At 48.1% G+C, this 220,084-nt stretch overlaps 9 protein-coding genes, 5 long non-coding RNA genes and 1 other non-coding gene across 22 annotated transcripts in view; 7 read left to right on the forward strand and 8 right to left on the reverse strand.

Moving 5' to 3' along the window:
* Positions 1–3,715: 3,715 nt before the first annotated feature.
* trnaa-ugc (transfer RNA alanine (anticodon UGC)) lies at positions 3,716–3,787 on the forward strand. Its single transcript has one exon. It is a non-coding gene; the product is annotated as a tRNA-Ala (tRNA).
* ift172 (intraflagellar transport 172) lies at positions 3,756–37,141 on the forward strand. The gene is made up of 49 exons (XM_004083309.5): positions 3,756–3,810; positions 4,086–4,276; positions 4,510–4,653; positions 5,952–6,064; positions 6,139–6,178; positions 6,551–6,616; positions 6,762–6,841; positions 6,908–6,995; positions 7,063–7,277; positions 7,358–7,481; positions 7,561–7,656; positions 7,815–7,976; positions 8,058–8,111; positions 8,194–8,297; positions 8,575–8,660; positions 9,016–9,128; positions 9,742–9,909; positions 10,024–10,160; positions 11,034–11,141; positions 11,619–11,703; positions 14,148–14,240; positions 14,341–14,418; positions 14,658–14,906; positions 15,149–15,227; positions 15,476–15,596; positions 15,759–15,903; positions 16,581–16,670; positions 16,736–16,833; positions 16,901–17,036; positions 17,658–17,774; positions 18,215–18,354; positions 18,432–18,525; positions 18,599–18,663; positions 18,997–19,177; positions 19,262–19,371; positions 19,999–20,128; positions 31,385–31,483; positions 31,559–31,668; positions 31,754–31,817; positions 31,915–32,001; positions 32,107–32,223; positions 32,799–32,909; positions 32,990–33,109; positions 33,206–33,301; positions 33,638–33,697; positions 33,778–33,876; positions 35,177–35,330; positions 36,578–36,669; positions 36,855–37,141. Exons 2-49 carry the CDS (start codon positions 4,238–4,240, stop codon positions 36,942–36,944), a joined length of 5,247 nt encoding a protein of 1,748 aa, XP_004083357.1. The 5' UTR covers positions 3,756–3,810; positions 4,086–4,237; the 3' UTR covers positions 36,945–37,141.
* Positions 37,142–37,237: 96 nt separating this feature from the next.
* On the reverse strand, positions 37,238–40,386 carry LOC101166520 (uncharacterized). Its single transcript, XR_911148.4, has 2 exons — positions 39,854–40,386; positions 37,238–38,418 (listed from the first exon to the last, which is right to left on the reverse strand). It is a non-coding gene; the product is annotated as an uncharacterized LOC101166520 (long non-coding RNA).
* Positions 40,387–43,721: 3,335 nt separating this feature from the next.
* Positions 43,722–61,636, forward strand: msraa (methionine sulfoxide reductase Aa). 3 transcript variants are annotated; one of them, XM_023953073.2, is made up of 7 exons: positions 43,722–44,018; positions 44,089–44,177; positions 55,173–55,241; positions 55,499–55,618; positions 56,927–57,031; positions 57,319–57,425; positions 61,089–61,636. In XM_023953073.2, the coding sequence occupies exons 2-7, from the start codon at positions 44,096–44,098 to the stop codon at positions 61,266–61,268; spliced, it is 663 nt and encodes a 220-aa protein (XP_023808841.1). In that variant the 5' UTR covers positions 43,722–44,018; positions 44,089–44,095; the 3' UTR covers positions 61,269–61,636. The 3 variants fall into 3 exon arrangements, with proteins under 3 accessions (XP_023808841.1, XP_023808839.1, XP_023808840.1); XM_023953071.2 differs by having other exon boundaries at positions 43,940–44,177; XM_023953072.2 differs by lacking the exons at positions 43,722–44,018; positions 44,089–44,177 and adding an exon at positions 47,385–47,688.
* On the reverse strand, positions 60,276–68,159 carry LOC101166271 (12-(S)-hydroxy-5,8,10,14-eicosatetraenoic acid receptor-like). The gene is made up of 3 exons (XM_004083357.5): positions 67,683–68,159; positions 66,660–67,065; positions 60,276–63,657 (listed from the first exon to the last, which is right to left on the reverse strand). The coding sequence occupies exons 1-3, from the start codon at positions 67,832–67,834 to the stop codon at positions 63,202–63,204; spliced, it is 1,014 nt and encodes a 337-aa protein (XP_004083405.1). The 5' UTR covers positions 67,835–68,159; the 3' UTR covers positions 60,276–63,201.
* A 7,115-nt stretch (positions 68,160–75,274) lies between these two features.
* Positions 75,275–77,844, reverse strand: LOC110013322 (hydroxycarboxylic acid receptor 2). The gene is made up of 2 exons (XM_004083305.5): positions 76,866–77,844; positions 75,275–75,978 (listed from the first exon to the last, which is right to left on the reverse strand). The coding sequence occupies exons 1-2, from the start codon at positions 77,442–77,444 to the stop codon at positions 75,454–75,456; spliced, it is 1,104 nt and encodes a 367-aa protein (XP_004083353.1). The 5' UTR covers positions 77,445–77,844; the 3' UTR covers positions 75,275–75,453.
* A 2,376-nt stretch (positions 77,845–80,220) lies between these two features.
* On the forward strand, positions 80,221–80,598 carry LOC105357123 (uncharacterized). Its single transcript, XR_911146.4, has 2 exons — positions 80,221–80,362; positions 80,444–80,598. It is a non-coding gene; the product is annotated as an uncharacterized LOC105357123 (long non-coding RNA).
* A 12,242-nt stretch (positions 80,599–92,840) lies between these two features.
* LOC101166024 (hydroxycarboxylic acid receptor 2-like) lies at positions 92,841–94,397 on the reverse strand. 2 transcript variants are annotated; one of them, XM_023953270.2, is made up of 3 exons: positions 94,310–94,397; positions 93,685–94,243; positions 92,841–93,446 (listed from the first exon to the last, which is right to left on the reverse strand). In XM_023953270.2, exons 2-3 carry the CDS (start codon positions 94,231–94,233, stop codon positions 92,967–92,969), a joined length of 1,029 nt encoding a protein of 342 aa, XP_023809038.1. In that variant the 5' UTR covers positions 94,234–94,243; positions 94,310–94,397; the 3' UTR covers positions 92,841–92,966. The 2 variants fall into 2 exon arrangements, with proteins under 2 accessions (XP_023809038.1, XP_023809039.1); XM_023953271.2 differs by having other exon boundaries at positions 93,685–94,359.
* A 7,705-nt stretch (positions 94,398–102,102) lies between these two features.
* Positions 102,103–103,387, reverse strand: LOC110017776 (uncharacterized). Of its 2 annotated transcripts, none has more exons than XR_013653961.1 (2): positions 103,252–103,387; positions 102,103–102,622 (listed from the first exon to the last, which is right to left on the reverse strand). It is a non-coding gene; the product is annotated as an uncharacterized LOC110017776 (long non-coding RNA). The 2 variants fall into 2 exon arrangements; XR_002293277.3 differs by lacking the exon at positions 103,252–103,387 and adding an exon at positions 102,726–102,865 and having other exon boundaries at positions 102,186–102,622.
* Positions 103,259–174,499, forward strand: fam184ab (family with sequence similarity 184 member Ab). Of its 2 annotated transcripts, XM_023953141.2 has the most exons (22): positions 103,259–103,411; positions 143,351–143,470; positions 143,870–144,028; positions 144,164–144,403; positions 144,665–144,748; positions 144,823–145,074; positions 147,250–147,385; positions 148,022–148,203; positions 149,187–149,372; positions 159,984–160,106; positions 160,463–160,624; positions 161,143–161,264; positions 161,856–162,006; positions 162,561–162,773; positions 168,217–168,370; positions 168,703–168,830; positions 169,351–169,535; positions 170,406–170,552; positions 171,193–171,310; positions 171,523–171,627; positions 172,317–172,558; positions 173,851–174,499. In XM_023953141.2, the coding sequence occupies exons 1-22, from the start codon at positions 103,259–103,261 to the stop codon at positions 173,930–173,932; spliced, it is 3,444 nt and encodes a 1,147-aa protein (XP_023808909.1). In that variant the 3' UTR covers positions 173,933–174,499. The 2 variants fall into 2 exon arrangements, with proteins under 2 accessions (XP_023808909.1, XP_023808910.1); XM_023953142.2 differs by lacking the exon at positions 172,317–172,558.
* A 776-nt stretch (positions 174,500–175,275) lies between these two features.
* ptrhd1 (peptidyl-tRNA hydrolase domain containing 1) lies at positions 175,276–176,093 on the forward strand. Of its 2 annotated transcripts, none has more exons than XM_011493360.4 (2): positions 175,276–175,613; positions 175,698–176,093. In XM_011493360.4, the coding sequence occupies exons 1-2, from the start codon at positions 175,413–175,415 to the stop codon at positions 175,866–175,868; spliced, it is 372 nt and encodes a 123-aa protein (XP_011491662.1). In that variant the 5' UTR covers positions 175,276–175,412; the 3' UTR covers positions 175,869–176,093. The 2 variants fall into 2 exon arrangements, with proteins under 2 accessions (XP_011491662.1, XP_004085038.1); XM_004084990.5 differs by having other exon boundaries at positions 175,290–175,625.
* A 750-nt stretch (positions 176,094–176,843) lies between these two features.
* Positions 176,844–180,174, reverse strand: LOC105357904 (uncharacterized). Its single transcript, XR_013653963.1, has 2 exons — positions 179,856–180,174; positions 176,844–177,740 (listed from the first exon to the last, which is right to left on the reverse strand). It is a non-coding gene; the product is annotated as an uncharacterized LOC105357904 (long non-coding RNA).
* Positions 180,175–184,677: 4,503 nt separating this feature from the next.
* ncoa1 (nuclear receptor coactivator 1) lies at positions 184,678–208,050 on the forward strand. 2 transcript variants are annotated; one of them, XM_023953139.2, is made up of 21 exons: positions 184,678–184,833; positions 185,519–185,624; positions 186,270–186,436; positions 186,518–186,618; positions 186,691–186,868; positions 189,388–189,567; positions 189,817–189,909; positions 190,054–190,194; positions 190,403–190,550; positions 190,799–191,651; positions 191,742–191,915; positions 192,733–193,030; positions 194,563–194,721; positions 202,106–202,220; positions 202,302–202,470; positions 202,675–202,968; positions 203,090–203,191; positions 203,316–203,703; positions 203,881–204,034; positions 204,103–204,286; positions 204,358–208,050. In XM_023953139.2, the coding sequence occupies exons 2-21, from the start codon at positions 185,536–185,538 to the stop codon at positions 204,529–204,531; spliced, it is 4,161 nt and encodes a 1,386-aa protein (XP_023808907.1). In that variant the 5' UTR covers positions 184,678–184,833; positions 185,519–185,535; the 3' UTR covers positions 204,532–208,050. The 2 variants fall into 2 exon arrangements, with proteins under 2 accessions (XP_023808907.1, XP_023808908.1); XM_023953140.2 differs by having other exon boundaries at positions 186,521–186,618.
* A 1,032-nt stretch (positions 208,051–209,082) lies between these two features.
* Positions 209,083–213,695, reverse strand: unc93a (unc-93 homolog A). The gene is made up of 10 exons (XM_023953143.2): positions 213,569–213,695; positions 213,433–213,488; positions 212,588–212,775; positions 212,330–212,511; positions 211,982–212,211; positions 210,417–210,542; positions 210,126–210,337; positions 209,917–210,052; positions 209,706–209,837; positions 209,083–209,630 (listed from the first exon to the last, which is right to left on the reverse strand). The coding sequence occupies exons 3-10, from the start codon at positions 212,675–212,677 to the stop codon at positions 209,341–209,343; spliced, it is 1,398 nt and encodes a 465-aa protein (XP_023808911.1). The 5' UTR covers positions 212,678–212,775; positions 213,433–213,488; positions 213,569–213,695; the 3' UTR covers positions 209,083–209,340.
* Positions 213,696–217,455: 3,760 nt separating this feature from the next.
* Positions 217,456–220,084, reverse strand: part of LOC111947103 (uncharacterized) — a 26,376-nt gene continuing 23,747 nt past the window's right edge. Inside the window, exons 3-4 of the long non-coding RNA XR_002872921.2 lie at positions 219,174–219,463; positions 217,456–219,048 (exon numbers count right to left, since the gene is read on the reverse strand). This is a non-coding gene — a long non-coding RNA (uncharacterized LOC111947103). The remainder of the gene's footprint in view (positions 219,049–219,173; positions 219,464–220,084) is intronic.

Here is a 220,084-nt window from a genome sequence, read left to right on the forward strand (position 1 = left end):
CTCTTCCTAGAGGGTTCTGGTTCTCATCCTGCAGAGTTTTGGTGGTTCTCCTCCTGCAGGGTTCTGGTGGTTTTCATCCTGCAGAGTTCTGGTAGTTCTCTTCCTACAGGGTTCTGGTGGTTCTCTTCCTATAGGATTCTGGTGGTCCTCTTCCTGCAGGGTTCTGGTGGTTCTCCTCCTACAGGGTTCTGGTTCTCATCCTGCAGAGTTCTGGTGGTTCTCCTCCGGCAGGGTTCTGGTGGTTCTCTTCCTAGAGGGTTCTGGTTCTCATCCTGCAGAGTTTTGGTGGTTCTCCTCCTGCAGGGTTCTGGTGGTTCTCCTCCTACAGGGTTCTGGTTCTCATCCCGCAGAGTTCTGGTGGTTCTCCTCCTGCAGGGTTCTGGTGGTTCTCCTCTGGGTTCTGGTTCTCATCCTGCAGGGTTCTGGTGGTTCTCCTCTGGGTTCTGGTTCTCCTCCTGCAGAGTTCTGGTGGTTCTCCTCCGGCAGGGTTCTGGTGGTTCTCCTCTGGGTTCTGGTTCTCCTCCTGCAGAGTTCCGGTGGTTCTCTTCCTACAGGGTTCTGGTTCTCCTCCTACAGGGTTCTGGTTCTCCTCCTACAGGGTTCTGGTTCTCATCCTACAGGGTTCTGGTTCTCATCCTGCAGAGTTCTGGTGGTTCTCTTCCTGCAGAGTTCTGGTGGTTCTCCTCCTGCAGGGTTCTGGTGGTTCTCCTCCTACAGGGTTCTGGTTCTCCTCCTACAGGGTTCTGGTTCTCATCCTGCAGAGTTCTGGTGGTTCTCTTCCTAGAGGGTTCTGGTTCTCATCCTGCAGAGTTTTGGTGGTTCTCTTCCTACAGGGTTCTGGTTATCATCCTGCAGGGTTTTGGTGGTTCTCCTCCTACAGGGTTCTGGTTCTCATCCTGCAGAGTTCTGGTGGTTCTCCTCCGGCAGAGTTCTGGTGGTTCTCTTCCTAGAGGGTTCTGGTTCTCATCCTGCAGAGTTTTGGTGGTTCTCCTCCTGCAGGGTTCTGGTGGTTCTCCTCCGGCAGGGTTCTGGTGGTTCTCTTCCTATAGGGTTCTGGTGGTTCTCTTCCTACAGGGTTCTGGTTCTCATCCTGCAGGGTTCTGGTGGTTCTCCTCCGGCAGGGTTCTGGTGGTTCTCTTCCTATAGGGTTCTGGTGGTTCTCTTCCTACAGGGTTCTGGTTATCATCCTGCAGAGTTTTGGTGGTTCTCCTCCGGCAGGGTTCTGGTGGTTCTCTTCCTATAGGGTTCTGGTGGTTCTCTTCCTACAGGGTTCTGGTTATCATCCTGCAGGGTTTTGGTGGTTCTCCTCCTACAGGGTTCTGGTTCTCATCCTGCAGAGTTCTGGTGGTTCTCCTCCGGCAGAGTTCTGGTGGTTCTCTTCCTAGAGGGTTCTGGTTCTCATCCTGCAGAGTTTTGGTGGTTCTCCTCCTGCAGGGTTCTGGTGGTTCTCCTCCGGCAGGGTTCTGGTGGTTCTCTTCCTATAGGGTTCTGGTGGTTCTCTTCCTACAGGGTTCTGGTTCTCATCCTGCAGGGTTCTGGTGGTTCTCCTCTGGGTTCTGGTTCTCCTCCGGCAGGGTTCTGGTGGTTCTCCTCCGGCAGTGTTCTGGTGGTTCTCCCACACAGGTCCGGTCTCCAGCCGTCCCGCTGACTCAGCAGCTTTTCCTTCTCCGACACAAATAGTCTTTAATCCCGTGAGGAGCTTTGTCTGAACCGCCAGCTTCAGCAGTAACGCCTGCAGGATTGAGCTCCCTGCCGCCTGGCTGTGGGTCAGAACCGGGTCATATCAAACATGTTTCTCCCAGAACTCTGCAGGTTTCTGAAAGAAAAGACTTTAAAATAAAGCAGAATGCGTTCATTTGTAGTCCTTTTTACTGAATGCATGTGACGTTTGAAAGTCATTTGAAAAACTAGAATGAAAAATCCAAAATTCTTGGACTTCATTTGCTGTTTTCTCTGTTTTTCTTCTTTTGTTGCTCAGTTCAGAAACACCATCATGTTAACACAACATCCTGATGAAAGGGCTTCACTCCAGCTCTATGCCAGATGTAGGTTCTGACAGCTTTCAAACGTTCAACAAGCAGCAACACTAAACATGACTTAACATTCTACTTTGGAGATGACCTCTGACCTCTGTGTGCTGCTGTGACCAGAACTCTGCAAAGAACCCCTGGTTCCTGGTGGACCTTTTGTCCTGATCTCAAATATGTTTTTGATTTTTTTTTTTTAATTGATCCCATAAAGTTTGAGACTGATTTAGAGAAAACTGTGTTTAAGTTGATTTAGGCCAAGCTGTACAAACTGAATGAAGTTTTTAAAGAAACTTTTTCGTAGTCTGTTTCTGTTTAATGCTTAGATAGAAAATCCATCAAACTTTTTGGTTGGACACGAATGCAGGATTACAGGAAGGCGTTCTTTTTCTGCAGATTAGACCTAAAGTAGGACAGGCGGGGGTGCTGAGTGCTGCCTGCTGAACATTTTCATGTCGGAGCTGAGCTGCTGCTGATGACTGTGAGGTCGTGTCCTCACATCCACTCCAGAAGGTCAGAGGTCAGGAACTGATGACAACATCAACAGACATGTTTTATTTAATATCAATTATGTATTATTGTATGTATTATGTAAAATAGACAAAACTCTATTTTAGGAATCAGCATAGGGCATGCAGATTAATTGTCTAAAATATGTGCAGATTATTTTTGTTAGAAAAATCATGACTATGATTAAAAATAACTATATCAGAAAAATTAGACATAACACTGTTTTAGAAATCTTTATAGCATGTGCAGATCAAGTATCAAACATATGCGCAGATTATTTTTTCAGTAGAAGAATCAAATCACTCAAAAAAGTGCGTAATTTCTTTTCAGAAATGGAAACTTAATGCTTCCTGTAGTTCTACATTTTCTCCGCTAGATGGAGACAGCACACCAAATTTATGACTATCAGGGCCACAAAAAGTAATATTACGAGATTTAAAGTCGTAAATTTAAGACTTTCCCCCCAAGTCATCGTAAATTTTCTACTCTTTTCTCAAGATTTAACGTCGTAAATGTACAAGATTAAAGTCGGAGTGAGTCTACAGTCCATCGAGTGAAGGCCGCGCAGCCGCAGAGCAGACCGACCAAACAGTTCGGTAAAGTCAGAAAGATCTTCACAGATTCGGACTTCCGGCCTCAATAACTCTTCTGATAAACGTTCAAATGTGACAGCAAGTATCTCAATCCCTTTGTATTAACCCAGAGAGTGAACTACAAACGCATTTCAAAAGAAAGAAGATGTTTTTTGCCTTTTGATAAGAATTGTTCTCTTCGAGGTGTGAATGCAGACATGCAGCGAGCTGGCTGCCAAGGGACCGTCAACAAGTTTTTTATGTCTTAGAGTGCCTGATGTCAACAGATTTCTCTGTCTTTGTTAGTACAGCCCATCAGAAATTATGAACCCAATGCACCACTGCTGTACCTTTCAATTTGGGTTTGGGTTACGTTTTTCTCATAAATGTAGGACTTTAATTTACAGTTTGTGAACTGGCACAAATATGTCCTAGTTAAGAAACAGAAACAGGAATTTTACTTGGCAAATGGACAGTCATAAACACATAGGAGTTTAAATGGTACAGAAGGCATCACGGTTAAGGCGTGTATAGTGTACACCTGTCAGGTCATTGCGCACATGTGTCCATTTAAAATCTATATTTCTCTTAATCATGTCCGTGGAAGGGGATGTAGCTCAGTGGTAGAGCGCATGCTTTGCATGTATGAGGCCCCGGGTTCAATCCCCGGCATCTCCATGGATCGTTTTTTCTTTAACACGGTAAATCCATGTTGCTCTCGTACTTGTTGCACTTTTGAACTCCGCGATAGATCATACTTTTTTATTTTACTCGCGGATTACCATATCACCGTTTTTTTCTTGGCACTTTTAGCTCTTGTTCCTCGTTTTAGCATTAAACACGGGTGCAACAGTATCGTGCAACCGTTTGACATTCTTAAGATTTCATGTTGCGTTAAATTACGACTTCTTTTGCTTTTGGTATAAATAAATAATAAAAACTGACCATTATGAAAAAAAGGAAATCCCATTTCCAGGTAGTCTGCTGGGAGATGTTTATTTTTTCCAACGGACCCAAATGCACCAGGATTCCCCGCCCCCCCCCAACGGTAACCAAGGAGACGGGCGTCATGCTCCCTCGATGCTAACGGATTGAAAAGGTTTCTTCAAGCGTCATTTAGACACAAAAATGATTTTGAAGCACATTAAGACGCTTTTACCACCGCAGGTGAGTTTTCGGCAGTCTTTATGGTCGCTTTGGTGAGCTGGGTTGCTGTAAGGACTCATATTTCGACGTTTGGGTTGTTGTAAATTAGACTCGAGAAATGTTGAGTCCTCGCGCTGGTTTAGCTCTCTGAAGTCTCGGTTAAGCGTTTTTAAACGTCTGAACTGATGAGACGAGCTTCGCCCGGTCCCTCAGTCTGTCGGAGCAGCCCTAGTTGTTTTTTGTGCATCTCGCAGGAAAAGGTGGCGAAGCTGCCGTGCTTGGCGTGGGCTCCGAACAACAACAAGGTGGCCGTGTGCACCCCCGACAGGGTGGTGCTGCTGTACGACGAGCAGGGGGAGAGGAGGGACAAGTTCTCCACCAAACCGGTGGACCCCAAGGTGAGACACGTCCCGCCGGCGTGGGAAACCCCCCCGAAAAAACGGTTAATCTGTGAGGTCATTCATGACGTCACTGTCTGTACTGTTAGGGTTCACAGAGAGACTAGTGTGTTGCTCCTTTATCTACAGTTTATTTGAATCGATCTTTATTTATACAGCAGTTAACAACAATATGGAGTTCATTCGTCTCAATATTCAGAAATGCACACACGTTTCATCTGATTCACACACGTTTCACACATGCGCAATAGGTGTTTCTCACGAATGTGCACGCTGTTTCACAAAAACACAATAAATGTTTCAGAATCACAATAGGTTGTGAATCAAAGCGTGTGTGTTTGTAAAACAGTTTGTGTGCAGTTCTAATTATTGAGGCTGAATTAATTCCATAACACCTTCGGCGTTGTTGTGACTTTATATGATGTTGCTCCGAGTTACCTTTTCAGTAAAAATGGGCTAGAAGGAAAACAAAAAATGTAGCAAATTAAGATAAAATATTTAAAAACAACACTTCAAAACTACACCAGGCAGTTAAATAGACAAGACAAAATAATTTTAAAAAATTAATAAAACAATTAGAAAAAATATATAACTCAGAATTAAAGACCCACTCCGAGGAAAATTTAATTTTTAGTTCTTTTTTTTTGTTCACGTGGCATTTTTTTGAAGATGGACAACATTTATACCTAATCTAGGCTCATAACTGTATTTCTGACTATTTCTTTATTTCACTTTTTGTGAGTCAGCATCAGATGAAAAAATGTATTCTAAAAAAGATTGTATTTGTGATGTAGAGGCAACAATGGGCGGGGCCTCAAGCTCCCTGCTCCGCCCCATTCTGATTTATTCACTGTCAGACAAATAGATCCATGAACGTCTTTGTTTTCCTGGTCTGATCTGGAATCTGGATCAGAACTGCACGGATGGGTCTGAGGCGCTGTAAGCTAGCAGGGCAGACTGTAAACGGGTAGATGATGGGAAGTGGGGGCAGAGTTGCTCCATGCCAGCAGTCAGAGGTGAATTTCTGATGAACTCCTGCTGCTCTGCAGGTTTGTAGATTTTGGCTAAAAACAGCATCATCATAATTAAAAGAGCACTGGGAGCGCCGTGAGCATGGACCAGACTGGAGGGGGCCGGTCTGAAAACAGCTGAATGTAACCTCCTCACCATCATTCCTGCATGTTTATGAAGCCCCTCTAACTGGGGGGCTTTCCTGGTCTTTCTGCCGGCCCTGATAATAACCTGCTGGTGTAGTTTGCGTTCCTGCAGTGAACTTTTCAAATGTCCCGTTTTGTCAGTATGGGAAGGACAGCTACGCCGTCACAGCCATGGCGTTCTCCCCAGACTCCACCAAAATCGCCATCGGCCAGTCCGACAACATCATCTTCGTCTACAAGATCGGGGAGGATTGGTACGAGCCGCGGTGTCCGCCCTGCTGTCGTTTGCTGCTCGTCTGGTGGTGACGGCTGTCTGTGTCTTTCACAGGGGAGACAAGAAGACCATCTGCAACAAGTTTGTTCAAACGGTAAGAAGAGACGCTGAAACCAGAACCCAATCGTCTTCAAGCTGCACTTCTGATCCACTTTGCAGAACTTTAGTGAGGAAGAGTGCATCACTTTAGTCTGGCAGAGGCTGTAAGGGTCCAAGCTGATCAGAACCACAGAGTTTTGGTTTCTCTGGTTAAATTGCAGGTGATCGAATCTGGTCCAGGATGGTAGTGTTGCATTAGTGGGTGGTGTCACATGGGGGAGGGGTTGACCACTGCATGCTGGGAAAACTGCTTTGGGTGGTTCTTTTAGCAGGACACAGAGCAGGCGAGTGCAGCAGCGGCGAGGACCGTTCCGTGCAGCCATGGTGAGTCTCCTCCCTGAAGTCTCTGTCCCGCCTTTATTCGCAGACCTTCGTGACCTGCCTGCTTTGGCCCGAGGAGCACAGCATCGTTTACGGGCTGGCTGACGGGCGGGTAGGTCGCCACAACATCCTTAACAAACCATCCTCATGTGGAAGACACACATTTATTTACTACGATGAAGAAGCTTTGAAGTGATGGCGTGAAGTTTCAGTTTAGGAAATAAAACATTTCCAGAGTAAAACGCTCTTTTCCTCAGGTGCGTCTTGCTGACACCCTCACCAACAAATCCTCCACCATCTACAACACGGAGTCCTTCGTGGTCTCTCTGACCTCCAGGTAAGCGCCGCGCTCACGCTCGTGGCCCCCGGGGGCTTCAGCTCGGTCATCTCCGCTGTGTATCAGTGTCTCCGGTAGCGGCGTCCTGTCGGGGCATCACGATGGCACCATTGTCCGCTACTTCCTGAGCGACGACGGGTCCAGAGAATCTCAGGTACAGACTCCACCCGGGATCCTCTGAAGGTCTTGGTTCTGGTCCCACAGAGGTGACTGTGTTTCAGGGGCAGCTGGTGAGGCACCCGGGCCCCCCCTACGCGCTGGCCTGGGGCACAGACAGCTTCCTGGTGGGCAGCTGTGACAAGAAGGTGGTGGTTTACGACCGAGAGGGTCAGGTCCTACAGACCTTCGACTACAGCAGAGACCCGTCGGAGAAGATGTTCCACGTGGCGGCGGCCAGCCCCAGCGGGCACACGGTGGTGCTGGGCAGCCATGACCGGTCAGTGTGTGTGTGTGGGGGGGTCTCCACTGAACTCTACCTCAGAGACGTGTTCAGACCGACCGTCTGTCTGCGTCCAGGCTGCGGGTGTTCAACTGGGTTCCCAGCAGAGGCATGTGGGACGAAGCCAAGCCTAAAGAGATCTCCAACCTTCACAGCATCACCAGTCTGGCGTGGAGGAGGGACGGCTCGCGCCTTTGCGCCGTAACTACTTCCTGCTCCTCAGACCGACGTGGATTCAAACTCTGCTCTCATTTCTCTGCTGTCCGTTCTGTGCTGACAGGGAACCATGTGTGGGGGGGCGGAGATGTTCGACTGCTACCGGAGGAGAATCAACTTCAAGAAGAAATTTGAGATCACCTACGTCAGCCTGAGCCAGGTACCCAACATGCCTGGCTGTCCACTATCTAAGTCTTTTGGGGCTTTGTCTCAAACCACTGCACCACCACGCAGCCCAGATCATGACACTTCCTCCGCAGGCTGCAGGCCTTTTGGGTTATCACAGACGTGAGGGATTTGTTTGCCTTCTGTCTGCAGGTGATTGTCAGGAACTACTCCACAGGAACACGGGTGGTGCTCAGCTCCTACTACGACTACGAGATGGGGGAGGTGAGAATCATGGGGAAGGACCGCTTCCTGGTGGCCCGCACCTCGGACTCCATCCTGCTGGGAGACCTGATGACCAACAGGCTGAGCGAGGTCATCCCACAGCCATTCCATGTCCCACCGCTCACGTTCCCATTCAGGGGGATTCACTCTTCCCGTTTGATGCCCTTCCAGGTTCCTTGGTCTGGTTCCGGAGGAAACGAGAAGTTCTTCTTTGACAACGAAAAAGTAAACTGACTTTTTTTTCGGTTAAACAAAAGTGAAATGTTTTTTCTGCTTCGTTTTACAAGAGAAAGTCTTTTTTTTTTAGGTCTGCATGATCTTTAACGTCGGCGAGCTGAGCCTGGTGGAGTACAGCAGCAACGGCGTCCTGGGCTCCGTCCGGACGGAGTTCATGAACCCCCACCTCATCAGGTCAGCAGCTCTGCAGGTCCGTCATGTCTGGAGCCAGCATGTAAAATCTTTGGAGTTTAAACCTTTCAGATAGTGAATTCTGAAGGATTTCTTTCCAACAGTCATCTTAAAAACTAGTTTGTGTGCTTGCAGCACCGACCACAAGGTGGCAGCATTGAGTCTGGTGTTAGATGCTGAAGTGTCTGAGAGCCTCATGGCAGCAGAGCAGCTGCAGAAGTTCCTGCAGGATGGACGTTACACAACCATCATTCTAAACTCCCTCTGTTTGTGTGTCCAGTGTGCGACTAAACGAGCGCAGTCGGTCAGGACTTGAAGACAACAAGAAGCTGGCATATCTGATCGACATGAAGACCATCGCTGTCGGTAGGAATTATTGTCACTTTGTTGTTCTGGCAGAGGAACCTGAATTCTGATGAATAAAGTCATTTCAGTGATGGAAACGTGGATGACAGATGTGTTTGGTAAAGAGAAGCTGCTATTCTCTTTACAGCTTTAAGTTCAGTGGACGAGAACTTCTGCTAAATTGTATGACCAAGAAGAAGTTCTGCTGCTGTGACTTTGTCAGCTGTTTCTTCAGAAGGACACGAATTTTTTCAGTTTCTCTGAGCTGAACGTCCTGCCGGCCTCTGAGGCAGACGAACATCTCCACATGACGGAATCAGCCTCTCTCACTGTGCTGCTGTAAACTCACCCCACCTCTCTTTGGATTCCACTACAGTGGACTTGCTCAAAGGCATCAACGTTGGAACCATCAACCACAACTCCAAGATTCTCTGGCTGGAGCTGAATGAAACCGGGCACCACCTGCTCTTCAGAGACCGGAAGCTGCAGGTGAAGGCAGGAGGAGCAGATCCACGTGTGCCGACAGACGGGTCCGTGTCCCAGAACACGTCTGCAGGAGGTCATGATGTAAAGGTCACCATAACCTCCTGCAGACGTCCTCCACCACAGCTGAAGCTGAAGCTGGCGGCCGGTCCAGGACGTCCCCAGCCTTCGCCCACCATAGCTCTGGCGGCCCCGTGACCCCGGAAGGAGTCAGATATTCAAGCATCATCTCTCTGTGGATGTTTAGCTCACATTCAAATATTTTTCCATCTTTACATTTTTATAAATATTTCAATTGGTTTTAATTGAGTCAATAATGGAAGTTAATGAAGAAGTTCCTCCAGTTTTTGGGTTGCAGACGCCTAAACTTTAAACTGCGGTGGAAGCGTGAGACAGTCGGCTTCCTGTGGGATGTTTGCTTTATTTATTGAAATACAGTTGATTGAAATGAAGACCCCGCCCCCCCTTTATGAGTGACAGTGTGAGTGAGGAGCTGCTGCCGACCTTTCCCTGTTTCACATGTTTAGCAGAAACAAACTCGGTTGAAAGACGGCGGTCAGGAGGAGGTGGATCTCACAGCTCCGTGTCTGAAGCTCCTGTTCAAATGCTTCCTCCTCAGCTCCACCTGTACGACATCAAGTCCTCGGCGAGGACCACCCTGCTGAGCTACTGCTCCTTCGCCCAGTGGGTGCCCGGCAGCGACGTGGTCGTGGCCCAGAGCGACAGGAACCTCTGCATCTGGTACAGCGTCGACAGTCCAGAGAGCGTCACCACCTTCCCCGTCAAGGTGAGACGGGATGGAGGCGTCTGCGTTTAAAAAATAAAAAAGAGCAGAAAATGATGGAAAAAATGGATCCAAACGGCTCTATGAAACCACCAGAGGGTTCTTCTGTCTTCTTAGGGAGACATTACTGAGTTGGAAAGGGCAGAGGGAAAAACCAACGTCCTGGTGAAGGAGGGGGCCAACATGGTGGCGTACACACTGGACGAAGGCCTCATCGAGTTTGGAACCGCCATCGATGACGGAGACTACATCAGGTGTGGAGACAGGCTGGAGCAGCACCAGCTTCCTGCAGCTCCTCTAGCATTTCCTCAGCTCTCTAAGGACAGCTGAGCGTCTAACCAACACCTCTTTGGTTCCTGGTTTGAACCCCTTGGAGCTGAAGCCCCATCAGCTCAGAAGAGAAAGCTATTGAGAAAAAGAAATGTGATCAAACTGGATCAATGGTGTCAATCACTTCATGAGCTTCTGTGGAGACTGAGAGATGGACGGGGGACGGATGACGGGGGACGGATGCTGACATCCGTCTGCCTGCATTCCTTCCCCGGCCAGAAGCTCATGAAGTGATGGACAACATTGATCAGCTGTTTTGAGATCAGTGTTGGAGTTCCTGTTGTTCTTCAGCATTAAAATGTTTTCTAACTTCACGCCGAAGAACTTAAAGCTGCGAGATCATCTCACCAAAAGCGCCAAAGCTCTTCAGGAGGAGCAGATAGAGATGAAACCTGGATGAGAGAGGGCGTAGCTGCAGAGACAAACTCCCTGTTACACCTGAATAAAGATGTAAAAGAATACACCATGGATGAAGGTCCTCCTCCTCTTCATCTGTTCCCCATGTAGCTGGTGCGATTTCGGTCTTCATGCAGCATTTGTGATGTCATCATTTAGGTCAAATCCACGCTGTCCTGCGTGAGGCTTCGGTTTCCTCTGAATAAGTGCATCACGTCGTGTCCCTCCTGTGGTGAGACACGGGGGGGGTCTGAGGAAGAGCCTGTAATGAGTTTCTGATCCGGGACGGCGGAGCTCCGTCAGGCCGCGTTCACTCTGTCCTTCAGCCTTCAGGAGTGAAACTGCAGCAGATGCTGATGCAGCGGCTCCAGCTTTATGATGTTTTTGCCTTTGGTCCTCAGAGCCATGGAGTTTCTGGAAACCATGGAGATGTCGGCAGAGATCGAGGCCATGTGGAAGACACTGAGCAAGCTGGCCCTGGGGGCTCAGCAGCTGCACATCGCAGAAAGGTGGAGCACACACCCACACCGCTCACCCGAGGAGAGGCAGGCCGAACGCCACACCTGAAGCCTTTACATCATCAAAGAAACCCGTCTGTCTGACAGAGCCGGACGCTGAGCATGTGCCCTCATGATCAGAGGCTGAATAACCCCCCCCACAGTGAAAGTTTAACTCTGAGGCCCGCATCAGTCTGACCTCCCCCTCAAACTTCCCCCTCATCAAAGTCAGTCTTCCGTGTTTCATCCTCTTCATCATTTTTTCATCTGATAGAGACGCTGCAGATTGAAATTCTCTGTCATCAATAATTCACTAATGCAGCTCCCATCCTGAAATGTGGGAAAGATTCGTTTGTCTTAATGAGGGACTCAGAAACTTTGAATTGAAAGAGTTCAGAGTAAAACATCCAGACGGTCTTCAGCTTCTGATGAAGGTCTTTGAGGTTTTGCTCACTCGCTCTCCGCTGTACTCTGCATCTCGTCTCGCAGGTGTTTTGCCGCTCTGGGAGACGTCTCTATGGTCCGATTTCTCCGACAAACCAGCGACGTGGCAGACAAAGTTTCCCAGGAATCCGTACGTACCCCTATGAGCGCTCGGGACACGCCACCCGTGGTCACGTGACCTGCAGACTTCAGTTTGGATGGAGTCAGCCGTTCCGTTCATCTGCAGGATTGTTCTAGTTGTTGGTTGGAAGAACAGATAGAAATGAAAGCAGTCTGAGCTAAACCAATGGACAAACATGAAGGATTTTTCATTCCTGGAAAATCAAATCCATCATGTTCCAAAGGTATTGGTTCACCTGCCTCGACTCACTTATGAGCTGAAATGTCGTCCCATTTCTAACCCGTAGAGTTCAGTGTGATGTGGCTCCACCTTTGCAGCTGTTCCAGCTTGAACTCTTCTGAAAGGCTGTCCACAAGGTTCAGGAGTGTTTGTAGGAGTTTCTGACCTTTCTTCCAGAAGGTCATTGGTGAGGTCACACACTGATGTTGGTGGAGAAGGCCTGGCTCTCAGTCTCTGCTGTAATTCATCCCAAAGGTGTTCTATGGGGTTCAGGTCAGGACTCTGTCCAGTTCATCACACCAGACTTTGTCCTCCATGTCTTCATGGACCTTTGACCTTTGGTCACTGCTGCAAAGTCATGTGGGATGAGGAAGCGGCCGCTCCAAACTGTTCCCTCAAGGTTTAGAGCATGGAATTGTCCGGAATGTTTTGGTATCCTGAAGCATTCAGAGTTCCTTTCACTGGAACTAAGGCCGCATTTACTCTGCATGGTTCATGTGACCCAATTCCCATTTTTTCCTCTCATGTGGCACAGATCAGATATGACCGGTAAACGTGGAAGCAGGACAAAAGCGCATGGATTCTGATTTTCTCAGATCGGATTCAGGCCTCATTCATATGTGGAAATAAATCGGATATGAATCGGATACGTGCATTAGCGTGTGCCATGTAGAAGACAAATCGGATATTCTCCAGTAAATGCGAGTCGTACGTCAGTGATGTCAACTCAGGACACCACCAACTGAGATCACATGACTTAATAAGGTGCTTTTGTGCTGATTTTGCTGTTGGAGGACAGCTGGAGCCCCATCAGCTGTTACCTTTCAGCCTCAGGCTTCAGACCGTAGTCGGAAACCGCTGTTATTTCCGGTCCGGTCCCGGTCGGGACACAAACGGTAACTTATCAAGCGGGACACCGTTGCTCTGGAACAGGCTAGAAGCCGTTTATTTCTTTGCTTGGATCTTACTGTTAGCACAACGTCTGCAAACACTTCCTCATTCAAAACATAAGCCGGCCGAGCAGCCCTCCTGTTTCCTGTCCCACGCATCCCCTCAGGAGCGCCCAAGGCAACGCCTCCTTCCGTCGCTGCGTTGCCTCCATGACAACCACAGTCACACAAAAGAAACGCAACAAAAAGGGGGGGGTTTCGCCATGCTAAACGTTTGCCGTTTGGACCAACGCACATCTTCTAATAGGGGTTTTATTACTGTTATTATTATTATTAAGGGCCTGCTCGCACATAATTTTTTTAATACGTGCGGTCAGTGCTCAAATGCTGCTACGTTATGTCGTCCTGAGAACGTCTACGTTTGATAGTTTCAGCATTGTATAGTGTGAATGCAAAAATCGGATACGGGTCACTTTTAAAAGATGATGTAAGCGGGTCTTCAAAACAATCGGATATAGTCAGAAAATCGGATTTGGGCATCAAGACCTGCAGTGTAAATGCAGCATTAGAAACCAAGCCCAATTACTGAATAACAAGCCCACACCATGATTCTTCCTCCCCCAAATCTAACACTCGGTACAATGCAGTCCCAAATGTACCGTTGTCCTGGCAACCTCCAAACCCAGACTCGTCCATCAGATTACCAGATGGAAAATCATGTTTCATCTCTCCAGAGAAGGCGTCTCACTGCTTTGGCGTCCAGTGGCGGCGTGCTTTCCACTGCTGCATTGACGCTTTGCATTCACTTGGTGATGTGTGTTTGGATGCAGCTGCTCGGCCATAGAAAACCATTCCATGAAGCTCTCTACGTGCTGGACCTGGACTAATCTGAAGGTCACATGACGTCTGGAGCTCTGTAACAACTGACTGCAGAAAGGCGGTGACCTCTTTGACCTTCAGCATCCTCTGACCCCTCTCCATCAGTTTAGTGGTCGACCACTTGGAGGCTGAGCTGCTGTTGTTCCCAAACTCTTCCATTGTTCTGATAGAGCTGACTGTGGAAGATTTAGGACATTTCACCTCTGGATGTGTTGTCCGTGGCGTCCTGTGACGGTTCCACGCTGGAATTCACTGAGAGCGGAACATTCTTTAACAAATGTTTGTAGAAACAGTCTGAATGTCTGACTGATGATTTTATACACCTGTGGTCAGGCCAGGTGATGAGGACACCTGATTCTGATCATCTGGATGGATGAGCCAATACTTTGGATAACATAGTGTATGTAAACATGTTTTCCCCTGCAGTGTCATGAACACGCGTGTGCTTGAATCTGTCCTCTCCAGGGTGAAGACGGAGCATCTCATTACAAAGTTCAGGCCCGTCTGGCCACGCTGGACAAGAACTTTAAACTGGCAGAAATGCACTTTGTGGAGCGTGTGGGTAACGCTCTTTATTCAGACTGCACCTGAACACACCATCACTTCAGCAGCAGGTAAATGTGACTTATCCCACCTGTGTGTGACGTTTCACCTGCAGGGGGCGTTGGATGAAGCCATAGAGACCTACAAACGTCTCCACATGTGGGACGACGCCATCGCTCTGGCTGAAGCGAAGGTAGACGTGAACGTCCTGCAGTAGACGGGTTTCACACAGAACATTACATCGGGTTCATTCTACTCACTTTGGGACACAAACTGGTGTTTAGGGTTTGAGTCCCAAACGTCTTTGTCAGGATTGTAAAAAACAGCCTGAAGGAGAACGCTCACATCCCAGCAGTTTTAACCATTTCTGGTACATTTTCTGTACAAGTTTAAGCCTTCAATGCCACCCCCCACCCCACCCCCCACCTGCAGGGCTACCCAGAGCTGGACCGCCTGCGGGCGAGCCATTACCAGTGGCTGCTGAAGACCGGCCAGCAGAACGAAGCTGGGGAAGTGAAGGAGAGACAGGGAGACTTCCACGCCGCCATCGGCCACTACCTGAAGGCGGGACTGCCCACCAAAGCCGCCCGCGTGGCCATCAGCCGCCCAGAGATCAGCCGCAGCGCCGAAACCGTGGAGGCCATCGCCGCCAGCCTCGTCAAGGGGGAGTTTTACGAGAGAGTGAGTCAGACGTTGTGGTCAGAAAAGGGTCCAATCCTGGTCCCCCAGATCCACCCCCCTGACTTTTTTCCAGCTCTCTCTGCTGATTGGCTGACTCAGGTGTCTCCTGAACACACCTGATCCAGGTAATGAGCTGGAAGAAGAGCAGATAGATCTGAGGATCTGGATTGGGCATCTCTGGTTTAGGAAATACAACAGTGTTGGTTCTGTGGCAGCATGAAACCCTGTCCCGATCTGTCCAGGTGGGAGACCTGTATGAGAAGAGCGGGAACCAGCTCAGGGCTCTGGAGTGGTACCGAAAAGGCGGAGCCTACGCCAAAGGTGAAGCGTGATGCTCCATGCATCCTCTTCTCTAGGGGCAGGAATCCACTGGTTTCAGGTTTGACCCGGTCCAAAAGCCTTCATGAGAGGCCGAAGCGGAGCTTCCTCTGTGGATCCTGGGGGCGGGGGTTGAGCCGGAACAGGATGGAGTGGGTGTAGATGGATGCGAGCTGCTGGGCAGCAGGCCGATGGGCTGAGCGTCAGCGTCCAGTCCGGCCGAGCAGAGATAACGTTTCTCCTTCCTGCAGCGGTGGAGCTGGCTCGCGCGGCCTTTCCTGCTGAGGTGGTGAAACTGGAGAACGCCTGGGGAGACCACCTCGTCCAGCTGAAACAGATGGACGCCGCCATCAACCACTTCATCGAGGCGGGGTAAGAGGGGATGGAGAGGAGGAAACGTGACACACAAGGAACCAAACGCTGTGTCCTGACGGCTGGACGTTCAAAACGATTCTTCACGTCAGAATGACCAGACCAGGTTTCCTGGAACCTTTGGACCTCATGCTGAGAACCTGCGTTCTGTCCTCCTTTCAGCTACTCCCTCAAAGCCATCGAGGCGGCCATCGCCGCCCGCCAGTGGAAGAAGGCCGTCCACATCCTGGACATACAGGACGACCCATCCACCGCCAAGTACTACATAAAGATCGCTCAGCATTACGCCTCCATACGCGACTATGAGGTGACGAGACGTCTGCATGTTTGACCTCTGACCTAACGCCGCCCTCTGATTTCTGATTTAGTAAAGCTTTTTTCTTGTCCACATGTTTTCATTTGATTTTATAAGTCTTATTAACAATTAATTTGATTGATTTTGATTGTACTTGTGGGATGCGTATGTGTTGTTTTTATTTATTTATTTATTTATTATTAGTATTATTTTTACTATGTTTACTATTTTAACTACTATTTGTTATCTTACTAATATCTATTTTGTTATGGAAGCACATTGAGATGTAGCAGCAAACGTGCCATAGAAATAAAGTTGAATTGAATTTCTGAGGAGAATCTACAGAAACCTCTGACATCTGAACCCCTCCGGTCAAAACTCTCACCGCCATTAAACCCAAATCTTTCTGTGTTTGTGGAAAAGGTTAAATGTGGCTAAAAAGCCTGCAGATGAGGACTGATGGCGTTTCCGGACTGTGCTCCGTCTGAGGAGCAAACGCGTCCACACCTGAGCTTTAAAAAGCACAGGTTCCTGCAGGAAACTCCCTGCAGACATTAAAGGAGGAGGACGCTTTTTATTCAGAAAAACTCTGTACTTTCTTCTTTTTTGACCTTTTGTGAAGTGAACTGGCATGAAATGACAGAAAACACGTGCTTTATTTCTGATAAAAATGCCCTTTTGACCTTCAGATGGCAGAACAACTCTTCGTGAAAGGAGGCCGCGTCCGGGACGCCATTGAGATGTACACGACGGCGGGACGCTGGGAGGAGGTCCACAAGGTTTGTGTCTGACGTCAGTTCCTGCAGTCGCTCCGCTCCTGTCTTCTGACGTGTCGGGTCTCCAGCTGGCGGTCACCTGCATGACGGAGGAGGAGGTCGCGGCTCTGTACGTGGGCAGGGCGCAGGAGATGGAGCGGGACGGGAGATTCAGGGAGGCCGAGAGGTGATCCGCTTCCCGCAGGCACACCTGCACGCCACACCCCCCCCTCACAGAAATCTCCTGTTTTCAGGCTGCTGACGACTGTGAAGCAGATCGACCTCGCTATCGCCATGTACAAGAAGAACCAGATGTTTGACCAGGTCATTCGCCTCGTGGCCAAACATTACCCAGACCTGCTGACCGAGACGCATCTTCACCTCGCCAAGGTGAGACGCCACGAATGAAAAAGCTCCCCGTGAACCGAACAGAAACGCTGGTCCCATCTTAACCCTGGACGACCCCAGAACCACGTCCTACTGGGCTTTTAAGGTTACCATGACTTTCGGTTTGTTTCTTCACTTTCAGCAACTCAAGCATCAATGAATGAAATCCAATTTTACGACTGAAATGGAAACGTGGTTCTCCAGCGGTCAAGACATCTGACGTCTTTAAACTTCTGTTTCTAAGCTTTAGTCTTTATATATTTCAGCGAACGTGTTGGATTTTTTGGAGTTCTTTTTTTGAAGTTGAGTCACTGGACTCAAAATCTTCTTCCCTGAAACTTTTGCCAAGTGGGGAAACGTTTGAAGGAAAAAGATTTGAAGTCCAGCGGCTGTGACTCCACTTCAAGACGACCAACGAGAACCTTCACCTTGTTTGTATTTCAGTAAATTTGGCAGAGAAATGGTTCCTTTTATTCTGATGTTTCCTCAAAATCTGCATCTTTGTTTCCACTCTGAGAGACGGCAGAACTTATTTCAGTCTGAACCCCGGGGTTCACATCCACACCCCTCCCCACGTTGATGGTTTTGTGATTGAACCTGCTGCGTGACCTTCTCTTCTGACAGGAGTTGGAGGCGGAGCTGAGGTTTTCGGAGGCGGAGTTTCACTTCATGGAGGCAGAAGACTGGAAGTCTGCTGTCCAGATGTACAGAGCCAAAAACATGTGGGAGGATGCATACAGGGTAGGACGTCCTTTAACCAGGAGCAGCCTCTGAGCACTGCTCGCCCCTGCCACCTCCTTTTGACCTGGCCATGCTGGCTGATTGGCTGCTACATGCCCCTCGCTCTTCCCTTCTGCCCCTGCCACCCCGGTCAGAGCTGCATGTGAAAATTGATTAAAAAAAATCTCAATACGGCTCCCCTTTCGTGAAAAAAGCTTCAATGGGAAAACCTTCAAGGACAGAATCTTGGAAATAAAATGGTGGGGGGAAGCCGGGGGAAAACCCAGGCATGCACGGGGAGAACATGCAAACAGTGGTGATTCTGTTGATGATGGCGATTCAGGTCCCCCCCCCCCGCCAGGACCTGAACCGGGGGCCTTCTTGCTGCTTCTAAGCACGGCGCCACCGTGCAGCCAGGAACCTTCCAGAAAGCTGTCTTTGACTCTAACCTGTTGGCTCAGGTGGCGAAGAAGCACGGGAGTGACGCTGCCCAGAAGGTGGTCTTCCTGTGGGCCCGGAGTCTGGGGGGGGAAGCTGCCGTCAAACTCCTCACCAAGTTTGGGCTCCTGGAGTTCGCCGTCGAGTTCTCAACCGAGAAATTGTGAGCGTAACGGCCCTGAGACGCCGAGCTTTGCTGTCAATGGATCCTGGTGAACATAACCAAAGTCTCGTCTGCAGCTACTTCGACTTCGCCTTCGAGCTGGTCCGCCTGTCCCACAAGGAGAAGCTTCCCGAGATCCACCTCAAGCACGCCATATACCTGGAAGACGAGGTAGACCTGTCTGATCGCTGGGAAATGTCAGCCTGGTTCTTTGAACAGAACGTTGACGTCCTTCATCTTCCAGGGAAAGTTTCCTGAAGCTGAAGTGGAGTTCATCCGAGCGGGAAAACCCAACGAGGCCGTGTTGATGTGAGTACAGGACAACTAAAGATCAAGTTTAGTTTGTAGAGGAGGAGGATGAGCCCTGATTAAAGGAAAGGAGACTTACTTAGGAAGAAAACCTGCCGTTGTTAGAAACCTTCTCCTGAGTTTCTCCCAATGCGGTTCAGGTTTTCCGGGGGTCTTTAGAGGTTAGAAGTTAGATGTTTCTCCAGGTCTGTGCTGGATTTGATGATGTCTACATACAACTGAACTGTTGTTAAACGTCACTAAGCCTGTGGAGAAGAAGGAGAAAACCCAAAAGCAGAGTCTCAGCTGTTTCTAGAGTTTGGTGGAAAAGCCACTGATCCTAACCTCATCCAGGTACGTCCACAACAAAGACTGGGCCAACGCAGAGCGGGTGGCCGAGAACCACGACCCCGACAGCGTGCCCGACGTTCTGGTGGGCCAAGCCAAGGTCAGCCTGGAGCAGAAGGACTTCCAGAAGGCTGAGGCGCTGCTGCTGCGGGCCCAGAGGCCCGAACTGGCCGTGACGTTCTACAAGGTAAGCCCACGCCGAGGCAGAAGCTAAGACAGGAAGGAGAACCTGGTCCATGTCCCAGCCCTGACCTGTTCTGACGTTGATCAGGATGCAGGCATGTGGAGCGACGCCATCCGCATCTGTAAGGAGTACCTCCCCAACAAGCTGGGCTTGCTGCAGGAGGAGTACGAGACGGAGACCTCCAGGAGAGGACTGCAGTAAGAACGGCCACGTTTAAGGCTTTTCAGAGCCGCTGCCAATGTGAAGTTCTGAATTAGTTTATCCAGAAGCTGGAGAAAAATGCATGTCAAGAGAGAAAAGACATTCTGTTTTAAACTGCTCACAAATATGGATGATTGGCAGAATAAAATAGTGCTTTTGTCGTTTTTTAGACAACTATCACAACAAACCCACATTCAGCATTTCTCCAAAAGAATCCTTTATGTTCAAAGAGAGACTTTGATGATTTATTAAACCAACTTTCTTTTAAACTAAAACTTCCTGAGAGCGGAGCTCGTTAGCGAGTGCAGCGGCAGCTCTCACCCCTCTGACATCAGAGGGAACAAACTGTCTCAGAATCCGAAAAATGAAAGTGTTCCTGTTTTAGGGGGCGTCTGTGGTTTGGACCTCGGCTCAGTCCGTGTTACTCTGACCGACACTGACAGGACATTCCATGTTTAAAACGAAAACGAGACTCTTTTATCCTGAGAATGAGCTCCTGCCGCCGTGTTTAAAGGGCTGCACGTCAAACTACAGAAACTGAAGAAACCTCTGTGCGTCAGGAGCACGACTGGAGGAGAGGCTGCGCCATGATCACCATGGTAACCAGGTGCTTACTGTTGCAGGGGGGGTGAGGGGCTGCTGGAGCAGGCCCGGGAGTGGGAGCAGTCGGGCGAATACTCCCGGGCCGTGGAGTGTTACCTAAAGGTGAAGGACGACGCCAACGCCGCCCTGATGGAGAAGTGCTGCATGAAGGTAACGCCCATATTCACTCACCGCCTCGGGTCAGATCACGCCTCACGCCGTCCTCCTTTATGAACGAGAAAAAGAGATGGAGATCAACCGCTTTGATCCAAATCTGAAACATTTTTCAAGAATCAACCTTTATCGCTCAACAGTGTCAAATGTCACTGGTTAGATGTCTCTTGTCAACGGCAGGTTTTCTTAGATGTCTTAGATGTCCTTTGGTTGGAGAAGGTCGTCTGCGGTCGTCTGCGGACGCCGGCAGACGGCGGCTGGTCCTCGGCGAGGGCAGCAGAGATGGGCTGGACTGGAATCTGCTGGAGGGTGGAGTCTCACAGGCCAATGGCTTTACACCCTGGGGATTGGGATGAACCCAGGAAAGCGTACTCGGTTTGAGGGCGGGGCCAGAGGTCACTCTCGTTTGTAAAACACTTGATCTCTTGGTGGTGTTTGAGGAAAACTCCGGCTAATCAGGATCAGGATCCTTCCTGCTGAGAGCTTCCATTTCATCAGGCTGAACGCTGCCAGCTTTACGTTTCAACAGAATGTGTCAGATCGATGACAGGAAGTCCTGCCCTTCATCAGTGAAGGGATGTTATCAACCAAAGCAAGAAACCCTGAAGAGTCATGTTATGAATATCAGTTCCCATGTTTCATCACGGCAGCTGTTGTTGGTGTCACTCTGCTTGTCTTTGCTAACAGAAGCTTGGAGCAGTTTTCAGGTTTTTACAGTCGATGATGTGAATCAAAAAGATTCAGCCTCGTGTCAAAGTACAGCGTGTACTAATGAGTACCAGGTCGCATGGAAACAAGTATTTTCCCTTTGGATTCAAAACGTCAAGACCAGTTCTCTATTTTACTACATTGAAGCAGAAAATTTTTTGGTGAGATAAAACACTAAGACTACTACAACTACCACTAATACTAAGAATACTGTTACAACTACCACTTATACTAAGAATACTGTTACAACTACCACTACTACCAAGAATACTATTGCAACTACCACTGATACCAAGAATACTATTACAACTACCTCTACTACCAAGAATACTATTGCAACTACCACTGATACCAAGAATACTATTACAACTACCACTTATACTAAGAATACTGTTACAACTACCACTACTACCAAGAATACTATTGCAACTACCACTGATACCAAGAATACTATTACAACTACCTCTACTACCAAGAATACTATTGCAACTACCACTGATACCAAGAATACTATTACAACTACCACTAAAACTAAGAATACTATTACAACTACCACTAAAACTAAGAATACTATTACAACTACCACTAATACTAAGAATACTATTTCAACTACCACTTATACTAAGAATACTGTTACAACTACCACTACTACCAAGAATACTATTGCAACTACCACTGATACCAAGAATACTATTACAACTACCTCTACTACCAAGAATACTATTGCAACTACCACTGATACCAAGAATACTATTACAACTACCACTAAAACTAAGAATACTATTACAACTACCAGTAATACCAATAATACTATTTCAACTACCACTTATACTAAGAATACTGTTACAACTACCACTACTACCAAGAATACTATTGCAACTACCACTGATACCAAGAATATTATTACAACTACCACTAATACTAAGAATACTATTGCAACTACCACTGATACCAAGAATACTATTGCAACTACCACTGATACCAAGAATACTACTACAACTACCATTAATACTAAGAATACTATTACAACTACCACTAAAACTAAGAATACTATTACAACTACCACTAATACCAATAATACTATTGCAACTACCACTACTACCAAGAATACTATTGAAACTACCACTGATACCAAGAATACTATTACAACTACCACTAAAACTAAGAATACTATTACAACTACCACTAATACTAAGAATACTATTACAACTACCACTGATACCAAGAATACTATTACAACTACCACTAAAACTAAGAATACTATTACAACTACCTCTAAAACTAAGAATACTATTACAGCTACCACTAAAACTAAGAATACTATTACAACTACCACTAAAACTAAGAATACTATTACAACTACCACTAAAACTAAGAATACTATTACAACTACCACTAAAACTAAGAATACTATTACAACTACCACTAAAACTAAGAATACTATTACAACTACCAAGAATACCAAGAATACTATTACAACTACCAAGAATACCAATAATACTATTACAACTACCACTACTACCAAGAATACTATTGCAACTACCACTGATACCAAGAATACTATTACAACTACCACTAAAACTAAGAATACTATTACAACTACAAGGAATACAAAGAATACTATTGCAACTACCACTGATACCAAGAATACTATTACAACTACCACTAAAACTAAGAATACTATTACAACTACCAAGAATACAAAGAATACTATTACAACTACCACTACTACCAAGAATACTGTTACAACTACCACTACTACCAAGAATACTATTGCAACTACCGCTGATACCAAGAATACTACGACAACTACCACTAATACTAAAAATACTACTACAACTACCACTAATACTAACACTATTACTAACACTTCTAATACTACTAACAGCTAATAATGCTACTAAAAATAGAATAGAATACCTTTATTGTCACTATACACATGTACAATTTGCATCACATGTGCACACAGAGAAATGAGAGTGACTAAAATGAATACAAATAATACTACTACTATCATTACTTCTAATACAATAACTACTACTAATAGTAGTAGTTATTGTAGTAGTAGTTAATAGTACTAGTAGTAATAGTAGTAGTAGTTAATAGTACTATTACTAATAGGAGTAATGTAGAGAGAGATGCTGTAGTATCGCGAGACTCAACGAGACCGGTGTGGCAACTCAGCTTGGCGGTGCGTAAGTAGCAGAACAAACATTTCATTATTATATCATTTTACTGCCATATCAATTAAGCTGGTAAACTAACATCTGTAAAAGTTGAATAAGCCTTTTGACAGCCTGGAGGACCTGGAGAATTATTTAGACGGCTGCTACAATACCGTCGTTATGGGGAAGACCAACACCACTACTCCTTCCTCCAAACGCGTCCGACCAGAAAGTTCTCCCGGAACTGCCTCCTCTCCAGGCAGTGGAATCAGTGACGCTTTAGATTCCATTGATAAAAAGCTCTCCAGCCTTGACGGCCGCTTGAATCTGTTGGAGATCCTCCATAGAGAGTTCCAAGGCCTGCGAGAGTCTCTGGAGTTCAGCCAGCAGCAGGTGCAGGAGCTCGCAGCGGAGAATCAGGCCCTCAGAGAAAGTGTCAAAACCCTGAGCAGTGACACCGCTCGCCTTTCTGAGGAGAACCGTTCGATCAAGGAAACCCTCCTGGATCTTCAGTCGAGGAGCATGAGGGACAATCTGGTGATCGCGGGGGTTCCAGAGGAGGCAGGAGAAGACCCGGAGGCGACGGTGAAACGCTTCATGGAAGCCCACCTGAAACTCCCCAAGGAGGAGGTGCAGAAGATCGCGTTCCAGAGGGTGCACCGGCTCGGAGGAAGAAGGTCCGACAACCAGCGTCCGCGACCGATTGTAGCCAAGTTTGACAACTACAAGCAAAAGGAGATGGTGAAGGGTCGCGGCCGGGAACTGAGGGGGACACATTTTAGTGTCAATGACCAGTTTCCGGTTGAGATCCTGCGGCGCCGAAAGATCCTTTTTCCTCTGAGGAAAAAACACCTTGCCAACGGGTCTAGAGCCGTGGTTTCTGTGGATAAACTCTTTGTAGATGGAAGGCTCTTCCGAGACCCGGAGATCACCCCCTGGCTTTGCTGAAGATCTGACATCCGAAAAAACAGCGGCTAAACGTGTTGAATGAATGAAACCGGCTCATCAATCATCCACACCTCCATCTCGCTGAAGCAGTTTAAGTTTTCTCCCCTCTCATGTTTCTGTTGTTTTTCTTGTTATGTTTGTTTCTTTCTGTTTTTCTTTATCTTTTTCTTCTTTTTAGTTTCCCCTCTCTCCCCCCCTCCTCATATGTAAATTATCCAAAGGCAACACGTCCCCCGGTAAGTTGGTTTCTATTTATGCACGGAACGGGCACGCGCGCGCAGACAAGCGCGCACACGGGCAAACACACGCGAACCAGCACACACTCGCGGACATCCCGCAAACACCTCACATAAGCCCACATAGGACACATGCAACATGCAGCTCACACAGTCAGGAAACGCGCACGCACACAAACGCACAGTGTTTCTTCATCGATCAGCGGGCACGCGCACATGGACCGGCACACACTCTATTTAGCCTTACATTCTCTTGGTCAGAGCAGTTATGAACAGTCTTAACATTGTTAGCTGGAATGTGCGTGGGCTTGGCTCTGGGCCAAAGAGATTGAAAGTGTTATCTCACCTGGATGATCTTAAAGCAGATATAGCCTTACTGCAGGAGACCCATTTATCTACACAATCTCAGGACCTCCTGTGCAGCTCAAAATTTCCAGTCATATATTCTTCTAGTTATAACTCCAAGCAAAGAGGAGTTGCTGTTTTGATTAATAAAAATGTTACATTTACTCATAAGGATACAGTTATTGACCCAGAAGGTAGATTTGTAATTATTAATATATCCATTCAGAATAAGGACTATTGCATCGCCAGCATCTATGGTCCAAATGTTGACGACTCTTCCTTCTTTCACAGATTCTTCACCTCACTCTCAGTTCACTCTGACTCCACAATCATTATAGGAGGAGACGTCAATCTGGTTCTGGACCCTGAACTTGACAGACTCAGCACAGCAGCAGCCCAGCGCACATGGAGGTCTGCAAGTATTCTAAAGCAGTACATGAATGATCTGGGTCTCTGCGACGCGTGGCGCTCATGTCATCCAAACACTAAAGGGTTCACCTTTTTTTCTCCAGTTCACTATTCACACTCCCGTTTAGACTATTTATTAATCAGTAACTCTCTTTTAAAAGAAATTAAAAGTTCCAACATTCATCCGATTATTATCAGTGATCATGCACCAGTCTCTGTAAATATTTCCAGGGAAAAATCCACACCCTCATGTACGACCTGGAGGTTTAATACGTCTCTGTTAAAAGACCAGGAATTTCTTGAATTCTTTAAAAAAGAATGGGCAACCTTCCTAGAATTCAACAATACACCAGACATCTCACCGTGCATTCTGTGGGAAACGGCAAAGGCAGTCATGAGAGGGAAAATCATTTCTTATTCAACGCACAAAAAACGCAAAGAGAAAGCAGATTTATTAGAATTAGAAAATAAAATCCAAACCCTGGAGACTGCTTATGCTGCTTCTGCACAGGAACACATTCTGGGAGATCTGAAAAATTTAAAGCTGCAGTTAAATGACATCATTAATAAACAAACACAATTTCAAATACAAAGGCTACGACTTGAAAGATTTGAAAACTCTAATAAATCTGGCAAATTTCTGGCTAATCAGCTTAAAATTAATAGAGAAAAAACATCAATCACCTCTATTACGGACCAAACAGGAAATATCACTCATGACCCGGTCAAAATTAATAACGCATTTGAAAACTTTTATAAAAACTTGTACACACCACAGATCAATCCGTCAGAGCAAAGTATTGACTCATTTCTTAATAATGTAAACCTACCCAGGTTAAATGAGGATCAAATAACAAACTTAGACTCTCCGTTCTCGTTGTCTGAACTTCATGAAGCTCTGTTACTTATGCCCAATGGTAAAGCACCAGGGCCTGACGGCTTTCCTGCTGAGTTTTATAAAGAATTCTGGGAACAGCTGGCACCAACGTTTTATGAAACGGTCACATCTATCAATGAAAGCCAATCAATGCCACCTAACATGAACTCAGCCAACATAATTCTTCTTCTAAAACCAGACAAAGATCCCACTAGTCCTTCAAGCTATCGCCCTATTTCTCTAATCAATGCAGATGTAAAAATTATCTGCAAAGCACTAGCACAGAGAATAGAAAAAATCACTCCTCACATAATTGACTTCGACCAAACTGGATTTATCAAAGGCAGACACTCGGATGACAATCTCCGAAGACTTGTTAATATAATAGATTTTGCCACCATTAACAACCAGGAAATGTCCATACTATCACTGGATGCTGAAAAAGCTTTTGACAGAGTAAACTGGAAGTTCCTTATTGCCGCCCTCCATAAGTTTGGTTTTGGAGAAGCATTCATCAAATGGATCAAAATATTATATCACAACCCCAATGCATCAGTTAGAACTAATAAACAGACTTCAAACAGGTTTTTCCTCGGAAGAGGAACCAGACAGGGCTGCCCACTCTCTCCTTCTCTTTTTGCTATATTCATTGAGCCTTTAGCTGCAGCAATAAGACAGAATGAAAGCATTAAAGGAATCAAAACTAAACACAGCCATCATAAAATTAGTCTCTATGCAGATGACATATTACTGTTTTTAAGTAATTTACATTCTGTAAATGAAACAGCAACAATCATTAATGAATTCTCCTCTATATCAGACTATTCCATTAATTGGAATAAGTCTGTTTTATTACCACTGAACAATAATGCGGAGCAAAGACTCACAATACCAGTTAAATCAGGAAATATCAAATATCTAGGTATCAATTTTTCCCCCAAACTATCAGAACTGGTGCAGCTAAACTACACCCCATTACTGAAAAACATACAGGACGATCTAACACGCTGGACCAACCTGCCTCTGTCCCTTATGGGCAAGGTAGCCACGGTAAAAATGAAAATCTTACCCAAAGTTAATTATCTCTTTTCAATGATTCCCACACAACCGCCACTAAAATGGTTCAAAACATTAGACTCATCCATATCAAGCTTTTTATGGAACAATAAACCTGCAAGAATTAGTCTAAAAACTTTAAAATCTGCAAAAAGCTGTGGAGGATTAGAATTACCTAATTTCCACAAATACTTTCTTGCAAATAGATTACAATACATCTTAAAATGGTTAAAAAATAATCCAGAAACCAACTCATGGTTAGACTTGGAACAGGCGTTATGTGGAAAGATCAACCTGTCAGATCTTCCATTTATTAGCCAAACAGTTAAAAAACAGGATTGTTTCAAAACTATTAATATAAACGCCACTTTAACAGCCTGGTGGGAATTTCTCAAAATATCAAAATCATCAATTCAACCGTGCAAAATGACACCCATCTGGAACAACCCAGACATCCTCATAAACAAAAAAATTATCCACTTCCCAGCTTGGCAAGCAGGGGGCATAAAACAACTAGAGCACGTAATTATTGATAGAAGATTCATAACTCCCCAGGAACTACAAGACAAACATGGAATAAATAACTTCTTGGAATATCAGCAACTTAAATCAAGTATTACTAAAAAATTTAAATATAGAGACAACGATTTAAAGCTACCAGATGTAGTTACCACTCTGATCAATTTCTCAATGAATAAAACTCTCTCCAAAATATACAAACTTTTATGTAATTTAGATAATAACATTTCACTTCCGACAACAAAATGGGATGCGGATTTGAGCATCAGCACAGATGAAAGCTTTTGGTCAGAACTTTGTCTAAACACCTTTAAACTGACAAAAAGTCCAAATCTGCAGCTAATCCATTTTAAAACCCTTCACAGAATTTACTACACTGGACAGAGGATGTTCAAGATGGGTCTCAGCAACTCAGACATTTGTCAGCACTGTGACAGTAATCTACCCGACAATTACATGCATGCACTGTGGTTCTGCACTCCTGTCCAGGCTCTCTGGCAGCAGGTATGTGCGGATTTATCAGTCTGGCTTAAGGTTTCAATCACAGCTTCACCGTCACTTTGTGTGCTTGGTGACATGAGTGCCATCGATGTAGAAGGAGGATTAGGCTCTATCATTTTCATAACTCTTTGCATTGCTAAAAAAACTATTTTAACAAATTGGAAAAGCAAGAAAAATATAAATATAAGTCAACACAGAAATCTGCTGCTTGATCAGATCAGCTTGGAAAAAATGTCAGCCCAAGGTTCAAGTAACTTTGAAAGAATTCGGTCTCTCTGGTCTCCCATAGCTGACTCCATGACTTAGGGGATGGGGGGGCCTGGTCGTCGCTGCTCCTTGCCCTTCTGCCGTGGGCTGGGGTGGGGGCCGGGGCCTCCGGTGCCTGGCGGGGGGTGGTGGGGGCTCCGTTGGTCGGGGGGTCGGGTCCGGCGCCGGGGTGGGGCGGGCTGGGGCGCTGCGTGGTCCTCTGGGCTTGGGTGTGGGGGTGCGTGGGGGGGGGGGGGGGTGGTGTTCTGGCTTGGCTTGGGGGGGTGGTCCCTTTGCCTGTGCTGGGGGGGGTTGGCGGGGGGCGCTGCTCGGGGGGGGGGGCCCAGCGGCACTGGATGGGCTTCCCATCTACGCCTGGGGCTGGGATCAGCCCTTCCCTGGCTCTGGGGCGGGACGGGACAACCCTCTTGGGGCCCCCGGGCGCTCTGGGTGTCATCCGCTTCGGCTGCGGGGTCTGGGGTGGGGTGGGGTGGGGGGTCTTGTCGGCCCTGTCCTGTGGGGGGGCATTCTGGGGGAGGGGGGGGGGCACTATTGGTACGGGGCAGGGGGGGTTGACAGGTCGGGGTCTCCGCTGAGGCCATCGGCGGTTTCCCCGGCCGGTTGGCTGCCTCGGTCCCGTCGAGGCCTGACCAGAGCTCTTCTAGGGCCGGCGTTTGGGGGTGGGGGCCTGGGCTTGCTCCGGGGGGGGCCGGCGCTTTCTGGCTCCTCTCCCTCTGTGTGGGGTGGGTGGTGCTGGGCCTGGGGTGTCGGCGCCTCCGGGGGTGGGGCCCCTGGGCTGGGTGGGCCTGGCCCCCTTGCTGGGGGGGGGGGCGGGGGACAGCTGTTTGACCACCGGGGGACAGTCTACCAGCTGTCCCCAACTTACCCCCTTCCTCATATAACCTCATAATAGGGTGAGGGGGTGGGGGGATTAGCCTGCGATGAGCCTTGGGGGGGGGGGTTTACTAGGCAGTGGCCCCCCCTCCTATGGTTGCCGTATGGAGTGGTCCCCCCCTCTTTCGGTTTTATTTGCACCTTAGACATGTAGGGCCCTTGGTAGGGGGGGTGCTTGGACATCACTGCCAGCAAGCAGCAGATGTCCTCCTAGCACCCTACCCGCCAATTTTAACCGCACCTTAGACATTTAGGGCCCCTTGGTGGGGAGGGTGAGGGGACATCACTGTGAGTAATCAGGAGATGTCCCCTTAGTGCCCTACCCGCCAATTTTAACTGCACCCCCCTTAGTACACACACCCCTCCCCCCTCAATATATACATCCCAACATAAACACACACACATGCACACACACACCCTCTTAAACACACATATACGCACACACATTTTGCAAGGAAGGTGGGACCTAGGACCATCTGTCCCCTGCCTCTTCCCTGGTGGGGGGTACGGGCCCCTTTGCAGCGGCGGCCGTGTCCCCGGGGTGCCGGATTCCTGGGCCCGGCGGTGCTCTCTCCGCGCGGTGGGGGGGTTCACATTACATCTGAGCCGGGGGTGTTGGTGTCCCTGGGGGGTGGGTTCTGGTCCTTGCTCCTGAGCGCTGGGCCCCGCCTAACTTCCAACTGTGGCCGAGCCTGGTCGGGCCATATTTACAACACCCCTTGTGGGCCCTCTTTTTTCCCCGGGGTTCCCCCCTCCTGGGCGGGGGCGGCGGGCCCCTGCCTTGCTCCTCCCTGGACCAACCGTGGGCCGGGCGGATGGCTGCCTGGAGTGCGGGGCGGGTCTCCCTTGGGGGGTCCTGGCTCGTACCTGGGGTTGGGGCGGGGGGATGCCCGGAACTCCTGGGTGGTGGTGGGGTGCTCGTCTGGGGCTGTGGGCGTCCCTCTCCGGTGGGGCCCTGCGTTGGGCTCTCCCGGCGCGGCGGGGGGGCTGTTCTCCTGGTTGGGCTGGGGCGGCCCTCTCTTTCCCTCTGTGCCTCCCTGCTCTCTGGCTCTGGGGGGCCTTGCGGCGGTCCTGCTGGCCCTGGCCTGGGTGGCGGGCTTGGTCGCCCGGGCGGCGGTTGTTCCCTGCCGGTTTCCGTGTGGCGTGGGGGGGATTCCGGCTGCCGCTGCTGCTGCGGTGGGGGTCTTGGGGTGGGGATGGCTGGGCGCTCTCCTTCCTTCTTTACACATTCCACCATCCATATTAGAAGAACATGAGCACTCACCTGAGCACGGGTGTTGGCTCACCTTTGCACTGGCGGTTTGCGTGACTGAATGACTGAAATGTTTCACACTAGTTGGTTTTAAGGCATAAGTATGCGTGTGAGCACTATCTGTTTTGTGCACATGTCGACAGATGTACATTTTTGCAACTAGCAGGTGTGTTTGACACTTGGGTGTGTGTGTGGACAGGCTCCGCCCTTTTTGTACTGCATTTGAGCCTTACCATGGTGATTAACAACCAGTAAACTTGTTGCTCTATGCTGCTTCATGGTCTTATCCCCCTTCCCCTCCTACTATCACCCTCCTTCCCCCCCTCTTTCTAACGTCCCTCTCTCTTCTTCCCCTCTTTCCTTTTCCGTCCGGTCCAACACCAAAGATCTTCAAACATGTTTGAAATTAATAAAGTTTGGCCTCAATTACAAAAGGGGTTTATTCAGACATACCTTTGGTTTGTCTGAAGATTAATAACCCCTCTTGTTAAAGTAAAATATGTCCAACACAAGAGGCCCTCAGCTCTCATCTGTTTGCCCAGCTGTTGGACAGGACAAGGTAAAAAGAAAAAAAAAAAAAAAAAAAAAAAAAAAAAAAAAAAAAAAAAAAAAAATAACTACTACTAATATTAGTATTAGTATATTACTAATAATACTAATATTACTACTACTAATAAAACTACAAAAAATGTATAATGCTTCTGATAATATTGCTAATACTATCGCTACTACTACCAATACTACTAATACTAATAAACCAATGCTATGGCCACTAATAATACTGCTAAAAATACTACTACTCCTACTACTATTACCATTACTACTACTGATACTTCATATACTATTAATACTAACACTACTACTAAAATGTTGGATCTCAGTCATCCCGCTTCATCAGGACTTTTCAAATTAAGAAAATACTAAAAGTGAAATCATTTTCTTTCTTTTTACTCACTTATCTTACTATCAGATCCCTGACGTTTAACGAGGTTCTTAAATATCTGTTCTGATTCTTCTGGGCTAACCTTGGATGGTTCCTCTGGTCCAGGCTGTGGGTGAAGGCAGATGCTGATGTTCCCCTTGTTTACATGTTTCCAGGCAGCGGAGCTGTCCATCAAGTTCCTGAGCGGGGACCGAGCCGTGGAGGTGGTCCGTGCGGTCGCTCCACGCCTTGCCCAGCTGAGGAGGTTCAGCGCTGTGAGTGTCAACACGCTGACATCAGCTCCACACATACCTTCATGTGCGTGAAGGTTTTGCGTTTGCCTCGTCAAGGCTGCAGAGCTTTACCTCAGCATGGACCTGTTCAAGGACGCCATCGACGTCTTCATCGAGGGTGAAGAGTGGAACAAGGCCAAGAGAGTCGCCAAAGAGCAGGAGCCCAGGTTAGGAACACACAGCAGACCCTCATCTTCCTCAATGCCAGGACAGTGATGAAGACGACACAGCTGAAATAAGTGACTTCTGCAGGTATGAGACATACGTGGACCAGAAATACAAAGAGTACCTTAAAAACCAGGGCAGGGCGGAGTCTGTGAGTACTCTTCAAATACTACTAAATAATAAATAATAATAAATAATACCCATGACAAGTCAGTATTACTGTAACAAAAGTATCTCCGGCTGTTCAGCTGGTGGACGTGGACGTGATGGCCGCTCTGGACATGTACGCTGAGAGAGGACAGTGGGACAAGTGTCTGGAAACGGCATCCAAGCAGGTACGACGCACTAGGTCCACTTCCTGATGATGCACCTGCTATCCCTTCTCACCTGGAGCCAAACATCCAGGTTTGGAGATCCCTAAATGTTCTGTGTTCTGTCAGAACCTAAAGGTTCTCCACAAGTATTTGGCTCTGTACGCCACTCATCTGATCAAGGAGGGAGACGCTCAGAGAGCTCTGGAGCTCTACCTGCAATACGGAGCTTCACCTAACCCACAGGTACACACACACACACAGGTACACACACAGGTACACATAGAGTGACACACATGTACAGGTACACATACACAGGTACACATAGAGACACACACAGGAACACACACATACACAAGTACACACAGGTACACACAGAGGGACACAGGTATACACACAGGTACACACAGAAACGCACACAGGTACACACATATACAAATGTGCACACATAGGTACACACACATACACACAGGTACGCACACATGCACAGGTACACACAAGGTACACAAAGAGACGCACATGTACAAGTATACACACAGGTAAACATAAAGACACACACATGTACAGGTACATGCACAGGTACACACAAAGACACACACAAGTGCACAAACAGTTACACACACATACACAGGTACACACACATATACAGGTATACACACACATGTACAAATAAAGACACACACAGTTACATACACAGGTACACACACAGAGACACAGGAAGGAGCAGAGTAAATCCACGCAGCCTCCTAACAGACGAAGCGTTCAGTAGAACGACCTTCAGGTCCAAACTGACCTCTGATGTCGTTTCCACAATGACTCAGAACTTCAACATCTACAAACACCTGTTCCTGGACCTCGTCAGCCCCCCTGACAACGACGGGCCCGACTCCTACCGCATGCTGGCCAACCTGCGGGACTTCCTGCTGCAGCTGGTCAGTCCCTCGTCCTCTTCCTCCTCAGGTTGTGTAGCGATCTTCCTCACAAACTGTGACGTTTCTTTCTGGGCTTTCAGTGTAAGAGCGTGTCCATGTCAGCTCAAGCCAACAGTCCAGCGCATGAAGACTTTGAGCAGATGCTGCTGATCGCTCACTACTTCGCGACCAGATCCGCCTCCAACGGACAGGAGCAGCTGGTACCCAGAACCTCTCCAGACATCTGCAGGAGCAGCTTTTGTGTCTTTGTGGGCTGAACCCAGCCCTAACCACTTTGAGCTTCTGTTTCTTTTCAGATCACCATCGCAGCCAAGCTGTCCGTGTCCCTGCTGCGTCACACCAGAACCATCCCCGCCGACAAAGCCTTCTACGAGGCCGGCAAGGCTTGCAAGGTATGTGTGTGAGCCAACCGTCCTTCAGATCCTCGCTCCGTCAGCACACAAGCTCAGGGATCTAACTGAAGAGGTCTAAGCGTTTTGTTGAAGCTCCGCCCCTTACACACCAACGCTCAGAGGCATTTCTCTGAATGACCCATGACCTTTAAGGAACCCACAATGGCTTTTAACACCACTACCATCTGAAAATTTTGTTTCCTTTGAAAAACTAGGGTCCTTCCACATTTTTTCTAATTTCGACACATTTTTTTGATCAATTTTGTTTTTAATTTTAAGAATTAGACAAAACCCTTCCAGGAGTTTCTGAACTGGGTCTTTCCTCTCCTTCTGCAGAAGGTTGGATGGGAGAGCATGGCCTTCATCTTTCTGAATCACTTCTTGGACCTGTGTTATGTAAGCGCTGAGCCTCGACAACACCAGAAAACGCCGGAAAGGTCCTCAGAGAACCAAAGGACGCTCTGCTTTCTCTGCAGGCCATCGAGGACGACAGCGAAGGCGCTCTGGACCACATGGATTTCATGGACACCGACATTCCCTTCGATGTTCCTCTTCCCTCCAAAGTCTGCATCACAGTAAGGCTCCTCCCCCTCCACCCCCACCCTCCACTCTGATGGACGGAGACAATATTCCTTCTCTCCGATAAATAGGATCTGTGGGAGTTAGTGACACAGTCCTCTGTGGGATTATTGCATTCAGGACAAATTCAGGAGGTGAATCTTGAGCTCGTTGGTGTTTCTATCAGATGATCAGCAGCTTCATAATGAGGTCTGCAGCTGCAGGCTGGAAGGAACCTTCGCGACCAGTCGACCAAAGTTGAACTTTTTCTGAACAGCGTCTTCCCTCTTTATCATTTCTGACGAGGTCGTTAAAAAAGTCCATTAAGAGACATGAATGTTATCTGGTCCTTCCAGGATTTCAGGATCACAGCAGTTCACACAAACGACCTATTCCTCCACAGTTTTCACCATCAAACTGTTCCTGTCAATCAGCTATGGAGGCTCAAACATAGACGTTAATAATCATAAATTGTTTACCAGCGACGGTGATGACGACACGGCTGAAGAGGTCTGTCACTTCCAGCAAAAGAACAAACTCAGCAGTTGTATGAAAACAGAAGTTCTCCTTCAACGTTTATGTTGGACAAAAAGTCCACGATTGGAGAGAACTATTCAATCATGATACAAATGTGGAGAAAGTTGTGTCTGCAAAGTCTGTAGGTATGTGTGTGAATTTACCATATGTGTGTGTGAATTTACCGTGTTAGTGTGTGAATTTACCATGTGTGTGAATTTACCGTGTTAGTGTGTGAATTTACCGTGTTAGTGTGTGAATTTACCGTGTTAGTGTGTGAATTTACCATGTGTGTGTGAATTTACCATGTGTGTGTGTGAATTTACCATGTGTGTGTGAATTTACCATGTGTGTGAATTTACCATGTGTGTGAATTTACCATGTGTGTGAATTTACCGTGTTAGTGTGTGAATTTACCATGTGTGTGTGAATTTACCGTGTTGGTGTGTGAATTTACCATGTGTGTGTGAATTTACCGTGTTAGTGTGTGAATTTACCATGTGTGTGTGAATTTACCATGTGTGTGTGTGAATTTACCATGTGTGTGAATTTACCATGTGTGTGAATTTACCATGTGTGTGTGAATTTACCATGTGTGTGAATTTACCGTGTTAGTGTGTGAATTTACCATGTGTGTGTGAATTTACCATGTGTGTGAATTTACCATGTGTGTGAATCTGTTTTACACATGAGCTTCATTTTTTATATAACTTTCATCTAAATGAATCAATGTGAAGAACCGAATCCTCAGAGGACGTTCTGCAAAGATGAAGTAGAATTTCCTTTGTGTGTGCGTCACAGGAAGGTCCGCTGGAGCAGATCAGGAACTGGGTGCTGACGGTGTCCGTGGACCAGCAGGTGGAGCAGGTTCTTCCTCGCGATGAGAGGAACACCTTTGAAGGTTCCCTGGTGGCTGCAGGCAGCGGCCTTCGCTCGGTTCCCTGTGTTCTCACAGGTAACGCTGCTGAAAGGTCCAGCTACAGGGACAGAACCGCTAACTGCCATCTAGTGCTCGACTATGTTTCTGCAGACCCCAACCATCAACACTGCAACAGTTTTACTGAAGTTTAAAGTTTCCAAATCAGCACAAATGCAGCCTCTGCACTGTTAGACTCCCAGGGAGTAGGTTCAGATCCCAGCTGGGTTCTTCCTGTGTGGAGTTTGCATGTTCTCCTGGTTCATGTGTGGATTTTTTCAGGGTTCTTCCCACAAAAACCTGCTCCAGAGGTTCACTGGTACTTCCTCATTGTTCCTTGGGTTTGAATGTAAGTGTGTGGTTGTGTGGTGTAGGGACCACAACCATTCAGCCTGCAACAACTGTTCGGGGTCCTGGGACTAGTGCTGACGTCACGTTATGTGATTGGCTGTCCGTTGGTCTGATGACGTGTCAGATAGTGATTGGTCTGGACTAATTACCATACTACCATAGAAGAAGATATTATGAAGTCTGTTGTAAACAAACAGAGCTCCGACACAGAGCGAGATTATCTTCTAAACATGCCTTCATTATTGTTATGATTATTAAGTGCTTTTGCAGCTGAACGGACTGTGGTCCAAACCCTCCTCCAGACCACACACTGGAACAAAGCATCTTCTCTGCCTGCAAACACGAAGCTACGAGACTCCAGCTGCTCAGAGACACGGCTCTCTGTGGAGCAGCAGGTTCATTCTAACAGACACAGATGTTTTTACTAAGTGGGTTGTGGATAAATCTCTATAAAAACTATAAAGGATAATGTCAGACACACATGAGGGAAAAGAACTTTGGGTTACAAAAGGAAACATGAAATGAAAATATGTAGAGCCGGAGCAGATTTCAACACTACGTAGTTTGTCCAATTGGGGCCACCGTAGTGTGACGTCATTCTCGGTCGAAAGGACCCCGAACGGTTATTGCAGGCTGAATGGTTGTGGTACCTACAGCGGCCCTGAGGTGGACTGGAGAACTGTCCCCAGTCTACTAGCTGGGATAGGCTCCAGCAACCTGAACAGGAGTGAGTTTAGATGATGGATTGATGCTACGATCAGACTGTTTATATAAAAGTGAACCTTCATTCCTCTTTTCATCAGCTTTGGTGCTTTTACTTTCTAAGGAATGAACATTTTCTTTCCATAACCTCATGTTTAACAGGAGAATAAGTGAACGCTGTGACCCTTGACCTCATGAGAAAGCCTCAGTGTTGGTGGATCTTCTGCCTGCAGGATATCCGGTTCTGGGAAATAACATCCAGTTTTCCGCGCTGGGGAAGGCGGCCAACAAGGAGGACTGGAACCGGTTTGTGATGGTGACGAAGGTGAGAACAGTTCTGATGCCGGATCTGAAACCAAAGCTGCTCCTCACAGGACTGAAGAGAGACTTCCTCCATTCAGCTGTTCCGGATCATTCTCTTTGACCTTCAGGAAGCATGTTTAGCCTCTCAGACACATTTCCACAGGACGTTTCCTCTTTTCCCGCTCTCAGTCTGTTGTCTGTCTGCAGACGAGTCACAGTCCGGAGTGTCAGGACGTGCTGCGCTTCATCGGGCTGTGGTGTGGCGGTCTGCCGGCCTCAGACCTCTTCTTCCACTGATCAACTCCAGCGTCTGACCTCTGACCTTTCTCCACCAGGCAGCAGCGCATCAATCAAACGTTTGTCTCATAAATAAAAGACTTTTATCTCTGACATTTAGACGATATTGTTAATATTTATCTTAAGTCTGTTTGTTATTTTCTCTATAGAAAAATGTTGATTAATAAATGGTGAATTTGGATGAAAATAAGAGAAAATGTGTTTTTTATGTTTATTTTATTATTTGTTCCTCTTCAGATTAAAGTTCAATCTGCCTCAAAAGCAACACATTTATGTGACACAACAAGTCAATGTTTCATTTGATAAAAGATATCTTTATTAATTAACGACTCAAATCCATCAATAAAACATAAAACATTCATTTCAATCAAAAGTTATTTTTTTCCAAATAAAATTGGGTTTTTTATGGCATTTATGATTAAAACAAGTAACAGAAGAATAAGAAATAGAACTCAAAGGACGATACAAGAAATACATCAATGTGCTTTAAAGAAACTTTAAGTTTTTGTCTTTTTTTCTCTGTTATATTCATGAATCCATAGATTAACTCGTCTCATAGTTCTGAGTTCATTTCATGCTAAATCTGACATCAGAGTGAAAACTCCACATATTTCTGCTTTAAAGTAGAAAATCATTTTCTTTGGGCTTAAATCTTTCATCTTTCTCTAATCTTTAATCTGCGGGTTGAACTGAATCTGAAGTTGTTGCTTGCATCGGATTGCATGCTTTGCTGCACGGCTGCTGCATGCTTAGTAAAGTATAGCATCTTTCCAGCCGTGTTTTTCCAGCAGAGGCGGCGCTCCTTCACAGATCGATGCGGCGGCCTGTGAGTTGGGTGGAAATGCATTAGTGAGTAGAAAGTCAGCAGATTTCCTCCTCCTGCAGATTTCCTCATGCTTGCACACTGCAGCCTGGTCATCTGACTGCAGCTTCTATAAAGTTTGGACCCAGAAATGACCCTCAAGTTCAGCCTGAACGTCTGAGAAGCTCTGAGAGCAAACCGCTGCAAACCAGCAGAGATTGGGGATCTGACCATCAAGAACCTCCTCAGATGACCGGCTCTGAGCCAGAATCTGGAAGGGTTTTCATTTCGACGTGAATTGTTGCTGCAGAGCGTCACTCCTCCTGCACGGGTCGCTGCGTCTGCCTTTGGGTGGAAAGCTCATCTAAGAGATCTCCACCCCCCTCCTGAGAGGGAATCTGGGGTTCTCTGCTGTTCAGGAGAGCGGCGTACATGAGGAGCATCACGGACGTGGAGGATGGAGAACGTTCAGGCTGCTGATGGGAATTACTGGTGGAAAGTGGACAGATGTGTGTTTGATTCTGGGAGAAAATGTTGCTTAAAAATCCTAAATGTTGACGTAAAGAATCTGAAGTTTGGTCCAACAGAGAACCACTCCAGGCTTCAGCCCTCCTGTGCAGCGCCCCCTGGTGCCTGTGAGCTCACGCGGGTTCTTTTCATGTGAGGTCCAAACTGTTGAAACAAAAGTCAGATTAGCTCCTCCTCCTCCTCCAATAGCTGCAGTTTCTGATGAATGGACTGGCCGATAGATACCACTCCTCCCCTTTAAAATGAAATTTAAAAACTGCTTTTTAAAAAACATACAAGTTTTCTGTTGTGATGGCGACCCCCAGAGGTGAGGGATGGTACTGCACCCGTCCGTGTAGCTTTCCTCTTGTGTCACCTTGTGGAGAAAAAACCCTCCAATTGTTTCCTGTCGGGACTTTGGTCGCTCTCTTGGCATTCACCGCGTGCCTTAATTGTATGGACATTTAAATCAAGGTCCGCTGTGAACACGAGGAGAGAAAACCCACAATCCTCTGCTCGTCTTTGACTACACATTCCTCTGCTTCCTCCCATCCACTTTGACAAAACCTCCTCCTGTCTCCCTGCAGGCAGCTTCTGCCCCAAACCTCCTTTGACAGCACAGCTTCGTGTTTCCTTCTGTTTTCAAATAAAAATCTAATCTTTGAGCAGCGCGTCTGCTGACAGGATGATGGGCAAACGGACATTTTCTTTCAGTTAATCTGGGAGGCCTGGAGCAGAACATTGTGCTCGCTCCTGCAGTCCTCAGAAAGAGGCGCATCTCTGGAGATGAGAGGTCTCCTGGACCTTTATGACGAACCTTTTCAAAACCGCTGAGCCTTTTGTTTGTCCTGTGAGTGCGTTAGGAGGAGCTGCTGTGAAGGTGAGAGCCTCCATCAGGCCTACAGGAAACAAAGCTGAGCTCCATGGAGGTTCAGAACAACCCGACGCTTCCTGCTGGGCAGAACGCGCAGGAAAGATGCTGATGCTGCGCGTGCTTCAACAGCGCCGCATCCAGCATCAGCTGCTGGGGGGGGGGGGGGGGGGGGGGTGCAGCTTCACCCGTCAGGCCGCACCAGCAGCTCCAAACCACATAAAGAAACCTGCGGTTCGCGCACTGCTCAGCGGCTCCCCGGTAGAGCGCGCGCTCCCATCTGCATCCTCATCGCAGCGAAACGATAATGACCCTGACGGGGGGGGGGGGGGGGGGTCGCTTTTGCTTCACAAAGAGGCACCTACCCATAGAGACGAGCATGAAACAAGCACTGCAGCGCTTTGTGTTTCCGAGCCCAGCACTACTGGGGGTGGGGTGGGGGTGAGGGTACCTGATGGAGAAAAGCCGCTCATGTTTAATGCGACTGCGCATTTGCAGTGGGGTTTGTGCGCGCACCGTGCGCGGAAAATCGCTGTAGCTGAAAAAAAGGGAGTCGGATGCTGAATTCCGCAGAGCGCGACGGCACTGCGGCGTTTGAGAGCACATCTCCCACGGAGGAAGGAGGAGCGCGTGAACAATGACATCAAAAACACACGCGGGAAAACGGGTTAACAACGTCGAACAAACGGTTGTGAAAAAAGCAGGGGTTCCGTCAGGCAGAGGCTTTACCGTCTTGGTCGGTGCGCCTCTCCTCTGTGGTCCTGATGCTGCGGATGCGGGGGGATGATGCTGCGAGGGATGCAGAGCGTCCTTTCTGGACTTTTTTCTCCAGAGAAGCCCACAAAGCAGTCGTAGTCCAGGCGCAAAAGGACAGACTAGCCCCGGTCCAACCCGATCCAGAACCGTCAAATGTCGGGTTCTGCGCGCTGGGTGCAGTCAGTCCGCCGAGAGGAGAGGCGGGATGGAGGGAGAGGATCTGGGCGCAGTCAAGTGGGGAGAGAGGAGAGGGGGAGGTTCTAGTCATGGAGGCAGTTCTCTCCTCCCTCTGCTTTCCATCCCCCTCCATCCCGTCCTCCGTGGGAGGAGGGAGGAACGACAGTGAAAGCATCTGCCTCAGAAGATACAAAAGGGTCGCTCCGTGTGACATCAATTCCTCCAAATGATCTCAGAAAACAACACAATGAGCTGCGGAGGCCAAAGGTTTGCATCAGCAGATTCTCCGAGATTCCGCTTCCTTCCTCCTCTGGTTCATCCGATGACGGGTGATGGAAGGGATGCCGTAAACTGTGGGGATTGGATCAGCGGTGTTTGTGACACAAAAGGATGAGCAGAAACTCCTCATGCAGACAAAGCTCCTGCTGTGACCGCGGTGGTTTTGAGAACACAGAGAACAGACGCTTCACGAACGCTGAGAAGGAGATGTGTGTCTCCAAGGTGCTCCTCAGACAAATCGTTCCTGTGATGCTAATTTAGAATGAGCTGTAACCATGGAAACCAATGCAAGGAAAATCGTTCTGTTTGATGAAAAACCATTCTTTACACCTTATCAGGCTTTTGGGATCCACTCAGATCAGCATCCAGAAATCTGTCCCAGACATTCATGTTTGTGCACCCCTGAAACATCGGACAAGCCTTTCTGGGTAAAAACACAGTTTGCAGACTCAGACATGAGGGTGGGAGTATCATGCTGAGGGCTGGGTCTGCTGCAGAAGACGCAGGAAGGGGGCACATCGATTGTCCAGAGGCAATCGGTCCAAAATCTGTCAGAGGATGCTACTCTCTTAGCATCACCTGGGGCCTCATTTCTAAAACTTTGCGTAGGATTTGCGTCAGAAGTGGCGTACGGATGAAACATAGGACGTGCGTACGCACAGAAATATTCGGAGTTATAAAACCGTGCGCACGCACATCCTACGCATCTTTCCCTTAATAAATCACAACCAATTCTAAATGCAGCGCAGCTTTTGCGGCTTTATGACACGCCTATAGTTGCCCATAAATAGTCCGTGAAACGCCCACAAATGAATATTCATTGATTGGGAAACCATGCCAAACACAGAGAGGAAATCAAAAAAACGTAACTTCACTCAATGTGAAGTAGAAGTTATCGTTGGCGAGGTGGAAAAGAGGAGAATAATGTTGTTTGGAGGGCACAGTGTGGGCATTACTAATGCCAAAAAGGCACGTGAGTGGCAAACGGTGGCAGACGCCAAATGCTGTAGCCTCACAACCTCAGACCGTGGCCGAAATAAAGAAGAAATGGTCGGACATCAAAGTCGAGGCCAAAAAACGTCTAGCGCTGACCCCCCCCCCCCCCCCCCCCCCCCACACACACACACACCCGTGTCTGCCACGGGTGTGGGGGGGGGGGGACACCGGAGCTGACCCCTCCTGATGAGAGACTGGCGGCAATAATTGGGGAATCCCTTTTAAGTGGAGTGGTGACTGAGGCGCAGGGGGACACCGACGCGCCAGATGCACCGGGTGACACACCCCCAAAAGCCCGCAGAGGAAGTCTGAACCGGCTCATAAGCCACTCGTCCTCGTTTGCCAGCAAGTCTTCTTGCTGTCTAAAGATGCGTTCACTCCGAATTCTTCCATTTGCCACATCTTCTAAGAGCGCAAGATCAGCCATTGTGCATCATTACGCATTGTGATGGGGCATTTTATTTCCATCCATTTAATTACATCTGACAAGCTGCAGATGTCGGTAATAATCGACGTGGAAATGGGAAATTGATCAGCGCAAATGTAATTTCTTGTTGCTTTCTGAATGGTTGAGACATACGCCATACATTGTTTTATCAAAAATAAAACAAACTAAAGGCATATGCATGAATACCATAATTCTGTAGCTTATGAAGAAATGTTTTACTATGAAAACAACTTTCCACAGTGGACAATTAATGCATCTCTCTCTATCTATCCATCTGTCTGTCTGATTGCACCTATATCTGCTCCGCCAGACGGACACATTGACGAGAATATCAGTTTTGTACATTATTTTGTTCTGTTAACTATATTATTTATGAGGATGAATTGCACAACATGCCAATATTGCAGAACATATTTCACTTTTCTTTCTGCAAATAAGTGTTCATTTGAATTTCTGTTGTAATTTTCGTTTGATTTTTTTTTGTTTGTTTCACTGCTGATCGATCAAACGGGTGTTGGTGTAGATGTTAATTGTCAGACTTGCTTTGTGAAGTCTTCATGTTATTTCTGAGAGGAAGTATTGTCATTTTCACTTTCACGTGTTTCTTCCATCTGCCGACGGTGTCGCCGTTTCTCATTTCACCCGTTTTTGTGCGTACGCCTGGGTCAGAGCTTGAAGGACCGCACATTTTCCCGTCAAGTTTGCTTTTTATAAATCTCAACTATTGCGTAGAGAGTGGCGTACGCCTTCTTTTGTGCGTACGCAACCTTTAGAAATGAGGCCCCAGAGCATGTCGTGCTCTGATGCTAAAGGAGGTTCTCCTCCATCATCCTGAGGGTCTTCCTGAGGAAATTGGTTTGCAAAACCAATTTCCTCAGGAAGGTTTGCAGGTCTACTTTATGCGGACAGATGCAGAAAAACATCTAAATGTGGCAGACAGAAGCTGTCAATCATTTTAAATAGTTACATCACGTGATGTTACAGAAAAGAATCCTGAATTATGAAACACAGATAAATGCAGGAAAAAGTCTCCAATGAGGAAAATAAACCAATGAACGAAAAATAGAATGTTGAGAGCTGTTTTCATCAGGGTGACGCCGTTTTTAGTCAAAAATGCAAAATGCGTTTTCTAAGTTTCTGCAGAACGGGAGAACTTTGTCAGAAATTACTGCTGCAGCAAACATAAGCAAAATCTGAGCCTAGATCCAGATTCCAGCTCAGACCAGGAAAACCAAGAATCAGTTTGTCTGCAGGTGGATGATCAGAAAGGGGCGGAGCAGGGAGCCTGTGGCTCCGCCCCACGTATCTGCTGCGTCACAAATACGATCTTTTTCTAACAGCCTTTTTTCATCTGATCCTGATTTGATTCAATTTACAGTTCAATTTGATTTATATAGCCCAAAATCCGAACAACAGTCGTCTGAATGGGCTTAGCTTTACAACAAACTGTAAGAAATCCTAAATGCAATGTTAAGCTTAATTTTCATTATAAATGTCCTCCAACATCAGAAAAATGCCACAGAACATGTTAGAAACACCAAAAACAGTGTTTTTATTGGAGTAGGTTTCTACGCTGTTATCAGATTTAGAGATGAAAACTCTATTTTCTTTGCTTTGTTTTTAGAGTTTCAACTTCCTTTAAATAACATTCCCAGAGTTCTAGTCTGTAAATTCTGTCTTTAATCATCAAAGGGAGCGTGAGTGATGAGCTGTCATCTGCAATCTAATGATTTAAATTAACGACTCTGATCTGGATTTTTCCAGAATTATTCCTGTTTGTCTGATTTACTTTGTATTTTAATTCTAAAAAAGCATTTTGAATGTTCTTATTAAACATAAATAAACCCAGACTGTAATGATGTAAACTTGCTGAGAGTGGAAGATAAAAACCCGCGCGGAAAATTATAAGTTGGTGGAGAAACTGGAAGAGCACATCAGCTGTTTCCGGTCCCTAGATCTTTCTACTAAACATTGAACCTGAGACCAGAATAAAGTCAGGTTATGCGCGCGCGCTTGTGTTGGATATAGACGCGCGTGTCTTTTCCTCCAGGAGTCAGATCTGATTATTGAACGATGATCAGTTTCACACTTTAAAGGAGCCGAAACGATGTTTTCCTTTAGGTAATAATCGTGCACGTGCTTATGTAACGCGCACGGGCCGTTGTTACACAAGCTGTTGGGAAAGCGCGCCCTCGTGCAGCGGAACTGGCACGGCTCCTCCCTTCAGGCTGCGCGCAGGTCGGTTCCGGTTCGGGTCCATGGTTTCAGCCTCGTTGCTTCGACCGATTTGGCGTCACTTTGTCAACAGAAGGATCATGGGAGACATGAACTTCAAAGCCCACATGCCGACGGCGGAAACGGCCCTACCGGGCCGGGACGGGAACCTCAAAGTGTCCGGTAAGACCGAACCCAGACTGAGCTCACACAGAACCCGCCAGCTCCCAGAAAAACGCGCCACCCGAGCTTTCTGTGTACTTTTGTTTGTCTGATGACGTAACGAAGTTTAGTAACGACGCTGCGCCTGCTACGTCTGCGCATGCGCACTTGTGTCACAGCTGTAAAGCGCTCAAATCAAATAAACAATAAATCTGACATGAATAAAAAATAACAGAATGATGTAAACCTGATTGAGTGGATCCAATGAAGGAAATCTAATAAAAAATAATCTATTTATTATTTATTTAAGGCAAAATATAGTAAGCTATTGTCAGAAAAGATATTTTTAAAGTCTTTACAAAAAAATAGTAAAAACAGAAAGAAAATGTAACAAAATTTTAGACATTTAAGGAGGAGGAAGTAATACAAACTCCTCTCGCCTCCTCCTGACCTCCTGACCTCCACCTTCTGTCCCTGGAGGCAGATTTAATGCTGGAGATGTTGCAGATGATGCTCGGGTTCTTCTGTTCTGCGTGGTTCTGGTGTCTCCACACCTGAGTCGGCTCTGCAGACGCCCGAACGTCAGCGGCTCTGCAGACGCTCAAACGTCAGCGGCTCTGCAGACGCTCAAACGTCAGCGGCTCTGCAGACGCTCAAACGTCAGCGGCTCTGCAGACGCCCGAATGTCAGCGGCTCTGCAGACGCCTGAACACAGCAGCTCTGCATACGCCCAAACACAAACGTCAGCGGCTATGCAGACGCCCGAACGTCAGCGGCTCTGCAGACGCCCGAACGTCAGCGGCTCTGCAGACGCTCAAACGTCAGCGGCTCTGCAGACGCCCGAACGTCAGCGGCTCTGCAGACGCTCAAACGTCAGCGGCTCTGCAGACGCTCAAACGTCAGCGGCTCTGCAGACGCTCAAACGTCAGCGGCTCTGCAGACGCTCAAACGTCAGCAGCTCTGCAGACGCCCAAACACAAACGTCAGCGGCTCTGCAGACGCTTGAACATCAGCGGCTCTGCAGACGCCCGAATGTCAGCGGCTCTGCAGACGCTCAAACGTCAGCGGCTCTGCAGACGCTCAAACGTCAGCGGCTCTGCAGACGCTCAAACGTCAGCGGCTCTGCAGACGCTCAAACGTCAGCAGCTCTGCAGACGCCCAAACACAAACGTCAGCGGCTCTGCAGACGCTTGAACATCAGCGGCTCTGCAGACGCCCGAATGTCAGCGGCTCTGCAGACGCTCAAACGTCAGCGGCTCTGCAGACGCTCAAACGTCAGCGGCTCTGCAGACGCCCAAACACAAACGTCAGCGGCTCTGCAGACGCTCAAACGTCAGCAGCTATGCAGACGCCCGAACGTCAGCGGCTCTGCAGACGCCCAAACACAAACGTCAGCGGCTCTGCAGACGCTCAAACGTCAGCGGCTCTGCAGACGCTCAAACGTCAGCGGCTCTGCAGACGCCCAAACACAAACGTCAGCAGCTATGCAGACGCCCGAACGTCAGCGGCTCTGCAGACGCCCAAACACAAACGTCAGCGGCTCTGCAGACGCTCAAACGTCAGCGGCTCTGCAGACGCTCAAACGTCAGCGGCTCTGCAGACGCTCAAACGTCAGCGGCTCTGCAGACGCTCAAACGTCAGCGGCTCTGCAGACGCTCAAACGTCAGCGGCTCTGCAGACGCCCAAACACAAACGTCAGCAGCTATGCAGACGCCCGAACGTCAGCGGCTCTGCAGACGCCCGAACGTCAGCGGCTCTGCAGACGCCCAAACACAAACGTCAGCAGCTATGCAGACGCCCGAATGTCAGCGGCTCTGCAGATGCTCAGATGTCAGCGTGTCTGCAGACGCCCGAACGTCAGCAGCTCTGCATACGCCCAAACACAAACGTCAGCAGCTATGCAGACGCCCGAATGTCAGCGGCTCTGCAGACGCTCAAACGTCAGCAGCTCTGCAGACGCCCAAACACAAACGTCAGCGGCTCTGCAGACGCTTGAACATCAGCGGCTCTGCAGACGCCCGAATGTCAGCGGCTCTGCAGACGCTCAAACGTCAGCGGCTCTGCAGACGCTCAAACGTCAGCGGCTCTGCAGACGCCCAAACACAAACGTCAGCGGCTCTGCAGACGCTCAAACGTCAGCAGCTATGCAGACGCCCGAACGTCAGCGGCTCTGCAGACGCCCAAACACAAACGTCAGCGGCTCTGCAGACGCTCAAACGTCAGCGGCTCTGCAGACGCTCAAACGTCAGCGGCTCTGCAGACGCCCAAACACAAACGTCAGCAGCTATGCAGACGCCCGAACGTCAGCGGCTCTGCAGACGCCCAAACACAAACGTCAGCGGCTCTGCAGACGCTCAAACGTCAGCGGCTCTGCAGACGCTCAAACGTCAGCGGCTCTGCAGACGCTCAAACGTCAGCGGCTCTGCAGACGCTCAAACGTCAGCGGCTCTGCAGACGCTCAAACGTCAGCGGCTCTGCAGACGCCCAAACACAAACGTCAGCAGCTATGCAGACGCCCGAACGTCAGCGGCTCTGCAGACGCCCGAACGTCAGCGGCTCTGCAGACGCCCAAACACAAACGTCAGCAGCTATGCAGACGCCCGAATGTCAGCGGCTCTGCAGATGCTCAGATGTCAGCGTGTCTGCAGACGCCCGAACGTCAGCAGCTCTGCATACGCCCAAACACAAACGTCAGCGGCTCTGCAGACGCCCGAATGTGGTTGAAACTCTGACGTCTCAGCAGCTGAAGCCTTTTTAGCTAACATGTTTTTGTAAACTCTGCCTCCCAACAAGCTGGCTCCTCATTGGCCAATCACTGCTTGCGGACTGTGAGTCATACATACGTTCCTGAAGAAGGAAACGGGTGCAGGTTCAAATCCGGGCTGGCTGACGTAAACCTCTACGTGTGAAAAGAATGAAGCTCATCAGGCATTTGCTGCAGTGTTGGTTGTGTTTGTTGTCAGAAAAGACTGTCACTGTTGCTCAGCTCCAACAGTCATTTGTGTGTGTGTGTGTGGGGGGGGTGCACACACCAACAGGCCCACAGCAGCACAGAGCAGGCAGCCGGGGCAGTTGGCACCAACCTGCCCCCTCTTGACTGTGGGTGAGGGTGCAGAGTCTTGGCACGGGATGAATAGATTTTCTCTGGCACGCCACGATTAGGAGGGGGGAAGCGATGGGGAGGGGGGGCAGGACAGACCTGGCAGGGCTTCTGCTCCTTTGTTCGTCTGTTCGGGTTTGCAGCGCCAGAGGAAATCAAGGGACCTCCAGGCTCGGTGGAGGTGGATGGGGAAAATCCCGGCTCTGAAGGACAGAAAGGGGTTCTGACGGACTCTAAGGCGCTCCGGCGACGCCTGTCGGACTAGCAAACAAAAAGATTCTGCTGGTTCTCTCATGGACCCTTTGGATCTGGATGGGGTTTGGGGACAAATGATTCCTCCCAAAGGTGGAGTTAGTCTCCAGATTCTCCAAACGTCTTTGGGAACTGGGCGAGGATGGACATCTGAGGCCGTGAAGTCCCCAGAGAAAAGAGGTTTGTTTGCATCTGCTCCACTTTGAAATGTGTTGGAGGTGGACAGAGGAGCTGAGGGTTCATTGGTTATCGATGGATGTTACTGATGTCATGGAGTGAACCGTCGTGGACAGCTGTAGGTGAGGTGGAAGCTCAGCTCAGCTTCATCACTTCAGTAAAAGAACATTTTGAGCCTCCTCCACCTTCAGCTCTGCCTTAAGCTCCGCCCCCTAGACGAGGCTTTCAGGCACACTCTGTGAATGAATTACTAGGTTGGTTTCTATGGAGTGATCTTTATGCCACCATGTTGCACCCAGAACTTTCTAAGCTGCAGATGAAAATAATAAATACTTGCTTTCAAATACTTTTTCTGCTTTCAATTCTTTTTTTTTTTGCTTTCAAAATATTTTATTTGAAAAACCTTTTCAAAAATGTTTTTTGCCTTCAAAAACTTTTTTTTTTCCGAAAAAAACCTTTTATTTATTTTTTTCTCTTTCAAAAAATAGTTTTGCGTTTGCAACACAAATGTTTTCATGTGTTGTGTCTCATCTTTGATTTTGCTCTCATCAGTTTCAGTTTAGCTGACAAAGCTGCCATCAAACAGCTGCTGATTGGTCCAGATTCTGACCAATCAGGTGTCTCGTATTGACGGTGTTTGGAGGCAGACATGTATCGGTTCTGTTCGAACGGGATTCTGCCGGGATATTTGAAAGCAAATGTTGAATATTTGAATATTTGTGAGCAGAAACATCTCTCCATAGAAAATGGGTTCAGACAGATGGCAGCTGCTGTCACCTCCGTCTCTCTGCAGGGTCTTATTTTTTATTTTTTTGTGGCCGTTTTATCAGGACGGATATAATGATCAACGCTGTTTGCTGACAGGAATCTGAACAGATGTTTGCTGTTCAGCAGCAGATGCATCCTGGGAATTCTTTCCAAAGGATTTTTATCCAGCAGCTTCTGTTCCAAGTTGATTCAAACGTTGCCTTCTTTCTGTCCGTCTGTGAGTCATTCATTTATCCTTTACAGGTAACTGATTGGTACTGAAGGATGAGCGGTCTCACTGCTGCAGGGCTCGACATAGCCATTTGTCCGCTGGCCCGGTCCTGTTTTTCGAGCAGTGCGGACCACAAGACTTTACTTTTCACTTGTCCGCTCGGGCCACTAAAATATCTAACGGTTTATATATTCTTCACCTTTTTCAATAAAGTAAATTTTGCGAAAACGTGTAGATTTACCTCGTCTTCATAATGTAGTTTTTCTGCTAGTCCTGTGTTCAGACTTCAAGGGTTTCTATGGGAAACCTTTGATCACTTCTCCTTCTCTCCCGCCTGCGCGCGCGCGGCTTTCACTGCCGAGCACCACGCGGCACGCGCTCACTCAATTTTTTTTTCCAAACTTTATTGAATGTAACAATTCAATACAAAACAATGTTAAACAGCAACAACGAAGGCACAAGCCAGTGGGTTATTATTACATTTGATTATAAATCCGACACTGAAGAGAGACTGAAGCATGTCAGAGATGTGGAAGACATGGCAGGAATAGATAGGAATATATTGGATGGAGTAGTGGGTATAATTAGTAGTATGGACAGCAAGATATTTAATGAATGCATTGAAGATGAAACTGTATCCACTAAGCTTTAAGCTGAATGTCAAAGAATCAAAGGCAACTCCAAATACCTGAATCTCAGACTCAAATGCAGTAGAATGTTAAACTACTTAATTTAGTTTTTCTTTACAACACTGTAAGCAGTAAGTATTTCTAGTTAGCTGAATGATCTCAGTTAGACCTGCACAATATGAGGAAAACTTGTGATATGCGATATCAGAGATTAAAATTGCGATAACGATATAATTTGCGGTATATAAACAAACAGCAAAATAACCAAATAACCATTCCCAGTTTAAAAATTATACTCCAAATGACCCACGTTGACATAGGTTACAAACATCTAACATAACAGGGCTCCATCTGATTGGTCAACAATGTGAAGGCGTCCATCCGATTGGTCAAATGCATTAAGGGATTTATTTGATTCGTTAAATGGTTCAAGCTGCCATTAGATTGTTTTAACACATTTAAGGTTTATGATTTATTGCGATATTTGCCGTTAGAAGCACCATGAAAACTTCTGAACTAGTGTTTCCTACTACACTGCAGTGCTCTCTTCAAAACATCTGAAACAGACTAGAGCAGATTTAAGTTTGATATGGTCTATTTTCAGTCATTGAAAAGTGTAGAAATAAGTGATGTCACCAGAATGCACCAAATTGCACCATATTAAAAGTTTCCGGGGGGGCATGCCCCCAGACCCCCCTAAAGTTGCAAGCACCTGCGGAGCAGCGGGTCCCGCTATGCGCGGTGTCGGGCCAGTAACTTTCAGGCAGGGCCAGTAAGTTTCAAAAACTACTGGCCCTGTGGGCCAGTGCCAATTTTTGGGCTATGTCAACCCCTGTGCTGGTTCCGGTTTTCTCAGCAGACTCCTGGTCCACTAGAACTCTCTGATTTTAGGAGCAGCTTTAGAAAACTTCAGCTTCATCGTGAGTCTTGTTCATGAAGCAAAACTCCACCAGATGCTTTTCTGTCTGTGGGTAATAAACTGCATCCACTGCAGCCTGGATTACATTTGGAGTAAAGTGGCTGTCATGGTTAGAATAAACTGCTTTTATCTGAATCATCTGAGCCGATTTCCATGATAAAAATCTTAGTTTCACTTGGTTTTCTTTCGGTCTTGCGTAACGCCTTCAAATGATGTTTTGAAATCTTTTAGCTATAAACTGAACGGACGTGAATTTAATGTCTTTAGCTGTAAATTAACTCCTTACTGCAAATATTAATGCAGAAAATGTTTTTTTAACAGTTTAAATGTCGCTGGGGGTCTAATCACGAGCTCTGACAAATATCCGAGAGGCCTCCATCCGTCACGTGCACAGACGGTGCACGTGTGAATGCAGAAGCCATGACTGAGCAGGTCCAGTAGGTCTGCCTGTGAAAGTGCATTAAGTCCAGTGAACCCCGGCGCTCAGACTCGCTGCTAATGGCTGAGAGAAAATCCATTAGGTCAAGCCTTTAGGGACTCTTTCACGTGCACGCTCGCTCTATCACATGCACAGACATAGTTGCACATACACACATTTACACAACAGTCAGACTGAATCACAAATGAACATCTGATGTTTTTGAACTGCAGGAGGAAACCAGAGACCCCCCCCCCCCCACACACACATCAACCAGGAGAACCAGATTATTTCCACCATAAGACGAGCCAGCTAACCACTACCCCCCCCCACTGTGGGTGGCAGTATATCCGGTTTCATTGCTATGCACCAATAAATAAAAGAAAGACTTGTGGTCTGGTAGTAAAAGACGTCCCATTTTAAACTTGCAGTTCTAAATATTTATGTTGTGAATCAGGAGCAGACCAAAAAATGCTGTTTGGAAAACCGCAGTTTTGCTCCACGCAACCTATCACCTTCAACTCAGAGTTGAATTTCTAATGAACTCCTGCCGCTCTGCAGAAACTATGTCCTAGAAAAAGACAAGTTTTTAGATTTGGGCTAAAAATGGCATCGTGATGAAAAGAGCACTGAATCTTGAGGATCGGAGAAGGACTGTAACGTGAAGATGAATCAGGAAAGGTTTCCAGGGTTTGGTCAGAAGGCAGCAGGACGGTTCCTGCAGGGGTTCTGTGGACCCTGAGGAGCCCTGGAGAGCGACAGACGCAGAACAATGAGGAGAACGCTGATGACACTGATGATGTCATCCAAACAAAGACAGCATGCAGAGCAGCTGATTGAAAAGCTCAGATGGAGAGGAGGAGGAGGGAGATGGAAAGAAGGATGATGGGGGGGGGGGGGCAGAAGGAAGACGATGAAACCGAGCAATCAGACAGACGATGCTGGGGGGGGGGGCTTTGTAGATTTAATTGCAGAACAGTTGACAGGCCTGTGTGTGTGCATGCATGTGTGTGTGTGTCTGCATGTGTGTGTGTCTGCATGTGTGTGTGTCTGCATGCGTGTGTGTCTACGTGCATGTGTGATGGTGTGTTTATGTGTCTACGTGCATGTGTGTGTGTCTGCATGTGTGTGTGTCTGCATGTGTGTGTGTCTGCATGCGTGTGTGTCTACGTGCATGTGTGATAGTGTGTTTATGTGTCTACGTGCATGTGTGTGTGTCTGCTTGCATGTGTGTGTGTGTGTGTGTGTCTGCATGCATGTGTGTGTGTCTGCGTGTGTGTGTGTCTGCATGCATGTGTGTGTGTGTCTGCGTGTGTGTGTGTCTGCATGCATGTGTGTGTGTCTGCATGTGTGTGTGTCTGCATGCGTGTGTGTCTACGTGCATGTGTGATAGTGTGTTTATGTGTCTACGTGCATGTGTGTGTGTCTGCATGCATGTGTGTGTGTGTGTGTGTGTCTGCATGCATGTGTGTGTGTCTTCGTGCATGTGTGTGTGTCTGCATGCATGTGTGTGTGTGTCTGCATGCATATGTGTGTGTGTGTGTCTGCATGCATATGTGTGTGTGTCTGCATGCATATGTGTGTGTGTCTGCGTGTGTGTGTGTCTGCATGCATGTGTGTGTGTGTCTGCGTGTGTGTGTGTCTGCATGCATGTGTGTGTGTGTCTGCGTGTGTGTGTGTCTGCATGCATGTGTGTGTGTCTGCATGTGTGTGTGTCTGCATGCATGTGTGTGTGTGTCTGCATGCATGTGTGTGTGTCTGCGTGTGTGTGTGTCTGCATGCATGTGTGTGTGTGTCTGCGTGTGTGTGTGTCTGCATGCATGTGTGTGTGTCTGCATGTGTGTGTGTCTGCATGCGTGTGTGTCTACGTGCATGTGTGATAGTGTGTTTATGTGTCTACGTGCATGTGTGTGTGTCTGCATGCATGTGTGTGTGTGTGTGTGTGTCTGCATGCATGTGTGTGTGTCTTCGTGCATATGTGTGTGTGTGTGTCTGCATGCATATGTGTGTGTGTCTGCATGCATATGTGTGTGTGTCTGCATATGTGTGTGTGTGTCTGCATGCATGTGTGTGTGTGCGTCCCTCATCCAGACATGGACTGTGGATCTTCCGTTATCACGTCACGTCTGCAGCCACAGTGGGAGGTGGAGGAGACACAGGAACGTTCCAAACGACGTGTTAGCTGCAGCTAAAACAAACACCTGATCAAACTGAGGCTCCGTCCTTCTTTACGTGTCTCCGTGGCTCAGCTCTCTCTTCACCACCGTCAGACCGACACGACTTTCTGACCGTCAGTCTCTACCTGAAATGTGGTAACAATGTAAAAACAAACAAGTAAAATAGTCACTCAGAAAGGGGGGGGGGGGTATCAATTCTTTTCCTCCTGCTATTTTTTAAGAAAAGAAACTCCATTTGACAGACTTCTTCTCAGCAAAGCGCTTTCCTGGACTGAGAGGTCTGAGGTACAGCCCTGCACAGGACTGTTTTCTCCATCCCGCCCCCGCCCGCCGAATTTCTGACCAATCCCGCCACTCCAACGTATGCGTTACACTCCCACCCGCACCCACAAAACTCTGAGAATTTATTCCCGCACAATAATAGAGACGCATTGATTTTGTGTCGTCTCCCGTCCGGCAGGAAAGAAACACGTCTTTGTGTTGATGTTATTACAGAGATTCATGTCCTCCTCCAGCCTCGTCTCTTCATGCATTCCTCTTTTGTGTAATGTCAGCTTCATTATTAAATCTAGTTTCACTATTCCTGCTGTTCACTGGAGGTCACACGTTCCCAGATGTTTTTAGGGAAAGTGGGGGCTCCTCCTCTCGGGGAGGTTCTGATAGTGATGTTTAGCTTCTCTGGTTCTGCCTTCGGTTTGGATTCAGCTGTAGCTTTGAGACGCTGAAAGAGAAGAAAACTCTTGGTCATGTTTGCTCTTTACACTTTTTTTCATTTCTCTCACTGACGCGGAGGGATGGGATTCTGCTTCCTGCTGTAAAATGTGACAGTCTGTAAAAATGCGCTATATATATATATTTATCTATATCTATATATTTATCTATATCTATATAATTATCTATAAATATATGGAGATTTTTGTATATTTCCAGATGTTCCATCTTTTAACAAACAGCTGTCATTTAGAGAAGATGTCTGTGTTCCTGAGCACACGCGTGGAACCACATGTGTTCTGTGTGTGTGTGTTCCTCGGTGTGTGTGTGCGTTTGTGTGTGTTTGTTTGTTTGTTGCTTCGTTTCTGATTCCCTGCCAGCTCCTCTGTTCATCAGTATTCTGTCTGGATTTATTCTCTTTCCCGCTGACATTTACATTTCAATTGTTTATCTGTGTGTGTGTGTGTGTGTGTGTGTGTCAGTAATGAACAGAGCTTTTTTGGTCTCTGAAGGCAGTCATTACTAACAAACACACAATGACAGAGCCTCATATGAGAGGAGGGGGGGAGGAGGGGGGGGCTGCCTCTTCAAGTTTCCCTTTAGGATCCTGAATGTTCTGAGGTTCTGATGTTTGAAGCTCCACGGATCTGTGCGTTTCATGACCCAAACCTTCCCTTAGTTCTGTCAGCGTTTGTTCTCTGGGCCTCAGTCTGAGTGGACGACGGTTTCAGAACCTCTGGATCCCAGACCGACCATCTTTGGACCCACATCTGTTCACTCATACATAGAATGGTTTCTCTTCCTGCAGCAGCAGCAGCCGTGTGAAAGTCTGTCTGCAGAAACGGCAGCGTTCAGCAGGAAGTGACGGCAGCCGAAGCCTTCCTCCTGCTCAATGCTGAGGAAGAGGAGGCTGCGTTTGTGCCCCTCTGGCTGCTGGTGTAATGAGACAAACGAGGACGGTGCACTGACTCACACACACACACACACACCCACACACACACACACCGCTCAGGTCTGGGTTTAAGGTGGAACAGCTGCTGTTTCTGGTTTCTGGGTCTGTCGGCATGCAGCTCCTCCATGGATGAACGTGCAGAGGATGGGGGGGGTCCAGATGTTTGCTTCATTTTAATTCTCCTCCACCCCCCCATTAATGTTCATCCACCTCCGTCCCCCACCACGGCACGCCGCCATCCGCACAGCCCCCAGCTGAAGTGTGTTCGCTCAGGCAGGTGGCTGGACGGCCTCCAGGGGTCCTCCTGCACCTCTGGGTCTGAGCGGATGGGAGAAGCAGCTGCTGTGAAGATAGAAAAATGTGTTTGGGTTTTTCTCCCTATTCTGCTCTGAACTGCTGTAGCAAATGAATTTCCCCAACGTGGGATCAAGAAAGACAATCTCTGTCTCTAAGCCTGCTCTGGAAGTGTGTCAGTATGTGTGTGTGGGTCAGTGTGTGTCGGTGTGTGTGTGTGGGTCAGTTTGTGTGTGTGTGTGTCAGTGTGTGTGTCGGTGTGTGTGTGTCAGTGAGTGTGTTCAAAGATTCTACAAACTTCCTTAAGTCCGTTTCCACACATGAACTTGGAGGACATCCCATAATAACCCAGAGGTCTACCTGAGGTGTGGAGCTCAGGCTGAAACGTTTGTCTTTTTTCCTTCTCAGAGAAACACGACGTGAGTGGGAATCGCACCGTTCCACCTTTTCCAGCAGAAACGGAGATGGTTCTGTTCGGTGAGTCCAGGCTTTGCTCCAAATTCTGAACGCTAGGATGATCCGCTGGAGAACCTTCAGCTCAGAACCGTCAGAACCTTTTGTTCATTTAGTCATAAAGTCCTTCAGGAGATGAAAGGTCCCTGCAGGTCTCTGAGAATGACAGAACCTCCTGTCAGAGTTCTGGTTCTCACTGCAGAACCGGCAGAACCTGCAGCTCATGTTGGACCCGGAGGTTCCGCCTCCTCCTGAGTTCTGGATGTTCTGCTGTCCTGCAGGAATGGGCTGTTTCTGGGGGGCAGAGAGGAAGTTCTGGAGGCAGAAAGGAGTTTACTCCACCCAGGTTGGATATTCTGGAGGATTCACCCCCAACCCCACCTACCAGGAGGTTTGCACAGGTACACAAAACACAAATACACACACACATACACAAATACACACATACACAAATACACACATACACAAATACACACACACACATACCCAAACACACACTTTAAAATTGTTGAAATTACATCAAATGCACACATTCACTTGTATATTTAGTTTTAAACATTTTGTTGCGGTCGGAGTTTAACTTTGCTGTTGGGCCGCGTTAAAAGTTCTGGAGTTCATTGAACGCATCGATCAAGCAGAGATCTGATTGGCTCTCAGTTCTGTCGCTCAGGTGGTTGTTAGGGAGTTTGGACCAATGGGGTTCAGCTATGGGCCGAATAAGGGAAATGGGAGGGCTGGAGCGGGAGGGGGGAATATAAAGTTGGGAGAAGCGCTCTCGTGTCGGCGGGAGAGATTGAGGAGTTGCTGAATTAATTGTTCGGCGTTTGCTGCGGTCTGCAGTAACCAGAATAAAGAACCTTAGAAGAGGTTAAGTCTCCGTGTGGGAAAGGGACACTACATTATTGTATGGCTCTTTGGAAATGACATTTAAAAATATGTGGCGTTTATGGCTCTCTTGGCAATAAAGGTTCCCGACCCCTGATTTAGAGGATTTGGGATCATTTGATTATTTTTAGGACAGTAGAAAATGAAAAGCTGCTGCCATCTTTCTTTTGTAGATTTATCTGTAGATTGTGACGCCTTCGTCCTTTGACAGCTGCAGATGTTTCTTCTTCTCTGGTTCTGATCCACTTTGTTCTGGGGGACCGGGCCGAGTGAGATCTAAAGCGGGCCGCCGCTTCGCCTCTCTCTTCCAATATCTGCCATGAGAATCCATAAGGGCTGATATTAAAAAAGTAATAAGACAGGGAGACACGGGGGGCAGGAGGAGGGGGACGCGAGGAAGATGAGGTTTCACGTAACGGGTCGGGCTCATTAGCAGCACCAGCTGCTGTCCCACTCTGCAGGCTGGACTGGAAATCAGCTTTGGCCCTCGCTCGCTCTGCAAGGACCAGCCCAGAGTTTCCCTCCAAATCTGCTCCTTTAAGACCGAATCAGAACCAGTCTGTTCTGCAGAACTATGCATGATGAAGGGGGAACCGCCTTCTATGTCCTGATGGTCCAGTCCACACAGAACCGGTTTCACTCATGCCAGAATCCTCTACATGCTTAAAACTACAGTTGAATTTCCATCTGAAGCTAAAGGCGCTCCTTTCATCAATTGGAGAAGATCCTGATTGGCTCAGATGGATTCCAGATCTTCAGAGGTTTTTCCACCTCGTGGCGCCGCTGTCAGCTGATCCGACGTCTGCTTCCTCCTCGCTCTGCAGGCCGGACCGGACACACCGAGGTGGTCAGGGTCGTCTTCTACCCTGAGAAGGTCAGCTTCACCGATCTCCTCAAAGTCTTCTGGGAAAGCCACAACCCGACTCAAGGTACTCCATCACCCCCCCACCCCCACCCCCCCACACACACCCCCACACCCTGCTGGTGACCAGCTCAAAGACCTGAAGCGTGTTTGAACCCGGAGTGAGGCGGGGGAGCGCTGCCGTTCCAGGTCAGCAGCAAAAATGAAGGAAGATCCAGGAAGACCTGAACTTCCGGGTTAACTCCACTCAGAAAAGGAAGCTTCAGTCCATGAAAATGTCCCACTCTCTCAGAAAGTCTGATAGTCTGAGCGATGAAGACGAGCAGCACGTCTTACTCTCTTGAGTGTGTGCAGGCATGCGTCAGGGGAACGACGTCGGAACGACGTACCGCTCTGCCATCTACACCTACTCACCGCAGCAGCTCCAGGATGCCTTGGCCTCCAGAGACGAATACCAGAAGGTACAGCGCCGCACTCTGCTGTGATGAAGGGTTCTGGAACGGGTCAGATCCGGATCTGATACGTTTAATTTTATCTTCATTTTCATCATATTAATTCATGTTATAAACTGACCAAATACTTAAAGTACTTTTACTTTAGTTCCACTTTCTGCTCTTCTGTCAAAGTCTGTAAACGTTTGTCACCAAAATGTTCAGGAAAAGAAACATCCGACGTCTCCGACGGCCTTTATTTTCCGTTTCGCCTGAACACGCTGAGGATTTTTTACGACACAGTGACATTCTGCAGCAGAAAAAACACAACTATAGTGTAAACGAACAGTCAGCCAATCAGGAGGCCAGTTCAGGATCACACAGGTGGGGGGGGGATCCAGCACCCTGAAAAAGGAAAGTTTGTCATCTTTTATTACTTTCTTTTTCAAATAACTTTATTTATACATTTGTTGACGGACTGAATGGTGACATCATCACCAGCTGACGTGTTTCAGTCTAAATGCAACAAACATCTGGATTCAGAGATGAAGCTTTCCATTTGACTTTGTTGTTCGTTCGGTTTTGATTGTGTTGGAATGCAGCTCACATTTACTTCAGTTAAGATTCTAAAAAAAAAGCCCAAACCATCGCCCTTCCCCTGCCATGCTGACAGAACCTTTACCGTCCTCAAATGCAGTCTGGATCCAGGACAGGCGTGTCGGAATCGAACCCTTGTTTTCCCCTCTTTCTGGGTGAAACTTTGATGTAGCACAAACCTTCTGTGGAACGTGTCGGTATTAACACGTGTGTGAGAGGTCCGCCGACACAAACGATGCTCACACGCCACCTCCCTCAGACGCTCTCCTGCTGAGGTCTTTCCATCCATCCAAAGGGCCTGTTGCCATGGAAACTGCCATGGAAGAGGCTACTCTATTCTACTCCATTCTTTTCTGGTCTTCATTAAAGTCTCTTTCTGTGCCGCTCCTCACCCGTCTGCCCTTCCTCTCTGACTTAAATCAAAGCTCCTCCATAGATGTTCAGGTTTTCTGTGTTTGAGGCCTGCCGGTGTTTTCGGCTCTTTTGTGTTCAGAAACAAACCGGGCCAACAGGTGAAAGTTCTAAAACGAGTGCCGGGGCAGCTGCAGACGCTGGGAGGGCAAAGAAAGGGTTCATTAACTGAGAGATGAGGGCTTGTTTGGAACTGAAGGGGGGGGCAGAAGAGGCTTCTTTTGAATAGCATGTCAGAGTCTGATGTTTTAATGGCTCTGTGATGTCATCGGGCATCGATGGCATCGAGCATTTCCTCCACCAGAGCCGCTTTGGCAGCTGGACGCGGTCATCCGCGGTCATTCGCCTTTCCATGTAATGTTACTTTCTGTCAGTTTTTTCCACAACCCCCCCATCTGTGTGTGCACGTGCATGTGTGTGCGCACGAGCACTTGGCCTGCAGCAACGCCACCCGCGCCAAACCATCTGGGCCGTAAATCTGTCCCCCTCAGAAAAAAGGCTTCAGTTGCAGAAGCTGGCTCCCGCACAGAATCCAACATGACACGATGTTCGGCCGCCGTCCTGCCCGTCCAAAGCCCGTCTTCACTCCACTTCCTGTCTGAGCCTCCCTCTAAAGGAAGGTGTTTTCGTCCACGCAGGAACTCGCCACGTTTTCTCTGCAACATGGATGAAGTGCTGCTCCCAGAAATCTGTCTGGATCCAAAAGTTTGGGATTTTCCTCAGAGGAACTCTGCAAATAGGACGCCAACTTCACAGGAAGCTTTTAACCTAACAGATGGACTCGTCTTCAGGAAATACATCCCGACCCTGGAGAACCAACAACATCTGGGCTTCTCAAGTGAACACAATTTGTTCATTTTGGGACACAGCAATTAACAGCAGACAAAAAGGGGAAAGTAAATATTTTAAAAACACATTAGAAGAAAGACAAATGGGATAAATGTCAGGGATCACCACGTTCTTTCTCTGCCAGAATCCATGAAATGCCCATTTATTTCACAATAAGAGAAGAAAGGAAAACATCAGCCGCTGAATTGGTTTGTTGGTTCTCCAGGGTTAAAAAGAGGAGTTTGCTTCATTTGTTCTGTGGCAGATTTATTTTTGCTAGTTAGGAGAAAATTGGCTAAATTGAGGATAAATCCTTCTCATGAACATGGAACCTGAAAACCCGCGTGTCTCTTATTTTGACCTGAAATATTCTTCTGCAGAGCGACGGGAGGAAAGGCGGGTTTAATTTGCTGTTATGGCATCGTCGGTGTCGAGTTTGCCGCCTGCCTGATTGTTGGCGCCGGCACTGATTGGGGAAATCAGCACGGCGGAAAACGACCTTGCAGGCGGCTGCTGAAATAAAGGAGCCTGGCCTTTTTGTGTGCTGCCTCCCACCTCCCACCTATCATTAGGGTGTGCGCTGCCTCTGAAACGGCACATAGCTGTGCCTCCACGTTTCCTTAATGTAATAACGTTCAGTCAGGCTGTGCAAGCAGCATTTTCTGCCATCTCCTTTCTTAAGGCTCCTCTATTCTTCTCCCGCTCCTTTCTTCTTCTCCTCTCTTTGTCTGAAAACTCCTCCTTTTGTGCCTCCACTGCTGCAGCTTCACCTTTTTCCTGCATTTCTTTCATTCCTTCTGTCTGGCTGCTTATCAGTGTTGTTCACATTTTCCAGCTCTGCCACTGCAGTCAAGGTATTTGCATTCCAAATGAGCAATCTTCTCCTCTTCCATGCAAATTAATGGATGTGAATTATGCATTTATAACGGGCTGCTGCCACGGCATGAACACAAACGCTGGGAAACCGTCAAAGCTGGACTGAGCTCTCATGTTTGTCTCTGATTTTCAAACATAAAGTTCTGCAAATAAATGAAAAAACTAAAATAAAGAAACTGCAAACATTTTTATTTGAAAAATAATGCATCAATCAGTAGTGAATGCTGTTGGCGTACTTCATCCTTTAGCCGCTAGAGGGCGCTGAAAGCCAACAGACTGCTGTTTCCTGTGTTTTCATGCTGACTGAACAGCAGCCTTAGAGGAAGCTGAAGGCGCCGTAAATGACATTTCATGACCAAATTCCTGGAAAGTTTTTAAATTTAAGTTAAAAAAAAACAACTTTCAAATCATTTGAACTGATTTTAGATCAAAGATTCAAACTTTAATTAAACAGAAAAATGTGATGCAGCCGCAGGATTCTGGATAGTTGGACGGGAACACGGTTACCATGGTTACCACGCTGCAGCATCTCCTCTTGCCTTTAAACACTGTGAATTCATCTGGATATTGGGGGGGGGCTTGGAGTATCTGGACTTGAATTTGGTTCCCAGCAGCAGCAGTTCTGGTTCTGGTTCTAATCAATCGGTTAGAACAGAATCTCCACATTTAAGACTTTATTCTGCCATCATGGATATTGATGGTTTCTCACTGTCTGCTTAGTCTGAAGGTTTCTTAAAGGTCGGCCTGTTTTGTGCTTTTGAAGCAGCGGCTGAACTTCACAGGAGAATCCGGGTTGACCTTTAGGGTGACCCTCAGATTATTAGTCTGTAGAATTTGAGATTAACCTTTAAAGTTTGAATCCTTGTGTTTTATTTAATAAAAATGTTTCAAAAACACTACTTATTTAATCCAGATTGTGTGGAGAAGAGAATCAGTTTTTACTGATTCCATGACGGCGCCTCTTTCTCTTCCCCTTTCCAGGTTCTGACAGCGGAGGGTTTTGGTCCGATCACCACAGAAATCGCTGAAGCGAAGCCGTTCTACTACGCCGAGGACTACCACCAGCAGTACCTGAACAAAAACCCCGATGGCTACTGCGGCCTGGGGGGCACGGGGGTCTCGTGCCCCATAGGAATGGGGAAGAAGACCCAGAAAACCTAAGATGGTTCTCGACATCGCTTTAATCATCATTGATGCTTCAAGGCTTGATTTTGATTTTTGTTTTTTAAGAAATGCGCCTATTAAAATAAAAAGTGACACTTTTTGCTGAAAATTGGTTGAAAAAAAATCACCTCTGATCTTCAGGTCTTGCAAACATGGCGGATGACTCGCAGGCAAAGCAGCACTTTATTTTGAAAAGTACGCATGGAGCAACATTTCATTCTTTAAGAAAAGTTGAATGAAATGCAGAAATCCCAGATCAGATCTGTTGGCTTTTTAAAAGCAACATGTGTTTTTTCAGTGAGATTGCATTGAATGTATTTTTGGAAAAGATGCAGCTTTTGCAGAAATAAACAGTTTTTCTGTAATCTAAGTTCGTCATACATGAAAAAAAAACAGGTTGTGGTCTTTATGTGAAATTTTCTCAGATGTATCACGAATGAACCGCCTTAAAACCACAGAATGAGTGAACAACGTAAAGACCACAGAAACCGCGCTTGATTGAACCTCTTCACTTTGACATTCAGACCACTGAGCAGATCGCCTAGCGTCAGCACCACGGCGCTGACCACGGTGCTGACCACGGTGCTGACCACGGCGCTGACCACGGCACTGACCACAGCGCTGACCACGGTGCTGACCACAGCGCTGACCACGGCGCTGACCACGGCGCTGACCACAGCGCTGACCACGACGCTGACCACGGCGCTGACCACGGCGCTGACCACGGCGCTGACCATGGTTAATGCGTGATAATTCCTACGTGTTTCTTGCGCTCGTCATTCGCCAATGTGTACAGATGTCCATCCTGTGTTTCAGCCGACGGGTCTTTACGTGAATTCGGTTTTGAGCTGTCCAGAATTTTTATTTCACGCAGTTTATGTGCAGTTATTACGTAAATCTTACACAATTGTGCGTGATTTTTGCAAGACAAATTTGTGTCTTTCCACGACTGTTCCAAGTATTTCAAATGGACTTCTTACACATGAAGCGACTATTACATGGCGAACATATCACCTTCAAATTACATTTTGACTAACAAATGACTAATGCCTTGCTCATACAACAGCGCAATAATCACACACAGTTCACGCACGACTCACGTATTGTGCGACGGTATTGTAAATAAGCCTCTCTCTCTCTCTCTCTCTCTCTCTGCAGATTAGGCTTTTTTCTGGGATTAAATGTCTGCATTTACTGCTATCTGGTTTTTCTTTTCTCCAGATGTTTGTCTGCTCCAGTTTCTGTCAATTTATTAACATTTTGTTCATGTTTCTCAGCCTGTAGGATGTATGGGAATGCTGTTTGATGGGTGGCCACTAGATGAGAGCAGAACATCAGATCTGTCCGTCACAGGGACAGACTTGAGTTTATTTTTAGGATCTTTGGGATGAACCTCACGGGTTTGAACCTGTGGCCTCTGGACTCGAGGGAGTGCAGAACAGCTTCTCTCAGGTTTTTCTGTCTAGTCTGGAGCAGTTTAACTGCAGCAGCGGGGGCTCAGATGTTTACATCGCCGTGGTAACGCCGCCTAACAACCTGGATGGAGATGCTTCATGACCTTCCACTGGGGGGGCATAGAGGTTTTGGTTTCATTAAAGTCATCGGCTCCACGGGAAGACCTGACCTTCTGACCTTCAGTCTGTGACTGAACAGGAAATGACATCGTGAAATAAATATTCTAAATGATCTGAATCCAGAAGGGGAGGAGCATGCAGATCAGAGCACATCTGCACACAGATGTGAGGACAGGATGGACCCAAAGCACAGTCAGACACAAGCTTCATCAGAACTTCAAGCTCGTTCTTGTTTTAGAAAAGACAAAGAAGTCATGAGCTTGGCTTTGTGAGCGGATCTGACGGCTGAGCTTCCTGATTTCCTCCAGTCTTTCAGGGGAACAGAAGCACAGCGGACCCCCACTCAGATCCTGGCGTTATGTGACTGTGGAGGTCACTTTAGGGACACAGGAGTTGTTTGTCGTGGTTTCGATCACCTTGTTTGGGTTAGATTTCAGCAGATGCTTTTTCAGGACGTGAGGGAAGTAGGTGGTGATGTAAGCATCTTTGAATCCGGCGTGACAGAAGCAGTAGACCAGCGGGTCCAGCAGGCAGTCCGTGTAGGACAGAACCATCAGGCTGTCGTACACCTGAACCACCACGTCCTCGGCGGCCTGGTCCATCTTCAGCCTCTCGTACAGAAGCACCCCCCTGGCCATGGTGCACGGCAGGAAGCAGAGGGAGAAGACCACCACCACAGACAGGACCACGAACACCGCCCTCCTCAGCTTGGTCCTCTCCCCCACCGACTTCCGCTGCAGCCGACGGATGATGCAGGAGGTGCAGTAGACCAGGATGATGAAAGGGATGATGATCTGGATGAAGAAGATGATCTGCAAGACAAGAGGAGTGATGGGAGTTTAACGGGCGTGGCGCCATCTGAGGAAACGGCGATGGGAGGCAGACCGGCGGTTCTGTGTCTGATATGACGGACAAACGTCTTTTCAGAGTTTGGTCTTTTTCCACATGAGCAGTTCACGCTTCCCTTCCTAAACACGTGAAGTATTGTTCAGTTCTAGACACAATGACATGTGATGTGGCCCCCACCCTCATATAAACTAAACCAATACTAAAGTCATAAATTATGTTATATGTCGTTTCTTTCAGCTTGAGCCAGGGATTCATGGTTCAATTTTCACAATAGTCCAGTAAAAAATGTGCAAGCAACAAGGCAGCGTGACTTTTGGGAGCTCAGCGCCGTTTAAAGTCTACAAACATTAAAACCAACATTTTTTCCCCAGAAGCTTCCTGATCGGAAATCCCATCAATCCATTGAAACTTTTAATGTCCAGTCCATTAAAGCATCTGTAGGGCCTCTCTGACAGCAGCCCAGTTTTCCTCCGCCGTCATCGATCTGCTTCCACCTTTGTATGACACACAGGCAGCCGTTGCCATGGCAACCCGCCGTTGAGCTTTACAGTCGCTCAAGTTTCAGGAAAAACGGCGATTCACTTCCAATGGTAGCGTCAGGAGAAGGATTTGAGTTCAGATTAGGAGGAACAGTGATCATTTTTTCAGACTCACAAACCGAGTTATGGTTCGTTAAGATTTAGCCTCCAGTTTGTGAATCTGTGACTCAAACATGAAGCTGCAGGTCGATTTCACCTGGTGGTCTGTGAACTCAGCGGTTTAAACAATCTCACATTTTATGTTTGTTTTAATGATTTAAAGAAGCGGGAAAAAATAAGTTTTATTTAAAGCACGAAAAACAACCAAACATCTGAAAATCCACTGAGATGGATGTTCAGATTGTGGGTATCAAATGAAAGCGTTTAGCCAATCAGTGCTAGCTTCACTGAAGAGTGGGCATGGCTGTTAGCCTGGGGGCGGGGCTTACTGCACAGACTCTTCCTGAAAGGGGCGGGTTCTCACTTTGTGAGGTCACAATGTGAGGACCCGCTCGTTTTTGTGGATTGGGAGGGGCTGGAGCTCAGAGCAGGTTTTTAGAGGAATACTCAGAAATGCATGAATGGATGAAAATACCACTTTTGGGTTGTTTTTGTGACAAATTAATATTATAATACACTTAAAAGCTCAAAAAGTTGATTTTTAAAAACATTTTATGATTACTTTTATATGTAGCATTTATGTAAACATACATGGAAGTTATTTGTTTGTAGTAAATTTTGACACAAAGGTAATAAAAATGCAACAAATGTTAGAAAAGTTGGCTAATTTTGAGAAAATTTCTGCTAATTTCTGTTTTCATTTGGCGTCCTGTTAGCCTCCATCGATCAGAGATTAAACCTAAAACTCTCTAAAACTTCTCAGAGCTTCTGGCCTCAGGAGTGAAGGATTTTCTCTTGGAAGTTTAGATAAAAGAGTGAAGTTCAGCCTGACATTTTCTGAAAGAATCCCGCATTTCTATCATGATCTTCTCCACTAGAGGACCTCCAGTTCTGTCATTTTATTTACTGTGTTTGCTCCTTCAGGTAAACATTCAAGTGAGGAGATCAAAAACTTTGATTAAACTTAGAGTCTGTGATGAAAATGTATTTATCTGCATCCTAAATAAAGTGATGTTGTGTTTGTGTTCCTGCTGGAATGAAAAGCTTCCAGAAGAACTTGATGGTTTGAAAGAAGGCAGTAGCGGTTTCAGGCAGGGGCAGTACGGGCGGCTGGCCGGTACAGCTATGCAGGGGGGGGGGCTGGCTCAGCATTTTCTATAATCTGTCATACACTATATTAGCTAAAGAATTGGCTCATCCATCCAGATGATCAGAATCAGGTGTCCTCATCACCTGGCCTGACCACAGGTGTATAAAATCATCAGTCAGACATTCAGACTGTTTCTACAAACATTTGTTAAAGAATGTTCCGCTCTCAGTGAATTCCAGCGTGGAACCGTCACAGGACGCCACGGACAACACATCCAGAGGTGAAATGTCCTAAATCTTCCACAGTCAGCTCTATCAGAACAATGGAAGAGTTTGGGAACAACAGCAGCTCAGCCTCCAAGTGGTCGACCACTAAACTGATGGAGAGGGGTCAGAGGATCCTGAAGGTCAAAGAGGTCACCGCCTTTCTGCAGTTAGTTGTTACAGAGCTCCAGACGTCATGTGACCTTCAGATTAGTCCAGGTCCAGCACGTAGAGAGCTTCATGGAATGGGTTTCTATGGCCGAGCAGCTGCATCCAAACACACATCACCAAGTGAATGCAAAGCATCAATGCAGCGGTGGAAAGCACGCCGCCACTGGACGCCAAAGCAGTGAGACGCCTTCTCTGGAGAGATGAAACATGATTTTCCATCTGGCATTCAGGATACCAAAACATTTTGGACAATTCCATGCTCTAAACCTTAAGGGATCCGTTTGGAGCGGCCCCTTCCTCGTCCAGCAGGACTGTTCACCAGTGACCAAAGGTCAAAGGTCCATGAAGACATGGTGGACAGAGTGTGGTGTGGATGAACTGGACCGAGTCCTGACCTAGTCTATATCACAGTTTTTGGAACGTCTTGAATCCTGCAAATTGGCGCCCTCTGCATTCTCTCCTGTCTATGGTGACAAACCCTGTTTAAGCAGTCACAACGAGAAATGTGCCAATCATAGGATTTAAAAGCTGATTTTCAAACAAAAACAATAGTTCAAGAACTTCTGCAATAGCAAATTGGAAACATGCATAACCTAACCGTATGTTTGCCTTGCTCATATATATCTGATAAGTGTTGTACTGCAGAGAGTTAAATGTGTTAAATGTCTTTTACATCCAGTTCTGAGTTGTAATCACTTTAAACATGGCCGTTGACATGGACACACAATGTTCACTTGTGACTGTGGGTGTGTTAGTGTGTGTGTGTGTGGGGGGGGGGGGTCTCGCCCTGGGAAGTTACCTACCTCTCTGCAGATGTCGGTGGGCGTGTGTTCCCACTCGTTCGGCGCTCGGCCCAGGCTGTTGCAGCAGTCAAAGGTGGCGACCATGGTGGGGGTGGTGAGCACCAGCAGCAGGACCCAGACCCCCAAACACATGGTGGGATTCTTTTTGAAAACTTTGGTACAGTTTCTCTTCCCCAGATGGACCACGCTGAAGTAGCGATCCAGGGACAGGATGATGAGGAAGACGATGCTGGCTCCGCGGTTCAGGAACAGCATGAAGAGCATGGTCTTACAAACCACCTGGTTGTCGCTCTGCCGCCGGCTGTTCTGGTAGTCGTGAATCTTGATGGGCAGACAGATCACCAGCAGGAAATCGGCAACCACAATGTTGAAGAGGAAGATGCCCTTGTTCCTCCAGAATTTGAATCTACAAGGGGAAAAAAAATACAAAACATGTTTCAGCAGCAGACGGGATCTATCTGTGAATATGATCTCCTAGAACAGTGATATAATAGATAGGGTATGTCAGCGCAGAGAGAGGGGTGATAGAATCTGAACATTCAGTCCTCCTTCAAACTCTCCTTTGGCTTGTTTGGTAACAGAGATCAGTGACATGAGAGCAAACTCCAACCCGTTCGATTTTCGCTTCACATCTGAGAAACGCTGCGACTGTCGCAGGCGAGCAAACGTCTGTTTAAACGTCTAAAACAGGACATCATTTCTGTCTATGCGTAAAACCGATGAAGTGTGACGTCACAGAGTCTCATGTAAAGTTTAAAAAAACCCACAAAGGAAACTCCTTTCTTCAGCAGGTGCACCAGGTGTAGAGCGGACCTCCACACTGTTTTCACAGAGACATCTGCAGCAGCCGTTCACTCAATCACCTGAAGATGAGGCCTGGCTGCTCACCTGCTGCTCCGCAGAACATCTCCAGACATTCTGGAGGAACCTCAAAGGCCAAAGCGCAGCTGATCTGTTGTTCTAAAGACACAACACTGCAGCCTGCTCTAACCTTGAAAGCTCTGCGTGTGTGGAAGGCCGTACCTGAAGAGGAAGATGTAGAGGACGGACAGGTTGAGAGGCAGACCCAGCGTGAACTGCGCTATCATCAGCCAGGAGAGGGCCTGGTATGTGACCACGTTTGACACATTGCAGTGGTCGGTTTGGTTAGGAGTGACCGTCGTGAACGGGGTCATCTCTGAAGAACCAGCAGCAGAGGAGGGTTTGATTCTCCCGGAGCAGAAAAAAGCCTTAAATCCTTTGCTTGTTTGTCTCACAAGCTGTGAATCTTCTCCTTTCTGGCTGTGAATCTTCTCCTTTCAGGCTGTGAATCTTCTCCTTTCAGGCTGTGAATCTTCTCCTTTCAGGCTGTGAATCTTCTCCTTTCAGGCTGTGAATCTTCCCTCCTCGGTCCCACAGTGGAGTCGTCTCTGCTCGTGTCAGAGGGCAGCGTTGAAAGTCCTTGCAGGAGAGCAGCTCTGTGTGAAGAAGAGGATCAGTCTGAGCTCTGCCTTCGTGCTACTCAGAGAAACATTTCTAAGCAGGAGGTATGTGCTTTTTAAGCTCCTCCCACTCCAACACTGCCTCTTTCTTATCTCTTTTCCTGGACGTTTGTGAAAAGAAAGAGAAAGCTTGTTATTGCTGATCAGACGTGGAGTCGTTTCACGTTTACAGGCCAACAGCAGCTTTCCAGGAAAAGTCTGGTGAAATTCCTCAGGTGGTTGTTTGTGTGCTCCAGGTTCTGTCATCATCCTTGTTCTGTCACGCCGGTAGCCGCCCGGGGCAGAAGATGGGGGAACAGGGCAGACTGAGGAGGGCAGTGGTGCTTCTGTGAGACTCCGCAGTAATGATGATGTCATCCATGTGTATGTTTTTCCAGAACCAAAGAGTCATGAAGGAAAGCCCTCAGAAGAACTTGTTTTTGTTATTTCAAAATCCTATTAACACATTCAAAAAGGACTGGAGGGACGGGGGAGGCTCCGCCTCCTCAGCTGAAAGGGTGGAAGTGGCTTTGAGAAGACCTCAGAGTGGATTTTTCCGCCTCTTTTCCTCATGTGGTCAGCGATGGTTCCTGATGCTCCTAAACCTCTCCTCAGTGCACAGCTTCTATTTTCTCAAGCTTTTAAGACAAGGATAGAAAAATCTCTTTAAGTGAGGAAATGTTTATGTCTGTGGAAGAAAGAGTTACAACCAGCCAACATTTCACAAAGTAAAGACAGTAAAAACAAAGTAAAGTACAATAAAAGACAGACATAGATAAACTGACACTCCTGAACGGTAAAACACCAAACGGAGTCGACCTCCAAAGATGAGGAGCGCCAGGCGAGCTCTCCTCTGGGTTTATGGCGGCTTTTGGGGATTTTTAAAAAAGATTTTGCTTTGAAGACCTCGGGGATCGGGGCCAAAGAGTAGGGGGTTAAAGGTCACCAACGTACACAGGAGTTAGGGTTAGGATGGCTCTGAAAACCAAAAGTGAAATTATACTCGTCTATTGGCGCAGAGTTTGTATGAAGTGGAAAAAAGGAGGATCTTTGTGGAACATAGATGGTTTCTACATGAACACTGTGAATTTCTGTTAGAGAAGGCCAGCAGGGACTTGTAGTGGATGCAATTAGATTTTCACGGAAGGAAAGAGGCTGAAAGGAACCGCCTGGTTGAGCAGCTTAAGTCGTCTGCTGAGGATTTTCAACGATCTTGTAAATGTAGATTTGACACAAACGTCGCACAACCTTTTGTCCACTTTTGTGTGAATCTCTGGAACAGTTTGTCCTGAGAGGAACTCAGTTGCTGATAAACATTTACAGAAATCCCAGTTGTTCCTTCAGAACGCCTTGAAGCCTCAGTGAAGCGGCGAGGTTACTGATTGAAGAGGAAAATCACTCTGCAACAGACGCTTCCGTTCAGGTCAAACATTACATGAATGTTTCTGATCTCTGCAGCCGTCGTTACCAAACCACAGCAGCAAAGCAGCAAAGCATTAGACACGGTCATTCCTGTCATTCATCTGCTTCCTCCACCCTGACACAGGACAGGCTTCTGCAAAAAAGAAAGAAGTCGCTTCTGCACAATGTCACGTCTCGGCGTGCACTGTGAGCCATGAGGGAGTGTGTTGTAGCACGCCGCGGTTATTGCTGCAATGCTTCTGCTTTTAAAAAAGACACGGCATCTTCTGCAGGTGCTGTGGACACGCAGCTTCACCTGCTGGACTTCTTCAGTCCAAACTGGGTGATTTCTGCTGCCGTGGTTCAGACACAGCTTGCGTTTCCTCCCACATACGTTGCATGTCTGTGCAGGTTGTGGTATTTGAAAACCCAATCTGTATTTGTGGTTTCTGCTCGTGTGATCTCTGTTTTCACACAGCCTTTGGGCCAAGGCGGGCACTCGCAGCGCGACACGCAGAGGGCTGGGGGGAGGCCTGAACTTCATGTTTTCAGCACTCCAAGTCACTGCCGTGTAGAAAAGCTGCTGAGCTGTCGGCCTGAGTTTATTCCCCAACAAACTAAAAACGCTCCAATGAAAATCCAGTTTCTGCTGTTTTTAACATGTTCTTTAACATTTTTATGCCAAGATGGAGGACAAAGATAAAGAAAATTCAGAGTAAACTCGCTTCTGAGAATTTTTTTATTCAGATTGTTGTGAATCAGATGCTGTTGGAAAAACTACGGCAAGCCACAAGCTCCCTGCTATTCTGATCCTCCACCTGCAGACTAACAGATCCATGAACGTCTCTGTTTTCCTGGTCTGAGCTGGAATCTGGATCAGAACCGGACGGATGGATGGATCCAGTAATGGGTTGGGGGTGTGAGGGGCTGTAAGCTAGCAGGAAATCCTGCTGCTCTGCAGAAACTATGTCCTAGAAAGCGACTGGGTTTTGTGATTTTGTCTAAAAACAGCAAAATCCTAATTAAAAGACCACTGGAAACATTTGACAGCAGATCAGAAGATGAAGGGTGTTTTTCCACCAGCATGCTGTGGGAAATGATGCATTTCTATCTTTTACATTTGTCTTTCCATCAGCTCTGGTTTCACTTTGAGTAGACAGAAACACGATAGCTCGTTAAAATACAATTTTCTGTGGTCCAGGTTCTTGAGGTTGACTCGGATTAGTTTAAAGATCTAATTACACCTAATAGAAAACAAAAGTAACTCAGGAAATCTCTAATACCTTGTCGATTCTCAAAATGTCTTAAATTAAAGATTTTTTTGAAGCTTTTTTAACCTAATAATTTGAAGCAGAACTTTGGTTTGTGGATGGTGAGTTTGTTTTGTTTCAAAGATTCTTGATTTATAGAGACGGAAAAGTTTTATTCAGTAGAAATGCAGAAAACTCTTTTTTTTTTGCTGTATTATTTGAACACAAAATATTTCCAATTACCGGAGCAAAATACCTAAATACCTAATTCTAAGATTGAGTGCCAGAACTGTAGTGAGAAGACAAATTCTACTACTTCTATTGGGAGTTTCTCACTTTCAACAAAGGAAAACATTTTTTTTCTAGGGTTCCACCACTCATCCAAGCGGCTTCCTCAAACATTTCTTTGGTTTATTTGGTTCTCCTTCAAGACTCTTTGATGAGAAAACTGCCGTTTCTTCTCAAGTTTCCTTTTCTTGACTGTTCTGGTGTCTTTTTTAGCACCAAACAAGGTTGGAAATCACTGGTTTGCCCTTCACCGGAGCTCCGTCTGCTTGTCATTGGTTGAACACACCTGTTCGTGTGATCAGCAGAGGTTGCTGGGATATATAAAGACCCCCCCCCCCTCCCCGCATCCAGGTTTCATTTGCATGATGAAGCCACTGTGGGCGGTAGGCATCTATGGCAGCCACATATTTATAACAGTCTGTGTGGATTTCTCTTCCTCCACATGAACTTTGGTTTTTGGCGCCATGGAACTTCCCATGCCCATATATGGAAATGTCAAATGGCCTTTTCGTTTGCTGGTCTTTCAACCAGCCCCCTCCCTGTTTGGTTTGGTCACAGATAGACCAGTGAGGGGTTTTCATGTTTCCAAACCATCAACATCAACCTGAAGGTTTTTGTCAAACTCTGTTCATTTTATTCATATGTGAATTAGCATCAGGGTTTGGTATCAAACCAGGAAATGTTTCACAAACTGCTGGCTCATTGGTCTAAAAAAGTCTGCATGATCATTTTCCCACTGCGGGTTCACTGAGCGCTCTACCCACATGGGGGGTAGAGGTGAGGTTTTCCGGTATCTCAGAGCTGCCTGTACCTTCTTCAGGCTCCAGGACTTCCTGTGGACGGTCCATGAATAATAGATGGCCAGATGGATTCAAACCCACAGCACTAATGGTCCACTCTAATGGAGGGGGGGGGGGTTTCTCATTTACCTACGGTTCACACCCGTCCCATGTAATGCACACCTCTCCTGGCCCAGAGGCTGCGTTTGCACCAGCGTGCACTGGACAACTGCAAAGTATTCTGGGAGCAGATGCAGGTTTCACTTCTGGTTTCAATCCCTCCTTTGGATTTAGGATCAAAAGCAGAGGAAGACGGACATCTGCAAAGGTCTTCTGTGACATTTGGTGACCTCTGCTAAAAATGTATCCATTTAGTTTGAGAAAAAACAAACACAGCTCCAATTATAAATCAAAAAATAACTTTTGGGGAGCGTTTCTGCCGCAGAGAGCTGTTGGTGAAAGCTGTACAGGACATTAAACATAAACGTCTCGCATTGATTGACAGAACCCAGGTCTGACGGGCGTCTCTGCGTGGTGCGTTCACTGAACTCTGGACATTAGTGGAGCCAAAGAACCCAACTCAGTCCGATATAATAAACCTTTGGCAAAACAAAGGAGACAATGTTAAACACGATGAAACAAAACCAATTATGAATGGATAAGTTCTTCTGGTTTGACTGACAGAGACGCTCGTCAGACCTGGGTTCCATCATTCAACTGCTGTCAGGGTTTTAGGGGCATCAAGGGAGGGGGGCATGAGACGGAATAAGGGGTTTGGGGAGCGTGGAGCTACTAATACATAAATAATAGAAACTTTTGGGGAGTGTTTTCTTCTGCTGTCTTTGTTGTTTACCACAAAATAAAGAAACTTTAATATTTACTTATTTCTGCTCCATATGATAATGAACTGTAGGACACCTCTGTAGGAGGGGGGGCAGCAATATCTAGTGAGCCCCCCCTCCACCACCTCCACACAGCCTCGCCCTCTGGGGAGTTTTTGAAAATGGAAAGAAAAAAATCCCCCTGTTCCATCCCTAACGAAGAAATCCGTTTCAGTCCACCTGTCCAGACTTAGTCACCTCGCTCCCTCTAAGCCAGATCCTTATCATTTCCTGTCTGTTGTTTGTCTTCAATGTTTAGTCATTTCCCAAAAGTAGCTTGATGTGGTTTGAAATGGATGAGTGATGCATCATCCAGTTTCCTCTCAAAGGTGTCACGTCCCGCACCATCCTGATCAGAATCTCACTTTCCCCACTAGGCGGACCTAAAGGCAGAAAGGAGTTGACGCCCCTCTCTCCTTCATGACATCCGTGCATTCCTCTTTGGACAAGATTATTGTCAGACTAGCTAGTAATCAGAGATTATTTCACTTATGGCCCCCTACCTCACCTCATAGTTACATTATATTTATAACTATAATGATCATCCATTATACATATTTCTTTGCAGAGGGAGATGGTTTCATGACCCGGGTCAGGATGACTTAGATTAATATTGTAGAAATATTTATAACCTAAAAATGTAGATTTTCTATTGTTGTGATTATTCTCACCATCTGCTATCAGTACCATAGTGCATGCATCTTACTATTAACACGTTCGAATTACACTTAATCACAATTAGTTGTTGTCAGGTTGCTAGAAGTTTGAAGCTGGGAAAGTATGGAGCACTGGGGTTCTGTCCTCTACTCATCTACTTCTACTCTCCTCAGTTCTTGATTATTTAGTTGTCATTTAGTTCTCTGCGTCTCTTTTGTTCCTCTTTCCTTCCAGACTCCTGTTGGCTCATCCGTGCTCCAGTTCCTGACCGAGTACCTCGTCTCTGCTCCTGCTCCTACACCTGGATGTGGTTCCTGTCTCTGGCTCGACTCGCGCCCCTGACTGTCCCCACAACCACGGCTGGATGAAGCTCGTCTGCTGGACTTTATATATGTAGTTGTAGATTTAGATAAGTTAATTCTTCTCTAAGAGTTCTGGTCCATCACCTGTCCGTCCTGGGGGAGGATCCCTCCTTCACCCCTGAGGTTTCTTCGTTTTTTCCGGAATCCATTTTTTTAGGAGTTTTTCCTTACAGAGAAGGGGGGTCTAAGGGCAGAGATGTCCAGTTTAGTTTAGTTTAGTTTAGTTTGGTTTATCTTAGCTTAGCTTAGCTTAGCTTAGTTTAGTTTAGTTAAGCTTAGCTTATATTAGCTTATCTTATCTTAGCTTGGCTTAGTTTAGCTTATCTTAGTTTAGTTTAGTTTAGTTTAGCTTAGCTTAGTTTAGTTTAGCTTAGCTTAGCTTAGCTTAGCTTAGCTTAGCTTAGCTTAGTTTAGTTTAGTTTAGCTTAGCTTTGGTTAGCTTAGCTTAGTTTAGTTTAGCTTTGGTTAGCTTAGCTTAGTTTAGCTTAGCTTAGCTTAACTTAGCTTAGTTTAGTTTAGCTTAGCTTAGTTTAGTTTAGCTTAGCTTAGCTTAGTTTAGTTTAGTTGAGCCATTACTTATTGAATTCTATAACTTCATGTTCTTTATGATTCATGTTTATTACACAATTACCAGCATGAAGCCCATTGAGACGACTATTTTTTAATTGAAATGACTTGAATTAAATTAACTTGAATTGACTTGAACACCTCCATCTGACTCAGGATCAGGCTGAGGACCAAAGTGACGAAGCACAAAGTTCAGCAAATTGTTGTTTGGATGAAGACATGAGTGACATGATCAGAGGATCTTATCACTTGATTAATCACTTGATTCGCTTTTTTAATTACATCATCAGCTGTTAATAATCAGTTCATTAGCTGTTACTTAATCAGTTTATTAGCAATTAATTTATCACTTGATTATTGTTTAATTAATTACTTGATTAGCCGTTAATCAGTGTATTAGCTTTCGGCTCCCTTTAGGAGCCTGCAGACTTGCAGTCAGTCAGATCGTTTTGGCTCCATATTTTCCATTTATGTTCGATTCCATGACGTATTTCTGGCCTACCACTCCACCTCTGACCACCTCTGTGGGCTTTTCTTTGTCTTCTCTGGGTAGATGCATGTGTGACCCTGATCTGTTTGTGTCCATGGCGTCCAGAGGAGTGTGGACCCAAAACGCCATCATCATCTTCACATGTCCGCCGTGCTTCATGGGACGTCCCAGGACCTTTTATCTGCAGTCAGAGTTTGTTCCTCCTGCTCTTGCTCCTCCTGACCACAGACGGTCTGCTCCTCCATCTATCAGAGCCTGTCTCCCGCTGGGGTTCACTCACAGACGACAGAGCAGAGCCGCTGATGTCCTGCCGCTGCTTGTTACTCTGTTTGTCCAGGGAGGACAACGCCTACCTGCTCAGACCAGGTGAGAGCAAAGAGCGCTGGAGGGAGTATGGCAAGCCCACAGGGTCAAAAAGCTGCAGTGAGGCTGTGGAATCACGGCAGGAGACTTTTTTGTATTCATCTCAAGATGGAATAATTATTTTATGATAATTTATTTTAAAACTTTAACAGCACTAAAAACTCTGTTTCTCTTAGTGTCGAACACACATTATTTCACATTATTTCATGCGACACATAAAACAAACAGAAGCTGAAATAAACTTTTACATTTGTACAAAGGTTTAAAGACAAAACAAAACAGTTTGTAATGTTTCTTTAATTGTTGGTTCTGCCGGCTTGAGGGGATTCTGATGGTTTCTGAGGGAGACCAGCTGCAGCGTCTCTAATCAGCCGGTTGTGTGTCGGCTGTGTCGCATTTCCTGTAGAACTTTCAATCTTTGGAGAACCTTTCACTAAAAACGGGAAATACGTGGAGAGGTACAGAGCCTTGAACTTGGTGCTGGAGAAGCAGTAGACCAGTGGATCCAGCAGACAGTCCATGTAGGACAGGACCAGGAGGCCGTCAAAGACCGCCGTCGCTTTGTCCTGGATCTGCTCGTTCATGTCCTGGACCCGAACTATCAGCAGAATCATCCGGGCGATGGTGCAGGGCAGGAAGCAGAGGGAGAAGACCACCATGACGGTGGTCACCAGGATCACGGCTCTCTTCAGCTTGGTCCTGTCCCCAACCGTCTTTCTCCTGAGCCGGTTCACGATGCGGGCGGTGCAGTAGACCAGGATGGAGAAAGGGATGAGGATCTGGGTGAAGAAGATGATCTCTCTCAAGAAATCCTCTGGGTCCTGAAACCAGGATGTGGATAAAATTACAGATGTAAAAAATCACCAACAATAAGTTTTTACATATCTCTGACTTTTTTTAAAACAGCGTGAACAGATTTCTGAGCAGATGTTGGAACCACCAATGTCAGGATCTTCTGCAGTAAGTTCTAACTTCTTCTTGTGTTTTCTAGCGTTTCTCCTCTGACACTGTTGTCTGTCACAGTTTACATCTGGCGCCAGTGTTTGGCAGTGGAGTCGCCATCAGTGTGTGAACGTGTGTTTCTGGGTGAATGTGACTGTGACGGTAAAGCGCTTTGGGCCTTCAAGGAAGGTAGAAAAGCACTGTACAAGGATACGCCGTTTAGCATATCCTAAAGTCGACTAAAACAGAGAACGTTCTAGCGTGGACTCATCGACCGCAACCCCGTCGAGTCTGACAGGTTTCAACATGCCTGGACGTCCATGCATGTCTGCGCTGGTGTCCTGGACTCCTGCATGTTTTCTGTCTTTGCACCTCTACCAACCAAGATCTGGACTCAGAATGGTTTAGATCCATCCTCATAGAAACTAAAACATGTTTGACTGAAGATTGTTTGAGAGATAGAAACTTAAAGAAATGATTACTCGTTTGAACCTTTCAAAAACTGGAAAAAAAGCTTTTGTAAAAGTCCCAAATCTGACAAATGTCTCCATTCCAGCTGCAGTTTCCTCTGACGTAAGACAGATGTTGCTTCAATGAGAACCACGCTGCTGTTTGATGTCACCGCTGGCGTGTTGCCATACATTCAACCTTTTGGTGACAAATGTGGAGCGTCATAAAACCTGCTTTCTGTCCACCTGGTGAATCATTCAGAACTCAAACATTTCCCAAAACTCTGTATCGCTGCCAAAACCAACGGGAAGCTTACCCGAACCAACGCATCCTCTTTGCTTGTGTTCGTGCCGTTCTCTTCAGGGTTTGCAAAGTTGTTGCAGCACTCAAAGTTCTTCATCATAGTGGGAATGGTGAAAAGGAAAAGGATCATCCAGATGATAAACGATATCTGGGGGGATTTCTTCAGCGACTTCAGGATCGTTTTCCGTCCAGGGTGCACCACGTTAAAGTAGCGGTTGATGGAAATGACGGCGAGGAAGGCGATGCTGGCGCCGCGGTTCAAAAACAGCATGAAGAGCATGGCTTTGCACGTCACATCGTTCCCGCTCCTCCTCTCCCCCATTATGAAGTTGTAGGACTTGATAGGCAGACAGAAAAGCAGCAGCATGTCGGCCAGCACCAGGTTGAAGAGGAAGACGTTGTTGGTGTTTGATTTCCAGAACTTGAGCTTGAATATGAAAAGGTGGAGGACAGATCCGTTCAGAGGCAGAGCCAAGATGAAGATCAGGATCATCACACCTGCAAAAAACTTGTACAATCCCAAATGTGTGACATCGCATTCCTCAATGAGCTGAAAGAAGGAAGCATTGCCTGTTGGTGTTCTGGCAGTCATTTTAGCAGGCAGGGCCTTAAAAACAGAAGGAAAATCTGCCCCAGCAGCAGGGAGAGGCAAACCTGACGCTCCTAACAAAGTCAAGAAATCCAGACCAGCAAGTTCCTTCTGCTTCCTTAAAGTTTCTTTATTATTCCTCTTCTCAGCTCCTGCATCGGAGTGTTGGATTTCCAGCTTTTCCAGGTTAGGTTCCTGTTCTTTGGGAGCCACTGTAGCATTCAGAGCAGCTCTCTGAGAGTTTCAGACAAATAAATGCCCTCAGTGAGCTGCTGCTGCTGCTGCTTGTAGCACCTCCCATTTCCCTGAGGAGGTGAGTCACCAGTTACTTTTCCACCGCTGGACCGGCCCACCGAGCACTAGAACCGGTACCTAGCCCACTTTACTACGCCAGCATAATAAAACACTGCCAGACGCTCGGAAACCAACTTCCAGCGTGAACGCCGTATGGAAGGTGGCGTGTGAGAACATGCAGGAACCAGCTCCCAGGCTGCTCTGTTCCACGGGTTCCCAACCCCGTCGGGGGAGTATCCTCCACATCCCAGCAGATCCCAAAATGCTGCAATGGGATATTTCAGGAACGCTCTTCAGAGTTCGCAGATGTGGATCTTTGGGAATTGGTGACAGACGCGTGGGGAGGCGGACTCAGAGCTTCTGTCAGGGCTTTCTACTATTTAAGGAAAAATGAGCCAAAGCTGTGAGGAATGCTGAATCCAGAGGGAAGAACTTTACTTTAAGGAATGAGATGGGGGGGTGCATGCCTTAAACACCTTCCCTGCCTGAAAACAAGTCCACACAGCTCTGCAACTCAGACTCTCGAGGGATGTGCTGGAAACGGCTCAAGAATGTGACCACTTTCAGACACAACTGCAGGAATGTCAAACCTTTCCTTCCCATGATTAGAAAAATCCTCATTTTTATTTCTGTGCAAATGAAATAATCCTGGATCCACTTTTATGGACCCTGACGGCCGAGGGTCCCTCAACCAAACCCAAACCCAACAGTCATTCCAATGAACCAAACAGATCATGAATGGGAATTCACTCACCGGAAAGACATTAAGACCAGCAGCGTTTTAAAAGCTCGTTTTAAAATCAACTGGACCTCATGATGTGCAACGACTCACAACCGGGTTAAAGATTAACCCGAGTTAAAGGCCCACAAACTGGGCCATTTTCTGGCTCCACAGAGAAGTCGGTGGTGGACGGCGGCGTGACGCCCTGACGTCTCTGCAGATTCTAACCTTTCTCATCTTCAGGAACGTAGTACACCTGAATTTTATTTCAACACCTGAGTACACAGCAAGTCTACTATATTGACCACATGCATGTAGTGCAGAAAGTAAAGTAACTGAATACTTCTGACTAAATTGGAACATTTGAAATTGTATTATTGTATAGAAAAAGTGAATTAAATATACCGCCTCACTTTTAGTACAGACGTGTACTTGTACTTAAATAGACTACTTTTTGCCAAGGGTTTGCCCTCGCACACACACACACACACACACACACACCCACACACACACAAAGGACTTTATTTCATCCAATATAAACTTTCTTTATTGCAGCAAGAGGGAAGTACAGAGCGAATAAAGCTGTGCTGTTCCTGTCCAACACTTCATCCTCCCCCTCAACAGACGCTGGTGTACTTCATGTCTGACTCAGTGAAGTTTTCAAAAACTTATATTTTTAGTTAGTATCATTTTTATTTATTTGTCTTTTTTCTTTAATCCATTATCTTTTGCTTATCAGGAGGTGGCCTCAAGCCTTCATGGCTTCTTCCACCTCCCTGCATGCTTTCCTGATTTATTTAATGTAAAGGATCCAGTTTTATCTGCTGTTTAATTGTGATGATGCTATTCATGTGCTAAATAAATAGATAAAATAGACATATTCTTGAGCTTTAATCAATCTTTACATGTTTCTTCCACTAGATGACAAGAAAAGATTGTTTCTTTCATGCGCGGTGGTCTCTTCAGCTACAGTTTGGACAAAGAGGAAAGGAGGGTTGTTTCCCTGCTAATTGTCAGATTTCCGAGTGCCCATGAATGCCTCCTGTCAATCGGCTGAAGTATACTCCAGCGGTTTTCTGGATGCAGTTCGGGGAAAAAAGTTTAAACTCCAGAAATCAGTGATGGGCAGATGAAGCTTCACGAAGCATTGATGCCTTTCAATTGGTTCAGTCCAATATTTTCTTACGCACAAAGAAACATTAGGAAATGAAAATTTACAGAGAGGTAAGAGTAGGGATGGACTTAGATTATATGGGGGTGGGTCTGTGGAATGGGGGAGGGGTGATCTTATCTTTAAACTAATTTGCTTATTTTGTAATAATTTTCCTGGTGTCAGAACTTTTTTTTTGTCAAAATACATAAATAAAGATGATAATTGATTGAAACGGTTTTGGTCTCTACAGGTTGGAACTACGACAGAGTTTTAGGGCCACCAAAAAAAGAGTCAATTTAGGAGTTGTTTTCTCATTTTACGAGAAAAAATCTCGTAAATTAAACAAGGTTTTTTAGTCAATTTACAAGATACAGTAGGTTTGTTTGACTGTATGTAAAACAGACCAATCACAGCAACAACACACGTGTGATGTCATGAACACGGATCAGTCCATCATTCCAGTCCTTTGAATAAAGTCATGTGACCATCCAGGGTCTAGAATGTTCTAAGAATGGCAAGGCAAGTTTATTTGTATAGCACAATTCATACACAAAGTAATTCAAGGTGCTTCACAAAACAGAAAAATGCATTAAAATCACAATACTGACATGGTGCCTCTGCCAGCTGCTCTCCCCCTCCCCTGCCTGCTCTGCTCCGGACGCGACCAGCTGTCTCCACTTACCCTCATCACCGCCATGGCCTCTTAAGGAGTTCCTGGACCTCCACTCGACGCCAGTTCGTTTTCCTCCCACGGTGCTTAGTCTGACTTGCTCAAGTTCTTGTCCTGTTTACCAAGCTTCATGTTACTAATTGCCCCTATCGTCTCTGACTCAGGAATAATCTACTCTGGATCTCACCTGGTCGCTGTCCCCTGGTTCCACGCTGTCCCTCGTCAGGAATCCTGCTGCTGCTCTCCTCCAGCCAGCTGCTGCGCCCCTGTTGGAAAGAAGCCTAAGACTCACCTTTCTATATAAAGACTTCTTAACTCATCTTATTGTCCTAGTCTCCTTCTGGGTTACAGCATCTGGGTCACTCTGAACTTTTGACAAACCATGACAAATACATCATAGAAATAATCAACATAAAATTTACTTTAAAAGAAAAGAAAAAAAAAACTGATTTAAAAATAAAGGAAGGAAAGGAAAGAAAAGTGCAGATAGGACCTTTCAGTCATATACACGGCTAAACAGAAATGTTTTAAGTCTAGATTTGAACATGAACACAGAAGAGGCCTGTCTTACGCCTTCAGGGAGGCTGTTCCAGATTTTAGCTGCAGAATATTGAAACGCTGATTCCCCTTGTTTAGTTCTGACTCTGGGAATCAACAGGAGGCCGGCCCCTGAGGTCCTCAGAGTACGAGATGGTTCATATGGCACTAACATGTCAGAGATGTACTTTGGTGCTCGGCCATGGAGAGACTTGTACACAAGCAGAGCTGCTTTGAAGTCTATTCTTTGAGGTACAGGGAGCCAGTGCAAAGACCTGAGCACAGGACTAATGTGATCATACTTCCTGGTTTTGGTCAGGACTCCAGCAGCAGCATTCTGGATGTACTGAAGCTGTTTTACAGCTCGTTTGGAGAGGCCGGTGAGCAGGCCGTTACAGTAGTCTAACCTGCTGGAGACAAATGCATGAATAAGTATCTCCAGGTCTGGCTTTGACACTATGTTTTTGATTTTGGCAATGTTTTTCAGATGGTAAAATGCCGCTGATGTTACTGACTTGATATGGCTGTTAAAGTTCAGGTCAGAGTCCATGATTACCCCTAGGTTTCTGACTTGATTTGAGGGTTTAAGAGACAGAGAATGAAGGTAGCTGCTGAGACTTTCTCTTTGTTTCTGTGGGCCAAAAATAATAACTTCGGTCTTGTCTGAGTTTAGCTGGAGAAAGTTGTTCTGCATCCACGCACTGATCTGTTGGAGGCAGTGGCTGAGTGAATCCACCGGCCCATATTCACCTGTTGTCAGTGACACATAGATCTGAGTATCATCTGCATAGTTGTGATAAGATATGTTATTACTGCGTATTAACTGCCCTAGTGGCAGCATGTAGAGGTTGAACAGAAGGGGTCCCAGGATCGATCCCTGGGGCACACCACAAGTCAAGGCCATGTAGTCTGAGACACAACTCCCAATTTCAACAAAATATTTCCTGTCTTCCAGATAAGACTTGAGCCAACTTAGGGCAGATCCAGAGATGCCAACCCAGTCTTGGAGTCTGAGCAAAAGGATTCCATGATCAACAGTATCAAAGGCAGCGCTCAGGTCTAGTAGGATCAAGACAGAGACTTTGCCATCATCAGTGTTCAGGCGGATGTCATTGGTTACCTTGATAAGAGCAGTTTCTGTGCTATGATGAGGTCTAAAACCTGACTGGAAAACATCAAATGAATTGTTTAATAAGAGAAAATCAGTGAGCTGTTGGTAGACAACTTTTTCAAGGACTTTTCCTAAAAATGGCAGATTAGAGATAGGTCTGTAATTATTCAGTACAGTGGGATCAAGACCGCTTTTCTTCAGGAGAGGTTTAATGACAGCAGTTTTTAAGGCCTCTGGAAATATTCCAGATTGAAGAGACATGTTAACTATTTGAGTAATTGATGGCAACACACTGTTCAGGACAGACTTTAGAAATCTAGTGGGTAACACATCAAGGCAGCATGTAGACGAGCTCAGACGGGTGATGGTCTCTTGGACAGTTTGGTCAGTGACAGGTACAAAGTGAGTCAGCTTAGAGTGAGTAGGTGGCCGTTGGATAGTTATATGTGTTGTGGAGTTGATGGCTTTTTTAATGCCCTGAACCTTGTCATTGAAAAATACAGCAAACTCATTACATTTAGGTGTGCAAACCAGTTCTATTGGTAGCTGGGTTGGAGGGTTAGTTAATCTGTTTATTGTTGTGAACAGGACACGAGAGTTGCTGCTGCAACTTCCAATGATTTCAGAGAAGTACCTTTCCCTTGTTCTGCATAAGATCTGGTTGTAAGCGTACAACTCCCCCTTATACATTTCATAATGAACCTGGAGTTTTGACTTGCGCCACTTTCGCTCAGCTCTGCGGCACTGTTGTTTCTGTGCCCTGACTAGATCATCGTTCCTCCAGGGAGCTTTCTGTCTATGTTTTCTCAACACCATATATGAATGTTCGCTTTGGATTCTTTGGATGTGGAAAAACAACAGTGGTGAACTTTAGGAAACTAACATGTGAATGGATTTGACATTCATTCTAGTTTACTGGTTGGTTTGGACACAGATTTCATTTAACTTGATGATCTGGAAGAAATCCAAGAATCTGGAAAACTGTTCAGGAGCAGGAATTTCTGTCTGAGTCTCACTGCTGGAAGTTTGGATCAAGAGGATCTGGATCCACTTTAGGACAGAGGATCTGGATCCACTTTTGGTCAGGCAATTGAATAAGATTTGTTGTGACGTTTAGTGAGATTGGTTTAAAAAATCAGTAGAAATCTGCTGATTTAAGCCCCTTAACCCTTGTGCTATCCTAGGCACTTTACCATTGGGAGTTGGGTCATCTAGACCCACTAGACAGTGCTCTGAACCTTTTTTCTTCAATGATTTGTGATCTTCACTGGTGTCCATGGATTACATGAAATCTTTCCACCTTTATCCACCTTTGTCATGGTAGGGAGAACACCTCAATGGAAGGGGGGGGTCATCTTTGATAGCACAAGGGTTAAGTTAGGGATCATCTGATAATAGAGGCCCTCTGCCCTTGTTATTGAAGACGGAGAGTCTATTTTCTGCCAGTGGAGGGTTAAGTCCTGGCTCCTTCTGACATGGAGGAACATCCAGCTTGAGGAGAGGTGGATCCCTGAGGAGGGATTCCACCGCAGAGGAACTCACGTCTTCTATTTGTCATTTGTGTCCTGTTATTTACCCAGTTCAGCTCATTTTATTCTCTATTTTCTCATCAAAATTGCTGTTTTTAATTCAGGAAAACAGAAAAAAATGCAGATTTTTTTGTTTGATATATAAAACTATTGATAAGCATCAACATAAATGTAATTAGACGACTCATCCAATCCTTTAAAAACATTTTCATTTTAAAATTAATAATTTTTATTTCAGTAAAAACTATCCACAATGAATTTCTGAAAAGAAAAGAGGAGTTTAGGCCTATCATTGACTCTCTTTAACCCTTGTGTTATCCTATGGGGTCCAGATGACCCCCCCCCCCTTCCATTGACGTGTTCTCCCTACCATGACAAAGGTGGATAAAGGTGGAAAGATTTCATGTAATCCATGGACACCAGTGAAGATCACAAATCATTGAAGAAAAAAGGTTCAGAGCACTGTCTAGTGGGTCTAGATGACCCAACTCCCCACGTTAAAGTGCCTAAGATAGCACAAGGGTTAACTCTACTAGTCTCCATGGCAACTACAACAAGCATCCAAGATAAGTTTCTACAAGGGATCAGTGTAGCCTTTTTAACAGCAGACAAAGAGGAGATTCAAGAAGAACTGAAGACTGAGGACTAGTCCATCGTCTCCCTGCAACAGCCGCTGATGGAAAATCCTAAAGAGGGATGAAGACGCTCCAGGAAAGAGTCCTAATCTGTCATAAACCATAAAGTCTAAAGACAAATACACAAAACAACATGACTAAACATCCTCGAGCTGCAGATTAATTCCGTTTAAAAAACATCTGAACATTCCCACCCCCCAGGAGTCAAGAGTTTGAAACGAGGAAGTTATTGTTAGTCTTCAGAAAGACTTTGACCTCAGGGCTGCTTTCAGGCTCCAACGTGGAAATCTGATCTCCAGCCTGAGATGAAACAAAAACAGGATTTTTTTTTTACTTCCAGGGCCAAGACCATAAATAAACCCAAGCTGGAAAAAGATCAGAAGAAAGTTGGAACAACGGACTTTTGTCACAGAAAGTCAAAGAACGCCAGTGGACCTTCAACACCTCTGGAGTTCAGCTCAGTTCCCATGGATTCCACCGCAGGCGGCGCTGGCGATGCCACAGAGATCTTCCTGTCCTCCACGACTCTTCAGCTGCATCTCCTGTGTGCTTCAGTGTCCTGCATCTGGTGAAGTCGCACTCCAATCATCTATTCTCTGAGCGTCTGCAGAGGTCTCTTCATGATGCTGATGCCATTTACAGCCAAAACCCCAAAAACGCTGTTTTTGCAGAGTGGCAGGAGTCCCTTCTGTTTTATAGAGGGGACTGTTGCCGTGGAGTAAACCAGCCCCCCCTTCCCGACATCTATCTCTCCCGCTCGCTTACCGTTCCTCACACCTCCAAGCTAACATTAACAGTCCAACAAAATGGCAGCAAGTCGGAGCTATCCAGCCACCCAGTTCTGATCCAGATTCCAGAAAGATGTTCATGGATCAGTCCATCTGACAGATGACCAGAAAGGGGCGGAGCAGGGAGCTTGTGGCCCCGCCCAGCGGATTTTCTACGTCACAAATACAATCTTTTTCAAACATAATTATTTCGTCTGCTCCCATGTGACAACGATTTGAATCAAAAATGCAGTTTTAATCCTAATTTTCTTCGGAAACGTCGTCCATCTGGAAAATGCTCCAAGAACGTGTTAAAAACACCAAAAACGCCGTTTTCATCTGTGGGTCTTTAAGGTTCATTTGCTTTTTCTTCAGATAATGTAAAAAACAAAACAGTGGTACATTTGATCCGGAAGCCCAGATTTGTTTGTTGTTGGATTTGAACAGAACAAGAATTAAACAGAAAACATTCAAAGTAACATCTCTCCTTCCAGTTTGAATTAAAATGTTCATTTTTTCCCACTTTACTCTAAAACAAGCCGTCTTTAACTGCTTTTCTTGAAGGACACAATGAAAAAGCCATCTGAGCTCCATGAGGAGGAGCTTCGTCAACATTCCCTGGAAGTTCAGACCTGCCGCCACGGCTGGCGGTAACGGACTCTAGATGGACACTCAGCTTTTGGCAAAAGGATCAAGTTTTCTGAAATGTAGGGCACCACTGGTTACTTTAGGAACAAACAAACCACAGCGAACGAGAAGGCCTCACAAATGATAAAAACAGGGAAATGAGTGGAGAGCATCTGATCCTCTCTGAATCAGCTGTCAGACCGTCGGCGTGGGGCCGGGAAGATCCACGGATTCAGGGATCAGACCTTACAAAACAGCCGGTAGACCGAAGAAAACATGTTAGAATCAGCTGCTCCAGATAATTACACGGAGGACTTCCACGATGAAAGCACCGATCCTCTGCTATTAGAGCAACTGCATGGAAGCAAACAGAGAAAACGCCTGTTCAACATGAAAACACGTTGAAATTACAGTTTTCTGAAACCAGGAAGGAAATGTATAGATTGAGAGGAAACACAAAAGTCTTCTTTTGGTCATCAGATAACATCCAGTCGCAGCAGAGAAACTGCTTCACCAGCAAACCCATAATCTGCTCCGTCTGCGGTTCAGGCGCCTGTTACCATATCACAGTTTAGGACAAGCGGATAAATGCAGACCCAACTACTGCATGGGTTTGGTCTGCAATGAACGCTTGCCTGCAAACACAATCATTGTTGGATCTGAACCCAGAAGAAGGCCCGTTCTGCTCAGACATGGTTAAAGTGTTTTGTTGGGGCAAACAGAATTTTAGTCCTTAATAAGGATGGACAGCGTCTGCATCCCTAAACGTTACCCCTGACTGGGACTCTCAGACCTGATTAATGATGTTCCATCCATTTTCTGAACTGCTTTGGTCCTGATCCGTCCCAGGCCCACACTTCTGATCTATTCTGGAATTTCAAATGAAACGGTGGCATCAAAGATCTGACAGCGACCGCATCAGATGCTTTTAAACGGAAGGAGCTGGAGGATCAAGCTGGAGGAGAAGCAAAGAGACAAGAGAGGGAAAAGCAGGAAAAGAGTAGAGCTCAGAAGACTTTTTTGTGGTTTTAGGACCCCCCCCCCCCCCACGTGCTCCTTTGCTGACTTCAGTTTGAAGCGGACTTCCTGAAATCGGCCTTCGTCAGTCTTCAGTCACATTACAGCTACATAACGTAGCAGAGCTGGAGATGCTGAGCTTCTCTGTGGATGGATCTCTCTCAGGATGGATCATTGAATCCATCAGATCAGATCATGGATGTTCTGGAGATCCATGCAGGGAAGGAGACGTTTGAGGGGAGGAGCAGGGATTGTGGGCGTGTCCCCAGAAGCTTTCATCACGCCGTCCCTACCTGGACTGGCAGACAGAGGGTGTTGTCTACACAGGGAGGGACTTTCTCCTCACATCAAAGCCTCGGGCGACATTCTGCTCATCAGTCGAACACCAGAATACAAAATGTTTTTCTTTGTTTTAATTGGAAAAAATGTGTTATGTTCTGCCTTTTGTAGACAAAATTAAATCTTGAAAGAAGCTATGAAAACTCATATTTAAGTTAATCGCTATGGTATTTAGAAATATTATGTCTTGAAATCAGTTTATTGCTCTAAAAGGAGTTTTAGACCTTTAAAAAAGATATATTTATACACTTTCCCCCAATATATTCTATTTTAAGTACTACAACAGTCCAATGTTCCTTAATTCTTAAAAGTGCAACAAGAAAGACACAATTTAAGAAAAAAAAGTCTTAAAAATGGATATAATAACATTCAGACTTCTGTCAAAACATTTGTAGTATATAATGAGTCATCTTTTTCTAAATCAAGTGTGTTTCTTGAAATGACACAATTCACCATTCACAAATAAAACTCCTGCATAAAAATGAAACGGAAAAAAAAATTGTTTTATTTGAGGAATCTTTTCAATTTAAGATGCTTTTAAGATCAAATGACTCAACATACACCAACTGCAAAGTTATTAGGCAGTTAGTTTTCTCTTCTATCAAGTTTAATAAGATATTCGGACTAGAAACTGGACAAAAACATTTGGGGAGATGTTGTGTTTCTGCAGTGCATCTCCCTCTGGTTGTCCATTGCTGCTTGGCGTGAAGACGCCCTCGCCTTTGGAGCCTCTGCAGGCGGTCCAAGCTTCAGGTGCTTTTCCATTGATGTTTCTGCTAAATGTTTGCACAAGTTACAATTTTCCAGGAAGGATTCTTGAGCTGGAAGCTAACCGTGCATTTTTACCCAAGCTTTTCCTCCCAGCTGTTTCAGATTGTCTTCTGGAACCTTAAAGCTCCGGCTTCTGCATTCTGCCCAGTTCAAGCTCTGTTCATGTCTGTACAGAACAGTTCTTAGTGTCATGCCCCCCCCCCACACAGGGAAAAACCTCTCACAAAGCAACAACTGTCAGGCTGGATTGCAGAAACCATCATTATGGCCTATAAAATGAGTCGGTTGGATCCCTGCAGGAGTTTATGGCCTCTTCCTGGACACTTTCAGAGAATGTCAGTGAAGACATTTTCAAGGCTGCTAGTTGGGAAACCAGCCTGAGTCCCAGCCGCCCATACGGATGGATCCGGGCTGTCTGTGGGTGAAAAATGGTCACACCTGTATGGGTCACGCAGGTGACCTGAAGGAAGTGTCAAGGTCATAGACCGCTCAGTTCAGCCCACTGTTGTTTTTCCACATCCAGAGAATCCAAAGGGAACATTCTAGACACTGGATGGTCACATGACTTTATTCAAAGGACTGGAATGATGGACTGATCCATTTTTCTATAAATCATCTGGATTAACTTCCCTCAGACAGACCGATCTGGTTGTATTGTAGGAATAGAAATTGATTCATTTATTAAGTCGATCAATCATTTTATGTCTTCTTGGTTCCGGTGAGGAGGATGGCCTGATGGGGGGGGGGTCCTGTCCTAACTCACCATTTCATTCATTCATTTCCATCTCAGTGGTTTCATTTTTAGTAACTTGTTCACAAACTACACTAATGTGTCATTGTAACAGGAAAGACATCAACGTGTACTTGTGTTACTTTACAGTTGCCTAACAAACTGCTTGTCATGACTCGACAAGTCCGTTTCACAACACTGTCTCTGTGGCTGAGCTCTCATGAAACGGCGTCAGTCCCTGCATCGCCGCCAGACGCACGCTTGCTAAGCCTTAACTGTCAATCTGGAGAGGGGGATCCTGCAATCCTGAAAAGCCTTTTGTTACCAAACAAAAGCCACTGGAGTTAGTTAGAAATAGGTCGTCATAGTTTTAGCAAACCTGACAAGCTCAGCCTCCTCCCATGTTTTTGGTGAGGTTTTCCTCCAAATGAAGGGGCTGGACATCTTCTGACGGGATTCAAACTCTCAGAGGGAGGAGTTTCAGGAGCAAATCTGGACAGGTTCCTGCCTGTTGGTTTCAGATTCAGACATCTGGCCGTCGTACTTTATGGATGAAGAGCAGACAAAATGACAGCCGCTTTCACTTCAAAAGACAAAGTCTGCACAAATTAGCAGAGCTGAACGTCTCCTGACTGCACAGAGGACGCAGCAGCTTCAATCATACATGGACAGACAAACAGTAATAAGTCTCTGTTCGGTTAAAGTGAAAAACAGTTTGATAGTTCCTAGGAATCCTTAACGGTTCAGATGGTTTCGTTTTTTTTACTTTTTGTTTTGTTTGACTTCTTCCATGTTTTTCCTTTTTCTCATCATCTTCTTCCGTTTTGTCCCCTTCGGCGTCACGGGGCTGCAGGAGTCCATCCCCGCCATTTTTTTTTCTCCTCTTTCATGTCCAGGTAGGTTTAGGTTAGACACAAGGGGTCTAAAGATCAACCCATTATTGATCAATCGATTTCTGTTCCTAGGGTTGAACCAGATCCATCTGTCTGAGGCATAATCAATCGACCTAAACTATTAAAAAATCATTTCATAATAAGATAAATAGATAATCAATGTTGGAAAATACATCTGGATTGAAGTATGGTGGGTTTATATGACTGTAAGGTAAAACCGACCAATCACAGCGGACAACACACGTGTGATGTCATGAACATGGATCAGTCCATCATTCCAGTCCTTTGAATAAAGTCATGTGACCATCCAGGGTCTAGAATGTTCTAAGAATGTTCCCTTTGGATTCTTTGGATGTGGAAAAACAACAGTGGTGAACTTTAGGAAACTACCATGTGAATGGATTTGACATTCATTCTAGTTTACTTGTTGGTTTGGACACAGATTTCATTTAACTTGATGATCTGGAAGAAATCCAAGAATCTGGAAAACTGATCAGTAGCAGGAATTTCTGTCTGGAAGTTTGGATGAAGAGGATCTGGATCCACTTTAGGTCAGAGGACCGGATCCAATTGGATCGTTTAGAATGAATCAATATGGACTAGGAATTGGATCAGCAACCACAAATGATGATATGAATTGATTTACAGCCCATCATGGATCTTAATTCTTTAGGTATTTAAGAGCAGAGTCTGTTTGGCTTTGTTTTTTTCTTTTGGCTGTAGCCCTCAGAGCTTTCCACAGCAACCGAACCTGTTTGGTTTTAGTTTGTTATGTTTTAAATCAGTTTTTTGGGTTTTTGTTGGTGTATGAAGTTCCTTCATCTCCAGTCTCCTGCATTTGTCCTTCATTTCATAAATACGGCTCTGTTACCGTCTAACCAGCCGGTATTGTCTCCATAAAACTAAAAGTTAATTGTTTTCTGTTTTGAAAAATACTTTTAAAGTAGATTCTATTCTCTCCTAGGAGCCTCTAAAAGGCTGTTGGAAAGCTTATACCGTCTCTGTATTTTGATATATGCCTCGTCTTGTTAAACCTGTTCCAGCCGTGACTCATCCTTCAGCCTCATTGACCTACATTCCACTGCAGAGGCTTGTAAATTCCACTAGACGTGAAATCGTGTTTGTGGACCCCAAATGGATAACTTTGAACAGCCTCTCTGTCTAAACGACTTCATCTTCTTCCTCGTCTTCATTTGTTCTTCATTTTCGTTCGTCGTGTGCTGCCACTCGTTTGAAATCATCCAGGTGTGTTTTTCAGCTTCAGGGGCTTCATGCTGCTCCACCCTCTTCCGTCCTGATCGGGACAGAACACCATGTTCTGCAGAACCTTCTCAGCGTAGATCTGTCATGCAGTTCCTCTGAACAGTCCTGAAAACGTCCTCAGACCTGAAGTGCTGTAAAGGAGATGTTTATTGCAGTGTCACATAAGCCTGTGCAAACAAACTCTGTTGGACACTAAAGCACTAAATGTGTCGCCGCGTCATGCGTGTGCGCGCATGTGTGACACGCACAAATGGAGGCGTGCAGATAAGACAGGCATGTTTCTGCAGAGAAGAAGGCATTGAGATGAAACGTTTTCTTCAGGAAGCTCACATTTCCACCCAGTGGTTGTTCAGGGTACTACAACTGCAGCTGACGATGGGTTTTTGTCAAAAATCTAAGCAAAAGTCAGATTAGTAAAGATTAAAACACATGGAGCTTTATTTGGTCATAAAAGCTGACTTTGCTGCTTTTTGTTGTGTTTTATCAGCAAAGAAACAGCAGAGTGAAGGAAAAAGATGAGGAGAATTTTGGGAGGTTTCCATGATAAAGTGTCAGACTGACCTGAGGAAAATAACTCTGTGAGTTTGGTGCACAGGTGTCTGAGGTAAACAGGTGTCTCAGGTTAAACGGGCCTTCACGGGCAGTGAAAGCCCATCTGTGGTGTCTGGAGTTCAGGAGCTTCGCCAGCATCCACCTTTGGATTTTTGGGATAAGTTCAGTTTAGCTAACGGGATCATCCTGTTGATCATCTGTTTTTGTGAATGAATGTATTTGAAATCACATTTTCATAGAAAGAAAGTGTGTGTACGTAAGCGTTTCTGCCTAATGCTGCGTTCACACTGGCCATGTGATGCGTGTTCATGCCGTGTTCACACTACCTGGTACCTGCGCAGGTCCTGGCAGATGGAAGAGCCTCGCTGTGAAATGTCAAAGCGGTGTAAATCCGGTGAATCCCCCTCCAGGCTTTTTCTTTCACAGCTTTTTCCGACAATCGAAAGACTTGGTGTCAGAATTCTGGCCGGGCACCAACCGCAAATATTAGTTTCTCCTTCATGATTGATTTTCAAACTGTTGGCACCTCCTGTTTAGAAAAGGACGCCATCCACACGTCCTCTCCCCACCCTGGACACCCTCCCCAGCTCCTGCTGCCTCACCGGGGGGGGGGGGGGGGGGGGGGGGGGGATCATCAGAGACGCTTCACATCTCGGACCTCCCTGATGGATCTACTACAGGTCAAGCAAAGTAAGGACAAAAAGACTCCAGAACAGTTTTTATCCGACTGCTGCAAACATTTAAAACATGTCAAGGAAACGTGAAGCCTGGACCTCGTCTTTATGACACTTATGGTGGATGTTTTCTTCATATTTATTATTATTTCTTCTGGTTTTAACAATTTCAACACATATTGATTGGTATCCTGTTTTTTTCAAACGACAAACGAACAAATTGGTTTTAATTTCTTGTTTTTAGTTACTGGATAATCATCCAGGTCATGAAAAAGTGAAAAGTTTAACTCTGAACTGAAGAAGCTGCTCAGGTGAGAGGCAAACCCAAAATCTGGTCCAGTTGAATTTTTATCAGAACTTTTCTCTTTTTATGTGTTGTTTAACATTTTTAGTCATAAGTTTATACCATGGGTTATTCTATTCTATTCTATTCTATTCTATTCTATTCCAGCCCAGTGGCCTTAAGGGGTTGGAATGGGGTGGGGGGTAAATCCACCAAATGGTTCCTGAGCGTGGCTGTGTCTGCAGCTCACCGCTTCCGCAGGGGAGGGGTCAAATGCAGAGAACTAATTTTACACACTTAGGTGTGTAGTACCACACCTTAGTATTAGTAACTATCAACATTGAACTTTGTTCTTCATTTAACCCACAACTTTTGTCACACTTGGGTTTTCTCTTCTATCAAATAGCATTTCTTCCATGTACTTTAATCTACTGTTACTTCCAGTAAACATCAATTAAATCACATTATATATCAAACAATCTGACTTCTGTTTAGTAACAGACATGTCAAGAAGATTCACATCCAAAAATGTTAGACTGGTTTACAGATATCCCATGAAAACACACATTTTTCCTGTCCTGCGTTGGGTTTCTCAGCAGAGACATTTCCACGGTGAAGCGGCACGCCGCCCCATCAGAACGCTCCTGTGTTTGTCTATAAATAAAGAAGGATGTCCAGAAACAGCCTCCGATGACCAACATGGGGACATGTTGATGAGGAACAGTGACCTGAGCAGAATCAGCAGCATAGACCTGTCCATTCCTTCTGATGGTTGGACATCTGATGGATGTGTAGTTATGGTTATTTCCTGTCCATAAGGGTTGGGTCGTCAGAACACGTCAACACTCATCCGACTTTATCTAAAGGTCCCTCAGAGTCCTGCAGAACTTATCATCAGCGCTGGAGAGGTCCAGGTTTCCATCCCTCCTGAAGTTTCCACCTGAAGGTCCGTCTGAAGATCAGCTGTCCAGCACCACTGAATCCCTTTTGCAGGATAAAGGTTGAGCTGATTTTCTCATGGAGCCGTCTGCTCGCCTCACTGCCGTTTGGACTAAAAACGGGAAATACGTGGAGAGGTACAGAGCCTTGAACTTGGTGCTGGAGAAGCAGTAGACCAGCGGATCCAGCAGACAGTCCATGTAGGACAGGACCAGGAGGCCGTCAAAGACCACATCTGCTTGGTCCTGGATCTGCTGGCTCATGTCCTGGACCCGAACTATCAGCAGAATCATCCGGGCGATGGTGCAGGGCAGGAAGCAGAGGGAGAAGACCACCATGACGGTGGTCACCAGGATCACGGCTCTCTTCAGCTTGGTCCTGTCCCCAACCGTCTTTCTCCTGAGCCGGTTCACGATGCGGGCGGTGCAGTAGACCAGGATGGAGAAAGGGATGAGGATCTGGGTGAAGAAGACCACCTCGGTGAGGCTGTCCACCACGTCCTGAAAGGACAAACATTTTGGTGAGTCTTTGGTCCTCTGTCTCTAACTGTCCACTGCAGTCAGCCACAACTGATCAGTTTAAAATGCTGTCTCTAATGGTCGATTAGTCTTTGGTTTGACATGTTTATTCCCCATACTACCCCCTGCATTTACCCGGACTTGGGACAACTGCTGCGTCTATCTTTCTTTTAATTACAGTTTTCTGAGTCAATTTGCCGTCACACATTTAGGACTTTACCTTCGTTGTGGTGCCATTTTCACCGTGATTCTTCAGGCTTTTGCAGCACTGAAAGGTCTTCATCATGGGCGGAATAGTGAGGGGGAGGAGCAAAAGCCAGATGAGGACTGAAATCTGGGGAGACCTCTTGAGCGCCCTCAGGAGGTTCTTCCGTCCAGGGTGCACCACGTTAAAGTAGCGGTCGATGGAGGTGACGGCGAGGAAGGCGATGCTGGCGCCCCGGTTCAGAAGGAACATGAAGAGCATTGCTTTGCACGTCACATCGTTCCCGCTCCTCCTCTCCCCCATTATGAAGTTGTAGGACTTGATAGGCAGACAGAAAAGCAGCAGCATGTCGGCCAGCACCAGGTTGAAGAGGAAGACGTTGTTGGTGTTTGATTTCCAGAACTTGAGCTTGAATATGAAAAGGTGGAGGACAGATCCGTTCAGAGGCAGAGCCAAGATGAAGATCAGGATCATCACACCTGCAAAGAACTTGTAGATTTCCTGGTGTGTGGCGTCGCAGTCCTTATCCTGATGATCATCAGAGATACTCAGGTTGTTTTCCATTTTCAGGGACCTTATAAAAAACACATTTTAGCATCAAAACCGCGTCCAGAAGCCGGTCCGGATTCTTTTGTTTTACCTTAAAAAAAGTAGAAATCCAGTCAGACAAGTTTCCTCAGCGCTTTTGGTTTCACCTCGTTTTCAGCATCAACATCCTCCTGTAGACCCAGAAATTAGAGTCCGGTTCTGGTAAAGTTCTGTCTGGAAGTGACGGCTCCTCTCTGCTCGGTCTTATCCCCGCTGCACCTGTCCTGTCCTGAAGAGCTGAGTCACCAGCAGCTTTTCCACCCCTCCACCAATTGAATCTGGTTATGCAAATGTAGGAAACTGTTTTTGACTGACATCTGTGTGAACGTAAACAGGACCCTGCTTTTGATCTTTTGTTACATTTTATGCCTAGCTGACAACTAAAACCCAATTCTGGGCTGCTTTAAACATTAAAAACCTGGATGACCTTTGATGTTGGAACACAAGCATCACCTTCCAGCTTGTTAAGGTTAATGTCCTCATCCTGTCCCTAAAGACCGGCCGCCACAAACCCTGAAGTGAAGTTTGCAAAGGTTCACATAACCAGTTATGAGTTACAGCACTATTTTATTAGAAGGAGGCATTTCATGACCTCATAACCTCATATTTAGTTTAAAAACACACAGAATTTGAAATAAAAAGATTCAAGTTCACAGTTTTTTTTAGTTTGACTTACAAAAATTGTCTTGACGGTGAAAGATGGTAAAGTCAACCAAATGAAATGTCTATCAGGCTGCAGTGGATGCAGTTTGTTATTTAATAAATATGAGGACGTTTGCATTATGAACAAATAAAAGGTTAAATCTGGATTGACCTCAAATCTCATCAAATCCCTGCCTATTGGTTCTTTTGAGTGCAGAAGTCTTCTCAGTCTGAGGACATTTAAAGAACGTTCATGGTCCCTGAAGTCTTTAGGCTGTTGAGGGAAATCCTGGGTCTGGTGTGCAGGCGGAGCATGACGTCAAAGCAGCGTAAAACATGCTAGATGAGCTCAGCTTACCTTAAAAGTGGCCGTTTTTGAACCCGTGTGAAACGTGATGCTGTTGCAAATATGTTTTACATTAGTGAGGCTAACGTTACAGCATGTGCAGTAAATGTTTTTTATGCAAATCGTAGACAGATGAAATTAAAAGTGCCTCCTGGTCAGTGCAACATTCATGCCTTAAAAACAACTTACTATTCAAAATTATACAGAAAAAGTGCTTCATATGTGTTAGAAACCAGAGCATTAAGGATGTATGTTAGTCCACGTTCCACAGTGGTACGGTGGAAGGTCACCAGCAGTCTTTGGGGGATGTTACTCTTCCTGAACCTCAGGAATTCGTACTCCAGGTCAGGCTCTCCCCCATGTGGACCCCCAGGAGGCGGGAGTCTGCCCCCCTCTCCACGCAGCCCCCACTGACGAAGAGTGGCAGTGTGTCCGTATTCTTCCTCCTGTGGTCTATGATCATTTCTTTGATGTGTTGAGGAGGAGGTTGTTGGTTGAACACCATGTTGACAGCCGTTCCACCTCCACTCTGTAGGCAGAGATGAGCCCCACCCCCCGACATGAAGCAGATGTGTTATCTGCTTATTCTGAAGCTTTTAATTCAAACATTTAAAATAGTTGCAGCTTTTCCATCAAATGCTGCTAAAAACTCAAATTATCCTAATAATTGTACTAAAATTCTTTTGTTGCTCCCCAAAAACTGTATCTGAACATCCACACTCATCAAAGGAACAACACTTTATGTAAAAAATTAATCTACGCTCTTGAGTTTTGGGGATTTTTTTTTCTCTTCTTTGTCGCTTGCAAACCTTTTCATCATCTGCTGATTCAGCGGTCTACTTCTTACAAACAGGAAGTTTCTGACCCAAAAAAACAGCTGTTTTAAATTGGAGAACAAATCTAAGCGTGTCTCCTAAGAGGTGCATTCTCCCTCCTGCCCTCAGGGGGCGCTGTCTGCCACAACTCAAAGCTAAATACCATGCTAATTTCTTTCTTTCTTTCAGGACAGGAAAGCCTAATTTTCCTGTGTGCCGTTTGTATTTTGATCCAGAGTTTTATAGGTTGGAAATGTTTTTTTTTGTACGTTTGGACTGATCTACAGCTGTTTGGGTTTTATAGTCTGTTTGTTTTCAGCTCCCTCAGCATTTTTGATCCTTTTAATGTTGAATCTCACATTCGTTTAACGTGTTTGAAGCGGTGTTTGAACTGTACTGAACCCTCGCTCAGCATCTGCTCGTGTTGATCTCTGTCTGCTGAACAAATGACGCCGATCAGCTGTGCTGCAATCAGATCCTTTGTGTTTCTCCAAGGACAACAACAGGAAGTGGAGTTTACACCAAACTTTGACTGAATCCAGTCAAAAGAAATCGTGACTCTGAAAATCCTTGTAAATCACATGATGCAGAACATATTCCAATGTTCTCGGCTCAGACTAATTCCTGTCACTTTCTGAGAAGATAAGACTTAAGGTAAATAAGTTCCCCCCCAACCCCCCAGTAACCTGGCCACCTCTCTACCTGCATGACTTTATCATAGCCTTAACCGCCCTATGAGGTACTAAATGATTTCAAGTTTCCCTTCTCTTTCCTCATTTCTAAACATTTCTCTTCTTCTATCTCATTGAATCCCTTTTCCCGCCCTTTTTCACTCATTTATGTATTTTCGTGAAGCTCCCGATTTAAAGGCCTCTTCTGATGGCGTCCAGGAAACGTTTTCAGCGACGGAACATCTGAGATCTTTATCTGCAGCAGCTTCACGTCTGTTCCGCCCGTCTGCTCGCTCTTTCACGGCTCTGCAGACCTGCAGATGAAAGTCACGCCACTCAGACTCGTCTGCAGAAAGTGATGAATGTATGTTGGGCTGGAAGCAGCCTTAACACTTTGGCAGAGAAAGAAGCAGAGCAGATTCCTAAATAAATTGTCTTTATTTGTATAAAGTGAGTAACCAGCAGTCGTGAGGAGCTGAGTCATAACCAAGCTGGAAAACCGGTATGATTGGCAGGTAGATCTGATGTCCATCACACTTCTGAGCATCCAGTCCCACGACATACGTGTTAAACTCCACTGTGCTTCATCTCATCTAACCTTATGGAGAAAACACACCTGATCCAGGTCACCAGCAGAATGCTGGCGCCCAGAGGCCTGGACCATGACCCCCCAAGTCTGTTAGGGGAACCAGAACTTAGAGCTGAGGTAGGGTTCTGTTCTGACATAAAACCTGGAGCTATATCCTGCACCAAAACAGCTTCTTGCTGCAGCAGAACGCTTCTTCCTGCACCAAAACAGCTTCTTCCTGCAGCAGAAGAGCTTCTTCCTGCAGCACAAGAGCTTCTTCCTGCAGCAGAAGAACTTCTTGCTGTAGCAGAAGAGCTTCCTAGCTGCAGCAGAAGAGCTTCTTCCTGCAGCAGAACAACTTCTTCCTGCAGCAGAAGAGCTTCTTCCTGCAGCAGAAGAGCTTCTAGCTGCAGCAGAAGAGGTTCTTCCTGCAGCAGAAGAGCTTCTTCCTGCAGCAGAAGAACTTCTGGCTGCAGCAGAAGAGCTTCTTCCTGCAGCAGAAGAGCTTCTTGCTGCAGCAGAAGAACTTCTTGCTGCAGCAGAAGAGCTTTTTCCTGCAGCATAAGAGCTTTTTCCTGCAGCAGAAGAGCTTCTTCCTGCAGCAGAAGAACTTCTGGCTGCAGCAGAAGAGCTTCTTCCTGCAGCAGAAGAGCTTCTTGCTGCAGCAGAAGAACTTCTTGCTGCAGCAGAAGAGCTTTTTCCTGCAGCATAAGAGCTTCTTCCTGCAGCAGAAGAGCTTCTTCCTGCAGCAGAAGAACTTCTTGCTGCAGCAGAAGAGTTTCTTCCTGCAGCAGAAGAGCTTCTTTCTGCAGCAGAAGAGCTTCTTGCTGCAGCAGAAGAACTTCTTGCTGCAGCAGAAGAGCTTTTTCCTGCAGCATAAGAGCTTCTTCCTGCAGCAGAAGAGCTTCTTCCTGCAGCAGAAGAACTTCTTGCTGCAGCAGAAGAGCTTTTTCCTGCAGCAGAAGAACTTCTTCCTGCAGCAGAAGAGTTTCTTCCTGCAGCAGAAGAACTTCTTCCTGCAGCAGAAGAGCTTCTTCCTGCAGCAGAAGAACTTCTTCCTGCAGCAGAAGAACTTCTTCCTGCAGCAGAAGAACTTCTTCCTGCAGCAGAAGAACTTCTTCCTGCACCGTAACAGCTTCTTCCTGCTGAGTTACTAGCTGTGATAACTCAGCAGGAATGGTTTCAGGATGTTTGCTTGAATAGAATTCAGAAGATGTTGATCAAATATTCCTGTTTTTGCTCTGAAAACAGTCCATTATTATAGTTTAAGTACATCAACATCATAAATGTCTTCAGGTTCAAATGTTTGCTAAGGTGCGTTTTTGTTGTCAAGCTGCATCCAGACCACCAGGGGGCAGCAGTGGAGCACTTTACATTCAGTCTGTCCAGTGTCTCCATTTACTCTGCTGCCTCGGTTCTGATGGGAGCTCAAACATCCAGTAATAATAATAATAAAAACCTTTAGACAGAAGAAGCGACATTTTCGCTCTGGAACGCTTTATAGATGAAACACATGAACAGAATGAACACGTTCTCCGCCACGGGGTTCTGTGACTCCTGGACGGAGAACGTTCAGTCCTTTTATTCACCTTCACAACAAATGAAAACTCGGATTAGAGCCGGATTAAGACGGAATGAAACCATAATCAATTTTCCCGGGAGGATGTGGAAAATCCTCTGTTCAAGGATGCACTAATGTCAGGACAGGACCATCCTGACTGTTCTTCTGTAAAATACATATTTATAAAAAAGTGGTGCAGATCTATTGTGTTATTGTGACGGAGTACAGATGGCTCCAGAGTTTAAATCCTCCATGATGAGATTGGATAAAGTGATGTGTAACAGCTTTGTCTGTCACTCAGATCTATAAAATCCTGATTTCAGACAAACTTTATGAGGAATTCCAGAGAATGTTTGTCTTTATATTCATACTCTCCAGGTTTCTTTTTACAAAAAAAGTAGGACCAAGTTTTTTTTCTCTCCAGTTGTAATAAAAAGTGCTAAAATCTAATGAAACCACAGAAAAAATACACCAAAAAGACACAAATTCTTCATCTTCCTTTGATCTTAGTCTAGTAAGGCTCACCTTCTGCATCTTTGTTCCCTTTGGTGAAATCATCTGAATGAATCTGGAGGACTGCATCAAAACAGCAGCTGCTGCTGAAAGCATCCAAACGTGTTGGAGACGCAGCAAAGTCTCGTGTCCGCTCAGATTATAATTTCAGAGATTATTGTTATGTAAGGGTTATTGTTATGAGTGGGACGTGACCCACTGGCGCTCTGAGGTCACAAACCAGCTTTACATGGATCTGCACTTTCAATTCAATTCAGTTTTATTTGTGGAGCCAGAATTCACAAAAACAGTCGTCTCAATGGGCTGCAGCATAAGAGTTCTGATTCCCAAAGAACCAGAACCAGGACCCCCGTAGAAACGTTCAGATCCTCCAGCAGCCCGGCCCGCAGAGGTCAGAGGTCAATCCCTGTAGGATTCAGTCCTTGTCAGCTGAATTGGCTTCTCCTCATTCTCCTCGAGGATGAGCTTCATTCACAAATGTTTTTCTCTCAGGATGTGATCTGGCATCAGACGCATGTTGAGAAACGTTCAGAAAACGTGTGACTCCACCAGGAAAAGCTGTGAGCAGACGCCTCAGAGTTTCTGCCTGAACGAGATCAGAGAGGAGATCCAGAGAGGAGATCCAGGAGATCCCGCTCCAGTCACAGTCCTGGGATGAAGGTCAGCTTCCGGTCCTCAAAGCCTGAACTTTCACAGCTCCTGGAGTTTCTTCAGGGTTTTTTCCTGAAAGCTGCAGTAATCTTTTAGAGCTCCACACAGACGCTGACACACGTTTTCATCTGCAAACGTTAGCCTCTCTGTCACCTTCATAGTGTGGCTTCAGATTCTGAAACTGGTGATTTCTTTGATTGACTTGCAGTAATGATGTCTCTGCTTCAAACCCCTTTTATGTTTTGTCTCAAAGCTTTGTCTAGATTTTTCTCTGCTTTTATGAAAGTCACTTTTGTTTCCTAGGGGTGAATGAAATGAAAGGATGTTTTTCTGTTCCTGTAAAACGAAGAAAAGCTGGTAAAGGGGGGAAGTGAGGGAAGGAAAGTGCTGCCTCTCTTTTAGCTTTATTGATTTGCTGATGGGAGTAGAGAAGAATAATCGTCCCCTGGCGTAGACCTTAGTGACTTCCACGTGAGGCCGCAGAGGCCTCAGGGTGTCTGGGCTCTCACAATAATGCTTCTTCCTCTAATTGCCTCCGTTTAGAGGCAAACGCCGACTACAAAGGGAATTCACGGATTTAATCGCCCTCCAGAAACGGCTGTTGGGTTCTGGGACCTTTTAGTCTGAAGTGTCAGACTCATGTTCAGTCTGATTCTGGGCTTTTATTGATTTCACACAATCGTCTGAAGTGCTGCTTAGCGTGTCTTCTCCAAATTTCAGGAAACGTTTTAGTGAATACAAAAAGGAAAACATGGTTGGAGACTCAAAACTTCAGTGAATGAGGCTGAAGGAAGCAGAACAGTTTCTTCCTGCAGCAGAACTTGAACATTCTGGGGGCTAAACCTGTTATTGATTTGCTTCGAGGCTTTTGGCGTTCTGCTAGATCAGGGGTCACCAACCCTGTGCCCGCGGGCGCCAGTGCGCCCGCGAGCACCCCTTGTGGCGCCCGCAGGGAATGCACCCAAAAAAAATCTTTTTTTTTTTTTATTGAAGCAAATATTCAACAAACAACCACGGCATGTCTGTCAATGACAACAATATCAATTCTGAGATTTTGAGAATAGGTTGAGGTGGTTGAGTAATCCATTAATGTGAGGATTAATATTCCTGTCTGTTTTTATTTACATTTATGTTTAAAAAGTTAAAATTAAGTTAAAGTTTTAAAGGTTTAAAAGTTTAGGGGGGGGGGGGGGGGGGGGCTAGGAGGTTTTTAGTGGCGCCCTTCATACCACTTGGTGCCCATGAAATAGCCCTCGGTCTCAAAAAGGTTGGTGAACCCTGTGCTAGATGTTCACGCCGCTGCATGAGTGCTTTATGTTGTTTTCATGAATAACTGAATGCAGGAGTAATTTTTGGCATTCATGGGATGAATTAAAGATGGACGACATTAAAGGAAGGAGCTGTCGAAGCAAACTTCAGAGTTTACAGAAATATGTCTGCATAAAAAACCATCTTGTGAGCGGGCAGTGAACGCAGCATCAGCCGCTGAAAGGGACTGAATGGAGAGGATGACTGCTGCTGAACTTCATGCTCCAGAACACAGTCAAATGTTTAGACTCTTTCTGTTACAGACAAAGGTTCTGAGCAGAACCTGCTGCTCTCGGGTTCTGCTGATTCACTGACCTGCTGTGCTCGCGTTCTGTGGAAGAACCTGAGCTTCACAGAAGTCTGTTTGTCTGGAAGAGAACGTTTCCAAGATGCTTTTATGCAGAGCGACTTCCAAAATAAGGTTCATCACACGCTGACAGCTCATGTTCCTCTGGAAAGCAGATGGAGATTCAGCTCTTAATGCTTAGGAAACGGTGCAGAGGTGGGTGGGCTTCAACAGGACCACTCACAGGATTTTCTCATGAAATACTGTCATGCAAACGTTCCTGCGTTCTCTTAAAACCCTTTGGAAACATAAACCCCTTCATGCGTCGCTAATTCCCTACGTATAATCCAGCCTGTACTCAATTTAACACCACCCTGAAGAAAAATAGAACACTGAAGAAGATCTTTATTATAAAGTCAGGCATGAAGGGGTTAAAACGTTAGGGATTTTTTAGAGACACCACTGTAAAGAAACTAGAAAGACGTTCATCTGTGTAGTTTTATTGCATCAGATCTGACTCTGAAGCACTGATGGAGAGTTCTATAAGAATAAAGTATTCAATCATCGTTTTCCTGTTTCTCTGTCTTTATTATCTTCCTCCGTTTTTTGTCTTTTAACTCCTACAATTTTTTTTCTATTTCAACCTTTCAAATGTTCAGCTCTTTCCAGCTTTGACTTTTGGTCCTTCAAATCTTGAACTTTTCCAGATATTGCAGGATTTCCATTTCTTCTGGACATGCAGCTCCCTCTAAATGTGTTTTCCTCCAGATCAGAGGATGTGATGGAGGACTGTCTGTGCTGCAGGTCCTGACCCGCCTGGTGATGCTGAGGCTGCTGGATCAGAACCCCCTTCCTCTTTCTCATCCATCACGGTCTTGGTTTTGTCCTGTCAGGGATGTTCCACTGATTTTCTGTTTGTCTCCTTCAGCTGGTTCCGCTTCTGCTGGACGGTTCTTTTGGGCCCGTTTCCTTTTTTAAACCACCAACCCTCTTCTGTTTGTCTTCTGTGCAGATAATAACAGTTAAAAAAAGTGTTTTTAGACAAATCTGCGCTGAAATTAATCTTGATTGATTGATGTTATTAATAAACTGAAATAAATCGATTACGTTTCAGCGCCGCCTTCACAGTCATCATCATCATCATCACCATCATCATCACCGTTCACTCGTGGCTCATAAAACGTCAGCCCGCCGCTCACGTTTCGTTTTGTCCGGGAGCACGTGAATGCAGCACGAGCTGTTGAGGTGATCCATGGCAACAGCCCCGCGCGCGCGCGCTCCCCGCCGGTCCCTGCCCCGTGCCCGCCGCAGCTCACTCGGAACGCACGCGGAGGCATGACTGCTGACGGGCTCCGCGCTTGAATTTCGGCATCAAGGTGACCGGGGGCCCCGCGCGGGACGGCAGGTGACGGCGGCGGCCGCGGCGCGGGAAATGCTGCAAACGGACGTTTGCGAGGCGTGAACGCAGCGAAATGCGCGCGAGCTTCGGCAGACTGAGGGTGGAGGGGCTGCATCTTCTGAAGTAACTGCTAACCTGCCGCGGTACCCCCCCCCCCCCCCCCCCCCCCCAGCCTCCCAGCATCGGCGGGTCTTAACCCCCCTCCCCCTCACAGCCTTCATCACTCATCCTCACCGGGAAGATGGCGACCGGCTCCGGCTGGCAGCCGTTCTACTGCCCCGCCGGTCAGGGCAAATTCTCGCCGTCGTCCGCGTCCTTCCAGGCCGGCCTCGCCATGGAGTACACCCAGGACCTGCACCTGAAGATGAGCAAGAAGATCGCGCAGCTCACCAAGGTAAGGCGCGCGTGCGCCCGCGGGCCGCTGCTCCGGGATCAGCGGGTCCCCAAAGTCCGCGGGGGATCGGTCCCGGTCGGTCAGGAACGAGTCTGTAGTTACCGGATCATGTTTTTGTGTGAAAGGATCATCTGATCTGCGGCAATTCAACAGAAAGACACAGATTTCTGATTTTTAAGAAATCACCTGAACGCACCTGCTCCACACAGCTGTCAGGTGATGGTTGGAGGTCCGACGTCATCAGGTCACCGGCAGTCCAGCTCCGGGTGTAAAGAGGCTGCCTTGCTTGATTGACAGCTGGGTTTAAGTCCAGCGCAGACTTCCGGTCTGAACAAAGTGTCCTGTGAGTCTGGAGGTCCAGAACCTGAAGCCTGCAGACCTCTGACAGCAGCAGAAACTGCTGTGTTCAAAGGCCGTCGGAGCTCTCAGCGTCTTTTCTCTGAGCAATGAAGCTCTGCCTCCAGATCAGAGCTGAGATCCTTTAGCTGGTGGTCCACTAACGGACCGTTGGACCCGGTTCCAGATCAGGGGCTTCCAGATCCACAATCTTCACGTCTGAAGAGTCAGGGTGTTGCCCCGCTGAGCCTCCAACAGTGGCAGGAATGCCTCTGCTGCGTGGGTTTACCCCTGAAACGCTGAGGAACTGCCCCCAGCGTGTGTTGTTCCATGGGGAACTTTTATCATCTCCATTTGAGCAGAACCGGTTCTGCTGTGGTCGACCCAAACGGAGCATCATCTGTGTCTGTGTGGCAGAGCTCCTGCTGCTTCTTTATTCAGTTCAGTTTTATTCACAACTACAGTCGTCTCGATGGGCTTCGTATCGGTAATTGAAAAAGTAAAACATGAACTCAAAAGGATCATGAATACAAAGAGTTCAATAGGAAAATACTAAAATGAACTAACAAACTGACTAAACTATACTGGCATCTCTGCCCTTAGACCCCCCCTCTCTGTAAGGAAAAACTCCTAAAAAAACGGATTCCAGAAAAAAACGAAGAAACCTCAGGGGTGTCCACATGAAGGAGGGATCCTCCCCCAGGACGGACAGGCGATTTACCAGAACTCTTAGAGAAGAATTAACTTATCTAAATCTACAACTACATATTTAAAGTCCAGACGAGCTTCATCCAGCCGGATCTTAGAATCCTTGTTTTGGTTCGATGAGGTTATTTATTTTAAAGAGCTCTGCTAAAGCATCAGGAAGAACGTCGTCCTGTCTCTACTGCGTTTCAGCAGGACCGCTGTTGGACGACTCGCTGTTCCCCATAAGTCTGAATCAGAACAAGAATAACAATGTCTGGATGATGGATGGATGGATGGATGGATGGATGGATGGTTGGATGGATGGATGGATGGATGGATGAGGGATGGATGGATGAGGGATGGATGGATGAGGGATGGATGGATGAGGGATGGATGGATGGATGGATGTGGATGGATGAGGGATGGATGAATAGTTGGATGGATGAGGGATGGATGGATGAGGGATGGATGGATGGATGGATGTGGATGGATGAGGGATGGATGTGGATGGATGAGGGATGGATGATGGATGGATGAGGGATGGATGGATGGATGTGGATGGATGGAAGAACGAACCAATCAGAGCCTTGAAACGTGAATGCAGGAGAGCGGAGAGGAAGTGGAGAAAAACGAAGTTAACTGTACATCGTGAAATTTTTAAAGAACAGCAAATGAGGTACAGTCATGCAATAAAAAAAGCCAGAACCCTCCACTTCTCAAACTTAATTTTACAAAACAAAAACGATCTTAGAGTTCTCTTTAAAACAATAGACAGTTTAACTAAAAGAGACTCTCAAAGGTCCTCCATAGCAGCCTCAGATGCTGTATGTGAGAGTTTTGCAGACCACTTCAGGAGTAAAATCAATGCTATTAGATCTACTCTCTTAACTCAAAAAGGTGTTGATTTTAATGAATCTATAGCATTGTATTTATCAGAGGAAACACTGGAAAGTTTTGTCCTGGTTGATGCTGTGGGACTTGGTCAGGTTTTCTCCCAGTTAAAGCCAACCACCTGCCTTTTAGACCCAATCCCCACATCGTTGTTGAAAACATTTTATGACTTCTTTGAGTCTGAGCTTTTAAATATAGTAAATTACTCTCTTCAGACAGGTGTCTTCCCTGCTGCCTTTAAAACGGCAGTGGTGAGGCCTCTTCTGAAGAAGAGTCATTTAGATCCAAACAACTATAACAGTTATCGTCCAGTATCCAACTTACCATTTTTAAGTAAAATGATTGAAAAAACTGTTTTAATCCAATTTAATGAGTTTTTAATTAGAAATAACATATTTGAAAAATATCAATCTGGTTTTAAGACAAACCACAGCACAGAGACGGCCCTTGTTAAAATAGTAAATGATATTAGATGTAACCTGGAGTGTCAGAAACTCTCAGTTCTGGTACTACTGGATCTCAGTGCTGCTTTCGACACCGTAGATCACAGTATTTTACTCAACAGACTGAGAGGTTTGGGCATCTCTGGTACCGTACTAAAGTGGTTTTATTCCTATCTCACAGATCGAAGTTTTTACGTAAGTATGGATACTTGCTCCTCAAGGGTCTTCGACATCAACTGTGGGGTCCCCCAAGGTTCAATTTTAGGCCCACTACTTTTTAATCTATATATGTTGCCACTGGGGGACGTCATCAGGAGGCATGGCGTTTGTTTCCACAGCTATGCTGATGACACTCAACTCTACATCGCTGTGTCTCCTGATGATGAAGAGTCGGTCAACACACTCTTAAAATGCATTTTAGACATTGAGTCATGGATGGCGGAGAACTTCCTACAGCTAAACCAGGACAAAACAGGTTTTAGTGATCGGTTCTGAAGACAAGAGAGAGATAGTTTTATCTAAACTGAAGAATTACAAAACTTCTCAGTGTGTGAGAAACCTGGGTGTCATTTTTGACTCTGAGTTGAATTTTATCCCACAAATTAAAAACATCACAAAAACAGGATTTTATCATCTAAAAAATATATCCAGAGTCCGCCCGTTTCTCTCTCTTGCCAGTACAGAGGTGCTAATGCATGCTTTTATTACCAGCAGATTGGATTATTGTAATGCCCTGCTCTCTGGTCTTCCCAGAACAAGAATAGCAAATCTTCAACTGCTGCAAAATTCAGCAGCACGCGTTCTGACGAGGACCAGGGGGCGGGAACACATTACACCGATTTTAAGAACGCTGCATTGGCTCCCTGTGCAATTCAGGATTGATTTTAAAGTTCTTTTATTGGTTTACAAATGTTTTTATGGTCTCGGGCCTTCATATTTATCTGATATGATTTTAAAGTATGAGCCCTCGCGGACCCTGAGGTCCTCTGATACCGGCCTTTTGGTTATCCCAAAAGTTAGAACAAAAACGTACGGCGAGGCCTCATTCAGTTTTTACGGACCTCGCCTGTGGAACAGCCTCCCAGCATGCATCAGGGCCGCAGAGACAGTTCATGTTTTTAAAGGAAGGCTTAAGACCTACCTTTTTAATTTAGCTTTTAGTTGAATTTTAGGATTTTTAAATGTTTTATTTTTTTTAATTTTTTTTATTTGTTTATTTATTTTTATTTTTTATTAGTATTATTTTTTTTTAAATTTATTATTATTATTATTATTTTTAAATATTTTAATTATTAATTTATTTTTCTTCTAACTAGTTTTATATGTGTATGTAAATACATTTATTTATTTATTCTATTAATTTTTAAGTCGCTCTTACTATTTCATATGCCTATTAAGGTTTATGTAATTATCTGTTTTTTGTCTATGTTTTATATATATTTTAATTTTATTCCTTTTACATTTTATTACACTCCAGTGTTTTCCTCTGAGGGATCCTCCATATCGGTGACTGACCCTTCTCAGTGAGTGGGGTCGCTGCAGTGGGATCTCCTGGGTCTGACTCTTTTGATCGGATCTGGGGGGTTCTGTGGTAGTGTACTCCGTGAACTTGGGTTGGGGGGTCGCTGGTGTGGACATGTCCCCAAACTATCGTTTTCCCACCTCAGGACAAAGCCAGGTCTCTACATTCTATCATTCTATCACTCTTCTATTTATTTATTTATTTATTTATTTATTGATGTGTATGTGTGTGTGTGTGTGTGTGTGTGTGTGTGTGTGTGTGTGTGTGTTTTTGCGGGGGGGGTTGTCGCACGGTTTGTCTTGTCATCTTGTTTTTAAATTTTATTGTATTTTATGCACAGCACTTTGAGTGACATCTGTTGTCGAAAAAGTGCTATATAAATAAAGGTTGATTTGATTTGATTTGATGGATGATGGATGGATGGATGGATTGATGGATGTGAATGGATGTGGATGGATGATGGATATATGGATGATGGATGGATGGTTGGATGGATGGATGGATGGATGGATGATGGATGGATGGATGGATGGATGGATGGATGTGAATGGATGTGGATGGATGATGGATGGATGGATGGATGATGGATGGATGGATGGATGGATGGATGGATGGATGGATGGATGGATGTGAATGGATGTGGATGGATGATGGATGGATGGATGGATGATGGATGGATGGATGGATGATGGATGGATGGATGATGGATGGATGGATGGATGATGGATGGATGCATGGATGGATGGATGGATGGATGGATGATGGATGGATGGATGGATGGATGGATGGATGTGAATGGATGTGGATGGATGATGGATGGATGGATGGATGATGGATGGATGGATGGATGATGGATGGATGGATGATGGATGGATGGATGGATGATGGATGGATGGATGGATGGATGGATGATGGATGGATGCATGGATGGATGGATGGATGGATGGATGGATGGATGGATGTGAATGGATGTGGATGGATGATGGATGGATGGATGGATGATGGATGGATGGATGGATGGATGGATGGATGGATGTGAATGGATGTGGATGGATGATGGATGGATGGATGGATGATGGATGGATGGATGATGGATGGATGGATGATGGATGGATGGATGGATGATGGATGGATGCATGGATGGATGGATGGATGGATGGATGATGGATGGATGGATGGATGTGAATGGATGTGGATGGATGATGGATGGATGGATGGATGGATGGATGGATGGATGGATGATGGATGGATGGATGGATGGATGGATGGATGGATGGATGGATGAGGGATGGATGGATGGATGATGGATGGATGGATGGATGATGGATGGATGGATGGATGGATGGATGGATGGATGGATGGATGTGAATGGATGTGGATGGATGATGGATGGATGGATGGATGATGGATGGATGCATGGATGGATGGATGGATGGATGGATGGATGGATGGATGGATGTGAATGGATGTGGATGCATGGATGGATGGATGGATGGATGATGGATGGATGGATGAGGGATGGATGGATGGATGATGGATGGATGGATGATGGATGGATGGATGGATGATGGATGGATGGATGGATGGATAGATGGATGGATGTGAATGGATGTGGATGGATGATGGATGGATGGATGGATGATGGATGGATGCATGGATGGATGGATGGATGGATGGATGGATGGATGGATGTGAATGGATGTGGATGCATGGATGGATGGATGGATGGATGATGGATGGATGGATGAGGGATGGATGGATGGATGATGGATGGATGGATGGATGGATGGATGGATGGATGGATGTGAATGGATGTGGATGGATGATGGATGGATGGATGGATGATGGATGGATGGATGGATGATGGATGGATGGATGAGGGATGGATGGATGGATGGATGGATGGATGGATGGATGATGGATGGATGGATGGATGGATGGATGGATGTGGATGGATGGATGATGGATGGATGGATGGATGGATGGATGGATGGATGTGGATGGATGGATGGATGTGGATGGATGGATGGACACAGAACTGTGTTGAGGGGTTTCCTCCTTGGCCTTTCTGCACGTTTGGTTGTCTTGGTGATAAGCGTGTTCATCTGCATCCGTCCTTCAGGGTTTTTGGAGAGCGGTGGGTCATCTGGGGCTTCAGAGGCTTTGTTTCTGAACTTGGCTGCACATTCTGTTCTTCATTCTGAGCAGAGTGGAGAGTTTCTCCAAAACACGATGATGGTTCCTGCTTTCCAAAGCGAGCCGCGTTCCTGCAGGCGACCCATCTGAGCCTCACCGGCGTTTTGTGTGAAGCTGCAGCAGAGCGGCCATCTGCTCACCCTGCCGCTGAGCCGTGCACGCGTGTGTGAGCGTGCACGAGGCCTCCTCCTGCCTCTGTGGAGCAGAACTGCTCGTCTTTCCTGATCCTGCTGGCACCCACATGTTTGCACGAGTCAGATCCACCTTTGGTCACTGAGCATCAGGGCAGCGCCACCTCTGGGCTGAGGGTGGACTAGCATGCCGGGTCAGAAAGTCACCCATGGAACAGAGATCATCTGTGGCGTCCGGCCCCTCTGTGGCGTCCGGCCCCCCTGTGGCGTCCGGCCCCACTGTGGCGTGCGGTTTTAGCGTTTGTGATGGAGGACGCAGCGATGGCTGTCATGGTTTCCTCCTGCTGAGCTGCCTCCACTGTAATTATGTTTTCTAAAGCTCTGCTCAATAAATCTCACTGAGTCTCTGTGAGGAAGAGGGCAATGTTGGAGTTTGGTTTCCGTGGCAACACTTTTTACCTCCTGTTAATGGAGGGTGACCCTCTTTGTGTAGTTCTGTGTGTGTGTACACATGTGTACACGTGTGTACATTTGTGTATTATCAGAGATGTCCGACTTCACCTTTGATGACAGAAATCAAACCCGCAGCTCTATCTGGATTTAACAGACATTCGACGACCTACAACAACCAACCGCTCTTCCATCTTGACGGCTTCGTCTTCTGCTCGTTAAGCTCGTTAAGCTCGTCAGCTTTTGGAGAACCAACGTCTAACCTCCACTGACGGACCAGCGTCCTCCATGTTCTCACGTGTGACAAAATAATCCAGATAACATGACAGCGTCACATCATTCCAGGCAAATTCTTGAAGATCCAGGAAGTTTTAACCCAAATTCATGAGAGTTTATCCTCCTCTGGGAGGCTTTCAGAGCAGGACATCCCATAAACCCAACCAGAAGATAAGAGGATTTACGTTGATCCTCTGATTATGAATGCATTCATACGGAGGATAAAACGTGTCCACCCTGACATTCACACCCACATTCCACAAGGAAGAGTATTCCCGCCATGGTCCTCCTGGTCTACTCCGGGTCTCCTCCGGGTCTCCTCCGGGTCTCCTCCTGGTCTCCTCCGGGTCTCCTCCTGGTCTCCTCCTGGTCTCCCCCTGGTCTCCTCCGGGTCTCCTCCGGGTCTCCTCCTGGTCTCCTCCGGGTCTCCTCCGGGTCTCCTCCGGGTCTCCTCCGGGTCTCCTCCGGGTCTCCTCCGGGTCTCCTCCTGGTCTGTAGGAGCAGAGGAGGAAGAATCCGGAGAACCAAAGGATTCTGCCGCTGTGATCCAGCAGCGTGTGACGCTCCGAGCTGATGGACTTTTCCGTGATGCTGCTTGATGGAGACGTGTTTCTGATTCTCATCTCCTCGGCCTTCAGTCCACAAATGTTCTGCATCAAGTATTTCAAAAATCATCTTAGTGTTTTTGTTTGTGCCCCTCCCCTCACCACCCCCACCCCTCCTCGCTCAGACATCTTCTCCACCTCATGATGTCAGAAGAGGGTCTTCATCAGGTGTAACAAGCAGAGGGAGGGGCAGAAACAGGAAGTGCTCAGAGTGGTGCTGTTGAGGGGAGGAGCCTGTGTCACGGAGGACGCCGTTCTTCTGGGTCATTTCTGTCTTCGTGTGTCTTCGTCTCCTTGCTGCTCCTCCCCCTCCAGTCATGCTCCTCCTCTGACTGTCACAGCTTCCTGTCAGACTTCATTAAGATACCCCCCCCCCCTTTAGCCCCGCTCCACTCACATGGCATGGGGGGGGGGCTGGGCTGCACAGAAAACAAAGCCCGCCAGCGTTCAATGTGACACACGAGTGAACACGGGAGGGGGCGGGGTCATGGGGGGCGAGTCGTCCCTGATGCAACGCTGAATTTCCAACAGGTAGAAAAGCTGTTCTACCTGTTGGAAATGTTTCTTAAAATGAAGATAGTCTGTCAAATGTGCTCCTCCACCCCCACCCCCCCTCTGCTGTTCCCCCCTGAAGACGGCGGCGCTCTGGCAGGTCCCGCCGTCCCGCCTCCCTGGCGTCCTCTCCGTGTTTCTCAGTCTGTCCTTTCCTCCGGCTAAAGGACGTCCAAACAACAGCAGGGAGAGCCGTGACTCCACTCCGCCTTCAGTCTGCCGTCCATTAGGAGGAGCTGCCCCCCCGGGGGGGTCGCTGTGACAGAGGAGGCGCGTGGAGGAGAACGCCGGCGAAAAGGACACAGCAGCAGAAAGATTTTAAACATTAGTGTTAAAATAACAACTTTTGGGTGATTTGAAGTGATTTTCATCAATAGAAACAAAGACAAAAAGCTTTAAATGAAGCACTGAGGTGATGCTGCGTTAGGTCACTCAGAGGGGGCGTGGCTTTCTGAAACATGCTTAAAGCATGACCTCACTTTGGAATCATCATCTGCATATCTGCATCCCAGAACACGGCTGACCCACAAACCAGCGGGTCTGAGCTGAGGCTCCGCCTCTGCTCTGGTTCTCCCGACGTTCTCATGTTTCTGAAGGCGTGCACACACACTGGTGCAGAACCTGATCACACGCTGAGGACACGCACCGAGAACACACACTGAGGACACACGCGTTCACGAATTCAGCGAGCTGCAACGGCGTGAGCAAAACTGAAAAATGAAACTGAGACTCAGCAACCTAAACCATTTTAGGTTAATCTCTGGTCTGATTCTGGTCTGTCTGATCATTGGTCTGATCCAGTGCTGGTTCTGGTTCTGTTCTGCTGACCTCATTCCCATGGTTATCCAACACTAGTCTCTGTGAGGGCGGCTTCTCCTGTTCACGCCGCGTTTGAGTCCAGATTCAGTCAGGAAGCATCACTTCTACTGACGTCTGACGGTCTGGATCTTTTCACACGCGTGTTTACCGTGACGGGAAAACATGTTTGTTTATTAAAGATAAAAAAATCCAAATGTCCCTTTGAGGTTTTTAAAAACAACACCGATCAAAACCAGGAGTCGGTTTCAGATCCTGAAGTTCACTTCATCCAAACATGACAGGAAGCCGAGCAGAACGGTCCGGTTCTTCAGAGGATCCGGTCCAGGTTCTGGTGTGTGAACGACAGATGAGATGGTCAACCTTGAAGCCGAGCCTTTTTAAAGGTTGTAAAATTTGAAAGAAATTCTGATAAGTTAAATAAAAAAAACTATAAACAGAAGCAGTTCAGTATTTTCTATTTTTAAATCACTTTTCTTCTTTACTTTTTGTAAAGAGTTTTAGTTCAGACTTTTTTAACCAGTATTGTAGTATTGACCACTATGAAAGTATTGACCACTATAGAAGCAGGGCTCGACATAGCCATTTGTCCGCTGGCCCGGTCCTGTTTTTCGAGCAGTGCGGACCACAAGACTTTACTTTTCACTTGTCCGCTCGGGCCACTAAAATATCTAACGGTTTATATATTCTTCACCTTTTTCAATAAAGTAAATTTTGCGAAAACGTGTAGATTTACCTCGTCTTCATAATGTAGTTTTTCTGCTAGTCCTGTGTTCAGACTTCAAGGGTTTCTATGGGAAACCTTTGATCACTTCTCCTTCTCTCCCGCCTGCGCGCGCGCGGCTTTCACTGCCGAGCACCACGCGGCACGCGCTCACTACTTTTTTTTTCAAACTTTATTGAATGTAACAATTCAATACAAAACAATGTTAAACAGCAACAACGAAGGCACAAGCCAGTGGGTTATGATTACATTTGATTATAAATCCGACACCGTCACTGAAGAGAGACTGAAGCATGTCAGAGATGTGGAAGACATGGCAGGAATAGATAGGAATATGTTGGATGTAGTAGTGGGTATAATTAGTAGTATGGACAGCAAGATATATATATTTTTTTTTTTTAACTTGTCCTGTCCAACAGCTAGGCAAACAGATGAGAGCTGAGGGCCTCTTGTGTTGGACATATTTTATTTTAACAAGAGGGGTTATTCATCTTCAGACAAACCAAAGGTATGTCTGAATAAACCCCTTTTGTAATTGAGGCCAAACTTTATTAATTTCAATCATGTTTGAAAATCTTTGGTGTTGGACCGGACGGAAAAGGAAAGAAGGGAAGAAGAGAGGGACGTTAGAGAGAGGGGGGGGTAGGAGGGTGATAATAGGAGGGGAAGGGGGGTAAGACCATGAAGCAGCATAAAGCAGACAGGTTTACTGGTTGTTTATCGTTACGGTACGGTTCAAATGTAGTACAAAAAGGGCGGGGCCTGTTCACACACACTCAAATATTATCAACACACCTGCTAGCCGCAAAAATGTCCACATGTCAACATGCACACAAAACAGTGTTCACGAACGCATACCTATGCCTTTAAACCAACTAGTGTGAAATCTTTCATTCATTCAATCATGCAAACTATTAGTGCAAAGGTGAGCTAACACCTGTGCTCAGGTGAGTGTTTATGTTCTTCTAAAATGGATGGTGGAATGTGAAAAGAAGGAGGAGGAGCGCCCAGCCACCCCCACACCCATACCCCCGCCGCAGCAGTAGCGGCAGCCGGAATTCCCCCAACGCCACACGGGAACAGGCAGGGAACAACCGCCCCCCGGGCGACCAAGACCGCCACCCAGGCCAGGGCCAGCAGGACCGCCGCGAGGCCCCCAGAGCCAGAGAGCAGGGAGGCGCAGAGGGAAAGAGAGCGCCGCCCCAGCCCAGCCAGGAAAGCAGCCCCCCGCCGCGCCGGAAGAGCCCAACGCAGGGCCCCACCGGAGAGGGACGCCCACAGCCCCAGACGAGCACCCCACCACCACCCAGGAGTTCCGGGCATCCCCCCGCCCCGACCCCAGGTACGAGCCAGGACCCCCCAAGGGAGACCCGCTCCGCACTCCAGGCAGCCACCCACCCGGCCCACGGTTGGTCCAGGTAGGAGCAAGGCAGGGGCCCGCCGCCCCCGCCCAGGAGGGGGGAACCCCGGGGAAAAAAGGGCGGCCCACAAGGGATGTTATAAATATGGCCCGACCAGGCTCGGCCATGTTGGAAGTTTGGCGGGGCCCAGCGCCCAGGGGCAAGGACCAGGACCCACCCCCCAGGGACACGAACACCCCCGGCTCAGGTGTAATATGAACCCCCCCACCGTGCGGAGAGAGCACCGCAAGATATTTAATGAATGCATTGAAGATGAAACTGTATCCACTAAGCTTTAAGCTGAATGTCAAAGAATCAAAGGCAACTCCAAATACCTGAATCTCAGACTCAAATGCAGTAGAATGTTAAACTACTTAATTTTGTTTTTCTGTACAACACTGTAAGCAGTAAGTATTTCTAGTTAGCTGAATGATCTCAGTTAGACCTGCACAATATGAGGAAAACTCGCGATATGCGATATCAGAGATTAAAATTGCGATAACGATATAATTTGCGGTATATAAACAAACAGCAAAATAACCAAATAACCATTCCCAGTTTAAAAATTATACTCCAAATGACCCACGTTGACATAGGTTACAAACATCTAACATAACAGGGCTCCATCTGATTGGTCAACAATGTGAAGGCGTCCATCCGATTGGTCAAATGCATTAAGGGATTTATTTGATTCGTTAAATGGTTCAAGCTGCCATTAGATTGTTTTAACACATTTAAGGTTTATGATTTATTGCGATATTTGCCGTTAGGAGCACCATGAAAACTTCTGAACTAGTGTTTCCTACTACACTGCAGTGCTCTCTTCAAAACATCTGAAACAGACTAGAGCAGATTTAAATTTGATATGGTCTATTTTCAGTCATTGAAAAGTGTAAAAAATAAGTGATGTCACCAGAATGCACCAAATTGCACCATATTATAAGTTTCCGGGGGGGCATGCCCCCAGACCCCCCTAAAGTTGCAAGCACCTGCGGAGCGGCGGGTCCCGCTTTGCGCGGTGTCGGGCCAGTAACTTTCAGGCAGGGCCAGTAAGTTTCAAAAACTACTGGCCCTGTGGGCCAGTGCAAATTTCTGGGCTATGTCAACCCCTGAGAAGTATTGACAACTATGGAAGTATTAACCACTATGAAAGTTGTTGTTTCCCTTTCGGCTTTTCCCATCAGGGGTTGCCATGGTAAACTTGGCAATGTTTTACGCCGGATGCCCTTCCTGGCGCAACCCTCTCAAAGCAACCGGGCTTGGGACCGGCACAGAAGTAGAGAAGGAAACAGGGAGCAGCCCGGAGTCAAACCCTGGTTTCACAGACGGAAGGCGCCGCAAACCAGCACGAGCTAAACCGGCTCATTAACCACTATGAAAGTATTGACCACTATTATAGTATTGACCGCTATGGAAGTATTTACCACTATGAAAGTATTGACCACCATTGTAGTATTGACCACTATAGAAGTATTGACCACTATGTAAGTATTAACCACTATGAAAGTATTGACCGCTATGGAAGTATTAACCACTATGGAAGTATTAACCACTATGGAAGTATTAACCACTATGAAAGTATTGACCGCTATGGAAGTATTGACCACTATGGAAGTATTGACCACTATGGAAGTATTGACCACTATGGAAGTATTAACGACTATGGAAGTATTAACCACTATGAAAGTATTGACCACTATTGTAGTATCGACCACTATGAAAGTATTGACCACTATAGAAGTATTGACAACTATGGAAGTATTAACCACTATGAAAGTTGTTGTTTCCCTTTCGGCTTTTCCCATCAGGGGTCGCCATGGTAAACTTGGCAATGTTTTACGCCGGATGCCCTTCCTGGCGCAACCCTCTCAAAGCAACCGGGCTTGGGACCGGCACAGAAGTAGAGAAGGGAACAGGGAGCCGCCCGGAGTCAAACCCTGGTTTCACAGACGGAAGGCGCCGCAAACCAGCACGAGCTAAACCGGCTCATTAACCACTATGAAAGTATTGACCACTATTGTAGTATTGACAACTATGGAAGTATTTACCACTATGAAAGTATTGACCACTATTGTAGTATTAACCACTATGAAAGTATTGACCACTATAGAAGTATTGACCGCAATTGAAGTATTAACCACTATGAAAGTATTGACCACTATTGTATTATTGAACACTATGGAAGTATTAACCACTATGAAAGTATTGACCGCTATGGAAGTATTGACCACTATGAAAGTATTGACCACTATAGAAGTATTTACAACTATGGAAGTATTGATCACTATGGAAGTATTGACCACTATGGAAGTATTGACAACTATTGTAGTATTGACCACTATGGAAGTATTAACCACTATGGAAGTATTGATCACTATGGAAGTATTGACCACTATGGAAGTATTGACAACTTTTGTAGTATTGACCACTATTGTAGTATTGACCACTATAAAAGTATTGATCACTATGGAAGTATTGACCACTATGGAAGTATTGACAACTATAGAAGTATTGACCACTATAGAGGTATTGACCACCATTGTAGTATTGACCACTATAGAAGTATTGACCACTATGGAAGTATTAACCACTATGAAAGTATTGACCGCTATGGAAGTATTGACCACTATGGAAGTATTAACCACTATGGAAGTATTAACCACTATGAAAGTATTGACCGCTATGGAAGTATTGACCACTATGGAAGTATTGACCACTATGAAAGTATTGACCACTATAGAAGTATTGACCACTATGGAAGTATTAACCAATATTGAAGTATTGACCACTATAGAAGTATTGACCAAGGCGCCGCAAACCAGCACGAGCTAAACCGGCTCATTAACCACTATGAAAGTATTGACCACTATTGTAGTATTGACCGCTATGAAAGTATTGACCACTATTGTAGTACTAACCACTATGAAAGTATTGACCACTATAGAAGTATTGACCACTATGGAAGTATTAACCAATATTGAAGTATTGACCACTATAGAAGTATTGACCACTATGAAAGTATTGACCACTATAGAAGTTTTGACCGCTATTGAAGTATTAACCACTATGAAAGTATTGACCACTATTGTAGTATTGACCACTATGGAAGTATTAACCACTATGAAAGTATTGACCGCTATGGAAGTATTGACCACTATGAAAGTATTGACCACTATAGAAGTATTTACAACTATGGAAGTATTAACCACTATGAAAGTATTGACCTCTATGGAAGTATTGACCACTATGGAAGTATTAACCACTATGGAAGTATTTACCACTATGAAAGTATTGACCGCTATGGAAGTATTGACCACTATGGAAGTATTAACCACTATGAAAGTATTTACCGCTATGGAAGTATTGAACACTATGGAAGTATTGACCACTATGGAAGTATTTACCACTATGGAAGTATTAACCACTATGAAAGTATTGACCACTATTGTAGTATTGACCACTATGAAAGTATTGACGACTATGGAAGTATTAACCACTATGAAAGTATTTACCGCTATGGAAGTATTGACCACTATGGAAGTATTGACCACTATGGAAGTATTTACCACTATGGAAGTATTAACCACTATGAAAGTATTGACCACTATTGTAGTATTGACCACTATAGAAGTATTGACAACTATGGAAGTATTGACCACTATGAAAGTATTGACCACTATAGAAGTATTGACAACTATGGAAGTATTGACCACTATGAAAGTATTGACCACTATTGTAGTATTGACCACTATGAAAGTATTGACCACTATAGAAGTATTGACAACTATGAAAGTATTGACCACTATGGAAGTATTGACCACTATGAAAGTATTGATCGCTATGGAAGTATTGACCACTATGAAAGTATTGACCACTATAGAAGTATTGACAACTATAGAAGTATTGACAACTATGAAAGTATTGACCACTATGGAAGTATTGACCACTATGAAAGTATTGATCGCTATGGAAGTATTAACCACTATGAAAGTATTGACCACTATAGAAGTAATGACCACTATGGAAGTATTGACCGCTATGGAAGTATTGACCACTATTGAAGTATTGACCACTATGAAAGTATTGACCACTATAGAAGTAATGACCACTATGGAAGTATTGACCACTATGAAAGTATTGACCACTTTTGTAGTATTGACAACTATGAAAGTATTGACCACTATGGAAGTATCGACCACTATGAAAGTATTGACCACTATGGAAGTATTGACCACTATGAAAGTATTGATCGCTATGGAATTATTGACTACTATGAAAGTATTGACCACTATAGAAGTATTGACAACTATGAAAGTATTGACCACTATGGAAGTATTGACCACTATGAAAGTATTGATCGCTATGGAAGTATTAACCACTATGAAAGTATTGACCACTATAGAAGTAATGACCACTATAGAAGTATTGACAACTATGGAAGTATTGACCACTATGAAAGTATTGACCACTATTGTAGTATTGACCACTATGAAAGTATTGACCACTATAGAAGTATTGACAACTATGAAAGTATTGACCACTATGGAAGTATTGACCACTATGAAAGTATTGATCGCTATGGAAGTATTGACCACTATGAAAGTATTGACCACTATAGAAGTATTGACAACTATAGAAGTATTGACAACTATGAAAGTATTGACCACTATGGAAGTATTGACCACTATGAAAGTATTGATCGCTATGGAAGTATTAACCACTATGAAAGTATTGACCACTATAGAAGTAATGACCACTATGGAAGTATTGACCGCTATGGAAGTATTGACCACTATTGAAGTATTGACCACTATGAAAGTATTGACCACTATAGAAGTAATGACCACTATGGAAGTATTGACCACTATGAAAGTATTGACCACTTTTGTAGTATTGACAACTATGAAAGTATTGACCACTATGGAAGTATTGACCACTATGAAAGTATTGACCACTATGGAAGTATTGACCACTATGAAAGTATTGATCGCTATGGAATTATTGACTACTATGAAAGTATTGACCACTATAGAAGTATTGACAACTATGAAAGTATTGACCACTATGGAAGTATTGACCACTATGAAAGTATTGATCGCTATGGAAGTATTAACCACTATGAAAGTATTGACCACTATAGAAGTAATGACCACTATGGAAGTATTGACCGCTATGGAAGTATTGACCACTATTGAAGTATTAACCACTATGAAAGTATTGACCACTATAGAAGTAATGACCACTATGGAAGTATTGACCACTATGAAAGTATTGACCACTATTGTAGTATTGACCACTATGAAAGTATTGACCACTATGGAAGTATTAACCACTATGAAAGTATTGACCACTATAGAAGTAATGACCACTATGGAAGTATTGACCGCTATGGAAGTCTTGACCGCTATGGAAGTATTGACCACTATTGAAGTATTAACCACTATGAAAGTATTGACCACTATGAAAGTATTGACCACTATAGAAGTATTGACCACTATGGAAGTATTAACCAATATTGAAGTATTGACCACTATAGAAGTATTGACCAAGGCGCCGCAAACCAGCACGAGCTAAACCGGCTCATTAACCACTATGAAAGTATTGACCACTATTGTAGTATTGACCGCTATGAAAGTATTGACCACTATTGTAGTATTAACCACTATGAAAGTATTGACCACTATAGAAGTATTGACCACTATGGAAGTATTAACCAATATTGAAGTATTGACCACTATAGAAGTATTGACCACTATGAAAGTATTGACCACTATAGAAGTTTTGACCGCTATTGAAGTATTAACCACTATGAAAGTATTGACCACTATTGTAGTATTGACCACTATGGAAGTATTAACCACTATGAAAGTATTGACCGCTATGGAAGTGTTGACCACTATGAAAGTATTGACCACTATAGAAGTATTTACAACTATGGAAGTATTAACCACTATGAAAGTATTGACCTCTATGGAAGTATTGACCACTATGGAAGTATTAACCACTATGGAAGTATTTACCACTATGAAAGTATTGACCGCTATGGAAATATTGACCACTATGGAAGTATTAACCACTATGAAAGTATTTACCGCTATGGAAGTATTGAACACTATGGAAGTATTGACCACTATGGAAGTATTTACCACTATGGAAGTATTAACCACTATGAAAGTATTGACCACTATTGTAGTATTGACCACTATGAAAGTATTAACGACTATGGAAGTATTAACCACTATGAAAGTATTTACCGCTATGGAAGTATTGACCACTATGGAAGTATTGACCACTATGGAAGTATTTACCACTATGGAAGTATTAACCACTATGAAAGTATTGACCACTATTGTAGTATTGACCACTATAGAAGTATTGACAACTATGGAAGTATTGACCACTATGAAAGTATTGACCACTATAGAAGTATTGACAACTATGGAAGTATTGACCACTATGAAAGTATTGACCACTATTGTAGTATTGACCACTATGAAAGTATTGACCACTATAGAAGTATTGACAACTATGAAAGTATTGACCACTATGGAAGTATTGACCACTATGAAAGTATTGATCGCTATGGAAGTATTGACCACTATGAAAGTATTGACCACTATAGAAGTATTGACAACTATAGAAGTATTGACAACTATGAAAGTATTGACCACTATGGAAGTATTGACCACTATGAAAGTATTGATCGCTATGGAAGTATTAACCACTATGAAAGTATTGACCACTATAGAAGTAATGACCACTATGGAAGTATTGACCGCTATGGAAGTATTGACCACTATTGAAGTATTGACCACTATGAAAGTATTGACCACTATAGAAGTAATGACCACTATGGAAGTATTGACCACTATGAAAGTATTGACCACTTTTGTAGTATTGACAACTATGAAAGTATTGACCACTATGGAAGTATTGACCACTATGAAAGTATTGACCACTATGGAAGTATTGACCACTATGAAAGTATTGATCGCTATGGAATTATTGACTACTATGAAAGTATTGACCACTATAGAAGTATTGACAACTATGAAAGTATTGACCACTATGGAAGTATTGACCACTATGAAAGTATTGATCGCTATGGAAGTATTAACCACTATGAAAGTATTGACCACTATAGAAGTAATGACCACTATGGAAGTATTGACCGCTATGGAAGTTTTGACCACTATTGAAGTATTAACCACTATGAAAGTATTGACCACTATAGAAGTAATGACCACTATGGAAGTATTGACCACTATGAAAGTATTGACCACTATTGTAGTATTGACCACTATGAAAGTATTGACCACTATGGAAGTATTAACCACTATGAAAGTATTGACCACTATAGAAGTAATGACCACTATGGAAGTATTGACCGCTATGGAAGTATTGACCGCTATGGAAGTATTGACCACTATTGAAGTATTAACCACTATGAAAGTATTGACCACTATAGAAGTAATGACCACTATGGAAGTATTGACCACTATGAAAGTATTGACAACTATAGAAGTAATGACCACTATGGAAGTATTGACCGCTATGGAAGTATTGACCACTATTGAAGTATTAACCACTATGAAAGTATTGACCACTATAGAAGTAATGACCACTATGGAAGTATTGACCACTATGAAAGTATTGACCACTATTGTAGTATTGACCACTATGAAAGTATTGACCACTATAGAAGTATTGACAACTATGAAAGTATTGACCACTATGGAAGTATTGACCACTATGAAAGTATTGACCACTATAGAAGTAATGACCACTATGGAAGTATTGACCACTATGAAAGCATTGACCACTATTGTAGTATTGACCACTATGAAAGTATTGACCACTATAGAAGTATTGACAACTATGAAAGTATTGACCACTATTGAAGTATTAACCACTATGAAAGTATTGACCACTATAGAAGTAATGACCACTATGGAAGTATTGACCACTATGAAAGTATTGACCACTATTGTAGTATTGACCACTATGAAAGTATTGACCACTATAGAAGTATTGACAACTATGAAAGTATTGACCACTATAGAAGTAATGACCACTATGGAAGTATTAACCACTATGAAAGTATTGACCACTATAGAAGTAATGACCACTATGGAAGTATTGACCGCTATGGAAGTATTGACCACTATTGAAGTATTAACAACTATGAAAGTATTGACCACTATAGAAGTAATGACCACTATGGAAGTATTGACCACTATGAAAGTATTGACCACTACTGTAGTATTGACCACTATGAAAGTATTGACCACTATAGAAGTATTGACAACTATGAAAGTATTGACCACTATAGAAGTAATGACCACTATGGAAGTATTGACCGCTATGGAAGTATTGACCACTATTGAAGTATTAACCACTATGAAAGTATTGACCACTATAGAAGTAATGACCACTATGGAAGTATTGACCACTATGAAAGTATTGACCACTATTGTAGTATTGACCACTATGAAAGTATTGACCACTATAGAAGTATTGACAACTATGAAAGTATTGACCACTATGAAAGTATTGACCACTATGAAAGTATTGACCACTATGGAAGTATTTACCACTATGAAAGTATTGACCACTATAGAAGTAATGACCACTATGGAAGTATTGACCGCTATGGAAGTATTGACCACTATTGAAGTATTAACCACTATGAAAGTATTGACCACTATGGAAGTATTGACCACTATGAAAGTATTGACCACTATTGTAGTATTGACCACTATGAAAGTATTGACCACTATAGAAGTATTGACAACTATGAAAGTATTGACCACTATGAAAGTATTGACCACTATTGTAGTATTGACCACTATGAAAGTATTGACCACTATAGAAGTATTGACAACTATGAAAGTATTGACCACTATGGAAGTATTGACCACTATGAAAGTATTGACCACTATAGAAGTAATGACCACTATGGAAGTATTGACCACTATGAAAGCATTGACCACTATTGTAGTATTGACCACTATGAAAGTATTGACCACTATAGAAGTATTGACAACTATGAAAGTATTGACCACTATTGAAGTATTAACCACTATGAAAGTATTGACCACTATAGAAGTAATGACCACTATGGAAGTATTGACCACTATGAAAGTATTGACCACTATTGTAGTATTGACCACTATGAAAGTATTGACCACTATAGAAGTATTGACAACTATGAAAGTATTGACCACTATAGAAGTAATGACCACTATGGAAGTATTAACCACTATGAAAGTATTGACCACTATAGAAGTAATGACCACTATGGAAGTATTGACCGCTATGGAAGTATTGACCACTATTGAAGTATTAACCACTATGAAAGTATTGACCACTATAGAAGTAATGACCACTATGGAAGTATTGACCACTATGAAAGTATTGACCACTACTGTAGTATTGACCACTATGAAAGTATTGACCACTATAGAAGTATTGACAACTATGAAAGTATTGACCACTATAGAAGTAATGACCACTATGGAAGTATTGACCGCTATGGAAGTATTGACCACTATTGAAGTATTAACCACTATGAAAGTATTGACCACTATAGAAGTAATGACCACTATGGAAGTATTGACCACTATGAAAGTATTGACCACTATTGTAGTATTGACCACTATGAAAGTATTGACCACTATAGAAGTATTGACAACTATGAAAGTATTGACCACTATGAAAGTATTGACCACTATGAAAGTATTGACCACTATGGAAGTATTTACCACTATGAAAGTATTGACCACTATAGAAGTAATGACCACTATGGAAGTATTGACCGCTATGGAAGTATTGACCACTATTGAAGTATTAACCACTATGAAAGTATTGACCACTATGGAAGTATTGACCACTATGAAAGTATTGACCACTATTGTAGTATTGACCACTATGAAAGTATTGACCACTATAGAAGTATTGACAACTATGAAAGTATTGACCACTATGGAAGTATTGATCGCTATGGAAGTATTAACCACTATAAAAGTATTGACCACTATAGAAGTAATGACCACTATGGAAGTATTGACCGCTATGGAAGTATTGACCACTATTGAAGTATTGACCGTCTTGGTTGATACTACAAAGAATAGTTTTTATGGGATGTAGAAACAAAGGGTTCGTTTCTTATGTCTTTTATTCCTCATCAGAGGTTTTCTGTTGGAGATGATGCAGCAGAATCTCTTCAGTGATGTCTTCCCAACAGCTGTGGGGGGCGGGGGGATTAAACTTACCCCTCATCACTGATTGAGGTTTGTCTAACCCTGAATTTCTCCTTTGGGAGATTAATAAAGTTTATATCAATCTATCTTGTCATCAAAGATGGTAGAAAAAAGTCTTGTAGTGCAGAAGACGTTGGTTGATGCCAAACTCATTTTATGGAAAACTAATATCTTCAATAAAGACTCTCCTTTAGCCGTCAGATCGTGAACGTTTCCTTCTGTCAGAGTTGCTGAGTTGCGTCTTTGGGCCTTCAGGTGGTTCTGGAGGCGGACCCGGCCTATTTGTCCGTCAGCAGGAACATCTCAGCTTTTGACAGAGGAGCGCCATCTTCCACTCGTCCGCCTTTTTCCCTCGTTTTGCTGGTTTGTTCTCCGCCATCGCCGGCTTCAGCCTCCTTCTCTGCGGAGAGGACCGTGTCCAGTTGCCATGACAACAGCTGCGCTAAGCCTCACCGATCAGACGTCTTTACATGCGTGTGTTTGTGATTTTATGCCTCCCCCCCAGCCTGCTCAGAATGTAATTACAGTCTACCTACTCGTTTCTAAATATACCTCAACCCTCGCCAGGCACCTGTGGAAACCTGAGTCTGAGTGAGGACGGAGATGAAGGCGCAGGCTCCTCCTCGCTGCTCCGCTGCTCACTGGGGAAGGGGGGGGTGACGTCTGACTCCATAAAAATAAAAACTGTCACGACCCACTTCCTGAGCGGATGGCACTTTTTCCCTGTCATGAATAAAATCATCCCATTTTACCCAGAAGCTCTAACTTTGCTTCACTTTGGGGCTGAATCTGACTCTAACTTCACATCAGGCTGAAAAAGCTGGAGACTGAGCCTTCATCCAAGGATCCACCTGCTGCTCCCACCAGGTTCAAGCTCTTACCCCCACCCCCATCCTCTGAGCCCCCAACCATGACTCAACCTCTGAATTAAAAACCAGGTTTTCCTGCTCAAAGCTGTCGTATATCCAAACATTCAGGCCTGTTGAGATGTTTCTGTGGAGCTCAGATTCACAAACTAACTTCTTCCATATTAATCTGCCCACAGTCACTCAATTCCAGCATGAAATAGTTTATCTTCTGAAAGGAAATCAATCAAAAGTTTATCTTTGTCCTGTTTTAAGGTTTTATGGTCAATCACTCGTGTTTAGTCATGTTAAAGTCCCACTCCTTTGATCACGGTTATGCAGCTTTTAGCCCAAATCCAAAAACCTGTTGTTTTCTAGGACCTAGTTTCTGCAGAGCGGCAGGAGTTCATCAGAAATTCACCTCTGATTTGTGGGCGGGATGGTTGGCCCAGAAGAAGCCCCCCCCTAATCCCATCATCTGTCCGTTTACACGCTCTACCGCCTGGTGGATGCATCAGAATGGGGGCGGAGCAGAGAGACTGTAGCCCCGCCCAGTGGATTTTCTACATCACAAATACGAGCTTTTTCAAACTGCAGTTTCATCTGCTCCTGATTCACAACGATTTAAATAAACAAATATGCAAAAATGCAGTTTTAAGCTGAACTTCCTTTCCTAAACGTCATCAGAAAAAAGCCCCAGGAACATGTTAAAACCCCCCCAAACTGGATTTTCATCAGAGCGGGTCTTTCCTGTCAAAGCAGGTGCTGCAGTTTTTAGTCCTTTATTCTTGTTATTTTTACGGTTTTGATCACTTTTACACAAAAAGCGGACTATTCGTTTCGTGGTCATGGCGCCACACCAACACTATATATTTCTATGCTGATGACCACGATGTATTTATATAAAGCATCAGTTCAGAGAGAACGCTCACCTCTTACCGCTTGTTTTTGTCCAGACGATGAAGCTAAAGTTAGTTTTAAAGAAGCCAGCGTAGTAATACGATTTATGCTGTGTGACCGGAACTACTTTTTAGATGTGGTTATCACTTTTTAATGCACACCCAGCAGCCAATCAGAATGGAGTTTTCACCCGGACCGTGGCATAACAGCAGAATAAAGAACCTGTTAACACTTGATGGGAGTTTGGATTTGTTTGATCTTCTTGTTTCTGCTGGTTCCTTTTTTTGGGGGGGGCGCCACAGCAAATCTTCCTCATCCATCATAGTTTCTCCTCAGCATCCTCCTCCCTCATATCCTTCTTCATCCATGACCCTTGGTCTTTGTTCCTCTTCTTTCCCGCTGGCAGCTTTCACCAGCATCCTCATTGTTCCTCAGACGTCTCCAGATCATCCACCATGATCCGTTCCTCTGATGTTTTGGGATTTGCTTGAGGATTTACTGACTTCTGTCAGACATTTCAATCCGATGACCTTTAATTGTCAATCATGTTTGAGCAGCTGAACCATGTCGCCTTGAGAACAGGAGCTTGTCATTGTGACCCCGACCTGGTTCTAGTCTGGTTCCTCATCTGTTTGTCCCTTTGGAGGAAGGCTTCTTTGTCCTCCGTCATTTTCCTTCCTGGCGTCTCCAGTCCGAAGAAGGACGTTTAAAACCCAAAACCATAAAGTTCTTTCATGACATCTTTATAGAAGAAGCAGAAACATCGTCAGGTGAGAGACGGCTGCAGGTCAAGCTGTCTGGAGATGGGATTATGGGTAATTTGATCTCCTTTTGTTGTTTCATTGCGTTCTTCCTCCAAATATTGATCTTTGGTTTGAGTCTCCAGCTCTGTTGTTGCTGTCTTGGCATGGTTACTGATTCAGCTCCTGGCAGAAAGCTGTCCCGGAGCTGCAGCCTCGCATTTGTTGGCGTTGGCAACTCGCAGCAGCATATTTTGTTTGTGTCAGAGCTGCTCATGAGTGGCCCTCCAGAAAGCCTGGATCGCACCTCCGTGAATCAGCTCTGCGCCACACGTCTCCGTCCTTTCTGTGAAGACACTCGCAGCAAACGCCTCACTGCAATGAAACCACTGAAGTGGCATTTACTGTCGTCAGCATTGGTGTTTGGACTGACGGAGTCCGAGTTCAGGACCAGACGGAGGGGAAATGTTGGTCCTCTGGACTCCAGGAGGATGGAGGACGTCTTTCACTCTCTCTCCACCCTCTGATTCTGTTTTCCTTTCTTCACTCTTCTTTACAGTTTTCAGAGGAAGAAGGAGATCTACAGACAAAAGACCCAAACTTTTCCTTTACAATCTCACCAAACCATGAAATGTACTTCCTCTAAGGACCACTAGAGGCAGGATGCACAGAGAAAAACTTTTCTGTTGACTCCAGTGGTTAAAAAATCAGACTTTAGACCAAAAATAAACACATTTACAATAGTTTAGGGGGCGTGGCCCAATGGCTGAACCCATTTGTCCCGCCCAGTTTCTGTTCTGTCGTCTCAGTTCAGGCGTGCCGTGTGCCATGGGTGTCTACGAGGGATGAAATGATGCAAAATTCAGTTCAAACCTGGACTTTTGGTTTTGTTTCAGTTCAATAAGTAATTTTAGTTTAATTAAAAACAAACAGAAAACTGTGTTGGCTCATACTAACTGTGATGTCATAAAACAAACGGTCAGTCCTTCAATGCAGATCAGTTCGTGTTCGACGCTTTAAACGTAAACCCAACATATGCAGTAGAGGTTTCCCCACGGTTCAACGACAGAACTGATCCTTTTCACCACACGTGCATAAAGAACACCAGGTTTGGACGGCGTGAATGTTTACTTCCCTGTTTTTGCTTTTTCTTCTTCAACCACTGGATCAGAAGACGTCTCACTCAGGAAATGAAACCTGTTTGGAATCAAGTTAAACTGCAGCTGAAAGTTTGTTCATTTCCTGCAGAAAACATCATTAGCGGTTTCTGAAGGAGGCAGACCAGAAAGCAGGAGGCGTTGGGAATGTGCTGCGTTCCAACACATCAGCTGTTTCAGCCTCCATCCTCTGAGGAGAACCTGCAGCTCCTTAAGAAGCTCCTCCCTCACAGGAGGAACTGTGATGGTCTGCATGTTCAGATCAACACACACACGTACACACACATGCATGCACATACACACACCCACATACATACACACACATGCACACACACACATGCACATACACACACCCACATACATACACACACATGCACACACACACATGCACATACACACACCCACATACATACACACACATGCACACACACACATGCACATACACACACCCACATACATACACACACATGCACACACACACACATGCACATACACACACCCACATACATACACACACATGCACACACACTCACCCACATACACACACCCACTTACATACACACACATGCACATACACACACCCGCATACATACACACACATGCACACACACACATACACACACCCACATACATACACACACATGCACACATGCACATACACACACCCACATACATACACACACATGCACACATGCACATACACACACCCACATACATACACACACATGCACACACACACATGCACATACACACACACATACACATGCATGCACATACACACGTAAACACATATGCACATACACACATGCACATACACATGCATGCACATACACACATATGCACATACACACACCCACATAAATACACACACATGCACATACACACACACATCCACATACACACATGCACAGATGAAAGCAGCCTCCTGAAGGTTTTAGCCTCATCTTGACTTCCTGGTGGGAATCCCACCATAAACCCTGAGTGTTTGTGTTTTTCCCTCACTAGCTCAGCAGTCATCAAGGCTTTGCGGGTTTTTAACCCGTGTCCAGCTTTGGTCAGCTGCTGTTACGTGTCCAGAGAGACGTGTTGTGTGAGTCCATCAGCAGAGGAAAGCTGGAGAGCTGAGCTGCTGTCCACACATTGAAGTTCATTCTGTTGTTCTGCTGGCGTCCCTGTCAGGATGAGTGACGGGTTCTGCTCCTTGAAGAAGGCGGAGCAGCTCCGACGCTTTTGTCTGAGGTGGACTGAAGTGGAAAAATGGAATTTACTGCAGCTGACGGTTTTCCAGCTGCTTCCTACAGAAGTCTTTTCAGAGGAAAAAGGGGCTGAACCCCCCACAGTCGTGTCTTCGGGATGCAGACGTCTGCAGCTTGTAAAGTTGTGGAACACAGAGAGGTTCAAACGACTTAAAACCTGGTGAAATACCTGGAATGTCTGAAATGAGTTTGGAATCTCTGCAGGGATCCAACAGTTTGCAGTGATGCGGCTTTGAGCCGCCTGGTTTTACAGTTTCAGACGTGGGTTGACCTTCACGCGGGGCGACGCGTTCCTGGTTTGTTTGTCTCAGGGTTCAGATGTGACAGAAACCCTGTCGTGTCTCCAGACGCCTCCCTGCAGCAGGAAAAGCAGATGGTTTCTGCTCCTCACTGGGCCACAGCAGCATTGATGAGTTAGCGAAAGGAAGTAAGCTCACATGCGCCTTTGGGTCGGATCTGGATGGAGGGAAGCAGCCAAAAAGCTGGTTAATTGGCCTCCAGAGTCCTGGATGTTGTCTTCTTCTGCAGAACAGCTGGTGAGCTAAAAATACTCTTCCTCACTAAGCTCCAGCCTCATGATGAATCTGGGTTAAACATCTTCATGGATGGAGGCGACTCATTTGCTCTACAGGTATTGTCAGAAAGGTTGGACTCTTCCAGCTGCTTTCTGTGACGCTTTAGGCCTCCTGGAAGACGGTGAGGACGTCTTCAACCAGAAACTAGCATGCGGAAAAAGCTGTCAGAGCAGAACCAGAGCCGTGATGACATCAGTGAACGCACGCGGGTCATGCTAACGCTTCATGAAGGACTTTCTGTTTGCTGCAGGAAAACGGATGTTTTCTCCCATCAGAGATCATGAAATATCCATGAGAAGCATTTTAAAAGGCTTTGGATGTTTCTGTGATCGGTGGCAGCAGGTTCTTCTCACCAATCATCTTCTGCTCCACCTGTTCTACAGGGAAAACCCATCTCAGTCAGAACCGGCTGGTCCAGAACCTTCAGACTTTGGGGGCGTCGCTGCAGCCCTTCATCATCAAGCAGAACTGCTGCTCTTATCTCAGCAGAACCTCATTAGGCAGCAGAGGAAGGTGCAGATCACAGAGCCGCTTTTTAATGAAAGGTATTAGTTCTGCTGTCCCGTCCCGCCTCGCTAAGGCCTCAGCCAGCAGACGCTTTACATTAAGACCATGGATGAGCCTCTGCCTTCACCGTCACCTCTGATCAAGCAAAACTACTCCACACGGCAGTTCCAGAAAACCTGATCAGCTGAACCATAGATTCAAACCACACAGACACATTTATGCGTTTCACCTTCATCCGGTTCTTTACCGTCACATTTTTGGGTCGCATTGAAGATGGCATGAACTTAATGGAATAATTCTCCACAAAATAGTTTCACAATGAAACTTAAACCTGAAGTGTTTTGATAGACATCTAAACATGTCAGGCAATGATGTCAGTGTTTGCTACTGTTTGCTCGCTGTTTTGCTCGCTTTGGAATGCAAAGAAGAGGTGAAGACGTCAGCAGAAATGACAGCTCCAACACAATTAACGAAATGACGATTTATCATATTTCGGGCAGATACTCGCTGCAGTGTTTTTACAGGTAAATACCCTAGGGCGGTTCAGTCAATTAACTCACCTGCTCAGCGTCCTATTTAAGCCCAGGTGCGCAGTCGTTCATTCTCTTTCTTACCTTCAGCGCTCATTCTTCGCCCCACCCTCCTCCCCGGCTTCCACCTGTGGGCTCCGTAAAGGGGGGGTTTTGTTACCCGAAAGTGTTATGGAAATTTCTCATGGAATTGAACGGAGCCTTATGCCAAACGAAAATATGTGAATGCCAACTTAAAGAATGTGGAAAATGTCAAATAAATATTTCTTACTGCAAGAGTTGTCTGACTGAAAGGAAACTCATCAATAAATGATTCATTCCAGAACACAACCAGCTGCTGCAGGTTTACGGCCCACAGAAAGGACGTTTTTGTTCTCTCAGCAGTTTGTCACGAAGCAGAAACTGTGTGTGCGTTTGTGTGGACAGGTGTGTGTGTGTACGTTTGTGTGGACAGGGGTATGTGTGTGTTTGTGTGGACAGGTGTGTGTGCGTTTGTGTGGACAGGTGTGTGTGTGCGTTTGTGTGGACAGGTGTGTGTGTGCGTTTGTGTGGACAGGTGTGTGTGTGCGTTTGTGTGGACAGGTGTGTGTATGCGTTTGTGTGGACAGGTGTGTGTGTGCGTTCGTGTGGACAGGTGTGTGTGTGCGTTCGTGTGGACAGGTGTGTGTGTGCGTTTGTGTGGACAGGTGTGTGTGTGTGTGTTTGTGTGGACAGGTGTGTGTGTGTGTTTGTGTGGACAGGTGTGTGTGTGCGTTTGTGTGGACAGGTGTGTTTGTGTGGACAGGTGTGTGTGTGCGTTTGTGTGGACAGGTGTGTGTGGATGTGTGCGTTTGTGTGGATGTGTGCGTTTGTGTGGACGGGTCGGTGTGTGTGCGTTTGTGTGGACAGGTGTGTGTGTGTGGATGTGTGCGTTTGTGTGGACAGGTGTGTGTGTGTGGATGTGTGCGTTTATGTGGACAGGTCGGTGTGTGTGCGTTTGTGTGGACAGGTGTGTGTGTGTGGATGTGTGCGTTTGTGTGTGTGTGCATTTGTGTGGACAGGTGTGTGTGTGTGCGTTTGTGTGGACAGGTGTGTGTGTGTGCGTTTGTGTGGACAGGTGTGTGTGTGCGTTTGTGTGGACAGGTGTGTGTGTGTGCGTTTGTGTGGACAGGTGTGCGTGTGTGCGTTTGTGTGGACAGGTGTGTGTATGCGTTTGTGTGGACAGGTGTGTGTGTGTGCGTTGGTGTGGACAGGGGTGTGTGTGTGGACAGGTGTGTGTGTGCGTTTGTGTGGACAGGTGTGTGTGTGTGCGTTTGTGTGGACAGGTGTGCGTGTGTGCGTTTGTGTGGACAGGTGTGTGTATGCGTTTGTGTGGACAGGTGTGTGTGTGTGCGTTGGTGTGGACAGGGGTGTGTGTGTGGACAGGTGTGTGTGTGCGTTTGTGTGGACAGGGGTGTGTGTGTGGACAGGTGTGTGTGTGCGTTTGTGTGGACGGGTGTGTGTGTGTGCGTTTGTGTGGACAGGTGTGCGTGTGTGCGTTTGTGTGGACAGGTGTGTGTGTGCGTTTGAGTGGACAGGTGTGTGTGTGTGCGTTGGTGTGGACAGGGGTGTGTGTGTGGACAGGTGTGTGTGTGCGTTTGTGTGGACGGGTGTGCGTTTGTGTGGACAGGTGTGCGTGTGTGCGTTTGTGTGGACAGGTGTGCGTGTGTGCGTTTGTGTGGACAGGTGTGTGTGTGTTTGTGTGGACAGGTGTGTGCATTTGTGTGGACAGGTGTGTGCGTTTGTGTGGACAGGTGTGTGTGTGTGCGTTTGTGTGGACAGGTGTGTGTGTGCGTTTGTGTAAACAGGTGTGTGTGTGTGCGTTTGTGTGGACAGGTGTGTGTGTGTGCGTTTGTGTGGACGGGTGTGTGTGTGCGTTTGTGTGGACAGGTGTGTGTGTGTGGACAGGTGTGTGTGTGTGCGTTTGTGTGGACAGGTGTGTGTGTGCGTTTGTGTGGACAGGTTTGTGTGTGCGTTTGTGTGGACAGGTGTGTGCGTTTGTGTGGACAGGTGTGTGTGTGTGCGTTTGTGTGGACAGGTGTGTGCGTTTGTGTAGACAGGTGTGTGTGTGTGCGTTTGTGTGGACAGGTGTGTGCGTTTGTGTGGACAGGTGTGTGTGTGTGCGTTTGTGTGGACAGGTGTGTGTGCGTTTGTGTGGACAGGTGTGTGCGTTTGTCCGGACAGGTGTGTGTGTGTGCGTTTGTGTGGACAGGTGTGCGTGTGCGTTTGTGTGGACAGGTGTGTGTGTGTGTGTGGACAGGTGTGTGTGCGTTTGTGTGGACGGGTGTGTGTGTGTGTGTGCGTTTGTGTGGACAGGTGTGTGTGTGTGCGTTTGTGTGGACAGGTGTGTGTGTGCATTTGTGTGGACAGGTGTGTGTGTGCATTTGTGTGGACAGGTGTGTGTGTGCGTTTGTGTGGACAGGTGTGTGTGTGCGTTTGTGTGGACATGTGTGTGCGTTTGTGTGGACAGGTGTGTGTGCATTTGTGTGGACAGGTGTGTGTGTGCATTTGTGTGGACAGGTGTGTGTGCGTTTGTGTGGACAGGTGTGTGCGTTTGTGTGGACAGGTGTGTGTGTTTGTGTGGACAGGTGTGTGTGTGCGTTTGTGTGGACAGGTGTGTGTGTGCGTTTGTGTGGACAGGTGTGTGTGTGCGTTTGTGTGGACAGGTGTGTGTGTGTGGATGTGTGCGTTTGTGTGGATGTGTGCGTTTGTGTGGACGGGTCGGTGTGTGTGCGTTTGTGTGGACAGGTGTGTGTGTGTGGATGTGTGCGTTTGTGTGGACAGGTGTGTGTGTGTGGATGTGTGCGTTTATGTGGACAGGTCGGTGTGTGTGCGTTTGTGTGGACAGGTGTGTGTGTGTGGATGTGTGCGTTTGTGTATGTGTGCGTTTGTGTGGACGGGTGTGTGTTTGTGTGGACAGGTGTGCGTGTGTGAGTTTGTGTGGGCAGGTGTGTGTGTGCGCTTGTGTGGACAGGTGTGTGTGTGTGCGTTGGTGTGGACATGGGTGTGTGTGTGGACAGGTGTGTGTGTGCGTTTGTGTAAACAGGTGTGTGTGTGTGCGTTTGTGTGGACAGGTGTGTGTGTGTGCGTTTGTGTGGACGGGTGTGTGTGTGCGTTTGTGTGGACAGGTGTGTGTGTGTGCGTTTGTGTGGACAGGTGTGTGTGTGCGTTTGTGTGGACAGGTTTGTGTGTGCGTTTGTGTGGACAGGTGTGTGCGTTTGTGTGGACAGGTGTGTGTGTGTGCGTTTGTGTGGACAGGTGTGTGTGTGCGTTTGTGTAGACAGGTGTGTGTGTGTGCGTTTGTGTGGACAGGTGTGTGCGTTTGTGTGGACAGGTGTGTGTGTGTGCGTTTGTGTGGACAGGTGTGTGTGCGTTTGTGTGGACAGGTGTGTGCGTTTGTCCGGACAGGTGTGTGTGTGTGCGTTTGTGTGGACAGGTGTGCGTGTGCGTTTGTGTGGACAGGTGTGTGTGTGTGTGTGGACAGGTGTGTGTGCGTTTGTCTGGACGGGTGTGTGTGTGTGCGTTTGTGTGGACAGGTGTGTGTGTGTGCGTTTGTGTGGACTTGTGTGTGTATGTGCGTTTGTGTGGACAGGTGTGTGTGTGCGTTTGTGTGGACAGGTGTGTGTGTGCGTTTGTGTGGACAGGTGTGTGTGTTTGTGTGGACAGGTGTGTGTGTGCATTTGTGTGGACAGGTGTGTGTGTGCGTTTGTGTGGACAGGTGTGTGTGTGCGTTTGTGTGGACATGTGTGTGCGTTTGTGTGGACAGGTGTGTGTGCATTTGTGTGGACAGGTGTGTGTGTGCATTTGTGTGGACAGGTGTGTGTGCGTTTGTGTGGACAGGTGTGTGCGTTTGTGTGGACAGGTGTGTGTGTTTGTGTGGACAGGTGTGTGTGTGCGTTTGTGTGGACAGGTGTGTGTGTGCGTTTGTGTGGACAGGTGTGTGTGTGCGTTTGTGTGGACAGGTGTGTGTGTGTGGATGTGTGCGTTTGTGTGGATGTGTGCGTTTGTGTTGACGGGTCGGTGTGTGTGCGTTTGTGTGGACAGGTGTGTGTGTGTGGATGTGTGCGTTTGTGTGGACAGGTGTGTGTGTGTGGATGTGTGCGTTTATGTGGACAGGTCGGTGTGTGTGCGTTTGTGTGGACAGGTGTGTGTGTGTGGATGTGTGCGTTTGTGTATGTGTGCGTTTGTGTGGACGGGTGTGTGTTTGTGTGGACAGGTGTGCGTGTGTGAGTTTGTGTGGGCAGGTGTGTGTGTGCGTTTGTGTGGACAGGTGTGTGTGTGTGCGTTGGTGTGGACATGGGTGTGTGTGTGGACAGGTGTGTGTGTGCGTTTGTGTGGACAGGTGTGCGTGTGTGCGTTTGTGTGGACAGGTGTGTGTGTGTTTGTGTGGACAGGTGTGTGCATTTGTGTGGACAGGTGTGTGCGTTTGTGTGGACAGGTGTGTGTGTGTGCGTTTGTGTGGACAGGTGTGTGTGTGCGTTTGTGTAAACAGGTGTGTGTGTGTGCGTTTGTGTGGACAGGTGTGTGTGTGTGCGTTTGTGTGGACGGGTGTGTGTGTGCGTTTGTGTGGACAGGTGTGTGTGTGTGGACAGGTGTGTGTGTGTGCGTTTGTGTGGACAGGTGTGTGTGTGCGTTTGTGTGGACAGGTTTGTGTGTGCGTTTGTGTGGACAGGTGTGTGCGTTTGTGTGGACAGGTGTGTGTGTGTGCGTTTGTGTGGACAGGTGTGTGTGTGCGTTTGTGTAGACAGGTGTGTGTGTGTGCGTTTGTGTGGACAGGTGTGTGCGTTTGTGTGGACAGGTGTGTGTGTGTGCGTTTGTGTGGACAGGTGTGTGTGCGTTTGTGTGGACAGGTGTGTGCGTTTGTCCGGACAGGTGTGTGTGTGTGCGTTTGTGTGGACAGGTGTGCGTGTGCGTTTGTGTGGACAGGTGTGTGTGTGTGTGTGGACAGGTGTGTGTGCGTTTGTGTGGACGGGTGTGTGTGTGTGTGTGCGTTTGTGTGGACAGGTGTGTGTGTGTGCGTTTGTGTGGACAGGTGTGTGTGTTGGTGTGGACAGGTGTGTGTGTGCATTTGTGTGGACAGGTGTGTGTGTGCGTTTGTGTGGACAGGTGTGTGTGTGCGTTTGTGTGGACATGTGTGTGCGTTTGTGTGGACAGGTGTGTGTGCATTTGTGTGGACAGGTGTGTGTGTGCATTTGTGTGGACAGGTGTGTGTGCGTTTGTGTGGACAGGTGTGTGCGTTTGTGTGGACAGGTGTGTGTGTTTGTGTGGACAGGTGTGTGTGTGCGTTTGTGTGGACAGGTGTGTGTGTGCGTTTGTGTGGACAGGTGTGTGTGTGCGTTTGTGTGGACAGGTGTGTGTGTGTGGATGTGTGCGTTTGTGTGGATGTGTGCGTTTGTGTGGACGGGTCGGTGTGTGTGCGTTTGTGTGGACAGGTGTGTGTGTGTGGATGTGTGCGTTTGTGTGGACAGGTGTGTGTGTGTGGATGTGTGCGTTTTTGTGGACAGGTCGGTGTGTGTGCGTTTGTGTGGACAGGTGTGTGTGTGTGGATGTGTGCGTTTGTGTATGTGTGCGTTTGTGTGGACGGGTGTGTGTTTGTGTGGACAGGTGTGCGTGTGTGAGTTTGTGTGGGCAGGTGTGTGTGTGCGCTTGTGTGGACAGGTGTGTGTGTGTGCGTTGGTGTGGACATGGGTGTGTGTGTGGACAGGTGTGTGTGTGCGTTTGTGTAAACAGGTGTGTGTGTGTGCGTTTGTGTGGACAGGTGTGTGTGTGTGCGTTTGTGTGGACGGGTGTGTGTGTGCGTTTGTGTGGACAGGTGTGTGTGTGTGCGTTTGTGTGGACAGGTGTGTGTGTGCGTTTGTGTGGACAGGTTTGTGTGTGCGTTTGTGTGGACAGGTGTGTGCGTTTGTGTGGACAGGTGTGTGTGTGTGCGTTTGTGTGGACAGGTGTGTGTGTGCGTTTGTGTAGACAGGTGTGTGTGTGTGCGTTTGTGTGGACAGGTGTGTGCGTTTGTGTGGACAGGTGTGTGTGTGTGCGTTTGTGTGGACAGGTGTGTGTGCGTTTGTGTGGACAGGTGTGTGCGTTTGTCCGGACAGGTGTGTGTGTGTGCGTTTGTGTGGACAGGTGTGCGTGTGCGTTTGTGTGGACAGGTGTGTGTGTGTGTGTGGACAGGTGTGTGTGCGTTTGTCTGGACGGGTGTGTGTGTGTGCGTTTGTGTGGACAGGTGTGTGTGTGTGCGTTTGTGTGGACTTGTGTGTGTATGTGCGTTTGTGTGGACAGGTGTGTGTGTGCGTTTGTGTGGACAGGTGTGTGTGTGCGTTTGTGTGGACAGGTGTGTGTGTTTGTGTGGACAGGTGTGTGTGTGCATTTGTGTGGACAGGTGTGTGTGTGCGTTTGTGTGGACAGGTGTGTGTGTGCGTTTGTGTGGACATGTGTGTGCGTTTGTGTGGACAGGTGTGTGTGCATTTGTGTGGACAGGTGTGTGTGTGCATTTGTGTGGACAGGTGTGTGTGCGTTTGTGTGGACAGGTGTGTGCGTTTGTGTGGACAGGTGTGTGTGTTTGTGTGGACAGGTGTGTGTGTGCGTTTGTGTGGACAGGTGTGTGTGTGCGTTTGTGTGGACAGGTGTGTGTGTGCGTTTGTGTGGACAGGTGTGTGTGTGTGGATGTGTGCGTTTGTGTGGATGTGTGCGTTTGTGTGGACGGGTCGGTGTGTGTGCGTTTGTGTGGACAGGTGTGTGTGTGTGGATGTGTGCGTTTGTGTGGACAGGTGTGTGTGTGTGGATGTGTGCGTTTATGTGGACAGGTCGGTGTGTGTGCGTTTGTGTGGACAGGTGTGCGTGTGTGCGTTTGTGTGGACAGGTGTGCGTGTGTGCGTTTGTGTGGACAGGTGTGTGTGTGCGTTTGTGTGGACAGGTGTGTGCGTTTGTGTGGACAGGTGTGTGTGTGTGCGTTTGTGTGGACAGGTGTGTGTGTGCGTTTGTGTAAACAGGTGTGTGTGTGTGTGCGTTTGTGTGGACAGGTGTGTGTGTGTGCGTTTGTGTGGACGGGTGTGTGTGTGCGTTTGTGTGGACAGGTGTGTGTGTGTGGACAGGTGTGTGTGTGTGCGTTTGTGTGGACAAGTGTGTGCGTTTGTGTGGACAGGTGTGTGTGTGTGCGTTGGTGTGGACAGGGGTGTGTGTGTGGACAGGTGTGTGTGTGCGTTTGTGTGGACAGGGGTGTGTGGGTGGACAGGTGTGTGTGTGCGTTTGTGTGGACGGGTGTGTGTGTGTGCGTTTGTGTGGACAGGTGTGTGTGTGCGCGTTTGTATGGACAGGTGTGTGTATGTGCGTTTGTGTGGACAGGTGTGTGTGTGCGTTTGTGTGGACGGGTGTGTGTGTGCGTTTGTGTGGACAGGTGTGTGTGTGCGTTTGTGTGGACAGGTGTGTGTGTGCGTTTGTGTGGACAGGTGTGTGTGTGTGGATGTGTGCGTTTGTGTGGATGTGTGCGTTTGTGTGGACGGGTCGGTGTGTGTGCGTTTGTGTGGACAGGTGTGTGTGTGTGGATGTGTGCGTTTGTGTGGACAGGTGTGTGTGTGTGGATGTGTGCGTTTATGTGGACAGGTTGGTGTGTGTGCGTTTGTGTGGACAGGTGTGTGTGTGTGGATGTGTGCGTTTGTGTAGGTGTGCGTTTGTGTGGACGGGTGTGTGTTTGTGTGGACAGGTGTGCGTGTGTGAGTTTGTGTGGGCAGGTGTGTGTGTGCGTTTGTGTGGACAGGTGTGTGTGTGTGCGTTGGTGTGGACATGGGTGTGTGTGTGGACAGGTGTGTGTGTGCGTTTGTGTGGACGGGTGTGCGTTTGTGTGGACAGGTGTGCGTTTGTGTGGACAGGTGTGCGTGTGTGCGTTTGTGTGGACAGGTGTGTGTGTGCGTTTGTTTGGACAGGTTTGTGTGGACAGGTGTGTGCGTTTGTGTGGACAGGTGTGTGTGTGTGCGTTTGTGTGGACAGGTGTGTGTGTGCGTTTGTGTAAACAGGTGCGTGTGTGTGCGTTTGTGTGGACAGGTGTGTGTGTGTGCGTTTGTGTGGACGGGTGTGTGTGTGCGTTTGTGTGGACAGGTGTGTGTGTGTGGACAGGTGTGTGTGTGTGCGTTTGCGTGGACAGGTGTGTGTGTGCGTTTGTGTGGACAGGTGTGTGTGTGCGTTTGTGTGGACAGGTGTGTGCGTTTGTGTGGACAGGTGTGTGTGTGTGCGTTTGTGTGGACAGGTGTGTGTGTGCGTTTGTGTGGACAGGTGTGTGTGTTTGTGTGGACAGGTGTGTGTGTGCGTTTGTGTGGACAGGTGTGTGTGCATTTGTGTGGACAGGTGTGTGTGTGCGTTTGTGTGGACAGGTGTGTGTGCGTTTGTGTGGAAAGGTGTGTGTGTGCGTTTGTGTGGACAGGTGTGTGTGCGTTTGTGTGGACAGGTGTGTGTGTGCGTTTGTGTGGACAGGTGTGTGCGTTTGTGTGGACAGGTGTGTGCGTTTGTGTGGACAGGTGTGTGTGTTTGTGTGGACAGGTGTGTGTGTGCGTTTGTGTGGACAGGTGTGTGTGTTTGTGTGGACAGGTGTGTGTGTGCGTTTGTGTGGACAGGTGTGTGTGTTTGTGTGGACAGGTGTGTGTGTTTGTGTGGACAGGTGTGTGCGTTTGTGTGGACAGGTGTGTGTGTTTGTGTGGACAGGTGTGTGCGTTTGTGTGGACAGGTGTGTGCGTTTGTGTGGACAGGTGTGTGCGTTTGTGTGGACAGGTGTGTGTGTTTGTGTGGACAGGTGTGTGCGTTTGTGTGGACAGGTGTGTGTGTGCGTTTGTGTGGACAGGTGTGTGTGTGTGCGTTTGTGTGGACAGGTGTGTGTGTGCGTTTGTGTGGACAGGTGTGTGTGTTTGTGTGGACAGGTGTGTGTGTGTGTTTGTGTGGACAGGTGTGTGTGTGTGCGTTTGTGTGGACAGGTGTGTGTGCATTTGTGTGGACAGGTGTGTGTGTGCGTTTGTGTGGACAGGTGTGTGTGCGTTTGTGTGGACAGGTGTGTGTGTGCGTTTGTGTGGACAGGTGTGTGTGCGTTTGTGTGGACAGGTGTGTGTGCGTTTGTGTGGACAGGTGTGTGCGTTTGTGTGGACAGGTGTGTGCGTTTGTGTGGACAGGTGTGTGTGTTTGTGTGGACAGGTGTGTGTGTGCGTTTGTGTGGACAGGTGTGTGTGTTTGTGTGGACAGGTGTGTGTGTGCGTTTGTGTGGACAGGTGTGTGTGTTTGTGTGGACAGGTGTGTGTGTTTGTGTGGACAGGTGTGTGCGTTTGTGTGGACAGGTGTGTGTGTGTGTGTGGACAGGTGTGTGTGCGTTTGTGTGGACAGGTGTGTGTGTTTGTGTGGACAGGTGTGTGCGTTTGTGTGGACAGGTGTGTGTGTTTGTGTGGACAGGTGTGTGCGTTTGTGTGGACAGGTGTGTGCGTTTGACCACAGAGTCAGATTCGTGCAGAGATGAAGAACATCTCATCTTCCTCTTTGTTGATGGTTTGTTGTTAATTGGTGAGTTCTCTGGGACCATGGGGCCCTACCAAGGGCTGTCTGGAACCAGAAAAGGAGCCTGGTCCACATAGCCGGGAGTACGTCACATCTGTTCCCGGCTTTTGTTGGACTCTGTCTCTGGTTCTGTTCATCATCACATGGACAGAACCAGTCAGGGACTGGAAGGAGTCCAGTTTGGATCTTAGCTTTGGCTTTTTGCAGATGATTCTGTTTTGGTTCAGTGTAGCTCAGGCGGTAGAGCAGGTCGTCCAACAACCGAAGGGTTGGCGAATCGGTCCCCGCTCTCCCCCAGTCAGCTGTTGCCCCCCCCTGAGTGCGCCTAGTCTGCAGCTCACCGCTCCCCCCAGGGGAGGGGTCAAAATGCAGAGAAGAATTTCCCCATTGTGGAATAAATAAAGTATCAATTATTATTATTATTGTTTGTTCTGTTGGCTTCAGACGACTGAGCTGCTCAGCTTCGTCGTTTCTGCAGAGATTTTAGATCCAGTTTTATAGCAAGACTTCCCCAAAACCTGAGCTCCACCTTAAAAAGAGCTGAACGTGTCCCCAGCTATCAAATCAGCAAGCATGCTGCACACAAATGTGTCACACTCACACACAGACTTCCTGCCTGCAGCCATGTGTCCGACACACGGCGTTGGTGACCTGGGCGTGTCCTGCCAGTTGGCGGCGGTTGTGCACGTTAACCAGCCCACAGTTCATGGGTGGAGGACCGATGGAGGTTCCTTCTCCTCAGTCCCTGAGTTGATGAATAAGTCAGAAGCTCAGAGGAAAATGTCTTTTATTTTGGCTTAGACTGAATATTCTCAGTTTTCCAGATTTCTGAGGTTTCATCCATTTATGAGCCAAAAGAAAAAGGCAGCTTCCTTTCTGAAACTAACTTCTAGTTTATTCACCGAACACGCCAGTCGTCTCTTTATTTCCACTTTAGGCAGTTTGCTGTCATTGGAGGGTTAAAAAGCTGGAGTCCCTCCCCCAGAGGGAGGAGTTTAACATTTTGGAGGTGGGACCTGCCTCTGATGGTTTAAGCCTAAAGGTTCTGGCCTAAAGGTTTCATGACCAAGCTAAAGCACAGCTTTGCTTGGTCATGAAAAGACGTTTTATTCGTTTCTCAAACAGGCTTCTCTTCTGGACTTTGGTGAAGGTCTTTAATGAGACCTTATTCATGAAAATCTAGAGACCCTTCTGATGTTTTCCTGGACTTTGAAAAGCATTTTTCCTTTGTTTAGCTGCTGGTTTCTCGTGGAGGTGAAGTCCTGTGAAGATAAAAGTCTAACTAAAGAAGCAGAAATGATGAACGGAGGAATAGATGGATGGATAAAGATCTGTTGGGATCCTGCAGGAGTGCACACCAGTGCAGGTCTGTGCACGGACGTGCACGTCAGTGCAGGTCTGCGCTGCCTGCGCTGCAGCATGAACAGTTTTCTGACCCTCTGCCTCCGATGAAGGTATGAGGACGAAGCAGCCTGAACCCTTTGATCTTTATCTGATGGAGGTCAGTAGTTTCATCTTTGACTCACCTCGATGGGGGCGGGGCCCTGTGCCCCCCCCTTCCTCATTAGTGTTTGAGGGTCAGAGGATGAGATCATTTAAAGATCCGCCTCAAACGCTGGTGTTATTTCTGTCCTCTTTAGCATCAACACATTTCTAATTCATGACTGGGGGGGCGGGGGCATCACTGAGCCCATACTCCAGGCTGGACCGAGGATCGGGGACGTTTCTGCAGCAGCTTCACTTCTCTGAAGCGCTGGCGTGACGGCATTCATCTGGACTTTAGAATGGCGAAGCATCAAGAGAAAATATTCAAAACGCTGTTAACCCTTTGAATGCTGCAGCGTTTCCTCCCTTCTCTCCTGCTCAGCTTCCTGCTGGACTCCTCGGTTGGAAGTCCAGCAGAACAATCCAGACTAAAGGCCGTGTCACACTGTCACTCATGGTTCTTGGACTAAAAGTCGGTCTTTTGCGATGCGTGCATCATTCGTCTTTCCTCGATGTGTCTGTAGAGGGTTGAGGTCCTCACAGGAATGCAGTTTGGAGCCGTTCAAAAACATTGGGTCGGTTGCAGTTCAGGCGGGGGTCTCATTCGGGGGGGGGGTCCGAATCGCAGGAGGGGGAAGATGCAACTCTGGACAGCCACCAGGCCTTTCTTGTGGATCTCCCCAGCTTCGGCTCCTTTGGGAGGCCTCGGCTGGCGCCGTCACACGGCCCCTACGTACGACTTGCACTTATTGCACAGGAGAACATTGGTCATACGTGAACATAGGTGGAAAAAGTAAGAAAAGTTGTGGTCTTTACTTTAAGTTTTCTCAAATGTATCATGAATGAACCGCGTTAAAACCACAGAAGAAGTACAAATAAACAACGCAGAGAACATTTAAACCGACTAAATGTCTTCACTTTGACGTTCAGAGCACCGAGCTGCTTCAGCACCATGGTCAGCTCCCATGGCATTCCTCTGATCCACCAGTTCTTCTGTCACGGAACACAAAAGACACTTCACACGTGTCAAATGTGTAAAATCTACATGTGTGACATGGACTTAAAGTCTTCGTGCTTAGAAACTGACGTGTTTCTTTGTCCTGAACTTTGCAGGTTATTTATGCCCTGAACACCAAAAATGACGAGCATGAGGCCGCCATCGCCACGCTGAAGGAGGCTCACGAGGAGGAGGTGCAGCAAATCCTCTCTGAGACCAGAGAGAAGATCCTGCAGGTGGGTCTGCTGGTTTCTCAGGAGACTGTCGCCCCTTCGTTAAAGCTTCTGTGGACACGTGTTCTATACAAGAAATGCTGTAAAATCCCTGAAGCTGTCCTCACCAAGTCATTTTAAAAGAGTTTAAACCTTTCCTATGTGGAACTTTACATCATTTATAAAAAAATTCAACATTAGACGTCAAGTCTGTCATTTAAGGTCGTCTGTGGCTGATCTGAAGCCGCTGATCCGCAGGAAGCGTTGGAGAAAACCAAACCTAATCGTTACATTATTGATTATTGATAACCTCATCATAAACCATAAACGTCAGGCGAGTTTGTCTGCAGCTCTCAGCACCTGGAAGCACACAGAAGGGATTCGTCATTTCTGTAACAGTTTCCAACCGGATGTTTTTTTCAGTACAAGAGCAAAATCAGCGACGAGCTGGACCTGAAGAGGCGGATCCAGTCTCTGGAGGAGTCCATGGAGCTGCACGAGCGGATGAAGAGGCAGGCGCTGGCCGAGTTTGAGAGCTACCGCCAGCGGGTGGAGGACATGCAGCTGTGCACGGAGGCGCAGGTACATGCAGGAGGCGTAGAGAGGTGTCAGAACCACACCTCCACGCTCAGTCCAAACCAAAATACCACTCAGAAACAAGAAGAAGCAGGAAGAAGATGAAGTCGCACGTTCACCTGTCCGCCGTGTCTCCGGCAGCACACGCAGCGCGTGGTGTCCATGTCCAGGGAGGTGGAGGAGATGCGGCGCTCCTTCGAGGAGAAGCTGCGGACGTTCAGCCAGGCGCAGGCGCAGTTTGAGCAGGAGAAGAAGGCCGCTCTGGAGGAGCTGAAGGCTCAGCACAGACACGAGATCCAAGAGCTCCTCCGCAGCCACCAGAGCCAGAACGCCAACTACAGCAAAGACCAGGAGAAGCTGGGCCTGCTGCACAAAGCCGAGGTAACGACCCGTTTGAACGCTTCCTACAGGAAGTCTGGAGAACCAACAACATTTAAAGCAGACAGTTTACAAAGGATGAAGATAACCGTCATCCTCAAAAAGGTAGAAGTAGGACTAAAATGCTAACTGTTATTGTGAAAAGTCTCCAGGGCAGCTTCCTGTTGTTGGAGTTTAATAGTCTCATTTTTATCCGATGTTCTGATGAGCTGAGGGTTCTGTTCAGCGTGTTGGTGTCCATGTCGTCCCTCACCTGTGCTGCAGGTGGACTCTCTGACTGAACGGGTGGAGGAGCTCAAACAGGACAAGAAGAGGCTGGTGGAGGAATATGAAGCTAAGCTCAGCAAGGTATTGGACGGTTCCTGTGAACGTCTGCCTCAGAACCGCTCAGGCTGCAGCCCCCTCCCTCTGTCTGCCCGCAGGCTCAGGTCTTCTACGAGCGCGAGCTGGAGGCCATGAAGCGAACCCAGCAGCTCACCGCCGACAACCTGCTCGCGTGGAAACGCACGGAGGCCGAGCTGCGGCGGGAGTTCCAGGCCCAGGAGGCGGCGCTCCAGAAGACCCTCGGAAAGCTGCGGTCAGAGCTGGCCCGGGTGACGGACGAGGCCCGAGAGAACCGGGAGAAGTCCCACAAGCTGCAGGCGTCGCTCACAGCGGCAGAGAGCGCCGTCAAGGTCAGTGTGAGCGCCGGTGCAGACGCCTCGCATCACTTCCTGTCAGCATCCGCTGCTGTAGAGCGGCTCTGAGGAGAACCATCTTCTGCTACCTTCTTCCTTTATTAGCAGAGATCTGCTGCCTCTGCAGACGCTCAGGAGCAGAGCTGTGGTTCCTCCTGCAGGAGGAACCACAGCTCTGCCGCTGCACGCTTTTGGAGTCCAGAAATTCTGGACCAGATTCTTTTTTTTAACTTGTCCTGTCCAACAGCTAAGCAAACAGATGAAAGCCTTTTGTGTTGGTCATATTTTACTTTTACTACAGCGGTTATGAATCTTATGATACACCAGAGATATATTTAAATAAACCCCTTTTGTAATTTCAGCTAAACTTTATTAATGTGAATTATATTTGTAAATATTTTTTGTTGGTCTGGTCGGAAAAGAAAAGGAGGAAAGAAGAGAGAGGGATGACAGGTGGGGGGGTAAAACTTCCCCATTGTGGGATTAATAAAGTCATCTATCTATCTATCTAGATCAGTGTTTTTCAACCAGTGTGCCGCGGCACACTAGTGTGCCGTGAGAGATGGTCAAGTGTGCCGTGGGAAATTGCCCTCATTAACTGATCTAAAAACATTTTCCATCTCCATGATTTCAGCTCTCTGTTCATCCAAACAGGCCCTGATAAAACACTGAGGACTTAGGAATATAAAAGATCATAAAATACTTTTTCTTTGCATTTATTTTATTTTATTAAAGACATTTTGATAAGGTACCGCGATTCAGCTGCACCTTCGGCTGTATTTTGGAAAAGTCCCGCCCCTTTAACTGTCTCCACCAATCATTCTTGAAGGCTTAATCATATGTCATCAGTCTGACCAATCAGAAGTGGTTAAAGTCTTCACTTCCTTGTCCCGATTTAGCTCGTAAAGTCACTCAGTTCTAAAAAAAAAATAGCAGCTAAAGCTCGTCTTTAGCGGTGTAGCTTCCCACAGAATCCGTGGAACAAGTGAACAACACAATGAAGCTCCGAAAAGCAATCTCCGGCCGTTTTATGCACTACATCTCCCATGATGCATTGGGTTGTGAGAGTGACAGCGAATACGGAGATCTGTTGTTAGACGTCTTGAAACCAACGAACACACATCAAACTATTTTTAAATCTTCTAACTTAACTTTTATTGAATCTTTTAGAAAAAACAGCTGCAGTTTCCAGCTTTTTCTGCAACAATTATCTCAAAAATGCACGTGAGATTGCGGAGGGGCTGTAGATCAATACAGACTATGAGTTTCTCCTTTTTTTTTAAATTTTTGGATGCTGGTGTGCAGCGGGATTTTTTTTAAGGTTAAACTGTGCCGTGGCTCAGAAAAGGTTGAAAAACACTGATCTAGAGGGGTGATTATAGTAGTGAGGGTTAGATCATGAGGGATCAGAAAGCAACAAGTTGCTGGAGCTTTATAATCACAACTGACAGGTTAAGATGTATGAATAATCTAAAATGGGCGGGGCCTGTCCACACACACACAAATGTTACAAACACACCTGTTGGCTCCAAAAGCGTTCACACACAAACAAGTCTACATGGACACACTACCACTAACATTCACACACGCATACTTATGTATTCAGACTGACACATGTGAAACATTTCATTCAGACACACAAACTGTCTGTGCAAAGGTGAGACGGCACCTCTGCTGGAGTCAGTGTTTCTGTTCTTCTGGGGAGGATGATGGAATGTAAAAAGAGGGAGAGAGCCCAGCCGCCCCCCCACCAAGGCCCCCACCGCAGTGGCAGCCGGGACCCCCCAACGCCTGCACAGTACAGCAGATAGAGAAAGGCCGCCTGCCGGGCAAATTCTGTCCGGGTTTAATGAACCTCAGATGTGAGCAGAGATTTCCTGAGAACTCCGAGGAGCTGAAGACGCTCCTGAGACGTTCCTTCACGTGTTTACAGCCAGAGGAACCTTCCTTCTGATCAAATGTTCAGGATTCCCAAACACAATGTGACCCTCTAAACACAATCAGATCATTTCTGTCATGTCAAAGACATTCAGGTTGTCGTCCTCCTCAAAGATCAGACCTATAAACATCATCTAATCCAGATTAAATGAGTCCACTTTTCCCAGATGTAGAAGCTTTTCGTCCATATTTGCCTGAGGTTTCAGCTCCTCCTCCGTCGTGTGTCTCCTTCAGGACCTGAACAGGCAGCTGGATGAAGTGACCCAGAACTCTGAGATCATAGAGATCCGTCAGAAGGAGGCGGAGTGTGAGCTGGAGGCGGCCAGAGACCGGGTCCAGCAGCAGGCCACCGAGATCCTCCTCAAAGCCAGTGAGTGGATTCAGCTCTGGAGTCTGGTTGAATACTTTCAACTGGGTTCATATTCATGTCTAGTTTCTGCTTAGATGTGTTTTTAGAGCATCGAGCCCTTTTGGAAGACATTTCTGGATCAGAACCAGAACCTGGAACTAGAACACAAAAAAAGGCTCCACAGAAACGTTTGAGCAGCAAATATTTTCTGTTCAGTTCCAGAAAAGTCCAGATCAGATGGAGGTCCTGTTTCATCCTCTACTTTTCTTTACTCAGAGTTTTATTATGTAACATGAAAAGCTATTCCATGTGATGCCTTTAGACACGCTGCTTCTTTGTGAAGCTGGAAACTAAAAACACGGACCAAACCGTTCGGGTGAGCAGTGAGACTTCTGGAGAAGGAAGATCTGAAATCCAGATTCCTCCACTCAACTTCAGTTCATTTATCATTGAATGAATTGACAGAAATCTGCAGGTAACAGGATCCAAAACAATCAGATCCTCGCAATGAAAATGGCGATTAGCAGCCAGGGAAACTGGGTCCAGTTAGAGTCCAGGTTCCTGTCACGGAGGTCTGCAGACGTTCTCCACAGAAATGTTCTGTGCAGCAGAGAACGTTTCCCGCTCTGCCTCAGCGCCACCTGCTTCCCGTCACAGGTCAGATCAGCAGCCTGCAGGCCGCCCAGATGACCCAGGAGGCCGCCATCAGGGACCTGGACAACGAGAGGAGCCGGCTGAAGGACAAGGTGCTGCGGCTGGAGGAGGAGCGGGAGGCGCTGCAGAACCAGGGCCAGGCGGTGGACGAGCGGCAGAAGCAGCAGATCCAGTCCCTGGAGAAGGTTTGTGCTCCTCCCTCCCGCTGAAGCAGGAGATCAGGAAACGATGCAGAATCTGTTGAGGTCAAGCTCTGAGCCTGAAGCTGCTGACACGGCAGTTTCTGCAGCCCGCAGGATCAGAGGGAAGCTGTGGATTCTGCAGAATCAGGACCGGCTCTGAATCATTCATGTTTCTGAGGAGTTCCTTGAAGCTGCTGCAGTTCTCTGCTCATGTCTGTCTTCAGGCAGACCAGAGGCTTTTCTGCTCTGTAGCTGAAGCTCCTCCAGATTTAGGAGGAGGGGGATCTTGGACAGGAAGAAGCTGGATGTCAGATGCTGCAGCTTCCTGTTTGGTTCCTCTAAATTCTTCCTCCACTCTGGGACTTGAACCCCAAACCCCTCTGCTCATGGGCTCAGGGAAGCCGTTAGCATGATCTGCTGTCTCCCATCCAGAAGTTGGACGTTCTCCTCTGTAGGACGGCTGAACCCTCAGGACGTTGTCGTCCGCTGTGGTTAGACGCTCACAGGGATCCCAGAAGTCTTTGCAAATGGAAAAAAAAACACAACCATGAAAAAGTCCTGATGATAGCAGAGATTTCCTTCTGTCCGGCTCGGTTTATGAAGGTTTGTCCTGATGGATCTGCAGCTTCATCGTCGTCTGACAGATGCAGGAATGAGCATTTTATTCTGGAGATTTTCCTGTTCTGCTAAAAACGGAAGCATTTAAGACTGGATATTGAATTTTAGGGAAAATTTGTGAATGAAAGGTGGAGGTGAACCATCAGAGAGGCAGAGTCTGACTTCCTGCTCTGTTTACTTCTCTTCCAGTGGAGGGTTTTCAGAATAAAAGCTTGTCATCAATGTATTTGATCCTAAAGCTTCTCTCAGGCTGATCATCCATTCAGGTTTTGATGAGCAGAGTTTACTTCACTGTGGCGTGGATTTTTGTGTTCCAGCCGTTGAAGTGTTGCTGCTGCAGAATCATTCCTCCTTCCTGTGTTCCTCAGGCTCTGAGTGAGGAGAAGGCGTCCTACGAGAAGGAAATGAACAACATGAAGGCTCGCTTCGAGGAGGAGGGCAGCCAGATGAAGGAGAGCCAGGCTCGAGCTCTGGAGGAAGTGGCCAAGAAGCACCGTGTGACCATGGAGACGTCCTTCGCCAGCGCGGAGAAGGACAAGAACCGGCTGCTGGCGGTGAGCCCCGTTTTTTATCTGTGACCTTCAGGGATCAGTTTCATCTCCGATAATCTTATTCTCATTCAGATTACACTGATCTTCATCTCTCCTCTGAGTCTTCTTCACCTTTAAACAGATTTCAGGAGAGAATTTGCTGCAGAAACTTTCTATCGTTGTTGCTGAAATGTCTTTGACACAAAATCTTTCTCAGCTGCTGGGATTTTACTGATGTAGATTTTATAAAAAAACTCTCAAAAACGGACATTTTCACGCGTCTACATGCGTTTTTTTTACATTTTCATCAGACCAAAGCACATTTTGGGTTTTTGGCTGCTCAGCTGTTAACTCTCCACAGGATTTGGAATCCTTTGAAAAATGAACAGAACTAAGGTTTTCACACCACTAAAGTACGGTTCTGATGTTTGCTGTGCTTTTCCGGACAATTAAAGTCCAATTTCTTCAAAAAACAAACTTTTTTTCATCATTTTTCTAGAGGAGGCCAGAACAATCTCATAATTCAGAAATGCTCCATAACTGGAATGTTGTGCAAACGTGTAATATAAATTTGGAAATGCAGACATTATGTTTCACAAAAACATATCAAATTTTCTTCAGAAACGCACAATAGAAACCCAATACCTGAAGGGGGGAGGGGCTTCCTTCAGACTAGCCAGTTGAAGGTGGCACTCAGAGAAAAGTATTCAGCTACTTCCAGAGCCCACCTTTGTACTGGCTGGATGGAGGCGGAGCTTGAAAGGTGAATGTGAGGATGACGGAGTGATGAAGAACAGGTTTGGTGTCAGTTCTGCTGAGGTTCTGAGCTTCCTCTGTCACATGACTGTCACATGACCGTCTCATGAAAGTCACATGACCGTCACATGACCATCGCATGACCGTCACATGACCATCTCATGACCGTCACACGACCGTCACATGACCATATTATGACCGTCACATGACCGTCACATGGCCATCTCATGACCGCCACATGACCGTCTTAAGACCGTCACACAACCGTCACATGGCCATCTCATGACCGTCACACGACCGTCACATGACCATATTATGACCGTCACATGACCGTCTTAAGACCATCACACAACCGTCACATGAACATCTCATGACCGTCACATGACCGTCTCATGACCGTCACATGACCATCTCATGACCGTCACATGACCATCTCATGACCGGCACATGACCGTCACATGACCATCTCATGACCGTCACACGACCGTCACATGACCATCTCATGACCGTCACATGATCATCTCATGACCTTCACGACTGTCACATGACCATCTCATGACCGTCACACGACCGTCTTAAGACTGTCACACGACCGTCTCATGACCGTCACACGACCGTCACATGACCATATTATGACTGTCACATGACCGTCACATGACCATCTCATGACCGTCACATGACCGTTTTAAGACCGTTACACAATTGTCACATGACTGTCTCATGACCGTCACATGACCGTCTCATGACCGTCACACGACCGTCACATGACCATCTCATGACCGTCACACGACCATCTCATGACCGTCACATGACCGTCCCATGACAGTCACATGACCATCTCATGACCATCTCATGACCGTCTCATGACCGTCACATGACCATCTCATGACTGTCAAATGACCATCTCATGAACGTTACATGACCATCACATGAACGTCACATGACCGTCACACGACCGTCACATGACCATCTCATGACCGTCACATGATCATCTCATGACCTTCACGACTGTCACATGACCATCTCATGACCGTCACACGACCGTCTTAAGACTGTCACACGACCGTCTCATGACCGTCACACGACCGTCACATGACCATATTATGACTGTCACATGACCGTCACATGACCATCTCATGACCGTCACATGACCGTTTTAAGACCGTTACACAATTGTCACATGACTGTCTCATGACCGTCACATGACCGTCTCATGACCGTCAGACGACCGTCACATGACCATCTCATGACCGTCACACGACCATCTCATGACCGTCACATGACCGTCCCATGACAGTCACATGACCATCTCATGACCATCTCATGACCGTCTCATGACCGTCACATGACCATCTCATGACTGTCAAATGACCATCTCATGAACGTTACATGACCATCACATGAACGTCACATGACCATCTCATGACCGTCACATGACCGTCACATGAGCATCTCATGAACGTCACATGACCATCACATGACCGTCACATGACCATTTCATGACCGTCACATGACCGTCTCATGACCGTCACATGACCATCTCATGACCGTCACATGACCGTCACATGACCATCTCATGACCATCACATGACCATCTCATGAACATCTTATGACCATCTCATGACCGTCGCATGACCATATCATGACCATATCATGACCGTCACATGACCATCTCATGGCCATTACATGACCGTCACATGACCGTCACATGACCGTCTCATGACCGTTAGATGACCGTCACATGACCATCTCATGGCCATTACATGACCGTCTCATGACCATCTCATGACCGTCACATGGCCGTCTCATGACCGTCACATGGCTGTCTCATGACCGTTTCATGACCATCTCATGACCGTCTCATGACCGTCACATGACCGTCACATGAGCATCTGATGAACGTCACATGACCATCACATGACCGTCACATGACCATTTCATGACCGTCACATGACCGTCTCATGACCATCACATGACCGTCACATGACCATCTCATGACCGTCACATGACCGTCACATGACCATCTCATGACCATCACATGACCATCTCATGAACATCTTATGACCATCTCATGACCGTCACATGACCATATCATGACCATATCATGACCGTCACATGACCATCTCATGGCCACTACATGACCGTCTCATGACCATCTCATGACCGTCACATGGCCGTCTCATGACCGTCACATGGCCGTCTCATGACCGTTTCATGACCATCTCATGACCGTCTCATGACCGTCACATGACCGTCACATGAGCATCTCATGAACGTCACATGACCGTCACATGACCATTTCATGACCGTCACATGACCGTCTCATGACCATCACATGACCGTCACATGACCATCTCATGACCGTCACATGACCGTCACATGACCATCTCATGACCATCACATGACCATCTCATGAACATCTTATGACCATCTCATGACCGTCACATGACCATATCATGACCTTCATATGACCATCTCATGGCCATTACATGACCGTCACATGACCGTCACATGACCGTCTCATGACCGTTAGATGACCGTCACATGACCATCTCATGGCCATTACATGACCGTCTCATGACCATCTCATGACCGTCACATGGCCGTCTCATGACCGTCACATGGCCGTCTCATGACCGTTTCATGACCATCTCATGACCGTCTCATGACCGTCACATGACCGTCACATGACCATCTCATGATCGTCACATGACCATCTCATGACCATCACATGACCATGTCATGAACATCTTATGACCATCTCCTGACCATCTCATGACCGTCACATGACCATATCATGACCATCACATGAACGTCACATGACCATTTCATGACCGTCACATGACCGTCTCATGACCGTCACATGACCATCTCATGACCGTCACATGACCATCTCATGACCATCACATGACCATCTCATGAACATCTTATGACCATCTCATAACCGTCACATGACCATATCATGACCATATCATGACCGTCACATGACCATCTCATGGCCATTACATGACCGTCACATGACTGTCACATGACCGTCACATGACTGTCTCATGACCGTTAGATGACCGTCACATGACTATCTCATGGCCATTACATGACCATCTCATGACCGTCACATGACCATCTCATGACCGTCACATGACCGTCTCATGACCGTCACATGGCCGTCTCATGACCATCTCATGACCGTCTCATGACCGTCACATGACCGTCACATGACCATCTCATGACCGTCACATGACCATCTCATGACCATCACATGACCATGTCATGAACATCTTATTACCATCTCATGACCATCTCATGACCGTCACATGACCATATCATGACCGTCACATGACCGTCACATGACCATCTCATGACCATCACATGACCGTCTCATGACCGTTAGATGACGTCACATGACCATCTCATGAACATCTTATGACCATCTCATGACCATATCATGACCGTCTCATGACCGTCTCATGACCATCTCATGACCGTCTCATGACCGTCACATGACCGTCACATGGCCGTCTCATGACCGTCACATGACCATCTCATGACCATCACATGACCATCTCATGAACATCTTATGACCATCTCATGACCATATCATGACCGTCACATGACCATCACATGACCGTCACATGACCATCACATGACCATCTCATGACCATCTCATGACCATATCATGACCGTCACATGACCATCTCATGACCGGCACATGACCGTCACATGACCATCTCATGACCGTCACACGACCGTTACACGACCGTCACATGACCGTCACATGACCGTCACATGACCATCTCACGACCGTCACACGACCGTCACACGACCGTCACATGACCGTTTCATGACCGTCACATGACCGTCACATGTCCATCTAATGACCGTCACATGACCGTCACATGACCATCTCATGACCTTCACATGACGGTCTCATGACCATCTTATGACCATGTCTTGACCATCTCATGACCGTCACATGACCATATCATGACCGTCACATGACCATCTCATGACCGTCACATGACCGTCACATGACCATCTCATGACCGTTACATGACCGTCTCATGACCGTCACACGACCGTCTCATGACCGTCTCATGACCATCTCATGACCATCTCATGACCGTCACATGACCATATCATGACCGTCACATGACCGTCACATGACCATCTCATGACCATCACATGACCATAACATGACCATAACATGACCGTCACATGACCGTCTCATGACCGTTAGATGACGTCACATGACCATCTCATGAACATCTTATGACCATCTCATGACCATATCATGACCGTCTCATGACCGTCTCATGACCATCTCATGACCGTCTCATGACCGTCACATGACCGTCACATGGCCGTCTCATGACCGTCACATGACCATCTCATGACCATCACATGACCATCTCATGAACATCTTATGACCATCTCATGACCATATCATGACCGTCACATGACCATCACATGACCGTCACATGACCATCACATGACCATCTCATGACCATCTCATGACCATATCATGACCGTCACATGACCATCTCATGACCGGCACATGACCGTCACATGACCATCTCATGACCGTCACACGACCGTTACACGACCGTCACATGACCGTCACATGACCGTCACATGACCATCTCACGACCGTCACACGACCGTCACACGACCGTCACATGACCGTCTCATGACCGTCACATGACCGTCACATGTCCATCTAATGACCGTCACATGACCGTCACATGACCATCTCATGACCTTCACATGACGGTCTCATGACCATCTTATGACCATGTCTTGACCATCTCATGACCGTCACATGACCATATCATGACCGTCACATGACCATCTCATGACCGTCACATGACCGTCACATGACCATCTCATGACCGTTACATGACCGTCTCATGACCGTCACACGACCGTCTCATGACCGTCTCATGACCATCTCATGACCGTCTCATGACCGTCACATGACCGTCACATGACCATCTCATGATCGTCACATGACCATCTCATGACCATCACATGACCATGTCATGAACATCTTATGACCATCTCCTGACCATCTCATGACCGTCACATGACCATATCATGACCATCACATGAACGTCACATGACCATTTCATGACCGTCACATGACCGTCTCATGACCGTCACATGACCATCTCATGACCGTCACATGACCATCTCATGACCATCACATGACCATCTCATGAACATCTTATGACCATCTCATAACCGTCACATGACCATATCATGACCATATCATGACCGTCACATGACCATCTCATGGCCATTACATGACCGTCACATGACTGTCACATGACCGTCACATGACTGTCTCATGACCGTTAGATGACCGTCACATGACTATCTCATGGCCATTACATGACCATCTCATGACCGTCACATGACCATCTCATGACCGTCACATGACCGTCTCATGACCGTCACATGGCCGTCTCATGACCATCTCATGACCGTCTCATGACCGTCACATGACCGTCACATGACCATCTCATGACCGTCACATGACCATCTCATGACCATCACATGACCATGTCATGAACATCTTATTACCATCTCATGACCATCTCATGACCGTCACATGACCATATCATGACCGTCACATGACCGTCACATGACCATCTCATGACCATCACATGACCGTCTCATGACCGTTAGATGACGTCACATGACCATCTCATGAACATCTTATGACCATCTCATGACCATATCATGACCGTCTCATGACCGTCTCATGACCATCTCATGACCGTCTCATGACCGTCACATGACCGTCACATGGCCGTCTCATGACCGTCACATGACCATCTCATGACCATCACATGACCATCTCATGAACATCTTATGACCATCTCATGACCATATCATGACCGTCACATGACCATCACATGACCGTCACATGACCATCACATGACCATCTCATGACCATCTCATGACCATATCATGACCGTCACATGACCATCTCATGACCGGCACATGACCGTCACATGACCATCTCATGACCGTCACACGACCGTTACACGACCGTCACATGACCGTCACATGACCGTCACATGACCATCTCACGACCGTCACACGACCGTCACACGACCGTCACATGACCGTTTCATGACCGTCACATGACCGTCACATGTCCATCTAATGACCGTCACATGACCGTCACATGACCATCTCATGACCTTCACATGACGGTCTCATGACCATCTTATGACCATGTCTTGACCATCTCATGACCGTCACATGACCATATCATGACCGTCACATGACCATCTCATGACCGTCACATGACCGTCACATGACCATCTCATGACCGTTACATGACCGTCTCATGACCGTCACACGACCGTCTCATGACCGTCTCATGACCATCTCATGACCATCTCATGACCGTCACATGACCATATCATGACCGTCACATGACCGTCACATGACCATCTCATGACCATCACATGACCGTCACATGACCGTCTCATGACCGTTAGATGACGTCACATGACCATCTCATGAACATCTTATGACCATCTCATGACCATATCATGACCGTCTCATGACCGTCTCATGACCATCTCATGACCGTCTCATGACCGTCACATGACCGTCACATGGCCGTCTCATGACCGTCACATGACCATCTCATGACCATCACATGACCATCTCATGAACATCTTATGACCATCTCATGACCATATCATGACCGTCACATGACCATCACATGACCGTCACATGACCATCACATGACCATCTCATGACCATCTCATGACCATATCATGACCGTCACATGACCATCTCATGACCGGCACATGACCGTCACATGACCATCTCATGACCGTCACACGACCGTTACACGACCGTCACATGACCGTCACATGACCGTCACATGACCATCTCACGACCGTCACACGACCGTCACACGACCGTCACATGACCGTCTCATGACCGTCACATGACCGTCACATGTCCATCTAATGACCGTCACATGACCGTCACATGACCATCTCATGACCTTCACATGACGGTCTCATGACCATCTTATGACCATGTCTTGACCATCTCATGACCGTCACATGACCATATCATGACCGTCACATGACCATCTCATGACCGTCACATGACCGTCACATGACCATCTCATGACCGTTACATGACCGTCTCATGACCGTCACACGACCGTCTCATGACCGTCTCATGACCATCTCATGACCATCTCATGACCGTCACATGACCGTCACATGACGTCACATGACCGTCTCATGACCATCTCATGACCATCACATGACCGACTCATGACCGTCTCATGACCGTCACATGACCGTCACATGACCATCTCATGACCGTCACATGACCGTCTCATGACCATCTCATGACCGTCACATGACCGTCTCATGACCGTCACATGACCGTCACATGGCCGTCTCATGACCGTCACATGACCATCTCATGACCATCACATGACCATCTCATGAACATCTTATGACCATCTCATGACCATATCATGACCGTCACATGACCATCACATGACCGTCACATGACCATCACATGACCATCTCATGACCATCTCATGACCATATCATGACCGTCACATGACCATCTCATGACCGGCACATGACCGTCACATGACCATCTCATGACCGTCACACGACCGTTACACGACCGTCACATGACCGTCACATGACCGTCACATGACCATCTCACGACCGTCACACGACCGTCACACGACCGTCACATGACCATCTCATGGCCATTACATGACCGTCACATGACCGTCACATGACCGTCTCATGACCGTTAGATGACCGTCACATGACCATCTCATGGCCATTACATGACCGTCTCATGACCATCTCATGACCGTCTCATGACCGTCACATGGCCGTCTCATGACCGTTTCATGACCATCTCATGACCGTCTCATGACCGTCACATGACCGTCACATGAGCATCTCATGAACGTCACATGACCATCACATGACCGTCTCATGACCATCTCATGACCGTCACATGGCCGTCTCATGACCGTCACATGGCCGTCTCATGACCGTTTCATGACCATCTCATGACCGTCTCATGACCGTCACATGACCGTCACATGACCATCTCATGACCGTCACATGACCATCTCATGACCATCACATGACCATGTCATGAACATCTTATGACCATCTCCTGACCATCTCATGACCGTCACATGACCATATCATGACCATCACATGAACGTCACATGACCATTTCATGACCGTCACATGACCGTCTCATGACCGTCACATGACCATCTCATGACCGTCACATGACCACCTCATGACCATCACATGACCATCTCATGAACATCTTATGACCATATCATGACCGTCACATGACCATCTCATGGCCATTACATGACCGTCACATGACCGTCTCATGACCGTCACATGGCCGTCTCATGACCATCTCATGACCGTCTCATGACCGTCACATGACCGTCACATGACCATCTCATGACCGTCAAATGACCATCTCATTACCATCACATGACCATGTCATGAACATCTTATTACCATCTCATGACCATCTCATGACCGTCACATGACCATATCATGACCGTCACATGACCGTCACATGACCATCTCATGACCATCAAATGACCATAACATGACCATAACATGACCGTCACATGACCGTCTCATGACCGTTAGATGACGTCACATGACCATATCATGAACATCTTATGACCATCTCATGACCATATCATGACCGTCTCATGACCGTCTCATGACCATCTCATGACCGTCTCATGACCGTCACATGACCGTCACATGGCCGTCTCATGACCGTCACATGACCATCTCATGACCATCACATGACCATCTCATGAACATCTTATGACCATCTCATGACCATATCATGACCGTCACATGACCATCACATGACCGTCACATGACCATCACATGACCATCTCATGACCATCTCATGACCATATCATGACCGTCACATGACCATCTCATGACCGGCACATGACCGTCACATGACCATCTCATGACCGTCACACGACCGTTACACGACCGTCACATGACCGTCACATGACCATCTCACGACCGTCACACGACCGTCACATGACCGTCTCATGACCGTCACATGACCGTCACATATCCATCTAATGACCGTCACATGACCGTCACATGACCATCTCATGACCTTCACATGACGGTCTCATGACCATCTTATGACCATGTCTTGACCATCTCATGACCGTCACATGACCATATCATGACCGTCACATGACCATCTCATGACCGTCACATGACCGTCACATGACCATCTCATGACCGTTACATGACCGTCTCATGACCGTCACACGACCGTCTCATGACCGTCTCATGACCATCTCATGACCATCTCATGACCGTCACATGACCGTCTCATGACCATCTCATGACCGTCACATGACCGACTCATGACCGTCTCATGACCGTCACATGACCGTCACATGACCATCTCATGACCGTCACATGACCGTCTCATGACCATCTCATGACCGTCACATGACCATCTCATGACCGTCACATGACCGTCTCATGACCATCTCATGACCGTCTCATGACCATCTCATGACCGTCACATGACCGACTCATGACCGTCTCATGACCGTCACATGACCGTCACATGACCATCTCATGACCGTCACATGACCGTCTCATGACCATCTCATGACCGTCACATGACCATCTCATGACCGTCACATGACCGTCTCATGACCATCTCATGACCGTCACATGACCGTCTCATGACCGTCACATGACCATCTCCTGACCGTCACATGACCGTCACGTGACCGTCACGCTGGTTCTCAGGCAGGTTGTCTTTGTGCGTCTGCAGGAGTTGGAGCAGCAGTTCGAGCGTGAACGTCTGTCACTGGAAGACGAGAAGAAGCTCCTGAAGCAGCAGCTGGACGAGCTGAGGGAGGAGCTGACGTCCAAACTCACTGCAGCCAACCAGGAGGTGACGACCCAACCAGATGTTCTGAATGGTTCTGTCTGAAGCTTTAGGCTGTCAGGTGTTGAGAGGAGAGAAGAACCGGGATTTACAAACCGGAACTACTGATCTGAGCCTCATTCAAAGCTGCATTCAAGCTTCTCTGAATGAGATAACTTTGAACATCAAACCGGAGAAAAGACCTTCAGGTTGATGCTTCACCTGGTTCAGCCCCGTAAAGCTAAGCAGAAGAAAAACTTGTTGGTTAATTGGAAGACGTTCGGGTCGGTTGTGGGTCGGAGATCTTTAGTCATTTCTGGTTCTTCTTTAAGTTTCTTTAAACTGTCCAATCGTTTCATCGGGTAACGCCTCGTCTCCCTCAGGTGTCTCGGTTGCAGCAGGAGGTCCGTCAGGGGGAGCAGGACTTTAACACAGCAGAGGGACAGATCTCCACACTGAAGGAGGCGCAGGACAAACTGCTGGAGGAGCTCGATGCCACGAGAGCGCGACTGAGAGAAACCAGCAACCTGCTGTCTGCTCTGCAGGTCAGGAGCCGTCCTTCCCATTTCTTCGCCGTTCTTCTTAGTTCTTCTCTGTTCTTCCCAATTCTTCTCTGTTCTCCACTGTTCTTAGTTCTTCTCTGTTCTTTTTAGTTCTTTTTGGTTCTTCCCAGTTCTTCTTAGTTCTTTTTGGTTCTTCCTAGTTCTTCTTAGTTCTTCTCAGTTCTTCTGTTCTTCCCAGTTCTTCTCAGTTCTCCACTGTTCTTCTCAGTTCTTCTGTTCTTCCCAGTTCTTCTCAGTTCTCCACTGTTCTTCTTAGTTCTTCTCTGTTCTTCTTAGTTCTCCACTGTTCTTAGTTCTTCTCTGTTCTTTTTTGTTCTTCACAGTTCTTTTTAGTTCTTTTGGTTCTTCCTAGTTCTTCTTAGTTCTTCTCAGTTCTTCTGTTCTTCCCAGTTTTCTTCTTAGTTCTTGTTAGATCTTCTCAACGCCAAAGGAGCCTCAAAGGTTGAAACTAAATGTAAATATAGAAGAATTCAGCTCTTTCTGTCCTTCCTGTTCCTCAGGGAGAGCTGGAGACACAGAAGCGTCAGCACGAGGCCAAAGTCATTACAACCAAAGAGGAGGAGAAGCTGAAGATGGACAAGATGGCTCTGGAGCTGGAGTTGAAGTGGACTGAGACGCTCAGGTAAGAAGAGGTCCTGTTTGTGTCTAACCCTTTCCCATAGAACCAGTGAGGTTCTGATGGTTCTGGTGAACCTGAAGGAGAAGCGGTTCAGACTTTGAGCTTTCACATGAGGGCAGAAAGCGCTTCTGGAGTAAAGACCAGATGACCAGTAATCCCTCAATGATCTGCAAACTGACGTCTGGTGAAAGTTTGGATCCTTTTCTTTGGTGCTTCGGCATCTTTGATGTGAGGAGACGTGAATGTTTGACCCCGACAGCTCCTGCCGTTGACATTTTTAGACATTTTTTTCATCCCGTTTGGTTACCTGGAAATGTCCACATCTCTGTGTTGCCATAGCAACAGAACAGAGTTAACTATTTGTTGATTTTAAAGGTTAGTTTCCCTCCTCCGATAACCTCGGTTCACCTGCAGAAGTTCTGCTGCTCCGCTCACGGTTGGTCTGCGGCGTCCGGCCGAGGAGTCGGGACCCGATCCACAAAAGACAAACCTCCCTGATGGCTCACTCTGTTGGTTTTTTTATGTTTTCGGTTCTCGAGGCTTTTTCCGGTTAAGGAGGCGACAGTTTGGCTGAAGCTCTGGGTGTTTCTGCAGGCAGGAGTGTAAGAAGCTGCGGGAGGAGCTGAGGGAGGAGCACGAGGAGGACAAAGCTTCGGCTCTGGCCCAGCTGTCCCAAGCCAAGGAGCAGGAGCTGAGCGGCGCCAGGGAGAGCTGGCAGAGGAAGGTGGAGGACCTGCTGGAACAGGTGCGGGTCCACCGCGGGGCGGCCGGGTTCTGGCGGTTCTGCTGTCACTGCAGAAAAAATAAGATGAACCCGTTCAATACCGTTGATGAATCTGTGGTGGAAACAAAAACCGTCATGTTTTTCTAGGTGGAGCAGTAATTACAGCAGCAGAGGAAGAAATCGATGGTACTTGTCTTCCTCTTTGCTTCACAAACACAGACATAGTTTAAAGTCCAGAATATTCCTGCAGAATGTCAGCGTTCTCTTCCCCCAGCCACGTGCACGCTCATGTGCACGGAAGTGATCCGATGTCTACTGTGAATATAAAGGAGCGGGCAGCAGTGATGTCATTTCCTGTTTTTGTATGTTTCATTTATCTAATCCATCAAAGCAGCTTCGTCTTCACAGCAGCTTTGCGACAGTTACTTTCCCTCTAAAGTAATCTATTACTTTATCTGCTCCTCCGCCTGAGTCTTCTCCACAGACCACTTCCTTCTACCAGAGGTTCTGGCTCGGTTTCTGTGAAGTTCTGCTGGGTCTGCATCAGTGACTGTGGACCGTCTCCTCTGCCGCAGATTTCCCTGCTGAAGCAGAGTCTGGAGATGCAGCTGTCGCAGTCGCAGTCGTCTCTGCAGCAGCTGCAGCATCAGTTCAGCCAGGAGCGCGAGCACCTGCGCATGCAGCTGGACGAGCTGCAGACGGAGCACCAGAGGCGGCAGCAGCGTCTGCAGGAGGTCCACGTGTGCGCCGTGCAGGAGATGGAACGCACCAGGCAGCGCGACCTGAAGGTAGGCGGAGCCCCCGCGCAGGCTCCTCCCTGCAGGTGCAGAAACACCATGGATGTCAGGATTTCATCAGATGCAGATCAAAAACACTTCTGTTACTAAAGTCACCGGATATATTGATTCACATCATGATTATTAACTGCTTATCATGAGGGAAGATTTCTAACCGAACTAGAGGGAGCCGCGTTTCCAGAAGAAACTGCAGGGTTGATGCTGGATTACTGAATGAAAATGAAAGTTAAAGTTGGCACAAAAAAGGAATGGATAAAGAAATGATCTAAGTTGACCATAAATGAAGTGAAAACAGCTCAATAACACAAAAGATATGTTGGTGAAAAAATGCCAGAGCCGAGTCTCGTATGGCGTTTCATCTCTGCCATAAAGTGAAGGGCGTAAAGACAACTGAGCGGCGTATTCAGGAACTGAGTGACATCACAACCACGCAGGCCCAATTCTAACCGAGCAATCCTCCTTTGCGTCTCACCAGACTTTGCCCTCAGTGTTAAGGGGCGTTTTTGTCACTTGGGGGTGGAAACCTTTCTGGTTGATCTGATTGGCCAAAATTTGCTGCTCAATTTTGGCGAGGCAGGCGGGGCGGGACTTTCATTTTGGGGCTTTAATAGAAAGAAATGGCGGCTGAAACGTGGATTAAAAGGATTAAAACGGTAACAGCTTCAGTTCTGAGTGTTTTTTTCTGTATTTGGCGGTAAAACATGCATGCTGGTGTGTGTTTTAAAAGGCAGCGAGTGCAAGACTGAGTTGGTTGTGATTTAATTTTTATTTTTTCAGTCATCAATCAGCATCCAAAAATCCATCAAAGTCCTCATCTTCTGTACCTGAAATGAACAGCTGGTCTGCATTTCTGTCAAACGTCAGCTTCCCTTCCGTCATCATCAGAGTCCGTCTCGTTGCCGTGCGGCTCCAAAGAACAGTGAAGGCAGACGCGTCAGGCCAGCTTAAGACAGGCCAGTGTGGCCTAACTCGCCCGTTGCTGCTTTTCACTGTCATCTGCTGGAAGTTGCTGCGCTCAGCCTCGAGTTGATCTTCCAACACAGGCAACCTCGCCTTGTTTCCGTGGAAACTCAGCTGCTGCTGCGTCTTCTTGTCTTGTCGGAGTTGGTTTGCCAGCGACCTCACTTGTGAACCATGGATTCATTATTTTAAATATTCTGGCAGCTGAAGATAAAGTTAGAAAGATCTTCACAGATTCAGACTTCTAGTCTCAATAACTCTTCTGATAAAAGTATCTCAATCCTATCGTATTAACACAGAGAGAGAACCACAAATGCATTTCTAAAGAAAAAAGATTGTTTCTTTTGCCTTTTAATCAGAATTGTTCTCTTCAAGCTGTGAATGCAGACATGTAGACATGCAGACATGCAGACATGCAGACATGCAGACATGCAGACATGCAGACATGCAGACATGCAGACATGCAGACATGTAGACATGTAGACATGCAGACATGCAGACATGCAGACATGCAGACATGCAGACATGCAGACATGCAGACATGCAGACATGCAGACATGTAGACATGCAGACATGCAGACATGCAGACATGTAGACATGCAGACATGCAGACATGCAGACATGTAGACATGCAGACATGCAGACATGCAGACATGTAGACATGCAGACATGCAGACATGCAGCAGCCGGCTGTCAAGGGACCGAAGTGCAGCTGGTCTATTCCCGTGTTCCTCCGCGTAGCTGATAGCTGCAGTTTAAACTGTGCCTCATACGTCGTGTCTCTTTGCATTTCCAGGGTTTCCAAAATGATTTTGTTCTGCATTATGCTCATAACTGCACCTTTGTAGTGGGGGGGGGGGGGGTCTTCTTTCACGTCCTCTCCTCTCTCTGTACCATCATCAGGCTGTTCTCTCCCAGGTCCTCTTTACTGAAGTCACACAACAACACATTAGAGCCGCTCCGTACATTTTTAAAATGGAAGACTTTCACCTTATGGTTGTGAAAGTACTGAATATAGAAAATATGATAAAAGGCAGAGAGCGACATGCAGCTCAAGAGCCGCCTGTTAGCCCCCCCTGCTCTGAAAAATGAAAGTCCCGGCCGCCTGCCTCGCCAAAATTGAGCAGCAAATTTTGGCCAATCAGATCAACCAGAAAGGTTTCCACCCCCAAGTGACAAAAACGCCCCTTAACACTGAGGGCAAAGCCTGGTGAGACGCAAAGGAGGATTGCAGGCATGCAGTTGTAAAATGGGGGGGTCGCTCGGTTAGAATTGGGCCTGCGTGGTTGTGAGGTTCCTCACTCAGTTCCTGAATACGCCCTTCACTTTATGGCAGAGATGAAACGCCATAGTATCAAACCAGCCAGCTTCTGCACCAAGGATTCCCCATTTATTTCAATGGAGGCAGAAATCCTGGAATATCTGGAAAAGTTCAAGGATTTGAAGAACCAAAAGTCAAAGCTGGAAAAAGCTGAAAGAGCTGAACATTTGAATAGTTGGATGGTTGAAATAGATGAAAGATTGTAGGAGTTAAGCCTCAGAACATGGTGGAAGATACTAGAATAAAGAAAGAGAAACAGGAAAACAATGATTGAATACTTTATAGCATTTAACCAACTGAAGGGCTCGACATAGCCATTTGTCCGCTGGCCCGGTCCGGTTTCCCGAGCAGTACGGACCACAAGACTTTATTATTCACTTGTCCGCTCGGGCCACTAAAATATCTAACGGTTAATATATTTTTCACCTTTTTCAATAAAGTATATTTTGCGAAAACATGTAGATTTACCTCGTCTTCATCGCTTTGAAAGTTTGACGCCCGCCATGATTGTTTTGGTCACGTGGTGCGCACGCTCCGCGTGGTGTGCACGCATCCGGAGATGCGGACATCCGTCGGAGCAACTTAATGGCGCCAAAATAGCTTGGGAAGTTGGACAAGGAGACAACGAACGCACAAAGATGTTTCTCAAACCTCCCCAAGATGGAGTAATGGGTGGAATTAGTTAATGGACAGCAAGATATTTAATGAATGCACTGAAGATGAAACTGTATCCACTAAGCTTTAAGCTGAATGTCAAAGAATCAAAGGGAACTCCAAATACCTGAATCTCAGACTCAAATGCAGTATAATGTCAAAGTTCTTCAGTTTGTGTTTCTTTACAACACTGAAAGCAGTAAGTATTTCTAGTCAAAAGCTGAATGATCTCAGTAATTTAATTTTATTAAATTTTTCAATTATTTCATTTAATTAAGTAACTAAAGTAAATGTAACTTTGCAACTTTAAACAAGTAATTCTGCAAATTTGAACAACATAACAGTAATTAAGGATCTAAAAAGTAAATGTAACTTTGCAACAGTAACAAAAAGCAGAACCTTAAAGCAGTCAGAGCAAAAAAGTAAAGAAAACTTCTTAACTATTGATTACGTACAAATGTGAAATAGCAGTGATTAGAAGCAGCATGAAAACTTCTTAACTAGTGTTTCCTACTACACTGCAGTGCTCTCTTCAATCTGAAACAGACTAGAGACTAGAGTCTGTCAGATTTAAGTTTGATATGCTCTATTTTCAGTCATTGAAAAGTGTAGAAATAACTGCTAGATGTCACCAGAATGCACCATATTAAAATTTTCCTGGGGGGCATGCCCTAAAGTTGCGGCGTCCGTTGCCTGGGTGCGGCCTGTGGCGGCGGGTCGCGCGGTGTCGGGCCAGTAACGTCAAAAACTACTGGGCTATGTCAACCCCTGAACTGTTGATTAATCTCTTTTAAGCTCCGCCTTCAATCACTGACTGCGGTAAAAACTTCCATCTTTTCCCAAATAAGTACAATTCCTGAAAAGGCTGCTGTGGTCTGGAGCTGCAGGTGGATCCTCTCCTGTGGAATATTCCAGAACTTGCGTCCCAGTGGGTCAGAATGACCCGTCGGCTGTCTATGTTTTTCCTCTGTGTGTGTGGGGGGGGGGCTTGTTTTGGTGTGCAGGGAGAGGAGCACAATTATCCAAAGTGGAGCGTCTGAAAGGATGATTTGATGTCCTGTGTGTTTCGGGGGGGGGGGCATTTACATCAGCAGCGTTATCTGGCAGGAAGTAAAGAAGTGGTGGACTTAGCCTGATTTAGAGGTTTGTCTGCAGGAGGAGGAGGGTTTGATCCGGACAGACGTTCTCCTCTGGAGGACTTTGTCTTCATCTCAGCAGCATCACTGCTCCAGGACAGAATCCTGAATCACCAGAAAACAGACAAACTGCAGAGTCTTTCAGAAATAAAACGAGTGAGGTCTGAGGGTCTGAGGGGTTTGGTCCAGATCGGGATCCTGCTTTTCCAGACTCTAAGCTTTGACCTTTGACCTCCAGCCGTCTGATATGATGATGTTTTCAAATCTTTTTCACGTCTTTGTTTTTGCGTTTTTGGTCTTTGTGATCAGTTTAAGGCCACTTCCTGGACAGATTACCCAGAATCCCCCTGCAGCACCAGCAGTCTGGCTCTGTGGGGGGGTCTGTTCTGTTACCCATCATGCATTGCAGTGCTGCAAGTAAAAGTCTGCCTGCAGAGCGCCGCATCACCTGGCATCTTCCCGCCTTTACTTAGATGTTCTCCACCTTGGGCGGACGGGCAGGTATTGATCTCTGCTTAATGGAAACAGATGGAGGAGTTTGCACACAGCCGGGGGAGGGGGGGGGGGGGTTGTGAGCATTAACTCCCGCCTTCAGGGTTCTCTGTGATTAATGCGCTGGCTTTAATGAAAGGAATAAAAGCTGCGGTTTTTATCGACCCGCAACACAAAAGGGCCGATGATCAATTCTAATGAACGGAAGCGATCAGAGGCTGTTAGAAACGCTCCGACCACGAGCCCCAGATCCACCCGCCTCAGTGGAAGACGTCACCTGCAGAAATCCCGGTTCCTCTGATGGAAAGGCGGTCGCGGCGGCGTGGACGCTCACGGCAGTTTTCAGGTGTTCTGGTCTGAAAGCAGAGATGAAGCAAACTCCTCCCTGTGAGCCTCAGATGTTGGTTTATGTGAAGGAAAATCCTTCAGAAAATCTCTGAATAATCCACAGATGTGACTGATTTAGAATGAGGGACAAAAGCAAAGGTGTACCTGGAAAAACACACCTGGAAACAGCCCATTCAAAGTTAGGTAATGTTGCATTTGCCCTCTTGTGGCCAGTTGTAGTACTACAGCAGAAGGTAAAAATGTCTGATTTAGGAATATTTCTGAAACTTTTAATGACTTTTGCATCTTGAAACAACAACTTTGTGTAAATAAAAGCATCTGGAGTTTGTGTGTGAACAGATCTAAACATCTTTGGTTACAGATGACATGGGAGCAGCTGCTGCTTTAACTACACTTTAGTTCCTTTCTGTTCTCTGTCTAATCTGGATTTTAGTCCATCTTTTTTTAGTTTTCTTCCTGCTCAGAACTCAGCTGGACTCTAAATGTCCTTTTTGCCTCTCTGCTGTCCTCCCCGCCCCTTCAGGAGCTGGAGGAGCGTCTGCGCCACCATCACCACGCAGAGCTGCAGTCGCTCAGGGAGGCCCACCGCCAGAGCATCGAGACGCTCAAGCAGCAGTCGGAGCAGGAGCTGCAGACTCTGCGCTTTGAGCTGGAGGACGAGGGCAAAGCCATGCTGGGTGAGCCCCCAACGTGTGCACGGCTGTGCACGGCTGTGCACGCTAAGAGGAGCCTTGGCCTGAATTGGGAAGTTAGCATTTAAAGTATTCTAAAGTAAGCTTCTAAACATCCCGTTGGAAGCAGAATTCCTCTGGATTTCCTTCACGTCTCACTGTTTATCGTTTGACCGTAAACTATTCTTGTTCCTAAATGTGTTTGAGGTCCAGTCATGGATTCAAACCCTCCATGTTTGTGAAAATGTGAGAAAACGTGGAAACATTGGAGCATCAGTAACGTCGTTAAAGGATCTTCTCACACTGGGAGCATTTCTGATCTCCTGATCTCACCGCAGCCTCCCTGCGCTCGGAGCTCAACCACATCCACGCCTCGGCCATCGAACACCTGCGCCAAACCCACCAGCAGGAGTCCGCCGCCGCCAAGGCCCAGCTGGAGGAGGTGCTGGAGAGCAACCAGACGCAGGTAGGAGCTCCCTCCTTCTCCTCCACAGCTCTGTGTTATCAGGAGGCGCCTTGCCGTCACGTTCGAGTCCCTGTCACAGACACTCATGCACAGCAGCGATGTTTCTGATGAGGAGGTGAGGGAGGAGCAGGGATGCTGGGTTCTTCTCCTCTCTGCTCCCAGAGGAGTCAGACGCTGACGCCGGGTTCAGTTTTCTGCTGACTTTAGCCTGATGAGGACTTGACCTCATCAGACTGATCAGAGGGGGGGTTTGGCTCATGAAGTCCACTTCACTGCCCGTCCAGAAGACGTCTGTGTTCACCCGACAAACCTGAGGCCTTCATGGGCTCCAGGATTTCTGAGCTCCTGAGTTGTGTCGATGTTGTGTTCACTGAATATCGTGGAGAATTCCCCAGAATCAGTCTGCGCTCTGAAAAACGCCACGTTTCCAGCCGTGGGGAAACCCCGCCTCCAGGTTTTGAACCTGGAACCAAAGAGGTTTTGCTGAGGAAGCCGCTGACGGGCCGGACCTGCCTTTCAGGAGCGGGAGCTTCTGGGCCGGATCTCGGAGCTGCAGGACGAGGTGTCCAGGAGGAAAAGCCAGGTGGTCCAGCTGGACCGCCAGATCCACACGCTCAACGAGAACATCAGCAGCCTGACCAAAGAGCTGGAGACCAAAGGCAAGGAGGTCTTGAAGATCCGCAGCGAGGCCAACCAGCAGATCCGGTGAGTCCACGCCGTTCACGGCGGCGTCCGGTTGGTCCGTTTAGAACATGAACTACAGGAAAACTATCCTTAGAAAGAGGATTACCACGGTTCTTCTGACCAATAGAATGTCGGAGGAACAGCTGATCTTTTCTATATGGGATTCTTGGAGCCACTTCCTGTTTGGAGCGCCAGAAGGGGCGGGGTCACTCTGTCCAGTTCATTTACAGTCAATGTTCTCCTATTTTCTTCAAACATTACACGTTCATCCGAGTAGGAGTACACAGCTGTGAAACAGTACTTCAGAGTAGTTCTGGAAATAAGCCAACACAAGGAAGAATGTTGGGAATTCCTCTGTCATGTTAATGAAATAAAATACATTTACTCTAGTAAAAGTAGAAACACTGAAGTAAAACTTCTGCTACAAGTACAAACCGGAAGAAGTTCCTAAAGTAGATCTAGCTGAGTAGATGTAACTGAGTAGATGTAACTTGTTACTTTTATCTGACTGAACAGATCCTTGGTGGGTCTCAGGTGAGTTCCACCCTCGGCATTTCGATGCTGAGTTTGACGTCACAGTTGCCATGACGACGCCAGCTGCTTCCTCCTCAGGACCATCCATCCTATGGAAGGAGGCGTCTCTGTTCCATAGATATTTATGCGTTCACCCCCCCCCCCCCCCCCCCCGCTTACATAAGTCTGTCAGAACTGAGTCTAAAAATAGACCATGAATAAAGGATGTGCCCCCCCCCTACAGTAGCGCCTCCTTTAACATGAAACATTTGTGAAACTCGTCATGAGCAGCAGCAGGTCTTCGTGGGGGGGTCAGGCGGTCAGAGCGGCGTGTCTTCGTGCGTCCGTGTGGTTTCACGGAGCGCCGTGTCTCCTCAGGGCGCACGAGCAGGAGCTGATGAAGAGGCACGAGCGGGAGCTGTCGGAGATGAACGCCGCCCACAGCAGGGAGACGCAGAACATGCTGTCCGACTTCAACAAAGCCCAGGAGGTGCTGAAGGACAAGATCTCCGCCCTTCAGATTCTGTACGTACTCACCTGTTCCTCCCCACACCTGAGCTTTGCCCCGCCTCCTCGCCGCTCATCTGGAACAAAGATTCATCTGTGGAGGCTAACAGCGCCCTCATTGCTGTATTGATCAGTTTACCTGGAAGCAAAAATAAGCCCCGCCCTCAGCTGCAGGCATGTCTGCTGGATGGGAGGCGGGGCTTATGCAGCTGCAGGCATGTCGGCTGGATAAGAGGCGGAGCTTATGCAGCTGCAGGCATGTCGGCTGGATAAGAGGCGGAGCTTATGCAGCTGCAGGCATGTCGGCTTGATAAGAGGCGGAGCTTATGCACCTGCAGTTTTCGTTTGCAGAAACATGAAAAATTAAACAACATTCTTCTATTCTATGATTTCTTTTTACAAATTCGACTTTTTGAGTCTAAAAATAGTACATTAAATTTGTTCTAACATCTTTGGCAAACTCAGTGTCCACGTCTTGATCTAAATAAAGTTTTCTTTCTTTGAATCCATAAATATGTTTGTCAGAATCAATCAACCGTTGATCAGCAGGAAGTCGTTTCTGGATCTGTTGATGTTTTACGGATTAGGAAGTAAAAACTGGAACTAGAGTGACCCTCCCCCCACCTCTACCCCCACCCCCTCCCCGCTTGTGTCCCAGGCTGGAAGGAACGGAGGAGAAGTTCAGGAACAGAGAGAGCCGTCCTGAAGACCTGCAGGTCATCGCTGAGCTGAAGGACATGGTGTCAGAGCGGGAAACTCTGGTCAAGAAGCTGGTGGTGAGTGGGGGGGCCCTCCTGGGGGGTTGGACTATGTCATCGGGATGGAGAATCTTCTTCTATGATGGTTTATTTGAATTTTGCAGCCAGACTTTCGGGGCTGATCTCTAGCAGATCCTCTCAGGTCTGACTTCAGGGACAGGAAGTGGAGCCCCCCCCCACTTCCTGTCCTCCTCCCAGGAGCGCCGCTAAAACCATTTTTCCTCCATCAGGATGACAAGAAGTTCTACCAGCTGGAGCTCGTCAACAGGGAGACCAACTTCAACAAGGTCTTCAACGCCAGCCCCAACGTAGGAGTCATCAACCCGCTGATAAAGGTAGGGGGCGCCACGCCACGCCGCTGCTGCTCCTCATCTCACCCCCACCAAGGCCGTCTCTGTGGAGGAGTGGCCTCACATGCACACGTCCACAAACCTCTGGATGATGAGTTCAGACTTCACCTCCATTTGAAGCAAAAGTCAAACGCGCTCCTCTGCATCAGAGGCGGACGTCCTGAAAGAACAGGAAGTGATCAGATATACTTTCAAAATAAGAGTGGTAAAGCACCTTTATCCCCCATGGTGATGTTCTGCTCCTTCAGGCGTCTCCATGTTTCATTCCTGCAACGCCACTTTTGCTCGAGTTGAAATGAGACAAAGTGGATCTGAGCTCTGATTGGTCCACGAGCGGCCGTGGCGTCGCTGCAGGACGACCCGCATCCACGTGCACGAGCGTGTTTGACCGCGTTGCAGGTTCTATAACTTCCGCTGTCAACGTTTGTCTCCATCAGTTCTGTCTGTCTTCTGACCCCGCCCCCTGAGTTTTCTCTTGCCCCGCCCCCCATCAGAACTGTCATCCCGCTCAGAACCGGCTGATCCATTCTCTCCTCAATCAAATCAGCTTTCCTGTCTCTGGTGGGCGGGGCTCTCCTCCCTCTCCATCTGCCACCCCCCTTCATTTTTCCTTTGAACCTCCCTGTTTGACCTGCCCCCCCCCCCCCCCCCCTGTTCTTTTTGTTTCTGTGTAGCAAAAGAAAAAGGTTGAGAAATCAGCAGCCAGCAGGTTCAGCAGCTCCTCCAATGTCAGGGCTCTGCTGGCCGCAGGAACGGGCGTGGCCGTGGGGGGCGGGCAGCACCCGCCTCCACCCCCACCCCCGCCCCTGCCCAACCGCCTCGAGCCCCTCCCCAACTCCCCCCTACACCACCTCGAGCTCAACGCCAACAAACCTCTTGCCCTGCCGACCCCTCCCACCGAGGCCAAGAAGTTGAGGTGAGGCCCTCTCAGAGCTCCAGCCGAATCAAACGTCTCACGCCGCCGCCGTCGGGCGCTCCATTTCTGCACACCATCCGTCCCGCGAGGAGCCCACCCCGCAGGCGGAAACACGTAACCTCCGTCTGGGCTCGCCGCGGCTCTGCGGGCTCAGAGGGGAGTCTGAGACGTTTGTTCCAAACTTCGGGTCCCAGAGCTGGAATGAAGCTCGGCTCCAAAGCTTTCAAAGACGGCCGGGCCGGACGGGTCGCTCTCCTCCCACCTGCCGGGTTCAGAGCTTGTGCTTCTGGCTGATCAGCTTCAACCAGGAAGTTGGTGTCAGTCTGTGGAGGAGCTGACAGCAGCAGGAGCTGAACGAAGCTCTCTGAATGGCTGTGGATGCAAAGGGGGCGTGTTTTTTCCTCTCATCTCATTGGTCCGTGCATGCTCCTCCTCCCAGGAAGTTATAAAGCGTGTCTGTGGTTGCTGTCTCCATCCTGAGTGTCCTCATCTCATCTGCAACACAAGCTCAGCATGTTCCTGTTTTCGGTTCTAACGGTCTGTGGGCGGAGCTCCTGCAGAGCGCTGTTGCATGGCGGGGAGGGGCTGTGGGCGGCTCCGGTGTGCAGCATGTGGCCGTTTACCTGTGCTGCATGTTTGCTGCTGTTCGTGGAATGAGCGCGAGCGTGAGCACGTGCGCTCTGAAGGCCTCCAGGCTCCTCGGAGGGGTTGGTTCTTCCTCTCCAGCCTGTTACAGCAAGGGGGCGGAGCTTCATCCTGGAGCCAAACTTTCAGGCCCACACGAAAAACCAGAACAGTTTCTGGATCCTAAAAAGAGTCGTGAGTCAGAAGTTCACCTTTGGGGGCCAGAAACCTGAGCCAAGCCGGGTGGCGTTCAAGGAGCCCAACTAGAGCTGTAAACCGCAGTGTTCTCCTGAAACGGCAGCAGGTCCAGCCTCCTCCTGCGGCCCGCAGTGCTGCAGAGGTCATGAGAGTGACCTAAAGGAAGCTTCTGCCGTCTGCTTTTACGCCTCCATCATTTACACAGCAAACGGAGGTCAAAGGTCGCATCGCTGTAGTGACATGTTGAGTCTCAGTTTAGAATCTAAGCATGAAAATATTTCGGTTCACAGATGTTTAATACTAATCCTTGTATGAATCCGTCGATGCAAACATTCAGAAACTTCCGTTCATGCGTGGCGGTCCAGCTGTGCTGCCCCCGTGTGGACAGAAACGGCTCTGCATGCAGGATGTGTGACACCAGTTTGCCGCTAACGTCTGCCTTCCTCCCTGATTCTGTTTGTCACCTGAAGCCCTCCTGAAAGTAAGGACCCCGGCCCTGACCCCGCCGACCCCCAGCGCCAGGACTGCTTCGCCCAGTACTTTTCCTTTTGACTCTGAAACACGAGGACTCAGCATGTCGACCAACGTTAAAAAATAAGAGGAACTTTGTGAACTCCGTCATTGCTCGCCGTGGGGGTCGTCCGGCTGAGGTGGGGGTGTGGAGAATCATGCTGAAGCTGACCCACCCACCATTACCCCACCCCCATCTGTCGTTTCCCTGCAGACGAGTGACCATCAGTATGTTTGATGTTCTCATTTCTTGGTAACTTCTTCGCCGTTTCTGGACGGGCGCTCCGAGCGGCGTCCTCGTTGGACCGCCGTCAGATTAGCTGGAGGCATCTGTGCTAGGCTGTTGTGCTCTCTGCATCTTAGAGTAGGAGGGCTGAGCTCAGAGCAGGTCCCTGCTGAGGAGCGGAGACCCCCTCCCTGGATAAAGCCCCCGCCTCAGGACGGCTCCGCTCAGAGCAGCTGCAGATTTTGGTAGGAGTTCAAACCTGTTTGTACGGTCGTCTGTCTCCACAGATACGATGATGTCTCACGATTTTAAAAACAAAAATAGCATATTTTATATTTCTATTATAAAGTGTATGCTTAATAAAGAATTATTGTGACATTTAACGCTGGCTCTGCTTCTCAATCAGGATCTTTCTCAAAGCGTCTGAAATCAGATCAGGTGTGAATCCGTTTTCACGCAGGTTTAACCTGAAGGATCCGAGGCTGCAGCAGCAGATTCAGGATAACGGTTATGAACGTTTCCATGGCAACAGAAGCAGAAACCTGTCCTTGGATTTATTTGTACTACTTTATGGAAAAGATAGCAAGTAAACACCAATGTAGTGAAAACGGAGTTTATTTGCATAAATTCAGGCACATATTCACAAATAACAAAAGTGGGATTTTGATTTTATGTACAAGTTCAAAATCTAGGACATTATTAATGATTAAATTAGCATTCATGAATATAGAATTTAACCAGAATTTCCAAAACCAACCACAAAAATGATCTTGTGCTTCGTTTTAGTTTCAAAAATTATCAAAGTGGTATATTTTCCTATCATAGGGAGAATTTTTAAAGATATAAAAAATAAATATTTGACATCAACAAAAAAGACATGTAATCGTTTCTAAATTATCTCCACATAAACTTTAATTACTATGAATGTTAAGATGTTAAGACAGACTTTGAAGCAGATTTTTTAGACTTTCCGGGAAGAGGCTTCCTGATTTCAGGAAGTAGTCAGAGTCCTCTCCTCTTTTTTTCAACGGATGAATCCGCGGTTTGAAAGTCTGTTAGTGACGGAAAAACGAAAATATTTCTTCCTGAATCTGCGTTTTTACTAAATTTGATGTTTGGAAGCGAAAAGATGATTTCAGTCTGTCTTTAAATCGCTTTAGAACCTCCTTTCTGACTAGAATCTCAGCTTTTGTCATCGTGAAGTGACACAAATGACCGCACGGGGGCGCAACTCAGCCCGGATGACATTTCCTTCCTAAACCGGAAGTGCATCGACCGTTCCGGTGCAGCCCAAATATGTCCGCCTCAGGAGCGGGTCCTCCCGGGGTTCGGCTGGTCCAGTATGTGGTGGTTCGCTCGGATCTAACGCAAAAACTGTCTTGGCCTCTTGGCGCTGTCATCGCGCAAGCGTGCCACGCGGCCACTGCCGCCATCCACGTGCACTACGAAGACCCGGACACGCGGCGGTACCTCGCGGACCTGGACTCCATGCACAAGGTGGTTCTAGCGGTAAGAGACTTGCCGCTGCCGGTTCCGAATCTCGTCGGGTCGAACTGCTCTGACTGCTGTGTCTGCCTGCAGGCTCCGGACGAGGCCGCGCTCTGCGGGCTCGCAGACGCCCTCACGCGCGCAGGTGTGGCGCACAAACTGTGGGTGGAGCAGCCCGAGGACATTCCCACGTGCCTAGCTCTGAAGCCGTACCCTAAGGAGACTGCGCAGCCGCACATGCGCAAATTCAAACTTTTTAAATAACGGAGTCGCGCACGCGCAGAAGAAAACCGACATGTTTACATTGTAGGGTTTCACGTGCCCCATAGGGCAACGATATCCGCTTTGATCTGTTCCTCTTTTGTTGAATAAAGGAAACGTAAATGTTTCACGTTATAGAATAATTTAAACTAACACGTTTTAGTGTCTGAAAGTCTGTAAACACGCATGCGCATTAAGATCTGACAATAAAATGTAAATTTACCGCCATCTAGTGGTTGAAGTCTGTTCATTCTAAACTAAACCGATAAACAAACCAGTTGAGCTTCTGGTTCAGAGGAAAATGTTTGCAGGAATCCTGCAGTTTTTTCTCCATCTGAGCTCAGACGGAGAAATTTCCTTCAGTTTCCACCAAAACCACAGGAAGACATTTGATTTTAGTACGTCTCTAAAAACTTTAAACTAGAAGACTGCCCGACCTGCTGAACACCTCAGGTAAGGTGCAGGTAAGGCAGCCCCCCCCCCCCCCCCCCCCCCACACACACACACACACACACATACCCAGCAAAGACACACAAACACTCTTGTTATATTTCTGATGTACGCAGCACCTGGAATTACAGGTTTGTACCTGAATGCAGCACGGCTTCATTCCAGTTTAGAGTTTTCTCATGAAAATCTGGCTTCAGGCTTTTCTCATCCCTCCATAGAAGGTCATATGTGCAGGTCGTGGAACTGCATCTCCTCAGGTGTTCATGTTCTGCCAGATCCTCAAAGGAAAAATCTTACTTTATACTTTCCTTTTGTCATTTCTGTCCAATTCCACTTCCTGAATTCCAGAGGACTTCTCTTGTTTCCTCTTGGAGTCCTTGTCTATAGCATAAAAATGTCTATATCCTACATTTTAGGATTTTCTTTCCTTTCTCCAAGTTTTGATCCAAATTCAGCCCCTGAACATGAATGAAAACCAAACTTTCAGACACGTGTGGTCTTAGTGACAAATGATTCACGTCCTGCACATTTACTGCCCATCATGTGTTTTTAATGTCTTTTCCTAAAGTTCCATGCAGTCAGTTGATTTGGACCCGACCAGAACCCCGACTCCTATCAAACAGCCTGACATTTTCTATAACCAGACGAAGAATCCATGAAATTATTAGAGGCCTTTCATGATCCATGACCTCATTTTTAACATGAATAGCAGCTGCTGCAGAAAGCCTCTGTCCTATCGGCGTTACAGGAAGTCCGTCAGGAGTCCCACGGCGAGGCGTCGCCGTGACGACCGCAGGCACCAGGAGACGTGACGATCAGTGACAAACGTCCGTTTGTATTCGGATCAATAAGTCAAACATCAGCTGCTAAATGCAGGTCTCTGTCATTTAGTTTGGGTCTGATGTGCTGCTTTTGATTCAAGTTCTGGATTTATTTTAACCAGCTGCTCTGCTTTGACATAATTATAAAATAACACAACTTCAGTTTTGTTTAAATTAGTTTTTCTGTATTCACCACATTGATGAGTTCCTCATTAGGGATAAAATAGATAAATATCCTCAGTTTTAAAACACTGGAAATACCATTGATGTAACTGTAGAATAGTGAGCTAAGTATTAGTGTTGGTTTGAATCTGGATAAGTCATGAGGACGTCAGTGTTTGATCCCTCTGTCTTTGTTTTTTTTCTCCAATATTTCTTTTAACTTGGAGATCAAACCGTTTAAGTCCGCTCTCGTGGAAGTTCTCTGTAGTATTGGTGGAGACGGATCAATAAAAGTGAAGCTTTCAGCTGTTCTGGTCCGATAGAAAGGCATTCTGTTGATAAATTCCTCCGTTTGGATGTTTGCTGGTTCATCGAGTCGCCCAAAGACGGAGGAGGAGGAGAGGGGGGGATGGTCCGCTGTGGCGCCCCCTACAGGGAGCAGCTGGAACACAAAGAAGATGAACTGCCTGAAGATCACAAAGTTCAGTCTGACCACAGGAGAGTCGTGGACTCGTCTTCCTCAACGCGATGAAGCTGGAGGCCCTGTGGTGGAGCGTCCAGAGGGAACCGCCCCACTTGATGGCAGGTGGGACGACTCCACCTGTGAACCTGAACGGCTCCAAGCAGGTCCAGAAAATGAAGGACAGAGGTCAGGAGGTCATTGTTCAGAACGCAGCAGCTAGATTGTTAGCAGGAACTAGCAGAAGAGATCACATCACTCCTGTGTTAGTTTCACTTCACTGGATCCCAGTTGATCCTAGAATCAAGTTCAAGATCCTCCTGTTAACCTATAAGGCCTTACATGGAATGGCCCCGTCCTATATTAAGGACCTCATAGTCCCTTACCATCCAATCAGAACACTTCACTCACTAAATGCAGGACTGCTTGTGGTTCCTAGAATTAGTAAAAGTACGGTTGGAGGTAGAGCGTTTAGCCACCAAGCCCCTGTCTTATGGAATAAACTCCCAGCTCATGGAAGAGAGGCCGACTCAGTTTCTACATTCAAAGCTAGACTGAAAACATTCCTCTGTGGACAGGATTATTGTCAGACTAGTTAGTATTCAGAGATTATTCAACTTAATGTTAATGTGTTTAAATTAAACTTAATAATAACTATTTCTTTTAAAAGGCTGCTAGAAGTTGAAGCTGGGGTAACTATGGTACACTGGGGTTCTGTCCTCTTTTCTCTTCTACTTCTACCCTTCCTCTCCTCTATTCTTGATCATAATTTATTATTTAGTTCTCCATGCCTCTGTTTGCTGCAGTGATTCATGTATTGTCCCTCTTTCCCTCCTGGGGAGTGGGAGTGCTTCCAGACTCCAGTTGGTTCATCCGTGCTCCAGTTCCTGACCGTGTACCTGGTCTCTGCTCCTGCTCCTACACCTGGCTGTGGTTCCTGTCTCCGGCTCGCCTCGCGCCTTTGACTGTCCCCACAACCACGGCTGGATGAAGCTCGTCTGCTGGACTTTATATATGTAGTTGTAGATTTAGATAAGTTAATTCTTCTCTAAGATTTCTGGTAAATCACCTGTCCGTCCTGGGGGAGGATCCCTCCTTCACCCCTGAGGTTTCTTCGTTTTTTCTAGAATCCGTTTTTTTTGAGAGTTTTTCTTTACAGAGAGGGGGGGTCTAAGGGCAGAGATGTCAGTATAGTTTAGTCAGTTTGTTAGTTCATTTTAGTATTTTCCTATTGAACTCTTTGTATTCGTGATCCTTTTGAGTTCATGTTTTACTTCAAAGCCCATCGAGACGACTGTTGTTGTGAATCTGGGCTAAACGTATAACATGGAATGGAAGATCAGCAGGAAATCGGGTTTGATCCATTTTCTGGACCCGTTTGGTTCCTGGTTTGGGTCACGCGGTTGCTGGAGCCTATCTGGGGTGGAGGGTGTCCCAGTCCGCGGCAGAGTCTCACAATTTAAGGTTTAATTTGAAAAAAAAATGATGAAATGAAATCTGCAGGGAAACGCAGGTGAGTTCTGACCCAAACCGACTCCCATACTTTCAGCTGATTCACCTTAGAACACGCGCGTCCACGCGCACGTGTCCACTCCACAGACAGGGGGAACCTACAGTTCACTGCTACTGACCGTGCACGTACTCGCGCGCGGGTTTTACCTTCTGTTTGAGGTTTTATCTGCGTCATGGTCCCTCGCGGATCTGAGTGACCGCTCGCGAGGCGCGTACACGAGGCCCCTCTCTCCCACCCTCGTGAGCGCGCCTGCGTGCGCGCGCGCCGTGTTTGTTTGTGTTGAGGCTGGAAATGGCGGAGATCACAGAGCGAAGCGACAGCTCACGTTAGAAGAGCGCGAGCGCATCGTCACGGACACGGAACCACCCGCGTGTTTCTCCCGGAGCTGCGCACGAGCCGCCGCCGTCTGAGGGGGCTGAGTCCCGCATGAAGGGGGGGTGGGGGACTGGATTTTGTGAGCGACGTTCAGGTTTAGCTCGCTAGCTCCCACGCTAGCGCGGCTAGCTGCTCCTCGGCTAACCTGCGCGTGATCCGAAGCACGCACGATTGTTTGTCAACACAGCTGACAGTAAACAGATAAACACCTTCAACCCAACTGCCACGCGGACACGTGCTTGCGGGATCACCCCGCAGCTCCCCGCAAACCTCTCCCCCGCATGAGAACGTGGGTCCGGTTGCGCCGGTTCTCCGCCTGCCCGCGGGTCCCGCTGCCCGGGAGAGAAGCTCCGCGCCGCGGGGATCCTCCACGAGCCCTCCGGACTGCTGCACAGGTAAGAGAGCCCTGCGCGCGTGCATGTGCGCGGCCGCAGCCGCGGGGCCTGCGGGCCTTCAGCTGCTCTCGTTGCGTCCCGATCGGAGGCGGGTCGGTCCGCGGAGACCACCGGACCCGCTGCGGTCAGAGGTGACGGGGCGGCGTCGTTACGTAACGGCGGGCCTGCCGGTGTCGCAGCCGTGACACCCCCCCCCCCCAGAGAACCCGACCCAGACCCCGCTGCTCCCCCAGGGGCCTGCGGAGTCACGTGATGTGAGGACATTCATGCTGGTCTTCATCATTTGAGGTCTGATCTTCATCATCTGAGGTCTGATCTTCATCATCTGAGGTCTGATCTTCATCATCTGTGGTCTGATCTTCATCATTTGAGGTCTGATCTTCATCATCTGAGGTCTGGTCTTCATCATTTGAGGTCTGATCTTCATCATCTGAGGTCTGATCTTCATCATCTGAGGTCTGATCTTCATCATCTGTGGTCTGATCTTCATCATCTGTGGTCTGATCTTCATCATTTGAGGTCTGATCTTCATCATCTGTGGTCTGATCTTCATCATCTGAGGTCTGATCTTCATCATCTGAGGTCTGATCTTCATCATCTGTGGTCTGATCTTCATCATCTGAGGTCTGATCTTCATCATCTGAGGTCTGATCTTCATCATCTGAGGTCTGATCTTCATCATCTGTGGTCTGATCTTCATCATCTGTGGTCTGATCTTCATCATCTGAGGTCTGATCTTCATCATCTGTGGTCTGATCTTCCTCATCTGTGGTCTGATCTTCATCATCTGAGGTCTGATCTTCATCATCTGAGGTCTGATCTTCATCATCTGTGGTCTGATCTTCATCATCTGTGGTCTGATCTTCGTCATCTGAGGTCTGATCTTCGTCATCTGAGGTCTGATCTTCATCGGCGGATCGGGTCGGTTCCGCACCTCCATGGTTGCTGAAGCTCCTCCCATGATTAGAGGTTCCGAGCAGAGCATCATCTCTGCTGCCCTCGTCTTCATCGTTGCTTTGTGTGTTTTAAAGCTGAAGATCTGTGCAGGAACCTGTGATTCTGTGAACTCAACGCTCCATGAGGAGGCTGGTTCTGTTGGGTCAGGAGAACCCGAGCTGTGTCTGATGTGCAGACATGTTGGGTTCTTCATGGGGGGGGGGGTGTTCCTGTTGGTTTTGGGTTCAGAACCGCCATCGTTCAGTCTGGTATTGGTTCTTCCATCGTTTCATGAAGTCCAAACTTTGCTTTTCCTGAACGCCTCGTGTTCTGGACCTCTGGGTCCAGATCAGTCGAGGCGTTTGCTCTTTGACAGAACCGTGGCGGCGTTCTGCGTTTGTCTGGATTCTGAGGAATTCCTGTCAGAAGTGGATGTTCTGTTTCTGACACCCAACGCGGTTCAGGCGTCTAATTCGCTGCTTGTTTGTCCATAAATGTGTTGATGAACTAGACGGTCCCATGGCGTGTGGGCGGAGCTACTGACAGCTTTATTGGCTGTTGGTCCGTTTAGACATCAGGTTCCACAAAAGCATCGGTGATCCCGTCCTCCATGTCTGGTTCATGACATCATCCAGAGACTCTCCCGGGACGGCCAGCTTCACCGTCTGCTGCAGGGGCGGCGTCTGAAGGGCGGCGGCGTCTGAAGGGCGGCGGCGTCTGAAGGGCGGCGGCGTCTGAAGGGCGGCGGCGTCTGAAGGGCGGCGGCGTCTGAAGGGCGGCGGCGTCTGAAGGGCGGCGCCTTCAGCGGTACTTCCGTGTCTGTGTGACGCCGTTCGACGACCGCGTTAGAATGATAATGTGTGGTCTGAGGTCAGATTGTCCTCCATGTTGGCTTTGGACGCCGTCCCTCCTTCTGCGTTACGGTCAGCATCAAAGGCCAGTTCAGAAAAGTCCGGACAAGTGGGATGTGTGGGGGGGGGGCTGTAAGATAGCAGGAGAGACTGTAAACAGAGAGCTCTCAGCAATAATTGCTATGGCTGTGAAATGAGTTATGTCTGGAGCACCAGGTCAAGGCGTAACCAGGCTGTCGCTCAGCTGATCTGCCAGTTCTTACTCGTTAGGGATGAGCAGCCTGAATGAACAAGTGCTGTGATTGGACGGGGAAAAGATCCGCAAATCTGATCCCGCCGGTCGGACTCTGTCACTGCGGTCAGGATCTGGTGACGTCTGATCAAAGCAGGGGAGGAGCTTGGCGCTGCCGGTCCACGGCGGTGGAACACGCATGTGTCTTCAGAGGGAAGCGGCGCTGCTTCCTGCTGCTTCAGCAGTGGTCCACATTTACCTGGAGAAGGGCCTCCTGCAGGAGACGCCGCGAGAAACGGTGGAAAGCAGCGGGCGGAGGAACCAGGAGCAGGGAGGTCCACTTCTTCTGAACCACATCAGCAGGTCTTTGGACCAACAACAGTCAGCAGCAGAACAGCTTCAGGACCGAGGCCGTGGAGGACTGAACCGTCTCTGCTGCTGGATGGGTCGGGTCGGGTCAGCAGAATCTGCATGTTTGACGTCCTGACGGCTGCTGTGGAACCTTGAAGGTTGTTTCTCTGCTGGACTTCCTTTCAGGGTTCAGAACAGAAGCAAATGTTCTTAATGCAGGACAACCTGAGACTGTTGTTTTGATTCCAGCAGAGGAAAGCTGTTATTTACTAAATCAGCTCATTTCTAAGGCGATGCTGCTGCAGCTTTCAGAATATTTTCGGTTACCGTGGTTACAACAGTTACCATGGCGCCACATCTCCTCTCATCATTTTTTTAGGACGTCTGATCGTGGAGGTTCTCAGTTTCTGGACTTTTTCCCGCTCCGGTCCGGTTTGTTGATCCACACAGAAGTGAAAACATTTCTGCAGTAAACTTCTATTTCACTATTTGGACCAAAGAGACATTCAAAATCTGTTTTTTTGACAAACAATGCTTTAAAGGAAAATAGATTTAGATTTTTGATGGATCGATCTGATTTTTCACATCAATATCAGTAAAGTTTCACTGGTGAACTGAAGAAAACCAAGGCCATTGCAGGAAATGACCCACAAGGCCATTTCAGTTCTTAATGCCGCCAGCTTTTATTTTGAAAAGTCTTTGCAGGCGTGGATCCCGTGTTTTCTTTTTATCAAAGTCGGTTAATCAGGTGAAGTGGAATCTTCCCACGGCCGTCTGCGTTTAACGTCACGTCTGCACGGCCCGCTCAGTCCTTGTGCTAACACAAGCACTGATAGAGGAGGCATCGAACCCGCGCCTGCTTCCAAACAGGCCTGCAGAGGCGTGCTGGACGGGGCGGGGCCGTGGCTGCAGAGGCCTGCTGAAGGACGCGCCGGTGTCCCTGCAGTCGAACCCGCAGCCGTCCTCCGCTCCATCGTCGCCACGCGCGCACAGACGTTTGGTTTTTGTGGGGAAGCGGCGCCTCGGGACGCTGACGCGCGCTTTCAGACGCACGGCGGAGAGGGGCGGGGCGGAAACGTCCTCCTAAAATCTGAGGAGAATCTCAGACGTGGGAAACATGTGAAGGACAGACGGTACCAAAGCAAGACCGCTTCAGTCACCGACCGACAGTCCAACCAGACGGCGGCTTTTGCTGCTCCGCCCACATTTCCCTAACAGCCCAGATCTACACAGACTGTTTATTGTGGGTTTTAGTTTATCTGAGCAGGAAAACTTTAGGACCCCCCCCCCCCCCCCATGCAGTTCATTAAACGATGAGGAAAAGTTTGGGTTCCTAGCTGCTCCAGGACGACTTCCTCCTCCGTTTCATCGGCTTTCCTTTGGTGTCGGAGACTTAAATGAGTTTGTTCCCATCTGAGAGGAACTTCTGCAGGATCTTCCCATGAACCATCTGTCTGAGGTTGGCGAGGAGCGGCTTCAGGGCGCCGTCAAACTGAGCTCCGTTGACTTTGATGATACATCACAGGATACAGACCTGAGGAGGTCTCAATTCTGACACAGATCTGTCAATCAAACCTCTTCAGACCTGCATCCTGATGCATTCATCAACGACGACCACGTCAGTTCCTACAACGTTTTTCACACAGCAAACGCAGCAGAGGGGCGGGGCTTGTCCTCCGTCCTTGAACCTGCTGTTTCCGGACTGGATCCTGAATCTTCTGGGTTGTCCATTTTCCTCCAGAACCCAGTAGAGGTGAAAACGCTGCAGTAATTGATGAACAGAGGAAAAGTGCTATTGGAAAAGGCTTGTAGTTAGGGGCGGGGCCATGATCTCCCTGCTCCGCCCCTTTCTGATCCTCCACCTGCAGACAGACAGATCCATGAACGGCTCTGTTTTCCTGGTCTGAGCTGGAATCTGGATCAGAACCGGACGGATGGATGGATCTGATACTGGGTTGGGGGTGTGAGGGGCTATAAGCTGGAGGGAGAATGTGTACACAGATGGGTAACGGGATGTGGGGCGGGGTTGCTCGGTGTCAACAGTCTCACACACAACTCAGAGGTGAATTTCTGATGAATTCCCGCCGCTCTGCAGAAACTATGTCCTAGAAAACCACACAGGGTTTTGGCTCAATTTTTAAAAATTTTTGATCTTGTTTGTTGTTTTTTGTGTTTTTGTTGTTCTTTGTATTTTTTGTGTTTTTTTGTTGTTTTCGTCTTTGTGACGTAAATCCTCACCTGTCATGTCACCTGTTCTGCTTTGCAGTTGGAGGAGGCTTCTCCCCACACCCGGGGTGATACCATGTGACAGGAAGGAGGAGCCATAACCCCGCCTCCCACGCTCCTCCACCGAGCTCCTCCCTTCTCCAGACCGAGGCCCCCCCAGCCCCCACATGACGCCTTCACTGGAAACTTAGACCAAGTAAGAGCTCAGCTGCGTCTGCTGCGTCCGGGCTGGGACGGGCCACCACGGACCGGTTCCTCCTAGAGACGTTTGCTGGTTTTGGGTTCTGTGGTTCTGGTTCTTCTGGTTCAGTTGCATGAAAACGGCCTGAGCGTTTACTTTGTAAGATTTTCTAATAATTTATTTAACAGATTTCTGTAAACTTAGATTTCCTTCACTGATACCTGAGGTTTGATGCCATCAAGCCCCGCCCCCTGTGAATGGGCGTGGTCTCTTCTGTCCACAGATGAGGTGGCTCTTATGCAGATCTGCAGTCATCCTTGATTCATCTTTATGGATCCCTTTGATTTAAGCGATGAGTGGAAGTGAAATAAAATGGTCCATCTTGAGTTCCCAGCATGCTTTGCTGCTTTAGAAGTTCCCTCATCACCTGTGGGATAAAAAAGTCCAGAACCTTTCAATAAACGCTTTAGCTCCTCTTCTGACTTTTATATTTTCCTTGATGGATCCTGTGAGCAGCTTGTTAACTCCTGATCTTTAAAATGTGTTGCAGCCTTTGCTGTTTCCATGACGACGGTAGCGTTGTTTCCAGAGAGAAAACCTCCACCTTTGGACGTTTGGGTTCTCTGTGACGCTGCAGCTGAGCCTCAGCGGTTCCTCTGCTCCAGGTTTAGCTGAGGAACCTTCGTCTGTTTCTCCTCAGGTCAGTTGAAGCCGAAAATGAGTGCAGTTGGGGAACCCCCCCTGGATCCTGCAACGCCAGAGTCCCGCAAGAGGAGGGGCTCGCCGTGCGACACCTCAGGGCAGAGGTGAGAAACCCGCATGTTGCCGTCCCCACGGCTGTCCTCAGCTGTGGCGGCGATAGGACGGTGGCGTTCCGGTTTGCTGTCCGCCGGTTTAATGGCGTTTTCTTTCTGGCCTTTTGTTCGTTTTCTGATCGTTTCTGAATAGTTGAAGGTTTTCCATTTGAATCTTCTGCTGTTTGACGCTGAGACACTTTTGTAACGATGCTTTAAAAGCGCCTCATTCCTCCTGAAGGGTTGGGAACAGAAACTATGTCGTGTACTTTATTACGATGAAGGAGCGAGACCCCAAACATGAGAGAGTAAAAACCTGATAATCTGGAGGATCTCAGTCTGACTTCGTGGGAGTTCCTCCTCTCTGGGGGGGTTAAGTATCTTGTGTGAATGGGCAAAGATGGACGGGCGGTTTGGTGTGGTGTCCGTCACCGTACCGGTCCTGGGTCAGAAGGGTCATGAGTTCCGGGTCATGCCTCAGAGGAACTGTGGGACTTTGCTGGACTTGCTTGCTTGCGTGCATCAAACCTGGCAACCTGCATGTTCATGACCTCACTCCGCCTTTATAGTCACGGTTTCACATGAAGTTTCCGTGATCCGCTTGTGAAGCTTAAGCATTCCTAAATCCGAGTTCCTCCTCCGTGTGCTCCCGTGCAGCCTGGAGAAGCGGCGGCGGCAGCTGGAGTGTCGGTACATCGTGGAGCTGGCTGAGCTGCTGTCGTCTCACATGAGCGACATCCTCACTCTGAGCGTGAAGCCGGACAAGTGCCACATCCTGAAGACCACCGTGGACCAGATTCAGCAGCTCCGGCGGCGAGAGCAGGGTAAGGATGCTCACACCCGCTCTGTTGGGTCGGGTCTGTTGGACCCCGCTCTGATCCCGGTTTCCCTCTTTTCTGCACAAGAAGAAGCTCTTCTGTCTCCAGACGACGTGCAGAATAGCGACATCTCCTCCAGCAGCCAGGGGCTGGCGGAGAAGGAGGCGCTGGGTCCGGTCCTGCTGGAGGTGAGGGCTCGCCGTCACGTGGGCTTGTGGGTCACATGTTCCTCGTCTGAGGCCATCTTCTCGCTCCATCAGGCTCTGGACGGCTTCTTCTTCGTGGTCAACCGGGAGGGTCGCATCATCTTCGTGTCAGAGAATGTGACCAGTTACCTGGGATACAGCCAGGAGGAGCTGATGACCTCCAGCGTGTACAGCATCCTCCATGTGGGGAACCACAGCGAGTTTGTTCGGAACCTGCTGCCTGACAGCCTGGGTGAGTGGGCGTGTCATTGCTTCAAACCGCTGCTGAAAACTCAAATGAGTGCAGAGCTCTGAAGTTTGAGTTGCTGCCGAAAAAACTGACAAGCGCTGAGCATTTACTTTCACAAAGCTGCTGAAAACTCTGGTAAGTGTAGAGCTCGAAGCTTCCTGCTGCTGCTGAAAACTGATAAGTGCAGAGTTCTGAGGTCTGAGCTGCTGCTGAAAAAACTGATAAACGCTGAGCATTTAGCTTCAAGCTGCTGCTGAAAACTCTGTTAAATGTAGAGCTCGAAGGTTACTGCTGCTGAAAACTCTGAAAATTGCAGAGCTATGAGGTTTGAGGTGCTGCTGAAAGCTCTGAAAAATGCAGAGCTATGAGGTTTGAACTGCTGCTGAAAATTCGGAAAAACGCAGAGCTATGAGGTTTGAACTGCTGCTGAAAACTCTGATAGGTGCAGAGCTCTTAGCTTCAAGCTGCTGCTGAAAACTCTGTTAAATGTAGAGCTCGAAGGTTACTGCTGCTGAAAACTCTGAAAATTGCAGAGCTCTGAGGTTTGAACTGCTGCTGAAAACTAAGTGCAGAGCTCTCGGGTTTGAGCAGCTTCTGAAAACTCTGAAAAATGCAGAGCTGTGAGGTTTGAGCTGCTGCTGAAAAAACTGATAAACACTGAGCATTTAGCTTCAAGCTGCTGCTGAAAACTCTGGGAAATGTAGAGCTCGAAGGTTACTGCTGCTGAAAACTCTGATAATTGCATAGCTATGAGGTTTGAGGTGCTGCTGAAAGCTCTGAAAAATGCAGAGCTATGAGGTTTGAGCTGCTGCTGAAAACTCTGATAAGTGCAGAGCTCTTAGGTTTGAGCTGCTGCTGAAAACTCTGAAAAATGCAGAGCTATGAGGTTTGAGCTGCTGCTGAAAATTGGGAAAAACGCAGAGCTGAGGTTTGAACTGCTGCTGAAAACTCTGATAAGTGCAGAGCTCTTAGGTTTGAGCTGCTGCTGAAAACTCTGGAAAACGCAGAGCTATGAGGTTTGAGCTGCTGCTGAAAATTCGAAAAAAATGCAGAGCTATGAGGTTTGAGCTGCTGCTGAAAACTCTGATAAGTGCAGAGTTCTGAAGTCTGAGCTGCTGCTAAAAAAACTGATTAACGCTGAGCATTTAGTTTCACGCTGCTGCTGAAAACTCTGGTAAGTATAGGGCGCGAAGGTTACTGCTGCTGCTGAAAGCTCTGAAAAATGCAGAGCTATGAGGTTTGAGCTGCTGCTGAAAATTGGGAAAAACGCAGAGCTGAGGTTTGAACTGCTGCTGAAAACTCTGATAAGTGCAGAGCTCTTAGGTTTGAGGTGCTGCTGAAAGCTCTGAAAAATGCAGAGCTCTGAGGTTTGAACTGCTGCTGAAAACTAAGTGCAGAGCTCTCGGGTTTGAGCAGCTTCTGAAAACTCTGAAAAATGCAGAGCTGTGAGGTTTGAGCTGCTGCTGAAAAAACTGATAAACACTGAGCATTTAGCTTCAAGCTGCTGCTGAAAACTCTGGGAAATGTAGAGCTCGAAGGTTACTGCTGCTGAAAACTCTGATAATTGCATAGCTATGAGGTTTGAGGTGCTGCTGAAAGCTCTGAAAAATGCAGAGCTATGAGGTTTGAGCTGCTGCTGAAAACTCTGATAAGTGCAGAGCTCTTAGGTTTGAGCTGCTGCTGAAAACTCTGAAAAATGCAGAGCTATGAGGTTTGAGGTGCTGCTGAAAGCTCTGAAAAATGCAGAGCTCTTAGGTTTGAGCTGCTGCTGAAAACTCTGAAAAATGCAGAGCTATGAGGTTTGAGGTGCTGCTGAAAGCTCTGAAAAATGCAGAGCTATGAGGTTTGAGCTGCTGCTGAAAATTCGGAAAAACGCAGAGCTATGAGGTTTGAACTGCTGCTGAAAGCTCTGAAAAATGCAGAGCTATGAGGTTTGAGCTGCTGCTGAAAATTGGGAAAAACGCAGAGCTGAGGTTTGAACTGCTGCTGAAAACTCTGATAAGTGCAGAGCTCTTAGGTTTGAGCTGCTGCTGAAAACTCTGGAAAACGCAGAGCTATGAGGTTTGAGCTGCTGCTGAAAATTCGAAAAAAATGCAGAGCTATGAGGTTTGAGCTGCTGCTGAAAACTCTGATAAGTGCAGAGTTCTGAAGTCTGAGCTGCTGCTAAAAAAACTGATTAACGCTGAGCATTTAGTTTCACGCTGCTGCTGAAAACTCTGGTAAGTATAGGGCGCGAAGGTTACTGCTGCTGCTGAAAGCTCTGAAAAATGCAGAGCTATGAGGTTTGAGCTGCTGCTGAAAATTGGGAAAAACGCAGAGCTGAGGTTTGAACTGCTGCTGAAAACTCTGATAAGTGCAGAGCTCTTAGGTTTGAGGTGCTGCTGAAAGCTCTGAAAAATGCAGAGCTATGAGGTTTGAGCTGCTGCTGAAAGCTCTGTAAAATGCAGAGCTATGAGGTTTGAGCTGCTGCTGAAAACTCTGGAAAACCAGAGCTCTGAGGTGCAGGCCTCGTGTCATTGCAGTGAACGGCGCCCCGTGGCCGCAGGAGTCCAGTCGCAGGAGCAGCCGCTCCTTCAGCTGTCGCATGCTGAAGAGGCCGCCGGACGAGATGGACTCGGAGAACCAGGAGGCGCGGCAGCAGTACGAGATCCTGCAGTGTTTCACCGTGTCCCAGTCAGGAGCAGCGCCGCAGGAGGGGGACGGTACGCCACAGCCTGGGGCAGAGTTGGGGGGGTTATCACATTAAGCTGCTGCCAGAACTCGTGGTGCTCCAGCGGGGTGGGGTGGGGGGGGGGGTTAGGCTGTTTCTGAGCTGTCCTGTGGGCCGCTGCTGTCCAATGGCTCAGTCTAACCCCAGGGGGGGCTGCTCCTTTTTTTATGCATTCATTCTAACGCCGTCAGCCTCCATAAGCTCTTCACGCCACTCTCCCCCCTCCCCCCTGTGACTGCAGACCCTCAGAGCTGCCTGATCTGCATCGCCTGCCGGGCGCCGCGCGCTCAGACCGTCAGCACTGAGTCCTTTGCCACCAAGCAGGACCCCACAGGTAACTTGGCGACAGGAAGTGAGTCCTCCTCAGGTGTGACATCACAGCGGGTCTTTGAACACGCTGGAGTCAGCTGACCAGAGGAGGTCGACCACGTTTGGCGTCTTCTGGAGCTCGGCTGAGGTTCTGTGGTCTCTGCTCCAGGAAAGATCGTTTCCATAGAAACCAGCGCTCTGCGGGCGAAGGGCCGGCCTGGGTGGGAGGACCTGGTCAGAAGGTGCATCTACGCCTTTTTTCAGTCGCAGGGCAAAGAGCCGTCCCACGCCAAGAAGCTGCTGCACGAGGGTGAGTGACCCCCCCCCAGAAAACACCCTACAGAAGTGTCACCAAATGGAGACAAAAGGTTGGATTTGTGAAACGTTTCAGTGAGACGTTGATGATTATGCATGAAAGCAGGGGAGGGGGGACACGGGGGGGGGGGGGGGGGTGTAAAGGTGTTGTTTGGAGCCGAAAGACGGTGGAAAACCCAGACGGCGTGTTTTCTGCCCCCCAGTGATGACACACGGCTCCGCCGTTAGCCCCCCCTACCATTTCAGCTCCGGGGACGGCGCCCTGCTCAGCGCTCAGACCCGCTGCAAGTTCTGCTGCCCCCCCAACCCTGAAGAACAGCCCTTCATTCTGGGGATTCACTCAATTTACAGGTAACACATGTGCACGCTGACACGCACGTGTGTGTGTTTATGTGTGTGTGTGTGTGTGTCTGTAAGCTGCTGCAGAATGTGTTCTGTGTGGTTCCACCTCCATGTGACCAGTGAGGGGGTTTCTGTGTTGAATGGGGGTGGATTCCTGTGACGAGTCAGGGGGGGTCCTGCTCGTGCCGCGTGCAGGTGTGTGATAGGTGGTCCCGGCAGAGCGGTCATGTGATTACCCCCCTCTGTTTCTCCCCCAGGGAACACAACACTGCTAGCTCTCAGGAAAACACTAACCTTCCACTGACCCCCCCCTCTCTTCTTCCTGGTACCAACTCAAGCCAAGGCTCAGGGCCCGCCACCTCAGGCCTTTACAGTAATGCCCCCTCCCTCGGACACGGCCCGGCCACGCCCGCGGGTTACCTGACGCCCAGTCGGACAAAATGCCCTCAGCGGGTCGGCAGCCCCTCCCCTCTCAGCAGCCCCCACACAGCCACCCCTACCTCATTTATGTCGCCCAGGGTCCTCCAGGCCAGTCCTGGGTTGGGGGGAAGCCCCCAGGTCCCGGGGAACCCCTTCTCCCCCTCCACGCCGGGAGTCGCCTCCCCAGCGCAGAGCGGGGGGAGTGGCCTGAGCAGACAGCAGTCCGCCGGTGAATGTACTGGAGGGGGGGCGTCCTTCCCCCTGTCCTCCCCTGTACTTCAGAGACGAGCCAGTACCCCCACCTGCTCGTCCACCTGGCTCCCGCCAGCAACGCCCTCAGAGGGAGGGGACAACGGGGCAGATAGGCCCCCCCTCCCCTCTCCCTCCCTCCAGCGGCTCCAGGACGGGTCTGGGGCGGGGACCGACAACATCACCTCATCGCGCCATCCTCAGAACCCCCCCACACCGTGCCCCTCCTCCCACAGCAGCCTGACCGAGCGCCACAAGATCCTGCACCGGCTGCTGCAGGACAACAGCCCCGGCGACGCGCCCCCCCCCTCCGAGGACGGACTCTGCCAAAACAAGGTCAGCATCAAGAGGGAACCGCCCACCAGCCCCACGCTGAGGTCCGCCTCCAGGGAGCCGCAGGACCACCAGCTGCTCCGCTTCCTGCTGGACACGGACGAGAAGGTTCTTCCGGGGGGGGGGTTCTGGCAGAATAATCTGCTGGGATTAAACGTACAGAAAACTCTAACGACGCCCCTCTCCTCTGTCACACAGGACCTGGGGGATCTGCCGCCGCCGTCCGCCCTCAACCTCCAGACGGTCCGGGTCAAGGTGGAGAAGCGGGCCAGCGGGGAGGGGCTCGTGTGCCCCGGACCCGGAGACGCGTCCAGACTTGGCCTGAGCAGCCCCAGGTCCAGTCCTGTTGGGGAGAACCGCCGGGACTCCACGGTACCACTTCCTCTATCGGACCGATCTTTTCATGGATGATCCGGTGGATTTAAGTTAAAGATGCAAAAATATTGATGAGAGTCCAGGAAAAAAATACCACCTTAAGTTTGATCCACACATTTTTAAGGCGGTCTAGATGGATTATAAAAATGTAGTTTAGCTGAACTTTTCCTGTTGGTGAGATTTCCATGAGAAAAGAAATGAGCAGGAAAAGCCATTCTACTGCCCCCTAGTGGAAGGAGGGTGACCTACAGGGCAGAAAACGGAGGTCTGACCATTGGGGTTTTAAGGCAGGGGGGGTCATGAGGTAGGGGTCTATTAGCGGCTGAGTCTCAGGCTTTTTGGCGGGAAAACCGCTGATTCCTCTGAGACAGAACTCGTTCTAGAAAACATCTCTGTTGTGTTATGAATTTTTCTGTTGGTCCATCAGAAGAGGGTGGTGTCCGAATTCCCTCCACAACCCCTGAAAGACTGATCATCCCTGGATTCTAGCGTAATCTGGACTCACGCCCATTCCTTTTTTTTTTCGTTTTGGAACAGCAAAACCCATTTGCCGAAGTAAAATCCTGATAAATGTGAACATTTTAGGAATGAATCTGTGGTTCTGATGAGGAAAAGTGAAAAACGCAATGCATTGTGGTCTATATTTACTAATCTGGGGAGCTCTGAAGCACACTGGGTTTTTACAGGGAAATTTCCAGAACACTGGGTTCTAGCATTGTAGATTTGGACCCCCCCCCCCAAAAAAAAAATGATGTACACGGTTCTAGGGGAATTGGATCACAGACTAACGGTGTTTGCTGTCTCTGTCCCGCAGTCCTCAGTTGAACCTGCTGATGGCCCCCCCCAGTTAAAGCCTGAAACCAGAAGCTCGTTTGGGGCCAAGCAGATTTCTGACGACCCTTTGAACCCCGGAGGAACCCCCAAAGGCCACTCTCCGGCCCCCCAGCCTCCAGCTCCACTCCTGTCCCCCGTCCCCCAGCTCCAGTCCCCGTCATCGCAGCTTCCGTCTCCAGCCCCCCGGCTGACGTCCCCCTGTCAACTGACGCCCGGGGAGGCCGGCGCCCCCCGCAGCGTCAGCGTGAAGAAGGAGCCCCCCAGCACCCCCAGCAGAGGTGCAGCATCTTTCTTACCCCCAGCTTTGTTCAGTGGTTTTCAGCCTGTGGTAATGCAGCGACCTGAGAGGAAGCTCTGCCCTCTAGTGGACGTCAGGAGACATTACAGTCACAAGTCAGGCTTTTCCTGCAGAGTAACCCCCCCCCCCCCGTGAGAAAAGATGGAATAGAAAAACCATCACAAATCTGTTTCTGTTTCACTGTTTCTGAACCAGGAATATTTGACATCCATTGTGAGACAGTGGAATCAGTCATTTGCTTTAGTGTAACTTCTAAATCAGTGTTTTTCAACATTTTCTGAGCCACGGCACTCTTTATCCTTGACAGAAATCCTGCGGCACATGTATCCAAAACTGTAAAAAAAGGAGAAACTCCTAGTCTGTATTGATCTACAGTCCATCCATGATCTCACATGTATTTTTTTCACTTTAACCCAATGCATCATGGGAGATGTAGTGATGGTAGACAGACTCTCTTCTCTGAGCTTCCTTGTTTTGCTCACTTGTTCCACGGTCTGACACCGAATTCCACGGAAAGCTGCACCGCTATAGACGAGCTTTAGCTGGTATTTCTTTTGGAACTGAGAGACTTTATGAGCAGAACCAGAACAAGGAAGTGAAGACTTTAACCACTTCTGATTGGTCAGACTTATGACGTGTGATTAAACCTCCAAGAATGATTGGTGGAGACAGTTAAAAAAAACAGCTTAAGCTGCAGTTAAATTGCGGTAACGTCATTCTTATCAAAATGTCTTTAATAGAATCAAATAAACACAAAGAAAAGTCTTTTCTGATCTTTCATATTGTAGTAGGTTTAGAGGATGTCATCTGGACTTAGTTTTAAAGTTAGAAGACGTTTCACCTCGTATCCAAAAGGCTTTGTCAATTCTGAAATTATATATATAGTATATATGCGCTCATGAGGGAGGAGTCAGACCTGAAACTGGATGGTATTGGCAACTTAGCCTACATGGTTTCTGGTCGTTAAGAGTCCTTTGTCCTCAACTGGGGGTTGGGGAGCCAGTGACTCCCTCCCCAAACTGGTCATCTCTTTCAGGTGTTAACGAGGGTCGTTAACACCTGAAAGAGATGACCAGTTTTCACACCGGTTGAAAAACACTGGTCTAGAGTGACTCAGCGCCGCCACACGGCGCGGCGTTCTCTCATTCTCCACATCAGACGACCTGCAACCTCCTGCTCTCATTTTCGCAATTCTGCTGACAAAATCATGAGGAAACACACGACCACCAGAGGCAGCAAATGATGGACAGCAGGTTGTAATGTCACAGCGGTCTGTGTTTCCTGTGGCAGAGAAGGTTTTAGGTTCAATTCCTGAACTAAAGCCAGAGCGATGGAGAGAAACCCTGAGCTGCTTCTGTACGGCTCCAGTCTCTGCAGCCTTCAGGCTGAGAGGAAGCTTCACCGAGGCTTTGAGGGACCGGTTAGAGGACCACAGGAAGTCTGGGTCCACAGGTCCAGATAGTAACTTCTGATAACCCCCCCCACCCCTGTGTTCCTGTGTTTATGTTACAGGGATGGCAGACAGTGGCGCCCCCTCTGGGTGCAGGAGTCAGTCCCTGGATTTTTGCAGCCCTGCGACCCCGTGCCAACAGCCGGACCCCCTCCAGCGGGGCAAAGACGGCAGCCAGTTTCCTGAGGTGGACGACGGGGAGCCGTTCAGTTCCAGCTCTGGTAACGTGTTCCCAGTTCCTGACGGCCAGAAGCATGCATGCAACAGCGTGTTTCTGCATAGTGTTGCAGCAGCGTGTTGCTGCATAGTGTTGCAGCAGCGTGTTGCTGCATAGTGTTGCAGCAGCGTGTTGCTACATAGTGTTGCAGCAGCGTGTTGCTGCATAGTGTTGCAGCTGCGTGTTGCTGCATAGTGTTGCAGCAGAGTGTTGCAGCAGCGTGTTTCTGCATAGTGTTGCAGCAGCGTGTTGCTGCATAGTGTTGCAGCAGCGTGTTGCTGCATAGTGTTGCAGCAGCGTGTTGCAGCAGCGTGTTGCTGCATAGTGTTGCAGCAGCGTGTTGCAGCAGCGTGTTGCTGCATAGTGTTGCAGCAGCGTGTTGCTGCATAGTGTTGCAGCAGCGTGTTGCTGCATAGTGTTGCAGCAGCGTGTTGCTGCATAGTGTTGCAGCAGCATGTTGCAGCAGCGTGTTGCTGCATAGTGTTGCAGCAGCATGTTGCAGCAGCGTGTTGCTGCATAGTGTTGCAGCAGCGTGTTGCAGCAGCATGTTGCAGCAGCGTGTTGCTGCATAGTGTTGCAGCAGCGTGTTGCAGCAGCGTGTTGCAGCAGCGTGTTGCTGCATAGTGTTGCAGCAGCGTGTTGCAGCAGCGTGTTGCTGCACAGTGTTGCAGCAGCGTGTTGCTGCATAGTGTTGCAGCAGCGTGTTGCAGCAGCGTGTTGCTGCATAGTGTTGCGGCAGCATGTTGCAGCAGCGTGTTGCAGCAGCGTGTTGCAGCAGCGTGTTGCTGCATAGTGTTGCAGTAGCGTGTTGCTGCAGCGTGTTGCTGCATAGTGTTGCAGCAGCGTGTTGCAGCAGCGTGTTGCAGCATAGTGTTGCAGCGGCGTGTTGCTGCATAGTGTTGCAGTAGCGTGTTGCTGCAGCGTGTTGCTGCATAGTGTTGCAGCAGCGTGTTGCAGCAGCGTGTTGCAGCATAGTGTTGCAGCAGCGTGTTGCAGCAGCGTGTTGCAGCATAGTGTTGCAGCAGCGTGTTGCAGCATAGTGTTGCAGCAGCGTGTTGCAGCAGCGTGTTGCTGCATAGTGTTGCAGCAGCGTGTTGCTGCATAGTGTTGCAGCAGCGTGTTGCTGCAGCGTGTTGCTGCATAGTGTTGCAGCAGCGTGTTGCAGCAGCGTGTTGCTGCATAGTGTTGCTGCATAGTGTTGCAGCAGCGTGTTGCAGCAGCGTGTTGCTGCAGCGTGTTGCTGCATAGTGTTGCAGCAGCGTGTTGCAGCAGCGTGTTGCAGCAGCGTGTTGCTGCATAGTGTTGCAGCAGTGTGTTGCAGCAGCGTGTTGCAGCAGCGTGTTGCAGCAGCGTGTTGCAGCAGCGTGTTGCTGCATAGTGTTGCAGCAGTGTGTTGCAGCAGCGTGTTGCTGCATAGTGTTGCAGCAGCGTGTTGCTGCATAGTGTTGCAGCAGCGTGTTGCAGCAGCGTGTTGCAGCAGCGTGTTGCAGCATAGTGTTGCAGCAGCGTGTTGCAGCAGTGTGTTGCTGCAGCGTGTTGCAGCAGCGTGTTGCAGCATAGTGTTGCAGCAGCGTGTTGCAGCAGCGTGTTGCAGCAGTGTGTTGCTGCATAGTGTCGCAGCAGCGTGTTGCAGCAGCGTGTTGCTGCATAGTGTTGCAGCAGCGTGTTGCAGCAGCGTGTTGCTGCATAGTGTTGCAGCAGCATGTTGCTGCAGCGTGTTGCAGCAGCGTGTTGCAGCAGCGTGTTGCTGCATAGTGTTGCAGCAGCATGTTGCAGCATAGTGTTGCAGCAGCGTGTTGCAGCAGCGTGTTGCTGCATAGTGTTGCAGCAGCGTGGTACAGCAGCGTGTTGCTGCATAGTGTTGCAGCAGCGTGTTGCAGCAGCGTGTTGCAGCAGCGTGTTGCAGCAGCGTGTTGCAGCAGCGTGTTGCAGCAGCGTGTTGCGGCATAGTGTTGCGGCAGCGTGTTGCTGCATAGTGTTGCAGCAGCATGTTGCAGCAGCATGTTGCAGCAGCGTGTTGCAGCAGCGTGTTGCAGCAGCGTGTTGCTGCATAGTGTTGCAGCAGCATGTTGCAGCAGCGTGTTGCAGCAGCGTGTTGCTGCATAGTGTTGCAGCAGTGTGTTGCAGCAGCGTGTTGCAGCAGCGTGTTGCAGCAGCGTGTTGCAGCAGCGTGTTGCTGCATAGTGTTGCAGCAGCGTGTTGCAGCATAGTGTTGCAGCAGCGTGTTGCAGCAGCGTGTTGCTGCATAGTGTTGCAGCAGCGTGTTGCAGCAGCATGTTGCAGCAGCGTGTTGCTGCATAGTGTTGCAGCAGCGTGTTGCAGCAGCGTGTTGCAGCAGCGTGTTGCTGCATAGTGTTGCAGCAGCGTGTTGCAGCAGCGTGTTGCAGCAGCGTGTTGCTGCATAGTGTTGCAGCAGCGTGTTGCTGCATAGTGTTGCAGCAGCGTGTTGCTGCATAGTGTTGCAGCAGCGTGTTGCTGCATAGTGTTGCAGCAGCATGTTGCAGCAGCGTGTTGCTGCATAGTGTTGCAGCAGCATGTTGCAGCAGCGTGTTGCTGCATAGTGTTGCAGCAGCGTGTTGCAGCAGCATGTTGCAGCAGCGTGTTGCTGCATAGTGTTGCAGCAGCGTGTTGCAGCAGCGTGTTGCAGCAGCGTGTTGCTGCATAGTGTTGCAGCAGCGTGTTGCAGCAGCGTGTTGCTGCACAGTGTTGCAGCAGCGTGTTGCTGCATAGTGTTGCAGCAGCGTGTTGCAGCAGCGTGTTGCTGCATAGTGTTGCGGCAGCATGTTGCAGCAGCGTGTTGCTGCATAGTGTTGCAGCAGCGTGTTGCTGCAAAGTGTTGCAGTAGCGTGTTGCTGCAGCGTGTTGCTGCATAGTGTTGCAGCAGCGTGTTGCAGCAGCGTGTTGCAGCATAGTGTTGCAGCGGCGTGTTGCTGCATAGTGTTGCAGTAGCGTGTTGCTGCATAGTGTTGCAGCAGCGTGTTGCAGCAGCGTGTTGCAGCATAGTGTTGCAGCAGCGTGTTGCAGCAGCGTGTTGCAGCATAGTGTTGCAGCAGCGTGTTGCAGCATAGTGTTGCAGCAGCGTGTTGCAGCAGCGTGTTGCTGCATAGTGTTGCAGCAGCGTGTTGCTGCATAGTGTTGCAGCAGCGTGTTGCAGCAGCGTGTTGCTGCATAGTGTTGCAGCAGCGTGTTGCAGCAGCGTGTTGCTGCATAGTGTTGCTGCATAGTGTTTCAGCAGCGTGTTGCAGCAGCGTGTTGCTGCAGCGTGTTGCTGCATAGTGTTGCAGCAGCGTGTTGCAGCAGCGTGTTGCAGCAGCGTGTTGCAGCAGCGTGTTGCTGCATAGTGTTGCAGCAGTGTGTTGCAGCAGCGTGTTGCAGCAGCGTGTTGCAGCAGCGTGTTGCAGCAGCGTGTTGCTGCATAGTGTTGCAGCAGTGTGTTGCAGCAGCGTGTTGCTGCATAGTGTTGCAGCAGCGTGTTGCTGCATAGTGTTGCAGCAGCGTGTTGCAGCAGCGTGTTGCAGCATAGTGTTGCAGCAGCGTGTTGCAGCAGCGTGTTGCAGCAGTGTGTTGCTGCAGCGTGTTGCAGCAGCGTGTTGCAGCATAGTGTTGCAGCAGCGTGTTGCAGCAGCGTGTTGCAGCAGTGTGTTGCTGCATAGTGTTGCAGCAGCGTGTTGCAGCAGCGTGTTGCTGCATAGTGTTGCAGCAGCGTGTTGCAGCAGCGTGTTGCTGCATAGTGTTGCAGCAGCATGTTGCTGCAGCGTGTTGCAGCAGCGTGTTGCAGCAGCGTGTTGCTGCATAGTGTTGCAGCAGCATGTTGCAGCATAGTGTTGCAGCAGCGTGTTGCAGCAGCGTGTTGCTGCATAGTGTTGCAGCAGCGTGGTACAGCAGCGTGTTGCTGCATAGTGTTGCAGCAGCGTGTTGCAGCAGCGTGTTGCAGCAGCGTGTTGCAGCAGCGTGTTGCTGCATAGTGTTGCAGCAGCGTGTTGCAGCAGCGTGTTGCGGCATAGTGTTGCGGCAGCGTGTTGCTGCATAGTGTTGCAGCAGCATGTTGCAGCAGCATGTTGCAGCAGCGTGTTGCAGCAGCGTGTTGCAGCAGCGTGTTGCTGCAGCGTGTTGCGGCATAGTGTTGCGGCAGCGTGTTGCTGCATAGTGTTGCAGCAGCGTGTTGCAGCAGCGTGTTGCAGCAGCGTGTTGCAGCAGCGTGTTGCAGCAGCGTGTTGCTGCATAGTGTTGCAGCAGCATGTTGCTGCAGCATGTTGCAGCAGCGTGTTGCAGCAGCGTGTTGCAGCAGCATGTTGCAGCAGCATGTTGCTGCATAGTGTTGCTGAATAGTGTTGCAGCAGCATGTTGCAGCAGCGTGTTGCAGCAGCGTGTTGCTGCATAGTGTTGCAGCAGCGTGTTGCAGCAGCGTGTTGCTGCATAGTGTTGCAGCAGCGTGTTGCAGCAGCGTGTTGCTGCATAGTGTTGCAGCAGCCTGTTGCAGCAGCGTGTTGCTGCATAGTGTTGCAGCAGCGTGTTGCTGCATAGTGTTGCAGCAGCGTGTTGCAGCAGCGTGTTGCAGCAGCGTGTTGCTGCATAGTGTTGCAGCAGCGTGTTGCAGCAGCGTGTTGCGGCATAGTGTTGCGGCAGCGTGTTGCTGCATAGTGTTGCAGCAGCATGTTGCAGCAGCATGTTGCTGCATAGTGTTGCAGCAGCCTGTTGCAGCAGCGTGTTGCTGCATAGTGTTGCAGCAGCGTGTTGCAGCAGCGTGTTGCTGCATAGTGTTGCAGCAGCCTGTTGCAGCAGCGTGTTGCTGCATAGTGTTGCAGCAGCGTGTTGCTGCATAGTGTTGCAGCAGCGTGTTGCAGCAGCGTGTTGCTGCATAGTGTTGCAGCAGCGTGTTGCAGCAGCGTGTTGCAGCAGCGTGTTGCTGCATAGTGTTGCAGCAGCGTGTTGCAGCAGCGTGTTGCTGCATAGTGTTGCAGCAGCATGTTGCAGCATAGTGTTGCAGCAGCGTGTTGCAGCAGCGTGTTGCTGCATAGTGTTGCAGCAGCGTGTTGCAGCAGCGTGTTGCTGCATAGTGTTGCAGCAGCGTGTTGCAGCAGCGTGTTGCTGCATAGTGTTGCAGCAGCGTGTTGCAGCAGCGTGTTGCTGCATAGTGTTGCAGCAGCGTGTTGCAGCAGCGTGTTGCAGCATAGTGTTGCAGCGGCGTGTTGCTGCATAGTGTTGCAGTAGCGTGTTGCTGCAGCGTGTTGCTGCATAGTGTTGCAGCAGCGTGTTGCAGCAGCGTGTTGCAGCATAGTGTTGCAGCAGCGTGTTGCAGCATAGTGTTGCAGCAGCGTGTTGCAGCATAGTGTTGCAGCAGCGTGTTGCAGCAGCGTGTTGCTGCATAGTGTTGCAGCAGCGTGTTGCTGCATAGTGTTGCAGCAGCGTGTTGCAGCAGCGTGTTGCTGCAGCGTGTTGCTGCATAGTGTTGCAGCAGCGTGTTGCAGCAGCGTGTTGCTGCATAGTGTTGCTGCATAGTGTTGCAGCAGCGTGTTGCAGCAGCGTGTTGCTGCAGCGTGTTGCTGCATAGTGTTGCAGCAGCGTGTTGCAGCAGCGTGTTGCAGCAGCGTGTTGCAGCAGCGTGTTGCAGCATAGTGTTGCAGCAGTGTGTTGCAGCAGCGTGTTGCAGCAGCGTGTTGCAGCAGCGTGTTGCTGCATAGTGTTGCAGCAGTGTGTTGCAGCAGCGTGTTGCTGCATAGTGTTGCAGCAGCGTGTTGCTGCATAGTGTTGCAGCAGCGTGTTGCAGCATAGTGTTGCAGCAGCGTGTTGCAGCAGCGTGTTGCAGCAGTGTGTTGCTGCAGCGTGTTGCAGCAGCGTGTTGCAGCATAGTGTTGCAGCAGCGTGTTGCAGCAGCGTGTTGCAGCAGTGTGTTGCTGCATAGTGTTGCAGCAGCGTGTTGCAGCAGCGTGTTGCTGCATAGTGTTGCAGCAGCGTGTTGCAGCAGCGTGTTGCTGCATAGTGTTGCAGCAGCATGTTGCTGCAGCGTGTTGCAGCAGCGTGTTGCAGCAGCGTGTTGCTGCATAGTGTTGCAGCAGCATGTTGCAGCATAGTGTTGCAGCAGCGTGTTGCAGCAGCGTGTTGCTGCATAGTGTTACAGCAGCGTGGTACAGCAGCGTGTTGCTGCATAGTGTTGCAGCAGCGTGTTGCAGCAGCGTGTTGCAGCAGCGTGTTGCTGCATAGTGTTGCAGCAGCGTGTTGCAGCAGCGTGTTGCGGCATAGTGTTGCGGCAGCGTGTTGCAGCAGCGTGTTGCAGCAGCATGTTGCAGCAGCGTGTTGCAGCAGCGTGTTGCAGCAGCATGTTGCTGCATAGTGTTGCTGAATAGTGTTGCAGCAGCATGTTGCAGCAGCGTGTTGCAGCAGCGTGTTGCTGCATAGTGTTGCAGCAGCGTGTTGCAGCAGCGTGTTGCTGCATAGTGTTGCAGCAGCGTGTTGCAGCAGCGTGTTGCTGCATAGTGTTGCAGCAGCCTGTTGCAGCAGCGTGTTGCTGCATAGTGTTGCAGCAGCGTGTTGCTGCATAGTGTTGCAGCAGCGTGTTGCAGCAGCGTGTTGCTGCATAGTGTTGCAGCAGCGTGTTGCAGCAGCGTGTTGCAGCAGCGTGTTGCTGCATAGTGTTGCAGCAGCATGTTGCAGCAGCATGTTGCTGCATAGTGTTGCTGAATAGTGTTGCAGCAGCATGTTGCAGCAGCGTGTTGCAGCAGCGTGTTGCTGCATAGTGTTGCAGCAGCGTGTTGCAGCAGCGTGTTGCTGCATAGTGTTGCAGCAGCGTGTTGCAGCAGCGTGTTGCTGCATAGTGTTGCAGCAGCCTGTTGCAGCAGCGTGTTGCTGCATAGTGTTGCAGCAGCGTGTTGCTGCATAGTGTTGCAGCAGCGTGTTGCAGCAGCGTGTTGCTGCATAGTGTTGCAGCAGCGTGTTGCAGCAGCGTGTTGCAGCAGCGTGTTGCTGCATAGTGTTGCAGCAGCGTGTTGCAGCAGCGTGTTGCTGCATAGTGTTGCAGCAGCATGTTGCAGCATAGTGTTGCAGCAGCGTGTTGCAGCAGCGTGTTGCTGCATAGTGTTGCAGCAGCGTGTTGCAGCAGCGTGTTGCTGCATAGTGTTGCAGCAGCGTGTTGCAGCAGCGTGTTGCTGCATAGTGTTGCAGCAGCGTGTTGCAGCAGCGTGTTGCTGCATAGTGTTGCAGCAGCGTGTTGCGGCAGCGTGTTGCTGCATAGTGTTGCAGCAGCGTGTTGCAGCAGCATGTTGCTGCATAGTGTTGCAGCAGCGTGTTGCAGCAGCGTGTTGCAGCAGCGTGTTGCTGCATAGTGTTGCAGCATCTGTTTTGTTGCATTTACACCCTTAGGGATCCATCTAACATCAATAAATCCCTTTCAGGCCTAATCAAGATGGACATGGGGGACCTGCAGTTCCAGCCTCTGGCTCTGGCTGACACGTTGTCCTTCGACACTCTCGGACCCCCCCCACAAGCGTCTTTAGCCTCCCCGCAGGAGTAAGTGAGAAGACACTCCTGCACCCCTCCGTCTTCTCTGATGTGGAGAAGCTGAAGGTTCTGTCTGTTCCCTCCGAGCAGGCAGTGCGTGCCATGTACACTGGACGAGGTGCTCGGCCCCCCCACCACCCCCGAGGGGCGGAGCGAGGAGAGCTCGCTGCTGGAACAGCTGGTGTCCTTCCTGAGCGGCACAGACGAGAGCGAGCTGGCCGAGCTGGACAAAGCTCTGGGCATCGACAAGCTTGTACAGGTCTGTCCCTGCTGGTGGGGCTGTGGGAGGGGCTTTGCCGCTGTGGGAGGGGCTTTGTCGCTGTGGGAGGGGCTTTGCTGCGGTGGGAAGGGCTTTGCTGTTATGGGAGGGGCTTTGTCGCTCTGGGAGGGGCTTCACTAGTGGTCCTCCAATAGTCTGCTGAAAGAATCGTTCATTTGTGTTTGTCTGACTCTTCGTCTGCAGGGAGGCTGTTTGGAGCCTTCGCTTCAAACGTCCCCCCCCCAGCAACCAACTGCCACCCCAGTTCCCACCTACCCCTCCCAACTCGCCACCGCCCCGCAGCCGTCGTTCCTTTCAGAGCTGGTTGCTGCAGGGCCACAGGGCTTGGGCTTTGGAGCCCTTCGCGGGGCCTTCCCAGCTGCAACAGCGAGCGTGGGACTGAGGGTGCCCAGACCTCAGGGGGTGGGCCCCCCGCTCAGGCTGCCCCCCAACCAGCTGCGCCTGCAGCTGCAGCAGAGAGTGCAGGGCCCCCAGCAGGTGAACTTGTTTGTCCCTGACCTCTGACCTCTAGCATCTCCACAGCAAACCTACTCTCCAGTGAAATTCTGACCCCTTCCCCATGACCAGCCCCCGCTAACCCGCCGTCTCTGTGCTTCAGCTGCAGAACAGGCTGGCGGCCATGACTCATTTTCCCGCAGGAGCCCAGAATGTCACCCTGGGGGGCCGACCGGGTCTGCAGCAGCCCCAGATACCCTCTCAGGTGAGTCTCCGTCACTTCCTGCTCTGTAGCGTTTGATGTTTCCTGAGCAGATTTCCAGAGGTCAAATGTTGGTATGTGGGCGGGGCCAGAAGCAGAAGGTCGACAATGTCTCTCTTCCTCCCAGCCCCCCCTAAACGCTCAGATGCTGGCCCAGCGGCAAAGGGAGCTCTACAGCATCCAGCACCGCCAGCGCCAGCTGATCCAGCAGAAGGTCATGCTGATGAGGCAGAACATCGGAGGCCCCCCCACCGCAACCACCGGGCTCCCCAAAGCCCCCCCCACAACATCTCAGCAGCAGTTCAACATCACGCCAGGCTACAACCCCATGACGGGAAACCCTCCTACCTCACCGAGCCCCTTCAGCCCCGTGTCGGGGGGGGGGCAGGACTCCAAACTGTCTGTCAGATCTCCTCTGAAGAACCAGTCGCTGATGGGGGGCGGGCAGAGCCAATTCGACGGCGCTGCCATCTCCTCCCTGCAGCCTGGCCTGTTTCCACCGTTCGGGACGTCAGGTGAGTTTAGACTGATCTCCTCCTTTGAACCGGCTGTGGGGGAGGGGGGTAGAGGAAGTGGGAGGAGCTAGATGTTGAAAAGGAGGGGGGGGGGGGCTTTCATCATAATTTTCTTCCGAGCACCACCCGGTTCAGCCGTCCTGAGGGGTGAATTCAGGAACCTTCTCTGTTCCACAGAGGCGGTCCAGCCGGACTCGCCGTTTCCTCCGGAGATGAGCCCCACCAGCCCGCTCTTATCGCCCCAGAACTCCACTTCCCAGAGTCCTCTGCACCATCAGGCTCCACCTACTGGCTACCAGTCTCCGGACATGAAGAGCTGGCCGCAGGGCAGGTGAGGTGGCGTCCTCCACAACGGCGGGCGGAAGGGGAAACGGTCTCTGACGGCGCTCTCTGCTGCAGCTTGTTCACGCCGCCGGGGCAGAGCGGGGGGTCGCTGTTCGGCCAGCAGGGGCTGTACAACAACATGAGCATCACCGTCTCCATGGCCGGAGGCTCTGGCGCCGTGGCTCCGTTACCCCCCATGGGGCAGGCGGCGGGCACCGGCGGCCTGGGTGGCGTGGGTTCGGCATGCGGCGAGCAGCAGGTCAGCAGCTGGTGGCGGGTGGATGTTTCCCTCTGACTGCTCCCCCCTCTCACGCCCCCCTCCCTCTGCAGGTGCAGCAGCTCCAGGTGTTCGCAGATGTCCAGTGCACGGTCAACCTGGTGGGCGGCGAGTCCTACCTGAATCAGGGCGCCGTGGGGGCCGCGCAGAAAGCCGCCGGAGCCCCCGCCCCCCAGAGTGGCCCGGCCCAGCAGAAGAGCCTCCTGCAACAGCTCCTCACCGAGTGACCCCGCCCCCCGTTAGCTGCTCCTCTGCTGTGCCAAACCTGCCCCCCCCCCCCACCCATCAGAGGGGTGGGGGGGGCAGGTTGTTGAAGGACCAGCAGTCAGAAGGAGGGGCGTGTCTTCAAACCTGCCTGTCTATCTCCCTGACGACCTGTCTGTCTGCCTCAGCCTATCAAAGGCAGTGTTGTCTTGCTGCTCATTCCTCCCCCCACTTCCTGCTTCCTGTAGATTCGCCAAGTTGTCGTCACTGTCGAAACAGGCCCCGCCGCCTTCCGGGCGGGCGCCCCCCCCCCCACAGCAGCGATGGATGGGGGGAGTCAAGGCGTCAGACCTCTGCGGCATTGTGGGATGCGGCTCAGTATCAGCTGGTTCTGGACTGGTCCTCCATCGGCTGCAGTGCCTGCTGGAAGCGCCGGGTTCTGCAGAACTCGCCTTCTTCTTCTTCTGTTGTTGTTTTTGTTTGTTCCCACCATCATCATCATCTTCGTCAGAGGAGACGGGGACAGCTGGATGAAGGATGGATGATGTTGGGTGGGATGCTGCTCATTTTGGAACTGGTGTGTCTTTGTTTTTTATTGTCAGAGTAGAAAAGGACTGGTTGATTATTTAACATTCTCCCCCCAGCAGCTGTGAAATGGGAGCCCCCCCCCCCCCCCCCGGCTCCCCCTCTCTTCACGTCTTTACCTCTCAGCCTGTCAGTGTTGATGGCCGTGCGCTCGCCGCGGCGGCGGCGCGTGTTGTACAGACTGTTTCCGGTTTTATTCGATTACAGAAGCGATCCAGGTTTTTCTCTTTTTGGTTGAATATTTTACATGAACGTTCTGGGATTCGGTCCGCCGGGCCTTGGCTGGACGCTGCGCCACCGTCCTGCTCTGCTTTCGTCTTTATTTCCCCTCGAGTTCTATTTGTTCGGAAAAGTGAGCCGAGGGAGAGGCGCTAGTCGTGGAGGCTCCTCCCAAAGATGATTGGGTGATTAGTTAGAGAAATCCAAACAGGAAGTGTTGATTAGAGAAAGACCTCAATGGCCTCCTCGCCAGCAGAAGACACGCCCCCTGCTCTGGTTCCTGATGAAGACGCAGCGCTCTGCCGTGGCTCAGTCGGTCACTGTCTGCTCGCAGACGCCGCGCCCGAACGCAGATGCTCCCGGCCGTGGTCGTTCCAGTCTGCCCATCACTTCCTGTCTGATGCAAAACGCCGTATGCAAGGTTGCCAGAATCCAGAGGGAAAATATGCAACATTCCTGCCAGCGGCCGGAGGCGTGGCGGACAAAAACGGGGGCGCAGGAGCAGTGGGGGGGCTGTAAACCCAGGAAAAAACTTTCAAAATAAGAGCTTGACCCAAACAGAGCAGGAGGGGAAGCACCCCCCTCCCCGATAAGACCTCCCTCCACTTTAACGCTCACAAAAACACCCCAACGTCCGTCCGGAGAGGAGGCGGAGCTTCAGCCTTTTTTATTAGATTAGTGCCTTAAATACTCCACCTGTTCAGAAGATTGTTGCTGCTGGAGGGGAGGAGGTGGGCGGGAAGGGCGGGGCGGGGGGCGGAGCTCCTGCGCCACCCCGTGTTCAGACTGGAGGCTGCAGGAGAGCGTCGGCTACACGTCCGAATGTTTTCACAGCATTGACCCCCCCCTGCATTAATTATGAATTCCTATGGAAACAGTTATTATGTCCACATGCCGGGTGACGGGAACGTCTGCACCGCCAACCACACAGATGAAGCCAAAAAGAGCAGAATGATTCAGCGAGCTGTTTTTATGCAACAGTCCTCTGTGCAGCGGCGGCTACCTGAGCAGGTACCGGCCCGCCCCGCCCCCTCCCCACCTCTGTTTCTGAACGCTGAAATGTGAATCCAAGGACGGCAGAGCTCCACGTTTGTGGTGAAGAACGACTCGCCGCTGTCACCTCTTGATTTTTCTACTTTTTGTTGTTTTCTGACCACGTCTGCTCCTGCGTACGTTCTCCCCCACGGACGTCCTGATTGGTCGTCTGACCTACACAGCACCTGTTGGACTGATGGTGTAGCGACTGCTGAATGTGATTTTACTGGGAGGTGTTGTGGGCGGGCTTTTCTACGGGTTCATTTCAGACTAAAACGCCATATTATTTAATGTCTCTTGTCAAAGTCTAAGCAGGTGGGGGCTGGGGGGGTGGAGCCTTGGTTTTCTGTGTGTGTGTGTGTGTGTGTGTGACCATGAGAAATGACCAAAGCTTCAACTCATCAATGGTTTCATATGCAACCCCCCCCCCCCCATGCAGAGATCATGTGACATCAGCACCTTGAACTCACCTGGAAGCAGATGTTTGACCCCCCCACGCTCCGCTTCCAGCCTCCTCCTTAAAAGCCCCTCGATACCAAACTCCAGGTGCCTCTGTAAATATGCCCCCCACCCCCTTGTTGTTGTTGTTTACCAACAAGGAGCTCGTTAACCAGGGAAAAGAAGACGTTGGTTTGATTTTCACCGATAGTTTTTCTGTGGAACAAACTTTTTTACCGGTTTGATCCGTTAATCCCAGGAAGTTGCAAATTACAATCCAGTTCTGCACTTTATCCAGTCGGACAGGTACGTCCCGAAAAGACCCCCCCACACACACAAACCCCGCCTCTCAGTGGAAAGGTTCACGGCCGGATCCCAACGCCACGCTGGTCTTCTTCAGGTGACCCCCCCCCCCCTTCCTCTGCTCAGAACATTCCTGCCCCCCTCACCTGGCCACCATCCTTTTAGCCCCGCCCCCTACCTGTTTCTATTCTAAAGTGGGCTCTGCTGCGTACAGGTTGCAGTTTGTCATGTCTGACGGCGCCGCAGCGTCCTCGCAATGATGGAAGCGCTGCCTTTGGGGGAAAAAAGTCACCATTTCCTGTGTGTGTGTGTGTGTGTGTGTGTGTCTGGGTGTGTGCGGGTGTGTGCGGGTGTGTGTGTGTGTGTGTGGGTGTGTGCGGGTGTGTGTGTGTGCGTGTGTGTGGTGGAGGATCTGATGCAAAGACCAAGGTTCCACCGTCTCCCGTGTACAAATGCATATAAATATCTGAGTCTATCAAAGCGCTATGATCCCTCGAACCGCTCGGTTCCGGTTTTCTATTGGACGCTGGTGTTTCTGAGGCGCCATCGGCTCAAACGCCACAACCTTCACCTGGGAGAATCTGATGTTGGGTTTCCTTTGGCTCCGCCCCCTCCAGCCCCGTACAGGTGTGGACCGTCACGTCCAACATCCCACCTTTGCTTTGGGACGTTGTAGACAATCAGTGTCCGGCCCAGACCCCGCGGGGGGGGGGGGGGGGGGCAGACAGCTCTTTGTTGGGCTGTACTGGACGGGTTCTTCTTGGATGTGCGGGGGCTGCTGGCGTTCACACCCACGTCTCTAGAACACTCAAACACAGGACACCCCGTGCGTTTGATCCCTCTGCTTTCGCTCCAAGGTGAGGATGCCGACCTTGAGGAAATGATGCTTTGACTAACAAACCTATAACATCTATGAATGTGGGAATGCTACACATTGCAATAAAAGCACCATTTGAAACGCACAGCTTGGTGTCTGTCACATGTTTGATGCTGAGCGGCTTCCAGAAGACGCTCCTGCACAGCCCTCCATACTCCACATCCAGACAGAGTTCTTTAAATGGACCAACAAAGTGACAATGCAGAGGAAGGGAGTTCTGGTTCTGGTCCTCTAAACTGTTTTGGCAGCTAAACGGATCAGAACTTCACCTTTGACCCTCAGATCTTTATACAAAGCTGTTCTCCAAAGCAAATGAACCATAAAAAGGTGTGGGTTTGAATCCCAGACAGGCCTTTCTGAAGGACGACCCTGCTGGTTCTGCAGCTGACCCCGATTGGCTGGACGGAGTGAACGCCCTGATTGACCGAACGCACCTGATCCAGGTGAGCAGCAGCTACTGAAGCAGGGTCAGCTACAGGGGTTGGAGAGCCCTGAAGGTGTGGTTCTGGGAACTGGTTCTGGGTCCACTTTCACTCTGAGGGACCTGAAGAGCCTCCAGAAACCAGGACCCTGCTAAGGACCATGGAGGCTTCCTCCACTGGGATCCGTTTGGACGGAAGAAAGCTTCATCTCAGATTCTACAAGCCTCAGGTCCTCCAGACTCCTGAACAAAGTAGAACCTGGAGACGTTTCATGCACACCAGGGGTGTCAGACTCCAGGCCTGGGGGGCCGGCCTCCTGCTGCTTTTCCTGTCTCATCTGCTGCTGATCACCTGCATCAGGTGTGTTTGGCCAATCAGGAGCTTCAACAGCAGCCTGGTGTGAAGACATGTAGGTCAGCGGCCCCCCAGGCCTGGATCCTGACAGACGGGGACTCCTGCACGGTTCCCAGCATGCCTCACTCTGCCATGTTCTGATTGCCCTGACACACCTGAGCCAGGTAATCCGGCTTGGACCCAGCAGCCCTCCATGCCTGGAGTGGCCCGCCCTGCTGGCGGTGGGGGTCCTTCCTCCCCCTGCAGGTTTTTGAACCCACATCTTCTGCTGGGGGGGGTCAGGAATTTGAATTCTGTTCAATTATTTATAAACCTCCAGAAATGATTATTATTAAGAATTATTATTGTTTTTCAAGGATTTAATAAATGAACATGAAGGGGGGGGGGGGGGGGGGGGGTCATGTGACATCAGAGAAGAGCTTCAGTCCATCAGAAGCTCCTTCATCTCTGAACAGTTCGTTACACGTCTGCTGGTCCGGTTCTGGGGTTCTGGATCCTCTGAACCTCAGATGAAAACCGGAAAAGTCCAATTGGGTTTGGAGGAAGAAGAAGGAAGCAAACAAAGCCCATCTTCCTCTTCATCAGTTCTTCCTCAGCCTCTAGATCCTGGTCTGAGCGATGATCCTGTCGGAGTTCTCCTCCAGGCCCCCTTTGTGGCTCTCGTAGGCCCCCTCCTCCACGGGCTCCGTGGGGTTCTTGTGCTCGTAGTATTCGACCACCGGGTAGGTGATGACGGTCAGAACCAGAACCGCCAGCAGGATGTAGAGCTTGTACTCCAGGCACAGGAAGGTGCTGTAGGCGAAGGCGATGACAAAGCCCAGCGACTCCCACATGCGGTAGTTGGCGAAGGCCGCCTCCTTCTCCCTGGGGAAGAGGACGCCGTACAGAGCTGCGAGGAAGAGCAGAGCAGGTCACGTCATCCAGTCACGGCGGCAGGATCTGCCGGTTCCGTTCCTTCTCTTACAGTTGGTCTGGGTTTGCCAGATGGCGTCCGCCATCCCCCACAGGGCGGGAAACACGAAGAAGACCGGCAGCTGGTCCGGGTGGGGCCTCCAGAACAGCAGAGCGATGATGCAGGAGAAGTTCGCCAAGGCCGCTGAACATCACAGAACCGGATCAGTACCAAAGCCGACCGACCGTCACGGGTCAGTCGGAACGGAGACACGAGGTGTTACCCAGAAGGAAGAGCGGCGCTCTGCCGGTGTACCGAGAAATCCTCCCGAACAGGAAGGAGAACAGCGAGTTGGAGGCGCCGAAGCACATCATCACGAAGCCCACAAAGTGGATTCCCAGAGCGCAGGTCACGTAGTTCTGTGGAGACCAAACAGAACCGTGACGGCCTCCAGAACAGCGCCGGAACCGGAAATGCTGCCACCCACCTCACCTTGGTGTACTCCCCAGACAGGAAGCTCTGCTCGAAGCCGCTGTACATGGTCAGCGGGATGAGCGTCAGCAGCCGCCAGTCCTTCAGCAGCCGGAACGTGGCCAGGAACGTGTGGCAGAACGGCTCCCGGTTCTCCCGGAACTGGCTGGTCTGCTCCTGGTCGATGTTGTCCAGGAAGACGGCGATGATGATCATGGCCAGCACCCCCACGCCTGAAGGAGCACACACAACAGCGGGTTCAACTCAGACCGGGGGCCACTTCCACCCCAAAACCCCGGCCGGCCCAGTTACCGATGTAGCACCCGACCAGCGTCCACACCAGCCTCTGAGCCGGCCTGGTGGCGGTGCTGTTCACCGAGATGTTGAGGCCGCAGTCCGCCGCTCCGCAGGACGCCAGCACCTCTTCTGGGATGTCAGCTGTGGAAAAGACAAAAAGCTCAAGAATCCGCATCCACAGAGACCAGCAGTTCAGCAGTAGAGTCTGCGCAGACGGCCAAGGGTCAGGGCGACTGCACATCTCCCATGATCCTCTGACTGATGCAGCGGAGGACTGAACACACTGGAAGATGTGATGAGAACTTCTGAGGAAGGTGGCAGAAGATCTGACTCCATGGGCCCGCCCTCAGGGGGGTCGGCGGCGGCGGTCCCTCTGGGAGATGGTGGAGTCCGATGGTTGACCTGAGCAGATCCAGGCTGGTTCCATTTGCCGTCTGGATGCAGATTCATCTCCAGCGTCCTTTTGAACTCGTCTGGTCAGTTTGGGATTTGGACGGTCTTTAGAGGGGAGAGAGCCGTGGGCGGAGCTTACATCTCTGAGGTCGCTGATGAAGCAGGTCCTGGACATCCTTTAGTCCCGCAGATGACTGGTCTGCTGTCATCCGGCCTTGACAGTAGATTTCTTGGAGGAACTTTGGGATTTTCAAACTTCACGCAGGAATTCTCAAGAGAGTTGGTAAACAATGATCGTGTTTGGGTCAAACCATCGACTGTTTCTGAGAACCAGAACCAGATTATCAAGAACGTGTTAAGACAAAGGTCTCAGATCCAGAACGGTTCTCCAGACCAATCCAATGAGTCTGTCTATGGGATTCTGGTTTCTTGGTGCCACTTCCTGTTTGGAACCACAGGGGGGCGGAGCCACTCAGACCAGTTCTCAAAAACAGTCAGTAGGAGAACTCAGAAAGAAGATTTGAACTGTGGAGTCAGCTCTGACTTCCCCCACAGTAAAGCATGGCGGTGGTGGTGGCATGATGAGGATGAGGTGCAGCTGTTTCCTGCTTGACGTACACTAACATGATACACGGATGGTAACCTCTGAGGAGTTCAAAACATCAGTAAAGCAACAATAGAAACATCATAACCAGAACTTAGAAGATCATTTCAAGTCGTTTAAACGTTTCTTGATCCTCGATAAAATGATTTTACAGCCTTTCTGAGAAACCTGTAAAGTCTATAAAAAAGGTTTTTGACTTTATGGATCATTATGACGCTGGAGCCTCGTAAAGCTCGGCGTGCAGGCAGTCGTATTTTCCCTCCCAGAAACTGGAACCGTCCTCATAAAACCTGATAAGAAAGCAGTAAATCCACAGGATAACCCCCCCTCACACCCTCAGACATATAAAAGAACACTTCCTGTTTTATTTTGAAGTTCCCTGTGCAGAGAAAAGCCCTTCCTGCTGTGAGCCGTGACACTCTGGTGTCAGATTGGGGGCCGGTTTCGGTTCTGGAGGACCCGACTGCCGTCACAGGATGAGCCTCAGCAGCAGAACAGGAAATGACCCGGTTCTGCTGAGGTCCAAAGCCGGCAGTGCTTTAACGTATCACACCACACAGGTCAGGGCCGGCGGCCTGCTTACCGATGGCCGTGTCCTGTCCGAAGATGAGGGACGACATGAGGTTCCCCCACACGGCGGACGACTGGAAGATGAAGAAGAAGATCCCGAAGTAATGGTTGATGACGTCAGAGCCCTTCTTCCCCTCCCTGGCCGCCTGGATGTTTCCAGAGATGGTCAGGTAGGTGCATTTGGCCGACCACAGAGGGGAGCCGCCCAGACCCAGGATCACCGAGGTGGGGATGAGGGTGTACCTGCCGGAACGATGTCGGAAGAGGGACAGCGGTTCAGCTCTGAAGTCTCACCTGTTTGACCTGAAGGCTGTTTTTGATGTCAGTCTGATTCAGGACAAAGGTCAAGGAAGGGGGGTACCATCCAGGGTAGAGGTTCCCAAAGGAGTAGGACACGTAGCAGGCCATGCCGACCACGATGGTCCACTTGCAGCCCAGGTTCTTGATCATGATGGGGGGCAGGAACATGGAGGAGATGATGATGGAGGCGTAGATGACGCTCAGCGACGCCACCCCCATCCCCTCCTCTGCATTCAGGCTGCTCTGCTCAGAACCGACGGTTCGATGGTTAAAACGTGAACAGAACCGGTTCAGAGCCGGCTCCATCTGCCTGACTCACCTGCAAGCTCTGCAGACCCCCATACGCCGTGAAGAGCGACAGGAACCCGATGGAGACCACCAGGATGTTCTTGAAGTTCCGGCTGATCATGGTTTCTGAGGAAAACGGCGTGAGAGTCGGGATGCTGAAGGCGAAGATCTTCACGCGGGCGGCAGCTCCGGCGTCCAGGAGGAAACTGAGAGGAGGTTCTGATAAACCAGCAGATGAGTCAGAACAAAGTCCAGACCCCAGCGGGGCCGAGTCTCTGCCTTCCAGCTTATCTGTGTCCTATCAGGCCGTAAAAGCTCGCTCCTTTCCTCCTTCCTCAGCTTTACGGGCCTATTTTGCTCCTCATCCTCATGTTGGCGGAAGGAGCGGAGCAAAGGTTCACCCCCCCATCTTTACGACGTCCTCCGTTTTACGACACGACGGCCTGTTTGGAGGGACACCCCGCCTGTTCGCCGTCACGCCTCCCCACGGGGGGCAAACACTTCTAGAACTTCCAGAAGCTGCTCATTTGGAGATTTTTCTGCATCTTTTTCAACTCTGAGCTTTTTTCACATGTTAGAGCTGAAGGTTAGCGCACCCCTCCCTGTCAGAAACGGTTTAAAGGTTTCACTCCAGAATTCATTCAAGCTGCTCAGTTTACATTTTCTGATCAACTTTAGTCTTTATAAACATAAAAAAAACATTTTTACAAAACAACGGAAATGAAAAAGCATCTAGCTTTGAAATAACTGTGGTTTTTCAAAATAAAGCGCATCGTCCAGCTGAAAGAAGAACCTTCATGTTCTGAGGTTTCTGCTGAAGGATGAGACAAACCGGGATCGTTTGCATCACAGCTGAAGGATTTTCAGGTCATTTACCTTTTGGAAAAGCAGCAGAATCTCCTGAAGCTTCTGTTTACCTCTAGAAGATTCACCTGTTTTTAGAAGAAAAGAGGATGAAAGTGACTAAACCATCAAAGTGAGGCTGAGTTTCACACAAACATCCTGAGGGAACCTGCAGTCAGGTGACGCTCCTAAAGCAGACGACTTCCTGCTGGACACGCGGACGCCGCCACAGCGTCCGCGTGTCCAGCAGCATCCAGGTGGTAAAACCTTTTCATATAAAATCCAGTTGAACTTCCTGCAGAAATAAAATCTTTTTACAAGGAGCATCATAACATCATAAAGTTTCTGCATGGCGGCAGACGAGCCGCCGCTGCAGACGAGCCGCCGCTGCAGACGAGCCGCCGCTGCAGACGAGCCGCCGCTGCAGACGTGCCGCCGCTGCAGAAGTGCCGCTGCAGACAAGTCGCTGCAGACGAGCTGCTGCAGACGTACCGCCGCTGCAGACGAGCCGCCGCTGCAGACAAGTCGCTGCAGACGTGCCGCTGCAGACGAGCCGCCGCTGCAGACGAGCCGCCGCTGCAGACAAGCCGCTGCAGACGTGCCGCCGCTGCAGACGAGCCGCTGCAGACAAGCCGCTGCAGACCTGCCGCCACTGCAGACGTGCCGCCGCTGCAGACGTGCCGCCGCTGCAGACAAGTCGCTGCAGACGTGCCGCTGCAGACGAGCCGCCGCTGCAGACGAGCCGCCGCTGCAGACAAGTCGCTGCAGACGTGCCGCTGCAGATGAGCCGCCGCTGCAGACGAGCCGCCGCTGCAGACAAGCCGCTGCAGACGTGCCGCCGCTGCAGACGAGCCGCCGCTGCAGACAAGTCGCTGCAGACGTGCCGCTGCAGACGAGCCGCCGCTGCAGACGAGCCGCCGCTGCAGACAAGCCGCTGCAGACGTGCCGCCGCTGCAGACGAGCCGCTGCAGACAAGCCGCTGCAGACCTGCCGCCACTGCAGACGTGCCGCCGCTGCAGACGTGCCGCCGCTGCAGACGTGCCGCCGCTGCAGACAAGCCGCTGCAGACGAGCCGCTGCAGACGTGCCACCGCTGCAGACGAGCCGCTGCAGACAAGCCGCTGCAGACAAGCCGCCACTGCAGACGTGCCGCCGCTGCAGACGTGCCGCCGCTGCAGACGTGCCGCCGCTGCAGACGTGCCGCCGCTGCAGACGTGCCGCCGCTGCAGACGTGCCGCCGCTGCAGACGAGCCGCCGCTGCTGCAAACGTGCCGCCGCTGCAGACGAGCCGCCGCAGCAGACGAGCCGCCGCTGCAGACGAGCCGCCGCTGCAGACGTGCCGCCGCTGCAGACGTGCCGCCGCTGCAGACGTGCCGCCGCTGCAGACGTGCCGCCGCTGCAGACGTGCCGCCGCTGCAGACGTGCCGCCGCTGCAGACGAGCCGCCGCTGCTGCAAACGTGCCGCCGCTGCAGACGAGCCGCCGCAGCAGACGAGCCGCCGCTGCAGACGAGCCGCCGCTGCAGACGTGCCGCCGCTGCAGACGTGCCGCCGCTGCAGACGTGCCGCCGCTGCAGACGTGCCGCTGCAGACAAGCCGCTGCAGACGTGCCGTCGCTGCAGACGAGCCGCTGCAGACAAGCCGCTGCAGACGTGCCGTCGCTGCAGACGAGCCGCTGCAGGCAAGCCGCTGCAGACGTGCCGCCACTGCAGACGTGCCGCCGCTGCAGACGTGCCGCCGCTGCAGACGAGCCGCCGCTGCAGACGTGCCGCCGCTGCAGACGAGCCGCCGCTGCAGACGAGCCGCCGCTGCAGACGAGCCGCCGCTGCAGACGAGCCGCCGCTGCAGATCCAGCCTGGGGAAGGATTCGGTCTGAACAGGATTCATCTCCACTGAGGAAAACTCTGATTCTCAGTTCAGAAACATCTGAGCGGTTCTCATCCCTGACCCTAAGCTCATCAGGTCAAAGGTCACCCAAAGATCTGAGGTTCTGCTGGACTGTAGGAACCAGAACCACATCAGAACAACTGGATCTGAAAAAAGAAACAAGAAAAGCTGAGATGTTTTGGACCCAATTCCAACTTTCCTGCAAGGAGGGGGCGTGGCCCAAATCTGAGAAAAATGGACTGATGGGAAAGAACTTGAAGAAACGCTGATTTGAACAAAAGGCTCCAAAACGACAACTTTTGGATTGAAACGTTTGAAGAAACTTGAAACAGTCAAATCTCTGCAAAGACCAAAAGAAGAAGCAGGAATGTTCTGGTTCTGGTTCCTCCAGGAGAACCCTCAGACATCTGTTGACCTTCACCACGTGGCAGGGAGGAGGAACTTTAGGGTCATAGGTCAAACACATGAGTCATACAAAAGTCCAGATCCAGACCTCATGATATGGACCTTTATGGACCTTCATGGGTGTGGTTCCACACGCGTGTGAGAAGTTTCTCTAATGAGTCTGTGGAGGTTCAGGTCCTCAGTGACGTCATCTTCATCAGGCTTAGAATTACACATCCATGAATCATAAACATAAACCTTTATTGTTTGATCGTTGTGTTTCCTAACTGTCCCGATAGACTTTTTATTCAAATGAGTTGAAAATGAATCAAAGGAAAATGGCTTCTCACTGACACCAATCATCTTCAGCTTCTCCCATGATCCTCCTCTCTGGTCTTTGCTGGCCTCTCCTCCCTCATCTCCTCCCTCTTCCTCCTCTCAAACGTCTCCTTCCCTGCATTGATCTCCAGAACATCCATGATCTGTTCCTCTGATGGATTCAATCATCCATCCTGGTCCCTCAGAGGACCTCAGACCTTCATCTTCATCTCTGGCTGCTACACCTGTTCTCCATCCTGGTCCATGGAGGTTCCTGTTCCACCTGCAGAACGTCCTTCCACCGTCTCCCACTTGGTGCTCTCTGACTAACCTTTTCCTCTAAACAAACTCCTCCTGATCTGCCTCCCCCATTCCAGACAGAACACCAACCCCCACCCCTAAGTTTCTCCTCCTAAAACCTTTTTTATGCTTTGATCAGTGAGAAACCATCCAGCTGAATCTGGGAACATGAATATCAGTCAAAACAGATTCCAGCTAACAAGTTACGGCGCTGCCCCCCCCCCCCCATTCTGGTTTGAACAATAACTTTCTGGACGATAATGAAAATCAGCATCAAAGACGTTCAAATAAACTGAGATTAACAGAATTCAACCAACATCTAGTAACCCTTGCCTACTATGACCCCCCCCTTCCATTGAGGTGTTCTCCCTACCATGACAAAGGTGGATAAAGGTGGAAAGATTTCATGTAATCCATGGACACCAGTGAAGATCACAAATCATTGAAGAAAAAAGGTTCAGAGCTCTGTCTAGTGGGTCTAGATGACCCCACTCCCAATGGTAAAGTGCCTAGGATAGCACAAGGGTTACAGCAACGTTACCCCCCCCCCCCCCCCCTCTTCTCCCAGCAGATGGTTTAGTCCATGAGAAGGTTGGTGGTTAATGAAGCCCAGATGTTTCTCCTTTGGGAGTTTCTTCAGAGCAGATCTGCTCATGCAGGGGGGAGGGTGGATGGACACCACCCTCACACCTCCATCCCATACCCTCCTAGGGGTCGGGGGGGGGGGTCATTTATTCCACCTCAGAAACAACTAAATTAATTTAAAAGCAGATGGAGATGTTTGGACACGTTACACGTGAGAGGAGGGGCCATGATGATGTTGATGAAAGGAGGTTGAGGGGGGGGCTGTCAGGAAAGGGGAGGTTCATGGATGAAGGAGGACGTGAGGGGGGGGTATGTCGGTGGGACAAAGGGAGATTAATCACAGCAGTAAAGAGAACCGAAATGTTTTATACTATTTTAATCATCTGCTTATGAATTGAATGTTTACTTCTTGTTTAAAGTACAGAATAGTCACAACAGTGGGTTGAATTTGCAGAAGCTGCAGTTTCTGCCGCGGCCGCGTGGTGGTGCTGTTGAAACAGGAATTTTCCTTCTGTGAATGGAGGTGGCATCAGCTGAAAGGAGACAAACTTTTAATGTTTCTAGTCAAAAAGAGAACATCAGAATAGAAATCTGACAGATTTTTGTTGAGTTTATTCTAAAGATGTTTTTCAATTTATTTGAGTACAATCAAATCCCTGTGCCGGTCCCCAGCCCGGATACAATGCAGGGTCGTGTCAGGAAGGGCATCCGGCATAAAACTCTCTGTGAAAGCTGATTGTCTGTGGCGACTCTTGACGTGTTATGTCCGAAGGTGAACTTGGGATGGCTTTCTTAGGATGAATCATGTGAAAACCGCTGCTTTACAGTCGGCGTGTTGATGGTGGGAGGTTCTTCTGCGGCGTGTGACCAGAGATGACCGTTGATGAATCCAGAAGAGAAAAAGAAACGTCTCAGATTGATGAGGTCAGTGTTTTGGTCATTTACAGAAACAAAGAATGTTTCTGCGTGGGTGTGTCTGTGTGTGTTTGTGTGTGTTTGTCTGGGTGTGTTTGTGTGGGTCAGAGGGGGACACCAGAGGATCCATTGTTTCGTTTGCTGACATGATGCATCATCTGCAGAGCTGCTCCTGTTGTTTCCCAGAAGCACAAAGAGCAGAGATGCTGATCCAAACACTGGCTTTGTGTGGCTGAATAACACGCACACGCACATACACCCACACACACACACACACACACATGCACACACACACACCCACACACAGGGAACAGTGCGTGTCGTTTCCACAGCAGTCATGGTCACAGCTTCAGCTCTCTGCTGTCCTGAAACAGAAGGTTTTCTTCTGAAGGAGGCCTTCTCTCAGATCAGTGAGGCTCCGCCCCTGGAGGCGGGTCTAGAGGCTGATGGCAGAAATGAGTCGTCATCTCAGCTGTTCAGAGGCAAACAATCCTCCCTGTGAAAGCAGGTCAGGAGAGTGTTCAGAGGAAGGGTGAAGAAGACTGTGGTGAGAGTCAGGAGGCAGAGATGAAGATGCTGAGGTTTAGGAGCGACCAGGAAGAAAAGGGGCCGTCTCCTCGCTCTGCAGCTCCTCAGGTGTTCTGAGGAGACGCGCTGACAGCAGGGCTCCTGCAGGAGGAGTCTGTGGTGCAAGGATCTGACAATGGACCGTGCCGCTGAGGATTGTGGGAAATGTAGGCCGCTGAAGTGTCATTAGAAGCTGAGTTTCTCAGCTGGGAGGGAGGAGGAAGGTTTGGACCTTCATCAGTCCAGATCTTCTCTCCTCAGAACCACCCGGTCCTTTCCATCGACTGATTCCAGGTTGAGGTTCTGTCATCGTCCTCTGTCGGTTCTGATGGAACATCTCTGTGGAGATGAGCAGCTAAAGAGGTTCTGGACAGCCTCAAAGTCCGTTTCTGGAGAACCAGAACCGCTCTGATCCTTCATTCTGAGGGGATTCTATCATTTCTGTATTGATAATTCCCTTGATTTGGGTTTTTATTTCTAAATATGATCTATTTCAAACAGAAGAAAGCAGCTTTTTCATGCTTTTGTTTCCATTGTTTGCAGCAAACCCTGCAGGTCCGGTTTGACCCCCTGCAGCTGTTTTCAGTGGAGGTCACACTCATCAGAGGCTTCACGCCGCCTCCTTCTCTGCGTGTCCTCCTCCATTCCATCGCTGCATCCCTGCAGGGAGGGAGGAGTTTCCTCCTCTAGGAACCGCTGGAGGAGGAAACCAAAGAGTCTCAGTTTGAAACGTGTGAAACTTTACTGTAAGTCCATAAACATGTGACCATTTGACCTTCCAATGAGCTCCTGGTTTTTATCAGCATCAAAGCGTCTGTTACCTTCTGACCACCAACGGCGCCCGTCCTCTGGAAGAAACTCACTCAGCTCCTCCAGCCGTCATGAGGAGGACAAACGGCTCCTCTTCATCCTCACGGGGTGCAACAGGGCCCTGACCTGGGACCCCCCTCTTTGAAATGTTCCCTCCCCAGTTCTGTTTTTCTGCTCATGAATCATCTTGTAGTACAGAAACTTCTGATGGATGAAGGTCCCGGTCCATCCGGTCCGGTTCTCCTCCTGGGTGCCACGGTCGGCTCGTCCAGCTTCTGTCAGGTTACAACGTGAACGGCCTCTGCAGGAGAAAATGTATTCAAATGCACGGATCTAAAAACAGAAGCTGCTTTGAATGCCAGTCTGTGCACAGAAGACGCCATTGTGACGCAACCATGGGGGGGGGGGGGGGGTCATGTCTGCTGCACGGCTGAAGCAGCTTCCTCATGATGCCAAAATGATGCAGGAGAGATGCAGATGATGCAAAGCCCCGCAGCGCCATAAGAGCGCTGCGTCCTAACATGACATGCAGCACATGGGAGGCTGCAGAGCTGCAGAGCACCCATGCATCCATCCATCCATCCATGCATCCATCCAACCATGCATCCACCATCCATCCATCCATCCACCATCCATCCATCCATCCACCATCCATGCATCCATCCATCCATCCATGCATCCATCCATGCATCCATCCATGCATCCATCCATCCATCCATCCACCATCCATCCATCCATCCATCCACCATCCATGCATCCATCCATCCATCCATGCATCCATCCTTCCATCCATCCATCCCTCATCCATCCATCCATCCATCCATCCATCCCTCATCCATCCATCATCCATCCCTCATCCATCCACATCCATCCATCCATCCATCCCTCATCCATCCATCCCTCATCCATCCATCCCTCATCC

This window comes from Oryzias latipes, chromosome 24 (genome assembly GCF_053564925.1).
Source record: "Oryzias latipes strain Hd-rR chromosome 24, Olatipes_Hd-rR_3.1".
Classification (NCBI taxonomy): domain Eukaryota; kingdom Metazoa; phylum Chordata; class Actinopteri; order Beloniformes; family Adrianichthyidae; genus Oryzias; species Oryzias latipes.

What these genes read in the sequence shown, in the direction of transcription:
- ift172 (XM_004083309.5), top strand. Translation starts at nt 4,238, where the DNA reads ATGATTTTGAAGCACATTAAGACGCTTTTACCACCGCAG. An exon ending in TCAGAGACCGGAAGCTGCAG is followed by an intron (nt 9,129 to 9,741) that starts GTGAAGGCAGGA and finishes CTTCCTCCTCAG; the next exon opens with CTCCACCTGTACGACATCAA. An exon ending in ACCAGGGCAGGGCGGAGTCT is followed by an intron (nt 31,818 to 31,914) that starts GTGAGTACTCTT and finishes CCGGCTGTTCAG; the next exon opens with CTGGTGGACGTGGACGTGAT.
- msraa (XM_023953071.2), top strand. Translation starts at nt 44,039, where the DNA reads ATGGTTTCAGCCTCGTTGCTTCGACCGATTTGGCGTCACTTTGTCAAC. An exon ending in CTACCAGGAGGTTTGCACAG is followed by an intron (nt 55,619 to 56,926) that starts GTACACAAAACA and finishes CTCGCTCTGCAG; the next exon opens with GCCGGACCGGACACACCGAG. An exon ending in AAGCCACAACCCGACTCAAG is followed by an intron (nt 57,032 to 57,318) that starts GTACTCCATCAC and finishes GAGTGTGTGCAG; the next exon opens with GCATGCGTCAGGGGAACGAC.
- LOC101166271 (XM_004083357.5), bottom strand. Translation starts at nt 67,834, where the DNA reads ATGACCCCGTTCACGACGGTCACTCCTAACCAAACCGACCACTGCAAT. An exon ending in CTCTACATCTTCCTCTTCAG is followed by an intron (nt 67,066 to 67,682) that starts GTACGGCCTTCC and finishes TTCCCCTTGTAG; the next exon opens with ATTCAAATTCTGGAGGAACA. An exon ending in CCACCGACATCTGCAGAGAG is followed by an intron (nt 63,658 to 66,659) that starts GTAGGTAACTTC and finishes CTTGTCTTGCAG; the next exon opens with ATCATCTTCTTCATCCAGAT.
- LOC110013322 (XM_004083305.5), bottom strand. Translation starts at nt 77,444, where the DNA reads ATGACTGCCAGAACACCAACAGGCAATGCTTCCTTCTTTCAGCTCATT. An exon ending in AAGAGGATGCGTTGGTTCGG is followed by an intron (nt 75,979 to 76,865) that starts GTAAGCTTCCCG and finishes TCCTGGTTTCAG; the next exon opens with GACCCAGAGGATTTCTTGAG.
- LOC101166024 (XM_023953270.2), bottom strand. Translation starts at nt 94,233, where the DNA reads ATGGAAAACAACCTGAGTATCTCTGATGATCATCAGGATAAGGACTGC. An exon ending in AAAATGGCACCACAACGAAG is followed by an intron (nt 93,447 to 93,684) that starts GTAAAGTCCTAA and finishes TTGTCCTTTCAG; the next exon opens with GACGTGGTGGACAGCCTCAC.
- fam184ab (XM_023953141.2), top strand. Translation starts at nt 103,259, where the DNA reads ATGGCGACCGGCTCCGGCTGGCAGCCGTTCTACTGCCCCGCCGGTCAG. An exon ending in CCAGAGAGAAGATCCTGCAG is followed by an intron (nt 143,471 to 143,869) that starts GTGGGTCTGCTG and finishes TGTTTTTTTCAG; the next exon opens with TACAAGAGCAAAATCAGCGA. An exon ending in ACCTGCTGTCTGCTCTGCAG is followed by an intron (nt 160,625 to 161,142) that starts GTCAGGAGCCGT and finishes CCTGTTCCTCAG; the next exon opens with GGAGAGCTGGAGACACAGAA.
- ptrhd1 (XM_004084990.5), top strand. Translation starts at nt 175,413, where the DNA reads ATGTCCGCCTCAGGAGCGGGTCCTCCCGGGGTTCGGCTGGTCCAGTAT. An exon ending in TGCACAAGGTGGTTCTAGCG is followed by an intron (nt 175,626 to 175,697) that starts GTAAGAGACTTG and finishes GTCTGCCTGCAG; the next exon opens with GCTCCGGACGAGGCCGCGCT.
- ncoa1 (XM_023953139.2), top strand. Translation starts at nt 185,536, where the DNA reads ATGAGTGCAGTTGGGGAACCCCCCCTGGATCCTGCAACGCCAGAGTCC. An exon ending in GAGTGCAGGGCCCCCAGCAG is followed by an intron (nt 202,969 to 203,089) that starts GTGAACTTGTTT and finishes TCTGTGCTTCAG; the next exon opens with CTGCAGAACAGGCTGGCGGC. An exon ending in TCCACCGTTCGGGACGTCAG is followed by an intron (nt 203,704 to 203,880) that starts GTGAGTTTAGAC and finishes TCTGTTCCACAG; the next exon opens with AGGCGGTCCAGCCGGACTCG.
- unc93a (XM_023953143.2), bottom strand. Translation starts at nt 212,677, where the DNA reads ATGATCAGCCGGAACTTCAAGAACATCCTGGTGGTCTCCATCGGGTTC. An exon ending in GGGGTCTGCAGAGCTTGCAG is followed by an intron (nt 212,512 to 212,587) that starts GTGAGTCAGGCA and finishes GGTTCTGAGCAG; the next exon opens with AGCAGCCTGAATGCAGAGGA. An exon ending in AGCGCCGCTCTTCCTTCTGG is followed by an intron (nt 209,838 to 209,916) that starts GTAACACCTCGT and finishes TGTGATGTTCAG; the next exon opens with CGGCCTTGGCGAACTTCTCC.